This window comes from Salmo trutta, chromosome 29, assembly GCF_901001165.1.
Source record: "Salmo trutta chromosome 29, fSalTru1.1, whole genome shotgun sequence".
NCBI lineage: Eukaryota > Metazoa > Chordata > Actinopteri > Salmoniformes > Salmonidae > Salmo > Salmo trutta.
This window is the reverse complement of record NC_042985.1, coordinates 20,073,102-20,361,459: the sequence shown is the minus strand read 5'-3', so window position 1 is coordinate 20,361,459 and position 288,358 is coordinate 20,073,102. Positions and strand designations below refer to the sequence as shown.

General features: G+C 42.5%; 5 protein-coding genes across 12 annotated transcripts; 3 read left to right on the top strand and 2 right to left on the bottom strand.

Moving 5' to 3' along the window:
- Nucleotides 1-143,519: 143,519 nt before the first annotated feature.
- LOC115167090 (calcitonin-1) lies at nucleotides 143,520-147,932 on the bottom strand. 4 transcript variants are annotated; one of them, XM_029721175.1, is made up of 4 exons: nucleotides 147,025-147,468; nucleotides 146,172-146,306; nucleotides 144,345-144,542; nucleotides 143,520-144,077 (listed from the first exon to the last, which is right to left on the bottom strand). In XM_029721175.1, exons 1-3 carry the CDS (start codon nucleotides 147,129-147,131, stop codon nucleotides 144,371-144,373), a joined length of 414 nt encoding a protein of 137 aa, XP_029577035.1. In that variant the 5' UTR covers nucleotides 147,132-147,468; the 3' UTR covers nucleotides 143,520-144,077; nucleotides 144,345-144,370. The 4 variants fall into 4 exon arrangements, with proteins under 4 accessions (XP_029577035.1, XP_029577037.1, XP_029577036.1 ...); XM_029721177.1 differs by having other exon boundaries at nucleotides 144,345-144,539; XM_029721176.1 differs by lacking the exons at nucleotides 143,520-144,077; nucleotides 144,345-144,542 and adding exons at nucleotides 144,890-145,468; nucleotides 147,818-147,932 and having other exon boundaries at nucleotides 147,025-147,115.
- A 21,017-nt stretch (nucleotides 147,933-168,949) lies between these two features.
- Nucleotides 168,950-182,693, top strand: LOC115167088 (vitamin D 25-hydroxylase). Of its 2 annotated transcripts, XM_029721171.1 has the most exons (5): nucleotides 168,950-169,373; nucleotides 170,182-170,323; nucleotides 170,552-171,184; nucleotides 179,970-180,299; nucleotides 181,587-182,693. In XM_029721171.1, the coding sequence occupies exons 1-5, from the start codon at nucleotides 169,134-169,136 to the stop codon at nucleotides 181,766-181,768; spliced, it is 1,527 nt and encodes a 508-aa protein (XP_029577031.1). In that variant the 5' UTR covers nucleotides 168,950-169,133; the 3' UTR covers nucleotides 181,769-182,693. The 2 variants fall into 2 exon arrangements, with proteins under 2 accessions (XP_029577031.1, XP_029577032.1); XM_029721172.1 differs by lacking the exon at nucleotides 170,182-170,323 and having other exon boundaries at nucleotides 169,306-169,373.
- Nucleotides 182,694-183,374: 681 nt separating this feature from the next.
- On the bottom strand, nucleotides 183,375-272,958 carry pde3b (phosphodiesterase 3B). 2 transcript variants are annotated; one of them, XM_029721166.1, is made up of 16 exons: nucleotides 271,868-272,958; nucleotides 201,535-201,585; nucleotides 198,965-199,213; nucleotides 198,464-198,612; nucleotides 196,431-196,534; nucleotides 196,066-196,279; nucleotides 195,823-195,920; nucleotides 195,445-195,602; nucleotides 194,219-194,347; nucleotides 192,943-193,054; nucleotides 191,981-192,094; nucleotides 188,989-189,188; nucleotides 187,644-187,847; nucleotides 187,259-187,420; nucleotides 186,358-186,598; nucleotides 183,375-186,173 (listed from the first exon to the last, which is right to left on the bottom strand). In XM_029721166.1, exons 1-16 carry the CDS (start codon nucleotides 272,756-272,758, stop codon nucleotides 185,965-185,967), a joined length of 3,285 nt encoding a protein of 1,094 aa, XP_029577026.1. In that variant the 5' UTR covers nucleotides 272,759-272,958; the 3' UTR covers nucleotides 183,375-185,964. The 2 variants fall into 2 exon arrangements, with proteins under 2 accessions (XP_029577026.1, XP_029577027.1); XM_029721167.1 differs by having other exon boundaries at nucleotides 195,445-195,599.
- Nucleotides 272,959-273,976: 1,018 nt separating this feature from the next.
- LOC115167089 (proteasome subunit alpha type-1) lies at nucleotides 273,977-278,114 on the top strand. Its single transcript, XM_029721173.1, has 10 exons — nucleotides 273,977-274,084; nucleotides 274,852-274,896; nucleotides 274,987-275,088; nucleotides 275,192-275,295; nucleotides 275,400-275,488; nucleotides 275,607-275,677; nucleotides 275,761-275,890; nucleotides 275,962-276,041; nucleotides 277,584-277,688; nucleotides 277,843-278,114. The coding sequence occupies exons 1-10, from the start codon at nucleotides 274,082-274,084 to the stop codon at nucleotides 277,900-277,902; spliced, it is 789 nt and encodes a 262-aa protein (XP_029577033.1). The 5' UTR covers nucleotides 273,977-274,081; the 3' UTR covers nucleotides 277,903-278,114.
- A 544-nt stretch (nucleotides 278,115-278,658) lies between these two features.
- On the top strand, nucleotides 278,659-285,980 carry LOC115167087 (coatomer subunit beta-like). 3 transcript variants are annotated; one of them, XM_029721170.1, is made up of 22 exons: nucleotides 278,659-278,751; nucleotides 279,388-279,526; nucleotides 279,657-279,886; nucleotides 280,023-280,192; nucleotides 280,295-280,409; nucleotides 280,499-280,591; nucleotides 281,096-281,233; nucleotides 281,326-281,445; nucleotides 281,565-281,672; nucleotides 281,787-281,933; nucleotides 282,028-282,173; nucleotides 282,281-282,377; nucleotides 282,473-282,633; nucleotides 282,747-282,867; nucleotides 282,992-283,219; nucleotides 283,408-283,587; nucleotides 283,992-284,136; nucleotides 284,273-284,392; nucleotides 284,499-284,644; nucleotides 284,735-284,824; nucleotides 285,262-285,417; nucleotides 285,626-285,980. In XM_029721170.1, the coding sequence occupies exons 2-22, from the start codon at nucleotides 279,436-279,438 to the stop codon at nucleotides 285,683-285,685; spliced, it is 2,862 nt and encodes a 953-aa protein (XP_029577030.1). In that variant the 5' UTR covers nucleotides 278,659-278,751; nucleotides 279,388-279,435; the 3' UTR covers nucleotides 285,686-285,980. The 3 variants fall into 3 exon arrangements, with proteins under 3 accessions (XP_029577030.1, XP_029577028.1, XP_029577029.1); XM_029721168.1 differs by having other exon boundaries at nucleotides 278,679-278,861; XM_029721169.1 differs by having other exon boundaries at nucleotides 278,679-278,861; nucleotides 279,373-279,526.
- Nucleotides 285,981-288,358: the final 2,378 nt, after the last annotated feature.

Sequence of the window (288,358 nt, the reverse complement as noted above, 5' to 3'; positions counted from 1 at the left end):
AAGAAAACAACATCATTTACATGCTTCATCAGAGATTAGGCTTTTGGAAAGAGCTTGACATCGTCCTGGTAAAGTTGTCAGTCAGACTACTGTCATCAACACTATAGATGGCAAGCAAATCAAACAATATTTGGATATAGCCATCTAGTTTTCCTGAAAGTTAACTTGTTAACTAGGCATATTGATGTGATCTGTTATTAGCGGTCAGCGGTCAAACGACCTCCACTCATCACTGTCAAACGCTCCCTGAAACACTTCAGCGAGCAAGCCTTTCTAACCTGGCCCGGGTATTGACCTCATCCCGTCAGTAGAGGATGCCTGGTTATTATTTTTTTAAATGCCTCCCTCTCCATCTTAAATAAGCATGGCCCATTCAAGAAATGTAGAACCAGGAACAGATATAGCCCTTGGTTCTCTCCAGACCTGACTGCCCTTAACTAACACAAAAACAAACTGTGGCGTTCTGCATTAGCATCGAACAGCCCCCGTGATATGCAACTTTTCCCATTTCTCCCTCTCCCAAATCCAGTCAGCTGATGTTCTGAAAGAGCTGCAAAATCTGGACCCCTACAAATCAGCCGGGCTATACAATCTGAACCCTTTCTTTCTAAAATGATCTGCCGAAATTGTTGCAACCCCTATTAACTAGCCTGTTCAACCTCTCTTTCGTGTCATCTGAGATTTCCAAAGATTGGAAAGCAGCTGCGGTCATCCCCCTCCTCAAAGGGGGGGACAATCTTGACCCAAACTGCTACAGACCTATATCTATCCTACCCTGCCTTTCTAAGGTCTTCGAAAGTCAAGTCAACAAACAGATTACCGACCATTTCGAATCCCACCGTACCTTCTCCGCTATGTAATCTGGTTTCAGAGCTGGTCATGGGTGCACCTCAGCCACGCTCAAGGTCCTAAACGATATCGTAACCGCCATCGATAAGAAAACATACTGTGCAGCCGTATTCATTGAACTGGCCAAGGCTTTCGACTCTGTCAATCACCACATCCTCATTGGCAGACTCAGTAGCCTTGGTTTCTCAAATGATTGCCTCGGCTGGTTCTCCAACCACTTCTCTGATAGAGTTCAATGTGTCAAATCGGATGGCCTGTTGTCCGGGCCTCTGGCAGTCTCTATGGGGGTGCCACAGGGTTCAATTCTTGGGCCAACTCTTTTCTCTGTATACATTAATGATGTCTCTCTTGCTGCTGGTGAGTCTCTGATCCACCTCTACGCAGACGATACCATTCTGTATACTTCTGGCCATTCTTTGGACACTGTGTTAACAACCCTCCAGACGAGCTTCAATGCCATACAACTCTCCTTCTGTGGCCTCCAACTGCTCTTAAATACAAGTAAAACTAAATGCATGCTCTTCAACCGATCGCTGCCCGCCCATCCAGCATCACTACTCTGGACGGTTCTGTCTTAGAATATGTGGACAACTACAAATACCTAGGTGTCTGGTTAGACTGTCAACTCTCCTTCCAGACTCACATCAAACATCTCCAATCCAAAGTTAAATCTAGAATTGGCTTCCTATTTCGCAACAAAGCATCCTTCACTCATGCTGCCAAACATACCCTCGTAAAACTGACCATCCTACCGATCCTCGACTTCGGCGATGTCATTTACAAAATAGCCTCCAATACCCTACTCAATAAACTGGATGCAGTCTATAACATTGCCATCCGTTTTGTCACCAAAGCCCCATATACTACCCACCACTGCGACCTGTACGCTCTCGTTGGCTGGCCCTCGCTTCATACTTGTCGCCAAACCCACTGGCTCCAGGTCATCTACAAGACTCTGCTAGGTAAAGTCCCCCCATATCTCAGCTCACTGGTCACCATAGCAGCACCCACCTGTAGCACACGCTCCAGCAGGTATATCTCTCTGGTCACCCCCAAAGCCAATTCCTCCTTTGGCCGTCTCTCCTTCCAGTTCTCTGCTGCCAATGACTGGAACGAACTACAAAAATCTCTGAAACTGGAAACACTTATCTCCCTCACTAGCTTTAAGCACCAGCTGTCAGAGCAGCTCACAGATCACTGCACCTGTACATAGCCCATCTATAATTTAGCCTAAACAACTACCTCTTCCCCTACTGTATTTATTTATTTTGCTCCTTTGCACCCCATTATTTTTATTTCTACTTTGCACTTTCTTTCACTACAAATCTACCATTCCAGTGTTTTACTTGCTATATTGTATTTACTTTGCCACCATGGCCTTTTTTGCTTTTTCCTCCCTTATTTCACCTCACCTCATTTGCTCACATTGTATATAGACTTATTTTTCTACTGTATTATTGACTGTATGTTTGTTTTACTCCATGTGTAACTCTGTGTTGTTGTATGTGTCAAACTGCTTTGCTTTATCTTGGCCAGGTTGCAATTGTAAATGAGAACTTGTTCTCACCTTGCCTACCTGGTTAAATAAAGGTGAAAAAAAATGACAAATTAAAAAAATTGCTAGCTAGCCAGCCAATATGACGTGGTCCAACAGTCAATATAGCCTATATCATGTCTGTCAGCAGCAATCATGATTAAACACTCTTAAAAACAATGTTGAAAAGGAGATAATGTTAGCTAACTTCGCTAGGTAGCCCTACATTGGTTGGAGAAAAAAGTACAATGTGAGCAAAATAAATAAAAACACTATATGTTTAGCCAACTGTACAAAGTTTCTACCTGTAGCTTGCAAAGTAAACATGATCAGCTAACAGTACATCTGCAAATGCGCCCTTCTGCTGCTTGACAGACAGACCCCACAAAAGATGGGAAATTAACCTAAACCAGTCATACTTGTCAGGTATTGATCACTTTAATTTTATATCACTCAAATATCCTATACATTTTGGCCAATATTGAGAGATATGGTGAGGCTTCCCTACGTGTCTGAAATGACATGATCAATTGATCTTTACTGATCATGAAAAGCATTCAGTTACTTGCTGTAGGCCTATAACTGATGATAGAGCTAAATGTGCGCAATTGTTTTGCATGGAATAATCAGAAATGTGTAGGTCTGACTATGCTCATCAAGAGATGATGATATTACAATCAAATGGTTAACATTTATTTATCATTGTCTTGAAAACGGCATGCAGTTTTCAATGGTTTTAGCGGAGCTGTAGGTCTCCTTGCCCCCCAGCAGGCAAATCGAACGCTCTGCACGTTACTGTGACGTCCAAGATGCCCCACACTGAACAGAGAAGCCACAGATATTTTAGAGGCCAGATAAGAAATCAGAGAAAGGATGCTTGAGGACATTGATATGTGTTTGTCCTCCCCAGCACATTGTGATAGAAAAGCCCTTTCAGGTTTATCATATAGGAGGACGAGCTCCAACATCTTTCCTCCGTCATAGAGTATATGAAGTTCCGGGTTTGAGTGTTCATTTCAAATGCCAAAGGCATTCTGTTTTAAAAAATAGTTGTGTTTGCTTTCAAATGCATTAGACGTATACTGCCCTACCAAGCAAAAAGGCAGTAACTGCTCATAGCGTGGAACTGAGAAAAATTGCTTTTATTTACCTTGATTTCACAGTAACTTTATCCAGTTACTGCTAACATGACCCCCATTTTCTCCAAAACACAATACAATAGAGGCAGGATACTTGTCCATATGATTAAGCATGTATTTAATGTAGCAAAAATGACATTAACTCATTATCGACCAAATGAGAAGTTACTGCCTATTTGCTTGGTAGGGCAGTATAATAAGGCAGATATTTCTCTGCAGCTACAGTTACATTTTTGGGAAACTGTTTTACAAGCTGTCCAAGGAGAAGTTGTTTGGATTTGCTAGAATAAACGCGTTATTGTGCGTAGTGTATAGTGTATAGTGTGTGTACTGTTGTGTGTGCTGTTATGGAATGGCTTAAGACCACATTGAGCTGTATCCAACACAAACAGTTCCACACATTCCTGAGAACCTCAGACTGAGGGCCGCATTCAGTGATTCACTGGCGTCAAGGGTGTAATCCTTGACCCATGCCACTCAATAACATGGTGCTTGATTGGTTGGTTCTCCTCCCTCGCCATTGGCATAGCCACCACTTCGTTTGTCTAGTTTTCTCCCTAAGCATTACAGTAGCAAAGGCTAATATCAAAGATGGCGCCGACAGATATGGCAGCTCTGCTTCTAGCTCCTAAGCAACTTTGCAGTATTTTGTTTTTTTTATGTGTTATTTCTTACCAAGCATTACGCTACACCCCCAATAACATCTGCTAAATATGTGCATGTGACCAATAAAATTTGATTTGATAAAACAGTAATATTAACCTAACATAAGCAATGATAAAAAACAATTGTAGCTGTGTCCATTATGAATGATGATGAATTGTTGATAAACAGAAATTAGATTAGGTCAGAATAGGACTGTAATAAATAGTGATCCAAGTTGATTGAATGGAAACTTTCGTGACATTTAGTTCTCCAGTTACGGTAACCTCCCATGTCTTGTTATTCTTCCCATGTCCCTTTATGGGGTCATTTTCCTCCATGGCTGTGGTAATGGCAGATAGGGGTCCTGCAGGGGGTGGCTGTTCTGGTGCCTGTCTCCAATGAAGCATTCCCTCATCCACCAATCCATGGGCCCTCTGACTGGGCATGGCCAGTGCTTTATCAGAGGGCAATGTTCTGCTGGCCTCGCCTCAGCTTGTTGGCAGCATTGGATGGGGGGATTTGGAATGAGTCACATCAGCAACAGGAGGGAGGTATTGCGATGGTTCTCACAAGTGTCAATTTGAAACTGGGTTTGAGTAAGACACTATTCCTGTCTGTGTAACATTGTATTTTATAGAAGAAAAATGTATTGGTACTTCAAAGTTAGACATTTACTAAGACAGCCAAAATACATTTCTGCTGTTTACAATAAGTTACATTCTTACTTGATTTACATTGTCACACCATAACTAGCCTACGCACACAGTGCATTGGGTACAGTAAGTTTGAACAGAGGCTGGTCTGCTCTGTGCTACTCCCTCACTTATCCGTTCTGTGAGAGACAGGTTACTGTCTCTGATGAGCTGCACTCTGAGTCTATCCACAGACATGAGACTACCTCTCAACTCTCTCTGAAGTTCTTGCCAGATTTCACAATGTATAAATCATTTGGACCCTGGACACAGTTGAGTTCCTCCCAGTACACTATTCCTCGCTGAATATGTTCACAGAAAGCAGCAATAACAATCATCAACTCTGAACCGTGCTGAATGAACCTCAATGAACCCACATTGTCCCCAAGGAATGCAAATGGAGGCATTATGAGATATTCATCCTGGTCTCTGCGAGTCTCCACAACGGAGGAAATGGAAAGATTCAGAACAATGTCTCTTCAGTAATAATGAAGCTGATAGCCTATTATGCTGTATTGCAAATCAATATGTGTGGTATTTGGCAGTGGCTGAAGTGGGGAGCGTTGGCAGGAGGCCAGTCCATCTAGCGCTGGGAATGAACAGATGCAGGTGCATCACAACTTGCATTCGCCTGTCAGGGTAAGAAAGGACGGATCAGTAACAATGCCAGCCATCCACTTGAGTGTAATTGTGCAAGGAGGCTCGTACTGAAACCTTCCTTTGTTTGGCAGGTGCTGTGATTCTGCATTTGTGTGTGTGTGTGTGTGTGTGTGTGTGTGTGTGTGTGTGTGTGTGTGTGTGTGTGTGTGTGTGTGTGTGTGTGTGTGTGTGTGTGTGTGTGTGTGTGTGTGTGTGTGTGTGTGTGTGTGTGTGTGTGTGTGTGTGTGTGTGTGTGTGTGTGTGTGTGTTGATGAGTGCATCATGGTTGTGTGAGTTGTTGTTTGAATATGTATACATGCACAATATATAGTATATGCATTTGCTGCTTAAGTTTATACATTGAAACTTAGACCCATGGTGTTTATGACCTATGAGTGCTTGAATAACAGCACGTTATCACGAGACTATGTGGAAACTATCTGATGTATATTTCATTGGAGGGTCTTATAAACGGACCTTTTTCCAGAAACAATGCTGATGATTCTGACAAGAACTCATACATACAAAACCTTTTACGAAACCTTTTTCATCAACTCATTCAGTACATAACCCTTTTAGTCAACAGTTGCCCAGGCACTCCACTCTGTGACATGTTTTGGTTCCCCACATTTGATTATTCACATGTATACAGACTTGTTTATCAGTTTACTAGTGAAACTGTGACTGCTCTTTTCATGTTAGTATTAAATGTCTGATATGTTAGAATATATATTTATATTGTAAAGTTTCCTAGTGTTTATCCTTTAGTTGTTTGTTTGATACAGTTCTGTTGATCCTCTTGAATTCCAGTATAATTTTTTCAGGCTATTGGATGTTGTTTAGCTGTCATCAAAAGGCGTTTTTCTGTGAAAGTTCTTGTGTTTTGAAGGAGAACTGAATATCGGCATTAAAAATGTAATGGTATATTGCAAAAAATCACTTCATAGATTCAGGGCAAGTGTAGGAGCAGATGTTTCTCCAGTGATCTGTAAATAAGTGGAATTGTAGATAAAGACACCGAGGAGGAGGCTGTAAGATATGCAGGAAGCAACTGAGCCCTGTGCCAAATCCACTGGATGAAACTGTGAGGAGAGAGCAGTCATAAACTATTAGGGCACGTATTTGATACTGGCGTCTTGTTTCAGTTCTTCCTCCTCTCTCTTTCTCTTCAGACCTTCCCTCGTTCCTGTGTGAACTGGTAGAGAGGGAGACCTTGAAGAAGACTGGGAAAGAAGAAATTAATCATCGGAGAGAGAGAGAAAAAAAAACATCACTAAAGTATGCAGCAGTGAGAAAAACAACATATATTTAAGAATAACTAGCTGAATAATAAGAAAGGGAGAAAGGCTGTGTGTGTTATTTCCACTGGGGCTGGTTTATAAAAGACATCCCTGAAAGGAGACTGTGTGCTGCCCTCTGTATGCTTCATATTTAATGACATTTATAACAATTGTTCCTTAATCAGAACAAGTGCTTGTTTAAAATGCTAATCCCTTCTTGTCAGTGACATGCTGTAATTTGCCAGAACAACGCAGTATTATTTCTGTGGTATTTCTCAGTACTCATCAAGGGTTTTGAGAATGGGACAATGATTGACCACCTGGTCCTGTTACAGTAGTGAAATGTATTAAACCCTCACTCTCTTTAGAAAATCAATGTATGATTGTATGAGTTCTACAGGGTCAGGCTTGTGTTTCCATGGAATACGTAATTAGCTTGACCTGCAATGCAATTGACACATTTGAGGACCATTCTATAGCTAAATCTTTATATGGTACCCTCTTCCACATTCTCTGGATTTCTTATGCATTCTTTGAATTGCCACAAGTTTTTTCAAACAGTGTGAGGTAATGTTTTCTGTTTGAATTTGGATGCATTCGGCGGATGTGACAAATTGCATTTGTTTTGATTACATTTCTAAATGTGCTTATCACATAATAACAGCAGGATAGCTTAGAAATGAATGCATCATGAGCAGTAACCAAATATTAAGTTACAGAACCTAAGCTGTCAATCATATCACATGTTATTGGTCACATGCACATGTTTAGCAGATGTTATTGCGGGTGTAGCGAAATGCTTGTGTTCCTAGCTCCAACAGTGCAGTAATATCTAACAATACACATGAATCTAAAAGAAAAATAATGTAATTTCTTAATATTTGGACGAGCAGTGTCGGAGTCCTGAAAGAACATGAAAAAAGGAAATACAATGAATGTTAGATATCAGAAATATAAATATAATATATCATATATATCATAATATAATAAGTTATTTGAGGGAACTGCCAACCTTTGTATGTTATCTTTGTTCTGCAACCACAGTGCCTTCAGAAAGTATTCACACCCCTTGGATTTTTCCATATTTTGTTGTGTTACAAAGTGGGATTAAAATGGATATCATTTTCATTTTTTGGTCAACGATCTACACAAAATACTCTATGGGTGCTGTTCAGATCGTTGGGCCTGGGTCTTAGAGGAGCCTATAATGCAGGAAATTGAAAACTTGGGGTGTATTTGAGGTTTATAAAGGCTTCTGAAGTTTGTAATGTATTTACATGTAAAGGTCCAATACAGACATTTTTTATCTCAATATCAAATCATTTCAAGGTAACAATTAAATACCTTACTGTGATTGTTTTAAATTAGAATGGTCAAAAAGAAACAAAAAAATCTTCTTAGCAAAGGGTAATTTCTCAAACAAGAATTTTGCTAAGATTATCTGGGAGTGGTCTGAGTGAGGAAGGAAAACATTTAAACTAGGCCAAAACTCTATCCCACCAAAACAGGCTTAAATTCCAACAGCTCTTACACTAAAATTGTATTTTCATTATTTTCACAATTTCACAGTATTATTCCAACCTAGTGTGGAAATATACACTGAGTGTATAAAACATTAGGAACACCTACTCTTTCCATGACAAAGACGGACCAGGTGAATCAAATCAAATTGTATTAGTCACAATACAACAGTGTTTACTTACGAGCCCCTAACCAACAATGCAGTTTTAAAAAATACTCATGAGAATAAGAAATAAAAGTAACAAGTAATTAAAGAGCAGCAGTAAAATAACAATAGCGAGACTATATACAGGGGTGTACCGGTACAGAGTCAATGTACGGGGGCACCAGTTAGTTGAGGTAATATGTACATGTAGGTAGAGTTATTAAAGTGACTATGCGTAGATGATAACAACAGAGAGTAGCAGTGGTGTAAAAGGGGGGACAATGGAAATAGTCTGGGTAGCCATTTGATTAGGTGTTCAGGTGTCTTATGGCTTGAGGGTGGAAGCTGTTCAGAAGCCCCTTGGACCTAGACTTGGCGCTCCGGTACCGCTTGCCATGCGGTAGCACAGAGAACAGTCTATGACTAGGGTGGCTGGAGTCTTTGACAATTTTTAGGGCCTTCCTCTGACACCGCCTGGTATAGAGGTCCTGGATGGCAGGAAGCTTGGTCCCAGTGATGTACTGGGCCGTTCACACTACCCTCTGTAGTGCCTTGCGGTCGGAGGCCGAACAGTTCCCTTACCAGACAGTGATGAAACCAGTCAGGATGCTTTCGATGGTGCAGTAAAAAAACAAGTTACAAACAACGCAAATAAACAAACAAAAAAACACAATCGGTTGGGGCACGTAAAGAGGGGCACGTAAAACGTCTGCCTTCTTCTCCGGTGTCATCTTACAGGTGAAAGCTATGATTCCTTATTGATGTCAGTTGTTAAATCCACTTCAATCAGTGTAGATGAAGGGGAAAAAACAGGTTAAAGAAGGATTTTTGAGCCTTGAGACAATTGAGACATGGATTGTGTATGTGTGTCATTCAGAGCGTGAATGATGGGCAAGACAAAATATTTAAGTGCCTTTGAAGGGGGTATGGTAGTAGGTGCCAGGCGCACCGGTTGGAGTTTATCAAGAACTGCAACGCTGCTGGGTTTTTCACACACAGTTTCCCGTGTGTATCAAGAATGATCCACCACCCAAAGGACATCCAGCCCACTTGAGACAATTGTGGGGAGCATTGGCATCAATGCTCATCAAAGCATCCCTGTGGAATGCTTTCAACACTCAACACCCAACAAATTGAGGCTGTTCTGAAGGCAAAATGGGCGGGTGCAACTCAATATTAGGAAGGTGCTCTCAATGTTTTGTACACTCAATGTACTGTATACAGTGCCTGGAGAAAGTATTCACACCCCTTGACTTTTTCCACATTTTGTTGTGTTACAGCCTGAATTTAAAATGTTTTAATTGAGATGTTATGTCATTGGTCTACACACAATACCCCATAATGTCAGTGGAATTATGTTTTTACACATTTTTACAAATTAATAAAAAATGAAATGCTGAAAGGTCTTGATTCAATAATTATTCAACCCCTTGTTATGGCAAGCCTAAATAAGTTCAGGTGTAACGGCCGTCAAAGGGAGTAGACCAAGGCGCAGCAGGTTGAGTGCTCATTTTAACGTTTATTTTAATAAACTTGAACACGTAACAAAAGCAAGAAAACAAAGCAGGCTAGCCCTAGCAGTGCAAAAACAACTTCCCACAAATCCCATGATAAAAACACCCCTCTTAAATAAGACCTTCAATTAGAAGCAATGAAGAGCAGCTGCTTCCAATTGAAGGTCAACCCCATCAACTAAACATAGAAATAGAAAGACTAGAACATAGAAATATACTAACAGAACATTAACCAAAACCCCAGAACACTTTAAACAAACACCCCTCTACATAAACACATGTCATGACGTTGCCCTCTTTGAGTACAGGGAGGACAGTTGACCCCCTCCCCCTTTCACCATCCCCCAACCTACCTCCCCCCACCCAGGCCCTGTTTGAAGGGGTGGTAAAATTCTAGAGGAGAATCTCTTGCCACATGGCCCAGTTGAGACACAGAGGGGTTTCATAGAGAGACACAGGAAATTCTTCCAACTCACAGAATTGGGGAACCGAACGACATTTATGTTCTGGAGAAGGTATACAAGATTGGTGAGGAATCCAGCTACGAACTGGTCCGCTTGGTACAATTTTGTGATACTCAGAAGAGACAATATAGCCATATTACCATAAAACTGTTTATATAATAGCCTCAGCTATGGGACTTGCATCCAAATGGTTGTGTAAAATGTGTTAATAAGGATAAAGCTATTTGGAATACGTTGAGATGCCATGTACTGATGTTAATGTGATAGAATGTATTTCTGTTCAAAGCATCGGCACGCCCCCCATGGACACAGACAGGACCAGGCGTCATGTGACAAGCCTGTTCTATGTTCACGTATAAAACCCCACCCTGATTTACTTTCTTCAAACCAGCTTACCTCAGAAGAGAGAGCCAAGGTTTGACCACCCAATTCCTATACTGAAAGTTACCTATACCACGTGGTTAAACTTTTAGACTATCGAGACCGACAGAATAAGAACAAGTCTTTGATATTAATTATTAGTCTGCAGCTAAGTAAATTATATCATTGAACGCGAAGACCAACAAAACATCCATTCTATAACGACATTAATGAATGTCGCTTTGAAAGATCCATTCTAACCGAGATAGAGAGAGAGAGAGAACTCTCCAACAGAACGACTCTCCAACAAGGATCCCGACGACACACTGAGCGTAAATATATATTGATTGCAATTGTTCCCGAATGAGTGAGCGTTCATGTGCAAAGGATTAGCATATCAATTGTTAATATTAATGAACTCTGTGTGCCTCCTCAGCTGCCCTTTATGACCCTTTGTTTAACAAGACACCAGCCATGCCTGTTTAGCCCACTAGGGCACATTACTCTACCAATTCTTTGTGACGATAATTACTGTTTGTATGCTTTCTGTGAAATACTTAGTTTAGTAAATAAATGATTTTAAGACAATTGATGTATGGATGATTTTAGTAAAGGCTGGATTCGTGCAGATACAACAATGTACGACGTTTGGAATGAGACTGAACGCGAGGTAAAATACACCATTTAAACCAGAAGATAATCGGCCTATACTATAATATAATATAATATAATATGTTATAATATAGGAAAGTTATATTAGGAAAATTATAACTTTGTAATCTGAATATTTTCCTTGGTGCCCCGATCTCCTAGTTAATTAAAGTTAAACGATTAATCAGTTTGATCGCGTAATAATAATTACAGGGAGTTAATTGATAAACATGTCTTCAGTTTAATGGTGCCCCAAAGACACGACACACATATCCCAACAAACCCCGAACCACATAAAACAAACACCCCCTGCCACGTACTGACCAAACTACAATAACAAATAACCCCTTTACTGGTCAGAACGTGACATCAGGAGAAACAATTTCCTCAACAAGTCACATAATAAGTTGCAACAATAGTGTTTAACATGATTTTTTAATAACTACCTCATCTCTGTACCCCACACATACAATTATCTGTAAGGTCCCTCAGTCAAGCAGTGAATTTCAAACACAGATTTAACCACAAAGACCAGGGAAGTTTTGCCTTGCAAAGAAGAGCACCTATTGGTAGATGGGTAAAAAAAAAGCTGATATTGAATATCCCTTTTATCATGGTGATGCTATTAAATACACTTTGGATGGTGTATCAATACACCCAGTCACTACAAAGTTACAGGCGTCCTTCTTAACTCAGTTGCTGTAGAGGAAAGAAACCGCTCAGGGATTTCACCGAGGCCAATTGTGACTTTAAAACAGTTAATTAATGGCTGTGGTGGAGAAAACTGAAGATGGATCAACAACATTGTAGTTACTCCAAAATACTAACCTAAATGACAGAGTGAAAAGAAGGAAGCCTCTACAGAATACACATATTCCAAAACATGCATCCTGTTTGCTGTACAGGCAAGTAAAACTGCCAAAAATGTGGCAAAGATATTAACTTTATGTCCTGAATACAAAATGCTATGTTTGGGGCAAATCCAACACAATACATTACTGAGAACCACTCTTCATATTTTCAAGCATAGTGGGGGCTGCATCATCTTATGGTTATGCTTGACAAACATCGACAAGAACTAGGAGTATTGTGTGTAGGTAGGCCAGTGATACAAAATCTCAATTTAATCAATTTTAAATTCAGGCTGTAACACATCAAAATGTGGAAAAGTCAAGGGGTGTGAAAACTTTCTGAAGGCACTGTAAGTCAAAACTGTAACTAGGCCACTCAGGAACATTCTATGTCATCATGGTAAGCAATCCAGGGTATATTTGGCCTTGTGTTTTAGGTTATTGTCCTGTTGAAAGGTACATTTGTCTCCCAGTGTTTGTTGGAAAGCAGACTGAACCAGGTTTTCCTCTAGGATTTTACCTATGCTTAGCTCTATTTCATTTATTTTTATCCTCATAAACTCTCTAGTCTTTGCATATCTTTGTAGTGACTGGTATTGATACAGTTTTGATACACCATCCAAAGTGCAATTAATAAGTTCACAATGCTCAAAGGGATATTCCATTTCAGATTATCTGTGCTTTAAATTCACTGCTCGACTGAGGGACATCACAGATAATTGTATGTGTGGGGTATAGAGATGAGGTAGTCATTCAAACACTATAGTTGCACACAGTCTTATTATGTAACTTGTTAAGTAAATTTGAACTCCTGAACTTATTTAGGCTAGCCATAACGAAGGGGTGGAATACTTATTGACTCAAGACATTTGAGCTTTTCATTTTTTATGAGTGTTTTTAAAAACCGAATTCCATGTTAACATTAAGGGATATTGTGTGTAGGCCAATGACACATTTAAAATGCAGGCTGTAACACATTTTTAAGTCAAGGGTATGAATACTTTCTGAAGGCGCTATATGCACACAATACTTTTATCTTATACTTTAGAATTCATTTGATTCAACAGTTGAGTCTCCCCATTTGGTATTTCTGAGACAATTTGACCAAAATCAGTCACCGTTCCCTATCTCTCCAGCTGGCATGTGATGAAATGATTATGCTACAACTCTGTTTGAGCATTAACATATAGGAAGAGAGGCCTTGGAATATCTTCTGTTCTGTTTAATTTGTTGCATATGGTTGAGCTCGGAATCATCTCAAGTTATCTGTACAGAGGCTGTTTTCGTGGTTTTGAAGAGCATTTTAATCAAGGAATCATGGCATTTCCTTACACAACTCAGTGGGCAAAGCTTGAGGCGAATCCCCATCCCTATTTACCCACTAACTCGTGATTAACACAAGCAGGCTGCTTCTCAGAAGAATAGCACCGGGAGAAATGAACCCTGCCTTGTCTCCTGAGTCAATTTATAATTATTATATTGTGTCTCAATTTAACTTCATCAGAGCGTTCTCACAGTACCCATCCACAGAGGGACCCGCCTGATGGATTCAGCTCATTCTGCTGCTCACATAAATTAATTGGATTAAACATTTGATAATCAGTTTCTTTGTGCATCCAACCTTATATCTCCCCTTCACACACACACACACACACACACACACACACACACACACACACACACACACACACACACACACACACACACACACACACACACACATGATGTACACACACACAAGCACATTCCAGCACACCCCTGCAGATCATTGATGGATTCTAAATAGTATCACAGTTTAACGGTCAAGGTGTCAATCCCAGACATCAACTCATTTAACATAATCACTGTCTTCTTAAGAAAGAACGGTTCCTATCTGACTCAGCCATCCTTTTTCTGAGAGGGAAATTGCTATAACTCAGATATGATTAAGCTGCCATTTAAACAGACCATCCTCAGTTATTGTGTGTCTGTTATAGATCAAAATCTATGGAGTATTTGAAGGCTTCTGCTCTAACTATCCCAGTTTTATCAATGCTGTCTGATGATGTGTAGTCTGACATGGACACCTCTCTAATTGAGTCCCAGTGTGTAGTTAACCAGATGTCTGACCTTAGCTGACCTCCTCTTAGTCCCTTCCTCAGGCTCTGCTCTCTGCTCAGGGCATTTAGAAGGAGCACAGCACATCAGGCATTTATCCTGGATGGCTGGCCATGGCCATGCTATGGACCAGACTGTGACTGTCTGTCAAGGGGGAAGAGGGAGATTGCTGGGTGGACTGAGTGTCTTGGTAGTGTTTTCCATTATATTTTAGAAGAGAAGACATGTTATTGAAGCCAGTACAGAGGCATTAGATTAGCTGGATCCTTGGGCCTCATTTGTCACCTGGAGCCTCATTGTCACTTTCACTAGTCTAAACATGCTGGATGATGAGGAACCATTTTCAGAGTCCTCTCCTCATCAGAATAAGTAACACTCCAGAGATGCTTAGAAAGAAAGATGAAAATGAGAAGTGTGGGGCTTGTGATTGGTTCAAGGGTGGCAGGAGGAGATGTAAATGAGATGAAAAGAGAGAATGAGAGAGAAAAAGAGAGATTGAGAGGAGGAAGTGAGAGAGGAAGAGAGAGAGAGAGAGTGTGGAGTGGAGTTCACAGGTCCGGGCTACTCTGTGACACCTGCAGCCCTGCCTGAACCCCCCCCCCATGTCACCCCCCTCCATGACAGGCTCATGACACGGCAACAGCACACCACGACACGCCACTCCACGACCCACTCAATCACAGCCTTGATAATCACATGCTAATTAATTTCCTCTTGTCCCCGGGTCATATCCATCATGTTAACAGCAAATACCACCACACTGCTGGATGTTCACACCCCTCAAGAAACAGGCTAGACAACCATAATTATTCATTTTTTGGTAAGTAGCAGTTTTTCATGGATAGGAGAGGAAGAAATCCTTCTATTGCTTCATTTTGTAGATCACGTCATCAAAGTTTCTCTCTTTTTTTGTTGCTTTTTCATCAAATGCTTTAGCAAATGTTCAAATTGTCAGTATTCTGAAAAACTGCTAAAATTATTCATTAGTGCTTATGTTTCTTACCCCCCACTCCCAACACGCAGAATGATTTGTTTTTAATCATGCTGATGTTTTGGTTTTATGTTCTGTGGGGTGGAAACTTTGTGCATCTTTTTAGTAATGAGAGTAAAAACGGGCTGCCATCTGCTTTTCAATTTGCTAAACATTCTGGATGAATATGTCCTCATGCGGGGAGATGCAATGCTCCTGAGCATAATGCAAACACAGCTTTCTGATCCTTGATTAAAATTACCAGTATAATGTGACTAGCTACCTTTGAATTGAAGCAATTATTATACCTTTGTTTTTGACATCAAAAGTTGTTCTATATGAATTTCCAGTGCTTCAGTGAGTGTCAGGAAAACGATCCATCTGGCTGAGTTAGTCACTGTGACTTGCTCTACAGTGTCTGAGATCTTGTTTAATTTGAATACATCCATAATCATTACAGCCATTTTGAAAGGACGCTAATACGGAGCTTTTGCTGAGACTTCAAAATGTTTTACAACAAGCTTGAAACATCAAATATGTGCATAGTTGAATCGTTTTTAAATGCACTCATTAAGGCAATTGAATAATGTTGTGGTGTAGTGATCAGAGAGCATATTGTGTTCAACAAAGGGTTCAATTATGAGTTGGACCCTTTTGAATACAGATGTCTTTATGTTTATTTGTGTATTTTGTCAATAGTTCTGCCTTTCCTACAAGGTACAATGCTTTTTAATTGCCTGTAGTCACCTTTGTCAAATCAAATCAAACTTTATTTGTTATATGCGCCGAATACAACAAGTGTAGACTTTACCGTGAAATGCTTACTTACAAGCCCTTAACCAACAATGCAGTTCAAGAAGAGTTATAAAAATATTTACCAAATAGACTAAAATAAAAAGTAATAATAAAAAGGCAACACAATAATAACAATAATGAGGTTTATACAGGCAGCACCGGTACCGAGTCAGTGTATGGAGGTACAGGTTAGTTGAGATAATTTGTACATATAGGTGGGGGTGAAGTTACTATGCAGAGATAATAAACAGCGAGTAGCAGCAGTGTACAAAAGGGAGGGGGTGATCAATGTAAATTGTCCGGTGGCAATTGTATGAGTTGTTCAGCAGTCTTATGGCTTGTGGGTAGAAGCTGTTGAGGAGCCTCTTGGTCCTAGACTTGGTGCTCCAGTACCGCTTCTCATGCGATAGCAGAGCAAACAGTCTATAACTTGGGTGACTGGAGTCTCTGACAATTTTATGGCCTTTTCTCTGACACTGCCTATTACATAGGTCCTGGATGGCAGGAAGCTTGGCCCCAGTGATGTACTGGGCCATTCGCACTACCCTCTGCAGCGCTTTACATTCAGATGCCAAGCAGTTGCCATACCAGGCAGTGATGCAACCGGTCAGGATGCTCTCGATGGTGCAGCTGTTGAACCTTTTTAGGATCTGGGGACCCATGCCAAATCTTTTCAGTCTGCTGAGGGGGAAAAGGTTTTGTCGTGCCCTCTTCACGACTGTCTTGGTATGTTTGGACCATGATAGTCATCTTCCTTTGTGAAGTAGCTGTGTTCTACTACGTCTGTACAGGACTTTCTTGGTATATTGAGACTCTGTTGTTATAGTGGCCTTGTGGATACCTGGCTGCCATACAGTCACAGAGACATGAGTGTTGGCTGTGTTTAGGACTTTCTCATTGAGAGGAACCAACCTCCTCTCTCAGTCCTCAACTCCCTGAATCCTGCTGCTCTGGTCCAGTCAGTCATGGACACCTCTCCACAGTAAAATAAACGATTTACTGGTTATTTTAATATCTACTGATAATTTTTCCTCTTAAGTCATATCAAAAGTCTGTTTTAATACGAGTGGCATACAGCTGCACCAACCATTAGTGTTTTTCTGACTCTAAACACACCATCGGAACCTGTGTGAGTGTATGTGTATGTGTGTGTATATGTATGTATGTATGTATGTATGTATGTGTGTGTATATGTATGTATGTATGTATGTATGTATGTATGTATGTATGTATGTATGTATGTATGTATGTATGTATGTATGTATGTATGTATGTATGTGTGTATGTGTGTGTGTGTGTGTGTTATCCATAACTTAAAAGGTAAATTGTAGAGCTTATTCATTAGACCAAAGGAAATATCTTTGCATTAGCCTAACCTTTTTCATATATACTGTAGTATTGCAATTTGAGCCTTTCAGCCCATGGCGCGGCTGTGAAAAACCAAATAGTTTTGGAGTTATTCTGGAAAGCCTACAGTATATTGATACACGGGCTGGAATAGAATTCAATATGTCATTCCTAAGCATTTCCCCCAGAGAATCACTCCTTTCTCTAGAATTTATATAGAAATGTTGTGTGCAAATGCAGTAATAGACACATTTATAACATCAAAAGGATACCATTTTCTTTTCAATCACACAACAGTATGAATAGCTTGTTCCATTGAATCTAACAACGAGGGGCCATTACGCCACGCTAAAGGATGGGTTGCCTCCACTTGCTTTTATGAAAGTGTGTCAAACAATTTCCCATGTCTCACATTTGTTCTAAGCAGACGAGGCTGTCAAACAGGTTTGTTTCTAATTTGTCAGCCGAATGTCGTTTTTATTTCAATTGGTCTGGGTAATCACCAGTGATGTATATATATTTTAATGCAGACTTTATTCTCTTTAATACATTAAGTCCACTTCGGCAGAGTTCCCAGAGACCCAGAGATGACAACTACAGTCGGCTAATTGCAGTTGGTAAATGATTTGGAAGGGATGACATGCATAGCAGGGATGTGATTGCTGCACATTGAGTGTCTGGCTGGGGATATGCCCACTGTTCAAATAGAAGGGTGATGAAAGTGAACGTTTTTACCTCAATCGTGTAATGGCTCCATTGGAGCACTTTGTAGAAAAAGGGTTACAGTAAATGACTGGAATGGGAGAGTTCCTCATCTTTCAACCATATTGTATCCAATGCTCTTCACTGCATAGAAATCAATTCAAACATAGCTATGTAGTGGATGTGAATGGTCAGTATGTTTGAAAAAGGCCCAACATAAAAGCAACTGTCAGAGGTCTTGTTATGATACATTTGAACCATTACTGTCCTGGTTAGTGATTACTGTCTTATTTCACTGTAGAGCCTCTAGCCCTGCTCAATATGCCTTAACCAACCATGTTGTTCCACCTCCTACATATGCGATGACATCACCTGGTTTAAACGTCTCTAGAGACTATATCTCTCTCATCATTACTCAATGCCTAGGTTTACCTCCAATGTACTCACATCCTACCTTTGTCTGTACACTATGCCTTGAATCTATGCTATCGTGCCCAGAAACCTGCTCCTTTTACTCTCTGTTCCAAACGTGCTAGACGGCCAGTTCGTATAGCTTTCAGCCGTACCCTTATCCTACTTCTCCTCTGTTTCTCTGGTGATGTGGATGTTAATCCAGGTCCTGCAGTGCCTAGCTCCACTCCCACTCCCCAGGTGCTCTCATTTGTTGACTTCTGTAACCGTAAAAGCCTTGGTTTCATGCATGTTAACATTAGAAGCCTACTCCCTAAGTTTGTTTTACTCACTGATTTAGCACACTCTGCCAGCCCGGATGTCTTAGCCGTGTCTGAATCCTGGCTTAGGAAAACCACCAAAAACCCTGAAATCTCCATCGCTAACTATAACATTTTCCGCCAAGAAAGAACTGCCAAAGGGGGCAGTGTTGCAATCTACTGCAAAAATAGCCTGCAGAGTTCTGTATTACTATCCAAGTCTGTACCCAAACAATTCGAGCTTCTACTTCTAAAAATTCACCTTTCCAGAAACAAGTTGCCGCTTGTTTCTGTTGCCACTGTTGCCGCTTGCTATAGACCTCCCTCTGCCCCCAGCTGTGCCCTCGATACCTTATGTGAATTGATTGCCCCCATCTATCTTCTGAGCTCGTGCTACTAGGTGACCTAAACTGGGACATGCTTAACACTCCGGCCATCCTACAATCTAAGCTTGATGCCCTCAATCTCACACAAATGATCAATGAGCCTACCAGGTACAACCCCAAATCCATAAACACGGGCACCCTCATAGATGTCATCCTAACTAACTCGCCCTCGAAATACACTTCTGCTGTTTTCAATCAAGATCTCAGCGATCACTGCCTCATTGCCTGCATCCGTAATGGGTCTGCGACCAAACGACCACCCCTCATCACTGTCAAACGCTCCCTAAAACACTTCTGCAAGCAGGCCTTTCTAATCGACCTGGCCGGGGTATCCTGGAATGACACTGACCTCATCCCGTCAGTAGATGATGCCTGACTATTCTTTAAAAGTGCCGTCCTCTCCATCTTAAATAAGCATGCCCCACTCCAAAAAAATTGAACTAGGAATAGATATAGTCCTTGGTTCACTCCAGACCAGTCTGCCCTTTACCAGCACAAAAACATCCTGTGGCGTTCTGCATTAGCATCGAATAGCCCCCGTGATATGCAACTTTTCAGTCGAAGTTAAGAACAAATATACACAGGCAGTTAGAAAAGCTAAGGCTAGCTTTTTCAAACTGAAATTTGCATCCAGTAGTACTAACTCAAAAAAGTTCTGGGACACTGTAAAGTCCATGGAGAATAAGAGCACCTCCTCCCAGCTGTCCACTGCTCTGAGGCTAGGAAACACTGTTACCGCCGATAAATCCACTATAATTGAGAATTTCAATAAGCATTTCTCTACGGCTGGCCATGCTTTCCACCTGGCTACCCCTACCCCAGTCAACTGCCCGGCCCCCTCCACAGCAACCCGCCAAATCCCCACCATTTCTCCTTCACTCAAATCCAGATAGCTGATGTTCTGAAAGAGCTGCAAAATCTGGACCACTACAAATCAGCCGGGCTAGACAATCTGGACCCTCTCTTTCTAAAATTATCTGCCGAAATTGTTGCAACCCCTATTACTAGCCTGTTCAACCTCTCTTTTGTATCGTCTGAGATTCCCAAAGATTGGAAAGCTGCCACGGTCATCCCCCTCTTCAAAGGGGGTGACACTCTAGACCCAAACTGCTACAGACCTATATCTATCCTACCCTGTCTTTCTAAGGTCTTCGAAAGCCAAGTTAGCAAACAGATTACCGACCATTTCGAATCCCACCGTACCTTCTCTGCTATGCAATCTGGTTTCAGAGCTGGTCATGGGTGCACCTCAGCCACGCTCAAGGTCCTATTCATTGACCTGGCCAAGGCTTTCGACTCTGACAATCACCACATTCTTATTGGCAGACTCGACAGCCTTGGTTTCTCAAATGATTGCCTCGGCTGGTTTACCAACTACTTCTCTGATAGAGTTCAGTGTGTCAAATCGGAGGGCCTGTTGTCCGGACCTCTGGCAGTCTCTATGGGTGTTCCACAGGGTTCAATTCTCGGGCCGACTCTCTTCTCTGTATACATCAATGATGTTGCTCTTGCTGCTGGTGAGTCTCTGATCCACCTCTACGCAGACGACACCATTCCATATACTTCTGGCCCCTCTTTGGACACTGTGTTTACTAACCTCCAGACGAGCTTCAATGCCATATAACTCTCCTTCCGTGGCCTCCAACTGCTCTTAAACACAGGTAAAACTAAATGCATGCTATTCAATTGATCACTGCCTTACCTGCTCGCCCGTCCAGCATCACTACTCTCGACGTTCTGACTTAGAATACGTGGACAACTACAAATACCTGGTTGTCTGGTTAGACTGTAAACTCTCCTTCTAGACTCACATTAAGCATCTCCAATCCAAAATTAAATCTAGAATCGGCTTCCTATATCGCAACAAAGAATCCTCATGCTGCCAAACACCCTCGTAAAACTGACCATCCTACCGATCCTCGACTTCGGTGATGTCATCTATAAAATAGCCTCCAACACTCTACTCAACAAACTGGATGCAGTCTATCACAGTGCCATCCGTTTTTGTCACCAAAGCCCCATACACTACCCACCATTGCGACCTGTACGCTCTCGTTGGTTGGCCCTCGCTTCATACTCGTCGCCAAACCCACTGGCTACAGGTTATCTACAAGTCTCTGCTAGGTAAAGCCCCGCCTTATCTCAGCTCACTGGTCACCATAGCAGCACCCACTCATAGCATGCGCTCCAGCAGGTATATCTCACTGGTCACCCCCAAAGCCAATTCCTCCTTTGGCCGCCTCGCCTTCCAGTTCTCTGCTGCCAATGTCTGGAACGAACTGCAAAAATCTCTGAAGTTGGAGACTCATATCTCCCTCACTAGCTTTAATCACCAGCTGTCAGAGCAGCTCACAGAACACCGCACCTATACATAGCCCATCTGTAAACAGCCCATCTGTCTACCTACCTCATCCCCATACCGTATTTATTTATTTATTTATTTATCTTGCTCCTTTGCACCCCAGTATTTCTACTTGCACATTCATCTTCTGCACATCTACCATTCCAGTGTTTAATTGCTATATTGTAATTACTTCGTCACCATGGCCTATTTATTGCTTTCACTTACCTCATTTGCACTCACTGTATATAGACTTTTTGTTTTCTTTTGTTCTACTGTATTATTGACTGTATGTTTTGTTTATTCCATGTGTAACTCTGTGTTGTTGTATGTGTCGAATTGCTACACTTTATCTTGGCCAGGTCGCAGTTGCAAATGAGAACTTGTTCTCAACTAGCCTACCTGGTTAAATAAAGGTGAAATTATGGCAAAGATCATGTTCAGTATAGCTAAATAGCTTGCTATTAAATGTTTTGTAAAATATTAAACTAACATAACTTGAATGGATCACGTTTATACACATTTTATTTCAATTAAAATGTCAATGAGTGTATCATGTACGATTTCTCATACATTCTATACCTTTTGATCAGTTTCTGGAGTCTGACCTTATACTGGGATGAACACAGACAGACAGACAGACAGACAGACAGACAGACAGACAGACAGACAGACAGACAGACAGACAGACAGACAGACAGACAGACAGACAGACAGACAGACAGACAGACAGACAGACAGACAGACAGACAGACAGACAGACAGACAGACAGACAGACAGCTGGAACAGGTCCCAAAACAAATGCTTTGTTTACAAAACAATTAATGAAGTGTAACACACATTTACTTACATACCGGGCAACAAAACTATTTGGATAAATAATTAATCAAGATTGTTTATGTGAGCAGTTCTACCATGCTATTAGGATGAGCAATTCAAGAGAGTGTAAAGGATTGTCTGTCAATTACAGTTTAGAAGAACTGGCATTGGCTACTATTGTATATCATTAGAAGGTTCCACAGTCAGATTGCCTGGAAGCCACAAAATAAAATGAGATTTTCCCTGTTTAAACCAACACATCAACCCACCAATCTCTCATAGGCATTTGTTGATATGCATACATATCGAAAATAAGTGTGGCCAACTGCACAGTCTGACTAAGAAGGCATTTAACAGGCGTTAAAATCCATATTTGTGTCAGTCAGCTAGCTACAGCCTGGAGACATTGTATGTCAAGTTACTGTTTCCGCACAGAAAACAGAAAACAGAGACTTACACATCTCATGTTGAATGATTTTAAGATTAGTATTTGCATATATAGATTTTTCCTCTCTCCACCTTATATTTTTCTGTTTAGATTGACATGTATTTATTCAATTTGGCTATTTGTTCCATTGCCCCAAAAACAAATCCATGTCAATGAGTATAGATTCTCTTTATACTAATGTGAATTACCTGGCTTTGGGAATACTATTGTAGTGCTACTTTGTGTTGGTCAGTATTTACTCATTTATTTATGCGCCTGAATGTTGTCAAGTTACGAAGTCATCCCCAATATCCTGAGTGTATGTTCTTTATAATCCTGCATCTGGTGAAGCCTATCATTTAAACAAAAATTCATCTCTGATCTTATGTCGTGGCCAAAAACTCTTGGATTTCTCTGCAGATAAGTCTTGATTGGATTCAGCTGATATTTAGTGCTGGCTATCAGGTATCCATGGTGCCGTGAAACACTTAAATATCCAGGAGAGATGTTTATAAAATCATCAGAGCCTTCCTGGGCGAAGCAACAGCCTAGCTACCATCTGGTCCCAGCCAATCAGAGGAACAGCTGTATCTGCCCTAACTCTTCTCTCTCTGCCCCTTAACACAGCCAAGCTGGCCAGCACACTGTTTAACACACCATACACACAACACAAAATATCACAGCATGCATTTGTGGTGAAGCTGTGGTAAAGACTGGCACATTTTATTACTTGGTAATGATGTATAACAGTGATTTTCAATTGGTGTTGCCGGTTGTGTTTTTCCAATTGTTGCCTTTTCCCTTGAAAATGTTTTGGGGTCTGTCAGTAGAACGGGTCTATAATGGTATAGCGTGGATATATCCCTCCCATGATCCTGTGCTTCGTTCTGCCCCATGAGAGAAGCTCTCTGCAGTAGTGGCATTAGGTCCTGTGTGAGTGGGAAAACATAAACGCCATTGCACCTGACAGCGTGTTCACTTTAAAAGTCATTGTAGTGACAGGGGAGCTACTTCAGGGTGGATAATTGTATCCTGGGTCTACTGCACGCTGCTTATTATTGATTCATGGGGAGCCGAATGAACTCCTTGTAAATGTATAAAAATACATTTAAGAGTCCATTCTCCGTTTCTAAAATCCCAGCTCCAGCTATCTGCTTTTGTCACTCCGGGCCCGGTCTCTGCCAGCTCGGCTTTTAAGGCTCTGGCAGGCAGGATGGAGCTTATGTTGAACAGAGCAGACAGGTCGGACAGTAATGCAGTTGTCTGGTCTTTTATTTCTTACATGGGATCAGATTTTTAAGCCACAGCACATTAGAATGAAGTGCTCTCTGACTAAGACAGGGAAGTTGTACTGCAGAAACTGCTGCTTTTCTCTCTGTTAACTTTCAGATCAAATTGAAGGGGAAGATGTTGGGAAAAGTTTAGTTCTGGACTGTTGCAAAATTATGTGAATTTTATTGTATTAATGATTCCTCAATTTTATTATTGAATTCTTAATACATTTATTTTCTCATTTTGTCAATATAGTAGAATTATCTGCCCTAGTGGAGGTGCTTACAATTGATTTATATTTTGTCATTGATGATAAATACCAACCATCATGTGCATAAACACACACACGTGTAGGAGTTGTTTCCAGCACAGGCAAGGCTTACATGCAGTAACACACTTAGTGTTTCTGTGATCTCCTCCTCTGTCCTCATGGCTGGCTAAGCAGGGAGGGATATCCATGGGACTATTTAGGAAAGGCATGAGGGCCAGAAATAACTATGCAGGGATTTTCAATCTGGGCTCCGCACGTGTCCTAACCTAAGCCCCGATATGTTCCACAGTCTCTTTTAACACGTTTCAAATTACACGATGATTTGAGTGACATGTTTTGTGCTACCTCTCCCTGTAGTTTCTGGTGATGATATTGTATATTGTTATATCATTGTAAATACACCCAGAACCACAGGATCATGAGGTCACCTCCACAGGGCCTTCCAGTGTAATTAGAGCCTGGAGGTTTACTGACTCTCCCTGCCCAGACCAGAGCCCAGGGCCCAGGGCCCAGAGCCGGGGACAGAAGGGACAGGCCAGCCTGCAAGACAGCTGCTCCTCTTCACATTCACTTATGGGGACACTGACAAAAAAAGAGAGAGGAAAATGACAATATGCCCACGCACAGCTGGAAACCATCAAGAAGGAACGACGTAGGCCCAGCCTTCTAAGCCTGGTCCCACTCTCAGCCTAATAGCTCAGTCTTGGCAACCTCTTTTATTTGCTCATAAAAATGTGTAATTCCTGATTTGCTCTCCACATTTTCCAGAGGACAAAGGAATTAAGCAGTAATTTCCTTTTGTTGTAAACGTTAATACTAGAGGACAAAGAATGCTGTTTGATACTGCAGGCTGTGTTTGTTTGATTGGGCTGCTGGGGAAGGGTGTTGAAATCATTTGCCTGGAGGCCACCCGCGAAAATACACATGTCACTGGATAGATCTAATCCTCCATTACACTTTACAGGCTGTGATTATTTTGGTTTTGATGTTGGGCTACTGCAGATTCAGTACTGCATCACTTCCTTATTGAACAGACGGTAGCATTCTATCACAAATTCTCCATTAACTCCAGGGTTGAATTCTTGGTTCTCGTGAGAGTAACAATGACAGAAAGAGGAATGTTAAATAAATATGCAGACTTTGGTAGAGATGAAAGGTTAATAATTATGAAGAGAAAGAAATAGCCAATGGAAAAAAGATATCTGACACAGTGAACAAAAACATAATTGTAGGGACAATCATGAGAATAGCCATCAAGAGACTACTTAAATATGGAGATAGGAAGTCATTTATGTGGCTGGGATTAGAACCAAGAAGACTTCCTGAATTGACAGGAAGCCATACACGTGTCGCCACTGAGTGATGGAGGCTGCACAGGAAAGGGGCGTGGCCCCTGAAGGCTTGTGGACTTGGCATGCCCTGACAGCAACATTGTGCGATGAGCTGCTCAGCCTGGCCATTCATCCACACCAGTCTAGTCTCCATCGATAGTGATTAGCATTGTCATCCTCATTTAGCCAGCCTCTGTGCAGATGGCCCATGTGTTGGAGGAGCAAGCCAGCAGTAGAGGGCCCAGCTTTTTTTCCCCATAATTACTCTCTGCCCCAGCTCTCCCTCTCTCTCATCTTCATCCCATAAAATACATTTTAGGAAAATAGTTGTAGTGGTCTTCTGTTTTAGGACTGTAACATTATCTATTGGATTGTCAAATGTCCACTTTCAGAGGGAACAATGAAGAAATGTCTTGTAATGGTCTTTCTAAGATCCTGGTATTCCAAGATCGAAAACAAAGTAGTGGGCCAATACAATGCAGAACAACTTTAGTTAACTAATGACAGGTAACTATATACTGTAGACAGAATACATATAGAAAGACAAGATCAGCCTATGGTATATTTAAGCAATAAGGCCCAAGGAGGTGTGGTATATGGCCAATATACCAGGGCTAAGGGCTGTTCTTAGCCATGATGCAATGCTCTTAGCCGTGGTATATTGGCCATATATCACAAACCCTTAAGGAGCCTTATTGCTATTATAAACTGGTTACCAACGTAATTAGAGCAGTTAAAATTCATGTTTTGTCACACCCATGGTATACAGTCTGATTTACCACGGTTTTCAGACAATCAGCATTCAAGGCTCGAACCACCCAGTTTATAATTATTAACAGGACGCACAGCTGCAACACGTTTCGACTGCTAGAGTCTTCTTCAGGCAACGTTGTGGACGGAAGCTGACGTCTCTACTGGTATTAGCATGAAACTTTTCTACATGTATTTCCTTACAGGAGTATAATATCAGTTGAGGGTGAAATTAAATGGCAGTGAGATAGCTCCAGGAGAGCCCAGATCAGGCTGCGTGTTCAAGGTGGAATCAGCTTGTTGCCTGGGTACTGCAGGGGCAACCACAGCCCTTCAGGTGCTGCTCTCTACCAGACTCAGCTATGAGGCCTCCACACCCTGCATAAGGAGTGTCAGGTACCAACGCTGGAGCATGTCAGCTTGAAGCACCTCATCATGCTTGGCTGACTGGACTTCACACCTGTCCCTTCCTCTCCTACCTAAACACCCATAGGCTCCCCACCCACACCAAGCCTCTCTCCTCTCCTCTCCTCTCCTCTCCTCTCCTCTCCTCTCCTCTCCTCTCCTCTGCTCTCCTCTCCTCTCCTTTCCTCTCCTCTCCTCTCAAAGCCAAGATGATGGGCCTAATAATTAAAGTGATTCCGTACGGTTGGTGAGCTGCAGTGCATCTGTGTGTGTCAGGCCCCTGACGTGATACAGAGGGACAGCACAACTATTAAATATCCATCACGCCACGCCACATCAGTTCTAATGCCATCAGAAACACATGAGTACATCGGCTAAGCCCCTTCCTTCCACAATGATTAAGTAAGTCTTTAATTTTCAAGACAAATAAAAAATGCAAGATCATTTTATCATAAATGTAAATGACCTGTCTCTTTGGATGACATTTAGCAGGGGTAGTGCTGGAGCTAATACAAGACTCTGTATACTTCAGAGAGCAGGGGCTCAGCGCTGGGCTCAGGTCCTTTGCTAGTATTATCATTCTAATGAGGCAGCATATGTTTGTGGTCTGTGTTGTAATGCAGTTGTCTTGTCCTCCCCTTTCATCTATCTTGTTCAAATGCTGGAGGTTGATTAGACAAATGGATGTGTCTGTACCCATTAGAGTGATTGGGCTGCCCAATTGTTAAGTGTCCCAATCAGGTCCAGGAGACAACAGAGCGGGAAATAGACTGGGTTGCCCTCTCTCCCCATTGTCAGATTGTGACAGAATATAAACCACATTTTTCTGAACTTCATTTGGCCTCAGCCCATGAAGGCTATTTTAAACATAAAATGAAGAAAGAAGATACATTCTGATTGACAATTTTCTTATAATTCTTCTTTATTATCAACTGACATAATTAAAATAATTTTATGTCAAATTGAAAGTTGCACAAACGTATGCGTATTTATAATTTTGCATAATGAAATTACATGTCTTAGATTGCTCATTGTCTGTTAAGATTGTTGTTACATTTACTAATTCCTCTTGGTCTAAATGAGTTGTCTACCGGCTCGTTCGTTAGTGTTATTCTGGGTAAACCTGAGAGGAGTTGATAATTAGACAGGTGTGTCTGTTGTGACCCTCGTGGGTATCCTGAAATGAAACGCTGTCACTCAACAAGGAAAATGCTAATAGCTCCACAAATGGACAGTTTGTGAATACTGACTAGTTAAATAGCCAATACTTCTGTTTGATTGACATCCACCCACTCCCTTCCCCCTTATCCCCCCCTAAAACATGACAGTCTTGCTCAGTGGCCCAGCCCAAAAAGATATATCTCTAATCCTACATAATCACACAGTAAAGCCAATCCCATTTATAAGAGCACCACAGTAAACTCCAAAGAGAATGAAGACATTCAATTATTTCTATGGTGGGGCTTTTACAGCAGAAAGGCAGGAAATAATGAAACATAAGGATGCAGACTTAATTTTCACTGCCATAACAGGAGGTTTGGGTCCCTGTGGCAGGGCTCAGGGAAAGATGGTGGTGGAAGGATGGGTGACAGCGCACTTGGTGTGTCAGAACCTCTAGCGGATGTCAGAGCAGGCACACGTTCCTCGCTGCTGCCACCTCCCCTGCTCTCATGTTTATGCAGCGATCGACTGATTTCTTTTGATTCTGCTGTGAAGCTCTTGATTTGGCGCTGACTGGCTGCTGGCAGCCTTTCAACACTCTTCCACAGGTTCAGGGGTTCACTAATCAGGCCTGGGTGGGGCAGGAGGGGGAGAGAAAAAGAGGGTGTCCCCCTTGGAGTAGGAAAAGAGGGTGTCTCACGACGCTGTCCGCTCTCTGTTATCCTCGTGCGACCCACAGACTAACTCTTCTTTTGGGGAGTGCCAAAAAGTTTTCCCTCTGCTTGAAGTGAGTGGAGTCACTAGCAGACAGACAGAGGCGCTCAGAGGCTTTTGGTGGCCTGATGAACACATGACTTATTCATAGAGGCTTGATACACATATAAACATCTTTAAAGGGCTTGTTTTTGTAGTAGATCAGTGAGCCTTGTCAACATTCCTCAGTTCTCCTTTATTCAACTTTCATTTAAGTTTTGAATCAACCTTAGTGACACAATTTCAGATTTGTACAAAATGATAATCATTTATTATGAAAGGACATTATTTAACATCAGTAGAAAATACTGTTTGATAATGCAATGTCTTTCTATTGGTTAGGGGAGGATTCAGAGGATGACCCACAGCACACACAACTGGATGTTAGCCAAGCATTAAAGAGTGAGAGAGGTAGAGGCCTACTGTATGTATAGTATTGATCCAGGGCTCATAGCAGGGAATGGGTACATTGAAAGGTAAATCATGACATCAAGTGAGGGGCTTCTGGGGTCAAATGCAGGGGGCTGCTAAGCCCCCATCCGTCAGAACCTAGAGAACCATGGTATGAGCTACCAGGCCTGTCAAGTGCACACAGAGAGGGCGAGCAGGCGAGCGAGCAGAGAGGGAGCAAGACAGTTAGCATGACGAGAGCCATACAGATAAATCACAATTCACTCAGGGAGCAGTCACAGTCAGTGGTATATTCACTGGCTGCCTCAACAGCTCATTTGATAGTGCTCTCGTCGCACCATTCATTTTTCTGAAGGATGAAAGGCGGGCTAGAAAATGTCATCAGCTCACTGAGGCAGGGACGATAGTAACTCAGAATAAAAGAGGGAGGGAGGTGCTTGCTAATTAATTAAGTTTCTTCGGGCTGCCACGGGCAGAGAGGCCTTTTTCCAGGGGGCCTTTCAATTAGACATGCGTTGTAATTAAATGCTGTGTCAGAGGGCTGGCGGGGCCTGACAGATCTATGTCCTGACAGATCTATGTCCTGACAGATCTATGTCCTAGGCTAAGCCACTTACATTCATCATCCTGATGGATAGCTCACCATACAGGAATATTGTTTTGATTTGTTTTTGTTTTTTGTGGGGCGGGGTGATTTTTCCACCGCTGCCTGGGCTATTGGAATCCTGTTCCCTTAGTTTTATTTTCCTCCCGTCGTTGTTTCAGGTCTATGCAAATGTGAATGCAGACCTGTGTTATTTATATACAATGCTCTTCCAGACCTCCCATACTGGAAGTATACAAATCTAACCTATGACCTACAGTTCAGTTAAGTATAATAATGATTTAAACTATTTGATTAGGCTTTATTTTACAGTATGTAACTGACAGTGGCCAGTACACAATAATTGTATTTTTGCACTATTTGGTGCCAGGTAGATAACAGTAGGTAGATACAAGGTACATAACTATTGTGTTGAATATTACCAAGAAAAAAAATCTAGCTGAAATAATACAATTTAGTTATGATACAGCCTGGAATCAAACCAGGTTCTGTAGTGACACCTCTAGCACTGAGATGCAGTGCCTTAGACCACTGCGCCATTCAGGAGCACATGCTGTATCATTGTTTTTCTTACAATAGTCAATTAATGAAGTAGTCAATTGTAAGACAGTAGCTCAATATTAATGCTCTATCAAAATTAGATGGGATTAATATTTAGTTCTCATCTATAGTTATTCAGTTTCACAGCGCGCTCAAACCAGTCTTCAAGCACACTCACAGTGCGAGAGAGAGAGAAACAAAGAGAGAGAGAGGAGGAGGAGGATAGAGTGAGTGGGAGACAGGGAGAATGAGAGATTGGCTTTCAGGTATCTTAGCCTCACTGTGGCTCACTCTAATGTCCGATAAGGCTGAGGAGTGTGTGCTGTGTGGTACTGGTCCAGGCAGAGAGTAGAGGTCCTCGTCTGTAGACATGTCTTGGGGACATGGTGTGGCAATCCTCTGTACACTATGCCAGATGTGCTTTCAAGCCCCAGAATGCCCCACACACTTCAAATGGTGTGTATGTGTGTGTGTCTCCACTGCCACCTCTCATTGTGGAGAGAGCACCATAGCACCACTACACTGAGGCTAGGGAACTGATAAAGGAGAGGTTTCCACTACATTGTGTTGACACTATGTACTGTAGTCTACCTACAGTGTTTATATTCTGGAAGACTAGTGTAGTTCTCAGTATTCCAGACATACACATACAATATCCCGTAGTTTACACTTCAACCAAATGCTATATTGAGTATAAGGAAGAATAGAATTTAATAGAACATAGAATTTAATTGAACATTGAATTTAATAGAATTGAACATAGAAATGAATAGAACATAGCATTTAATAGTATTGAATTGAACATAGAATTGAAAATAATTGAACATAGAAATGAACAGAACATACAATTGAATAGAATTGAACATAGAATTGAATAGAATACACAGAAATATGTACTTAATCTCTATGGGTTGAACAGCAGTAGAGCAGAACTGCTATACTCAGTACTCAGTACCACTTAACAGACACCCTGGGGAACAAAGGATCTGACAGGAGATTGTAACGAAACAAAACCGATAGAAACAATGTTTTACATCACACTTAAGCGGCTACATCACAGATGGATGTGACTTCAAAGCCTGGGGTTTCTTTTATTCCTGGGTATTTTCCTCTCCTCGTTTTCTGTCTTTAACAATGAAATAGTACCATGCTCTGTGCCGTGCAACTATTCTGAGATGTCACAGCTGGTGTCAGTGTTTCAACCAGCAGCCTGGTGTTGTCTATTTTCCTCTTGTTGTACAGTTTAGGTTGGCCAGCTCAGCTGTGGTGATCACTGCTCCTATCTTGGCTTTTCCTCGTGTGTAATTTGGACTTGGCTTGTGGTGGCAGGGGTAACCAGTGCCTTGCAAGGAACCAAAATAGACAACAAAGGGAGAAAAACACGTGCGCAAGAGAGCTAGCTTCCTTGGAGGTCTCGAACCTAAATGCATGTGAAGAAGGTTGGAGGAGGAGGTCCATATCACAGTACCAACCTCAACTATAAAATCATTGAGCCCTCACCATCACAGCATCCTCACTTTAGCTTGTAGTGTTTGTATTTCTATAATGGGTTGGACATGGCTGTCTCTATTGCTCACATATAGCTGCACCATATGCCTCTGAAAAGAGGCAGCACGTCAATTTCAAAGAAACCTGCTGCTAACAGAAAATTGATGTTCAGGGAGCCCTGACCCCTAATTTTCTTTATTTTTCATTGCTTTGTTAAAAGCCGCCAAGGGAATGCTTTCTGTCATTGCTTTTTACCCTTCTGCTGGCCTGCTGTCCATCTCCCTGGCTGGAGACTCAGTGAAATTGCTGTATACCATAATAGACTTGGCCATTTGGACCAGCACACAATGAATGTTGTTGTAATTTCTGCTGTCACGGGGGCAATGAATGTCCCCGTGTTTGTTTCTCCCCCTCCTTTTGCTTGTTGCCTATGTGTAGAGAGCAATTTACATGGAGACATTAATGTAACTGTCATGTTCTATCCAAGAGCACTGATGCAGAACTGCTAAAAGACAGCCACGCCGCAGTATTGATGCTCATGGCACCAGCGATTGAGATGCAATACAAAGTTAATGGAATTAAGCAAAGAATTCTCCCATCCACCCATGCAGAGAAAAAATAGGAACATTTAAATAAGCATTGGCTTGAAAATAAATGGCCAAATGAAACATCTGGAAAGACATTTGCTAAAGTAATTTGTATGAGGTGAAGATTCAGAGGGGGAGAGAGAGAGAGAGAGAGAGAGAGAGAGAGAGGGGGGGGAGATATATAGAGAGAGATCAGGAAATATGAATATGTGTATTGCTTCTCTTAAAGACTGCAGTATCAGCTGTTTGAGCCTGTTGCCTATTCTGACCTCACATTGTTGCATTTGTTAGGTGGGCAAATGTTTTTATATCATTTATTAATACTGGATTTCCGTTTTTTGTTTTTCTAAAGTTTAATTTTAGCCTTTCAAATCCATTTTGATGAAGTTTTCATGTTAAAAGTCATTCTGCTTCTGTCTCTACTGTTTAACTCCAGTCGAGCAGGAGAACAGTATTGTGTTTCTGTCTACAGTTAGAGTATCAGAGATGACACTGGAGCTTCAGAGCCGGTGTCTTTTGCTGTCAGGGGGTTTGGGAGAGAAGGGGAGAGTTTGGGAGTACCAGGGTCTTGTATCTCTGTATTAAGTGTTCAAAGCCTGCCTTGTTTCCAGGAGGGACCTGGGAGGGACCTGGGGAACCATAGGCCAACAGTAAATGGAAGGCAACATGCTGCTGTAGTCTTTAACTCAGAGGACAGACAACCAGGACACACACACGTAGCACACACACACCGTCTCACATTACGCCCTTTCAGGAGAGAAAGAAAGAAAGAAAGGAAATTAAAATATGTACATTTATCTTTCTCATAGTTGCAGCCATACAGCTGTTCTCTCTGTAAAGGAAGAGAAGCAGCAGCATTTTCACAGGGTAACATTTTCTTTCTGCTGGCCCTTTTGTATGTTTGAGGAGCTCTTCACATTTGTATTGGATAATAGCCTGACAAGAATATCTGTATTCATTTTGTCTGGTCCATCTGATGTGTGCTGTTACCTACAGTACATTCTCTCTGCCCGGTGCGCTGGCCACCTCATTTTATATATTCTATTATACGGGTACTGTACAGTAACATGTATAGTCTGTCTCAGGAGATTTTCAATCTCTTCACTTTTTAAATATGTTATTCGTGTGCTATTGTCATATGAATAAATAAGAAATAACAAAGAAAAAAGAATGATAATAAACAAATAACATTTGATTATTATCAACAATTAAACAATATAAAGAACAATTTGGAAAGGATCTTTGATTGAAAACTGTGTCTCATCACAATCCTGCCTTTTGATACATTGTGCTCTGCGTATGCCCACCCATACAACCATGGGTGCTCTGCGTATGCCCACCCATACAGCCATGGGTGCTCTGCGTATGCCCACCCATACAACCATGGGTGCTCTGCGTATGCCCACCCGTACAACCATGGGTGCTCTGTGTATGCCCACCCGTACAACCATGGGTGCTCTGCGTATGCCCACCCATACAACCATGGGTGCTCTGCGTATGCCCACCCATACAACCATGGGTGCTCTGCGTATGCCCACCCGTACAACCATGGGTGCTCTGCGTATGCCCACCCATACAACCATGGGTGCTCTGCGTATGCCCACCCGTACAACCATGGGTGCTCTGCGTATGCCCACCCATACATCAGCAGAGCACAATGTATCAAAAAGCATGATTGTGATACATTTTGTCATTAATGATTCATTAATGCCCTCTTCATTAATTCATAATCGTTTGCGGCGTTTGGTCTTAATTGCTTGGTATGATTTCGACTTGGATCACAGCCAGTCATCAATTAACTAATTTGAGCCTGCCAACAACAGCTATTATAATATGACACAGTGCAAACGGTTCGATCAGAAAAACGAAAGGAAACAAGTGAGTGAAGTCTGTAAATCAGGCCTATTCCCTTTATAGTGCACTACTTTTCCCAGGGCCCATAGGGAAAAGGGTGCACTACACATGTAAAAGGGAGCCATTTGGAAGGCAGACCTTATTTCAGTGGTGAAGAGAGGCTTGTTCTTATTTATTTGTAACTGGAGAGAAGAGGAGGAGGGATCTGACAGAAGGACTGTCTGAATGACATCAGCCTGGGTGTAAAGACTAGAGACCAGTTTTTTATCATAGTGACTACATACTACTCACTGTCTGCTCTGTAACACTGCCCTGTGTGTGCGTGTGTGTGTGTGTGTGTGTGTGTGTGTGTGTGTGTGTGTGTGTGTGTGTGTGTGTGTTTGTTTGAGCCTGTGTGTGTGCTTGAGCCTGTGTGTGTTTGAGCCTGTGTGTGTGTTTGAGCCTGTGTGTGTGTTTGAGCCTGTGTGTGTGCTTGAGCCTGTGTGTGTTTGAGTGTGTGTGTGTGTGTGTGTGTGTGTGTGTGTGTGTGTGTGTTTGAGCCTGTGTGCCTGTGTGTGTGTGTGAGCCCCTCTCCTCTCCAACTGTTGGATCTGGGTGCTCCTGGGATGTGTGTTTGAGCCTGTGTGTGTGTTTGAGCCTGTGTGTGTGTGCTTGAGCCTGTGTGTGTGTGTTTGAGCCTGTGTGCCTGTGTGTGTGTGTGTGTGTGTGTGTGTGTGTGTGTGTGTGTGTGTGTGTGTGTGTGTGTGTGTGTGTGTTTGAGCCTGTGTGTCTGTGTGTGTGTGTGAGCCCCTCTCCTCTCCACCTGTTGGGTCTGGGTGCTCCTGGGATGTGTGTTTGAGCCTGTGTGTGTGTTTGAGCCTGTGTGTGTGTTTGAGCCTGTGTGTGTGTTTGAGCCTGTGTGTGTGTGTTTGAGCCTGCGTGTGTGTGTTTGAGCCTGCGTGTGTGTGTTTGAGCCTGTGTGTGTGTGTGAGCCCCTCTCCTCTCCACCTGTTGGGTCTGGGTGCTCCTGGGATGTGTGTTTCCTGCTGGCAGAACTAAACCAGGCGTAACGGCACTATCAATGTTTAAGAGACACTGACATGCTTTATTCATTCCTCCTTTACTCGCTGCATTGTCTCTGACATATCATTATAACTGCCCTGAATAAATCATACTGAGAAATAGTCTTCTTTCACAAGATGAATTAAACAGAGGCTTTGGGGGGGGGCACGTTAGTCACAATCCTTTCAACACTCCAGTCTTACAGGATTTGTAATAACAATCAGAGACAGCCTTCAGAGACAGAGCTGTTGAACATAATGTGCTGTGTAGTTCACTACAGTCTCAATTCAAACACTCTCTTTGGACTCACTCTGGATACCATAATGTTACAATTTAGAGCACATACTGGGACTGTCCCAAGCCGTTGCATTTCTCAGGAGCTGAATTATCTGCTAGAAACTTTTAAAACATCACTGCACAATACAGAGATAATAGTCTGGATGGAACAACATGTTCTCTGGTTATGTATGCCTTTCTGACTCCATTTAGTGTGTGTAGTGAAGGTTGGGTGTAGCTGAGTTGCCCAGGACTAAAGAAAGCCCTGGAGGCCCCAGAGTAGTAGAAACACATATTGCTGCTGTTTGGCAGCTACACACAGTGGGAGTGTGATGGCGGAGTTGTTACAGCTTTGTGAGAATGCATTCCATTAGCACTAACACACTGATGGGTCCAGTTAGCGTGTTGAAATCCAGCAGGGATCCACACACACTGTGACACACACACACCACACACTTATCTTTAATTAAAGCGACGTCGCTGCCTTAACGAGGCGGATGTCACAAGCATTTCCTTTCACCGCTCTCTCGATTTTTTCACTCGCATTTCTGAAAAACGTGCATTGATTGATTGCCGATCCAGTTTCACTTTACTCCTATTACACTGTCTTAATTGTTGCCTCTCAATGCGTAGTGCTCCTCGTATAGAGACTATCTACTGATGTGAAACATTGCATAGTCTCAGCTGTACTATCCTGACTGTTGCGGAACAAATATTAGTAATGATGAAAAATTATTTGTGGGAATTTCTGTAGCCTCGTTTTTTCTCCTTCTAAACATGTATCTGGAGTGTAAGCTGTGTGGTACGGCAGTATTAAGATGTATACAGGACTAATTACTGATTAGTATCACAGCATTGAGCAACCCAGTCATTCAGCAGCCCTCCCTGTAATCTTATCAGTGTTTAATAAATGTCACTGCATCACATCCCATCCTCCCTCCTCCCTCGCTCCCATTCCTGAGCACAGCTACCCTGCCCCGTTAGCTTTAGGACGTGCACCCGCCCGCTCACTTACCGGGAGAGGGGGAGAAGAAAGAGACACACCGTACGTGCACACTCCCCGCTCTTTAAAGAGAGCTGCTTTGAACACATCACTTAAATGTAATTTAGTGTTTTATTTGAGATTTATTCAGAATTAAGCATAGCCTAATAAACAAAGCATGCTTTCCCCAGTGCGTTCCAATAAAGCGAGCGCATTTCACAGCGCTCCTGACAGCTCTGACTTCAAAAAGGCCAATGTGGAACGATGAATGAATGCAGGGATAAGGAAGGTAGAGCATAATTATTAGCATGGTACTCTGCTTATCTCTGTCTACTGTAGATGTGCCTATGTCTATATGCATAGCAGACAGCAGCAGTATCCTATCACCTTGGCTAATTAACTCCTTCCCCTTTAAACAACAAAGTGGCATCTACTTCAAACCGTTCTGGCATATTGAACTGACATACATGCCTTATGAGTATTTATAATGAAAAGGGATTTTGAAGGTAACAATTTACATTGTTAATATCTCCCCATTTGGAAAATCCTGGTTACTCTACCCTTAGTATGAAAATGGGCTGGTGTGGTAGTTCAGGGACTGGTTAGGGTGGTAGGCCTAAATGTTGTGTTAAACACAGGGATATGGAAATGGGCTGGGGTGGTAGTTCAGGGACTGGTTTGGGTGGTAGGCCTAAATGTTGTGTTAAACACAGTGATGCACATAGGTCTTGGTGTTGTAATGGAAATCTGTACATTTTGTGGTCACTGAGTATTACACTGAGTACCTCTTACATCTAGGCGTTCCGCCAGCGGAACCCCTAGCCAACAGCCAATGGGATCGCATGGCACAAAATACAAAAACCTCAAAAATCCAATAATTTCAATTTTTCAAACATACGACTATTTTACACCATTTGAAAGATAAACCTCTCCTGAATCCAACCACGTTGTCTGATTTCAAAAAGGCTTTACAGCGAAAGCAAAACATTAGATTATGTTAGGAGAGTACATAGACCAAAATAACCACACAGCCATTTTCCAAGCAAGCATATATGTCAATAAAACCCAAAACACAGCTAAATGAAGCACTAACCTTTGATGATCTTCATCAGATGACACTCCTAGGACATTATGTTATACAATACATGTATGTTTTGTTCAATCAAGTTCATATTTATATCCAAAAACAGCTTTTTACATTGGCGCGTGATGTTCAGAAAATGTATTCCCACCAAAAACTTCCAGTTGAATTTACAAAAATACTCATCATAAAAGTTGACAAAATACATAACAATTATTTTAAGAATTATAGATACAGAACTCCTTTATGCAATCGCTGTGTCAGATTTTAAAATAGGTTTTCGGCGAAAGCACATTTTTCAAAATTCTGAGTACATAGCTCGCCATCACGGCGATCTATTTTGACACCCGCCAAGTTCCGGGCAAACTAAACTCAGAATTAGTATTAGAAATATTGTATTACCCTTGCTGATCTTCGTCAGAATGCACTCCCAGGACTGCTACTTCCACAATAAATGTTGTTTTTGTTCCAAATAATCCATATTTATGTCCAAATACGTCAAATACCTTGCGCATTTCGAGACACAAAAAGTCCAAATGTTCCATTACCGTACTTCGAAGCATGTCAAATGCTGTTTAAAATCAATTTTTATGGTATTTTTATCGTAAAATTGCGATAATATTCCAACCGGACAATAGTGTATTCATTCAAGGAGAAAAAGAAAAAACAGTGTGCTCGCGGGAACGCGCATATCCAATCCCTTTGTCCTCAGGCAGACCACTCAAAAACTGAGCTACTGTACTCTGCCCAGAGACAGGAGAAGGCTAAATCCGCTTTCTGAAGGCTTTAGACAGCCTTAGAAAGTGCAACGTAACCCCACAGATACTGTAGTTTTGATAGAGAATCAAAAGAAGAACTACAATTCTCAGACTTTCCACTTCCTGCTTGGAATTTTCTCAGGTTTTTGCTTGCCATATGAGTTCTGTTATACTCACAGACACCATTCAAACAGTTTTAGAAACTTCAGCGTGTTTTCTATCCAAATCTACTAATAATATGCATATTCTCGTTTCTGGGCAAGAGTAGTAACCAGTTTAAATCGGGTACGTTTTTTCACCCGGCCGTGAAAATACTGCCCCCTATCCTAAACAGGTTTTAAGAACACCTGCTCTTTCCATGATATAGACTGACCAGGTGAATTCGGGTGAAAGCTATAATGCCTTATTGATGTCACTTGTTAAATCCACTTCAATCGGTGTAGATGAAGGGGAGGAGACAGATTAAAGAAAAACATTTAAGATTTGAGACAATGTAGACATGGATTGTGTATGTGTGCCATTCAGAGGTTGAATGGGCAAGACAAAATATTTAAGTGCCTTTGAACGGGGTATGGTAGTAGGTGCCAGGCTCACCGGTTTGAGTGTGTCAAGAACTGCAACGCTGCTGGGTTTTTCACGCTCAACAGTTTCCCTTGTGTATCAAGAATGGTCCAGAATAGCCAACTTTACACAACTATGAGAAGCATTGTTGGCTCCAATGCTTCTCATAGTTGTGTAAAGTTGGCTATGAGCCAGCAACCCCATGGGGGTTTGGTACACTCAGTGTATTTGGTACACTCAGTGTATGTTTGATATACAACCTGCTATAGCCATACACTGATTAAAATAAATACAGAAAAACAATGGGAATGTTGAAACGATTGGAGGGACAGTAGAGTACAGGAGTACAGCATACCACCTCCAGGACAGAGGGGAACAGCACAGCACTTCATTTCTCACCAGGTTTCTCTGTCCTCTTTCGGATATTGTCTGTGCACCGGGTTTGGTTTATGGCTTTTCTTCTGACCAATGTGATATGACCAGTGTGCATCACTACAAATTAGAGGTGGCAGCCTCAAACTCAAAACGTTGAACCCACAAGGAAACATACTGTACACACAAACAATCAGATATACTGCCTTATACTGTACAAGTACACGAATACGTACCAACCCCCCCCACCCCTATGACCCCCCCCCCCCCCCCCCCACACACACACACACACACACACACACACACACACACACACACACACACACACACACACACACACACACACACACACACACACACACACACACACACACACACACAGGTGGGGCTGGTTTGTCTTTGTCTTGAGGTGCCAGTCCAGTCTCAACCAGCAGCAGGTAAAGTTTCTGCAAATGATGGCCTGAGGGCAGTCTTTGCTGCTCAATGTTCAATGCTGTTTGAAGCCCTCTGACTGAAATGTATATATTCCCAGGATCACTCATTGAGTTTTTTCCATTAACCCATTGATACTACCTGCATTGCACAGGCATTTACATGAAACATTGATTCTCCCTGACACTTTCTATATGTTAGAATTAGAGAAGTGCACTGCATTGTCTCCATACTGAGTGACTACCCCTTCTAATATTATTCTCGGTTTTCATGATTGAACGGTAGATTGTTCAGTGCTCCCTTCACTATTGATATTTTTATGGATATAAATGAATGTTTGATTTAATTGTAAGTCGCTCTGGATAAGAGCGTCTGCTAAATGACTTAAATGTAAATGTAAATGTTAATTGTGATAACAATATCAGTGCATTCTTAAATGCATGGGCGCTGTTTAGTTGCCAGGAATCAATAATTATGGTCCTATTTCTAAAGTTTCTGGTCTAGCTAAAATATTAGAATTCTCAGCTAAGATCTCTGTTATCTTTGAAATGTATTGTAAATGGTCATCAGTCGGGTTTTAGACCAGGTCATAGCACTAGCGCTGCTGCATTCCTAGTTATGAATGATGTGGTTAACTGTATGGATAAAAGGCAACATTGTGCTGCCCTCTTCGTTGACCTGTCGAAGGCTTTCGATACTGTTGATCACTCACTACTAATTCAGAGGCTTTCCTCAATTGGCCTAGACCAGGCTGCATGTAACGGGTAAATCATTTCTTGTGAGATAGAATTCAATGTTTATCTGCTGATGGTGTTAAATCAGGTTTCCTGAATATTATGAAAGGTGTCCCGCAGGGGTCCATTCTGGGTCCTGTACTTTTTACATTAACAATAGCGACTTGTCTGTAAAAACATTTAACCTGCACTTGTATGCCGATGATACTGTTGTGTATGGTATTGCGCCCACGGATGACCAGGCTCTATCTGAACTACAGTCTGCCTTAATTTTATTAAAGAAAAACTTTATTGACCTGAAATTAGAATTGAATGCAGGTAAAACTAAGTATATGTTGTTCTCTAGAGCACATAAAAATAACTCTTAGGATTTGAGCATACTGTATGTACTTTGGATGGTGTCCATATTGATCATGTCCCTGCTTACAAATATCTGGACATCTGAATAGATGAAAAGCTGTCTTTTATTGATGAGTTAGTTAAGAAGCTGAGAATAAAAATTGTCTTCTTCTATAGAAATAGCTAGGTCCTGCATCTCGCTAAACATGAGTTAGTCAACGTTCCTATCAGTCCTAGGCTATGGTGACAGCATTTATATTAATGCAGCTGCCACTCCATTAAAGCCTTTTGATTCAGTTTATAATAGCGCACAGTGCTTTATTACAGGTGACAATTTTTGTACTCATCACTTCAGTCTCTACCAGAAACTTGGTTGGCCCTCTTTGATATCAGGTACAGTGCATTCAGAAAGTATTCAGACCACTTTACTTTTTCCACATTTTGATACGTTTGTTGACTTTTTCTAAAATTATTAAATCATGTTTTCCTCTCACCAATCTACACACAATACCCCGTAATGACAAATCTTTGCAAAAAAAAATTTAATATTACATTTACAAACATATTCACACCCTTTACTCAATACTTTGTTGAAGCACCTTTGGCAGCGATCACAGCCTCGAATCAGGAATTGGTTTGGGTGGTAGGCCATTCTTCTCTGCAGATTCTCTCAAGCTCTGTCAGGCTGGATGGGGAGAATCGCTGCACAGCTATTTTCAGGTCTCTCCAGAGATGTTCGATCGGGTTCAAGTCCGGGCTCTGGTCCTGAACGGTCCTGAGCGCACTGGAGCAGGTTTTCATCAAGGAGCTCTTTGTACTTTGCTCTGTTCATCTTTCCCTCGATGCTGATTAGTCTCCCAGTTCCTCCCGCTGAAAAACATCCCCACAGCATGATGCTGCCACAACCATGCTTCACCGTAGGGATGATGCCAGGTTTCCTTCAGACGTGACGCTTGGTATTCAGGCCAAAGAGTAGAATCTTGGTTTCATCAGACTAGAGAATCTTGTGTCTCATGGTCTGAGAGTCCTTTAGGTGCCTTTTCAAATCGAATGTTATTGGTCACATACACGTGTTTAGCAGATGTTATTGCGGGTGTAGTGAAATGCTTGTGTTTCTAGCTCCGACCGTGCAGTAATATATAACAAGTAATATCTAACAATTTCACAACATATACCTAATACACACAAATCTACGTAAAGGAATGGAATTAAATATGGATGAGGTCAGCAATGCCAGAGCGGCATAGACTAAGATACAGTGGAATAGAATACAGTACATAAACATGAGATGAGTAATGCAAAATATGTAAACATTATTAAAGTGACTAGTGTTCCAGATGATTTCAAGTCTATGTATTTAGGCAGCAGCCTCTAATGTGCTAGTGATGGCTATTTAACAGTCTGATGGCCTTGAGATAGAAGCGGTTTTTCAGTCTCTCGGTCCCAGCTTTGATGCACCTGTACTGACATCGCCGTCTGGATGATAGCGGGGTGAACAGGCAGTGGATCAGGTGGTTGTTGTCCTTGATGATCTTTTTGGCCTTCCTGTGACATTGGGTGCTGTAGGTGTCCTGGAGGGCAGGCAGTTTGCCCCCGATGATACAGTTGAAGTCGGAAGTTTACATACACCGTAGCCAAATACATTTAAACTCAGTTTTTCACAATTCCTGACATGTAATCCTAGTAAAAATTCCCTGTCTTAGGTCAGTTAGGATCACCACTATATTTTAAGAATGTGAAATGTCAGAATAATAGTAGAGAGAATTATTTATTTCAGCTTTTATTTCTTTCATCACATTTCCAGTGGGTCAGAAGTTTACATAAACTCAATTAGTATTTTAGTATTTGGTAGCATTGCCTTAAAATTGTTTAACTTGGGTCAAACGTTTCGGGTAGCCTTCCACAAACTTCCCACAATAAGTTGGGTGAATTTTGGCCCATTCCTCCTGATAGAGCTGGTGTAACTGAATCAGGTTTGTAGGCCTCCTTGCTTGCACACGCTTTTTCAGTTCTGCCCACAACTTTTCTATGGGATTGAGGTCATTGTCATTGTCCATTTGGAAGACCCATTTGCGACCAAGCTTTATCTTCCTGACTGATGTCTTGAGATGTTGCTTCAAAATATCCACATCATTTTCCTCCCTCATGATGCCATCTATTTTGTGAAGCGCACCAGGCCCTCCTGCAACAAAGCACCCCCACAACATGATGCTGCCACCCCTGTGCTTCATGGTTAGGATGGTGTTCTTCAGTTTGCAAGCGTCCCCCTTTTTCTTCCGAACATAATGATGGTCATTATAGCCAAACAGTTCTATTTTCGTTTCATCAGACCAGAGGACATTTCTCCAAAAAGTACAATCTTTGTCCCCATGTGCAGTTGCAAACTGTATTCTGGCTTTTTAATGGCAGTTTTGGAGCAGTGGCTTCTTCCATGCTGAGCAGCCTTTCAGGTTATGTCGATATAGGACTCGTTTTACTGTGGATACAGATACTTTGTACCTGTTTCCTCCAGCATCTTTACAAGGTCCTTTGCAGTTATTCTGGGATTGATTTGCATTTTTCGCACCAATGTACGCTCATCTCTAGGAGACAGAACGCGTCTCCTTCCTGAGCGGTATGACGGCTGTGTGGTCCCATGGTGTTTATACTTGCGTACTATTGTTTATACAGATGAACGTGGTACCTTCAGGCATTTGGAAATTGCTCCCAAGGATGAACCAGACTTGTGGAGGTCTACAATTATTTCTGAGGTCTTGTCTGATTTCTTTTGATTTTCCCATGATGTCAAGCAAAGAGGCACTGAGTTTGAAGATAGGCCTTGAAATACATCCACAGGTACACCTCCAATTGACTCAAATGATGTCAATTAGCCTATCAGAAGCTTCTAAAGCCATGAACATTTTGGAATGTTCCAAGCTGTTTAAAGGCACAGTCATCTTAGTGTATGTAAACTTCTGACCCACTGGAATTGTGATACAGTGAATTATAAGTGAAATAATCTGTCTGTAGACAATTGTTGGACATTTTTTCTGTGTCATGCACAAAGTAGATGTCCTAAGCGACTACAGTTTTTTAACAATACATTTGTGGAGTGGTTGAAAAATAAGTTTTAATGACTCCAACCGAAGTGCATGTAAACTTCCAACTTCAACTGTACGTTGGGCAGACCACACCAGCTTCTGGAGAGCCCTGCGGTTGCGGGTGGTGCAGTTGCTGTACCAGACGGTGATAAAGCTCAACAAAATGCTCTCAATTGTGCATTGGTAAAAGTTTGTGAGGGTTTTAGGTGCCAAACCACATTTCTTTAGCCTCCTAAGGTTGAAGAGACACTTTTGCGCCTTCTTCACCACACTTTCTGTGTGGATGGACCATTTCAGTTTGTCAGTGATGTGTACCGAGGAACTTGAAGCTTTCCACCTTCTCCACTGCGATCCCGTCGATGTGGATGGGGGGGGTTCCTGCTGCTGTTTCCTGAAGTCCACGATCATCTCCTTTGTTTTGCTTACGTTGAGGCACCACACTCCCATGACCTCACCTCCTCCCTGTAGGCTGTCTCGTCATTGTTGGTAGTCAAGCCCACTACTGTTGTGTTGTCTGCAAACTTGATGATTGAGTTGGAGGCGTGTGGCCACACAGTCATGGGTGAACAGGGAGTACAGGAGGGAGCTGAGCACGCACCCTTGTGGGGCCCCAGTGTTGAGTGTTAGCGAAGTGGAGATGTTGTTTTCCTACCTTCATCACCTGGGGGCGGACCGTCAGCAAGTCCAGGACTCAGTTGCACAGGGCGGGGTTCAGACCCAGGGCCTCGAGCTTAATGATGAGCTTGGAGGGTACTATGGTGTTGAATTCTGATCTATAGTCAATTAACAGAATTCTTACATAGCTATTCCTCTTGTCCAGATGGGATAGGACAGTATGCAATGAGATGGCGATTGCATCGTCTGTGGATCTATTGGCGCGGTAAGTACATTGAAGTGGGTCTAGTGTGACAGGTAAGGTAGAGGTGATATGATCCTTGACAAGTCTCTCAAAGCACTTCATGATGACAGAAGAGAGTGCTACGGGGCGATAGTCATTTAGTTCAGTTACCTTTGCTTTCTTGGGTACAGGAACAGTGGTGGCCATCTTGAAGCATGTGGAGACAGCAGACTGGGATAGGGAGAGATTGAATATGTCCGTAAACACACCAGCTAGCTGGTCTGCTCATGCTCTGAGGAAGCGGCTATGGATGCCGTCTGGGCCGGCAGCCTTGCGAGGCTTAACATGTTAAATGTCTTACTCACATCGGCCACGGAGAAGGAAAGCCCACAGTCCTTGGTAGCGGGCCGCGTCGGTGACACTGTGTTATCCTCAAAGAGGGCAAGAAGGTGTTTAGCTTATCCGGAAGTAAGACGTTGGTGTCCACGGCATGGCTGGTTTTCCTTTTGTAGTCCGTGATTGTCTGTAGACCCTGCCACATACGTCTCGGGTCTGAGCCATTGATTTGCGACTCCACTTTGTCTCTATACTGACGAATTTACCTGTTTGATTGCCTTGCGGAGGGAATAACTACGCTGTTTGTATTCTGTCATATTCCCAGTCACCTTGCCATTGTTAAATGCGGTGTTTCGCACTTTCAGTGTTGCGCGAATGCTGCCATCTATCCATGGTCACCTCGCTGACCAAGGCCCTCCTCCTCCGATTGATCAATTTGGCCGGGTGGCCAGCTCTAGGAAGAGTCTTGGTGGTTCCAAACTTCTTCCATTTAAGAATGATGGAGGGCACTGTGTTCTTGGAGACCTTCAAGAACCTTTTGGTACCCTTCCCCAGATCTGTACCTCGACACAATCCTGTCTCTGTGCTCTACGTACAATTCCTTCGACCTCATGGCTTGGTTTTTGCTACTGTTAAGTGTGGAACCTTTTATAGACAGTTGTTGAAAGATTAGTGGAATCTGTGTGGGTAGCTGGACAGGTAGGATGACTGACAGTGAGGGTGAACAGGTGGTCACGGGTCAGGTGACAGAGAAATGGATGAGACTGAGGCAGGAATTCCTTTAACCATAAAGTGGTATATTTACTGAGTAGTCTGTGCTGCATAACAAAGGAAACAGAATAACGTGTATCCAATCAAATCCATCATCACAAAGATCTAATCATAACAATCATTCATTGTTAACATCATTTAGGGAATTCAACAATCCAGTTAATTAATAAGTCAATAGGAATCGTCGGTGAGTAATTTAGGCTCGTAACTATTTATCATAAATCATGAAAGAATAATACAAACAGTGATCGGTTATTCAATCTATAAACACCATTAGTTGGATATCAGAGCCGATCAGTTCAACAAACAATTACTTTCTTATTTCACCCTTTCAAGTGTCTTCATGTGTACACGGAATTTCATTACATATTAACCATACCAATAACATAATTGGCCTATCATTGACCATTCACATTACACAAAATGTTTGAAGCGTGCGCTCCAAGCCACGCTCCACAATAATAACTCCAACAACAACTGATGGCCCACACTCCCAATCGCAACAGATAGTTCAGATGAAAGTTCAGATGAAAGGTTAACAGAGTCGGTGGACTTACGTGGATTCATGGACGCACAGAACTTCTGGATTTGACAGAGTGAAGGAAGAGAAAGCAGCGCAATCAGGCGATGGTGATTTCCTCCTTTTATGGAGTGGAGATCTGTCGGACATTTCCACCTGACCTAATTAAAGCGCCCCTGGCCCAGCTGAGTAAGTGGCAATGAATTAAAGGATTATTCCACCAACTCCATGGGCTTTTTCTACAGTTGTGTTCCTTTCCAAATCATGTCCAATCAATTAAATTTACCACAGGTGGACTCCAATCAAGTTGTAGAAACATCTCAAGGATGATCAATGGAAACAGGATGCACCTGAGCTCAATGTTGAGTATCATAGCAAAAGGTCTGAATACTTATGTAAATAAGATATTTCAGTTTTTTATTTTTAATACATTTGTAAAAAATTCAAAAAAGCTGTTTTCGCTTCTTTGCCATTATGGGGTATTGTGTGTAGATTGATGAGTAAAACAATTAATTTAACACATTTTAGAGTACGGCTGTAATGTAACAAAATGTGGAAAAAGTCAAGGGGTCTGAATACTTTCCGAATGCACTGTGTGTTGATACATTGCTATGTTTTCATTTATAAAGCCCTTTTACAAAAAATCCCACTGTACCTAACATAATTTCTAAACTTTAGACATACGAGTTACCACTCCTGGTCTCATGGATGGCTAACTCTGGAAATTCCTTTGGTCTTTTCTGAGTTTAGTTTTTTGTTTTTTTGTACCTTATATGTTTGTTTTTTATGACTGTGTTTTTCTTTCTTTCTGCTTGCATTTTGTATTTATATTTTGATCCGTGTATTTTCTGTAATTTATGTTATTAAGTTTACATAGTGAAAAACATAATATATATTTGTATGGACTGTATATAGTAGAGTTATACTGTTAATGCATTATTAGCTTTATTACTGTAAGTATACACGTGTGTCTCTCTATGTGTTTTCTTGTGTGTATTTATGTAATATATGTCTGTGGTTGTGTGTTTGAAGAAATAGTGTGTTGCACCAGTCTGTGTGTGTACGTGTGTGTGTTGCACCAGTGTGTTTGTGTGCGCATCTGTCTGTGTGTCTGTCTGCCTGTGTGTGTGTCTAGGGTAGAGAGTGGGGGGTCGAAAGAGGTAGGCTGATGATCCTGAGCTGATTTCTCCCTCTAAGTGTGCAGGATCTGCTTGGCATGCTCTGTGTCTCCCCTCTCGCTGCTATAGGCTCTGCTGGCTATAGCTTGTGGCGCTCCCAGTGGAGCAGGCTCTTTCCACTAACAAAATGCAAAATACAAAATTAATAAAAACACCCTTTGAAACTGACAAACATGCCTCAGGCAAATATCGGCCCGCCGGCTGCTTAAAATTTAATCAGTATTTTTATTTATTTAATTAATTTCCACGGCCATGCTCATCTTTTTAACAACACACTGTCTGTGTACAAAGTTTCCCTCTGTCAAGAATGACATGTTTAATGGGTCCTGTCAGTTCATGGATTCTCACTCCCCGGGGGGCTGCTAGCTAATAAAATAAGCACGTTTGTTTTATCTCTTAACCTTAGTCCTTGCCCTTTTCTAAGACCTGTTTGCTCTTTGGTCCTCTTCTCTGCGTAATACATGCCTCCTTGTACATGATCATATCAGAAGAAACAGTACACTTGTAATGCTATACTCAGATATGCCCAAAATCAATATTACAGCCTTGTTAGAATCGTCTTACATTGTGTGTTTTAGTGTGTATTCAAGACGAACAGGAGTGACTAAAATGGTAGGATTGTTGACAGTGGAAAGCAAACAGAGCGTAGCTCAATCCCCAGATCTCTGCCAAACTGCTGTAATATTCATGCTCTCATTCATAATTTAATTATATTAACACGGCTTGCAGTATTGGCCATGACAGTCAAACTCTCATCTGGGTGTCAATCACTACTGGAACACTATCCTAAAGCCAGGAATGGTGCAACAAAGACAGAAAGACAGCATCAGGAAATGTTTGAGCAAGTTGATGTGTCCCCCCCAATTCAGCAAGATCATGAGTGAATGGAATAACGTAATAGTATTTTCAAGTATTTCCATGTCCACTCACCACTCATTCACATCACCACATAATACAGTACATGAGAACACATGAGTACACAGAATCTGAACTGCAGGTCTCTTTAACAATAAAATGACTAATGATTATATTTGAAGCAGCCTTTTTACATAATGGCTTCATTTAAATAAAAATAGATCTTCTGAAACAACCAATATGTTTTTATTTTGTACTGTGCATTACACATAAACCGTCCAGCCTCTTGTTCTTACACATAAGTGCATCTCTCTTTGAGATAAATTCCGCATGGCAGGTTTTTCTCCTCCGTGTAAAAAGCTTCCAGTTTTGTGCTACTTCCTCCTCTTCCACAGTAACTTTCTTAGTTATTAATTGAGATGATGAGAGTCAATGCTTTCAGCGGAAAAGTAGCCTAAGACAAGACATACTTGAAGTTCTGAGGCATAAATATTAACGATCAATATATTATGCATATTATTCTTTAAATACCACATCAAATGTGCTTTTTGTGAGTAAATCTTAATTTTGCATATGCTTTTAAGTAGTATACATTAAATAATAATTGCCATTAAATTGATGGCAGAGGCAGCTTTGGTTCTGTCAATCAAACTGCCGCAAACACACTCTGACATTTCTGTCTCTCATCACTTCTGGCTGCATGGGCGTCATTGTTCGCTCAGAATCAGCAGTTCCTCTCTGGCACTTTAACTCTGGAACACAGTCAGAGCAGGTTAGAGACGTCATCCAAAGTAATGTAGCCTATATTCCAACAAAAAGTGAACTGCAATTTTCAAGCAATGCAGTATTCACCAGTGTTGAAAAGGGTACAGACCAGAGGATAAAAATAGGCATTTTCTGGTGATACTTGAGTAGTTACAGTATGTCTCTATGATTCAGCACAGACAACAACCCAAGCTGTGTTTCTGTGGCTTTCTTACTCTCCTCTCCTTAATCCAACAGCCTCCTGGTTCACATGCAGGGCCTCAGAACAATGTTGTGTGCATCCAGACCATTCAGAGCAAAGAGAGACACTTATTGACTTGAACAGGTTTATAATCAAACAGTATAAAACACGGCCCTGTGGCCCTCTGGGAGGAGTAGCACAATGACAGGCACACAGAATGGTAAATGATAGCCAGGAGATACCACAGCACAGCAACGCTCATGTTTCCTGTGTTTGCTAAAGCCCCTGTTCGCCCATGCAGGCTCAAAGCCTCCCAAACAGCCTGCTAATCCACGCTAACGTCTCTTAACGGGAGGGGAACACCCGCTCCCCGCTCCGCACCCCTCCTGTAGCTCAGCCATGGAAGTCTTTAAGGGGAGGATGGCTTTGATGTGAGCAATTTCTAAGACTAATTATACAAACAGGATAATAACAATGAAGAGTGTGAGCTGTCTGTGTGTTTACCCTCCCTCTGTTTACATCAGTGGCAGCTCCTTGAGCCATATACACACACACACACACACACACACACACACACACACACACACACACACACACACACACACACAGCTAATTCTCAGTTCTTTCTTTCTGCAAACCATAACAACAACAAACAACAATAAAAGCCTGACATCAAGGAGAGAAATCATTATGCATAGTTAAAAAATCCTAAAAGGCATAATGTCTCTATTCTGACTTCCTCCTCACTGGCTTCTTCCTGGATTTAGTTGATAGGGATATTGGAGTTCTGCATAGCTGCAGGACAATGCTAGTATTATCATGCCAACACTGTCCCGTGGGTAATAGATCTGGTTGTTCTCATGTTGATACTGTATGTGCTCTGTGGTTGATACTCATATGCTCTGTGGTTCACCACCTAAATTGTCATTATTTCCTCTCCAAGGTGTAGGTGGTTGGTTGATTGTACTGTGACTCAGGTCAGATCTGTTGGAAGTTCTTCTTTCCCTTTTAAAGGTCTCGATTGAAAGGTCTGAGATAATAAGCTCTTTTTCTCTCTGACGTTTGTTTGAATTCTTGTAAAGAAAACAAAACCTCAGATGTACTTTGAAAAGTCAGGACAATGGTAGCAAATATTTTATTTGAAACATCGCTTTTTTGTCCAACTGACTAGGAATGACTGGCGTGTATCCACCCTTCATTCAGTGGCTAGCTATTAGACGTCTATTTCGCCTCGTGCGTTGGTAGCAAATTCATTTTGGAATCACAGCACTCTTCTGGTCCAAATAATGAGCCTTTAATTATTGACAGTGGATACATTTAATTAATTAACAAAGGTGCTGGGGTTTCAGTTGGTTGGCCTTATATGGAGAAGTATTAGGGAAGACATGCAGTGTTTATGACCCAGATCCCCCCTCCCTCCTCCCACTGAACACTGGCCCAGCTCTCCTCTCCTCTCAGCTCTCTTCTCCTCTCAGCTCTCCTCTCAGCTCTCTTCTCCTCTCAGCTCTCTTCTCAGCTCTCCTCCCAGCTCTCCTCTCAGCTCTCCTCTCAGATCTCCTCTCAGATCTCCTCTCAGCTCTCCTCTCAGCTCTCCTCCCAGAATTCCTCTCAGCTCTCCTCTCAGCTCTCCTCCCAGATCTCCTCCCAGATCTCCTCCCAGATCTCCTCTCAGCTCTCCTCTCAGCTCTCCTCTCAGCTCTCCTCTCAGCTCTCCTCCCAGAACTCCTCTCAGCTCTCCTCCCAGATCTCCTCTCAGCTCTCCTCCCAGCTCTCCTCCCAGCTCTCCTCCCAGCTCTCCTCCCAGATCTCCTCCCAGATCTCCTCTCAGCTCTCCTCCCAGATCTCCTCTCAGCTCTCCTCCCAGCTCTCCTCTCAGATCTCCTCCCAGATCTCCTCTCAGCTCTCCTCCCAGATCTCCTCCCAGATCTCCTCTCAGCTCTCCTCCCAGCTCTCCTCCCAGCTCTCCTCCCAGATCTCCTCTCAGCTCTCCTCCCAGATCTCCTCTCAGCTCTCCTCCCAGCTCTCCTCCCAGATCTCCACCCAGATCTCCTCCCAAATCTCCTCTCAGCTCTCCTCTCAGCTCTCCTCTCAGCTCTCCTCCCAGATCTCCTCTCAGCTCTCCTCTCAGCTCTCCTCCCAGCTCTCCTCCCAGATCTCCTTCCAGATCTCCTCTCAGCTCTCCTCCCTGATCTCCTCCAGATCTCCTCCCAGCTCTCCTCCCAGCTCTCCTCCCAGATCTCCTCTCAGCTCTCCTCCCAGACCTCCTCTCAGCTCTCCTCCCAGATCTCCTCTCAGCTCTCCTCTCAGCTCTCCTCTCAGCTCTCCTCTCAGCTCTCCTCCCAGATCTCGTCTCAGCTCTCCTCCCAGATCTCCTCCCAGCTCTCCTCTCAGCTCTCCTCTCAGCTCTCCTCCCAGATCTCCTCCCAGATCTCCTCCCAGCTCTCCTCTCAGCTCTCCTCCCAGATCTCCTCTCAGCTCTCCTCTCAGCTCTCCTCCCAGCTCTCCTCCCAGTTCTCCTCTCAGCTCTCCTCCCAGCTCTCCTCTCAGCTCTCCTCTCAGCTCTCCTCCCAGATTTCCTCCCAGATCTCCTCCCAGCTCTACTCTCAGCTCTCCTCCCAGATCTCCTCTCAGCTCTCCTCTCAGCTCTCCTCCCAGCTCTCCTCTCAGCTCTCCTCTCAGCTCTCCTCCCATCTTTCCTCTCAGCTCTCCTCTCAGCTCTCCTCCCAGATCTCCTCTCAGCTCTCCTCCCAGATCTCCTCTCAGCTCTCCTCTCAGATCTCCTCTCAGCTCTCCTCCCAGATCTCCTCTCAGCTCTCCTCCCAGATCTCCTCTCAGCTCTCCTCTCAGCTCTCCTCCCAGATCTCCTCTCAGCTCTCCTCTCAGCTCTCTCAGCTCTCCTCTCAGATCTCCTCTCAGCTCTCCTCCCAGATCTCCTCTCAGATCTCCTCCCACATCTCCTCTCAGCTCTCCTCTCAGCTCTCCTCTCAGCTCTCCTCTCAGCTCTCCTCTCAGCTCTCCTCTCAGATCTCCTCTCAGCTCTCCTCCCACATCTCCTCTCAGCTCTCCTCTCAGCTCTCCTCTCAGCTCTCCTCTCAGCTCTCCTCTCAGATCTCCTCTCAGCTCTCCTCTCAGATCTCCTCTCAGCTCTCCTCCCACATCTCTTCTCAGCTCTCCTCTCAGCTCTCTTCTCCTCTCAGCTCTCTTCTCAGCTCTCCTCCCAGCTCTCCTCTCAGCTCTCCTCTCAGATCTCCTCTCAGATCTCCTCTCAGCTCTCCTCTCAGCTCTCCTCCCAGAATTCCTCTCAGCTCTCCTCTCAGCTCTCCTCCCAGATCTCCTCCCAGATCTCCTCCCAGATCTCCTCTCAGCTCTCCTCTCAGCTCTCCTCTCAGCTCTCCTCCCAGAACTCCTCTCAGCTCTCCTCCCAGATCTCCTCTCAGCTCTCCTCCCAGCTCTCCTCCCAGCTCTCCTCCCAGCTCTCCTCCCAGATCTCCTCCCAGATCTCCTCTCAGCTCTCCTCCCAGATCTCCTCTCAGCTCTCCTCCCAGCTCTCCTCTCAGATCTCCTCCCAGATCTCCTCTCAGCTCTCCTCCCAGATCTCCTCCCAGATCTCCTCTCAGCTCTCCTCCCAGCTCTCCTCCCAGCTCTCCTCCCAGATCTCCTCTCAGCTCTCCTCCCAGATCTCCTCTCAGCTCTCCTCCCAGCTCTCCTCCCAGATCTCCACCCAGATCTCCTCCCAAATCTCCTCTCAGCTCTCCTCTCAGCTCTCCTCTCAGCTCTCCTCCCAGATCTCCTCTCAGCTCTCCTCTCAGCTCTCCTCCCAGCTCTCCTCCCAGATCTCCTTCCAGATCTCCTCTCAGCTCTCCTCCCTGATCTCCTCCAGATCTCCTCCCAGCTCTCCTCCCAGCTCTCCTCCCAGATCTCCTCTCAGCTCTCCTCCCAGACCTCCTCTCAGCTCTCCTCCCAGATCTCCTCTCAGCTCTCCTCTCAGATCTCCTCTCAGCTCTCCTCTCAGCTCTCCTCCCAGATCTCGTCTCAGCTCTCCTCCCAGATCTCCTCCCAGCTCTCCTCTCAGCTCTCCTCTCAGCTCTCCTCCCAGATCTCCTCCCAGATCTCCTCCCAGCTCTACTCTCAGCTCTCCTCCCAGATCTCCTCTCAGCTCTCCTCTCAGCTCTCCTCCCAGCTCTCCTCCCAGTTCTCCTCTCAGCTCTCCTCCCAGCTCTCCTCTCAGCTCTCCTCTCAGCTCTCCTCCCAGATCTCCTCCCAGATCTCCTCCCAGCTCTACTCTCAGCTCTCCTCCCAGATCTCCTCTCAGCTCTCCTCTCAGCTCTCCTCCCAGCTCTCCTCTCAGCTCTCCTCTCAGCTCTCCTCCCATCTTTCCTCTCAGCTCTCCTCTCAGCTCTCCTCCCAGATCTCCTCTCAGCTCTCCTCCCAGATCTCCTCTCAGCTCTCCTCTCAGATCTCCTCTCAGCTCTCCTCCCAGATCTCCTCTCAGCTCTCCTCCCAGATCTCCTCTCAGCTCTCCTCTCAGCTCTCCTCCCAGATCTCCTCTCAGCTCTCCTCTCAGCTCTCTCAGCTCTCCTCTCAGATCTCCTCTCAGCTCTCCTCCCAGATCTCCTCTCAGATCTCCTCCCACATCTCCTCTCAGCTCTCCTCTCAGCTCTCCTCTCAGCTCTCCTCTCAGCTCTCCTCTCAGCTCTCCTCTCAGATCTCCTCTCAGCTCTCCTCCCACATCTCCTCTCAGCTCTCCTCTCAGCTCTCCTCTCAGCTCTCCTCTCAGCTCTCCTCTCAGCTCTCCTCTCAGATCTCCTCTCAGCTCTCCTCTCAGATCTCCTCTCAGCTCTCCTCCCACATCTCTTCTCAGCTCTCCTCTCAGCTCTCCTCTCAGATCTCCTCTCAGCTCTCCTCCCACATCTCCTCTCAGCTCTCCTCTCAGCTCCTGTGCCTGTACCATGCCAGGGTAAAAGTATAGATGCAAAGGGGCATATTCGGTTGTCCTCGCCAATTTGTAAAAAAAAATGTGTGAATGCCTATTCCATTAAAATCACACAATTCTGTCACCAAAGTTCACTTTTGAAACTGAAAACCATGTGTAGCCTCAACCAATGACACACCCAGTCCCAATATCAGCTACATTTGTGTGATTTGTCCAGTGCATATACATTGCCATATCCTATCGTACTTCACTTACAAAATGGAAAAAATGAAGTGATGTGGGATGAAACCAAGTGAAGCTGACGGGTCCCAGATGGGTCAGATACAGTTCTGTCTTTATTTTCTATACAGAACCACAAATCATTGGTATCATTGGCTGTTTGGAGTTGAGCAAACTGAGTTGTTTGTCAGGCATTGCCAGGCATTGTAGGATCCCACTTGGAGGCCATATGAAGATCAGACAGCCTAAAGAACTGCAGGAAAACTCTATGCCTAAAGAGAGAGAGAGAGAGAGACTGCAGCCCCCAGAGGGTCTGCCACTCATCTGTGTCTGTCCCCCTCTGCCTTCAGTCCTTTCCCATCCCTGAAGACGAGTGGTCCTTAAGATCTCATCTGTTGTGAAATGCTAAAAGGCCCTAAGATACCAGGATGACAGGCCGTGAGAAAAGCAGCATCAGAAGATAAGACTGGTTTCTCTTCTTGTTTTCTGGTCTATAGAAGACATCTCCAGTCACGAGAGAGGCCGAAGGGGGAATTAATGAAGTTTGAGAAGTTGCAGTTTGGAAAGTTTATACATACCTGTGTTTAGTGTGTCCCCACTTGCTCCTCCTAAGACAAACAAGGACATCTGATGTCTATATGTGCAAACTATTTCCTAAAGTGACTCACGCTCACATTGTACTGTAAGCCCTAGTTCAGGTCAATCTCCATTAGTCTTGTCTTTTTAAAGGCCCATTGTTTGGATGGAGCTGTCTTGAGCCTAATGATGATAGCCGACCCGCCATGATGAGGACATTCCGCTGTAGCCTCCAGGGCAGCACTTCCATCCCGCTTTGGCTGCTCTCTGCCTTGCAAATGTCTTTAAAATGCCAGTGTTTTACAGTGGAGCTGTGTGTGTAAATCAGGGGCTGGACCATGCCTCCTCTCGGGGCCTGTCCTCACTGTTCCAACTGTTCCAGCTGGGTCCATTGTAGTGGTACTGTATATCTTCCATTCTAGACCCTGCACTGGAAGTGACCCACACCAGCTGACATCTTAATTCAATCTTTAGGATCCTATTAAAACCCTTTATTGGGCGGGAGAAATATGGGTTTGTTCTGAAGCCAGGAAGTTCACCAACCTCCCTTTGCTGCATTCCCTCTGCAGAGCCACACACACAACATATTGTATCCATATTTAGTGGCTTTTGTTGTATGTGTTTTTGCCATAAACACATCATTACTGTAGTTGTTTGGGCTCTGGGTCTAAACCCCCACCAGCTCTGCTCTGGGTAGGATGGTTAATGCATCCCAATCCTCCCAGGCCTCACAGCCCCCTGCAATGCCTCTGACAGCTGAGAAATGCCATTACAGACCATAATGAAGAATGAAATCAGTTACACCATTACAGCCACACATGGCCAACATTTAATTTGCACAACTGAAGGTCAGCCTGAATGTTTATCAGACGATGTTTGTGATCCTGGTGTACAGTATTTGGTTATAAATGAAATCTCTGGGATGATTCTGCATGAACAATATGTATTTATCAAAGAAAATGCTCCCCTTCCAAAAAGGAAAGGGCGTACAATGTTTCATAAACTCATGTGTGTAATGTATGAATGATGTGTGTCTTTACCAACAAGCAGGGAATTGACAAAGGAAACTGATAAGTCATTCAGATTGAAATGAGGTGTGGTGAAAAGGCTGTTTTATTATCCGCTGCCATACTGTCACACAATGTACAATTAGTCCTCATACATCACAATGCTCCCGAGTAAGACAGAGCACAAGTGTTGCTCCAATTTGCGGCTCATTTAGTCTTTTCACACGCGTTTCGCCTTTGATAAAACAGCAGGAATCAAAGCTGGAGGAAGATGAAAACAGAGAGAGAGGGAAAAAAGTCATGTAAATGACTTTTGTTATTGCGCTGTGATTTTTATTTGAATTGTAAGTGATCATTCTGCCTTTTAGTTACAGCTGTCAGCCCTCATTAATGTGCATTATAAATTGCATCAAAGTGCATAAGGCTGCGTGTGATTAATTTATACAGCAGCACTTCATATAGGAGGGAGATGTGCAGGTGTAGCAGGAAGCCTCCTAGCTGCTTAGAGAAGCCTAATGGTTTAGGTTGGGTGGCACTCAGGCTCCTTAACACTCCGTATGCTGTGTGTCAGAGCTCTGGCATGTGACAGTCACACAAGCCCTATCTCCATATCTCTCTCAAGACCTGGAGAGAATTATACGCTCATATGCATCCACTAACATGCTGACCAATGTAATCCACAAAATCATTTTTCCTTCCTCAATGAGAATCAGTCATGGCCTGATTAGAGTCATTGAGTGATTACCATTTTTAACCTCATGTCATTTCCAATCAACATCTGTAACCAAGGAAAAGTTGCTGTATTAATCTTGATTCTGGTCTGTTAGTTTTCAGACCTGCCCACACTAAAAAAATATATAGTTTACTATATAATACTATAGTACTTACTAGATAATTATATAGTATTCTGTAGTAAACAGTAGTAAACTGTAGTATACTGTAGAATACTTTAATACACTCTGTAGTATCCCTCAATGTCACGTCCTGGCCAGTATATAAGGTTAATTGTTTTGTAGTTTGGTCAGGGCGTGACAGAGGGTATTTGTTTTATGTGGTTCAGGGTGGTGTGTTTGGTTTAAGGGTGTTTGTTTTAGTAATTCCGGGTGTTGGTTTGTTTAGGTATTTCTATGTGGAGTCTAGTATGTCTGTTTCTATGTCTGGTGAATTGGTGTTGGGACTCTCAGTTGAAGGCAGGTGTTTTCTATCTGCCTTTGATTGAGAGTCTCATAAATGAGGGTGTGTTTGTGTTTGTGTTTTGTGGGTGATTGTTCTGTGTTCAGCCCTAGGCTTTGCCAGACTGTTAGTTGTTCGTTTGTTCTAGTGGTTTTGTTATTTTGTATTCAGTGGTTTTGTAAGTGAATAAATCTAAATATGAGCATACACGTACCTGCTGCGTATTGGTCTACATTTTCAGACGACGATTTCGTTATATCGTCGGAAGACGAAGACGACAACCGTGACAGAATCACCCACCACTCAAGGACCAAGCAGCAGAGGAAGGAGCAGAAGGCGTTCGAGTTGGACTGGCGGGAGAAGTGGACTTGGGAAGAAGTTCTGGACGGGGCCGGACCTTGGCATCAGGCTGGGGAGTATCGCCGCCCGCAGTGGGAAATAGAAGCAGCCAAGGCAGAGAGGCGTTGGTACGAGGCCAGAGTGGACGCGCTGAAGGAGATGCACGAGAGGCACCCCCAAGAAAATTTTGGGGGGGGGCACACGGGTAGTTTGGCTAGGCGAAGGAAGAGCCGGAAGCCAGCTACCCGTGGTTATATGGAGGAGCGTATGAGGTGGGGAGCGCCATGTTTCGCTGAGAAGCGCAATATCTCACCCATACGCACGCACAGTCCGGTGCGAGTTATTCCAGCCCCTCGCAGGTGCCGTGCTAGAGCGGGCATCCAGCCTGGTAGGAGGATGCCTGCGCAGCGCATCTGGTCGCCGGTACGCCTCCGAGGACCAGGCTACCCAACTCCCGCTCTACGCACGGCTACCATCAAGCCCCTGCACAGCCCAGTCTGCCCTGTACGAGCACTCCGCTCGTGCAGGGCTACTAGTTCCATCGAGCCAAGGCGGGTTGTGCAGGAGGTAAGATCTAGACCGGCTGTGCGCCTCCATAGCCCTGGGTTTCCAGCTCCTGTCTCTCGTGCGGACCCGGAAGTGCGTCCACCCAGTCCGACTCGTCCTGTTCCCGCTCCCCGCACTAAACGGCAAGTGCGTAAACCCAGCCTCGCCAGTCAACAGTCGTCGGAGCTGCCCGCCAGTCAACAGTCGTCGGAGCTGCCCGCCAGTCAACAGTCGTCGGAGCTGCCCGCCAGTCAACAGTCGTCGGAGCTGCCCGCCAGTCAACAGTCGTCGGAGCTGCCCGCCAGTCAACAGTCGTCGGAGCTGCCCGTCAGTCAACAGTCGTCGGAGCTGCCCGTCAGTCAACAGTCGTCGGAGCTGCCCGTCAGTCAACAGTCGTCGGAGCTGCCCGTCAGTCAACAGTCGTCGGAGCTGCCCGTCAGTCAACAGTCGTCGGAGCTGCCCGTCAGTCAACAGTCGTCGGAGCTGCCCGTCAGTCAACAGTCGCCGGAGTGGTCAGACTGCGCTGAACTGCCGGAGTGGCCAGACTGCGCTGAACTGCCGGAGTGGCCAGACTGCGCTGAACTGCCGGAGTGGCCAGACTGCGCTGAACTGCCGGAGTGGCCAGACTGCGCTGAACTGCCGGAGTGGCCAGACTGCGCTGAACTGCCGGAGTGGCCAGACTGCGCTGAACTGCCGGAGTGGCCAGACTGCGCTGACCTGCCGGAGTGGCCAGACTGCGCTGACCTGCCGGAGTGGCCAGACTGCCCTGACCTGCCGGAGTGGCCAGACTGCCCTGACCTGCCGGAGTGGCCAGACTGCCCTGACCTGCCGGAGTGGCCAGACTGCCCTGACCTGCCGGAGTGGCCAGACTGCCCAGACCGCCCCGAGCCGACAGACTGCCCAGACCGCCCCGAGCCGACAGACTGCCCAGACCGCCCCGAGCCGACAGACTGCCCAGACCGCCCCGAGCCGACAGACTGCCCAGACCGCCCCGAGCCGACAGACTGCCCAGACTGCCTGGAACGGCCAGAACCTGAGCCGCCTCCAATATAGGTGGGTTGGGGAGGGGGGGGTGTAGCACAGTGCCGTCGTTGACGGCAGCCACCCTCCCTTCCCTCCCTTTAGTAAGGGGGAATTTTTCTTTTGGGTATTGTTTGGGGGTAATTTTTTTTTGTTAAGGTGCTTCTGGGGTAGCACCTTTAAGGGGGGGGTACTGTCACGTCCTGGCCAGTATATAAGGTTAATTGTTTTGTAGTTTGGTCAGGGCGTGACAGAGGGTATTTGTTTTATGTGGTTCAGGGTGGTGTGTTTGGTTTAAGGGTGTTTGTTTTAGTAATTCCGGGTGTTGGTTTGTTTAGGTATTTCTATGTGGAGTCTAGTATGTCTGTTTCTATGTCTGGTGAATTGGTGTTGGGACTCTCAGTTGAAGGCAGGTGTTTTCTATCTGCCTTTGATTGAGAGTCTCATAAATGAGGGTGTGTTTGTGTTTGTGTTTTGTGGGTGATTGTTCTGTGTTCAGCCCTAGGCTTTGCCAGACTGTTAGTTGTTCGTTTGTTCTAGTGGTTTTGTTATTTTGTATTCAGTGGTTTTGTAAGTGAATAAATCTAAATATGAGCATACACGTACCTGCTGCGTATTGGTCTACATTTTCAGACGACGATTTCGTTATATCGTCGGAAGACGAAGACGACAACCGTGACACTCAATCATGTGTAGTACTTTCTATATAATTTTGTAGGTCTGCTATTTTTTACCCTCTCCACATCCCCCCATCTATTTACACTCTAGGCCTAATGGCAGTTCTTAAACAGTGCTTTAATTTCTTAATTTGTTGTGAAACAGGTAATAAAAAGTTGTGTTTTAATTGGCTCTGTACAGCACTAATGGCTGGGGTTTGTTTTTGTGTACAGGGGAGGAGGGCTTACACGTTACCCTATTTGGATGCTCATTATCAATCATTATACTCCTCTACTTCACTGATATTGTTAACCTGTACTGAAGCATGTCTGTATCTTACCTTACCAGTCTGCTGTATGGACACATGCACTTCAACTGCTCTCAGATGACTGCTCAATGAACTTTGTTATGTCTTGGTGATGAATATGTTGGTGAAAGCTGATGTCTGCTGCCTCTCTTGATGCACAACAATACAGACAGGTTTCAATACAGACACTAATGTATACTCATTTAAAGGAGTCAGCGAAGAGCCTTTTGAATTGTTATTAGTAGTTGCATTTTTCAACATGAACACTATCCATCGGCAGACCAGTGCTCTGGTCCTTTTCATTATATTTCAATAAAAAATATATAAATAAATAACATAAAAATTGGGATGATGGCTTATAGGACTTTCTTTTCAATAGAACAGAGAATACTGAAAATATCAATGGTCATTCATTTTGCACTCCTAATGTACCTACCTATAGGAACAGATCAATATAATTAGGGGCGGCAGGTAGCCTAGTGGTTAGAGCGGTAGGCCAGTAACCGATAGGTTGCTGGATCGAATCCCCGAGCTGACAAGGTAAACATCTGTTCTGCCCCTGAACAAGGCAGTTAACCCACTGTTCCCCAGTAGGCTGTCATTGTAAATAAGAATTTGTTCTTAACTGACTTGCCTAGTTAAATAAAGGTTAAATAAAAATTTTATTCTACCACATTGTGTATATAAAGTATTAAGCTGTAGTTTGGGCATCTCAGTGTGATAGAAGGTCTCCCTGTGTTGTCCTCTGATTTATCCCTCCTATTCAGCAACACCAACCCATTTCCTCCTCTGAGCCCTCTCAGAAAGCAAGATTCAAACAAACATGTCAAAAACCCTCTCAGCAAAGACCAGGTTCACCATCTCGTGTCTGGGTTAGTTAGGGCCCTGGTCCAGCCTGTTTAAAACAGAGGGGCACTGTTGCTTCCCATTTATCTGAAACAGAATAAGCAGCAACCCCCTTCTCTCTACCTCCCAGTCCCGGCACACCCAGCCCATTCTTCGTACATTAAAGGAGAACCTGTGAATGTGCTCTCAGAAGCCTAAAGAGTGAGATGTTTTCGGCTAACATCAAGCCGCTAATGATTTTAATGAGAGCTCCTTCTAGATTCATATTTTTTTCATAGAGTACATCACACAGTAAAACAAAATCAATAAGTAACATTAATTAGATGCCTTTTAGAGGTCTTCTGCTGCGTTTTCTTCTCTTTTTCCCCTCTGCCTTGCCAGATGAGCGGCACTGTGCTGTATTTAAACCAAGGTATTTGACCTTTAGATGCAAGAGGAGCTGAAGATAACAGGACCAAATACAGGGACAGTTTTTGACAGGTCTTTGTCACACAGGAGAGAAGAAAGGGACTGGCTGTGAGATGCTACTTTGAAGCCCCGGAAATTTGTAATGAAAAATTTAAGCGACAAGAGAGAAGAGGAGGGAGGGGGTTAGGGGGGCAAGCGTAGCCATTCATTTGGCTCTGCATACATTAGGGGGTGTAATTCAAAGGTTTTGCTATGTGTTTTTGTAATTTTGGCTCTAATAAATATCTTAGAGAATTGCTTTGATATTCCAAGATTGTCTATGTGGCGGGTGGGCATCCATGAAGAGAGAAGGGGGTATCCCAGCTGCCTCCTGGTGCTAATGAGAAGGTCATTGCTCTCTAATTATCACAGGCAGCTCAGTCTCAGCCCTTCAAAGGGCCCCAGGAACACACCCGCACACAGACAATGCTCTCTCTTTGAGCGAGCGCGCTCACACACACATGCACCCACACACTGATTCTACTTAGATGTATTTTATTTAACCTTTATTTTAACAGGGAGCCATAGAAAATGTACAATTACATTGTACTGGATACTTTTTCTCATCAATTATTGCCTTTCACTTCATTGATTTCTGCTTGACTTGTTTAGTATTTTGTCATCACTCATATTTTGATTAAAGTTGTTTTCATTTGTCTCTTACTTCACTCCTTGCTTTGGAAAAAAATGTTTTTTCAGTTATTAGTATACCCCTGAAATGCAAAATAATTGTGAAGTTTTGCCTATCACAGCCATTAAACTATGTAACTGTTTTAAAGTCATGATTGGCCTCACGGTGAAATCCCTGAGCAGTTTCCTTCCTCTCCGACAACTCTGAGTTAGGAAGGATGCCTATATCTTTGTAGTGACTGGGTTAATTGATACACCATCCAAAGTGTAATTAATAGCTTTACCATGCTCAAAGGGAAATTCAATGTCTGCTTTTTTTATCCATCTACCAGTAGGTGCCCTTCTTTGTGAGGCAGTGGAAAACCTCCCTGGGTTTTGTGGTTGAATCTGTTTGAAATTCACTGCTCGACTGAGGGACCTTACAGATAATTGTGTGCGGTACAGAGATGAGGTAATCATTCAAAAATCTTGTTAAACACTATTACTGCACACAGAGTGTTAGTGGATTCGGCTATTTCAGCCACACCCGTTCCTGACAGGTGTATAAAATAGAGTGCACAGCCATGCAATCTCCATAGGGAAGCATTGGCAGTAGAAGGGCCTTACTTATCAGGAATCAAGGTAAGACCCAAGTGTAGACTGTGTGAAGTAACAATGTTTATTGTAACTGAGGCAGGCAAACGACAGGTCAAGGCAGGCATGGGTTGATAATCCAGAGTAGAGGCCAAGGTACAGGAAGGAAGGCAGGCTCAGGGTCAGGTCAGGCAGAGGACGGTAATGCAGAAGTAGAGCAAAGGTACAGAATGGCAGGCAGTCTCAGGGTCAGGGACAGGCAGTGGCCAGGCGGGCGGGTACAGGGTCAGGGCAGGCAATGGTCAAAAACCAGGAGGACGAGAAAAAAAGACTGGGAAAAAACAGGAGCTGACAGGACAAATGCTTGACAAACAAGACGAACTGGCACAGACAGACAGAAAACACAGGTATAAATACCCAGAGGATAAGTGGGGAAGATGGGCGACACCTGGAGGGGGTGGAGACAAGCACATGGATGGCGCAGGACGGGATGGCTGCCGTTATATGGCAGCTATTTTGTTTGCTTTTACGCATTGTTTGTAACTTATTTTGTACATAATGTTGTTGCTGTCTCTTATGACCGAAAAGAGCTTCTGGACATCAAAACCGTGATTACGCACCTTGAACTGGACAAATAATTTTTATTTAACGTGTCGGATGAGAGGGATTTACTCCAGACACCAGAACAGGCCCTCATCCCCATCATTGTCAGTAGAAGGAGATGGAGGTATCGCAGAAGGAGATCGGGTGCTTTGTGAGGATCCGGTGCTGAGTGGCTAATCTGTCTTTGCCATCGGTACTATTGGCCAACGTTCAATCGCTGGATAATAAAGTGGACGAACTACAATCACGTATATCCTACTAACGAGACATAAAAAAAATGTAAAATGTTATGTTTCACTGAGTCGTGGCTGAACGACGACATGAATAACATACAGCTGGCGGGTTATACACTGTGTCGGCAGGATAGAACAGCAGCCTCTCGTAAGACAAGGGCTGGCAGTCTATTTGTAAACAACAGCTGGTGCACAGTATCTAAGGAAGTCTCATGGTCTTGCTCACCTGAGGTAGAGTATCTCATGATAAGCTGTAGACCACACAATTATTTTTAATTTAACTAGGCAAATCAATTAAGAACTAATTCTTATTTACTATGACGGCCTACCCGGGAACAGTGGGTTAACTGCCTTGTTCAGGGGTAGAAAAACAGATTATTTTTACATTGTCAGTTCAGAGATTCGATCCAGCAAACTTTCGGTTATTGGCACAACCCTCTAACCACTAGGCTACCTGCCACCTGCTGCTCTATCTACCTAGAGAGTTTCCATCTATATTCTTTGTAGCTGTCTATTTACCACCACAAACCGATACTGGCACTAAGACCTCTCTCAATGAATTGTATACGGTCATAAGCAAACAGGAAAACGTCATCCAGAGGCGGCGCTCCTAGTGGCCGGGGACTTCAATGTAGGGAAACTTAAATCCATTTTACCTCATTTCTACCTGCATGTTAAATGTGCATCCAGAGGGAAAAAACTCTAGACCACCTTTACTCCACACACAGAGATGCGTACAAAGCTCTCCCTCGCCCTCCATTTGGCAAAATTTGGCATAATTCTATCATCCTGATTCTGAGCTAAAGGGTACAGCTACCGCTTTCAAGGAGCGGAACTCTAACCTGGAAGCTTATAAGAAATCCTGCTATGCCCTCCGACGAACCATCAAACAGGCAAAGCATCAATACAGGACAAAGATTGAATTGATCATACTACACCGGCTCCGACATTCGTCGGATGGGGCATGGCTTGTAAACTATTACAGACTACAAAGGGATACACAGCTGAGAGCTGCCCAGTGGCACGTGCGTACCTGACAAGCTAAATTACTTCTAAGCTCGCTTCGAGGCAAGTAACACTGAAACATGCATGAGAGCATCAGCTCTTCCGGACAACTGTGTGATCACGCTCTCCGCAGCCGATGTGAGTAAGACCTTTAAACAGGTCAACATTCACAAGGTCGCAGGGCCAGACGGATTACCAGGATGTGTACTCCGAGCATGCGCTGACCAACTGGCAAGTGTCTTCACTGACATCTTCAACCTCTCCCTGTCTAAGTCTGTAATACCAACATGTTCTAAGCAGACCCCCATAATCCCTGTGCCCGAGAACACTAAGGTAACCTTCATTATCCCAGAAACCCTTGACCCACTTCAATTTTCATACCGCCTCAACAGATCTACAGATGATGCAATCTCTATTGCACTCCACACTGCCCTTTCACACCTGGACAAAAGGAACACCTATGTGAGAATGCTATTCATTGACTACAGCTCAGCGTTCAACGTCATAGTGCCCTCAAAGCTCATCACTAAGCTAAGGACCCTGGGACTAAACATCTCCCTCTGCAACTGGATCGTGGGTAGGTAACAATACATCCACAATGCTGATCCTCAACACGGGGGCCCCTCATGGGTGCGTGCTCAGTCCCCTCCAGTACTCCTTGTTCACTCATGACTGCACGGCCAGGTACGACTCCAACACCATCATTAAGTTTGCAGATGACACAACAGTGGTAGGCCTGATCACCAACAATGACGAGACAGCCTATAGGGAGGAGGTCAGAGACCTGGCCATGTGGTGCTAGGACAACAACCTCTCCCTCAACATGATCAAGGCAAAGGAGATGATTGTGATTGACTACAGGTAAGGAGGACCGAGCACGCCCCCATTCTCATCAACGGGGCTGTAGTGGAGCAGGTTGAGATGGCAGGAAGCTTGGCCCCAGTGATGTACTGGGCGGTATGCACTGCCCTCTGTAGTGCCTTGCGGTCGGAGGCCAAGCAGTTGCCATACCAGGCAGTGATGCAACCCATAAGGATGCTCTCAATGGTGCAGTTGTAGTTCCTTGGTGTCCACATCACCAACAAACTAACATGGTCCAAGCACACCAAGACAGTCGTGAAGAGGGCACGACAAAACCTATCCCCGCTCAGGAGACTGAAAAGATTTGGAATGGGTCCTCAGATCCTCAAAAGGTTCTACAACTGCACCATTGAGAGCATCCTGACGGGTTGCATCACTGCCTGGTATGGCAACTGCTTGGCCCCCGACCGTAAGGCACTATAGAGGGCAGTGCATAACGCCCAGTACATCACTGGGGCCAAGTTTCCTGCCATCCAGGACCTCCATACCAGGCAGTGTCAGAAGAAGGCCCTAAAAATTGTCAAAGACTCCAGCCACCCTAGTCATAGACTGTTCTCTCTGCTACTGCACCGGAAGCGGTACCGGAGTACAAGAGGCTTCTAAACAGCTTCCTGGACATCTAATCAAATGGCTAGCCAGACTATTTGCATTGCCCCCCTCCCCTCTTTTACGCTGCTGCTACTCTCTGTTATTTTCTATGCATAGTCACTTTAATAACTCTAATGTACCTACATGTACATATTACCTCAATTACCTTTACTAACCGGTGGCCCCGCACACTGACTCTGTACTGGTATCCCCTGTGTATAGCCATCGCTATTGTTATTTTACTGCTGCTCTTTAATTATTTGTTACTTTTTTATTTTTTTAAGGTATTTTTCTTAAAACCGCATTGTTGGTTAAGGGCTTGTAAGTAAGCATTTCACTGTCAGGTTACCTGTCACCTGTTAAGTTCAGCGCATGTGACAAATACAATTTGATTTGATTTGGCCCCAACCCCATCGAACACCTTTGGGATGAATTGGAATGCCGACTGTGAGCCAGGCCTAATCGGCCAACATCAGTGCCTGACCTCACTAATGCTCTTGTGGCTGAATGGAAGGAAGTCTCCACATCAATTTTCCAACATCAAGTGAAAAGCCTTTCCAGAAGAATGGACGCTGTTATAGCAGCAAAGGGGGGACCAACTCCATATGAATGCCCATGATTTTGGAATGAGATGTTCAACGATCAAGTGTCCACATACAATGCAATTGTGTTCGTTGTCCGTAGTTTATGCCTGCCCATACCATAACCCCACCACCACCATGGGGTGCTCTATTCACAGCGTTGACATCAGCAAACCGCTCATCCACACGACGCCATACACGTGGTGTGTGGTTGTGAGGCTGGTTGGACATACAGCCAAATTCTCAAAAACGATGTTGGAGACAGCTTATGGTAGATAAATTGACATGAAATGCTCTGGCAACAGCTCTGGTGGACATTCCTGCAGTCAGAATGCCAACTGCACGCTCCCTCACAACTTGAGACATCTGTGGCATTGTGTTGTGTGACAAAACTGCACATTTCAGAGTGGCCTTTTATTGTCCCCAGCACAAGGTGCACCTGTGTAATGGTCTTAGCTTCTTGATATGCCACAGCTGTCAGGTGGATGGATTATCTTCATGAAGGAGAAATGCTCACTAACAGAAATTTGAGAGAAATACATTTTTTTTGTGCGTATGGAACATTTCTGGGATCTTTTATTTAAGCTCATGAAACATGGGACCAACATTTTACATGAATGTGGATGCTACCATGATTATGGATAATCCTGAATGAATCGCGAATAACGATGAGTGAGAAAGTTAGACGCACAAATATCATACCGCCAAGATATTATTCACGATTCATTCAGGATTACTTGTAATCATAGTAGCATCCACATTAATATATAAACATTTAGAACCATATTCTATTCTTATTTACAATAAAAGTGACTCAAAAATGACACAATACATTATTTACCATTAGCACAAAATAATCTGAATCACAACCAAAACAAACAGCAAATATGTAACAAACTTGATTTAGTCATTGTGTACTATGAATGTGGGACCAAATACTTACATTTTAACTACTTTAATACACATACAAATGAATTTGTCCCAATACTTTTGCTCCCGTAAAATGGGAGGACCATGTACAAAAAGTGCTGTACTAAACGGTTCACCTGATATGGATGAAAATACCCTCACATAACAGCTGACAGTCTGCACTTTTTTCAAATCCAAACTTTTGGTGTATAGAGCCAAAAGAAGAAAAAATTCTTCACTGTCCCAAAATTAAGGAGGGCGCTATAATTCATATCATAGGCCTAATATGGCCACCATTGTTCCTGTACCCAAGAAAGCAAAGGTAACTGAACTTAATGACTATCGCTGCATAGCACTCACCTCTGTCATCATGAAGTGCTTTGAGAGACTTGTCAAGGATCATATCACCTCTGCCTTACCTGCCACACTAGACCCGCTTCAATTTGCTTACCGTCCCAATAGATCCACAGACGATGCAATCGCCATCACTCCGCACACTGCCCTATCCCATCTGGACAAGAGGAATACCTATGTAAGAATGCTGTTTATTGACTATAGATCAGCATTCAACTCCATAGTACCCCTCCAAGCACATCATTAAGCTCGAGGCCCTGGGTCTGAACCCCGCCCTGTGCAATTGGATCCTGGACTTCTTGATGGGCCGCCCCCAGGTGGTGACGGTAGGAAACATCACCTCCACTTCGCTGATCCTCAACATTTCGTCCCCACAAGGGTGCGTGTTCAGCCCCCTCCTGTACTCCCTGTTCACCCATGACTGCGTGGCCAAGCATGCCTCCAACTCAATCATCAAGTTTGCAGATGACACAACAGTAGTAGGCTTGATTACCAACAATGATGAGGCAGCCTACAGGGAGGAGGTGAGGGCTCTGGGAGTGTTGTGAAAACAACCTCTCACTCAACGTCAACAAAACAAAGGAGATGATTGTGGACTTCAGGAAAAAGCAGAGGGTTCACCCCCCTATCTACATCGACGGAACCGCAGTGGAGAAGGTGGAAAGCGTCAAGTTCCTTGGCATACATATCACTGAAAAACTGAAATGGACCACCCACACAGACAGTGTGGTGAAGAAGGCACAACAGAACCTCTTCAACCTCAGGAGGCTAAAGAAATTTGGTTTGTCACCTAAAACCCTCACACATTTTTACAGATGCACAATTGAAAGCATCCTGTCGGGCTGTATCACCACCTGGTATGGCAACTGCACCGCCCGCAACCGCAAGGTTCTCCAGAGGGTGGTGCGGTCTGCCCAACACATTACTGGAGGCAAACTACCTGCCCTCCAGGACACCTACAGCACCCGATATCACAGGAAGGCCAAAAAGATCATCAAGGACATCAACCACCCAAGCCACTGCCTGTTCACCCTGCTATCATCCAGAAGGCGAGGTCAGTACAGGTGCATCAAAGCTGTGACCGAGAGACTGAAAAACAGCTTCTATCTCAAGGCCATCAGACTGTTAAACAGCCATCACTAGCACATTAGAGGCTGCTGCCTATAGACATAGACTAAGAATCACTGGCCACTTTAAGGAATGGAACACCAGTCACTTTAATAATGTTTTCATATTTTCCATTACTCATCTCATCTCATATGTATATACTGTATTCTATACTATTCTACGGTGTCTTAGCCACTTAATAATATTTACATATATTGCATTACTCATATCATATGTATATACTGTATTCTATACTATTTCACTTAGTCACTTAATGTTTACATATCTGGCAGTACTCATCTCATGTGTATATACTGTTTTCAATACTATTCTACGGTATCTCATTCACTTAATAATGCTTACATATCTTGCATTACTCATCTCATATGTATTGCTGTTAGATACTGCTACCTGACAGATAGCTAAAGGCTAGAGCTGAACTGGCTGTGGTAGCTACTAGTTAGCTAGTTCATTCACTTCAGACAGAACTTCAGTCAAGAGGGGATGAAACATGTAATGGATTAGCTAACGTTACATGTCAGTTACACTACTAACTCAGCACTGGGAATAAAGACTTATTTTTCTGGTAAGTCAAACAGCAGTTACCTTGCCAGCGACATCAGTCAAATAAAGAGTAGCCAGTTTCTGTTCTGCTTCCTTTCACAACTCTGAGAAAAAGCACAACACACACAGACAACAGCTGCCTCTGTTCGCATGCTCTGTGGTGTCCACACGGTCTTAAATCCAGCTGTCTGAAACCGCAAAACAGACCACCCAACCGCTCTGAGGCATCCGCATAGTCCTAAAGCACACCAATGCCACTTTTCTTATCACTTTGTAATGATAAAACTGTGGGGGGGGGCAAAAATGCAATTTGAGAATGTGGGGGGGTCATGTCCCCCCGTCCCAGTGAAAGTTGCGTCCCTGTTAGTACCCCCCTTTACTTTACTCCTGAACTTATTTAGGCTTGCCATAAAAAATGGGTTGAATACTTATTAATTCAAGACATTTCAACTTTTTATTTTTAATTGATTTGTAAAGCATTTTGAAAAACGTAAGTCCACTTTGACATTATGGGGTATTGTGTGTAAGCCAGTGACCAAAAATCTCAATTAGCCCAGCCCTGCTCTTTGACAGCTTGGTGGTTAGATAGGTGGAGTGTTTGTGTTGCAGATGTTGCAGGCACTGAAAATAAACCCCTCGCTGTTTCCCCTTTATTCTGCATTGATTCAAAGCTCAAAGCTTATTCTTAGTAAATAAGCTAAGCTTGATGAGTCCCAGAGAGATGTTCCATAGAGTCTGCTTTGCTGTTTTAGGATACTTAAAGAAAGTTCTGTAATGTCCAAACGAATCCCTTTGCTTTAATTCTGCTGATCCTCACCCTTTGAGATCCTTAACTGATAAATTTTCAGTTTCAGTGTCAACAGCAGCATCCTATTGGAGCATACTACCTCTCTAGTTCCTCTCTGTTTTCATGTCAACCAATGGGGGGAAAGTGTGAGATAAGACACACTCAATCTACTCATGTTGCATTTATTTCAAAATAATTAGAATGTTGGAGAGTAGTCTCAGGCCTTTGTGTAACGATGCAGAGAAACAAATTATCATTTATTTATAAGGAGAAAACAGGATTGAGAAATAGTACGCATGTTTCATTATTAATGACATTTTTCGACAGTCTTAATTTATACAATCCTGTGATATTTTAACTGGGCTGAAAAGAAGAAGAAGGAAAATGTTTGCGTTGCTATTTTGGCTGATTTGTCAGAAAGATGGAAGTTGTGGAGCCTCCCACACAACGCCAGAACACACAATTAATAAAGCAGGAAATTAGTAGCATATGGATGGGCTCTCAGCCTCCCAATGGCTCCCCAGTAAATTATTGTCTCTGAATTAATCCAATTAAGATGTGTACAGTACTGCCAGTGAAATGCAATCATTCGGGCAGCAGAGCATTTCTCAATGACAGTAGAAATGGTACAACATAGAGTAGAGTATTATTCTCTGTGAGATGTCTAGGAATAGACAGGTTTAGAAAGAATGAAATATGTCAATAGACAGGCTCCCATCAGCATTGTGTAATTTATTCACAGTGTTTCGAGAGCAAACAGTGGATTGTGCCTGTAGCGATGCTGCTGTGCCCATGTTTACAAGTCACAACCAAGTTATAACACAATATTGGACACAGATGGGAACTATCCAAGATGTCCTCGGTTGCTCAAGAGAATATGGTCAATTTTCTGACCACTTCAAAACAGAGGCCTACACTCTACCAGAGCTGCTCACGGCCCAGAAGTACTTTACACAGTCCAGAAGTACAATCACAATGCAAGACATCTCCATCAATTTTCCACTCCATTTCAGTCTAGTTAAAGCAGTCCTTGTGGAGGGGAGTAAGGAAAGAAAGAGGCAAAAGCTGCTTCCGCCTCACTTCCCTTACAGTCTTATCAATCAACCGTCACCCCGGCCCAGCCTGTGTGTGCTTGCGACCTCTAATGGATCTCTTCTTACATCAGCCCAGGCTGAGGCACCAGCACAGCCCCTTCTCTCAAAGATGGCAGCCATTAGCCACCATGATGGGGGGAAGAGGAGTCAGGCACGCTGCACGGCAGTCCCCTGGCTTCCTGTGACTGGAGTGTCGCATGGCGTGGCCCTCTCCCCGGGGCCAGGTCTGGATGTATGCACTCCGACAAGCCGCCTCTTTCTCTTCCCTCCCGGTGTCCCGACGAGCCTATTATCATGAGGTCCTGTGAATATTGTGCATTCTGGGAAGTGGCACATAAAAGAATGATCAGGCAAAGCTTTCAGACAGAAGTCGTCTGTGAAGACTGGCTCTTTGTTGAACAAAATGGAAATGTAGCGGCAAGGGTGCACCTATTGAAAGCCCTTGTGGAGACACTAGCGCTCGCACATGGCATTATGTGCCTCATTATTTATATGGGGCTGTCAGCTAATATTGCATGGGGCTCTAACCAGAGCACTTTCTGCCATCCTTGAAAGTCAGAGCAACAGGAACCTTGAGTTCCTCAGACGACAGGGGCCTTCTCACAAGGGAGAGCTCTGAAGAATTCATTCTTTACTCCTATTGACATAATGCATCCGTGCCATGTGGCATAAGCATTCTTTTAATCTCACTCCACTGACTTACTCTTCCTTTGCTTTGCTTGAACTCCTAGCCTGAACCACATTTCTTTTTTTATGGAACATTGAATAATAATACTATCTGTTGCTACATCAGTAGTACTTTTTTCAATACCTGTAATCTCACCTCAATTCACATCACTAGAGCTATGAATAGACCAAAACCACTCCGAAGTATCCATAGTAGAGGAATGTATAGTATCTATGTAGTGCTGCTAAAGGGGTTAACATTTATCTTCTACAGACAGTAAAATCACAATACAGGACACCCCCCCACACACATTTTTTCCACTACATCCTAGTGCCGAATTTCTATTGCAAATAGCTGCAGGAAGGGGAGCTTGCCTAGGCATGAAAGGGTTAAGGGCATTGTTCACTCATCTGGAGATAAGGACATTTTTTATGCAAGAGCGACCCCTGATTAGAGGGTGAGTTTTAATGGCAACTAATTAGCCAACCTCTTTAGCCCTGGCGTAATGATCAAACAAGCTGTCATCAGGTACCTGATACAATGATCCGCTCACTCTTGATACGATATTTTATTCCTCTGCAATTACTCTGCCCCCACTGCACCACGTGTGTTTATTGCCTGGAGCACACATGTCAAATTAAAGAGCAGCTTATGCACCTGATATTTAATTATTGCCTGCTGCACCGCTGTGCACAATGGGGAAATGTCAAAGCCAGCAATCTACAGTACTTCAAGCAGCAGAGCAGTGCGCTGCGATCACCGAGCACTCACGGTCGGCTCACACTCTCACACATTGAATTTAAATATTGAATATGAATGTGAACTTTCTCCTGCTTGTCCTTGTTCATTTGGCTTCATGCTAGTCTTTGTCACTCACTGTGGAACAGCTTTGACATGGTAGGAATGAACTGTAATTTGTCTGTAACTGAGGATCAGTGCCTATGTTTCATAACATAAAAGAAAAATATAAATCAGTCAAAATATATAGTATAATCTCCCTGTATATTGAATTTCCTTTTACCTTTAATAGCAATTACATTACATCAATTTGCCTGGCTTTTATAATCCATATGAAAATTCACTTTTTTCCTCATGTCAGGGAAATGACTGTAAATACTGTGATTTAATTCCCCCTTAATGACCAAAAGTGAATCTCCACTTGATACATTTGTGATAAACTCAAATATCCCTGAACACTTAATGAATCTATAGGAATAGATCATCCTGGTCATGAATATGAATCTGCATTACATAGTATGAGGGCATGCTGAGTATATAAGTATCCCATCTGTTTTTAATGATGATAATGGTGGCAGGATCCTTCTATAATGAGGCCTGTAATTCAGAAGATAATTCATTTATTTTACAAACCATGAAAGTTTTATTCTTCTTCAACTAGCATTTGAGATCATTCCCTTCCAAGCCCTGTGACGTTTCCTCTGATGTTCGCATTATGATTTACAGCTGTGTAAAATCTAATTCTGATTATCGTTCTGCTTATAAGACAGTGTTTATCCCATCCTTTTTTAAAGACCTTAAATAGCTCTTTTTAAATGTACTTATTCTTCCCGTTTATTTAAACATTATGCTGTGGTCAAAGTGTTTAATTCTTGCCGTTTCCTCTTCCCGAGGACCCAGGGGCTGTTCCACTGATGTTAGAATGTGTTGGTCATCTAATTATGCACATCTTGAAAACAGATTGTCATTTTGGAACAGATTCTAGATTTATTTTTTCTCCTCGTTTTTATTTTCTCCTTGGAGAATCCTATTTTATTCTGCAGTTCCTAACTGACTCAGTATTGCACGATTATTAGTAGATATTTTTCAACCTCCTGTCCAACTGACTAAGCTAATCGTTCTCTCGTTTCATTGCTTTCACTTTATCCACCATTTCAGCACTGTGTGTATGTCTCTGTGTCATATATTACACAGGATTGTTCTCCTATCAAAGTTGTGATCCTCTGGTATAGCTGACACACTTTACCGAGATATCCTTACGTCTATATATTTATGTATTAGATAAAGCTATCCCTATAATTCTATTGTGTCACACTTTCCCATAAGCAATGTAATTGGATCACTTGACTGCTTTATGGAGCCTAATGCTTAATGAATTTAATCGATTAATATATGAATTGCTACAGGCCTGATAAATTAGTGAGTTGACATTGCTGCCACAACTGACTTAAAAGCCCCCTCATGTGTTCATGTCATGACCGATAATTCTATGATGCAGAAATAGAAATAACGTCTGGTCAAGCTCCTATAACTTACAATGTGTATCACGTATGTGTTCTATTCTCTGTAGCAGGAGGAGGACAGCAGAGTGGCAGGGACAGGAAGGTCCCTCTTCCTGTGACGAGGTGAAACATATCAAACATGCATAACACTTCCGACCAGAACATGGAAAACATAGAACCATTCTGGAACCGATAGCAGGGCTCTGTGACAGTTGGCATTCTGCTGTGATGATGGTCTGGTTTATTGTAGGAGTGAGAGGCTGTATGACAGGCCAGGACAGCCCTGCTGCTCCCTCCCAGTCCCTTCCTGGAGGAAACATAATTTAACACAGGGACACACGGCACACAGAGTCTCTGGCAGCATCTCAAATGGCATCCTATTCTCTATATAGTGCTCTACTTTTGACCAGAGCCCTATGGACCCTGGTTAAAAGTAGTGCACTAAATAGGGAATAGGGTGGCATTTAAGATGCAGGCTCTGTCTGTCTGAGACCCCAGTGGGCTGCTATCCTCTCCTCTCCTCTCACCACTGAGCCAGGTTAACACCTGCTCCAGACTGTCATCTCAGACAAATGATGATGAATGGAAGAAGTTTAAAGAAATAATTGATTATTTGTGTCAGAGAATTCCCTGTAGATATTCCAAACGCCTCATCGTTTATTGTGTGCATGAAATGTGTGTGTATGTGTGTGTTTTTGTGTGGGTTTAGTTCTTTCAAAGGTAATGAGAGAACAGGCTGTCTGGTCCTGAGGAGCGGATTGTCTGTATTTATGTGTGTATGTGTGTGTGTGTGAGTGTGTGTGAAGTCTAACGGGGTGTCTACAGTACAGTGTGTAAAGATGCTGAGAGCCGGCCTCTAGTTGGGGCTTTGTCTAGGCTGAGGCATACATGGCCTAGGGACAACTCTCTAAGTCCTGTTATCCCTCTAAGTCCTCCACACATTTTAAACAGGCCCCAGAAAAAAGCAGGATAAAGACCAACTCTGTTGATATTAACAAAACTATTGATTCTGTCATTGAAAAAAATGTCTTAACTATTTTTTGTTGTTTTAGTCAAATTAATTATTCTGATTGACTTTTGTGTGCAATGAGAGAACTAACTAAGAAGCGATCGGAGTGTAATGGAATTACAGTGCTCTTACTTTGTGCAATCCTCTTAAAGTCTGTTTTTCTGTAATTACTATTTTACAAACATGCTGTCAGTGTAAATAAAACCTTTAACAGGGTAGGCAGAAAGTCAGTGCTTCGGTTAGCCCTGAATCCTCTGTAGGAGAGCCGTGTTGAAGAGAGCACCTGTTCAGTAGATGCAGAGAAGGAATGTAGCCTGTGGAAGTTGCTTCAGTGTGCCCCAGATGCCAATATAACACAGATGTCACGGTGCTGGTCCAAAACCACAATCACAACATATGGTAATTGCTGCAGAATTATTTTCTGGCCAGCTTCTAACCAGGGGCTGATAAAATAGAGAAGTCAGCTACTGATGCTTCCTGGAATGAATTGCTGCCAAATCTAACTACACAAAACGTAGGTCCCATGAAGGAAGGGCCACCAGGTACAGCCATTAGCGTTGGTGATAGCCATAGCAATCTGAATGGCTAAGGGTGAATGATTCCACAGATGTGCTCTCCAACATGTTAGTCTCTTCACAAAGTGGATTGCTTGCAATCCTCCCTGGTGGACATCCTCCTGGATCTACAGTATATGTGGTGTGAATTTTAATACACACTGAATGGTGATTGATATCCACATGACGGGTGGCTTACTGTATGGGGTTGGGGGCATGGAGAGAGAGAGAGTTGATACATTTCAGAACTATAAAAGTTTCTAGCATTGTAAAAAGTAATGTTAGGGCAAAAAGGTGTGCTGATACAGGTCAGGTCCCCATGAAACTGATACAGGTCAGGTCCCCATGAAACTGATACAGGTCAGGTCCCTGTGAAACTGATACAGGTCAGGTCCCCGTGAAACTGATACAGGTCAGGTCCCTGTGAAACTGATACAGGTCAGGTCCCCATGAAACTGATACAGGTCAGGTCCCCGTGAAACTGATGCAGGTCAGGTCCCCGTGAAACTGATACAGGTCAGGTCCCCATGAAACTGATACAGGTCAGGTCCCCATGAAACTGATACAGGTCAGGTCCCCATGAAACTGATACAGGTCAGGTCCCCATGAAACTGATGCAGGTCAGGTCCCCATGAAACTGATACAGGTCAGGTCCCCATGAAACTGATACAGGTCAGGTCCCCATGAAACTGATACAGGTCAGGTCCCCGTGAAACTGATGCAGGTCAGGTCCCCGTGAAACTGATACAGGTCAGGTCCCCATGAAACTGATACAGGTCAGGTCCCCATGAAACTGATACAGGTCAGGTCCCCATGAAACTGATACAGGTCAGGTCCCCATGAAACTGATACAGGTCAGGTCCCCATGAAACTGATACAGGTCAGGTCCCCATGAAACTGATGCAGGTCAGGTCCCCATGAAACTGATACAGGTCAGGTCCCCATGAAACTGATACAGGTCAGGTCCCCATGAAACTGATACAGGTCAGGTCCCCATGAAACTGATACAGGTCAGGTCCCCATGAAACTGATGCAGGTCAGGTCCCCATGAAACTGATACAGGTCAGGTCCCCATGAAACTGATACAGGTCAGGTCCCCATGAAACTGATACAGGTCAGGTCCCCATGAAACTGATGCAGGTCAGGTCCCCATGAAACTGATACAGGTCAGGTCCCCATGAAACTGATACAGGTCAGGTCCCCATGAAACTGATACAGGTCAGGTCCCCATGAAACTGATACAGGTCAGGTCCCCATGAAACTGATGCAGGTCAGGTCCCCATGAAACTGATACAGGTCAGGTCCCTGTGAAACTGATACAGGTCAGGTCCCCATGAAACTGATACAGGTCAGGTCCCTGTGAAACTGATACAGGTCAGGTCCCCATGAAACTGATACAGGTCAGGTCCCCATGAAACGGATACAGGTCAGATCCCCATGAAACTAGTACAGATCAGATCCCCATGAAACTGGTACAGGTCAGATCCCCATGAAACTGGTACAGGTCAGATCCCCATGAAACTGGTACAGGTCAGATCCCCATGAAACTGGTACAGGTCAGGTCCCCATGAAACTGATACAGGTCAGGTCCCCATGAAACTGATACAGGTCAGGTCCCCATGAAACTGATACAGGTCAGGTCCCCATGAAACTGATGCAGGTCAGGTCCCCATGAAACTGATACAGGTCAGGTCCCCATGAAACTGATACAGGTCAGGTCCCCATGAAACTGATACAGGTCAGGTCCCCATGAAACTGATGCAGGTCAGGTCCCCATGAAACTGATACAGGTCAGGTCCCCATGAAACTGATACAGGTCAGGTCCCCATGAAACTGATACAGGTCAGGTCCCCATGAAACTGATACAGGTCAGGTCCCCATGAAACTGATGCAGGTCAGGTCCCCATGAAACTGATACAGGTCAGGTCCCTGTGAAACTGATACAGGTCAGGTCCCCATGAAACTGATACAGGTCAGGTCCCTGTGAAACTGATACAGGTCAGGTCCCCATGAAACTGATACAGGTCAGGTCCCCATGAAACGGATACAGGTCAGATCCCCATGAAACTAGTACAGATCAGATCCCCATGAAACTGGTACAGGTCAGATCCCCATGAAACTGGTACAGGTCAGATCCCCATGAAACTGGTACAGGTCAGATCCCCATGAAACTGGTGCAGGTCAGACCCCCATGAAACTGGTACAGGCCAGATCCCCATGAAACTGGGAAGGCGATCATGACTCAAACATGGCCTTGTCTTTGTCAGGAGAATTAAACTGCTATTTTCTGTTATAATTTCCTGCACTTTGAAAAAACTCAACATTGAAAGTCTTTTAAACCTGTTATTTAACTGTGATTTAAAAGTGAAATAAAGAACCACAGAAGGTGGTGTTGTTGTACATCAGATGATCTTTTCTACATATATTGATGGAGGAAATGTGTGTTGTCAATTAAGCATTATATTCTCCTTTAAGCAGCTAAAGAAAATGTGGCCTTGCCTGTACGGTTTATCCTCCTCTGACAGCGCAAATAAGGCCTTGGTTCCCCCAAAAAGCTTCCCTTTCAAATTCACTCACTTCCCATTGATGTTGTTGTTGAAGCACATTTAAAGCATATATATAGTATGTGAAGCATTTAGCAGTATCCTGGAACGACGTTTCATCTCACTCGAAGGAGTGTGAGGTGCTCGTCGCCCAGATATTCCATCTCTGAGCTTTCTTACTTGTAAATGTTCTGATGTAGTTGTTGTTTTTCTCTGGCAGTTAGCGTTTGCAGAGTGTATGGAATGTGTTTCTGTTCCAGCACAGTTGAATTCAGTCATTATTCATCCATACCCCGCTACCAGGCGACCAAGCTTGAAAATTAACCCTGTTCTCTTTTTCTCAACTGAGAACAACTTTTACAGTCTGGAGTAAACACACACACACACACACACACACACACACACACACACACACACACACACACACACACACACACACACACACACACACAAGCACGTCTGCACGCGCACAGACACACACAGGCTTGGACACACATTCACAGGCACACATACACACATGCATGCACCACACATACAAGCACACACACACACACACCAAGGTATCCAAGAGGCCAGAGGATTTGAGGACTTTGTGCATTACTGAAATCACTTCATGTTGTTCTCTGCTGAGTTTTTGGCTCCACCATCTGGTCTTTTGAGGCACGGAACAAACATAACTTTATTGTAACATGCAAACAAAATCTTTCATGGCATTTAAATATAATTATTACACTACGATTTTAAGTTCATCGAAGACCGATTATGGTTAGAGACAATAAATGCATATTGTTCCGATTATTTTTTTTACTGCTTTCAATTAAATGAATGCAATTCTTTACCTTATATCAATATACTGCTGATATATTTTTTTTAAACAATGGAAACAAAATACACTTTTCAGCAACCAGAGTCCTTAGCTGATAAATCAGTGGTTTAGTATTGAAGCAGTGTGTCTGGCTGCATTGTATCATGTGATTATGTGCCTCTACTGTTCATGGCCCAGGAGTAATTGTCTCAATGACTGTATTGATCACAGCAGGATGAAAATGCCATGAAAATGTCAACTGTGGAGTTCATTGACTGGGCAGTAGAATTGGGGATTCCTCTGGTACATTGTTGGGTAAATAAAAACAGCATCTAATTAGAGGAACGTAAATAAGTGTCTGATCTTTGTAAGGAAGAGAGGGGGGGCAAAGAGGTGCATGGCTGTATTCAGAAAGCTACATGTATCGATTGGTGGAAATTAGATTGGTGAAAAGAGGTGTTTGCCCATCAGGGGGTTGCCTGGTTAAGAGGGGAGGCTGTCTCACTTAAAAAGACCCATGTTATGATGGCCTTTATTAAGACTCTTCATTTACTTTTGAAACCAGGGTGGGGGGATTGGTCCTGGCAGGTTATAGAGAACTGATGTCTCTGCTGCTTATGGTCCTACTGAAGTCATCCTTGTGTGTGTGTGTGTGTGTGTGTGTGTGTGTGTGTGTGTGTGTGTGTGTGTGTGTGTGTGTGTGTGTGTGTGTGTGTGTGTGTGTGTGTGTGTGTGTGTATGTGTGTGTGTGCGATGTCTGTGTTTTCATGTTTTTGTGTACAAATCCATTTAAGCAATAACAGACCTTAGGTGACTTCAATGTGTCTGTTCTCGAACCAGTTTTTCACTAACATGAAAAAGACAACCCATTTATTTTACGGTCTTAATATTTTAAATCAGTTTTATACAATCCAATATGATACATTAGGATCTCAAAGACATCTAAAGAGAAGGAGAATCGATTTGGTCAATCAATGTAGTTATTTATAAAGGCTCTCTGTGTGATCTTCCAATACCCTGGTTACTGTTGCTGTGTTGGACTCGGTGACCCAGACAAACCAAGTTAGAGGGTGTAAACAATCTGCGTACATCTGTCTGTCTGCAAACACTGGCCGTCTCTCACCTCACTTCTGAAGAGCTCTCCTAACACCATTATTGGATTCCTCCTGACCTTTCTCAAATGTGGGCACAAGCACAATAGCACAACAGCAAGCTTTACTCAAGAGGGAGGCAGATACCAGTCTGGCCTGTGGGGGGACTGTTGTGGAACTGTGTACGATACAAAGGCATCTGTTTCTATGGCTTAAATACATACAGTATACTTCTGATAGTTTTGGGATCCAAACGGTTTGAAATCAATGCTATCTTAGTGCATCCAGCTAACACACAAAACAGTGTGTGTGTGCGTGGTGTGTGAAATCTGAGGTGTGTGTTATTGCGAGAGGATGAGAGCTGTATGGATGAAACATGGAGAGGGGCGCTTCCATACATGTCTCTCTAGGCATGAAATTGAAAATGGACTTAAATGTGGGTTTACCCCCTATCCCCCAATCCAACCCCTCCCAATCTTGATGTGCGTTGTGGCGGCCCTGTGTTTGCTCAGCTGAACGTAAAGACTGTTTGTTTTGAAGAGTGTCGGGTACTTCCTCGACCACATGCTCTCCCCTCTCCGCTCGCCAAGCCGCCGCAGCTCTCTGGCTGACAGAGTGGCCTCTCTTCTATTACAGCGATGTTGGGGAGCTAACCATGCAGAAAGCAGCGGGCTTTAAAACTTGTTTCCCTTTTAAATGGATGAGCATTGAACACTCTGCCCTTCTCCCTGGTGATTGCTTCTTTCTCCAGACTAAAATGGCTTTGGATTCTTATGTAAACTGACTGGCTCCAGATGAAGCCCTTAACAGCTGGACTCCTGCCAGCTGGGGGATTGGAAGCTCACCTAATGATAAATAAATGTGCTCACATTTTTACACGCAAAATATCAGCGCAACAGACACCAACCCCCCACCCCCCCCCCCCCCCGGCACAAAAAAATCATTCTAGAATTCAAGAAGCCTTTGATGTGTGATATTCTGTTTGATTTTCCCATTTTAAATTATGTGTGAATTATTTACATGAGCTGTTAGTGTGTCTTCAGCAACAGTGTGTACATTGTTTTGCCAGGGTTGAGTTCTGGCCATGTGCCCCTAAACTGTGGGTACAGGGTGCCAGGGAGCAGAGAGGTGTGGAAGCGGCAGGGTGCCATGCTGGGGTGTGTGTACATGTGTTTGTCTGTGTTTGGAGGGAGTATTTTCCCTGCAATGTGTGCCGTAGAGGGAACAGTCGGAAGTGGGATGATGGAATCAGTCTACAGTCTATGTGCAGTACTGTATCAATCAATCAATCAAACAAACTTTCTTTATATAGCACATTTCTTACAACAAATGTATTTCAAGCTGCTTAACAAATAAAATAATAAAAGGTGAGAAAGATTAAAAATACAAAAAACATGTCTATGATTAGACATGGACAAAAATTCAGAGATAAATAAAACAATTAAACAATGGTCAAATAAAATATGATATGAGAGACTAATGCAGCGGGATGTGCGGGGATACAATAAATTAAATATATAGAAAGAGATACAATAAAAAAAAAAGTAGATGAAATGGCTGAGACAACTAAAAGCACGCTAAGTGAAAAAAGCCAATAAAGGTGTCTTAAGATGTTTAAAAAAAAATTCAACGGTTTCTGAGGGCCTCAGATCTTCTGGCAGACTGTTCCAAAGTCCAGGACCATAGTGGCTGGCGGCAGCCTCACCAAAGGTTTTGGTTCTGACCTTCGGCATAATGCCAACCTATGAATTCACTATAAAGCATCATATGACAACAAGTGAGTCATGGTACGTATTATATGATACAGTTATAGGAAGCTCTGAGTATTGTTTTTAAATACTAAATCAGAGGAAGTGGAAGCTTAGATAGCACCTATGGCTGTGTTGGAGGTTTGGATGAGGGGAACAGCGGTGAGAGACAGACACATCCATGTGGACGTACAGTGAGGAAGCAGAAGACGCATGCAGATTGAATAACTACAACTGTACAACACAGTGTGTGTACGAATGTGCGTGCGTCCCTGCATGCGTGTGTGAAGCTGTACTGCACGGTGTGTGTGTGCGTGTATGCGTGCGCGCGTGTGAAGAGGGAGGATAGGAAGTGTCACCTCCTGCTGCTCTGCCTTTCATATTCCTCCAGACTCAACACAGACATCCTTCCTCTACTGAGAGGAGAGGAGACTAACACCAGAGAGAAACACTTTCATATTCCTCCAGACTCAACACAGACATCCTCCCTCTACTGAGGGGAGAGGAGACTAACACCAGAGAGAAACACTTTCATATTCCTCCAGACTCAACACAGACATCCTTCCTCTACTGAGAGGAGAGGAGACTAACACCAGAGAGAAACACTTTCATATTCCTCCAGACTCAACACAGACATCCTCCCTCTACTGAGGGGAGAGGAGACTAACACCAGAGAGAAACACTTTCATATTCCTCCAGACTCAACACAGACATCCTCCCTCTACTGAGGGGAGAGGAGACTAACACCAGAGAGAAACACTTTCATATTCCTCCAGACTCAACACAGACATCCTTCCTCTACTGAGAGGAGAGGAGACTAACACCAGAGAGAAACACTTTCATATTCCTCCAGACTCAACACAGACATCCTCCCTCTACTGAGGGGAGAGGAGACTAACACCAGAGAGAAACACTTTCATATTCCTCCAGACTCAACACAGACATCCTCCCTCTACTGAGGGGAGAGGAGACTAACACCAGAGAGAAACACTTTCATATTCCTCCAGACTCAACACAGACATCCTCTCTCTACTGAGGGGAGAGGAGACTAACACCAGAGAGAAACACCAGGAATACAGCGCTAAGACTTGTCCCTGGAAATTAGAATCTTATTCAGTGGAAAGTGACAGATTGCAGACCTATGGAGGCCCCAATAGTGCCATTGAGTAGTTTCAGATCACAGATGATATGGTCACTTAATGAGCGTAGTAGACGTTTTGATCCAAAGTGACTTACGGTGAACACACTATAGTCAGCGGCTGTATTTTATTTTATTTTTTTTTATTTTTATTTCACCTTTATTTATGTGGCCCATGCACGTCTCAAACCCACAACTCTGTGTTTAACAGCACCATACTCAAACTAACAGAGCTAGAATTGTGGGTCACCACGCCCAGAGTTTGATGTTGTGTCAAAAGCACTTATGTAATTCCAGCTCCAAGGTCTGACCCTGGCGTATTGTCAACATTGTGATTATGACGAGGTAGTGACGAGGTAGTGACAAGTACACAGACGACGTCGTTCAAATGAGAAGATAGTGATGATGTGCCTTTTGGAGTCTAGATGATAGGCCAGAACAGGTGTGTGTCTTCACATTCTACTGATGCACTGTATACTCTGGAGTCAATTTGATTTTAGATGCAAAAAGGAGATCTCCTTGTCAGAGGCTGTGTTTACACAGACTGCCCAATTCAGATATGCTGCCAATTATTTGCATATCTGATACCTATCTGATCTTTCCCTAATGTGTAAACAGCAAATAAACACATTTATAGGGCCTTCAGAGAGTATTCACATCCCTTGACTTTTTTCAAATTGTGTTGTGTGATACAGCCTGATTACACTAAGATTTTGTGTCACTGGCTTAACACACAATACACCATACTGTCAAAGTGGAATTATCTTTTTAGAAATGTTTACAAACATTAATGAGCGGGCGACTGGTCAAGGCTAAGAAATGCTTGTTCTTCAAACAGGCTGTCTCCTTCCTAGGGTATCGCATTTCCACATCAGGGTTGGTGATGAGTGTGACCACATTGCAGCCATGCGTAATTGGCTGACACAAATCACGGTAAAGGAGGTGCAGCGGTTTTTAGGGTTTGCCAACTACTACCGGAGATTTATCCGGGGTTTTGGGCAGGTGGCTGCTCCCATTACGTCACTGCAGAAGGGGGGACCGGTGCGTCCGCATTGGTCGGCTGAGGCGGACAGAGCTTTTGGTCGCCTGAAGGCTCTGTTTACCTCGGCTCCCGTGCTGGCTCATCCGGATCCCTTTTTGGCATTCATAGTGGAGGTGGACACGTCCGAGGCTGGGATTGGAGCCGTGCTCTCACAGTGCTCGGGTACGCCACCGAAGCTCCGCCCCTGTGCTTTCTTTTCGAGGAAGCTCAGCCCGGCGGAGTGAAACTATGACGTGGGGGATCGGGAGTTGTTGGCTGTTGTCAAAGCTCTGAAGGTGTGGAGACATTGGCTTGAGGGGGCTCAACACCCTTTGCTCATCTGGACTGACCACCGTAATCTGGAGTACATCCGGGAGGCGAGGAGACTGAACCCTCGCCAGGCAAGGTGGGCTATGTTTTTCACTCGATTTAGATTTACTATATCATATAGACCAGGTTCCCAGAACACTAAGGCAGACGCACTGTCCCGACTGTATGATATGGAGGAGCGGTCCATCGATCCTACTCCCATACTTCCGGCCTCTTGTCTGGTGGCACCGGTGAGGTGGGAGGTGGACGCGGACATCGAGCGGGCATCGCGTGTAGAGCCTAGTCCAACACAGTGTCCAGCAGGCCGGGTGTCCGTTCCGCATGAGGTTCGTGACAAGCTGATCTGGTGGGCTCACATGTCCCCCTCCTCTGGTCATCCGGGCATCGGTAGGACGGTGCAATGTCTTAGTGGGAAGTACTGGTGGTCCACTTTGGCCAAGGACGTGAGGGTTTATGTGTCCTCAGTGCAAGGCTCCTAGGCACCTGCCCAGAGGGAAGGTGTCGGTGGACTTCCTGACCGATCTGCCTCCATCACAGGGCAACACCACAATCCTGGTCGTTGTGGATCGGTTTTCTAAGTCCTGTCATCGCCTCCCTTTGCCCGGTCTCCCTACGGCCCTACAGACTGCGGAGGCCCTGTTTACTCACGTCTTCCGGCACTACAGGGTGCCTGAGGACATAGTTTCTGATAGGGGTCCCCAGTTCACGTCCAGGGTGTGGAAGGCGTTCATGGAATGTCTGGGGGTCTCGGTCAGCCTTACCTCGGGTTTTCACCCCGAGAGTAATGGGCAGGTGGAGAGAGTGAACCAGGATGTGGGTAGGTTTCTGCGGTCGACTTGCCAGGACCGGCCAGGGGAGTGGGCGAAGTTCATCCCATGGGCAGAGATGGCCCAGAACTCACTCCGTCACTCCTCTACGAACCTGTCACCCTTCCAGTGCGTGTTGGGGTATCAGCCGGTCCTGGTACCATGGCATCAGAGCCAGACCGAGGCACCTGTGGTGGACGATTGGGTGAGACGCTCGAGGGAGACCTGGGAGGCCGCCCACGGGTACCGTAAATGGGCCGAAGGGCGACAGAAAGCAAGCGCTGACCGCCACCGCAGCAAGGCCCCGGTGTTCGCACCGGGGGACCGGGTCTGGCTCTCGACCCGAAACCTCCCCCTCCGCCTGCCCTGCCAGAAGCTGGGTCCGCGGTTTGTGGGGCCATTTAAAGTCCTGAGGAGAATAAACGAGGTGTGTTACAGGTTACAACTTCCTTCTTATTATCGTATTAACCCCTCGTTTCATGTGTCTCTCCTCAGGCCGGTGGTGGCTGTGTCCGCTTCAAGAAGCTGAGGTGCGGGAGGTCCCTCCACCTCCCCTAGACATCGAGGGGGCCCCGGCATATGCAGTTCGGTCCATACTGGACTCGAGGCGTCGGGTGAGGGGCCTTCAGTACCTCGTGGATTGGGAAGGATACGGCCCAGAGGAGAGATGCTGGGTGCCGGTGGAGGATGTATTAGACCCATCTATGCTGAGGGAGTTTCATCGCCTTCATCCGGATCGCCCTGCGCCTCGTCCTCCGGGTCGTCCTCGAGGCCGGCGTCGGCACGCTGCGGGAGCCGCGCGTCAGGAGGGAGGTACTGTCACGACTTCCACCGAAGGTGGTTCCTCTCCCTGTTCGGGCGGCGCTCAGCGCTCGGCGTCGCCGGCCTACTAGCCATCACCGATCCTTTTTTCCTTTTCCGTTTGTTTTGTCTGTGGTTCTTTCACACCTGGTTTAATTTGCCTTAATTTCTGTGTGTATAAGTACCCCTGTTGCCTGCCTAGGTTTGTGTGGGATTATTCATGTGATGTTGCTCGTTAAGGTTGTGCCTTATTTGTTTTCACGTATTATACCAAGTGTGTATAAGTTTAGGAGCGTTGTTTTTTTTCCCCCTTCCTTCCGTGAGTACTGGTTCCTCTGTTGTCTAGGGCGTTTATTTTGGTATTGTACCTGACCTGTATGTTTGTGAACTTGCCTATTAAATAATGCATATCGGACATCTCTGCTCTCCTGCGCTTAACTCCTTCACCTACCTCCTAACACAAGCTCGTCACACTGGCCAAGTGCATAAAGTCCCCTCACTGCTCACAACAAGCAAACTCTGACAAAAGTCCCTCAACTTCTATTCGAGGGGAAAATTATGAATCAGACACCTTATTGATAGCAAAAGCTCATGGTCCTCCTAGAATCAGAAGTGTTTTTGAGTCAATGGAGGAACGTAGTCAGAGAAATGCTGATGAATGTCTTGCTCGAGCTGTGTATGCAACTGGTTCCCCTCTGATGCTGGAAAGTAACAGTGAAGATGAGGCTTCAGAGTCTGATGTTCAAGAGGGGGACATTGAGAAAGTCCAGGGAGAATACATGGAAGCCTGAGAGGCAGACAACCAAAGCTTTCGTTTCTAGACTATCATTTTACAGATGTATGTTGAAAACATTTTTGGGAGATGCGATGGATCATTGGGGATCATTCAATATTCCCTTTCTTTTGTTGTCCAGTGAAATCATCCCATGTGAAGAGTAAACTCATTTAATTAAAGTTAAATTCGTAACTAAATTGTTTTTATTGATATTGGAAGGATTTAATAATTTGCAATTATGTCTACTTATGATAAGGTAATAGGTTTATGTTTCTGTCTCCATATGATATGGTAAATATATCCAATGCAAAAAATCTACTTTTAAATGTTATTAATATTATTTTGCATATATTTCCGTTAATTCCCATATATTCCCATTAATTCTTACGGAAAGTTTCCACTTCTGAATATTCCCCAAAATGTGTAACCCTACTGAGTACCACTCTTCATATGGTGGCAGTTACAGTTTTAAATCAGCTTGACAATCTATGGCAAGACTTGAAAATGGCTATCTAGCAATGATTAACAACCAACATGACAGCAGAAGAATTTAAAAAATAATAATCTGCAAATATTGTAGAATGTAGGTGTGCAAAGCTCTTAGAGACTTACCCACAAAGATGTACAGCTGTATTCGCTGCCAAAGGTGATTCTAACATGTATTGACTCAGGGGAGTGAATACTGATGTAAATGAGATATTTATGTACTATTTATTTTCCATAAATTTGCAAAGATGTCTACAAATATGTTTTCACTTTGTCATTATGGGGTATTGTGCGTTTTTATTTTATTTAATATATTTTGGATTCAGGCTGTAGTAACACAACAAAATGTGGAATAAGTCAAGGGGAGTTAATACTTTCTGAATGCACTGTATACCACCTCCATATGTGGATTTGATTCCTGGTACAAACTCGATCCTCCATATGCGCCCTCTGTCTGGACCGCCTGATCAGATCTTTTTGCTCTGAAGTGTTTTTTTAGGCACATGACCACCATTACCATGACAACCAACCCAACATTTAAAGGAACAGTGATAGGACATGGGCATTGCATCTGTGTCTACTTCAGAGGCTACATCAGCGTGAAAGCGCAAATCTGATATGGGTCACATGTAAAACTGAGTGTGCACAGTCAGAAAATATTGGATGTAGAAATAAAATCAGATTTGAGTTCTTAGGGTGGCTGTGTAAACACAGCCATAGAGGTACATTTAAAATCACAATAATAGTGAAAGTGAGAGCACCAAGCACACCAGCTAGCATACCACCAGTCTGCCTTGTTTTCCCTATACAATTCATTCACACAACACTGTTTTAAACATCAAAGTAATTGGCAATTTGTAAGGCACTTAATATCTCAGTTCTCCCATAAGTGCACGATTAAAGGCTCTTTTGTGTAATTGCATTGAAACAGGAGGATGATAATGAGTGCTTGGCTTTGTTGTTCTTGCTTCATGCCTTCACATAATAAAGTACCATTAACTTACATGTAAATCAGAAGCTTTTCCAGTCAGTGGCAAGAAGTGATTATGACAATGCCGCCCACCACCCATTTTCTACCACCCATATTTACCATAACAAAGTCGCTGAATAAAGAGGGGTGCCACAGGATACACAGAACAGTGCAACACGAGCCAAGTGGAAATTGGAAGTTTTCAATTTCTTACATAATTTATGATCTGCTGTATCCCAGGAGATTTCCCCCAAAAGAGTAAATAAAAGCATTATATTGTAGTGCTAGCCTGCCCCTCTGTGTCGGGATGTTAATCCCCATTAAGGGTAGAGTCTGGAAGGCTTTGAGGGTAATTAGCTAACATGCTCGGGAATGTTGGTAGGGCTTGGCAGGTGCGTTTGATCAGTGGCATTAGGCGACATCACTGTTGACAGGGTGGGATGGCAGGGAGAGGGAGGTGGAAAGGCAAGGGGTGGAGGAGAGAACCGGAGAGGGGGTAGACTTCGACTTATTCGGTCAATTTAGATATTTTAACAGATAAAAGTAGGCCTGGCCTACAAAGAAAATATGTATGTTAATGAGTTAATTTCAGATTACCTGCATTTACTGTCAATCTAAATGAGTTTGAAGAGGATTTCTAAATTAGCAATTGAGCAAACAAATAAAAGTACAGTTATATGGTTGATATTGACTGCATGTTTTGATTCCAATAAATTCAGATCATTATTCTGCAGGTTAAAGGGCATACCGTAAAACGACAGTGCCCTAGCATGCCGTAAAACGTCAGTGCCCTAGCATACCGTAAAATGTCAGTGCCCTAGCATGCCGTAAAACGTCAGTGCCCTAGCATACCGTAAAACGTCAGTGCCCTAGCATACCGTAAAACGTCAGTGCCCTAGCATGCCGTAAAACGTCAGTGCCCTAGTATACCGTAAAACGTCAGTGCCCTAGCATACCGTAAAACGTCAGTGCCCTAGCATGCCGTAAAACGTCAGTGCCCTAGCATACCGTAAAACGTCAGTGCCCTAGCATACCGTAAAACGTCAGTGCCCTAGCACACCGTAAAACGTCAGTGCCCTAGCATACCATAAAACTTCAGTGCCCTAGCATACCGTAAAACGTCAGTGCCTTAGCATACCGTAAAACGACAGTGCCCTAGCATACCGTAAAACGTCAGTGCCCTAGCATGCCTTAAAACATCAGTGCCCTAGCATACCGTAAAACATCAGTGCCCTAGCATGCCGTAAAACGTCAGTGCCCTAGGATACCGTAAAACGTCAGTGCCCTAGGATACCGTAAAACGACAGTGCCTTAGCATACCGTAAAATGACAGTGCCCTAGCATACCATAAAACGACAGTACTCTAGCATACCGTAAAATGAAAGTGCCCTAGCATACCGTAAAATTAAAGTACCCTAGCATACCGTAAAATGACAATTTCTAGCATACTGTAAAATGACAGTACCCTAGCATACCTTAAGAAGACAGTGCCCTAGTACAGTGCATTCAGAAAGTATTCAGACCCTTTGACTTTTTCCACATTTTGTTACATTACAGCCCTATCACATTTACATAAGTATTCAGACCCTTTACTCAGTACTTTGACGAAGCACCTTTGGCGGCAATTACAGACTTGAGTCTTCTTGTGTATGACTCCACAAGCTTGGCACACCTGTATTTGGGGAGTTTCTCCCAATCTTCTCTGCAGATCATCCCAAGCTCTGTCAGGTTGGATGGGGTGCGTCGCTGCACAGTTATTTTCAGGTCTCTCCAGAGATGTTCGATTTGGTTCAAGTCCGGGCTCTGGCTGGGCCACTCAAGGACATTAAGAGAGTTTTCCTGAAGCCACTCCTGCGCTGTCTTGGCTGTGTGCTTAGGGTCGTTGTCCTGTTGGAAGGTGAACTTTCGTCCCAGTCTGACGTCCTGAGCACTCTGGAGCAGGTTTTCATCAAGGATCTCTCTGTACTTTTCTCCGTTCATCTTTCCCTTGATCCTGACTAGTCTCCCAGTCCCTGCCACTGCAAAACATCCCCACAGCATGATGCTGTCCCCACAATGCTTCACCATAGGGATGAGGCCAGGATTCCTCCAGACGTGATGCTTGGCATTCAGGCCAAAGAGTTCAATCTTGGTTTCATCAGATCAAATAATCTTGTTTTTCATGGTCAGTGTCCTTTAGGTGCCTTTTGGCAAACTCCAAGCGGGCTGTCAAGTGCCTTTTACTGAGGAGTGGCTTCCATCTGGCCACTCTACCATAAAGGCCTGATTGGTGGAGTGCTGCAGAGATGGTTGTCCTTCTGGAAGGTTCTCCCATCTCCACAGAGGAATTGGAGCTCTGTCAGAGTGACCATCGAGTTCTTGGTCACCTGCCTGAACAAGGCCCTTCTCCCCCAATTCCTCAGTTTGGCCAGCTCTAGGAAGAGTCTTGGCGGTTCCAAACTTCTTCCATTTAACCCTTGTGTGGTGTTCATGTTTTTGTTATTCACCCAATGTTAGCGGGTCTGATGGACCCACAACATTATTGTGTTTTTTAAACAATACAGCCATAACAATTTATGTAAACATACTTAATACTTAGATATTGACTTATATATTCATATTTGCCATTTACCTCTGCTAGATCACATTTACCAATAAAAGCCCTATTCTTTTTTTTAAATAAAATGTGATTTTTGTAAACAAAAATCTATTATAATCAAGACATGGGTGGAATAAATCATGTTTATCTTGAACAAATATAAATGAAACGAGGTTTCCATCACTATCGATGTGTATTGCTAAGAACTGAACAAATTGGAAGGACACATTTTACATACAGTATTTTATGGAAATTATAAATGAGCCCCATTGAACACAAATTAATGCCGGTCTACACACCACATGAGGACAGAGTTTTACTGTGTGTGTGCTGCATATGTATTTTTTGCACTTGATGCATGTGTACTGTGTCTTCCTGTCCTTTTTGGATCCACACACAACAAAGCGCTTCTTCTTGTTGCTACCGAATGCAATCTAGAATGATGTAAACACTTAGTTCAGGAATTTTACTAACATCTCACTCACATATATAGTTACAGCTGGCCAAGGTAGGAGAGTCAGACACACACACACATGCAACAACATCACTCACACTTAATTCCAGTATTGGAGTTGTTGGTTCTGTGGGTCAGGCAGATGGAGCACCAGAATCCTTCTCCTGAATCCTCTTCACGATGGCTGCAGAAGCTGGGGTCCTTGGGATATGTTGCCTCCTGTGGAGTTGAGGTCTTACCAATGCCTTGCCCAGCTCCCCGAGAAAGAGCCGTCTCCTCTGGAACATCCCTCTGTTCCAGTCTAGGTTCAACGCCATCCAGATGACATACGCGTTGTAAGCCTAGATGTCCAAGATGTTAAAAAATATCACAAGTGGCCAGCGTAGGGTTCTTCTTTTGCAGCTGTAGCCAGTCACCAGCTTGTCTAAATGGTCCACCCCTCCTTTTGTGGCATTGTAATCCATTATGATTTCTGTTTTTTGATGTTCCTAGACACAGATTCTCCCATCCCTATGCAGCGTACTCATGAGTACCACATTTTTGCCTTTCTTTGGCACGTAGGACTCTAGGGACGTGTCGGCCATGAAAACAAACTTAGAAGAATTGATAGGCATGTTCCGTGTATTCAACAGCTGAGGTTGGTGCTCTGGCTTGTTTTTTTGTGTCCCAGCTTGTGCGAAGTAAAAAACGTATTGCATGTGATGCTGTGGCCACGGAGTCCCCATGTCACATCCAGGACAACCTGCATCCCTTGGTTCTTTTCAGGGACTCCTCCATCTGGCTTCAATGTATACACTTGCAAGTTCCACGTGTTTGATGAAGCAGCATCACAGGCAGCTAGCCCAGATCTTGATTCCATATTTCGTGGGTTTAGATGGTATGTACTGCCTGAAGGGACAGCGGCCCATAAATGGCATAAGCTGCTCATCAGTAACGTTGAGCCCAGGGTTGTAAAACAGGGGAAGGCGGTCCACCCACTTGTCCCACACTGACCTGATTGCAGCTAGCTTGTCTCTCTGCCATTGAGCTGGTCTGGTGTCTCGGTTATCGAGTGGATTATCCTGGAAATAATGTGGAAGTTTTCCAGAGACATTGTTGCACGGAAAAGTTCTCTGACAGTTCAAATCAAATCAAATGCTATTAGTCACATGTGCCGAATACAACAACCTTACAGTGAAATGCTTACTAACCAACAATGCTTTAAACATTTTTTTAGTGTTAAGTAAAAAATAGATACGTAAAAAATGTAAAATAAAAGTAACAAATAATTAAACAGCAGCAGTAAAATAACAATAGCGAGGCTATATACATGGCGGTACCGGTACAGAGTCAATGTGCGGGAGCACCGGTTATTCAAGGTAATTGAGGTAGTATGTACATGTTGGATGGCAGGAAGCTTGGCCCCAGTGATGTACTGGGCCATACGCACTACCGTCTGTAGTGCCTTGCAGTCAGATGCTGAGCAGTTGCCATACCAGGAAGTGATGCAACCAGTCAGGATGCTCTCGATGGTGCAGCTGTAGAACCTTTTGAGGATCTGAGGACCTATGCCAAACCTTTTCAGTCTCCTGAGGGGGAATAGGCTTTGCCGTGCCCTCTTCACAACTGTCTTAGTGTGTTTGGGCCATGATAGTTTGTTGGTGATGTGGACACCAAGAAACTTGAAACTCTCAACCTGCTTCACTGCAGCCCCGTCGAGGAGAATGGGGGCGTGCTCGGTCCTTCTTTTCCTGTAGTCCACAATCATCTCCTTTGTCTTGATCACGTTGAGGGAGAGGTTGTTGTCCTGGCACCACACGGCCAATTCTCTGACCTCCTCCCTGATCACCCATCGTTGTTGGTGATCAGGCCTACCACTGTTGTCATCGGAAGACTTGATGATGGTGTTGGAGTCGTGCCTGGCCATGCAGTCAGCTTCTGCATCCCACAGGGATTCTGTGGATTCCCCATTGGATCTGAAAACACCAGCAAGGATAGGAACCCCAAAGTATGCATGTAAATGAGTTTGGTCAATCTCCTTCCATCTCTCCTCAAAAACACGCCTTCCCTCCAAATTTGTTTCATCCAGAATGATTTTCTGGATGGTGTCTGGGATGAATAGTTCAAAAGGAAACTTTATGTCCTGCACATGTGTAAACGCCATCCGCGACAGCCCTGGTTGCAACCTTATCACATTGGCAGCCATGCGGTGTGGCTCATTCCTTGGGCAAGAAGACCATTCAATTTCACATTTGTTTTTATATCCATATTTCTCCTCCTGCAGGCTGCTGATGAGCTGGTTCCTGACAGACTAGTCCTGGGGCTGGCTGAGGGTCAATCTCATCCTCTTCTTCCAACTCACTGTCAGACTCTGAATTGACAGAGACATAATACTCATGTTTGGAAAATTCTTCATCTTCCAAAGTGGAAGACGCTCTTTCTACACTAGCTTCTCTCTCTGCAAAAAGGCCCTCTGAGTAGAGATTATTTTTGCAATACTTTTAATTTTTTTTATTTAACTAGGCAAGCCAGTTAAGAACAATTTATTATTTACAATGATGGCCTACCAGGGAACAGTGGGTTAACTTCCTTATTCAGGGGGATAGAACGACAGATTTTTACCTTGTCAGCTTGGGGATTCAATCTAGCAACCTTTTGGTTACTGGCCCAACGCTCTAACCACTAGGCTACCTGCCGCCCCATTTCCTGATTAATTGTGGTAAGAAGCCACACATGCAAAGCTATTTATTTGTTGTGTCCCTCCCCCAATTTGCACCTGGCTGGGGTAGAGTGTTGGAAAATACTGAATTTTGACAATGTATCGAAGTAATGTATCGAAATAATGTATTATAATAACATTGTGCAGGTTCCCGCAAGACATTGTGTAGTTTCACATACTACAAAGGGTAAAGAGTGCGAGAAAAGCGGAAGACAGGCAGACAGGCAGGGTTCTTGGTGCTATGTTGAAACAGCAGGCCCAGGGAGGAGGAAGACAGAGTTCCACTCTTTTATTACACTCGGGTCCAGTGGACCCGAACACCACCACATATGTAATATAAATGTGTAGGAGGGTGCACAGTGTGCACTCAATGAAATTTTTTTTTTACATGTTCATCACAGAAAATGAGCCAAGGCCAATGAGTCTCAGGTTGAAAAAAATATTCATTGTATAATTTTTATTTTAGTATACATTGAAAATGGGTCCCACAGACCTGAACACCACACAAGGGTTAAGTATGATGGAGGCCACTGTGTTCAATGTTGGATCCTTCAATGCTGCAGAAATGTGTTGGTACCCTTCCCCAGATCTGTGCCTCAAAACAATCCTGTCTCGGAGCTCTACGGACAATTCCTTCAACATCATGGTTTGGTTTTTGCTCTGACATGCACTGTCAACTGTGTGACCTTACAGTATATCGACAGGTGGGTGCCTTTCCAATTCATGTCTAATCAATTGAATCAATTGAATTCATTGGTCTCCAATGAAGTTGTAGTAACATCTCAATGATTATCAATGGAAACAGGATGTACCTGAGCTCAATTTCAAGTCTGATAGCAAAGGGTCTGAATACTTATGTAAATAAGGTATTTCTGTTTTTTATTTTTAATAAATTTTAATAAATTCTGAAAACTTGTTTTCACTTTGTCGTTATGGGGAATTGTGTTGATATTGATGAGGATTTTTTTTTTTCATCCATTTTAGAATAAGGTTGTAAAGTAACAAAATGTAGAAAAAAGGAAGGGGTCTGAATACTTTCCGAATGTACTGTATACCGTAAAAAGACAGTGCCCTAGCATACCTAATTAGAGATGGGTTTTATTCAGTACTGTAAAACATTTGCATGCTGTTGTCATTATCATGAGATAATCCCAATTCCCTCTGAAAGTCATTATAACACTCTCTCCAATTATTACTGTTCACAATTACTGTTTAGTTATCACTGTAGAAAAAGACAAACATAGAGAAAACTATATGTTATATAAGATATCATACATGTACTGTAGGACACAAGTGAGGCTAGCACACTGAAAACCTAATGTAATCTAATATTGATGAGTTATTTATGTCATTGTGCAGATTATCAAAGGTAACACGGGAGAACAATGAGCACCAATTAGCAGAGCTATGCCAGAGCTCATTTTCAGATGCCAGCGGCATAGTTTATATATAAATGCTAATATTTGAAAGTCAAATTAAATTTGAAAAGGCTTTTAATAACTGTTAATTAACTACACTTATTTTTTGTTTTTCCCCTTGACAAATTTGAATCGAGTGAAATATTCGGCAGGGCTCGTATTTAACATTTCGGACCACAAAGATACATTTCAAAGCTTTGAGTTATGCTTTTGATGTGGGTATTCTCTGTAGATTAGATATTATTTTAAGATCCCTTTGTTTAAAATTCATTTTTAATATCCCTGCATAAAATGCATGCCAATTCCCCGTATAACCAACCATCGGTGCAATTAAAATCTTCGATCGAGCTCATATTCCTGATAATTAATACAGACTCAGTGGCTCCCCTGTGATCGCTCGCAGGGTTTGACTATTCCACAGCATCCCGTTCATTTACAGAATGAGTTTCATCCTAATGAAAATGGAATGTGAAACTTTAATGAACAGTTCTCAAAAGTCATGATAATAAAAACTATGAAACAACACCAAGTCTAGCTCAACATAGCCAGCCCACTGAGCATGTGTAGCGACATCAAACCAATTAAGACTGATGATAAATATTAACACTAGTGGGTATTGAGACAGCATGACTGGAAAGCCAAGCTGAAAACAAGTGTATGTGAACGCCTCATCATTAAAACTGTGTTGCAGCGCTGCAGAGGAATGATAGAGATTTATACAAATCACTAGAATGGATCTGTCTGAGGGATTGAACACAGCACTGGTATCACTTTTAAGAGTTTAGATATGAATAGATACAGGCTACCTTTTGTGTGAATATTGCAGGAGCCATTTCAAAGTTTCCACTGTTATTTGCAAGTAAAGGGTCCTGACAATTCAGAATTTCTGGTTGCAGAGGTCAAAATGTTCTTCGTTTAGCCTGCTGTAGTAGCAGTTCTTCTTTGCGATGTAAGTCACCTTGTTGTTTTCAGCTCTCACTCCTCCAGTCACAAGTGGAAACATGATGGGAAACAAGAGAAGCGTTTTAGAAGTGGCTTCTAAAATTGTGTCTGTACATCATGAACACGTAGGGTTAGCCTCCTCACGGGAGTCCCAAAGTGCTTTCACAACATCTTTGAACACGGGCTTCGGTATGGAGGCAGACAGTGGAGTCACATGCTTGGGTATGGAGGCAGACAGTGGGGTCACGGGCTTGGGTAAAGAGGCAGACAGTGGGGTCACGGGCTTGGGTATGGAGGCAGACAATGGGGTCACGGGCTTGGGTATGGAGGCAGACAGTGGGGTCACGGGCTTGGGTATGGAGGCAGATAGTGGGTTCACGGGCTTGGGTATGGAGGCAGACAGTGAGGTCACGGGCTTGGGTATGGAGGCAGACAGTGGGGTCACGGGCTTGGGTATGGAGGCAGACAGTGGGGTCACGGGCTTGGGTATGGAGGCAGACATTGGGGTCACGGGCTTGGGTATGGAGGCAGACAATGGGGTCACAGGCTTGGGTATGGAGGCAGACAGTGGGGTCACGGGCTTGGGTATGGAGGCAGACAGTGGGTTCACGGGCTTGGGTATGGAGGCAGACAGTGAGGTCACGGGCTTGGGTATGGAGGCAGACAGTGGGTTCACGGGCTTGGGTATGGAGGCAGACAGTGAGGTCACGGGCTTCGGTATGGAGGCAGACAGTGGGTTCACGGGCTTGGGTATGGAGGCAGACAGTGGGGTCACGGGCTTGGGTATGGATGCAGACAGTGGGGTCACGGGCTTCGGTATGGAGGCAGACAGCAGGGTCACGGGCTTGGGTATGGAGGCAGACAGTGGGGTCACAGGCTTGAGTATGGATGCAGACAGTGGAGTCACGGCTCCAGAGCATCAACAAATCATCACACAGTGTATTCTCTCTGTAGTGTGCAGTGGTACAAGCATGCATGATGTGCACATGCCAACCTCCGTTGATCTGGAGTCAGTTAGACCTGAACAGTGGATCATTTATGGATGTTGTTCACAGAGTTCCCTACAGGTTCTGGGTCCGTTTTTGTCCTCTGGGAAAAATTTCATCAGAGGAAGGTTGCTGACTATACTTCTCTCTGACAACAGAGACTGCAGACCCAAAAACGTGCATCTACTGGGAGGATTGGACTGTGAGGTGTGTTAATGGACTATTCTCTCTCCTAAAGGTTTAGATGTTATGATCCCCTAAGAAAGATCAATTACAGCGAGGATCTGAACATAAAGGTTCTATGAAGAGGGAAGAAAAACAGCTCCCTTCAAACTGCATATCTAAAATGTCTTGTCAGCTCCAATGAACTTGTTCAACAGTGTTTCAACAGCACTGAATTCCCACTGACACTCTACAAGGGGTACCCTTGTACCCTGGTTCATCCTTGGGAGCAATTTCCAAACGCCTGAAGGTACCACATTCATCTGTACAAACAATAGTACGCAAGTATAAACACCATGGGAACCACGCAGCTGTCATACCGCTCAGGAAGGGGATGCGTTCTGTCTCCTAGAGATGAACGTACTTTGGTGCAAAAAGTGCAAATCAATCCCAGAACAACAGCAAAGGACCTTGTGAAGATGTTTGAGGAAACAGGTACAAAAGTGTCTATATCCACAGTAAAAATGAGTCCTATATCGACATAACCTGAAAGGCCGCTCAGTAAGGAAGAAGCCACTGCTCCAAAGCCAGACTACGGTTTGCAACTGCACATGGGGACAAAGATTGTACTTTTTGGAGAAATGTCCTTTGGTCTATTGAAACAAAAATAGAACTGTTTGGCCATAATGACCATCGTTATGTTTGGAGGAAAAGGGGGAGGCTTGCAAGCCAAAGAACACCCTGTCAACAGCATCATGTTGTCAGGGGTGCTTTGCTGCAGGAGGGAGTGGTGCACTTCACAAAATAGATGGCATCATGAGGGAGGAAAATTATGTGGATATATTGAAGCAACATCTCAATACATCAGTCAGGAAGTTGAAGCTTGGTGACAAATGGGTCTTCCAAATGGACAATGACCCGAGGCATACTTCCAAAGTTGTGGCAAAATGGCTTAAGGACAACAAAGTCAAGGTATTGGAGTGGTCATCACAAAGCCTCAATCCTATAGAAAAATTGTAGACAGAACTGGAAAAACGTGTGCGAGCAAGGAGGCCTACAAACCTGACTCAGTTATACCATCTCTGTCAAGAGGAATGGGCCAAATTTCACCCAACTTATTGTGGGAAGTTTGTGGAAGACTACCCGAAAAGTTTGACCCAAGTTAAACAATTTAAAGGCAATGCTACCAAATATTAATTGAGTGTGTGTAAACTTCTGACCCACTGGGAATGTGATGAAAGAAATAAAAGCTGAAATAAATAATTCTCTCTACTATTATTCTGACATTTCACATTCTTAAAATAAAGTGGTGATCCTAACTGACCTAAGACAGAATTTTACTAGGATTAAATGTCAGGAATTGTGAAAAACTGAGTTCAAATGTATTTGGCTAAGGTATATGTAAACTTCTGACTTCAACTGTACCAAAGAAAAGTCTATTTCCCTCAGTGCTGAGGCCCATTTTTTACCGGACCTTGCCAGCCCTCGTAATTCTGAAAGGTAGATTATCTCAGATCTCCATACCATTCTATTGCACCCACATGTAGGTTGGCCTGTACCACACACTTGACTAACCAGAAATACAAGAGGTGTACAGTAAATACAGTGCCGTGCAAAAGTATTCATCCCCCTTGGTGTTTTTCCTATTTTGTTGCATTACAACCTGTAAATTAAATGGATATTTATTTGGATTTCATGTAATGGACATACACAAAATATTCCAAATTGGTGAAGTGAAATTAAAAAAAATGACTTGTTTCAAATAATTCAAAAAAATACAAAACTGAAAAGTGGTGTGTGCATATGTATTCACCCCCTTTGCTATGAAGCCCCTAAATAAGATCGGGTGCAACCAATTACCTTCAGAAGTCACATAATTAGTTAAATAAAGTCCACCTGTGTTCAATCTACAGTAAGTGTCACATGATCTCAGTATATATACACCTGTTCTGAAATGCCCCAGTGTCTGCAACACCATTAAGCAAGGGGCACCACCAAGCAAGCGGCACCATGAACACCAATGAGCTCTCCAAACAGGTCACAGACAAAGTTGTGGAGAAGTACAGATCCGAGTTGGGTTATAAAAAAATATCTGAAACTTTGAACATCCCACAGAGCACCATTAAATCCATTATTAAAAAATGTAAAGAATATGGCACCACAACAAACCTGTCAAGAGAGGGCCGCCCACCAAAACTCACAGACCAGGCAAGGAGAGCTTTAATCAGAGATGCATCAAAGAGACCTAAGATAAGCCTGAAGGAGCTGCAAAGCTCCACAGCGGAGATTGGAGTATCTGTCCATAGGACCACTTTAAGCCATACACTCCACAGACCTGGGCTTTACGGAAGAGTGGTCAGAAAAAAAATAAGCAAACACGTTTGGTGTTTGCCAAAAGGCATGTGGGAGACTCCCCAAACATATAAAGAAGGTACTCTTGTTAGATGAGACTAAAATTGAGCTTTTGGGCCATCAAGGAAAACGCTATGTCTGGCACAAACCCAACACCTCTCATCACCCCCATAACACCATCCCCACAGTGAAGCATGGTGGTGGCAGCATCATGCTGTGGGGATGTTTTTCATTGGCAGGGACTGGGAAACTGGTCAGAATTGAAGGAATGATGTATGGCGCTAAATACAGGGAAATTCTTGAGGGAAACCTGTTTTAGTCTTCCAGAGATTTGAGACTGAGAGGGAGGTTCACCTTCCAGCAGGACAAGGACCCTGAGCATACTGCTAAAGCAACACTCGAGTGGTTTAAGGGGAAACATTTAAATGTCTTGGAATGGCCTCGTCAAAGCACAGACCTCAATCCAATTAGAGAATCTGTGGTATGACTTAAAGATTGCTGTACACCAGCAGACCCCATCCAACTTGAAGGATCTGGAGCAGTTTTGCCTTGAAGAATGGGCAAAACTCCCAGTGGCTAGATGTGCCAATCTTATAGAGACATACCCCAAGAGACTTGCAGCTGTAATTGGCTCTACAAAGTATTGACTTTGGGGGGTGAATAGTTATGCACGCTCAAGTTTTCTGTTTTTTTGTCAAATTTTTTGTTTGTTTCACAAGAAAAAATATTTTGCATCTTCAAAGTGTTGTGTAAATCAAATGATACAAACCCCCCAAAAATCAATTTTAATTCCAGGTTGTAAGGCAAAAAAATAGGAAAAATGCCAAGGGGGTCAAAACTTTCACAAGCCACTGTATTTAAAAGATGTCATGGACTCGCTCAAAGTTAATCTAACTTCCCTGAACTATACAAAGGCCAGAGATAGGAAAGTTTGAGGCAGGCGAAAGGCACAGGCGCTAATAAATAGGCAGCATTAACGCATGCTTTTTAATATCAGCGTCTTAATGGGGTGACGGTGTTGAATTATCTATAGGCCTCAGTGATTCAAAAAGGACCATCAAACCAGAACTTGAGAGCAGTGTCTTGTAATTGAATAATACATTACATGTGGCAATTATTTCTGTTAGAACCAGACTGAGATATCAATAACCAGGGGATCAAATCAGTGACTGTGGAGCTCTTGTCTCCTACCCCCAGTGGCCAATTACATCATGGCAGTTTAAACACCTGCACAGTGTCCCCGCTCCTCACTTTTAGGGACCCGGAACACAGCTAGGAAGGAGGGTGTCACTGATGTGGATTCCAGTGACCATTCAATCCAATCTCAGGCATTCTAAAGAGAAAAATGGGTGGAGATTCAAGTGTCATTAGAATAGGTGCTGTTTGTCTCTGAGACATCTTTTGGGTTGGGTTGATATTTGTGGGCAACATAAACAAAATACGATCATTGTTATAAAGTATTAGAGATCAAGACATGTTCACTAATAAAAAGCGATGAGGAGTACCACAGTCTTTGTTGAGATAATATGCGCTCATTGCACGGCCTGACCTGCAGTTATAAATGATGCATCAGTATTTCCCTTCAGGCAGTATCAGGCCATGACGTGCAGGGTGTTTAGAGGTCTGTTTAATGAACATATCCCATTACACACAGGCATCATTCCCAACAACACACAGGTGGCACTGGAACCACCCCTGTCCACCCTCAATGGTCTGTTAGTATAGTGAATGCAATTTTCTTCTGTCTGAAATATTCACGTCTTTTAAAAAGCCAGATATCAGGTTTCATTAAATGTTGATGCCGCAGGTTGGTGGGTGAAGAGAACACCGGGCACATCAAAGGCTTGTTATGGCCAGTGAATACTGATACAGAGAGGCTCCTGTCCGTGTAACATCTCCAACATGAAGGACACCCAACAGCCCCCACTCTGCTCTGACACTGTGTGTGTGCCCACCTCAGCCCTGTCTGTTGCCCTATACAACCCAGTACATTAATATGGAGAGTGTGGATTCCCTCCTCTTTTGGCTGAAGTAGGCTAATATTCCCTCTCTGTTTACTTCCACAGAAGTGCAGAGTTCTTAATTCCCAGCGAGATCCTTTCTATTTGACTCATGGAAATTGGTTAAACGTCTTCCCCTGCTCACCTCTGACTCTCCTCCTACACTACTTCACACATTGTGTGTTCTTGTTTTCTGAGGAACGGGGCTTTGCTTTCTCTCGTCTGAGGGTGGCCAATCAAAACCTTTTGACAGTCAATACTGCACAACAAACATTCTCCTAGGTGCTGGTAGCCTCCAGTCACAGGATATTTGTGTTCCAGGTTAGATTGATTAGTACTCTCATGTGCATCTTGTGCGTTTGTGTGTATGTGTATGTGTGTGTGTGTGTGTGTGTGTGTGTGTATGTGTGTGTGTGTGTGTGTGTGTGTGTGTGTGTGTGTGTGTGTGTGTGTGTGTGTGTGTGTGTGTGTGTGTGTGTGTGTGTGTGTGTGTGTGTGTGTGTGTGTGTGTGTGTGTGTGTGTGTGTGTGTGTGTGTTTGTAATAACATCTCCCTCTCTTTTAGTATAAAGAAAACCTAATGCTCCCCACAAGTTAATATTTTACTTTGGTGAAGGACATGAGTGCTTTACAGTTAGATTTAATTCTCCATGATGGAGCTGAGGGAGACTATAGAAAAACAATGAACCTTGCCAAAGGCACAATGTGAGTCCTGAATTAACACAAATAGTGGAACAGGCCTCATCAAAACAGTCCTTCACCTCTAGGATCTGCTCTTATCTGAAAGCCTGCACCCTGATAACAGGTGCAATGTAAAACCCTACATATAAATCCAAAGGCTGCTTTTACAGTGCCTGCCTTTACCTATATACCTGTATATCTAGGTAATATTAAATGGTTACTCCATGGTTAAATTCAGGGTTACTCCATCAGGCATTAAAACAGCCCTTTGTTAATCATGAACAATCTGCCTTCTTAGAGGACAGATGACACAGACGAAAGTCAGCTGTTCATGTCTGAGGTCTCCACCTCTAAAGAGGAGTACAGGGAGGTCTTCTGTGCCCATTTCTACTGCGATCCAGATGGAGAGATGAGGGCCACCAAGGGCCCCTGTGAAGAAGGTGGAGGATAGCGCGTCGCTACGGTGGGCACGCGTGGTGAACCGCTGAGAGGAGAGATGTGGCACTCAAGAAATAAAAATCATGGGCAGGACTGCGGCACTACACTGCTCTGATGTGGAGAGGGAGAGAGCCGCACTGGAGCGAGTTTTACAGAAGGTTAAAACATCCACAGGCTACTTGAATGAAGACGTGCACAACCAAAGGACTTAACATCAAAAGAGCCTGTGTTTTCAGCTATTCTGTGTGGTGGGTTGGCTTTGCATATTTTATGGCAGTCGGGTTCAGATCCATGCTCCTCTCTCTATTGATATGAGCAGAAACCTGGTTACAAATGTATTTTAATGAAAGGGATTCTCTTTTTTGAGATTCAACCTCTTGTTTGACCACTGTGTAGAATTTCAATCATTTCTTTACAGTAGAACTAGCAGGGAGCCCTACTAACTCGTGGAAGTCTGTGCCCCTGTGCAGTTCCCTGTGCAGTTCCCTGTGTAGTTGTTACCCTGAAGGGCAGAAGGAGAGTGAGAAGACAGGGCTGGTTTCTCCACATAAAAGACTACTGCTGAACTATGGTTCCAGCCAGGTCTTTAAAGAAATGGATGACAATCAAAAGGACAAATGTGACGGGAATCCTGTGTGAGGTAACACATGAATGCGAAGCGCGGCCCGCCGGTTCTGTGATGTCTTTGACCTGGTAGTTCAAAGCTGCTGCTGGACCTTTGGACCTCTCTCAGTGTGTGTGCCTCAGACAAAGGCTTTGTTCATATTAAAGTAAACCCACCACATTGTTCCTTTGAGCAACACAGCACCTTTCAGAAAGCACAGGGATGATACTGCTGCTGCAGACCTGAACAAATCTACATTTTGTCTGCAAACAGAATACAGAAAGTCCATTTTAGATTCTACTGCATCATACTTTCCATTGAAATGTTCATTCTCTGTGATGTTGTTTCTCTCCAAGGCAATGAACCTGTTTTATGATTGGTGAAGCATTCCCTTCTTTCACCCTTTCGTTTGCTTGAGTACATGTGAGGAATTCATTGAGCTTCCACTCTGTTTAAATCTGTCCACTGAACTCAACCAAGATATACCTCAGCAGCACACGGCTCGCCTATTTAAAACATAACCTATAGCGTTCATTCATTAAATGTACAGTTTTCTCAACAAGGGCAGCCTTGTGATGAGCCACACAAGTGCACCTCTGTTTGTGGGGAGAAAGAGGCACAAGGCAGGGTGGTGTGTGGTGCTACAGGAGGCCCGTTACGGTGTAGCACGAGGGGCGGGGAGGTGCTCTCTCTAGCCTACGGTAATAGTTAACCATGTCAAAGCAGAGAACAGAGGCCCTGGCTCAGGAAGGCGGCTCGTGGTGCCTCCATTTCTCCAGAGACACAAGGGTGAGCAGGGCTTTGATCTTGAAAGTGTGGCTGGAAGACAATATACTGTAAGCATGTGATCCTCTGTGTCTTTGGTGGGGATGGTGTCTGAGGGAAGGTAGGACCATGCTAATGGTGCCCTGCCTCACAGTGCTCAGCAAAGCAAAGCCTCTGTGTTGCTGTGTACAGTACATAGTGGACTATACACACTAATGGGAAGAACTGTCCTCAGCACTACGGTAACAGCAGAAACAAACAAACTACTGGGTGTATGAAACTATGTGATGTTATCATGTGAACTTTATATGTCTACAGCAGGAATATGGTAAGCAGTGTGGTCAGGTGGTTGTATCACTGGCTGGATGATATTACCTGGACTATCCAGAAATGCAAAGCCACAATTACTTACATAGGAAGGTAGAATCAACCAATGACCATACACACTCTGTGAATACTGGCTCCACATAAAACCTTATTGTGACCTTAATACATGTGTGATCACAAGACGCACCTTCCCACAATAAGAGGCTCTCTGGGCATGCCAACCAGTTTATTACCCATGGAGATCCCTCGAACTCCACGCTAATGAGTTATCTGACAATTAAACCCTCGTGCAGCACATCTCCTTTAAGAGCACATCAAGATGCTCCTCTTTATCAAACATACTGGTACAAGCTTCGTCTGTCAATTACAATTAGGCCTCAGTGATGATGGCCCTTCTGGAATGTATATACAGTATGCATATGTGAACACAGGCCTGCTTTACACTTCGGAGTACACAGGGCATTCCGACGATTTGCACAAAGAGGGACTTCAAATCAGAGTGGCTGGGCTTTGACTGCAGCACAACGCCGGACTTGGGAAGTCTGTTTAATGTTGGCTTTAGGATATCCATTCAACATGATAAATGGGTCCCTGTGGGTCTGGGATGGCTGGGTGGGCCTGGGGGTGTGACGTCACCATGGGTGACCAGGCCGCTGTACTGTGATGGGTGTGGTGGTGGAGACATATGACGAGGGCTGTTGTGCCACAACAACCAATGGCACACAGACATACGTACAGCCGCTTCTCAGTGCCAAGGGGCCTGGTTGGTAGGGAGAGTTTATTCAATTAAATGATACATCTAGGTTGATACATCGGTGTTGCTGATGTATAATTCAACGGTCTATTTTACTGATGGGGAGGTTGCCATTCATTTTTTAATATTTGCGTAAAAGTTGTGGGATTTCTTTGTATGGTTCAATTTCATTTGCCAAACTTGATCAAATAATCATGACAACAAAATTGGACAGAGCAACAAAGACTTCCTAGGTTATCAGCTTGTTGGGTTGCACATGAGAAGTCATCCGAGAAGGTCTGTCGACTAGTGATGAACTGGTAATGATGAGAAAAGGTCCTCTTCCCTGGTCATTCCAACACAGTATAAAAGGCCTCTTCCCAGGTCATTCCCACACAGTGTAAAAGTCCTCTTCCCTGGTCATTCCAACAGTGTAAAAGTCCTCTTCCCAGGTCATTCCCACACAGTGTAAAAGTCCTCTTCCCTGGTCATTCCAACAGTGTAAAAGTCATCTTCCCTGGTCATTCCCACACAATGTAAAAGTCCTCTTCCCTGGTCATTCCAACAGTGTAAAAGTCCTCTTCCCTGGTCATTCCCACACAATGTAAAAGTCCTCTTCCCTGGTCATTCCAACAGTGTAAAAGTCCTCTTCCCTGGTCATTCCAAAAGTGTAAAAGTCCTCTTCCCTGGTCATTCCAACAGTGTAAAAGTCCTCTTCCCTGGTCATTCCAAAAGTGTAAAAGTCTTCTTCCCTGGTCATTCCAGCACAGGGTAAAAGTCCTCTTCCCTGGTCATTCCAACACAGTGTAAAAGTAATCTTCCCTGGTCATTCCAACAGTGTAAAAGTCCTCTTCCCTGGTCATTCCAACACAGTGTAAAAGTAATCTTCCCTGGTCATTCCAACACAGTGTAAAAGTCCTCTTCCCTGGTCATTCCAAAAGTGTAAAAGTCCTCTTCCCTGGTCATTCCAACAGTGTAAAAGTCCTCTTCCCTGGTCATTCCAAAAGTGTAAAAGTCTTCTTCCCTGGTCATTCCAGCACAGGGTAAAAGTCCTCTTCCCTGGTCATTCCAACACAGTGTAAAAGTAATCTTCCCAGGTCATTCCAACAGTGTAAAAGTCCTCTTCCCTGGTCAGTCCAACAGTGTAAAAGTCCTCTTCCTTGGTCAGTCCAACAGTGTAAAAGTCCTCTTCCCTGGTCATTCCAACGGTATAAAAGTCCTCTTCCCTGGTCATTCCAACGGTATAAAAGTCCTCTTCCCTGGTCAGTCCAACAGTGTAAAAGTCCTCTTCTCTGGTCATTCCAACCGTGTAAAAGTCGTCTTACTGCAAGACAACACATACATATCAAACTAATCAAAAGCATCCTCACCTGTAAAACAGAAAAATACGCACAGTTACAACACCTTAGTGATTTTCTGTGATTCCACAGCATCCTAGGGCTCTTACCTCAGTAACTCTCCTACTGGAAGTTTTTTTAAATTTATCTTTAGAATATGAACTTTGTATAAAAAATGTATGTCATAAAGCTGGCAATGTAGCAAAAGGAAAAACTAACAAATAGTTCCCCAACAACACTGACTTGATTTGTGATCTTACGTAGGTAGGGTGGAATTCTGGAGGTGCATGGCTCTTTGCTGCCACCCTGAGGGGTTTGATAGGTATCACATGTTTGGGCTCCGAGGGTTATCACCCTCTCTGAGCTTCCTCTTATTTCTAATGTATTTAAATGGAATGTGGCCATCCTCTCACTCTCTCCTTGTGGAATAGCTGGATCTGACATTACATTTGAGACACTGAAACGTGGCTAAGTAATGGTGTGTACATTCACTACGGATAAGGGTAATTTGGAATTGAGTATATCTGATAATAGATTATGAGAAAATGCCCTTGGCCCTCACAGTACCAAACCAGTCACTAATGCACAATTTGAAGACAAATTTATTGGCTCTTCATCTCACTCCTCTCTTTTGATATAGAAATCCTCATTTTATCGGGGCACAATTAAATCCAATGGGTTATGATTATTTTAAGTTCAATGCCATGCGCAGCAATTTCAGAGTTCATCTTAAAAATCTTGAAAGTCTTTGGAAACTTCAATTGGAGGATATCCAGGTCAAATACAAAAGTTTCATTCAGCTCTGACATGCAGGAAGGCAAATTAGGCCATGAAATGACATGAAATGAAACCCAGCAGACTCCAGTGTTCATCATGGTGCATTATGAATATGATATGAATGTGCTGTATTATTGAATAGGTTCCTCTTGTAGGCGGAATGGAGGCGGACAGAGCAGAGAGACTGGTGTGTTTTGAGTTTTAAAAAGTGTGAAGGCTGTGTTCATATGGTAATATTTGAAGGTCTTACTTTTGGTCAATGGATGCCCAGAAAAATTTTAACTTTCTAATTAGCATAGTTTATTTTAATTAACCCTGCCCATTTATTCAATACATTCTAAGTCGAATATTTTAGCGAGATTAAAACAGTTGTGTAATACTGTATGTGTGCACTGCACAGTACACATGTGTGCCACTGTGTGCTGCAGGTCTACACTTTAAGATGTCTATAGAGAGGCCTGTGCTTACAGCTTATATGCATACAGTAGCCCTTTCTCACCTACCACAGACTTGGTCAAACTGAATTTGCTTTCTCGTCACCATTTTGGCTCAGGCCCAATGTCTTTAATCGCCTCATGATACATTTAGCTTCAGCAAGCAGTTTAATGTAATTGAAGCTCTTTTATAGTGCAGGGAAACCACTGACCTCAGCGCTTTTATAATAACTTACTCAAGAAAGCTCAAGTCTGGCAGAGTGCCCTCCTCTTATTTTGGGTCTTATTGATTGTAATTGTGTACGTCAGAGGATGGGCAGGCAGGGAGAGCAGGACAATGTGTCATAGTGATTGACAATCCACCACCTCCATACTAAACCTCATCCCACAACCTGTATGAGGAGCTGTCTTATAAAGGGTTGTGTCTTATCTCATATTGGTGACACCCTGTCTTCTATCACAATGTGCTGCTGTGACGTGAAATTAATCAAGAGAGATTCACATAGTGTGTGACAAAGGGCATGACTTTAACAGTACACTGTTTAAGCCACATGGTGGCGATGCAGCATAGCGTTTGAAAGAGAGATGAGAGGTGGGAAACTGTGGGCTTTGCAGTGTGGTTTCTGAAAATGAGGCTCAATGAACAAAGAGGACAAGCATGTGGGTGTCAGAGTAGAAATACACATCCTAGGAATGCAGTTTAACAAAAGTGAAACTTGGCTTCTGGAAGAGAAGAATTTCTCACACAGTTTTCATTTGATAAACATGTTTAAAGCATATTCTGTGCATATGAGTTTCCTGGTAATATAATCAGGTAATAACTTTAGAGGGAGGGGGAGGAAGATAATTCCAAGGGTTCAGTCCGTGTTGGACTGTGTACTGTGCACATCATCGGTGACATGGTGGGTCAGTCTCAAGTCATGTTCTGGGAGGCCTTTGATAACGTCAGCTGTCTGCACCGTCAGTTGTGACGCACAACAATGTGTGGGTCATATCCCACCCGCCCACAGAAGAAGACTCTAAACTTCCCTCCAGACTACTCTCTGTTCAACTTCTCAGCCTCCAGCAGTCCAATCAATTCGCTATGACCCTTGATAGTCAGTTGAACAACTCTTGGTCGAATAACTAGCCTGAACTAAGGATGAATTGAAACTAATTGAATATTGTACAAACTCGCTCCCTAGACATCCAATTGTCATGTAGTCTGTTGATGAGGGTGTTGTGACAGATGCTGCTCCCCAGACAGACACAGAGATAGGCAGGAAGCTCCTTGGACAGCTCCTCTGGGGCTGGGAACAAGCTCCTCCTTCATTATCACTGGTGTTGCTTTTACACACAGCTACTCTCATTCACCAGCTCTGGGTCCCTGTGAGTAACTCTGACCAATCAACTAAGACAGGGATCGTTTGTGTTGACAATTAGAGGAATCAAACACATTTTTAAACAATCTTCTTCATGATGATCAATACGTCGACATGGAGATCAAAACAAATGGCTCTATATTGTGGCATAGGTATTCACAAGACATTGTTTGTTTTACTTCAACAACCTTGAACTACTGTTTCCATTTTTAGCACCTGATTTGTAGCAGCATGTAAAATACAAAAACAAATCATCACTGAAGTGCCATGGAATTGCTAAAGCAAACATGCTTGAATGTGACTATGCAAGTGACACCCTTCCACAAAGGGACATGCTCTCGTCACAGCAGAATTACTCCTAACATGAGGAGGAAACTGCTGCTATTATCATGATAAGGCCCATTATCCAGCTGACAAAGCATGGACACATTGGTATTGGGTTTTCTAGAGAGGAGAGGGAATGGCTGCCCTGTCTAATGGTCTTCCTCACCAACCCAGTATTTTCCCCACTAATTCTTCTCCGCTCACTGGAGAGCCCTCCACATTCTGTCTCACAGGTAGTGGGTCTCGGGGCCTAGCTTCCTGCCCAACCTGAAGCTGCCCTGGTAAAACAACATAGCCAGCCCCCCTGTCCTGCGCTAAGAGTTCACTGATGTGTGAGACTCATATTCTTCTGATTTGAATCAATAGTAGTTTGCTATGTGATGATATCTGTATATTACAAGTGATGGAAAAACTTGATTAGCCCTAGTTAAATATGTAGTTAATGAGACACAAAATTGAGGATCTTACATTTTGTTTCACAAGCCTTTATGCATTAATTCAATTGATAGATACGAGATGAAAAACCTCTTCTGGCAGTGGTGGAGGGCACTATTTTCTGTGGAGTGATGTTATTTCTATCTCAGTATAAGGGTGGATGAATAATGTATGGGAATAGTCTCTTTTCATTATCCTGACTGAGCAATGCTCCTGATTTTATGTGTTCAGCAGAGCGAGCCGAACTAGTGGTGTGTAGATGGTGTGCACCCAAAACTTCATTAGTAGAATCTATAGATCTGTGAGGAAATCAACCCTACATCATGCTATACACAGTGGGGTCTGAAATTATTGACATCCTTGATAAAGATCAGCAAACATTACTGTATAAAATAAATGATACAAATACTGAGCTGTATTGTATGCAAAAAATACTTTTATTTTGTACTAATACTATTACTCAAAGAAAGAGATTTTGTTTAACAAGTAATACTTTTTTTCTCTCAAAAAGGTAGGGGGTTGACACCCCTGTTTTCAATATCTTCACCTTGCGAGGATAATGGCACTGAGCCTTTTTCTAAAATGTTTTATGAGTTGAACACATTGGGAGGGATCTTAGACCCTTCCTCCATACAGAATCCATCCAGATCCTTGATATCCTTCGTCTGCACTTATGAACTGCCCTCTTCAATTCAAACCAAAGGTTTTTAATGGGTTTCAACTGAGATGGCCATTACAAAATGTTGATATTGTGCCCAATTATTTGTAGATGTTGATGTGTGCTTGAGGTTACTGTCTCGCTGGAAGATCCACTTGCGGTCAAGTTTCAGCCTCCTGGCAGAGGCAACCAGATTTTTGGCTAAAATGTCCTGGTACTGGGTAAAGTTCATGATGCCATTGACCTTAGCAAAGGCCCCAGGACCAGTGGAAGCAAAATAGCCCCATAACATCAACAATCCACCACCATATTTTACAGTAGGTATGAGGTTATTTTCTGCACATGCATGCATTCTCATTTCGATGCCAAACCCACCATTGGTGTGCGTGGCCAAAGAGTTCTATTTTCATGTCATCTGACTAAAGCACCGGTTTCAATCCAAGTGCCAATGCTGTTTCGTAAACTCCAAGCGTTTACATTTGTTGGATGCCAAGAAAACAGAGCTCTTTGGCCACGCACACCAGTGGTGTATATCATACTACATACCTAGCGTGTCTCTTCTCATGTGTCGCTTGGTAGCAGGTCAGATGTTGTTTTGGTCCTCCGTACTGTCCCTGTTCCTTTAGGAGTAATGACTGGCTTTTTTAACAGTTATGCCCACAGCTTGCCTGTTGACCTGATAGAATTGTTGTCTGTTAGCCAAAACAGGGCAGTATATCTTGTGCTCATGAACTCAGTGAAGTTGATATGCATTTGAGTTCCAAAACACTCAAACTTCCAAAACAGACGAGAAGTAGCTTACCCAAGAAACAGTGCTGGAAACTGAAAATATTAATTATTGCCGTCAACCCCACAATTATGTACAGTGCTACTGAACAGCACCAATTTATGACATTTTTACCTAATCGTTATAGTGTCATCAGAACCAATCTCACTAATGGAGTCTTATTTCAACTGTTATACAATTAGGCTTGAACTTATTATGAACCATCAAACTAATTCAGTATGTGTTAATTTCTTTAAATAAAATGATGCTAAATCAAATAATCACTAGCTCCTGTCTAAGTGTTTAACTCTCCGCAGTAAAATAGTTCAAAATAATCAATTTCTTTAGTGACAGGTATGTATGATTATTTGCAGGGTTGGGTGGATTACATGAAAAATGTAATCCATTACTGATTACAGTTACATGAAAAATAAAGTCAAAAGTAACGTAATCCTTTGGATTACTCAAAATGAGTAACGTTATCTGATTACTTTTGGATTACTTTCACTTCTAACGCTCATATTTTAAAACGTTTAAAAAACATGCCATTAATTATTTCATTTACATGTAGTAACATTACTATTTACAGACATGGTTAGTGTGAAAGCATTCAGATCTCATAATTCACATGTTTTATATTATGTGTGTGAGTGCAACACGGGGCTCCATACTAATGTTTTCCTTAAGTTTTTAATTGCTGGCACAAGTTTACGATTTTGTCACGTCAAGATTTTTTTGCGGGGTCAGGCAATATAAAAAAAATTGAGGTCGAATGATTTTATCTAAACCCATTTAGTGCTTAATTCTAAGTGTAATAGACTACTAAAATTATGATTTAAGAGATACATTGTTTAAACAAATTAGCATGTCCAAGCAGAAATGCATGATTCAAGATACAGTACTTTGAGGCGCAACCTTAACCAGTGATTGTCATAAACTTTGGGTTTGACAATAGGCCTACAATTCAAAATAGAGTTCCAGAATGTTCAGTAAAAAAATTTCAATATAGAGATTAATTTTGCTATACCTGTTTGGACACTAATATCAAATAAGATAATTAATGTGGGACTATTTCCTCATTTGAGGAAGTGGTTAGTTCTCCAACTCTAAATATAGCCTAATTATTGCTGATAGTTTGCTGTGCAATTGATAGGCCTAGGGAAATATCAAACAGTAAGTTTAATGTAGGCTAGAGGCCTGCGCACTCACCATGAGTGCCCTTCACTCAGTATAAGAGTTGATCAATAAAATGTCAACCTACAGAAAGCTCGTCACCCTCCTCTTTTCAACATTAACAACAGTGTTCAAAACAGTGGAAGGGGAATGAAACGTATGACTATGCTATGGGCATGTTCTGTGTTACATGGTCGGGTGGAATGTGATCAAATGTGACATGCCAGCCCAACGGGGGCTGTTGACTTAGCATATAGCATGTATGACTACATGTGTTCATCCACAGCTCATTGGGTCAGCTCATTGAGGAAGTCAAGTATAAAGGGCCATACCGGCAAAGCAGCACACTGGTGGTGCATCCTGCAGCAAGCGTGAAAGACCCACCATCTACATTCATTCCAAATACTTTGTGTCAGAGAAGAGCCTTTAACATCGTCATTAGAAACCGGAACTGAAGTATATAGCGATCACCAGCTGATTTCAACCCAGATGTCCTCCATAGGGACATGGTCACAACCCTTGCATGCACACTAGCGGTTCTGGGGGGGAGCAGTGACCCTGTGACAACAATTTTGGACCCCCTTGTGGCCCCTCTAAATGTGGAGTATGAAATAATTTTTACATAACTAATTTTTGCTATCGTTCTTTTTTTACATCCGTTATTAGACAGTGGCAACGATGATGATTATGAACATGGTCCTTTGCCTGCTAATGCCTGCAATGCAGTGAAGAAAACGATATGACAACAATAACGTCTAATGTAACTGGCCCCTCTAACAGTACAACTGGCCCCAGCTTGGCCCCCCCAGTTGAAATGGTCTAGACCCGCCACTATGCATGCACCCCTCAAAAAATAGCCTCCACAATCCACAGGGACAGTTGTTTCTTTGATAGAGCCCAACCTCTGGCCTGAACAGCAAAGCACACAGACAGCTGATTTCATCGTGGAACTCATATGTCTGGTCTACATAAAGTCTTAGAGCAGGAAATGGACACACTTTTCTATGTTAGGTGTCATATGTGGAATAACACGTTTTACCTCTAATCGGCTTAACAATAGGACTGTCCACCCCACAAACAGTCTCTCCTAGTCCCAGTGCACGGCAGACTGTGATGCTGCTTGTGTATCTGACGGAGTATGTGTGTGTGTGGGTTTAAATACAGGAAGACTTATCAAGAGTGTGGACTGGCCAGGTGAAACACTGTGCTGCTAATGGTATCTGGGTGTTCATACCACTTGACCTGGACCTTCTAATCTCCATGGAACTTTATGGTCTATTCGTCTATATGGAGAGACAGACAGACAATAGGAGAGGCAACACACCATAACAAACATTGGCCGTGCACAATAGATAACCTGCTGCGATTAAACATAGACTCACGTAGAATAGTCTGAAAATTAACAGAAAATGACAACCACTCGCTGCTTTTAACCATTAGTCAGCCCGGTGTGTTTTGTCCTTAACCACATAAGAGTTTTACTTGGGTGAGTGAGAGATTGAACGGTAAGGTGAGATGGACAGTCTACACACTGGATTCTAGAAAGAGCAGTACCTGATCAAGGTATTATGGGCTGGGTTAAAACGACTCAACACTGTTGTTTAATCACATAAAAAACAGATGTTCGTTATTAAGATGTAATTCATTTAATTAACTACACAATAAGTCATTGAAATAGGAGGCCCAGTCGATTAAAATGTAATTAGCATATTCACCTCATAGCTTGAAAAATATATCTGTAACATTCACATTGTTTGTAACTGTATTATCTGGTCATTGAAAGGCCATGATGTGATATGTTGGGCATTCGGGCGGGGTTGACAGAACATTGCTCCCAGTCCACTGACATTTCCATATTACTTGAAGGAAAACAACATCTGTCTTTTTATCATTAGTTCTAGTAAGTGATCAACATCAGTGTTGTTGAAAATTATAATTCAATAAAGAAACCGCCCTTGCTATTTACTCGCAAATGCTCTTTTGTATAATTTTTTTCTCCAAACAGAGAGCCTGGATGAATGGAAACTATTTGTCAGAAACTGTTGAAGGAGACAGCACATCCCCAGTAAGTGGAGACATGATATTAAATGAATATGGGGTATTCTCTTCTGTTTCTCCTCTTCTAAACATTTCCTGGCTGCTTCATGTGTCACACACGTATTATAGATGAATCATGTCCAGCTTGCTCTTCCTGGCCTGCTCAGGAAACATTTGTTTTTTGTGTGTTTTTCTCTCCGCTGGGGTGACATAGCCTGTCATACTTTAGTACATGTATATCTATATTCAGATCCTAAAGGTTTTGTGTGTTAAATGCAATAGAACATTAATCAGAATAAAGACTGACTGTGTAACTTCAAATTTCTTGTTCTAACATGATCGATTCTTAACCCTCCGAAACCAGACCCTGCATAAATTGACTGTAAGTATGCAACGGAGGTAAATGATTCTGATGGGATTTTTTATGATCATTTAACCAGTAATTTTCTCCTAGCACCCTGTGGCATTCGATAACAATTATTACCACAAAGTAAAGCCAACGCAAATGTGATGAGCATTTTAGAGCATGCCATTCCAATTATTACACATGAATGCCTAAGGCTATGGGGACGACCCCAGTTAGTAATGAATTTAAGCATTATTTAATTGGTTTGTAAAATACATGTTTTATGGTTGAGATGGACCATTAATGCTTGAATTCAGAATGAGATTATCCAATCCAACTAGCAAAGATTTTAAAAAAGCAATTTGAAGAATAAAGTCCTGTTAAGGTCATGTTCCTCATGCAACACTAGTTCCTCCTACTCAGTGCATTTGATCAAGGTTCATGGACAGTATATTCTCCTCTATTTCATGGCTTATTGGTAATCCGAATATGAATTGTTGAAGGAAGATGGACAAACTATGAGTCATCGCAATTTAATGGTTCAGGAGTTCAGAGCGCATTCTCAGATCAGCCAATTCGTAAAGCAAAGGGAGGGAGGAACTCACTGAGACATGTCATGACTATAGGTCTACAGACTCTGTTTAAGTATAGCTATATTATAAATAAAACCTCTTACAATCACTACAATAAATTATAATTATATACCCTGGAGGTGTCTTGGTAAAAAGGTCCTGTCAATTGATTGTGTACAGTATAAGTCATATTGGGGATGCCCTTTTTGGTTGTGGTTTTTGATTTGATTTATTAGGATCCCCATTAGCCGATGTCAATGTTGACAGCTAGTCTTACTGGGGTCCGACATGTACAGAAAAAGACATTACAGACAAAAGACTTTACAATTTACATGTAGTGTAGTGTGTGTGTGCATCTATCAGTTACAAAGTACACACACAACAACAAGTAGGCCACATGGGAGAGATGTGTTGTGTCGTGTGTTGCTTTATTTGTTTTTTTTAAACCAGGTTTGCTGTTCACTTGCGCTATATATGATGAAAGGAATTTTTCATGCACTCATGGCTTTGTATAATACTGCACATTTCCTTGAATTTGTTCTGGACTTGGGGACTGTGAAAAGACCCCAGGTGGCATGTCTGGTGGGGTAAGTGTGTGTGTGTTAGTGCTGTGTTTAAGATGATTATGCAAACATCATGGAATTTCCAACACATTGTTTCTTATAAAAACAAGAAGTGGTGCAGTCAGTCTTTCCTCAACTTTTAGCCAAGAGAGACTAGCATGCATAGTTTTAATATTAGCCCTCTGATTACAATGAATAACAAGACGTGCCGCTCTGTTCTGGACTAGCTGCAGTTTAACTAGGTCTTTCTTTGCAGCACTTGATCACATGACTGGACGATAATCAAGATAAGATAAAACTAGAGTCTGCAGGACTTGCTTTGCGGAGTGTGGTGTCAAAAAAGCAGACTATCTCTGTATTACAGTCAGACCTCTCCCCATCTTTACAACCATTGAATCTATGTGTTTTGACCATGACAGTTTACAATCTAAGGTAACACCAAATAATTTAGTCTCCTCAACTTGTTCAACAGCCACACCATTCATTACCAGATTCAGCTGAACTTAGGAAATGATTTGTACCAAATACAATGCTCATAGTTTTAGAGATGTTCAGGACCAGTTTATTACTGGCCACCCATTCCAAAACAGACTGCAGCTCTTTGTTAAAGGGTTTCAGTGACTTCATTAGCTGCGGTTACTGATGTGTATATGGTTGAATAATCAGCATACATGGACACACATGCTTTGTTTAATGCCAGTGGCAGGTCATTGGTAAAAATAGAAAAGAGTAGAGGGTCTAGAGAGCTGCCCTGCGGTACACCACAAATTACATGTTTACATTAGAGAAGATTCCATTAAAGAAAACTCTCTGTTCTGTTAGATAGCTCTGAATCCACAATATGGCAGAGATTGAAAAGCCATAACTGTCAAGGGGTGAGTGTAGCTGGTGCATGGAAGTCAGGCGCAGGAGAGCAGAGATGAGTGGACAAAGCACTTTACCTAGGCAATCATATTGCACAGAACCCAACAGCGTCACAAAACAAATGCCCAACGAACAAGTGAGGCAGCACAAAGTACAAAAACCCAGGTACAAAGTACCGGCTGCCACAAAGCACGGGTATTAAACAAAAACCCGGCGCAAACCAGCCGGAAGCGTACCAACCTTAACAATAAAACATTTCACACACAGACATGGGGGGAACAGAGGGTTAAATACACAATAAGTAATGAGGGAAATGTAAACCAGGTGTGTGGGAAAACAAGACAAAACAAATGGAAAATTAAAGGCGGATCGGCGATGGCTAGAAGACCGGTGACGTCGACCGTCGAACGCTGCCCAAACAAGGAGAGGAACCGAGTTCGGCAGAAGTCGTGACAATAACACATACGTTTTCTCAACAACAGGTTATGGTCAATAATATCAAAGGCTGCACTGAAATCTAACAGTACAGCTCCCGTAATATTCATCAGTCTTTTGTGTCAGTGCAGTACATGTTGAGTGCCCTTCTCTATAAGCATGCTGGAAGTCTGTTGTTAATTGGTTTACAGAGAAGTAGCATTGTATTTGGTCAAACACAATTTTTTCAAACAGTTTACTAGAAGCTGGCAGCAAGCTGACAGGTCTGCAGAAAAAGGCTGCTTTACCACTCTTGGGTAGTGGAATGACTTAGGCTTCCCTCCAGGCCTGAGGACAAAGACTTTCCTCGAGGCTCAGATTAAAGATATGACCAATAGGAGTGGCTATAGAGTCAGCAACCATCCTTAGTAACTTTCGATCTAAGTTGTCAATGCCAGGAAGTTTGTCATTATTAATCAATAAAAATCATTTTTCCACCTCTCCCACACTAACTTTAAAAATGACTACAATAGCTCACTGTTGGCATTTCCTGCCTAAATTTGCCAATGAAGTAATCGTTACATTTTAGTAGACACTCTTATCCAGAGCGACTTACAGTAGTGAATGCATAGATTTCATTTTCATTTCATGCATATTTTATATTTTTATACTGGCCCCCCGTGGGAATCTAACCCATAACCCTGGCATTGCAAACACCATGCTCTACCAACTGAGCCACAGGAAAGACAAATAATTGCCAACATAAAAGGGTTTTGAGATGAATAAGCTATCTGATTCGATGAAAGATGGATTTGAATTTGTCTTTCTGACCATAATTTAATTGAAACTTTTTTTTACATCATTCTTCATATAATTGATCTTGGCTTCATAATACAGTTTCTTCTTCTTTGTTGAGTTTTGTTACATAATTTCTCAAATTTGCAGTAAGTCAGCCGGTCAGATGTGCAGCCAGACTTCAGCTTAATATTGCGGAAAGATTGTTGCTTCCATCAATGTAATTGTCTGCATAATTTCCAATCCCCCATATATTTTTTGAGTAAATATATATCCATATACATACACGCATGCATACATACATATACACATACCTATATAGATATACATATTTTCTTAAGAATATACCTGTAACACAGGTCATATAAAGGGGACCAAGGCGCAGCGTGTAAAGTGCTCATATTTCCTTTTAATGATAACACTTAAACAAAATAACAAAAACGACAGCCAACAGTTCCGTCAGGTACACTTGACAAAACGGAAAACAACTACCCACAAAACCCACGAAGAAAAATCCCTACTTAAATATGATCTCCAATCAGAGGCAACGAGGACCAGCTGCCTCCAATTGGAGATCAACCCAAAAAACAACAACATAGAAATAGAAAACCTAGAACACAAACATAGAAATAGAAAACATAGAAAAACACAAAACACCCCCTGTCACGCCCTGACCTACTCTACTATAGAAAATGACATCTTACTAGGGTCAGGACGTGACAATACCTTTATTATTCCCTTCCTTCTGATGTGCAGCCAGACTTATTTGCCACTCCATTTGCCCATTCTCTTTCAGCCTTACAGTTTTTCAAGTCCTCATCAATCCATGGAGCCTTAACAGTTCTAACAGTCAGTGCATGTTTATCAATAAATTAATTGTGCAGCATCTGGATGTTCCTTATAAATCACATCAGACCAACAACTTTTTTTCACATCATCCACATAAGAGCCACAGCAAAATATTTTGTATGATCTCTTATACACTATTTTTGGTCCTCTGGTTTAATCAAACAATAGGCATATATGAAAAACCAGAGGATTGTGTGTGAACTTCACATTAAGAACGATATTTAATTGATGCAATGCCACAAGTTTGGAATGGACGTGTGTTATTTTATTGAGCAGGTAGTGATTTGGCTAGGTCCTCCATGCAGAGTTCAGGTCTAAGGAGACTTCAGTTTCACTGGGATTACATTCAGTTTAGCTGCATGGGCTTGTGTTGATATCTACTCTGTATGGACTCAGTGGCTTTCAGTTGAAGATGGTATCAAAAACACAATCCCATTTTATCCACTGAACCGTTGCAATTCTACACTGTAAGCTGCCACCCTATTAGCATTGAAGGGCCTGGTGAAGTAATAATGATTTTATGTGTCTGTGAAACGGGGACATGTTGAAAACATTTCGGTATATTCCTACTCATGTCACTTTCATAGCGCCCATACTTTGGCTTTACAAGGAAGAATATACGTCATTATTCATCTCTTTTGCCCAAGTAGGCCAACGTATATTCTCCACAAAGACACTGACAAACAGGTATGACAGTTTTTAGTTGCTGTAAATAGGTGAAAATCTGTCTTTCTGTCTACAGCTTTCATAATAATTCACTCTAACATCTTAGACTACACACTCAAAAATAACAAAATATTGGAAAACAGATCAATACATTATTTCTGGATATTCAACTGATGCACTTCACAATGCATTTGTACAATCCATTCCAATTGGAATTGATGTAGTTCCTGTTTGTGTAGCCAGGCAGCAATGTGTCATCTGGTTTCGGGCCAAAGTGTCCATTTCATTTTCAATAAACACGAGTTACAGATACCAACATGAAAAATAAATGTATTTTTTTTGCTCCCAAGCTGCCCTTCGGTCCCATTCAGGAAAGAGGAGCTTACTTATATTAGCTTTTGTGTACCATGTTCTGCTTCAATCAAAACAATTATCTACAGCCAACCAGTATACATGTAGAAGCAGAGCTGAAGGAGCCAATACTACACAGTTACGTTGATAAGCTTCAGACTCCTACTCATTAAAAAAACATTTTTATAATACTTCACCTTTATTTAACCAGGTAGGCCAGTTGAGAACAAGTTCTCATTTACAACTGTGACCTGGCCAAGATAAAGCAATGCAGTGCGACAAAAACAACAACAAAGAGTTACACATAAACAAACGTACAGTCAATAACACAATAGAAAAATCTATGTACAGTGTGTGCAAATGTAGAAAATTACGGAGGTAATGCAATAAATAGGCCATAGAGGCGAAATAATTACAATTTAGCATTAACACTGGAGTGATAGATGTGCAGATGATGATGTGAAAGTAGAGATACTGGAGTGCAGATCAAGAAGATAAATAACAATATGGGGATGAGTTAGTTGGGTGTGCTATTTACAGATTGGCTGTATACAGGTACATTGATCGGTAAGCTGCTCTAACAGCTGATGCTTAAAGTTAGAGAGGGAGATATACAGTTAAAGTCGGAAGTTTACATACACCTTAGCCAAATACATTTGAACTCAGTTTTTCACAATTCCTGACATTTAATCATAGTAAAAATTCCCTGTTTTAGGTCAGTTAGGATCACCACTTTATTTTATGAATGTGAAATTGTCACACCCTGACCATAGAGAGCCCTCAGGGTTCTCCATGGTGTTTTAGGTCAGGGCGTGACTAGGGGGATTTCTAGTGAGTTTATTGCTATGTTGGTGTATGTGTATGGTTCCCAATTAGAGGCAGCTGATAATCGTTACCTCTAATTAGGGATCATACTTACTGTGTTCCTCATCCCACCTGCAATGTGGGATATTGTTTTGTGTGAGTGCCTTTGTGCGCTACGTTTTGTATGATCGTTATATCTTCGTTGTTTTGAGAAGTTTCACTATTATTAAAATGTGGAACTCTACTCACGCTGCGCCTTGGTCCAATTATTTATATGACGATCGTGACAGAAATGTCAGAATAATAGTAGAGAATGATTTATTCCAGCTTTTATTTCTTTCATCACATTCCCAGTGGGTCAGAAGTTTACATACACTCAATTAGTATTTGGTAGCATTGCCTTTAAATTGTTTAACTTGGGTCAAACATTTCGGGTAGCCTTCCACAAGCTTCCCACAATAAGTTGGGTGAATTTTGGCCCATTCCTCCTGACAGAGCTGATGTAACTGAGTCAGGTTTGTAGGCCTCATTGCTCGCACACGCTTTTTCAGTTCTGCCCACAAATTTTCTATAGGATTGAGATCAGGGCTTTGTGATGGCCACTCCAATACCTTGACTTTGTTGTCCTTAAGCCATTTTGCCCCAACTTTGGAGGTATGCTTGGGGTCATTGTTCATTTGGAAGACCCATTTGCAACCAAGCTTTAACTTCCTGACTGATGTCTTGAGATGTTGCTTCAAAATATCCACATAATTCTCCTTCCTCATGACACCATCTTTTTGTGAAGTGCACCAGTCCCTCCTGCAGCAAAGCACCCCAGAACATGATGCTGCCACCCCCGTTCTTCACGGTTGGGATGGTGTTCTTCGGCTTGCAAGCCTCCCCCTTTTTCCTCCAAACATAACCTTGGTCATTATGGCCAAACAGTTCTATTTTATGTCAGACCAGTGGACATTTCTCCAAAAAGTATGATCTTTGTCCCCATGTGCAGTTGCAAACCGTAGTCTGGCATTTAAATGGCGGTTTTGGAGCAGTGGCTTCTTCCTTCTTCCTTCTTCCTTTCAGGTTATGTCGATATAGGACTCGTTTTACTGTAGATATAGACACTTTTGTACCTGTTTCCTCAAGCATCTTCACAAGGTCCTTTGCTGTTGTTCTGGGATTGATTTGCACTTTTCGCACCAAAGTACGTTCATCTCCAGGAGACAGAACGTGTCTCCTTCCTGAGCGGTATGATGGCTGCCTGGTCCCATGGTGTTTATACTTGAGTACTATTGTTTGTACAGGTGAATGTGGTACCTTCAGGCATTTGGATATTGCTCCCAAGGATAAACCAGACTCGTGGAGGTCTACAATTTTTCTTCTGAGGTTTTGGCTGATTTCTTTTAATTTCCCCATGATGTCAAGCAAAGAGGCACTGAGTTTGAAGGTAGGCTTTGAAATACATCCATAGTTACACCTCTAATTGATGTCAATTAGCCTACCCGAAGCTTCTAAAGCCATGACATAATTTGGTGAATTTTCCAAGCTGTTTAAAGGCACAGTAAGTTTAGTTTATTTAAACTTCAGATCCACTGGAATTGTGATACAGTGAATTATAAGTGAAATAATCTGTCTGTAAACATTTGTTGGAAAAATTACTTGTGTCATGCACAAAGTAGATGTCCTAACCGACTTGCCAAAACTATAGTTTGTTAACAAGAAATTTGTGGAGTGGTTGAAAAACGAGTTTTAATGACTCCAACCTAAGTGTTTATAAACTTCCGACTTCAACTGTATGTCTCCAGCTTCAACGATTTTTGCAATAGAAGACCACTTGGGTTTAGATAGTTTAAATATCGTTATGAATATTATTAGAGCAGCTAACTGTGGTTTCAATTAATCCACGTAAAATAGAAAACAAATCAATACTGTAGCAAATAAAGTAGGATTTTTTAAATATAACTCCTTTTAGATAGCACCATGGGATCACTGAGAGTATGCTAGAAACCCTTGGATGACCCAGGATGATTGCAGTGAGAGATGTGGTATGGTGGTCAGGCTATCCACCAAGCCCAGGATGACATGATTACACAATTATCACAAATTTGTCTTCACCTCAGTGTCGACTAAAAGACACAGTATAGCTGAGATCTGCACAACCAAACAGAATAACATTTTACCATAGTACACAGACATTCATCTCCTCATCATTGGTGTGATTATGTTTGAGTCAACATCCTTAAAGCCACAGGCTTCTTAAAATGCCCCATGCTGTATGCGCTATAACTACAGACATACAGTATATCCATGCTGTTATACAGATCACTGTTGCATAGGGACCAGCATAGACATTACAGAAGCTAAAGTGTGTTTGCTGTTATAGTACCAATTAAAGGTAGTGGTATTTTCTTTCTCGATAGAGAAAAGAGAATGGTCTGAAAGTAAGCAAGAAAGTAGGCTGTCAGAAGTATTACAATGTAAACATACTTTTAATCCGTCTGTCTGCATACTAACATCAAGGCGGTGACCCGATCCTGTAGGTTCATGCTCTACAACATTCGCAGAGTACGACCCTGCCTCACACAGGAAGCGGCGCAGGTCCTAATCCAGGCACTTGTCATCTCCTGTCTGGATTACTGCAACTCGCTGTTGGCTGGGCTCCCTGCCTGTGCCATTAAACCCCTACAACTCATCCAGAACGCCGCAGCCCGTCTGGTGTTCAACCTTCCCAAGTTCTCTCACGTCACCCCGCTCCTCCGCTCTCTCCACTGGCTTCCAGTTGAAGCTCGCATCCGCTACAAGTCCATGGTGCTTGCCTACGGAGCTGTGAGGGGAACGGCACCTCCGTACCTTCAGGCTCTGATCAGGCCCTACACCCAAACAAGGGCACTGCATTCATCCACCTCTGGCCTGCTCGCCTCCCTACCTCTGAGGAAGCACAGTTCCCGCTCAGCCCAGTCAAAACTGTTCGCTGCTCTGGCACCCCAATGGTGGAACAAGCTCCCTCACGACACCAGGACAGCGGAATCAATCACCACCTTCCGGAGACACCTGAAACCCCACCTCTTTAAGGAATACCTGGGATAGGATAAAGTAATCCTAACCACCCGCCCTTAAAAGATTTAGATGCACTATTGTAAAGTGGTTGTTCCACTGGATATCATAAGGTGAATGCACCAATTTGTAAGTCGCGCTGGATAAGAGCGTCTGCTAAATGACTTAAATGTAAATGTAAATGTACTTCCCGTGTGGCTCAGTTGGTAGAGCATGGTGTTTGCTACACCAGGGTTGTGGGTTCAATTCCCACAGGGGACCAGTACGGGGGGAAAAACATATATGAAATGTATGCATTCACTACTGTAAGTCGCTCTGGATAAGAGCGTCTGCTAAATGACTAAAATGTAAATGTAAAGAGCAGTGGAAGTCAGTGCTGTTTAAGATGAGGGAGGACAATTTTTTCTTCATGAGCATGGTCTTATTTCTATTACAGCATATTGGATGACTCTCATTCACATTTCATTCACCCAGTTCAATGTAACAGCGATAGGTTTAGGCTACCACATGATACTAGAATTGTTCCTGTACCCATCATGAAGTTGCTACAACCTAGCCTATGAATGAAAGTTTACAATGTAGATGCACACAGGTCGAGAGACAAATTTGAGGTGACAGACAATCAAATCAAATCAAATCAAATGTATTTATATAGCCCTTCTTACATCAGCTGATATCTCAAAGTGCTGTACAGAAACCCAGCCTAAAACCCCAAACAGCAAGCAATGCAGGTGTAGAATGACACATGGACAGACTGTGACATACAATGCCGCCTTGTACACTCTTGTCTACATCTAGTTGATATAGGGTGTAATCATTAGTTCAACAGTTGCAAATGAGAGTTTCTATTGGACACATTCAGGTATGTTTATTCCCGTTTTGCTCCGTTTGCTTCCGTTTAAGAAACGTTTTTTCAACAGAATCTGTGGAATGAATACACCCCTGATCACGCGTAAACACAGTTCACTTTCATAGCAGCCACGTTGTATTCCTTTTCACATCTATACCCTCTCATCCTCTCATCTCCTCCCTTCGTTTGTGGACATCAATGCAAAACACATCAGCTGTATGTGACCAGGCGAAAAAACCTTTCCAAACCAAATCGCTGCACACAGCCTACATCGTTGTCACCATATTAGCTAAAGTAATGTCATAGTCAGCATAGCTAATAGAACTAACACGTTGGTAAACTCGCTACAATCATGCAGTAACGTTAGTGTACAATCAGTACAGTTACACCGGCGGGCCCCGGTGGCAATAAATTAGTAATACCAAAAGCTTACCTTGACTTGGAAGAGTTCCAGTGTTGTCTTGGAAAGTCATAGCCAGCTAGCTAACATTGCATCCCTGTGTTTGAGCAGGGTGTTTCAGTAGGCTAAACTAGCTAGCTGCATTTACTAGCTAAGTAAGTGAAACGGAAAGTGAAAAAAAATGACACTCTCTCTCTCTCTATTTCTCACTTGCTTCTCCTTCATTTTGGAAGAGATTAATTTGTTCAAAACTGTTCAACTATTGACTTTCTCTCTCTTTGAGTCAACTACTCACCACATTTTATACACTGCAGTGCTAGCTAGCTGTAGCTTATGCTTTCAGTACTAGATTAATTCTCTGATCCTTTGATTAGGTGGACAACATGTCAGTTCATGCTGCAAAAGCTTTGATAGGCTGGAGGAGGTCCTCCGGAAGTTGTCATAATTACTGTGTAAGTCTATGGAAGGACCATGAGCCTCCTAGCTTTTGTATTGAAGTCAATGTACCCAGAGGAGGACGGAAGCTAGCTGTCCTCCGGGCACCATGGTTCTACCCGACAGAGTGCTTTTTCTACTATTTTTCCAAATTTGTTGCAAAATGGTGTATTTTAATCAGTTATTTGGAGACGTGATTATATTTAGTATAGTTTTATCTAAAAAGGATAACTTTTTAAATGTTTTACAATTAAACATTTTATGAAATTAACTGAGGAGGATGGTTCTCCCCTTCTTCCTCTGAGAAGCCTCCACTGTTCAAGACATGGCATATGGTGGTGTGAGATACCCAATGGGCTGGACGATTCTCTTCTCATCACTCATCTTGAAAAAACATATGCTAAAAACTTGGAAGTCAATCAACCAGCCATCATTGACACAAAGGAAAAATCTAATGATTTATTATTTGCATTTTGAAAGGGAAAGGGGTAGGGGGATACCTAGTCAGTTGTACAACTGAATGCCTTCAAAAATAGCATGCACGACCGAGAACAATAAATTGGAACAATTTATGCCAAGTGGCAAACAATAATGCAGGCACTAGGGATGGAGGTGTGAGCATGCGGGTCCGGGCAGATTAGATGTAGTCATTGTGTGTGTGTGTGTGTGTCTGTAAGTTGTTGTTCGTATGTATAAGTTTGTATATGGAGGAATGGTAAAGGCCTATGTTAGGAAATTTGCCTCTTAAGCTGCAGTAACAGTGTCCAACCAGCCAGAATAATCATATTTGTTATATTCTAATTCATTGGCTGCCTTCCACTCAGTGACTCCTCAGCTTGATTCTCTTAAGTGCTCACAACTTAATTCTGCCTTCTTTACTGATCGATCCAGTTTAAATCTTTCTATTCTCCAAAAGTGAGGCATGGAGGTGAAGACTTATTGTGGTCCATTTAGCTAATGATATCCTGCGGTAGAGAAATTACAGCATTGCTGTTTACAGTAAATGGGCCAATTAGCACATACTGTATGTTCATTTTACAAGGCTCTTTTTCGAAACGGGACTGTGCATCTCACTGAGTAATTATGAGGTTGTATCCATTTTTTCACACTGTAACATTAACAGGAGGCACTGCTAGTGTACATCCATTGTTTCTTCAGGATATTGATTTTGTAGTTTGGACTTTAGACACTTTTACCTTGAATAACCTACAAACTTCCATAAAATCATAACCATCTATAATTCCCATCCAGTCATAACACTGGGAGTTTCCAGAATACTCAGAAGGTAATGTTCCTCCATTTCTGGTGCTCTGATTTGGTGCTCTGATTAGCCCGCTGACTTACCCACTGACTTGTGAATAGTAGCTAAACTTTTACACTCCGATTCAAACTACTGAGTCGATTTCAATCATGACTCCAGAAAGCACCATGGTTCCAGATCTCATAGCCTCAAATTTGGGTGAAAATAATATTATTTTCTTGTCTGTGTAATAACTAATATTAGACTTTAGCATTGTGCTCACAATAATGGAGTAATGGAAATGTCTCTGCTTAAGTGTAAGGTGTGTACACTATATTAGACAGTAGAGGCCACTTTCTGCTTGTCTCAATGCATGTCCACCCTCATCTCCCTAGCCTCAAAGACAACCAATCACAGTACTGTACATCCAGCTAGCTAATAAGTCATATGTGGATGTAAAAGGCACCAGGCCTCGACATACATGTTCTCAATAGTCTTTAACAATAACTCTAAAAGTTTCAGCACTGTAGCGATTCCATGGCACATGGTTTATGAATTTATACACAAAATGACACCGGATTCAAAACAGAGTTTTTCAATTAAAATGATTAGAAGGTTATATATATGGGGGATACAACCATCCCAGCTCTGCAGATTTTGCCGGGAAGAGACAGAATCATTAGATCATTTGTTTTGTTACTGTCCATATGTAGCTACATATGTAGCTTGTTTTTGGTTGCAGGTTCAGGAATGGCTGAAGAATTGCAACATTTACCTGGAGCTAACTCTGCAAATAGCACTGCTGGGTGATTTGAAAAGTCACAGTCAATCGATCAATAATTTAATAATACACTTAGCAAAAATGTTTAATTTACAATCTGTAGAAACTATGAGAATATAAATGTTCAGTACTTTTATAAAATATCACAGTTGAAAAATATATGGCAAATTGAAATCAAAACTGGATGGTGTTCAGAGACTTGAGGGAGGCTGTAGGGAGGGACTAAAAATAAAAATAAAACAAAATAACTAATGTAAAATTGACTGTGTCTGTAAAATGTACAGTTGAAGTCGGAAGTTTACATACATCTTAGCCAAATACATTTCAACTCAGTTTTCACAATTTCTGACATTTAAAATTAATAAAAATTAGGTCAGTTAGGATCACCACTTTATTTTAAGAATGTGAAATGTCAGAATAATAGTAGAGAGAAAGATTTATTTCAGCTTTTATTTCTTTCATCACATTCCCAGTGGGTCAGAAGTTTACATACACTCAATTAGTAAATCAAATCAAATCAAAAATTTTTATATAGCCCTTCGTACATCAGCTGAAATCTCAAAGTGCTGTACAGAAACCCAGCCTAAAACCCCAAACAGCAAGCAATGCATGTGAAAGAAGCACGGTAGCATTTCCTTTAAATAGTTTAACTTGGGTCAAACGTTTTGGGTACCCTTCCACAAGCTTCCCACAATAAGTTGGGTGAATTTTGGCCCATTCCTCCTGACAGAGCTGGTGTAACTGAGTCAGGTTTCTAGGCCTCCTTGCTCGAACACGCTTTTTCAGTTCTGCCCACAAATTTTCTATAGGGTTGAGGTCAGGGCTTTGTGATGGCCACTCCAACGCCTTGACTTTGTTGTCTTTTATACAGGTAGCGAGCTGAGATTAGGAACACACTCTTTTAAAGGGAGTGCTCCTAATCTCAGCTTGTTACCTGTATAAAAGACACCTGTCCACAGAAGCAATCAATCAATAAGATTCCAAACTCTCCACCATGGCCAAGACCAAAGAGCTCTCCAAGGATGTCAGGGACAAGATTGTAGACCTACACAAGGCTGGAATGGGCTACAAGACCATCGCCAAGCAGCTTGGTGAGAAGGTGACAACAGTTGGTGCGATTATTCGCAAATGGAAGAAACACAAAAGAACTGTCAATCTCCCTCGGCCTGGGGCTCCATACAAGATCTCACCTCGTGGAGTTGCAATGATCATGAGAACGGTGAGGAATCAGCCCAGAACTACACGGGAGGAACTTGTCAATGATCTCAAGGCAGCTGGGACCTTAGTCACCAAGAAAACAATTGGTAACACACTACGCCGTGAAGGACTGAAATCCTGCAGCGCCCGCAAGGTCCCCCTGCTCAAGAAAGCACATATACATGCCCGTCTGAAGTTTGCCAATGAACATCTGAATGATTCAGAGGACAACTGGTTGAAAGTGTTGTGGTTAGATGAGACCAAAATGGAGCTCTTTGGCATCAACTCAACTCGCCGTGTTTGGAGGAGGAGGAATGCTGCCTATGACCCTAAGAACACCATCCCCACCGTCAAACATGGAGGTGGAACATTATGCTTTGTGGGTGTTTTTCTGCTAAGGGAACAGGACAACTTCACCGCATCAAAGGGACGATGGACGGGGCCATGTACCGTCAAATCTTCCCTCAGCCAGGGCATTGAAAATGGGTCATGGATGGGTATTCCAGCATGACAATGACCCAAAACACACGGCCAAGGCAACAAAGGAGTGGCTCAAGAAGAAGCACATTAAGGTCCTGGAGTGGCCTAGCCAGTCTCCAGACCTTAATCCCATAGAAAATCTGTGGAGGGAGCTGAAGGTTCGAGTTGTCAAACGTCAGACAAAATCCCTCCTGAGATGTGTGCAAACCTGGTGGCCAACTACAAGAAACGTCTGACCTCTGTGATTGCCAGCAAGGGTTTTGCCACCAAGCACTAATTCATGTTTTGCAGAGGGGTCAAATACTTATTTCCCTCATTAAAACCTGTTGGGGCTAGGGGGCAGTATTTGCACGGCCGGATAAAAAACATACCCGATTTAAACTGGTTACTACTCTTGCCCGGAAACGAGAATATGCATAGAATTAGTAGATTTGGATAGAAAACACTTTAAAGTTTCTAAAACTGTTTGAATGTTGTCTGTGAGTATAACAGAACTCATATGGCAGGCCAAAACCTGAGAAGATTCCATACAGGAAGTGCCCTGTCTGACAATTTGTTCTGCTTCTGTGCCATCTCTATCAAAAATACAGCATCTCTGCTGTAACGTGACATTTTCTAAGGCTTCCATTGGCTCTCAGAAGGCGCCAGAAAGTGGATTGACATCTCTGCAGTCTCTGGGTGAAAAACAGCAGGAGTTTTTGTGAGTGGTCAGGCAGGGAACAATGACACTGGAGATGCGCGTCCATGAGACGACTCCATGTTTTTCTTTCAGTCTTTGAATGAATACAACGTCGCCCGGTTGGAATATTATCGCTATTTTACGAGAAAAATAGCATAAAAATAGATTTTAAACAGTGTTTGACATGCTTCGAAGTACGGTAATGGAATATTTTGAATTTTTTTGTCACGAAATGCGCTCGCGCGTCACCCTTCGGATACTGACCTGAACGCACAAACAAAACGGAGCTATTTGATTATAACTATGGATTATTTGGAACCAAAACAACATTTGTTGTTGAAGTAGAAGTCATGGGAGTGCATTCTGACGAAGAACAGCAAAGGTAATCCAATTTTTCTTATAGTAAATCTGAGTTTGGTGAGGGCCAAACTTGGTGGGTGCCAAATTAGCCAGCCGTGATGGCCGGGCTATCTACTCAGAATATTGCAAAATGTGCTTTCGCCGAAAAGCTATTTTAAAATCTGACACCGCGATTGCATAAAGGAGTTCTGTATCTATAATTCTTAAAATAATTGTTATGTATTTTGTGAACGTTAATCGTGAGTAATTTAGTAAATTCACCGGAAGTTTGCGATGGGTATGCTAGTTCTGAACGTCACATGCTAATGTAAAAAGCTGGTTTTTGATATAAATATGAACTTGATTGAACAAAACATACATGTATTGTATAACATAATGTCCTAGGAGTGTCATCTGATGAAGATCATCAAAAGTTAGTGCTGCATTTAGCTGTGGTTTTGGTTTTTGTGACATATATGCTTGCTTTGAAAATGGCTGTGTGATTTATTTTTGGCAGGGTACTCTGCTGACATAATCTAATGTTTTGCTTTCGCTGTAAAGACTTTTTGAAATCGGACAATGTGGTTAGATTAACGAGAGTCTTGTCTTTAAAATGGTGTAAAATAGTCATATGTTTGAGAAATTGATAGCATTTATGAGGTATTTGTATTTCGTGCCACGCGATTCCACTGGCTGTTGATTAGGTGCCCAGGGAGGTTAAAATGCAAATCATTTTATAACATTTTTGACATGCGTTTTTCTGGATTTTTTTGTTGTTATTCTGTCTCTCACTGTTCAAATATACATACCATTAAAATTATAGACTGATCATTTCTTTGTCAGTGGTCAAACGTACAAAATCAGCAGGGGATCAAATACTTTTTTCCCTCACTGTAGAGGTCCTGGATGGCAGGAAGCTTGGCCCCAGTGATGTACTGGGCCGTACGCACTACCCTCTGTGGTGCCTTGCGGTCAGAGGCCGAGCAGTTACCGTACCAGGCAGTGATTAACCCGTCAGGATGCTCTCGATGGTGCAGCTGTAAAACCTTTTGAGGATCTGAGGACCCATGCCAAATCTTTTCAGTCTATTGAGGGGGAATAGGTTTTGTTGTGCCCACTTCATGACTGTCTTGATGTGCTTGGACCATGTTAGTTTGTTGGTGATATGGACGCCAAGGAACTTGAAGCTCTCAACCTGCTCTACTACAGCCCCATTGATGAGAATGGGGGAATGCTCGGTCCTCCTTTCCCTGCAGTCCACAATCGTCTCCTTTGTCTTGATCACATTGAGGGAGAAGTTGTTGTCCTTGCAGCACACGGTCAGGTCTCTGACCTCCTCCCTATAGGCTGTCTCATCGTTGTCGGTGATCAGGCCTACCACTGTTGTGTCATCAGCAAACTTGATAGTGTTGGAGTTGTGCCTGGCCAAGCAGTCATGGGTGAACAGGGAGTACAGGAGGGAACTGAACACGCACCCCTGAGGGGCCCCTGTGTTGAGGATCAGTGTGGCGGATGTGTTGTTACCTACCCTAACCACCTGGGGGCAGCCCATCAGGAAGTCCAGGGTCCAGTTGCAGAGGGAGGAGTTTAGCTTATTGATGAGCTTTGAGGGCACAATGGTGTTGACCGCTCAGCTGTAGTCAATGAATAGCATTCTCACATTGGTGTTCCTTTTGTCCAGGTGGGAAAGGGCAGTGTGGAATGCAATAGAGATTGCATCATCTGTGGATCTGCTGGTGTAGTATGCAAATTGGAGTGGGTCTAGGGTTTCTGGGATAATGGTGTTGATGTGAGCCATGACCAGCCTTTCAAAGCATTTCATGGCTACAGATGTGAGTGCTATGGGTTGGTAGTCATTTAGGCAAGTTACCTTGGTGTTCTTGGGCACAGGGACTATGGTGGTCTGCTTAAAACATGTTGGTATTACAGACTCAGTCAGGGAGAGGTTGAAAATATCAGTGAAGACACTTGCCAGTTGGTCAGCGCATACTCGGAGTACACGTCCTGGTAATACATCTGGCCCAGCGGCCTTGTGAATGTTGACCTGTTTAAAGGTCTTACTCGCATCAGCCGCGGAGAGCATGATCTCACAGTAATCCTTGACCAGCTGATGCTCTCATGCATGTTTCAATGTTACTTGCCTCGAAGCGAGCATAGAAGTTATTCTCGGTTGTGCTTCCCTTTGTAGTCTGTAATAGTTTGCAAGCCCTGCCACATCTGACGAGCATCGGAGCTGCTGTAGTACAATTCGATCTTTGTCCTGTATTGAAGCTTTGCCTGTTTGATGGTTCGTCGGAAGGCATAGCGGGATTTCTTATAAGTGTCCGGGTTAGAGTCCCACTCCTTGAAAGCGGCAGCTCTAGCCTTTAGCTCGGTGGGAATGTTGCCTGTAATACATGGCTTCTGGTTGGGGTATGTACGTACAGTCACTGTGGGGACGACGTCCTCGACACACTTATTGATAAAGCCAGTGACTGATGTGGTGTACTCCTCAATGCCATCGGAAGAATCCCAGAACATATTCCAGTCTGTGCTAGCAAAACAGTCCTGTAGTTTAGCATCTGCTTCATCTGACCACTTTTTTATAGACCGAGTCACAGGTGCTTCCTGCTTAAATTTTTTTGCTTGTAAGCAGGAATCAGGAGGATAGAGTTATGGTCAGATTTGCCAAATAGAGGGCGAGGGAGAGCTTTGTACATGTCTCTGTGTGTGGAGTAAAGGTGATCTAGAATTGTTTCCCCTCTTGTTGCACATTTAACATGCTGAAGTTTCCCTGTATTAAAGTAACCGGCCACCAGAAGCGCCACCTCTGGGTGAGCGTTTTCCTGTTCGCTTATGGCGGAATACAGCTCATTGAGTGCAGTTTTAGTGCCAACTTCGCTCTGTGGTGGTATGTAGACAGCTACGAAAAGTAGAGATGAAAACTCTCTAGGTAGATCGTGTGGTCTACAGCTTATCATGAGATACTCTACCTCAGGTGATCAAAACTTTGAGACTTCCTTTGATATCGTGCACCAGCTGTTGTTTACATAAATACATAGGCCCCCGCCCCGTGTCTTACCAGAGGCTGATGTTCTGTCTTGACGATAGAGTGTATAACCCGCCAGGTGTATGTTCTTAATGTCGTCGTTCAGCCATGACTCGGTGAAACATAAGATATTGCAGTTTTAAATGTCCCGTTGGTGGGATATACGTGCTTCAGTTCGTCCCATTTATTTTCCAGCGATTGAACGTTAGCTAGCAGAATGGAAGGCAAGGGCAGATTAGCCACTCGTCGCCTGATCCTCGCAAGGCACTCGGATCTTTTGCCTCAATCTCTGTTTCCTTCTCCAGCGAATCACGGGGATCAGGCCCTGGTCGGGTGTCTGCAGTATGTCCCTCGCGTCTGACTCACTGACGAAATACTCCTCGTCCAATTTGAGGTGAGTAATCCCAGTTCTGATGTCCAGAAGCTCTTTTCGGTCATAAGAGATGGTAGCAGCAACATTATGTACAAAACAATTTACAAACAATGCGAAAAAACAAACAAAATAGCATGATTGGTTGAGAGCCGATAAGACAGCAGCCCTACCCTCTGGCTCCATCATACAGGAACAAGAGTAGCGTCTGAACATAACACAGAAACAATACTGCCTGATGGGTGATAACAAAAGAGTGCTAGATAAAGGGGGAGTAATCAGGAAAGTGATGAAGTCCAGGTGTGTCTAATGAAGGGTTGCCAGGACCGGTGGTTAGTAGACCGGCAATTTCGAGCACCGGAGAGGGGGAGCGGGAGTAGACGTGACAGGAGTGGTAGGGTTAGGGGAAAATAATAAAGTACATTTTATTTTTAAAATTATAATAATTGCAGCACTGTTTCTGTGTCCATTTCACTCTCCTCTGAGTCAATGCCTCAGTGACGTTACTGATTGTCTACAATGACAGTATGCCTCTTTGTGACGTAGAAGTCCGTCACTGGCCGCGGGCAGAATTTGGTACTTTAACGCATGCACACATTCATCATTCCTCCCTGCTCCGTTATCAGATAAGTTAACCATGTGGGTCGACACACAAGTTAACTCCTCTATCTTAGTACATACATTTCACACTTACGACAGTAACCGGTTATGGTATAAAGAAATAAACAGACAAGTGTTCATATTTAATATAAGCAATATTTATTATACTTAGATGTCATGGATGAGCGCGTTGTTTGTTCTGTTCCTCTCTCTCTCCATCTCTGTAGCTTCCGGGTATGCTGGATAAGGACCCGAGCTAAGGGAATTGGGCTTACTTTGTAGTGCCTGTCCGGAATGGCTCATTAATGTAAATGGGCATATTGGAAGACACTGTCAGTAGTGATGTAATTGTGTAAATGTTATATTGTGATGTTGTTTCATAAACGTGTTGCAATGTGTATATATTTTGGTATGTTTAGATAAATGGAAACTGTAGGTTGAATAGGTAATTGCTTAATTAATTAATTAATTAATTGTTCTGAGAGGAGGGGCTACCCCTACAAAAGGAGCCTCTCTTTCAGTTCATCGAGAGGCATTTTGGATTGAGCTGTGGGTGGGGCAGCATTGTTTTTAAGCTGTCCCATAAGGTATAGGTTTGATGGCAGTACTGTTGTTTTTGTTCCGGAATCACTATGTAAATAAACACCCTTGCACAGAAGAACTTTTGCGGCTCCGCCATCTTTTTATTTTGATGGAGGTTAAGGTTTTCCAGTTTAGCCTTCTGGCCTACTCTACGTGACATATGGTGGCAGCAGTGGGATGTTCCACCAAATGTTGCTACACTGCAGAAGTCTGATGCAACCTTGAAAGGTTTATTTGATAAGGCCTTAGCTGGGGACAGCCAATCTTCATGTGGGGGAATATACACAGTAGACAACCACATACTCTACCTTGGGTCAGAAGCAGATAGCAGGAAGTTAGTGGTGCCATCTACATGTAGACCACTTGTTCTCAACCTTGCACATACAGTTCCATGGGCTGGCCATCTAGGGCAACATAAGACCTATCTTAGGCTAGGCTCCCGTTTCTTTTGGCCCTCCATGTATACTGATGTACAAACATACTGCAAAACATGCCCCACGTGCCAGAAAACCAGTGCTGTCCGTAGGTCTGACTGGGCTCCTCTATGTTCACTGCCAGTTATCTCTAACCCATTCAAGAGAATTGCAATGGACATTGTTGGACCCTTGGAGAAGAGTAGTGCAGGTTACAAGTATATATTGGTGATCTGTGACTATGCCACCCGGTTCCCAGAAGCCTTCCCACTCCGTTCCATAACCTCTCTAAAAATAATCAGTGCTCTTGTTCAGCTCTTCTCTCGTGTAGGAATCCCAGATGAAATCCTGACGGACCAAGGCACAAACTTCACTTCACGACTGATGGTTCAACTCCACCGACAGCTGGGCATTAAAGGCTTGAGGACCACTCCCTACCATCCCCAAACGGATGGGCTCGTAGAGAGATTCAATCAAACGCTCAAGAACATGCTGAGGAAGTTTGTGGCTGACACTGGTAAAGACTGGGATAAGTGGTTACCCTTTCTGCTTTTTTCTTACAGGGAGGTGCCTCAGGCATCGACAGGTTTCTCGCCATTCGAACTCCTCTATGGATGGCCAGTGCAGGGACCACTGGACCTGCTGAAGAAGTGCTGGGAAGGTTCCCCAGTAGTTACCTCAGGACAGGGGATTGTCCAGTACGTTCTCCAGATGCGAGACAGGCTGGAGCGGTACCGAGAGGAAGCTAGGGCAAACCTTCAGCAAGCCCAGAAGGCCCAGAAGCCAGGGTATGACCAGCACGCTCGCCACAGAGAGTTTGAGCCAGGACAGAAAGTCCTGCTCCTCCTTCCCTCGTCTACCAGCAAGCTCCTTGCGCAGTGGCAAGGGCCATACCTAATCGGGTGGAAGATGGGCCCGGTGACCTACGAGGTGCTGCACCCGGACAAGGGTAAGGAGAAGCAAACCTACCATGTGAACCTCCTCAAGGCCTGGGAGGAGAAAGAGGAACTCTCCAAGGTAAAGTCCTTTCTGGTCCGCAGAGTAGAAGAAGAGGACGAGTCGGATGGGGTCACAGAGGCATGGAAAGGACGAGCAGAGGTCATATTGGCTCACCTAGAAGAAGACAAGCAAGATGAGCTGAAGCAGCTGTTTGGCAAGTATCCGGCCCTCTTCAGTCAGAGGCCAGGAAGAACCAAAGTCCTGGAACACGTCATTCGTTTGAAGCCTGGCCAGAACCCTGTCCGCCAGCATCCTTACCGTGTGCCTGAGAGGCTGGTGGTAGCCCTCAAAGAAGAGGTCCACACCATGATAGAGATGGATGTTGTCGAGCCATCGTCAAGTGAATGGAGCAGCCCTATTGTTATTGTCCCAAAGAAGGATGGCTCTTTGCGCATCTGCATGGACTTCTGTAAGGTGAATGCCATCTCCCAGTTTGATGCCTACCCCATGCCCCGCATTGACGACTTACTGGAGAGAATCGGTAGAGCTCATTACATCACCACATTGGATCTCTGCAAAGGGTACTGGCAGGTGCCCCTGGACAAACAATCCAAGACCTGCACTGCGTTCCGGACACCGATAGGCCTGTTCCAGTTCAAGGTCATGCCGTTTGGCCTTCATGGGGCCCCTGCGACTTTCCAGAGGCTTATGGACAAGGTCCTCCAGGACTGTGACGATTACTGTGCTGCTTACTTGGATGACGTGGTGATCTACAGCCACTCCTGGGAGGAGCACATACAGCATCTTAGCAGAGTCCTGGGGAAGATCCATGATGCAGGCCTCACGCTTAACCTCCTGAAGTGTGAGTGTGCAAAACAGGAGACAAAGTACCTGGGTTACCAGCTGGGTAAGGGTGAAGTTCGACCTCAGGTGGACAAAGTGGAGTCCATCAGGAACAGCCCACAACCCAGAACCAAGACACAGGTGAAGTCCTTCCTAGGTCTGGCAGGATGGTACCGGAGATTCATTCCGTAGTTTTCGACCATCGCTGTCCCTCTGACCAACCTCACTTCAAAGGTGGCCAGCAACCCTGTGAAGTGGACTGAGGAGTGTGAGGAATCCTTCATGATACTGAAAAAACGACTGTGCTCATTCCCTGTTCTCCAGATCCCTGATTTTCAGAAGAGGTTTCTCGTGCAGGTGGACGCTTCGGCTGTGGGAATTGGAGCTGTACTGGCCCAAGGGGAGCCAGGAGAAGAGCTTCCTGTACTGTACCTGAGTCGGAAGCTGTTGCCGAGGGAAACCAGGTATTCGACAATCGAGAAGGAGTGCCTGGCTATAAAGTGTGCCCTAGATAGCCTACATTACTACCTTTTTGGGAGGGAATTTGACCTGCACACAGACCACAGAGCACTGACCTGGATCCAGACCATGAAGGACCGGAATTCTCGCGTGACCAGGTGGTATCTGGAGCTCCAGCCCTTCAGGTTCTGTGTCCGTCATAAGGCAGGAAAAGAAAATGTCACGGCAGACTACCTATCCAGGCTCCCGAACCTGGTCGCTTCAGGAGAGGAGGAAGGTAATGTGACGTAGAAGTCCGTCACTGGCCGCGGGCAGAATTTGGTACTTTAACGCACGCACACATTCATCACTCCTCCCTGCTCCGTTATCAGATAAGTTAACAATGTGGGTCGACACACAAGTTAACTCCTCTATCTTAGTACATACATTTCACACTTACGTCAGTAACCGGTTATGGTATAAAGAAATAAACAGACAAGTGTTCATATTTAATATAAGCAATATTTATTATACTTAGATGTTATGGATGAGTGTGTTGTTTGTTCTGTTCCTCTCTCTCTCCATCTCTGTAGCTTCCGGGTATGCTGGATAAGGACCCGAGCTAAGGGAATTGGGCTTACTTTGTAGTGCCTGTCCGGAATGGCTCATTAATGTAAATGGGCATATTGGAAGACACTGTCAGTAGTGATGTAATTGTGTAAATGTTATATTGTGATGTTGTTTCATAAACGTGTTGCAATGTGTATATATTTTGGTATGTTTAGATAAATGGAAACTGTAGGTTGAATAGGTAATTGCTTAATTAATTAATTAATTAATTGTTCTGAGAGGAGGGGCTACCCCTACAAAAGGAGCCTCTCTTTCAGTTCATCGAGAGGCATTTTGGATTGAGCTGTGGGTGGGGCAGCATTGTTTTTAAGCTGTCCCATAAGGTATAGGTTTGATGGCAGTACTGTTGTTTTTGTTCCGGAATCACTATGTAAATAAACACCCTTGCACAGAAGAACTTTTGCGGCTCCGCCATCTTTTTATTTTGATGGAGGTTAAGGTTTTCCAGTTTAGCCTTCTGGCCTACTCTATGTGACACTCTTGAAGCTGCTGTCACAGTTAACATACCTGTAGTCATATTCCAACTGTGTTGTAATATTTGTGAGGTAAAATACTCCAGGTAACAGTGTATGTCTGATTGTGTAACAGAGGGAAATAAATAATTCACCTCTACACTATCCTGTAGCAATAAAAAAGTGAGAAGAGATCCTGTTGACATTGTTTCTGGATTGTGCTATTCCTCAGTAGACACCATGGAATGATATAGCATGCACCATGTTGTATTATATCTTTAGTCGCCCACGTTCAATCCAAAGCTTAGGTTGTCAAAAACCATATTTCATTGGAGAAAGGACATCTCTCATATGAGACAGCACCATCAAATGGGATGGGATGGTTACCTCAGAGGAACAGAGATGAGATCAATAAGATGAGCTCTATTTCATGGCTAAGATGAGCTCAATGAGAAAGAAAGACGATAGTTGCACATGAATTACCCCGGTAAATGAGGATACAAGCCATTACATAGATACAGAGGAATTCATCCCTGAAACAGTTAGGACCTGTTGACTGTCAGCTGACAAATTATAATGGATGCGTAGGTGGTAAAGCATCTGCAGCACAAGAACCTGTAAAACTATAGAAAGATGAAGAATGGAGGGACGGAGGGATGGAGGGGTGGAGGGCCGGGGGATGGAGGGATGGAAGGCTGGGGGATGGAGGGATGGAAGGCTGGGGGATGGAGGGATGGAAGGCTGGGGATGGAGGGATGGAAGGCTGGGGGATGGAGGGATGGAGGGCTGGGGGATGGAGGGATGGAAGGCTGGGGGATGGAGGGATGGAGGGCTGGGGGATGGAGGGGTGGAGGGCCGGGGGATGGAGGGATGGAGGGCTGGGGGATGGAGGGATGGAAGGCTGGGGGATGGAGGGGTGGAGGGCCGGGGGATGGAGGGGTGGAGGGCTGGGGGATGGAGGGGTGGAGGGCCGGGGGATGGAGGGATGGAAGGCTGGGGGATGGAGGGATGGAGGGCTGGGGGATGGAGGGATGGAGGGCTGGGGGATGGAGGGATGGAGGGCTGGGGGATGGAGGGATGGAGGGCTGAGGCATGGAGGGATGGATGGGGTGGGAGAGATGAAGCAGAGTCATATTATGAACTGAGTCACTACTATGATATGAGAACAGCCAGGTTAATCAACAAAGCCTCAGCTCCCTGGATGGAATACATTTCACCACCAGGGTGAAGTAAGGACAACACCTGTGATGGCTGTTGCTGTTGCTGAAGATTATGATGATAGGATAATTATGAAGCACAGAATGAGGGCTATTTGTAATACAGATGATGGAAAAACAGACCTATAGTATGCACTGTGTGTTGTATATGACGTCCGTTCTGCACATGACGACTATGCAACACAATGCACACATCAGCATACATCCATATGTAGTTCTTTCCTTGAGATGTTTGTGTCTATTCATGTTCTGTATTATGTCATGTTTCATGTTTTGTGTGGACCCCAGGTAGAGTAGCTGCTACTTTTGCAACAGCTAATGGGGATCCTAATAAAATACCAAATACCATGTACAACATCCATGTACTGTAGTATTATCCATGATACAGATACATGTAGTACATACAAATCAACAGCTTTGCTAACTCTAATGCCATGCTACAATATTCCCCACTGGATATATTAAAAGCTGATAAACCTGTTATCATTACTATAATACAATTCATTCGGTGGTGTAAAAAAAAGAACAGCCTTATTAAGCAGAGCTCCTTAAGGGGGTTGAAATGAATTGATACTTGTGAAAACAAACCGGAGCCTCCTCTCCCAGAAGAGGAACTGAAAAGAGAGGTCAAAGTAGTGGGAGAACAAGCACGTCAATTAGGGAAGACAAGCAGGCGTGAAGCTCTGCAACTCAGTCTGTCTTCACAGAGACCCAGGAGACTACATTGCCTTTAACAATGCACAAAGGAGCTAATAAGGCAATAACATGTGAGCCTTGTGAGTTGTGTCTGTAATCTGTTGACAAGAGGTCAGAGTAACTGTCGCCATCTTTATGACAGAATATATTTTACGTGGAAATCACTGCCTCACAAAGCCAATACACAACTCTGATGTGGAAGCTCTAGGATTGTAAGCCTCTTTCCATCCCTCGATTTGTTTTAATGTATCCCAGAAAAGCTTTTCATTACTTTTATGCTCAGTCCTATTATATTTCAGAAATATTATTAATAAAGTCAATCACTGCACTTTTTATTCACCCCGACATAGAATATGCATTAAACCTCAAAATAACTGAAGCAATAAAATAACAGTGCTATGAAAATATCTTTATTCTTTATTCATGGTTAAATGTAAATATAACAGAATAGTTATCCCAGTGGGCGATGTGTGGCTCTGTGACATGTGATTTAGCTGTGTAGGGTGTAGTATCTTGGAGAGATCATGCGGGCATTTGATTAAATGGGGGAATGCAAAGCTAATGGAGATGCTGTCTAAATCACATTGGCAGGGCTGGGCATGGACCTGGCTATACATATACACTGAAAATACTCTAGATCAGTATACCTAACTCATAGACTAGTGCAAGATCCCACATAGAGGCCAATGTTACTGAAACATATGTACCTATGTGTGCCATTATTAAAGTCATTATTGATCTGAAACCTTTTAACATGTTATTGGTGACATCAGTATGAAATATGAAAAAAAGGATGTCTTTATAAGTTCAATGGAGAATACAACTAGAACGTTTGGTTTAGACTACGTTCTCTGTATCGTTGGTACTCGTGTTGTGTTTAGGGAGTAAGAATGAGTAAGCAATATCAACATAATCCTGGATTTGGTTGTGGTATGTAAATTAGCCTTTTGCTTTTGTCATGGAAAGATCAGTGTATAAACACTATATACCATTTCTTAAATTTGGATAAATGCGTGATGTTTGTTCTGTAACCATTAGGTCAAATTCAATTAAATAATATTTGGGATGTAATGTGGAACACTGCATTGTGATCAAGGCTATGTTGATGATCTGAGCATATACAGCATGATACATTGGAAATGAAGGAGATGTTAATTAAGTGTCATGTAGCATAATAAACTGCTCATGTTGGTAATGTTAAGTGTCATGTAGCATAATAAACTGCTCATGTTGGTAACATTAAGTGTCATGTACCATAATAAACTGCTCATGTTGGAAATGTTAAGTGTCATGTAGCATAATAAACTGCTCATGTTGGTAATGTTAAGTGTCATGTAGCATAATAAACTGCTCATGTTGGTAATGTTAAGTGTCATGTAGCATAATAAACTGCTCAAGTTGGTAATGTTAAGTGTCATGTACCATAATAAACTGCTCATGTTGGTAATGTTAAGTGTCATGTAGCATAATAAACTGCTCATGTTGGTAATGTTAAGTGTCATGTACCATAATAAACTGCTCATGTTGGAAATGTTAAGTGTCATGTAGCATAATAAACTGCTCATGTTGGTAATGTTAAGTGTCATGTACCATAATAAACTGCTCATGTTGGAAATGTTAAGTGTCATGTACCATAATAAACTGATCAAGTTGGTAATGTTAAGTGTCATGTACCATAATAAACTGCTCATGTTGGTAATGTTAAGTGTCATGTAGCATAATAAACTGCTCATGTTGGAAATGTTAAGTGTCATGTACCATAATAAACTGATCAAGTTGGTAATGTTAAGTGTCATGTACCATAATAAACTGCTCATGTTGGAAATGTTAAATGTCGTGTACCATCAGCTCTGTCTGCTCTTTACGATTAAAATAGTTGATTGATGCATCCATGCATCACAAGGTGACATCATTTGAATATTGAATATCTAAGGGAAAGTGTGTTTATGCTAGAGATGTCTTGTAGTGGTTGTAGCTCAATCCCCCCTTTCCGCTGATATAAAGGTTATGCCTATTCCATAACATGGGGCTTATGAAAGCAATCTTTTTCTACACATGAGAGGATCCGGACAAGAAAATCATCACGAAATTGTATGTAAAACCTGAACATCTGAGCTACAAACTAATAAGTCACCACCATCGAAAGACACACATGACAGGGTTCATAGCCAGCATCGACTGTTTGGCTCTACGACATCCACAAGCTGAACTCTCTCTCGCAAATGTCCTCATTTCGAAGAGGTCTTCTCACAAAACTGACTGTCCAGACCGAACAGTCAGAGCTACAAACGAAACACGAAGGTGTCGGTTGTTCTGCTGTAAGACACACAAGCTTCAGGGGAGTAGTCTGAAGGTAACCCAATACCGGAGGTGTCGGTTGTTCTACTGTAAGACACACACAAGCTTCAGGGGAGTAGTCTGAAGGTAACCCAATACCGGAGGTGTCGGTTGTTCTGCTGTAAGACACACACAAGCTTCAGGGGAGTAGTCTGAAGGTAACCCAATACCGGGCTGTAAAAACAGCTAAATGTGCCACTAATAACATGACCAGATTGCCAGATATAGAACAGTCACTTCAAAACCGTATTCCTTATTATTTGACTGTCTGTTTTGCCGTATACAAACGTGGTCTTCAATGTGTTTCTATGGCCTATGTCATTAAAGACTAAATTCAATGTTTCATCAAATAATGTTTTTATGTATATATTTTTTTATAACTACAGGCTCCTAAAATTCAAAATCAAGTGGCTAAATTATCCATTTTAAGACCATCTTAAAACAATTCCATATGTTAGCTTAGTAGATATTGTGATCTAAGGGCTTAGATAGATCATTGCAGAATAAAACAAGTACACCGACCCATATGTATCTAAAATACATTTTAATCTTGCTTAGATTCACAATTGTTACAATATTTAGATTATTCAATCGTTTTCCTTTCACTCTTTAAACATACTGTACAATTAATGAAATGTGAAGAAGTGGTTTACATCAAGGCACAAGACACAGCCATGGTCAGGGAAGCTTGTGGGGGCGGAGCTTGATGTAGTCTCCGCCCCCCTGCAGTGTGCTGCTGACACAGGAGAGAAGAGGGGTGGGGACTCAGGATCAAACTGTACATGTGCTCTAAGCCAAAACGGGACAGAACCAACTGGCTTGTACAGGGTAATGATCTGGTGAAAATAGACATAACAGAAGTTTGTTCTTTATTTTTTGTTGTAATGTTTTCTAGGTTGTTGTATCTCCTCATGGTTATAGAGCAAATGAATATTGGTAACACAGAGTATGCAAGAGGTATGCAGGAAATCAGTCCTGTAGTTTGAAGGCTGTTTTTTTAAAACAGTGAAGAGTTGTCATTTCCAGATGTCTGTAGTTGGTTCAGGACAGGATGTATTGTTGTCTCACTAAAGGGCTCATACTCTGCAGGGAGAGAAAATGGAAGGAAATGACTGGTTCTCCTCCTTTCTACTGAACTCTAACTCCCAACTTGTATTCATCCATAAGAAATAGACCAAATTTGAAGGCCGGCAAAGTTACAAAGAGACTGTCTGAAGAGTACTGAAGTAGAATAGATGTGGAAAGACAGAGGCTGGGGAAAGAGCATTAGAGATACAGTAGAGACAGACAGAGGTTGACAGTCCGAGGCATAGCAGTGGGAAGAGAGAGGAGTGTAGAATGTTGTCATACCATATCCCTGAGGCCTGTTGACACATTCACATAGGTGCTGTCATGGGGCTGTCTCTCCGTCGTCCAAACGCCTTGGCGCCCACGTTGGTGGGGACAAAGTTAGTGTTGCCCATTCCTCCTGATCTGTTCAGGAAGTCAGCCAGGCGGTGGGTGACACATGTGGCAGTATTGCACGCACGCTTCTGTGCTGTAACACTGCTTTTAGGAAAAGAAAGGACAGGTCATACATACCTCTCCTAAATTCAGGATTTATTACAAAGATACAAAATGAATGAATTACAATAAAAAGTACAAAGGTAATAAATTACTGTTTTCTGGAGAAAATGTATAATATATATCATCAAATTGAAAATAAAGACATTCAGAGATCTAAACAATGAGATTCAGCTCAAATTAGTTATTCAACTTACCTCAAATGTACTGTGAATTTACGTTTACATAGCAAATACACTGGGGCTTCACCAATATTGTTCAAACTGTTGTGAACTATTAAAGATGTTAAAAGGCTTTGTTTCACTTGAATAATTAAGATGGAAAATATGTTCTGGTATAAAAAAATATGTTTATTAAACAAGAACCCTAGTCACGGTTGAAAGAAGCATTGATTAAGATTTTTGTTCTGATTAACACTTTGTATATATTGTGAATGATCTGTATAGTAAAGGGATATCATACACCTTAAGATATGGAAGTGTAACTAAATCCTTATTCACTTTCTAAATCTAAAGGATTGGACTCTGCTTTGTACTTATATATTTTATTCTCTGTCAAAAAAGGGGATTTTAACAAAAGAAAAAGAGAGCAGGGACATTGCGGGACATCAAGGTTTCTCTGCAGTCGGTCAAGCAAGCAAGATCCACATGCATCAGCAATCATCAGGCTAGGCTGGAACAGAGGGATCAGGTTAACTAGGGCTGATGGAGGGGAGGACCGCTCAGATTCCATCATATGAGTCTCCATAGCTTGCATAGCGGTTGCTCTCAGGCAAGCTGCGTTTCTTGCCAGGCGTGCCACTTCCCGTGTTGGTGCGGGGGTACGTCTGCAATTTATGCAGCTCTTGGGACAGTTTGCCCAGCACACAGGTGCTCAGGTTGGAGCAACGCTTGGACATGGGTCTATCCAGGCTGTTAGAGAGAGAGACAAACATGCAGAAACAGGCTCATAGTAACCATGGCATGCAGATGCATCCTGCTGTTATCCACATGCTACAGTAATAACACTGTATTCCAACGTCATGCATTTCAAAGTCAATTTTTACTTGCATTTATATAAAAAATAACAGTTTAAAGTCATGCTATCAAGTCCAACACAGGCAATTGAAAATAGTCTATAGCTATAATGACCTCAGTTACTTAGGCTCATGCGGCAATCCTGTTTATAGCATCGTAGTTAAATTATAACAAACTGCTGTCATGCATCCCATTCCTCTTGCACTAATTCCCATGCTTTCTTCCATTCTTTAGGGTTATTTATCATTTAGCATTCCGCAACAGGCTTTCTCATAAACAATGCTTAAATAATGAATACATTAAAATGAAGTGTTCTAAAAACCCATGCATAGATAATCACATATGTTTTAACTATAGATTTCCCTGTTGATTTTTGGGCGATGTCCATACCTCTGTGTCTTTAGTAAATACCCATAGCTCTGACTGCTATAGGAGGCAGCAAAGGACTGGCCACATATTAATAAGACATTTGGGGTTATATGTTTTCTTGAATAATAGGAACATGTGTGATCCATATAGTATACACCAAGTAAACCTAGAGAAAATGAAAATGAATTTTGTTAAAACAAGTTGTGGAGATGAGGAGAGCTGTACCTACCTATTTCCTTCATTGGCTTGTTGCTCCAGTTCCTCTGAAGTCATTTGAACAAACTCCTTGACGATGGCGTTGAGTAGCCTTCGGGCTTCATAGTCAGTTAGCGTGACTTGGTCTGCCATGGACTCTAAACCAGTTCTGAAAACACATAGGCGATTAGGTTGATCAGACTGGAACTGCACCAGCACTTGGTGAAAATAGTATGACGTAGTTTATGTGAGTTTGCTCCAGCTAAAAGCCATTTCCTCATGCTTTAAGGGATACGAGCCAAACTCAAAACAATCTGCTAAAAGTCTTCCTTTTAGAAAGCTGACAGGTAGCCAACTTAAAGCTTTATGACAAAATCAATATTGTAGTAAGAACGGTGACCAGGGTCACTCTATCCGGAATATTGAACACCCATGCATTCCACAACCATTTGGAAATATTCTACATGCAATAGCAATCATTTTAGCCTATTGCTGTGGGATTAAGTTGGATTGTTTCCAAATGGATAGAAGTGATTAGGAAGTTATACATAGAATGGCTTTATGAGTCACAGGATTGATTAGATTACAATATCGTAATCCAATTGGATCATTTTACTGAGAAGAGGGCATTTAATATAACGTAATGTATGGATTTCTGTAATCACATCATGTTATCTGAAAACAAAATAATCTAAATTAGCATACATAAGATTTATGTGGCTGCCAAGATATATGAAATAACAGCAATTACTATTAGAAAGATGGAAGTATCCCAATGGATCTATGGCGTTTCCTTTTGGGATTGCTATAAATTAACATCCCTGTAGTCTATACATACATTTCAGTGACTGGACATTGCAGTGTATATAATGTGCTTTGATCCTCACCTGGTTGGAGCTGCATGTGAGCTGTACATCTGACAAATGACCAGGAAATAGGCAATGAGGAGGGCAGAGAGCTTCATCATAACCATGGTCCCTGCGGTAAAACACATTACATCCACAACCACAGAAACTTGGCTTTAAAAACATTCACATTCCTCTCAAAGCAGAATAGGACAAGCATTTCATCCCGATCAAAACAAACATCTTCGTATGTCCCTACACATGACTTATCACATGTAAGCTCCATCCATCTCATTTCAGTTTCTCACTGTTCTACTGGGAGTGAAGAAGCTCCCCATCTCACTCTCCCTGTCCCAATGCATTCTCTTCCCTTCTGCGATGAGACAGTCCTACCAAAGTCCCTTGTTCCCTGCTATCAGAGTGAGCCATCTAGTCTCAGTGCTCCCCTCTAACTGAAAAGAAGAGCTGGGCTTGGAGATGCAGTACCAGACATTGAGGAGGAAGGCATTAGTGATACTATCTAGATTATGAGTTGGAGCCCCAGCCAACCAGCCAGCCAGTGGCTCCCACAGGAGCTCATGCATTAGTGGAATGAGCTGTAGTCTAAACCCAGCCACCCTCTCACAATCACCTCATCTACCCTTGAAAAGCCATCTGAACTGCATTTCTCAACAGCATCTCACACAGAGTCAACGGCCTAGGCAAAGTTTACGCTATCATCACTGGAACATTCTGAAGAATTAGCACAATATCTAATAGCCACAGAAATAACATCCCATCCATGCTAGCCCAATGCATCATGTACACAGAAAATTGGTTTAAATACTCTACTTACTGTGATTGGTTGTTTTCGTGGACGAACAATGGAATGAGTTGAGGTACTTCAAGTTTAGACTAACTTGTGAATCTGTTGCACCCTGCTACAATGCCCTGTCTTATATATCTACCACTTGGGTTTCTGTACTGACTAAGTAGTTGTTTAATGATCTAATTTTATCCAATCAGATTGTTCAGCCCCATCCACTAGCCAATCAGCTACCGTCCAGCGGTTACGACAAACCAGTAAAGACAATAGAACACAAATTGCGTCATTGTTCTGTCACAAAATGCTCCATTCACAAAAATCTGCTAGTCATTTGCACCATTTGATATCACAACTTGCATTGAGGACAGGGCCAAATCAGACTGGCAGATACTGCAATCATCCTAAAATAGTTCTAAATATTTTAAAGGTCCCAACAATGTTCCATCGCTTTATGTTTTTCAGGAATCAAGAGAATAATACATCCTCATTGGACTTGCTGGCAGAGCCACCTACTGTACAAACAGACACACTGCAGCTCTCCAACTCTTGAGAATTTTATTTGTGTACTACACCGTGCTTTGTTTTCCCAACTCCGGTCCTCCAGTTACCCAACAGCACACATTTTTGTTGTAGCCCCGGACAAAAACACCCGATTCAACTTGTCAAGGGCTTGATGATTAGTTGACAAGTAGAATCAGGTGTGCTTGTCCTGGGCCACAACAAAAATATGTACTGTTGGGGTACTCAAGGACAGGAGATGGGAAACGCTGTACTACAGAATTATCAGGCCACAATCATGTGTTGTTATATTCATGTAAAATATACATGTTTGGGTTATATGATAGCAACTTATAATATTTTAATTGATGATATTGAAACATAATTGTTAAGTTGGTCAGGCTGTTTAATTTTGATTGCCATAATGACCAGATTATCAGAATATACAGCACGCTTAGGACTTTTCTACATCCAAAAATGGATGACATGTGTAACATTTTAGACAAAATAAATTCAAAGATGTTGGCAGTTTAAACTAGCTCTGTGAAATGCTTGGACATTAGTCCTGTGGTATTTTTGGAACAATGACATAGTTAATACTTCATATTCCATAATCAATTCCCATCCCCTTCCCCATACAGCACACTACTGACTCCTCAGTGACCGGCTCTTTTCAGGGAATCGATGGTGTGGCTGACAATAGTCGGCCCAATTTCTCAGACCCAATTACAGAGCTGTTGGTCTCTGGGCATCATCTTGTTCCCCTTACTTTACATTATTGGGTAAGGTATCGTAAAGCATCCTGCCCAAGAGTCTTCTTTTGCGTCACGGAGGAACCCCATTAGTGTGGATGAGGCTTTTAGTACTATTGAACAGAGTGCAGGGCCTATGACGGAACCACTAAATCAGGGAAATTGGACAGAGCCGGGGTCCACCCCCCTCGGTGCTCCCGGAGACGTCGGAAACTGTGGTTGTGTAGGCGTACAGGCTTGCCTGATTATAATGAATTGCCGCTTCCGAATAAAGGCCTGACTATATGTGAACAAATGCAGCATGACCACATATCTATGGATCATCTCAGTCCCTACCTCAACTTTCTGTTCCCAACTTTCAATTCAATACAGTAACCTTTCCAATCTATTTTGGTCAGAGCATCTCACGGTGCATCAACCTGGTGTAAGTTATATCAGGAGACAGATAATCATTGTCTTATCTGAACAGAGGGAGGGAATACTGACATGTGACATGATGCACTGTACTGTATATAAAGTTAGTTGTATCTATTGAAAGGGTGTTGAGATGACAGAAACACCCATTCATTATGCTTGCCAAATAAATACCACACAATGGTATTGGAATACAATATCAATGCCAAAATAGGAAAGAATTTCAATGTCAAAGAATGAGACTGTATCATACGTGTCTGAATGCAAACATTTGTCACGTCCTGACCAGTATAGGGGTTATTTTTTATTGTAGTTTGGTCAGGACGTGGCAGGGGGTGTTTATTTTATGTGGTTCAGGGTGTGTTTTGTGTATGTGTTTAGGTAGAGGGGTATTTGATTTATTAGTCCGGGGTTTGTTAGTCATTGTTCTATGTTAGTATATTTCTATGTTGTATCTAGTCTTTTGTATTTCTATGTTTAGTTAATTGGGTTTGGACCTTCAATTGGAGGCAGCTGGTTATTGTTGCCTCTGATTGACGGTCCTATAATTAGGAGTTTGTTTTTCATGGGTTTTTGTGTGAGATTGTTTCTTGTTTAGCTGTGTGCCTGACGAGACTGTCCAGTTCGTTTGTTTTTTTGTATATGTTGTGTGTTTTCCTTCTTCACTAAATAAAAAGGAGATGAGTATATATTTTCCCACTGCGTTTTGGTCTACACCCTACGACACCCGTGACAACATTAATGGCACTCAATACATACTGTAGGGCAGGCTAAGCATCGCCCACAAAAAGTAGGGAATTGACAGAATGTTTGATTACATGGAATAAAGACTGGAGAGTGACACAAGCTTCCGCCACTTGATGCTCTCCATTGAAGGTTTGACCACCTGGAGACTGTGGTGACACAGGGATTACAGACTTAAAAATGTACACTTGACCTGGCTGTCCTGTCAGGGCTTCGCTAGGGAATTGGATGGATGTTATTTAGAATCCACTTTGAAATTCAACATACCTCATCTCTGGTGGAAACAGGAAAGTTTGCACTGTGCATCCTTGCTGGGACATTAAGGAAATTAGATGTAATCACAGAGCCTAGGTTACCCATCAATCAGAGCTCCTTTGTTCTTTGTGATCACACTGCAGGATGCAGCCACCTCTGACCTGGACTGGCCATGCCAGCTCTCTCTCTCTCTGCATGGGCTGGTCAGGCTATCTTCTCCTGTGGCATAATGAGGAGAATCGAGTTAAACGCCTGTGCTAAAATTATACTTGTGAGAACCAAACAGCAGATTATGATATTTGTATTAATATTTAGATTTATGAAATTACGTTATTGTTTGTGTCATTGTGAGTCATGGGTGCATAGTCCTATGGGAGAAGCTGACTAGAGCTGGTTAGTGCACAATAGAAGACAATAGAAGACAATGGAAGTCAATAGAAGTCAATAGAAGTCAATAGAAGACAATAGAAGACAATAGAATATAACAGAAGACATTATACAATGGGTGGGCCTAATCCTGAATGCTGATTGGCTAAAACTGGTGTCTATTCCACAAGTTACCACCCTCTAAATCTATGACGTTAAAATGCCTATTTACTCGGTTCCATCTGACTGTGCAGTCTCATCAGCCCAGCCAAGCAATTTATAAACTTGATCTCCACTATAAAAAGCGTCTAGATATTATCTCACGTCTTTTATACTAACATTTAGTTTTCAACAGCGGAGATTTGTATAAATCTTGCCATCTGTCTCTCCAACATTTGCAATATTGTTTCAATATTCAAATTAGTTTATTACTATTACACAGCTGCCAATAGTAATGAAAGTGTCGGGAGGAGACAGACAGGCAGGCAGCCTTTCTCTGCCTTTTGAAATCATGAATCAGCTGGCATAATTTTTATGGATATATACAAATAAATGTAAATTGAAAAAAGGTAAAACGAAATTAAATGCAGCTAGTTTGCAGTCTTTCCAGCTCCAGTTTGAAGTGATTGTGTTAGCTACATACACTTAGGTTGGAGTCATTAAAACTCGTTTTTCAAACACTCCACACATTTCTTGTTAACAAACTATAGTTTTGGCAAGTCGGATAGGACATCTACTTTGTGCATGACACAAGTAATCTTTCCTACAATTGTTTACAGACAGATTATTTCACTTATAATTCACTGTATCACCATTCCAGTAGGTCAGAAGTTTAAATACACTAAGTTGACTGTGCCATTAAACAGCTTGGAAAATTCCAGAAAAATATGTCATGGATTTAGAAGCTTCTGATAGGCTAATTGACATAATTTGAGTCATTTGGAGGTGTACCTGTGGATGTATTTCAAGGCCTACCTTCAAACTGGGAAAATGAAAAGAAATCAACCAAGACCACAGAAAAAAAAATGTGTGGACCTCCACAAGTCTGGTTCATCCTTGGGAGCAACTTCCAAATGCCTGAAGGTATCACATTCATCTGTACAAACAATAGTACGCAAGTATAGACACCATGGGAACATGCAGCCGTCATACCGCTCAGGAAGTAGAAGAATTCTGTCTCCTGGAGATGAACGTACTTTGGTGCGAAAAGTGCAAATCAATCCCAGAACAACAGCAAAGGATCTTGTGAAGATGCTGGAGAAAACAGGCACAAAAGTATCTATATCTGTAACAGTTGTCGTCTGGAATGGAGGACCAAGGCGCAGCGGGTTGAGTGCTCATAATTAACTTTAATGAGAAAAACACTAAACGAAACAAACCGATGGACGGCGAATACAGACTTGAAGGCACAGACAGCAATTCAAGAAACAACCTCCCACAATTTACAAACACACCCTAATATATAGGACTCTCAAACTAGACAACACCTGCCTTCAATTGAGAGTCCACACCCCAATTAAATAAACATAGAAACAGACTAACTAGAAAGAACATAGAAATAGACTAACATAGAGCAGTGACCAAAAAACCACGGAATACATAAATCAACTACCCTCTACATAATACACACACCCCGAACCACATAAACCAAATACCCTCTGCCACGTCCTGACCAGCCTACACTAACAAAATAACCCTCATACTGGTCAGAACGTGACAATATCCACAGTAAAACGAGTCCTATATCGACATAACCTGAAAGGTCGCTCAGCAAGGAAGAAGCCACTGCTCCAAAACCGCCATAAAAAAGCCAGACTATGGTTTGCAACTGCACATGGGGACAAAGATCGTACTTTTTGGAGAAATGTCCACTGTTCTGATGAAACAAAAATAGAACTGTTTGGTAATAATGACCATCGTTAGGTTTGGAGGAAAAAGGGGGAGGCTTGCAAGCCGAAGAACACCATCCCAACCGTGAAGCACGGGGGTGGCAGCATCATGTTCTGGGGGTGCTTTGCTGCAAGGGGGACTGCTGCACTTCACAAAATAGATGGCATCATGAGGATGGAAAATTATGTGGATATATTGAAGCAACATCTCAAGACATCGGTCAGGAAGTTAAAGCTTGATTGCAAATGGGTCTTCCAAATGGACAATGACCCCAAGCATACTTCCAAAGTTGTGGCAAAATGTCTTAAGGACAACAAAGTCAAGGTATTGGAGGGGCCATCACAAAGCCCTGACCTCAATCCCATAGAAAATGTGTAGGCAGAACTGAAAAAGCGTGTGCGAGCAAGGAGTCCTACAAACCTGACTTAGTTACACCAGCTCTGTCAGGAGGAATGGGCCAAAATTCACCCAACTTATTGTGGGAAGCTTGTGGAAAGCTACCCGAAACGTTTGACCCAAATTAAACAATTTAAAGGCAATGCTACCAAATACGAATTGAGTGTATGTAAACTTCTGACCCACTGGGAATGTGATGAAAGAAATAAAAGCTGAAATAAGTCATTCTCTCTGATATGACATTTCACATTCTTAAAATAAAGTGGTGATCCTAACTGATCTAAGACAGGGAATTTTTACTAGGATTAAATGTCAGGAATTGTAAAAACTGAGTTTAAATGTATTTGGCTAAGGTGTGTGTAATCTTCTGACTTCAACTGTAATAACTTCATTGTGCCAAGGATGCAAGTCCTATATACATATACACTGCGTGCACAATTATTAGGCAAATTGTATTCCTTGGGATTAATTTTATTGTTGAACAAACACAATGCTTTCAGTCAATCCAAAATGTTATTGAACCTCAAACCTGAATGTTTAACAAAGGAAAAGTGAGTTGTCTTTCTCAGGGAAATATATAAGTGTGCACAATAATTAGGCTGTAACGATTGTCGTCGGATAAAGCGGACCAAGACGCAGCGGGGAAATGTGCACTCATCTTCTTTATTAATAGGACAAAGAAGGAAAAACCAAAATAAACACAACGACGAATAACAGTCTGGTAAGGCACAAGGCTATACACAGAACAATCTCCCACAAAACACAAACCTATATATAGGACTCTCAATCAAAGGCAACTACAAACACCTGCCTCCAATTGAGAGTCCAACACCCAATTACCTAATTTAGAAATACTAAACTAGAAAGAACATAGAAATACAAAAACATAGAACATACCCCAAAACCCGGAAATAATAAATCAAACACCCTACTAAGCAAACCACCACCCCGAACCACATAAAACAAATACCCTCTGCCACCTCCTGACCAAACTACAATACAAATAACCCCTATTACTGGTCAGGACGTGACAGTACCCCCCCCCCCAAAGGTGCAGACCCCGGATGCACCTCACATAAATAAACAAATACCCCCAACACAAAAAAAATCCCCCTAAACTAAAGGGAGGGAAGGGAGGGTGGCTGCCGTCACCGACGGCAGTCGTGCAACACCCCCCCTCCCCAACCCACCTATACTGGAGGTTGCTCAGGTTCCGGTCTACTACCCCCACCCAACCTGTCCACCGCTGCAGAATACTCAGGGCTGCAGAGCGTCTCTGGGGGCTCCGGACTGTAGGCCGACTCTAGCTCCGGACTGTAGGCCGACTCTAGCTCCGGACTGTAGGCCGGCTTGCTCGGGTCCGGACTGTAGACCCATTCACTCCTCTCCGAACTGTGGGCCGTCTCACTCGGCTCCGAACAGTGGGCCGTCTCACTCGGCTCCGAACTGTAGGCCGTCTCACTCGGTTCCGGGCTAGACACTCTTACCGGTTACTCTGGACGCGACACTGTCGCCGGATGCTCTGGACTGGACACTGTCGCCGGATGCTCTGGACTGGACACTGTCGCCGGATGCTCTGGACTGGACACTGTCGCCGGATGCTCTGGACTGGACACTGTCGCCGGATGCTCTGGACTGGACACTGTCGCCGGATGCTCTGGACTGGACACTGTCGCCGGATGCTCTGGACTGGACACTGTCGCCGGATGCTCTGGACTGGACACTGTCGCCGGATGCTCTGGACTGGACACTGTCGCCGGATACTCTGGACTGGACACTGTCGCCGGATACTCTGGACTGGACACTGTCGCCGGATACTCTGGACTGGACACTGTCGCCGGATACTCTGGACTGGACACTGTCGCCGGATACTCTGGACTGGACACTGTCGCCGGATACTCTGGACTGGACTGACGCACTGGAAGCCTGTTGTGTGGTACTGGTACTGGAAGTGCCAGTTTGGGGACACGCACCTCAGGGCTAGTGCGGAGAGCAGGAATGGGCTGAGTTGGACTGGGATTACGCACTGGAAGCCTGATGCGTGGTGCTGGTACTGGAAGTGCCAGTTTGGGGACACGCACCTCAGGGCTAGTGCGGGGAGCGGGAACAGGCTGAGTTGGACTGGGTTGACACACTGGAGGCCTGGTGCGTGATGCTGGCTGTGGATATACCGGGCCGTGGAGGCGCACAGGCGATCTCGATCGCACCTCCTGCACAACCCGTCCTGGCTGGATGGAACTAGTAGCCCTGTACGAGCGGAGTGATGGTACAGGGCAGACTGGGCTGTGCAGGGGCCTGATGGTTTCCGTGCGTAGAGCGGGCGTAGGGTAGCCTGGACCTAGGAGGCGTACCGGTGACCAGATGCACTGCGCAGGCATCCTCCTACCAGGCTGGATGCCCACTCTAGCACGGCACGTGCGAGGGGCTGGGATCACTCGCACTGGACTGTGCGTGCGTATGGGCGAGATCGTGCGCACTTCCGCATACCTTGGCGCCCTCCACTCCATATGTTTCCCATAAAAAGCACGGGGAGCTGGCTTAGGTCTACTGCCTAGCCCAGCCAAACTACACGTGTGCCCCCCCCCCAAAAAAATTATTGAGTGTGCCTCTCCGGCTTTATCGGCGCGTATAGGGCTTCATACCTGCGCCGCTCTGCCTTGGCTGCTTCAATCTCCTCCGGTGGGAGACGGCAATCCCCAGCCTGATGCCATGGTCCAGCCCCGTCCAAAATTTCCTCCCATGTCCAATTCCCCTGATAGTCCATAATTGTTCCGTTGCTCCTTACCCCGCTGCTTGGTCCTTAGTTGGTGGGAGATTCTGTAACGATTGTCATCGGATAAAGCGGACCAAGACGCAGCGGGGAAATGTGTACTCATCTTCTTTATTAATAGGACAAAGAAGGAAAAACCAAAATAAACACGTACACCAAAAAGACACAACGACAAATAACAGTCTAGTAAGGCACAAGGCTATACACAGAACAATCTCCCACAAAACACAAACAAAACACATACCTATATATAGGACTCTCAATCAAAGGCAACTACAAACACGTGCCTCCAATTGAGAGTCCAACACCCAATTACCTAACTTAGAAATACTAAACTAGAAAGAACATAGAAATACAAAAACATAGAACATAACCCAAAACCCGGAAATAATAAATCAAACACCCTACTAAGCAAACCACCACCCCGAACCACATAAAACAAATATCCTCTGCCACGTCCTGACCAAACTACAATACAAATAACCCCTATTACTGGTCAGGACGTGACATAGGCAACTATAAGTGTGCAGAATTATTAGGCAACTAAATTACAAAAATAATTTCTCTCAACTCACTTGTTTATTCTCAATTTTTTGAGTAAGTGTAACAGATAAGTAAGACAAAATTACAATTATATAACATTTTTGGCCTTTCAAAAATATTCAGTGACCAATATAGCCACCCTTATTTTCAATAACTGCCATGAGCCTTCCATCCATGGAGTCTGTCAGTTTCTTGATCTGTTCATGATCAATTTTCACTGAAGCAGCAACCACAGCATCCCAAATGCTGTTCAAAAAGGTGTATTGTCTTCCATCACTGTAAATCTCACGTTTGAGAAGGGCCCACAAGTTCTCAATAGGATTTAAGTCAGGTGAGGAAGGGGGCCAGGTCATTTTTCAGGCATCTTTGAGGCCCTTGCTGGCTAGCCAAGCAGTGGAGTACTTGGATGCATGTGATGGAGCATTGTCCTGCATAAAGATCATGGCCTTCTAGAATGCTGAGGACTTCTTCCTGTACCACTGGTTGATGAAAGAATCTTCCAGAAACTGGCAGTAGGTTTGGGAGTTGAGTTTCAGTCCATCTTCAACCCGAAAAGGTCCAACTACCTCATCCTCAATGATAGCAGCCCATACCAGTACCCCTCCTTCACCTTGCTGGCACCTGACTCAAAATGTCCATTACTGATCCAGCCACGGGCCCATCCATTTGGTCCATCAAGAATCACTTTGTCACGTCCTGACCAATATTTAGGTATTATTTGTATTATATTTGGTCAGGAAGTGACAGAGGTATATTTGTTTTGTATTATGGGGTTTTGTGTGTGGTGTAGTGGGGTGTGTTAGTTTTGGTATAGGTTCTAGGTTTGTTTTTCTATGTGTAGTTTTGGGTGCTGGACTCTCAATTGGAGGCAGGTGTTTCTAGTTGCCTCTGATTGGGAGTCCTATAAGTAGGTGTGTGTTTGTTTGGTAGGTTGTGGGTAGTTGTATTTTGCACTGCGTTTATTATGCCTGTAAAACGGTCACTAGTCTTATTTCGTTTTCTTGTTTTTCCCTCCGTGTTCATATTCATTTAATAAATTAAGATGATGAGCACTAACTCCTCTGCGTATTGGTCCACGTTCTCCGACGATGATTTCGCTATATCGTCTGACGACAAAGATTTCTGTGACACACTTTCCTTTCATCTGTCCATAAAACCTTTGAAAAATCTGTCTTCAGGTATTTCTTTGCCCAATCTTGACGCTTCAACTTGGTGGTCTTGTTTCAGTCTTCTTGACCTTGGCCATGTCTCTGAGCACTTGACACCTTGTACTTCTGAACACTCCAGGTAGGTTGCAGTTCTGGAATACGGTGGCACTGGAGGATAATGGGTTCCTGGTAGTTTGATGTTTAATTCTTCTCAAGTCTTTTGCAGTTAATTTACGCCTTTTCTTCCCCATGCGTATTTTGCACCCCAGTTGACTATTCGCAACAAAACGCTTGACTGTCCGGTGGTCACACCTCAATAGTTTAGCTATTTAAAGAGTGTTGCATCCGTCTGAAAGGCATTTTAAATTTTTGGCTTTTCAGTGTCAGTTAAATTTCTTTTTTGGCCCATTTTACCTGAGGTAATGAGGCTGCCTAATAATTATGCACACCTTGAAATAAGGTGTTATTCAATTTCGCCACACCCTCCCTCATTACACAAATACATATCACCTGAAAATTAAATCCAATAAGCATTCAAGTTTATATGGTTTGGTGTTCGAAAATGTGAATAGAAACAATGATAAGATTAGAATACTCACTTGCCTAATAATTGTGCACGGAGTGTACTGTAGTTATTACCATGCATGAGATTCCCACATTGTAGCCTGTACATTGAATATATTCACTAATCATGTACTCTTCCCTGGCAAATAAAGGTGCGGTTCAGGTATGAATCTATGAGACATTCTTTTTCAGTCATATCAAACTCCATTATTTGAATGATGCTGTGTCTGCATGTATGTATTACAATTATACTGTACACTTGAACAATGTTTACCACTCCTGCCCCTGGGACATCAATGATTACACATTGTAACTATGCAATAGACCTGGAACATGATTGATTTGTAATTCATATATACAGAAAAAAACTATGCATATCTAACTCCCTGCATTAATCTGAGGACACAGGATAGTACTTCAATGAGATACTTAATTTCAACTAGTGGAGAATGTGAAACGCTTTATTGAAAGAAGTTCATTTTCCAGGTGTTATAAATACATAATAAATGCATTATAATTATGATAATTGTAATATTATAAATACAAGTTCAATCTGTACTTCAATGCACATATGGTGTGCATTATAAAACGAGGAAGAAAGACGAGGTGGGGAGAGAGGTGTAGAAGACAGAAAGGGAAAGAGGTAAGAACAGCGGCAGACAGCATATGATTAATGAATTACAGTGCTACTCTAATATTCTCTCAGTTCATCACAATTGCGGTGTCTCCTAACCAGCTTTGGGCCCCCAGTTGGCCCAAAGGTTATCTTAAGAGTGGGTGAGGTGGCGATGACGGGACTGGCTTCCTCTCTGACATCAAAACATACCTGCAGACAAGGATAGAGAGAGAGCATGATTAAGCCTTTTTTAAATTATTCTAACACGGTCAGTCATCATAATCATCAAGTGGCTACAGAATACTTTAAGCTGAAAAACAGACACATGAGGACAAACAATAGAAGATAATGTCAATAGAAGATACTGTATGTGACGCAGACACCTATCGGAGTGTACCTGAAACATTTAAATATAGAGGGCTATGTGTCTCACCACTTGGTTATTGCAAGGCTAAGCCAGGGAAATAATGACTTGACAGCAATAGATAGCAACAGATAGTCCAGTGAAAATGGCTGTGTTTATGTGGTGTAAATCTGAAAATTTGTGTAACTGTGTAGGTTCCGTCCCTCTCTTCGCCCCAACCTGGGCTCAAACCAGGGACCCTTGCACACATCAACAACTGACACCCCGCGAAGCATCGTTACCCATCGCGCCACAAAAGCCGCGGCCCTTGCAACGCAAGGGGAAACCCTACTTCAAGTCTCAGAGCGAGTGACGTCACTGATTGAAATGCTATTAGCGCGCACCACCGCTAACTAACTAGCCATTTCACATCGGTTACATTAGCAGCTGACATTTTAAGGGTTTGTCAACCGATTTGACGTTGTGCCTACAGTATTCAAGTAGTAGGGCTGATTTCCAGTAAGCACAAGGTCTGTTGGTCAGCCCTTCCCAACACAGTCACAAGTGGACGTTTCCATTCAACAGTGAGAACAAGTTAATTCAATGATGTCTTTGATTGATGTATAAAATGCTTCCTGGATAGTTTGTTGTATCTGGGGGGCTGACAGGAAGTAGAAAAGCAGTTTCTTTGAATGTCCTGATTAAATGGCGATAACAAATCCAAATCACTGGGCGAGGTCTGGGGAGACGGGTTTGTTACATTTGGAGAAAAAAATAAGCATCTCTGCCAGCTGCCTCAGCAAGAAGGAATGTCTGGCTGGGTAAACAGACATCACTGGTACTAATGAGGAGCAAGTCACCACCCACTGAGTGGACAGGCAGTCGATACAGAGGACCTCCAGAATCAACGGGCACATTACTATTTGATCCAGATTTGGGCCCATATTCATAAAGCATACCAGAGTGCTGATCTAGGGTTGGTTTTGAGACAGACAGGAGGGACCTGATCCTGGATCGGCACTCCTACTCTGAGAAGCTTTATAAATACAGGCCCAGATCTGTGTTTAGGTGTGTGGTTAGTGAACAGGCACAGCTTAATAAATGATCCCATTATTCATTTCCTTCATTTCCGCCATTAACCTATGGACAGAGCACAAATGTGAGTCAAATCAAACCAGGTCAACTACAACTGGAAGAGGAAAGTTGTGCAGCATAATGCTTGAGAGGGTAACTCTTTAAGGGGGTTTCAATTATTCCCATGCTAAGATGACTGTGACAATCCTGAACCAGTCCTGACTAGTCAGTCCTGTTCTGTCTGATGCCACCAGGCAGAGATGTTCTGAATCCACCTCAGACACTGTGCTTCTTTCCAAATGGCACCATGTTCCCTATATAGTGCACTACTTTTAACCAGACCACTGCTCAAAAGTAGTGCACTATAAAAGGAATAGGGTGCCATTTGGGATGTAACCTGTAATTCCCTTAGCCATCACAATAGCACCATGGTGGTTGCAGGAAGGTTTTTGTATACGTTCTCGACCCAGACAGACTCTTTCATAACCTCTACTCCACCTATACTGCTATCTGCAGGGCCTAACAGGCTGACTACACAGCTTGCAAAAATACATTTAGAAATCTATATTATTCAATTATTGCACCCACACTGCTCGCGCACCAACGAGCGTCTGCATTGCCAAGGGCTAAAATAGAAGTCAGTTCTATTTCTGACGCAGATCGCGCTGCAAGTCCTGCCTCTCCCATCTCATCATTGATTTATAGAAGCAGGTATACCCACGTGGGTGACTGAAAGACGAACGAGGTCGGTGGCGGTAATGCACTTAATTTATGAAAGTTGCCAATTGCAAAGTCAAGAGAAGAAAAAGCCTGGAAGGAAGAGAGATGACTAGAAACGATTCGTTTGACCGTTTAATGTGTGGATTAATTGTCGGAGTTGAGGACCTTGTGCATTTCAGGTAAAATAACAACTCAATGTTTATATCCCAGGACAAATTAGCTAGCTAAATAGGACAAATGAGTTAGCAAGTGCAAGCTAGCTACCTTGCCATAAAGGTTTAATGCTGTTTGACCTTTCCCCAAATTAATGTAATTGGTTCAGAGTTTGTTTTGATATTTTAACCTGCGTGACGTGATCGCGTTTGGTGTGGGGGGACAAAATACATTTATGCACGACGGCACTTGTGCACAGCCGATTTGGGTTCTGTGTAAGACACACTACTGGAGAAATGTGTGGTACAGTACTTAATTGAAATGGCTGAGTAGGCTTTCCTTCCACACCCCAACGTAACCTATTGGAGACTTGCAGTGGTGGAAAAAGTACCCAATTATCATACTTGAGTAAAAGTAAAGATACCTTCACAGAAAGTTACTCAAGTAAAAGTGAAAGTCACTCAGTAAAATACTACTTGAGTAAAAGTCTAAAAGTATTTGGTTTTAAATATACTTAAGTATAAAAAGTAAATGTAACTGCTAAAATATACTTAAGTATCAAAAGTAGAAGTAAAAGTATAAATCATTTCAAATTCCTTATATTAAGCAAAGCAGACGGCACCATTTTCTTGTTTTGAAAATGTATGGATAGCCAGGGGGATAGCCAACACTCACACATTACTTACAAAAGATACATTGGTGTTTAGTGAGTCCGCCAGACCATAGGCAGTAGGGATGACCACGTGTTCTCTTGATAAGTGCATGAATTAGACTATTTTCCTGTCCTGCTAAGCATTCAAAATGTAACGAGTACTTTCGGTTGTCAGGGAAAATGTATGGAGTAAAAAGTACAACATTTTCTTTAGGAATGTAGTGAAATAAAAGTTGTCAAAAATAGAAAAGTAATAGTAAAGTACAGATACCCAAAACAACTACTTACAGTAAGTAGTACTTTAAAGTATTTCACTTAATTACTTTACACCACTGGAGACTTGATATACCCTGGGTCAGTTTCTGATCTGAATGATGTCCTCAGGTTCTCTCGACGCTCCAAAGAGCTGTGACAAGGTTCATTATAGTGCATAGAGCCACTCAGGAGGTTAATGTAGGAAGAAATGTGCCATATAGCGTGAGCATTGCTATTGTAATAATTTGTGATTGTTTACATGATATGACATTGTCATGCCCTGATCTGTTTCAGCTGTTCTTGTGATTGTCTCCACCTCCTCCAGGTATCGCTTATTTTCCCCAGTGTATTTATCCCAGTGTTTCCTGTCTCTCTGTGCCAGTTCGTCTTATATGTTTTCAAGTCAAAGAGCGTGTTTTCCCGTGCTCCTCTTTTCTATCCTCTTTTTCCAGTCTTCACGGCTTTGACCCTTGCCTGTTTTTTCTGGACTCCGTACCCGCCTGCCTACCCCTTCTGTTTGCCCTGACATCGAGCCTGTCTGCCACTCTTTACCCCTTGGACTCAGAATGGTTTTGACCTTTTGCCTGTCCATGACCATTCTCTTGCCTTCTCCTTTTGGATTAGAAATAAACTACAAAGACTCTAACCATCTTCCTCCTGTGTCGGCATCTGGGTCTCGCCTTGCGCCCTTATAGCACGAACTGGCCATGACAGACCCAGCAGACTTGGACCAGCTCCACCACGCTGTCTCCCTGCAGGGAGCCACAATTGGGAGACATGAGGAGCTGTTACAGGACCTTCTGGAAGGGCTCCGTTCCTTGATTTAACACCAAAACCAAGGGTTTAAAGAGATTATGGAGCAAATCAGGGAATTAGCTCAGAGGCTGCCTCCTACCTCTGAGAAACCCCAACCACCCAGTAATTATTTTCCCTATTAGTGGTGAGCTTGTACAGCCTACCCCGGCTCCCCGCTTACCACCTCAGGAGCAATATTCTGGGGATCCTGGTACCTGCAGGGGTTTTCTTTCTCAGTGATCTCTTATTTTTGAGCTACAGCCATCTTCGTTTCCTTCAGACCGATCTAAGATAGCGTGTTATTACGCTAATGTCGGGAAGGGTGCTCTCCTGGGCTACGGCAGTTTGGGAGCAACAATCCGCCATTTGTTGTCATCTGGAGGATTTCATGGCAGAAGTGAGGAAGGTATTCAATTCTCCGTAATCCAGGAGAGAGGCGGCCAGGAAACTTCTTGAATTACGTCAAAACTCCCATAGTGTAGCAGACTACGCGGTTGATTTTCGCACATTGGCCGCCGAGAGTGCCTGAAATCCGGAGTCTCTTTTCGATACTTTTCTTCACTGATTATCTGAGGTGGTAAAAGATGAGCTAGCTGCTCAGGAACTACCGGTGGACATCGACTCCCTCATCGCTGTAACGGCCTTCGCAGAGAGTAGACCAAGGCGCAGTGTGGTTAGTGCTCATCATGTATTTTATTGTACTGTTAACACAGAAACAAAGAAACAAAAGATGACAGCCAAACAGTTCTGTCAGGTAAGTAATACTAAACAGAAATAAACCACCCACAAAACCCAAAGGAAAACAGGCTATCTAAGTATGGCTCCCAATCAGCAACAACGATGTACAGCTGTTCCTGATTGAGAGCCATACCAGGCCAAAACAAAGAAATAGAAAACATAGAAAAAGGACATAGAATGCCCACCCTAGTCACACCCTGTCCTAACCAAAATAGAGAATAAAACCCTCTCTATGGCCAGGGCGTGACAATCACCCTCACCATTAGAATTGATGGATGCCTAAGGGAACGCAGGAGTGAGAGGAGTTCTGGTCTTGGGCACACTCGTTCATCCGCAATGGCTCGCTCACCTTCGAAGGAATCCAGAAGTCCCCAAAGGCTGTTTTTCCGAGAGGATCCGAAACCATCCGAGTTCCCTCGAGAATCATCGACAACGGGTGAGTCAGATACACCAGAACCTATGCAACTGGGAAGAGCTAGATTATCGCCTAGGGAACGTTCACATAGGATTTCATTGCTACCTGTCCAGTGAGGAGACCTAGATCATTAGTAGGTACAAGTACTCTGGTGAGTCAGACTGGGAATTCCCTAATTCCAATTAGCCGTACCCCTTTTGCTGTTATTCTGCTGTGTGGAGACCAGTCAAAGTCCTTTCGAGTGCTCATTGACTCTGGGCTGATGAGAGTTTCATGAACGCTACCTTGATATCAGAACTAGGTATTCCCACTCAACCCCTTTCCGTTCTCATGGATGCCAGAGCACTGGATGGCCGTTCCATTGGAAGAGTCAACAAAGCACTGTTCCCATGACTCTGCGGACATCTGGTAACCACAGTGAGTCAATACAGCTGCTTGTCATTGACTCTCCTAACATCCCTATAGTTTTGGGATTTTCTTGGCTCCAGAAGCACAATCCCAATATTGACTGGACCACAGGTTCAACCCTGGGTTGGAGCCCGTTCTGTCACTCACACTGCCTAAAGGCGGCGCACCCTTCCCATAAACGTCTGCCTGCTGGGTTAAGTTTGGCCTCGGATCTCTCTGCCGTTCCCACAGAGTATCATGACATCCGGGAGGTTTTCAGTAAGGCTCGTGCTACCTCCCTTCCTCCACATCGTCCTTACGATTGTGCAATTGACCTCCTCCCGGGCTCCACACCGCCTGCATGCCAGATTTATTCCCTGTCTGGCCCTGAGACCAAGGCTATGGAGGAGTATATTGATAACTCTCAGGCGGCTGGAAGCATTCGCCCATCTGCCTCTCCTGCCGGTGCAGGGTTCACTCTTTGTGGGAAAGGAGTAGACCCTGCGTCCATGTCATGGAGACCCCGGTAATCAATACATCATGGTCAGGAACCGGTTCCCGCTACCACTCCTCTCCTCGGCTTTCAAACCTTTCCAGGGGGCAACCATCTTTTCTAAACTGGACCTCCGGAATGCCTACCACCTTGTTCGGATACGCGAAGGAGACGATTGGAAGACTGCTTTCAATACAGCAAGTGGACACTATGAGTACCTGGTCATGCTGTTTGGACTCACTAACGCTCCTGCTGTCTTCCAGGCTCTGGATAACGATGTTCTCCGGGACATTTTGAATCGGTTTGTTTTTATGTACCTCGATGACATCCTGGTGTTCTCCCGTTCTGCCCAGGAACACATTCTTTATGTACGACAATTTCTTCAGTTCCTTCTGGAGAACCAGTTGTTTGTTAAAGCGGAGAAGTGCAAGTTCCACTGCTCCACAATCACTTTTCTGGGATACATCATCTCTGAAGGGAATGTTCAGATGGATCCGGAAAAAGGGAACGGTGACGGATTGGCCCCAACCCACATCCAGGGTACAGCTACAGCGGTTTCTGGGGTTTGCTCATTTTTACCGCCATTTCATTTGGGTCTACAGCAACCTGGCGGCTCCCCTCTCTGCACTCAACTCTCCCAAGGTACCGTTCACATGGTCCCCAATAGCAAACAAGGCTTTTGTGGATTTGAAGCAACGATTCACCACTGCCCCCATCCTCATCCATCTGGATCTGACCCGTCAGTTTGTGGTGGAGGTTGTCGCTTCCGAAGTGGGAGTAAGGGCCGTTCTTTCCCAGTGATCCGTCCAGGACCAAAAGCTTCATCCATGTGCCTTTATGTCCCATCATCTCAACTCGGCGGAGAGGAACTATGATGTTGGCAACCAGGAACTCCTAGCAGTAAAGATGGCCCTGGAGGAGTGGAGCCATTGGCTGGAAGGGGCGGAACATCCAATTTAGGTTTGGACCGACCACAAGAATTTGGAATATCTCCGCACAGCCAAGTGCCTTAACTCAAGGCAGGCCCGGTGGGATCTGTTAGGTTTAATTTCACCATCTCCTACCGCTCAGGGTCCAAAAATGTGAAGCCCGATGCCCTTTCCCGCCTGTACAGTTCTGCTGCCGCACCCGTGGAATCAGAGACCATTCTCCCTGCCTCATGTTTGGTCGTTGTCTGGGGTATTGAGGCTCTGGTTCGCAAAGCACAACGTTCCCAGCCGGACCCTGGGGGAGGCCCGGCTAACCGAATGTTCGTTCCTGATCCGGTCCCAAGTTCTGGAATGGACCCACTCCTTCAGGCTTACCTGTCATCCTGGTGCTCGTCGTACCCTGGCTTTCCTCCGACAGTGCTTCTGGTGGCCCACCATGGCTCCTGATGTCTCTGGCTTCGTCGCCTCATGCATGGTGTGTGCCCAAAGCAAGACTCTGCGGCAAACTCCGTCTGGTCTCCTTTAGCCACTTCCTGTTCCTCATTGCCCCTGGTCTCATATTTCCCTGGATTTTGTCACCGGGCTTCCTCCGTCAGATGGCAACACCACCATCCTGATGGTGGTTGACAGGTTCTCCAAGGCCGCCCATTTCATCCCTCTTCCTAAATTACCTTCCATCAAGGAGACGGCCCAGCTCATGGTGCAGCACGTCTTCCGAATCCATGGACTCCCGGTTGACATTGTCTCGTATCGGGATCCCAAGTTTTCATCCCGATTCTGGAAGGCATTCTGCCCCCTTATCGGGTCGTCGGCCAGCCTGTCCTCCGGGTTTCATCCCCAGTCCGATGGCCAGTTGGAGCGAGCTAATCAAGATATGGAGACTGTACTCCGGTGTCTTGTTGCCAGTAACCCCACCACCTGGAGTCAGCAACTGGTCTGGGTCGAATATGCCAGGAACACACTCCTCTGCTTGGCTACTGGACTATCCCCCTTCGAATGCTCCATGGAATATCAGCCCCCGCTCTTCCCTGCGCAAGAAGTGGAGGTCAACATACCTTCAGCCCAGATGTTCGTCCGTCGCTGTCGGCGTCCCTGGAAAATGGCTCGGGCGGCTCTTCTCAAGACAACCTCCAGGTATCGTTGACAAGCAGACCGCCACCGGACTCTGGCTCCTCGCTATCGGACCTACCCCTCCGGGTAGAATCCCATAAACTTTCCCCCCGTTCCATTGGTCCTTTCCCCATTTCTAGAGTCATTCGTCCGTCTGCTGTTGCCCCGTACATTCCATGTTCACCCTACTTTTCATGTGTCCAGGATTAAGCCCTTGTCTTACAGTCCTGTCTTCCGTTTCTAGAACCATCCCTCCCCCCTGGGTCATCGATGGCCAGCTGGCGTATACGGTGAGACGCCCCCTGAGGGTTCAACCACGGGGCAGGGGTTTCCAGTACCTGCTTGACTGGGAGGGTTATGGTCCAGAGGAGAGGTGCTGGGTTCCTGCTAAAGACATCCTGGACCCGGCCCTCATCGTTTTTTGTTGTTGTTTTTTTCACCCCGGTCAGCCCGGTATGCAACCAGGTAGGACGCCAGTACTGTCACACCCTGATCTGTTTCCCCTGTTCTTGTGATTGTCTCCACCTCCTCCAGGTGTCACTTATTTTCCTGGTGTATTTATCCAAGTGCTTCCTGTCTCTCTGTGCCAGTTCGTCTTGTATGTTTTCAAGTCAACCAGCGTGTTTACCCGTGCTCCTATTTTTCTTTTTCTTGTCTTCACGGTTTTGACCCTTGGCTGTTTTTTCTGGACTCCGTACCCGCCTGCCTGACCCTTCTGCCTGCCCTGACATCGAGCCTGTCTGCCACACTTCACCTCTTGGACTCAGAATCTGGTTTTGACCTTTTGCCTGTCCACAACCATTCTCTTACCTTCTCCATTTAGATTATATATAAAACAGAAGGATTCTAACCATCTGCCTCCTGTGTCTGCATCTGGGTCTTGGCTTGTGCCCTTATAGACAGACATTCTACACATTTGCTTGCAAGTTGTTTGCATTAATGATTGACACTAAAGTGTGACACTTGGGTAAAGATAATCATCTTTATATTGTAATACCGTTAATGTACAACCCAGACTGCATGTTGGTGCTGGTGTAGCCTACCAAAAAGAATACAGCCCAGACAGAATGGCACAATTGTGAAGAAAGTGATTGATCTATTCTTGTATCCTACTGATTGTAGGGTGTTCCAACAACACAGTATAGGGCGAAGTTTATATCCTAATGCAACAACACAGTATAGGGCGACATTTCTATCCTAATGCAGACAAGGACATGTTTTACCCCATGACCTAGGTATTTTAAAATGGTGTTATAGGTTAGGCCTATGTGTTATATCACATGAATTTGAAATAAATATTGTATTTTATAGAAATAGCTCTCTTGAATCAATCAAACATGAACCTTGCTTTTGCTGCATTATGCCAATTTGTCTAGATATAAGACAGGCTAAAGAACACTCACATAGAAAGTATGCTATGCCAATGGGATCAGCTAATTTGGACTCAGGGGTAGACGTAACACAGTAAAAAAAAATCCATATTCCAAGACACTCAAATTAGTATGTTAGGTTTGGTATGGTATCTATTAATTTGTGACTGTCCATCCATTTCATATGATATGTTACAAATTACTATTCGTATGATATGTTACGAATTAAAATGTGTATGATATGTTATGAATTACAATTCATACAATATGCTACGAATTTTCAATACATATGATATGTTCTGAATTTCAATTTGTTGTGGCTAACTTTATCTAGGTGGCTAATGCCAACGTTAGAAGTTAGGGTTTGGAGTTAGATTAAAGGGTTATTGGGTTTAGGGTTAAGGGGAAGGGTTAGCTAACATGCTAGTTGCAAAGTAGCTAAAAAGTAGTAAGTAGTTGCAAAGTTGCTAATTATCCACCCGCCTTTTGTTTTTGCCTTTAGTAACATTCTGTCTTATGTAACCATAACAAATGTAATATATCATGCTAAATTGAGTGTCCCGAAGTTTCGTTTACTATGTTATGTCTAGTCTGAGTACAGGCTGACTCAGCGGTGACAAAATATAGCTTTTTTTTTTTACCAACTTGATCTGTGTGGAGCCAGCTGGCCGGCAAGTTATGCTGCATGTCAACAAATTGCCAGAAATCATCATTGGGAAATCAAATCCTCAGAAATAGCAGAATCACGACTTGTTGATTGCTAGAATTAATCGAAGGCTGATCAAAGTTCATCGATAGTCATCACAGCTAAACTTCCAGCCAATCTTAGCCTTGTAGAGGGAGAAGTATCCTATTGGGTAGAGGCAGGGGATAGAAATATGTGCAAGATGATATAGCCTACATAACTCTTTCACAGAGGAGAGCTTAGTACAGACAGCAAAGTTAGAGAGAGAAAAATGGTATTAATTCAGTTATCATCTCTAGTCTCTGAAGTGTCGCATGGACAGGCTTTCTTAGGTCTGTGTAGTTTACTTATTTCCCTTATTGTTCTTTTGCTGATCCGGCAGCTTGTGAAGCAGAGGAGACCCCGAGGATTCCCTCCTGGACCGTCCCCTATCCCTGTCATAGGGAACATTATGTCTCTAGCAACAGAACCGCACGTCTTTATGAAGAAACAGAGTGAAATCCATGGGCAGGTACGGTACTTAGCTTATTGTGTCAAAGTGGCTTGACTAAACCTAGGCATTTTTTTGTGTTGGCTACTTGTGTGCACCCCCATATAGGCTAGTCTTCTTGTGCTCAAACCGGTTTAACTCTTGCGGTTTAGCATATTGAGTGTTAATTTATGAATATGGATTTTTGCATTACAATATATGTATTTTATATAGCGCTTTTCATTACAAACAGAATCTAAGTCGCTTTAATTTCATTCGTGAAAAAACAGGGTGAAATAAAGTTTGCAGGTAGCCTAGTGGTTAGCGCATTGGGCCAGTGAACCGAAAGGTTGCTGGATCGAATCCCGAGCTGCCAAAGTAGAAATCTGTCACTCTGCCCCTCTGTTCCCCGGTAGGCCGTCTTTGTAAATAATAATTTGTTCTTAACTGACTTGCCTAAAGGTAAAAAATAAATGTTTTAATCATCCGGCACACACACACCACAATTCCTTAGTGTGTCAAAATGTTAGTTAGGGTGGACGCTCCAATCTTGTCCCTATATCTTGCAAAAATCCTCAGAAAACTGAACAAAAGAGGCTCGCTATTTGCTAAGTGTTGGCAGACTCCAGCTGCGCTTGCTGGGTTTCGAAAAATGGCGAAGGTACGCTTAGTCAGCATGCCTCGGCAAATAGAGCCAGACTACAGCGCTACCTCTAAACTAGCCTAATAGATCATTTGCTATTTAGATGTTATGTCATACTTTTTCAAAGAAAATAAAAAATGAAACATATTTTGGGAAAACAAATGCATATTATTTTGAATGTCTATTTATTCAAGTATTTTATCTCAGATTTTCAGTCTTGATTTGGGAGGCTACTCAGCAGTGGTTCTGAATGGATATGATGCCATCAGAGAATGCCTGTACCACCAGGGTGATGTCTTTTCTGACCGGCCATCTCTGCCTTTATTTATGAAAATGACAAAAATGGGAGGTAAGAAAGTCAATTATAATGTATTCAGAAATATGCACATTATGACATTGGTATATTGTTATTAGATATTACATGCAAATACAAGTTTGGTGTTATCGAACTCTAGGCTATTTTATGGTATTGAGATGAAAATAGGTCCACCTATCGTGAGAATAATATTTAGTATCTTCACACATGCTCAGTAAGGTCTCATTATGTCAGCTCTAATCTCAATATCTTCCTTCTCAGGACTTCTGAATGCTAAATTTGGCAACGGATGGATTGAACATCGTCAACTGGCCAGCAACTCCTTTCGTTACTTTGGCAGTTTTCAAAAGCCCCTCGATCAGAAGATCCTGGAAGAGTGCATGTTTTTTGTGGATGCCATCGACGAACACAAAGGGAAACCCTTTAACCCAAAGCACCTGGTGACCAATGCTGTGTCCAACATCACCAACCTCATCATGTTCGGCGAACGTTTCACGTACGACAACTGTGACTTCCAGCATATGATCGAGATCTTCAGTGAGAATGTGGAGCTGGCCGTCAGTGGCTGGGCCTTCCTTTACAACGCCTTCCCATGGATCGAGTACCTCCCCTTCGGAAAGCACCAGAAGCTGTTCCGCAACGCAGCCAAGGTCTATAACTTCCTGGAGCAGATCATCAAGCGCTTCTCAGAGGGCAGAGTGTGCAACTTCCCACGCCACTACATCGATGACTACCTGAACAAGTTGGACAAGAGTGCTGGAGACTTGGGCACCCCGTATTCCAGGGAGAACCTAATCTACTCTGTGGGCGAGCTCATCATCGCAGGCACGGAGACCACCACCAACACCCTACGCTGGGCTATGCTCTACATGGCCCTCTACCCCAACATTCAAGGTCAGTGTTCTGCCTTATAGCACAGTAGGCCTCAGCACCAAGTCCCCTGCCTTGTCCTCACTCGGGCCTCATAACACCCTGCCTTATCCTTACTCAAGCCTCATATCACCCTGCCTTGCCCTCACTCAGGCCTCATATCACCCTGCCTTGCCCTCAACTCAGGCCTCATAGCACCATGTCTTGCCCTTACTCAGGCCTCGCATCACCCTGCCTATTCCTTACTCAGGCCTCATAGCACCCTGCCTTATCCTTACTCAAGCCTCATATCACCCTTCTTTGCCCTCACTCAGGCCTCAAATCACCCTGCCTTGCCCTCAACTCAGGCCTCATAGCACCATGCCTTGTCCTTAATCAGGCCTCTTAGCACCCTGCCTTGTCCTTAATCAGGCCTCTTAGCACCCTGCCTTGTCCTTAATCAGGCCTCTTAGAACCATGCCTTGTCCTTAATCAGGCCTCTTAGCACCATGCCTTGTCCTTACTCAGGCCTCATTATGTCAAGTGGTGCATAAGACCTCCACAACGTCCCTCCATCTCCTCCTGTCCTGTTCTATTCATCTCTTTTCAGATGAGGCCTATTCCGGTATTAAGCTCAGTTTCAACGGTTCGCTAACAGGTCATCCTTGGTCTTTCTTTCTCCTCTTCTCCTCTGGTGTCCAGTAAAGGGACTTGCCTCGTCCTTATTTAACCTTTATCCAAGCCAAAATATACAGCAACTTTTATTTGCATACATTAGATAACTAAGGTATAATTTTTTTCTTTAAACTGTACAAGGTTATACACTCCCTCCCCTCGGACAGTGAAGCTACAATTGTAAATGTGTCTCTATACTTCACAATTTTAGATTTGATATCAAATATTTTATATTAGGTGACAGGACAGAATGTTCCTTTTATTTGAGGGTATTTTTATATATATAATGTATATCTGTTTTACCGTTTAGAATTGAAAGCATGTAGTTAATGTATCTAATCCCCCCATTTGAAGACATCATAAGTATTTGGACAAGTTCACTTAGTGTTTTAAAGTAGTAAAAAATGTAGTATTTGGTCCCATATTCCTTGCACACAATGACTACATCAAGCTAACTTTAAAAACTTGTTGGATTCATTTACTGCTCGTTTTGGTTGTGTTTCAGATAATGCTTGGCCCAATAGGAAGTGAATGGTGGACAATGTATTGTAATATTTTGTACACACTTGTATTGTAAGTAAGAATAAAATGTGTTTTTGAACACAGCTACATTAATGTGGATGCTACCATGATTAGGGATGTCATGAATTGGAAATAAAATTACTCCAGTCATCATCCATCACAAACTCCAAATGCATCCAACGAGTGTGTAGTCACAAGCTTGATGTAGTCATTGCGTACTAGAAATATGGGACCAAATACTAAACATTAGACCGCTTTAATACACTATAAGTGAATGTGTCCAAATACATATGACATCTTCAAATGGGAGGACTAGATATGTAAAGTGCTTTCATTTCTAAACGTTAAAACAGATATAAATGAAAATACGCTCAAATGAAAGGTGACATTCTGTACCTTCGCCTCATATGAAACATTTGATAACAAACCCAAAATGCTGGAGTATAGAGCCAAATTTACAATTTTAGCTTCACTGTCCAAATACATACGGAGGGGAGTGTTTGTTTGTAGGTAATCAATAATAGTTGAGTAAGTAACTTTTATTTGCATAGTGTCTAAGGTTGGGTTGATTACTGTGTTAACTTTTTTTTGTAGATTTTTGTTTCAACTATTTCTCTACTAAGGTATACGCTGAGTGTACAAAACATTATGCTCTTTCAATGACAGATTGACCAGGTTGATGATGTCACTTGTTAAATCCACTTCAATCAATTAAATCAATTTTATTTATAAAGCCCTTTTTACATCAGCAGATGTCACAAAGTGCTTATACAGAAACCCAGCCTTAAACCCCAAACAGCAAGCAATGCAGGTGTAGAAGCACGGTGGCTAGGAAAAACTCCCTAGAAATGCAGGAACCTAGGAAGAAACCTAGAGAGGAACCAGGATCTGAGGGGTGGCCAGTCCTCTTCTGGATGTGCCGGGTGGAGATTATACGTGTACGAAAATGTATGCACTCTGGATAAGAGCGTCTGCTAAATGACAAAAATGTAAAAATGTACATGGCCATTAAGGCCAGATCGTTTTTCAAGATCAAACAATCATAGATGACCAGCAGGCTCAAATAATAATCCCAGTGGTTGTAGAGCAGGGCAATTATTTTCCATTGAGGGTTACATTAGAATATATTTTTGCCATCATGGGCCAGAATCATATTTTCAGGATTATACATCATGTGTATGACTGTGTTGACAGATGTATCTACTGTAAATCATATCCAGATGTGCTACTTATTTGAATTTTTTTTTAACATGCACAGAAATAAACCACATCCATGTTCTCCTTTTGGTAGGTATTTTCATTATTAAACATGCAATGAACTACACGGAGGGAAAAGTACACTGTGCATTCAGCACCACGGACAGAACTCTTGTTAACGGGTATGCACAAAAACACAAGAAAGAAAGAGCTCAACATTACATTTAAACTACTCAATCAGTGTGAGGAGTGAAGTCTGATGGGCATTGACTAGAGCAGTGAAGTCAGGTATAGTTTCTGACGTCGCTATGCGCAAATTTGCTGGGAGGTGAAAGTCAGTAAGAGATGATCTGGGCCTTGACTTGTTATATTTTATCACTGAAAATGCCTGTTCACATACATAGGTTGACCCAAACAGTACAAACATCTTCTGAGCATGACTCCTAATCTTTGGAAAGTTTTGTTCATTGAGAGATGCATAGAACCTCGTCAGTGACATTGTTTTGAGTAGTTCTCCAATCACTGCATCAGACTGAAGATCGATAAGCTCAAGTTGCAGGTCAGTGGGAGTGTTATCCACATTGAAGGTGAAAGGAGAAGAAACCAACAGCATGTCATTTTCCAACACTTTGAAATCCTCAAAATGATGAGAAAACTCACCGTTCAAAGCACGCAGCAGCGATGTATACTTCTCCTGCTGGTCATCTGATAGGGAACAGACTAGTAGTGTCAGAAGGTGGGTGAGATTGTTGGCTTTTACTTAGCGGGTCAGGAGGAGTAATTTTCCCTTGAAGGCTTTGACAAGGCTGTACATCTGATGTGCAAAAAGGCCCTTCCCTTGTAGTTTGGAGAAATAGGTGAATTCCTTTACCTTGTCTTTCAAATGTTGTTCCATATTCTCAACACACCGTGTTTGTAACATTTTCAAACAGCTCTTTCTTGTCGGGGCAAGGTATTGCTGCAGAGTCAATTAAACATTCTTTAATGAATTTGCCCTCAGCGAATGTCTTGCTATGTTTAGCCATTTTGTGGGACAGTACAAAGCTAGCTGCATTCGTTTGCGGAATGCAGTTTTGTGAAAAGTCCTTGCTACTTTTGCAACTGAGAAAGCAACTCTTTCGATGTACTTGCCCTCTGCTCAGAAGACATATTCCTATATTTCTCTGCACGCTTCGTCTGGAAGTGTCGGGACAAGTTGTAGTCTTTCAACACAGCGATGCTCTCTTTGCACACTAAGCACACAGCTTTCCCTGATACCTCAATAAAGAAATATTTTGATGTCCACTCTTGCTGGAACACCCTACATTCATTGTCTACATTCCTTTTCTTTGAAAAACCAATTTTTGCACAATTTCTAGCTAGCTACTATTTGTAACTGTGACGTGTGTGTCAGCCTGTCAGTCACTGTCTGTCCTCGTGCAGTTGTTACTTATAAGTACCTTCAAAATAAATGTTCCACAAGCGGTGGGAGTTAAATCATTACACAAAGGCGAGTATTCATTGGGTTTTTAATTTGAATAACAAATACGTTTTTCAAAACTTTACTATCGCAAATTCTTTATGTGATCTGAGCATGATTCCGGGGGGCCGTATTGAATCAGGTCGCGGGCTGCGTACGGCCCCCTGGACGGCCTTTTCCCAGGCCCGTTATAGAGGGTTCAACAGGTCAGCACGTCAGGAGTAAATGTCTGTTGGCTTTATGTAGTCGAGCTTTCAGAGGTCGAGACAGCAGGTGAGTTAGAGAGTGAGATGGAGGGAGGGAGGGAGGGAGGGAGAGGGTCGAAAACAACATCTGGCGAAGAGGTCAGTGTTCCATAGCCACAGGCAAAACAGTAGAAACTGGATGAGCAGCACGACCAGGTGAACTGGGGACAGCCAGGAATCATCAGCCCAGGTAATCCTGAGGTATGGTCCTAGGGCTCCGGTCCTCCTCCTCCGAGAGATGGGAGCATAAATACTGGAGGCTGAGAGACGGGGGGGGGGGGAGTCAGGGGACACTGTGGCCATGTCTGACGATACCATGTCTGACGATACCCCCGGACAGGGCCAACCAGGCAGGATATCACCCCACTCACTTTGCCAAAGCACAGCCCCCACACCACTAGAGGGATATCAACGGACCACCAGTTTACTAAATCAAATCAAAGTTGATTTGTCACATGTGCTGAATACAACAGGTGTAGACCTAACAGTGAAATGCTTACTTGCAGGCTCTAACCAATAGTGCAAAAAAATTTATTGGGTGAACAATAGGTAGGTAAAGAAATAAAACAACAGTAAAAAGACAGGCTATATACAGTAGCGAGGCTATAGAAGTAGCGAGGCTACATACAGACACCGGTTAGTCAGGCTGATTGAGGTAGTATGTACATGTAGATATGGTTGAAGTGACTATGCATATATGATGAACAGAGAGTAGCAGTAGCGTAAAAGAGGGGTTAGCGGGTGGTGGGTGGGACACAATGCAGATAGTCCGGGTTGCCATTTGATTACCTGTTCAGGAGTCTTATGGCTTGGGGGTAAAAACTGTTGAGAATCCTTTTTGTCCTAGACTTAGCACTCCGGTACCGCTTGCCATGCGGTAGTAAAGAGAACAGTCTATGACTGGGGTGGCTGGGGTCTTTGACAATTTTTAGGGCCTTCCTCTGACACCACCTGGTGTAGAGGTCCTGGACAGGCAGCTTAGCCCCAGTGATGTACTGGGCCGTACGCACTACTCTCTGTAGTGCCTTGCGGTCAGAGGCCGAGCAATTGCCGTACCAGGCAGTGATGAAACCAGTCAGGATGCTCTCGATGTTCCAGCTGTAAAACCTTTTGAGGATCTCAGGACCCATGCCAAATATTTTTAGATTCCTGAGGGGGAATAGGCTTTGTCGTGCCCTCTTCACGACTGTCTTGGTGTGCTTGGACCATGTTAGTTTGTTGGTGATATGGACACCAAGGAACTTGAAGCTCTCAACCTGCTCCACTACAGCCCCGTTGATGAGAATGGGGGCGTGCTCGGTCCTCTCTTTCCTGTAGTCCACAATCATCTCCTTTGTCTTGGTTACGTTGAGGGATAGGTTGTTATTCTGGGACCACCCGGCCATGTCTCTGACCTCCCTATAGGCTGTCTCGTCGTTGTCGGTGATCAGGCCTACCACTGGTGTGTCATCAGCAAACTTAATGATGGTGTTGGAGTCGTGCCTGGCCATGCAGTCATGAGTGAACAGGGAGTACAGGAGTGGACTGAGCACTCAGCCCTGAGGGGCCACTGTGTTGAGGATCAGCGTGGCGGATGTGTTGTACCTACCCTTACCACCTGGGGGCGGCCCATCAGGAAGTCCAGGATCCAGTTGCAGAGGGAGGTGTTTAGTCCCAGGGTCCTTAGCTTATTGATGAGCTTTGAAAGCACTATGGTGTTGAATGCTGCTGTAGTCATTGAATAGTATTCTCACATAGGTGTTCCTTTTGTCCAGGTGGGAAAGGGCAGTGTGGAGTGCAATAGAGATTGCATTATCTGTGGATCTGTTGGGGCGGTATGCAAATTGGAGTGGGTCTAGGGTTCCTGGGATAATGGTGTTGATGTGAGCCATGACCAGCTCTTCAAAGCACTTTATGGCTACAGACGTGAGTGCTACGGGTCGGTAGTCATTTAGGCAGGTTACCTTAGTGTTCTTGGGCACAGGCACTATGGTGTTCTGTATTTATCACTAACTGAATTTTATTTATTGCTTTATCCAGGTAGCCAGAGAGTAGAGCATTGCAGTAGTCTAATCTAAAAGTTACAAAAGCAAATTAGCTTTACTGCATCATTTTTGTACAAAGTTTCAGATTTGTGCAATGTTACAAAGATGGAAAAAAGCTGCCCTTGAAATATTCTTGATATGTTCGTCAAAAGATAGTCCAGAGCAATGCAGAGGTCCTTCACAGTTTTATTTGAGACGACTGTACAACCATCAACATTCATTTTCAGATCAAACAGCAGATCTCTTTGTTTCTTGGGACCTAGCACAAACATCTCTGTTTTGTCCGAGTTTAAAAGTAAAACATTTTCCTCCATCCACTTCCTTATGTCTGAAACACAGGCTTCCAGGGTAGGCAATTTTGGGGCTTCACCATGTTTAATCGAAATGTTCAGCTGTGGGTCATCCGCATAGCAGTGAAAGTTGACATTGTGTTTCCGAATGACATCAACAAGAGGTAGAATATATAGTGAAAACAATAGTGGTCCTAAAATGGAACCTTGAGGAACACCGAAACTTTTGATTTGATTGATGATTTGTGAAAGGGCAAACCATCCAAAGAGAGTCAATTCTATATTTTCCAACAGATAAGATCTAAACCAGGCAATAACTTGTCCGTGTAGACCAAAGAGGGTTTCCAATCTCTTAAAAAGAATGTGGTGATCACTGGTGTCAAAAACGGCACTAAGGTCTAGGAGCACGATGACAGATGCAGAGCCTTTGGTCTGACGCCATTAAAAGGTAATTTACCACCTTCACGAGTGCCGTCTCAGTACTATTATCGGGTCTAAAACCAGACTGGAGTGTTTTGTATACATTATTTGTCTTCAGGAAGGCAGTGAGTTGCTGCGCAACAGCTTTTTGTAAAAATGTTGAGAGGAATGGGAGATTCGATATAGGCCGATTAGTTTTTTTAAATTTTCCGTGTCAAGGTTTGGCATTTTCAGGAAAGGCTTTATTACTGCCATTTTTAGTTAGTTTGGTACACATCCGGAGGATAGGGAGCCGTTTATTATGATCAACATAGCAGGGCCAAGCACAGGAAGTAGCTCTTTCAGTAGTGTAGTCAGAATAGGGTCCATTAGGCAGCTGGACACTATTCAGTGTAGAACAGCGTAGAACTTTCTTGTATTCTGGAGCCTCAGAATGGAATGAGTTGCCTCTGCCCATAAAAACACTTTCCTCTCTGGGCAGCTTTAAAAATGAAGTAAAAATAAGTTTGATGTCCTCTGTGCCCATATGAATAACCCCTACAATGTAACTGCAATGATGAGATAGATGTTCTTCTTCTTTGTTTTATGTTTTATTATCTCAATGCCATACTGTGTTCAACCGTGTTTGATCTTGCCTAGCCATCTTGTCTCAAGAGGACCACAATGAAAATAAGTCCCAGACTCCATTGTGTGTTATCCTCCATGATTTTACTCATGTGCATGTATGGGTTTGTCAAGTTTTGTGTGTACTTGTTTTTTAAATGGTCGAATTAATAAACTAAATTTAACAAGGATAGGGGACAGGTTAAAGAAAGATTTTTAAGCCTTGAGACAATTGAGACATGGATTAAATATGTGTGCCATTCAGAGGGTGAATGGGCAAGACAAAAGATTGAAATGCCTTTAAACAGAGTATGGTAGTAGGTGCCAGGCGCACCGGTTTGTACCAAGAACTGCAACGCTGCTGGGGTTTTCACGCTCAACAGTTTCCCGTGTATTTTAGGAATGATCCACCACCCAAAGGACATCCAGCCAACTTGACACAACTGTGGGAAGGAATTGTATTTGTATTTATTAGGGATCCCCTTGGCAGCAGCTACTCTTCCTGGGGTGCAAACATATTAAAGCACTTACAATACATATAAAATAAAAGATAAAACAGTACATCATATAACATTATTACACCACTACATATGTACAATACAAAATGTTTAATACCACCATACAACAATATCACAATGTATTCATATGCATGTGTTTGTACCTTTGTGTGTGTCTCTTCACAGTCCCTGTTGTTCCATAAGGTGTATTTTTACCTGTTTTAAAAAAAATCTGATTGTACTGCTTGCATCAGTTAGCTGATGTGGAATAGAGTTCCATGTAGTCATGGCTCTATGTAGTACTGTGCGCCTTCCATAGTCTGTTCTGGACTTGGGGACTGTGAAGAGACCTCTGGTGGCATTTCTTGTGGGGTATGCATGGGTGTCCGAGCTGTGTGCTAGTATTTTAAACAGACAGCCCGGTACATTCAGCTTGTCAACACCTCTTACAAAAACAAATAGTGATGAAGTGAATCTCTCTTCCGCTTTGAGCCATGAGAAATTGACATGCCTGTAATTAATGTTAGCTCTCTGTGTACTTTTAAGGGCCAGCTGTGCTGCCCTGTTCTGAGCCAACTGCAATTTTTCTAAGTCTCTCTTTGTGGCTCCTGACCACACTACTGAACAGTAGTCTAGGTGCGACAAAACTAAGACCTGTAGGAACTGCCTTGTTGATAGTGTTGTTAAGAAGGCAGAGCAGCGCTTTATTATGGATTGGAGTCAACATGGGCCAGTATCCCTGTGGAACGCTTTCAACACATTGTAGAGTCCATGCCCCGACAAAATGTTTTGTACACTCAGTGTATTTCTGTAGATACTAGATAAGAGTTTAGCAAGCAGAAAGGACATTGTGATGAAAAGGTATTGACAGTTTGCTGCTGATGTTTCCTCTGTGTAGAGAAGGTGCATAAGGAGCTGGACAGTGTGCTGGGAAGTGGGCAGTCCCCCTCGCTGGCGGACAAAAAGAGGATGCCCTATGTGGAAGCGGTGCTACATGAGGTCCTGCGTTTCTGTAACATCGTGCCCCTGGGCATCTTCCGCGCCACCACTCAGGACACACTGGTGAGCGGCTACAACATCCCCAAAGGCACCATGGTCATCACCAACCTGTACTCTGTGCACTTTGATGAGAAGTACTGGTGCGACCCTGGAACCTTCTCACCACATCGCTTTCTGGACAGCAATGGAAACTTTGTCCGACGGGAAGCTTTCCTACCCTTCTCTCTGGGTGAGTCTGGCTTCTTTCCACTCTTAGGCCCCCAAAGAGAGTAGCACAGACTCCCACACACACATGCTGTACACACCCTCTCACTTGAATGCCTCTCCTCTTGCCTAATCCAAATGGTAATGCTTAAATACAGGGTTAATAGTCATCATGGGCATGAAATTCCAATATATTAGAGATTCTTCTGTATGTTTGTATACTTTTTAGGCAGTAGTTCTGAAAGTAGCACTCATGAGCCAAAAATGGTCCCTGAAAATTGCATACTACGTCACATATGTACAGATATGTGCACCACGTCATTGCTCTCTCTCTCTCTCTCTCTGTACTGTGTCCACCGAGCTGGGCCCGCCCTGCAACCTCATTGGATAATGCTGGGCAGGCCTCTTGCTACCTGTCACTCAAATGTGAGAGGCTGAAGCTCATTGGCTATAACTCAAATTGCTAGGTGGCTGGCCCACATGGAGGGAAATGTAGGGAAAATAACGCAGCACAGCTTCAATAAAACAGTCGCTTTCAAACTAGGGATTTCGTGTCTAATTGAGGTAAGACAGTAATTCTGCTCATAGATTATGCATGTATGAACTACACATTGAAAAATACTTTCTTAATCGCCAAAGTACCGGAGCATGTCTTTAACTGTATACCCCAGCTATGATCTCATTTCATTTTACCTACAATGAGTCAAATGTAATAAAAGCTAGAGCCTCTCCGGTATTACAACCTTACGGGTATGAAGGCCCAATAATCTATTTGAGCACTTAATTAATAGACTGGTGAGCAAGCCAGTCCCTGGGGCTATTGCAGACTACAATGCTGCCATTAATAAAGGAAAGTACTGTTAAGATAGAAAAACACCACCATGTCAGTTCAAACAAAACAAATTCTCTCAGTCATACCACCCATACATGTGGTTCCCTCCATTGCTCAAGTTGCGCTGTGTATGCAAGTGTAAACCTTTTCCCAGCCATAACCTATATCCTAATAAGGTAAACACTAAACAGCGATAGTAAAGGATCTTTACTATCACTTAACAGATACATTGAGTACAGTAGATATGTTGTATTGGTTGAATGTTCACTGGAAAACAGTAGTCAGTAGTAGCTGGTGTCACTAAATCGGCTGACGGCTCATTGTAATGAATGGAATGGTTTGATACCGTTCCGTTGATTTCATGTCAGCCATTACTACAAGCCATCCTCCCTTCACCAGCCTCCTCTGAGTAGAGTAGATGATACAAAGTATGACATGATCTTCACAAAACTCAATCCATGTTGTGTGGTTTGTCCTCAGGGAAGCGTCACTGTTTGGGCGAGCATCTGGCCAGGATGGAGATGTTCCTGTTCTTCACCACCATGCTGCAGCGCTTCCACCTGCAGTTCCCCCCTGGTACAGTGCCAAGCCTCACCCCCAAACTGGGCATGACCCTGCAGCCGCTGCCTTACTCCATCTGCGCCGTCCGCAGGCAGCAGTGACAGATTCTCAGACTGCACAGCCCGAAGGGGTGGGGGGGTTGGGGGTTTAGTCAGAACAGAACAGAACAGGGGTCTAGAGCTTGGACTCCTACCCTGACCTCCAGGGTCTGAACTCGTGTTTTACACAGAACTGCTAGAATTCTAAACATCAGCCGATGGTTGTTTCTGAGCAATTGCATGTTTGCACAGCACCATTTGCAAAGTCACAGGATCACCAGAAATGTTACTGGCAAGATCCTGAAATATCAGGTGGAACTTCTCAGTAAGTTTAATCGAGAAGATAAGAAGTGTGAATATTTAAACAATAGACGCACACATATACTATGAATTAACCTTGAATTAGAATTGACTTTTTATCTGTGTCCTTATAATCAAATGTCTCATCTTCCCTGCGGGATTACGTCAATGATTGACAGGATGGACCTCTATGATGGTTCACAGCCCTGTCTTCTCTCTCAGCCTGCCTAAATGAGAAATAGGAACATTACCCACTGGGCACACACTGGTTGAATCATTGTTGTTTCCATGTCATTTCAATGAACCTACGTGGAATAGACGTTGAATTGATGTCTGTTCCCAGTGGGTAGTTTCAGCTGTTTCTACAGCACAGTGAAAATAAGTAGACTAGCAGCCAGCCTTTCCTAGAAGGCTCTGGACATGGTGTTTAGTCTGGATCAGCGCCATATCAAGCAGTCTGAACTAACAATGAACCCGATCTCTAGGGATTCTTCCATGGAAAAGCCTTCTCTCAGAAAGCTACTGCAATATCCATTGAAAATGTCTTTGTGATGCTGTCCTTTGTGATTTAAGTCAATTTTACTTTTGTCTATTATGGTCATACTTTGTAATAAGAACTCCATTTTGGTGCTCCACTTACCTTTTTTACAATGCTTATGGTGTGCCTTCCCTAAGAGAAATTCAAGTTACATATGTTTTATGCCGCTTGTTCTTTTTCTTCAACATGCTGACAGTATTTCTTTCAATAGGTTATAGGTCTATGTTTTCTCTCCAAAAAGTTTCCTATCTAAACTACAGGACTAGTCAGACATGGACTTTTGCAGTGAGCCGGCAGAATGTGTCCAGACTGGGTCGTCCAGGGATACACAGACACTATAAATAATCTTCATGTGGTTGGAGCTGAGCCTGGGGGGGTGTCACCCATTTCCTTAAGTGACCTCTCACTTCTACTCTTTACTCAACAGACCAAAGGGCTAGAAAAAAACGGCAATGCATTGCAATGCTGTGCTGTGCATACATCAGACTTACTGGGTAATATTTCATATTGATGTAATGTCTCTGGCTATTTTTGGCACCCAGCATACCTCTATTAACTACTAACTGCACTTCTCAGAAAGTTATGCTGAGGTAGACAGGCACTGCCAATTCGCCTGGATAAGCGCCTTGTCTGTGCGCATTGGAAATATTGAAACTAACATTGCAGTCATTTCAGCAAACATCAGTGTTCCAACTGTGGTTGTCGGCAGGAGGATCTAAACACTTTAAGGGCAAAGTTATAGTACAGTTACATTCAAGGGGATTTTTATGCCACACACACACACTTGAGTAGGTGTGTGTGTATCAATAAAATCAATTGAGAGAACAGTTATTTTAGGGATGGTGTTTTATGACAGCTATAAATAACAAAACTCAGTTTCCCCCACAATTTTGATATGGTTGAACAGTTACAACAGACATAGATATCTCAATGCTACATAAGGGTAACAGCCATTCATAGACACTTTTAAGACAAGAACATTAGAGGACACTGTGGTTCGTGAGACTGCACAGTGACAAGCCAACAAACAAACTTTTACAACATAATGAGCCATAACATGTGGGGGGAGGTGGCATCACAATTCACCATCAGAACTTAAGAGACGCAGTGTTGCTCTACCCGAACGGACTGAAGGGCCACGATTAGGAGTCGTGAGCTCTCCTCCACAACACATGGGCTGGGCTTCACCTGCATCACTCTGAGCCTGCTGTGGGACATGGAGCTCAGAGAGACCTCTGGGGCCAACCATAACAAGCCCAGTGTATGAGGGCCCAGAGGTTGCACAGTGAGCAGGGACAGTTTGGCACTGGTTGGGTGAACAACACAAGAGTTAATAGAGATTACCAAGAGAGAGAAAGTGGTTATGATAAGGAGCAGGGAGACGCTGAACCCAAAAGAAAAACACCAAACCCCACAGTTCAACATCTGTAGTATTAGATAAAAACTCTGGAAACAGGATGATAATTACAGGGTCTCACTGTACAATATATGTCAGCTATGTGTAGAAAACAGATGCATTCTGTTGATTAATTAAAAAATATAATATATTTATACAGTATATTTATATGCAGATATTCTTTTTTTGTGCAGAGGCTAAACACTTGTTTGGTAGTAAAATGTGGACATGTATATATATATTTTTTGTCTTTAAATATACTAGCTTGATTTACACTGCCTACTTGAGAACTTCCTTCTCCAGAGAAAATGACTTGATAGGGTGATAAGTGAGTTTGGCTTGCAGGTCTGCCATCTCTTACATTAAACTCTTTTTCTAGTGGAATGCCTAGAGTTTTTGCAGACAGAAATATAGAACTATTAGTATTAAACCGTCTTATGGTACAGAGAATAAGACAATATAAAAACAAAACCAAAGTGAAGGTGAAACCCTGGATAACTTAACTCCTTTATGCACTGGCCTGGTTGTGGGTTTGGCAAAGATCTATAGTTTTGTTTTTGTCGAAACATCAGTGTCTGTAGAATGACTGAAATGAAATGAAAAGGTTAGCTAGACAGAGTATGTGTAAAAACAATGCCAACAGCAATGCACTCAAAAACACCTTTACCTATACTGGTACATGAATAATCATGGGATTTTACTGTACAAAATGTTGCCTTGCTGCAAACAGGTCTTTTGCAGTCAACTGACAATCAAGGATCCCAATTCTACAGTGAGGTCTTTAGAAGATCAAGCCAACGGCGCCGCCAGCGGGGCAGCGGAGTTTGACAGAAACACAGGACATACTTTGCTCTATCACAGAGGAGCAGTTCAATTGCTTGAATGTGTTTGTTTTTCAAGTTGTTCATACAAAGCTTAAAAACTATTTCAATCACCGAGATTTTGTTTTAAAGTCAATTACTTAAATTCTTGCAAAATAATTATTCAACTTCACGAGAATCCTGAGTAACCGTGAAAAAATTGATATAATGAAAAGAAAAAAAACATCCCTTCATTGGAACAGCAGAGAACATCTCATCTCAGATAACATTTCAATGACTGGCGACCACGCGTTCCTGAAGAAAACACACATACACACGCTCACACCAACTAAATTAAACCAACAACAAAAAAGAAGGAAACATAAAAGGCAGGTGGTACACATGAATAAAAGGCATCAAAAACGATGCAGGTATAATGCTCATTTTCAGTCAACATTTCCACAATGTCTCTGTGACTGAGTCAGTGATACAGTGTTTCGTGTCGCCAGCAAGGGGAGAGGACTGCACAGACCAACCTAGGGTCTGGACCAGGGGACTCAGTAAAGGTTCAGACAGGCACATTTGATATATAGATCTAGAATATTCCTGACAGTGAGCCTGAAACAGTCTCAGTCTCTTGTCTTTCCACGTTTGAACTGTTCGCTTTGGTAACGGATGTCAACCACGTCAAGGTGTTTTTTATTTTCTTTCATTTTAAATCATAGGATTTGTTTTAGTACCTAAGGGAGAGTTAAGTGCTCTGCGTTCAAGGCAGCATTACAGCCAGATCACCATGGAGGACACATCCAGACCCTTTTCCTCTCTTCCTCTCCACACCAGTGTCCTCAGCTCTGGTGTTTTTTCTTGGTCTACTCTCCATGGGGTGAAAGTGCATAGGAGTGGGGTTCCCACCATTGCAGCAGGAATCCCCTCACAGTAGTAAGGCCTTTTTTCAAAACAACATGACTGCATTAGCGTGTCGGCACAGTGACAATTTCAACGTGTGGAGATCCAGCAGGGTCATCCTGTGTGTGTATGTGTATATGTCTATAGTATGTGTGTGTACGTATGTGTTATGTATAAATGTTTTTATGTGTGTGTGTGTGTGTGTGTGTGTGTGTGTGTGTGTGAGCGTGTAAGAGGGAGGAGTTGAAGGACTTTCTCCTTCACTGTTCCACCCTTCCCGAGCATCCTGGCTCTGTCCCTCCTCTTCACCTTCCTCCTGCTACTGGCGCTCCTCTCCTTCCTCCTCCTCCTGAATGACCTGGATCTGGTCGTCAGACGGCGAAGGGGACAGGCTGGGAGGCAGGCTGTCGGCCTGCTGCTTCTCCTTGCTCTTCTCCTCCTCCTCGATGGTCTTCTTCCACACCTTGTGGTTCTCTGTCAGGTGCTGCATGATGTTGCAGAACAGCCGACGCCGGCCGTTTCGCCTTTCTGCATGGGACAACATACAAAAAAGGATTTAACATCCCATAGCTTTTTAGTCGCAATAGCAATGATCCAAAAAACTTCTGCTCTTGATGGAAATGTTAAATGCTCAATGTTAAAATTATAAATGTATCATCTCATGATCATATATCAATTCAGAATGATAGAAGGGTAGAAAAGGACGTCTTACTTGGTTCGAGCTCCTCCTCCAGCTCGTCTTCATCAGTCTCTGTGTCCTCCACCTGCTCTTCCTCATCCTCAGAGCGCTCCTCGTCGATCCAGTAGCCAGGGAGCAGGCCAGCGGCGTCGTACGAGTTGCAGAGCGGCCCCACGATGTGTGTGATGAAGGACTCCTGCAGCTTGGCCAGCTGGGGAGAGGAGCGGTCCATGAAGGGGCTGATGGGTAATCCCAGAGTGGCTTCCTCATCCCCCTGTAGATGATCGACAGACAGGCAGACAAACATTTTCACTAATTTGTCAATTAAGATTGTTTTATTCATTAATCTAATTTAACTTCACTTCGTAAAGGGATAAATGTGCCATTGTGTTGATTCTAGCAGTAACAGACAGCAGAAAATGAAGCAACAGTTCTGGGTAGGCTATGTCAGTGTTTTCCAACCCTGGTCCTCCAGTACCCCCAACAGTACACATGTTTATTGTAACCCTGGAAAGCACACCTGATGCAACTTGTTAACTAATCATCAAGCCCTCAATGAGTTGAATGAGGTGTGTTTGTCCAGGGCTACAATGAAACTGTGTAATATTGGGGGTACTGGAGGACCAGGGTTGGGAAACACTGGGCTATGTGATATGTGAAGCAACAGTTCTGGGTAGTATATGTGATATGTGAAGCAACAGTTCTGGGTAGGATATGTGATATGTGAAGCAACAGTTCTGGGTAGGATATGTGATATGTGAAGCAACAGTTCTGGGTAGGATATGTGATATGTGAAGCAACAGTTCTGGGTAGGATAGGTGATATGTGAAGCATCAGTTCCAGGTAGGCTGTGATACTGTATAACAGGATGGCATGGCATGGCATACATTGCTAACCTGACATGTGGGCCATGCTGAGTGGAGGGGTTCCATACCTGCTCATAAAACTCATTGACAATGCCTTCTGTCCACTTGAGGTGCAGATCGCGTCCTTTGGCGGGCCCGTTGATGTCTGCCAGCTTAATGCAGACTTGGCACACCAGCAGCCGGTCATTCTCATTAGTCCAGTCGATTCCTGGACTGTTCACATCATTCACCTATTTATAGCAACACAAACATTCATACAGTGATTATGACTGCCAGGCTCCTCATTTCTAACAGAGATCCAGCATGTTCCTTTAAGTATCAACTCTATTAGCCATAAAGATAAGACATATTGTTATTGCCTTTGCCAGTATCGAAATGACCGGAAAAACTAAGTATCAACAGAATGGAAACAGATTTTCTGAAAATGTGAGGTTCGTCATCATCATCTCAAACCTTTGAATTGAACTCGGCGAGGAAGTCAAAGTGCTTCTTCAGGTCTGTGGCGAGGATGGCCTCGATGACCAGGAAGCGAAAACGTTTGAACTCCACGTGGTCCAGGTTGGCCAGGAAGTTGAACTCTGGCCGGGACAGGTAGAGGCTCCAGGCCGAAGCCGCGTGGTGGTTCTCCAGGACCGAACGGTCATTATACAACACCGCCTGGGGAACAGAGGGATGAGACGGAGGAAGGGTAGGTCGAGTGGAGAGGGATGCGGGTGGGTCAGAGGACAAGAAGAAGAAAGGAGGGTAAAATAGGAAAGAGGAGGTTGAAGAAGGGAACGTTAAAGAGGGAGGGGTGAGCAGGGGAGAGGAATTGGGGTCAGTGTGCTTCAGACTAAATAATGCAGCTGGTCTAGACATGGTGGACAGGTGGGTGATTGACTGACTGTCAACATACTGTTAATCAATATGTCAGGGTTGAGCCGCGTTAGTGGCTACGAGGAAGGCATGGCCCACATGTCAGGTTAGCAATGTAATGCAATGCCATGCATTACATGGCACTGTTATACAGTATCACATAGCCTACCTGGAACTGATGCTTCACATATCACATATCCTACCCAGAACTGTTGCTTCACATATCACATATACTACCCAGAACTGTTCCTTCACATATCACATAGCCCAGTGTTTCCCAACCCTGGTCCTCCAGTACCCCCAATATTACACAGTTTCATTGTAGCCCTGGACAAACACACCTCATTCAACTCATTGAGGGTTTGATGATTAGTCAACAAGTTGCATCAGGTGTGCTTTCCAGGGTTACAATAAACATGTGTACTGTTGGGGGTACTGGAGGACCAGGGTTGGAAAACACAACCTAGACAGTATGCACAGTGCAATAATAGGTCATGACTGTGCAAAACACTATTTATACAGTGGTATAGTTTGTTTGCCAACCTTGGCCGTAATGTTGTAGCAAGAAAAGGAATTCGCTGAATTCTTAGGATTTGTGGGAACCTTTCCCTGACGTGAACTAAGTGTAATATTATACCAGTCCCTCTCTTCATTGCTTTTACCATGAGATCCCAGGCTGATTAGAACCTGTCTATGTAGAAGCTTTAAGGTCAATAAAGATATCATCTATGAGTCACAGGGACCAAATGAATGCTGTCTGAGACACAAACACAACACTTCCCCTTTCCTGGGACTTAACAGCATGTGGGAACACAAATGGGAACACTAACTGAAGTGACGGGATAGGTTGAACTTTCTCTTCCTGATACAGGTTTTACTGTTGAACAGGTGTGGGTTTGCTAGGAGATGGTAGAGCAGTGGCTTTGGGGATAATAACACTTACCTGAGCTGCGTTAGTGGCTACGAGGAAGGCGTTTGTGCGACCGGGGTGGTCATAGTCATGCATGGCAGCTGCTACATATAGTGCCATGAGTTCCAGAGCAGGGATGTTCCACGCCAGGCAGCCGTAGTTGTCGTCAGAGATGGACGAGCTCTTGGAGGAGGCGTAAGATACCCGGCCCGGTGAGATCCCACTGTCTGAATCTAGAGGGAAGACACAGACAGCAGCTTTCAGCAACGACATACTGGGACCTCACACTGGAACTACATCATAACTGGAGTTGACTGGAGAAGACTTGACTGTGTTATAAAGTGAAAACAGGGAACTAGTGTCACATTAAGAACAAAGTATGTAGAGTAGGAATTCTACAGGCAGGTTAAGCTGGTGGCCCAGTGACTCAGACTACTGCACTCCATTTGAAAAATGAAAAGGGCCAAAATAAGCCCTAAACATGCTGAGCTCAGCACAGACAGATCTCTATCACGACAGAGGCTTGCTCACCACCCCATCTCCCCCTCTCTCCGTTTCTCCACCCCCCCCCCTCTCTTTATCAGAAGGCAGCTGCTCCTCTGGCAGCTACTGAAGGATCAGTCAGCAAGCGAGCCTTAAATCATTTCCGATGGATCAAAGATGCAGTACATAAAATATAATTAGCAGGGACGGGAGTGGGGATCCTGGCATTTTAAACTAAACCATCTGGTGTCTGCCGAGAAAAGGCCAAACACTACAGGAATGCCTATACGGGTACATCAAGAGGCTATCATAGAACTAGAATAGTCAATTTCCTAAAGAAAATGTGTGCTTGCTAGCATGTCTTAAAGTATTTATGGTTGTGAAATAAGTAGTTATAGTGAATACAATACTAATGGTACTGACTGGTTAAAGTAGAAAAAGTAACTAGATGGGAGAATTGAATGATTGATTGAATAGCCTACCCTGAACATCTGAAAGTTGCTTTGGTGTCTCTAGCTTGAACAGTTCAAGAGTTACTATTATTGTTGGTGGGTTATTAAATGCCAATTTCTGCTAATTTGAATTGTTATAGTTTACAAAGTTTTGAAGTTGTTTTAATGTATGTAGCTGTAATAGTATTTTTTTTTAAATGTTTTTTATTTCACCTTTATTTAACTAGGCAAGTCAGTTAAGAACAAATTCTTATTTTCAATGACGGCCTAGGAACAGTGGGTTAACTGCCTTGTTCAGGGGCAGAACGACAGATGTTTTACCTTGTCCGCTCGGGAATTCAATCTTGCAACCTTTCAGTTACTAGTCCAACACTCTAACCACTAGGCTACCTGCCGCCCCGTGTTTGACTCCGTTCCATGAATTTCATTACAGCCATTACAATGAGACCATTCTCCTATAGCTCCTCCTACCGTCCTCCTATAGCCCCTCCTCCTCCAGCTTGTCTCAAACAATCTTTCCATCCATCTATACTTATTCAACTGAAATAATTAACATGGGGTTTGAATGAGAACAATAGAAATACACTGGTAGCAAAATTAAGTTACAAGACCAGCTTTAAAACATTAAGGCTATCCTAACTTAACATTTTCTAACACACCTTCATAAACAATAAACCATTTTTATTTATAAAAATTAGCATAACACTTAATGGATTCAATTTCAACCATGATAATACAGTGGTATTCATTTCAAATGCTACTGTTCTTTTTGGAGACTTATATCTCCCTCACTAACTTTAAGCATCAGCTGTCAGAGCAGCTTACCGATCCCTATACCTGTACACAGCCCATCTGTAAATAGCACACTCAACTACCTCATCCCCATATTGTTATTTTTTTGTTTGTTGCTCCTTTGCACCCCAGTATCTCTACTTGCACATAATCATCTGCACATCTATCACTCCAGTGTTAATGCTAAATTGTAATTATTTTGCCACTATGGCCTATTTTTTTGCCTTACCTCCCTAACCTTACTACATTTGCACACACTGTACATAGATTTTTCGATTGTGTTATTGACTGTACGTTTGTTTATTCAATGTGTAACTCTGTGTTGTTTTTGTCGCACTGCTTTGCTTTATCTTGGCCAGGTCACAGTTGTAAATGAGAACTCGTTCTCAACTGGCCTACCTGGTTAAATAAAGGTAAAAAAACATGCGGTTGCCATATATGTGATGTGTTTGATACCGTTCGATTTATTCCATTCCAGCTATTACAATGAGCCCGTCCTCCTATAGCTCCTCCCACAAGCCATCGCTGTTGGTGGGCTATTTTAAACTAATGTCGCTAAATTAAATAGTTTGCTTGGAAAATGTTTAAGTTGTTTTAATGTTTATAGTTGAAATGGTTAAAAAGCAGTAGCATTTAAAATGTCTACCACTGTGTTACTATGGTTGACAATGAATCAATGTTTTGTAAATCTATGCAAATTAAAATGGTTTCTAGTTTATAAAGGTTTTAAAGAAGTCTGAACATTTTAAAGTTGGTCTTGTAGATTAATTTGTTATAATTGAAAAAGTATAAATCTTATAAAGAATCTGTATAAAATCTAAGTAGGGTCAGTCTGAACATCTCAACATTGGTTTAGCATTGATAGCTTAAACGGTGAAAGAGGAGATAGGTCTCAAATGTTTGCCATTGACATGCATTTGGAGATTATTTAAAATATTGTTGTAGTTGAAAAAATTATAAATGATATAACAAATATTTTGTCAAGAAATCTAAGTTGGGGCAGTTTGCACATTTGGAAGTTGGTTTCGTGTTAAAAGGCTTCAATCGTTTAAGCTCTAGAGCGTGCGGAAGAAATCCAATAATATGAGTATGTAAGAAATCTAGAACGGTCTTGCCTTCAGCAATAAACACTAATAATAAGAAGTATGTATGAAATCTAGAGTGGTCTTGTCTTCAGCAAGCACACTAATTAAGCTAATAAATATGTGGCATATTATGGTAAAAAATGAGGGCTTGGGGAAGTCAAGAGCTATACCTACTGAGGCAAAATGAAATAAAGGGAACAGAAACAGTGCTACCTGTGTCACTTCCTGTCACATGCTCGTTGTGGATCTGCTGGAATCCTGGGACAGGCCGGGTAGTCAGGTACCAGACAGCATGGAGCACGTCAGTGGCATGGACCCGGTTATGATCTGAGTACAGGCAGAGTAATAGTTCACCATATCATGTACATGAGGTAGAAGCTAATATTACATATGATGGTGCATGTCTGTATAGTGTCCTGCTGTATGTAGTGAACTGTAGGCCTATTATGGAGATTCATTTCTACTTCATGACAACCCTATGGTTGGTTTCTAGACCTGGGTGAATCATTTCAAATAATACTTGAAGTGGACATGATTTAGCTGCCTGGAATAGTCTAAACTGGCGTAATTAAGCTAAATTAATACCTTAATGTTATTTTTTATATATTTTTACCTCCCTTTTTCTACCCAATTTTGTAATATCCAATTACGATCTTGTCTCATCGCTGCAACTCCCCAATGAGCTCGGGAGAGGCGAAGGTCGAGCCATGCGTCCTCTGAAACATGACCGCCAAACCGCGCTCCTTAACACCCACCTGCTTAACCTGGAAGCCAGCCGCACCAATGTGTCGGAGGAAACACCGTTCAACTGACGACCGAAGTCAGCCTGCAGGTGCCCGGCCCGCCACAAGGAGTTGCTAGAGCGCGATGAGCCAAGTAAAGCCCCCCCAGCCAAACCCTCCCCTAACCCGGACACCACTGGGCCAATTGTGCGCCGCCTTATGGGACTCCCGGTCACGGCCGGTTGTGACACAGCCTGGGATCGAACCCAGGTCTGTAGTGACGCCTCAAGCACTGCGATGAAGTGCCTTAGACCGCTGCGCCACTCGGGAGGCTTATACCTTCATGTTTTTCACCCAGGTCTGATCATTTCTACATCTGAGTAGACAATACACCAAGTGTTAATATGGGCTTTGTGCCTGGACTGAAGAAAGCATAGGCAGCACTATACTCACAGGGAATATCCCTGTAGCCGTTCTCCAGAGCACAGAAATAGGACATGAACTCCCTCACAGGGATCTTAAACATCTCAAACAGACAAGTGTCCTGAAACAGAGTGTAGGTCACCTGGGGAGAAAGACAACAAATAAAACACCTAGGTTCATTTAAAACCCAAATACATTTTTTTTTTACATTAACCAAGTCATTCCCCTCAGACACAGACAGTGAGACACTGGGAGAACAGTGTACTCAAAACAGCACATAGAGAAATCCCCAAGAACACCATGAGCATTCGGGACATCATTCAGTCAAATATCAGTAATGGGGATCATACCGTTCTCAACATTTAAACCAATCATTCAAGTGAGTTTCTCCAAATAAATACATTCAATGGCTGCTTCACAAAACTACTCTTAGCCCTATGGGTCCTGGTCTAAATTTGTGCACTATATAGGGAATAGTGTGCCATTTGGGATACAGCCCAGGTGTTGTTTATTCAAATATTAATTGATGTTTCACAGTGGTTCCCAAACTTTGTATAGTCCCGTACCCCTTCAAACATTCAACCTCAGCTGCGTACCCCCTCTAGCACCAGGGTCCGTGCACTCTCAAATGTTGTTTTTTGCCATCATTGTAAGCCTGCCACACACACTATACGATACATTTATTAATCATAAGAATGAGTGTGAGTTTGTCACAACCCGGCTCGTCTTTCAAGCTGTCAGGCATTCCCTTGGCAGCAAGAGCCTCTCGGTGGATGCTGCAGTGGACCCAAGTGGTGTCGGGAGCAACTGCTTGCACCCACGTTACCACTCTACTATGTCTCCCTGTCATGACTTTTGCACCATCAGTACAGATACAAACATGAGCAGCAGCTACGTTTGGCTACATAAGGACCGTTAGTGGAATTACCGTGAGAAAGTAACGGTTAATGTGATTGGATGTTAATTATTTGACTAGGCTACCTGTATTTGACATTGTTGTTATTTCGCTGAACACTAGATGGTTTAATTTTATTTTTGTCAGTGAACCGAGGCTACTCCGGCGAGAAAAAAACCTCACCCAAATGTATAGCCCCGTTGGAAAATATAAATGGACTGTTTGAAAATGTGAAGATAATAAAAAAAAAAAATACAATTCAAAAATAGAATTAAAAATTACATGTGAATCATATTTTTATTTGGCGTACCCCCGACGGCATTGCCCCAGTTTGGGAATACCTGATGTAACAGATCATGGCGTAATGACAGATAGATGGTTGCTATATGGTTGGTATGTGGTTGTACTGACGTAGCTGAGTATTCTTCCTGTCTTCCCTCCTGTTCTGTCCATCAGGTCAAAGATCTGGAAGTTCCAACTGTTGATCTTCTCCATGAGGTCACCGTGGTTCTCCAGCAGGGGGTCTAGTCTGAACTCACCCTACAGGCAGGAGAGGACCACAGCACACACACATTTTAAACACACACACACACACACGTTTAGATAAACACACACACACACACACACACACACATACATACATACATATTAAAACACAAAGACACACGCGTCATTAACACACACTTACATTAACACACATACATTAACGCACACAGATATACACACCCATCAACACACACAAACACACATTAAAACACACACACATTAACACATACACACACAGGCCCGTAGACAACCAGACTATCCAAAACACCACATCGTAAATCTTATGAATCTCATTCCTCTGTTAAGGGGATGAAAGCAGGCTCCAGACTGACTATGTATGAGTTGCTTTTGAATAATTCACTTTTGAATTACCCCACAGAATCCTCAGATGAACCCTACACAGTTGTCTTAACAGCTGGCTTGATTTAACAAGGCTTGGTTTGTCCAATAAAGAAAGTGAGAGCACAGCCCAAGTAAACGGCGGGGGCATTCCAGGACAGAGCCAGATCAACACTACCCCCCATCACACTGGATTTACACGGCTGTTAGATACATCACAACAGACTGAAAGACATGCACCCAATGAGTGTCTGAGGAAAACCTTTACTGTGTTCCCAGAACTAACTAGAGGACACATCCTATAGCTAGCTACTCTGTTACATGTGTTGGCCTGAGTGTTTCATCTCACTCATGGGGGGTTCTCCTGGTTGGGATAGTTTAGCAGCAGCAATGCTACACACAGGAAGGCTAACGAACGCTGTAAGGTGTTAGCATTGACTGAGACATATCCCTTCAAAGCTACTGTTAAGTAACAGCGTAGCCTACCTTTGCTTCTTAAGTCTGCAGCGCGGGGATGTTAGCCTAGCAGTAGGGTGCATTCACACAGGGCAACACAGAGTAAAATGACAGAGCCAACACAATGTATTTCAATGGGAAAGGTGCGTTGGAGTAGCGGAGGGGAGGCGTGTCAGGTTGCAATGAGGTTGTGCTAAACAACGCACTACCAAAACACTCTCAAAATGGTACATAGCTCATACTCCTCCATTAGCTTGTGTGGGAATGCACCCTTAGCATACTGTAGCACTGCGTACCTCTGTTTCCTGAGTCTGCTGATCTGTGGTGGGGCTCTGCTCCTCCTCGTCTGTCTGGCCCCAGCTCCCTGTGTCTGGACTCCTGTCCCCCATCGACTCGGCCTCCACACTCTCCTCCCTGATCAGCGCCTCCCCCATGAACTCTGACCCCTCACCTGCTGTGGAGGAGACACATTGCAAATCACAGTGAGTTGACCACTGATTTCGCATTTCGTGGGAAGCATTATTCTAATGAATTGACTCTCTGGTACAGCATGTCCAAATGGTTTTCAGTCATTTAAGAGTGGAAACAGAAAGCTAAGCCATGGGTGTGTGCCCAAAAACACTGTGCAGCCTATGTCTGTACAGAGTGAGGCTACATTCCAGCAGGTGTCATACCTGAGCGTCTGCGCTGGGCCTCAGCATGACCAGTGAATGGCAGGTGTCCCTCCCCCGCCTCCATACTGGGCATGTTTTTCAGCATCTGACGACCACAGCTACAGGGTGAGCAGAGGGACAAACACAGCCGTCATCATCATCAACACACATGGTGAAATGCAAGTCCACTCTACAGCTGAACTGGCTCTACAACACCAGGAGATAATGGAAGAGGTAGGGGAAGGGGGTAGTAGATTGCCCTACTTGGTGCACATGACCGCAGGGCTGCGGTAGGGCCCCTGGAAGTCAGGGGAGCTGAGGATGTAGCCCAGGGGCTTGTGCAGGTTGACGCTGGGCTTGGTGAGGAAGTCAGCTGTGTCGGGGAACTCCACCGGGGGGCGCGTGACCTGGGAGGAGAGACCTCCCGCTTGAGGACTGTGGCTGGGGGAGCTGACAGGACTCAGACTGGGGGACGCACCTGTAGAGCGAGAGAGATAGGAGAGAAATGAGAGAGAGAGAGAGAGAGAGCGAGAGAGAGAGAGAGAGAGATAGTCAAACAACTTAAAAACACATTCCACTTCCACACAGTGTATCAGACCTGTGTGTACAGTAAATCCTCATGGTCTCACCTGCTCTCCTGGGCCCGGCATGGTAGGTCAGGGTCACAGAGGAGGACCTCTGCTTAGGGATGGTCAACAGGTTAGCATTGGGCCCATTGGACAGAGACCCCGTGCTGGAACACACACACACACACACACACACACACACACACACACACACACACACACACACACACCAAAAAAAACATGGCACTTACTGCTAGAACTAATGAGACAACATCAGTTAAAACGCTTTCATATTCAATCTACACTATTATAAAGTAACTTTTTCACACCCGCTCTTATGTATAAAGATGAACTTAAAGAAATGTTACATAGCATACAGTAACACTAATTATATGACTCATTTGTTGCTCAAAGTAAGACGTTGAAAATGTATCCTTGAAGAAGACAAAGATCCCTAAAAGATCAAGTGAGTCATCTGAACAGAGTTGGAACAAAGAGAATGAAGGAATGTTATGGTCATTATCTGTTAGGCATATCAGCTTACAGAGCTTGACCACTACTGCCCTCCAGTGGATATAAAGGGGAACCACATCTTCAGGGAGTTTAATCAAAGACAGATGGTAACAAAGAAAGTGTTGCTGAGGGAGGGCCTGCTTGTTCATATCAGGGTAAAGATGGGGAGTGTGCCATGTTGAAAATGACTTGACCTTGAAAGATATTCTCCAGTACTTTTATATACCTTTTAGGCCAGTAGTTCTGAAAGTAGTGCCCACGAGCAAAAAGTGGTCCCCGAAAACTCCGTACTACCTCGCAAATGTGCAGATATGTGCACCACGTCATTACTCCCTTTCTCTCTGTACTGTGTGAGTGTCTTGCTAGCTGTCACTCAAATGGTGAGGGGCTGAAGCTCATTTGCTAAAACTCTAATTGCTAAGGGGCTAGCCCACATAGGGGTAAATGTAGGGAAAATGGCACCGCACAGCTTCCAGATGAAAGTCGCTTTCAAACTAGGGATTTCATGGCTAATTGAGGTAAGACAGTAATTCTGCTCATAGATTATGCATGTATGAACTAGACATTGACACATCCAGCCGAAAGCGTGAGGTTTAAAAAATACTTATTAGTCGCCAAATTACCGGGGCATGTCTTTAACCTTTAACCTGGTGTCTGAACTCTGAAATCCCACCTGTGTGTGCTAGTACCTGGTCATATTGATGTCAAGGTGTGTGTGTGCTAGTACCTGGTCATATTGAGGTCAGGGTGTGTGTGTGCTAGTACCTGGTCATATTGATGTCAAGGTGTGTGTGTGCTAGTACCTGGTCATATTGAGGTCAGGGTGTGTGTGTGCTAGTACCTGGTCATATTGAGGTCAAGGTGTGTGTGGTCGTACCTGGTCATATTTGGATCAGGGTGTGTGTGTGTGCTAGTGCCTGGTCATATTGAGGTCAAGGTGTGTGTGGTTGTACCTGGTCATATTGAGGTCAGGGTGTGTGTGTGCTAGTACCTGGTCATATTAAGGTCAAGGTGTGTGTGGTCGTACCTGGTCATATTTGGATCAGGGTGTGTGTGTGTGCTAGTACCTGGTCATATTGAGGTCAAGGTGTGTGTGGTCGTACCTGGTCATATTTGGATCAGGGTGTGTGTTAGTACCTGGTCATATTGAGGTCAAGGTGTGTGTGGTTGTACCTGGTCATATTGAGGTCAGGGTGTGTGTGTGCTAGTACCTGGTCATATTAAGGTCAAGGTGTGTGTGGTCGTACCTGGTCATATTTGGATCAGGGTGTGTGTGTGTGCTAGTACCTGGTCATATTGAGGTCAAGGTGTGTGTGGTCGTACCTGGTCATATTTGGATCAGGGTGTGTGTTAGTACCTGGTCATATTGAGGTCAAGGTGTGTGTGGTCGTACCTGGTCATATTTGGATCAGGGTGTGTGTGTGTGCTAGTACCTGGTCATATTAAGGTCAAGGTGTGTGTGGTCGTACCTGGTCATATTTGGATCAGGGTGTGTGTGTGCTAGTACCTGGTCATATTGAGGTCAAGGTGTGTGTGCTAGTACCTGGTCATATTGAGGTCAGGGTGTGTGTGTGTGCTAGTACCTGGTCATATTGAGGTCAGGGTGGGGTCCCGGTCTCTTGCCGTTGTTGCGTTCCCAGCGGGAGGAGGCCGACTCCAGAGGGGGGAGAGGGGAGGAGGTGGAGCCACGGCGGAGTTGGGGGGTTGGTAGGCTGTTCCTGCTGCTAAGACCCTAGGTGTGTGGAGGGGAGGAGGGGGCCATTATTACATTATGGTCAATGATGCTATAACACAGTCAAAGGCAGATCTATATTCAGCGCACCACCAGGTTACACAGAGTAGAGCAGGTGTACAACTAAAAACAACAAAACTAAGTCTACGTAACACTGGTGAACACATAGAAGAGGAACATTCACTATGAGGATAAGATACCATGTATAAGTGGATAATGTGTTAGTGGATAATGTGTTAGTGGATAATGTGTTAGTGGATAATGTGTTGGCCTGCTAGTCTCAGCAGGCTGCTGTCTGTGTGTTAGTTATGACCTGCTAGTATCACATTCAGAAGGTTGCTGGAGGGCCCACCTTCAGGGGCTTCCTGTCGCCCCTCTCTGCAGGGTCCTCCACCTCGGTACAGGGGTAGAAACCTGGGAAGGGGGTGAAGGGGTTGACCCTGGGCCGACAGGAGCCAGAGAATGTCCCCATGAGGCTGCTGACGCTGCGCAGGGACGAGACGGTGTGTGGCGACAGGGACGAGTCCATCAGCAGGTCAGACACCATGTTCCTGGCCTCGTTGATGACCGACAGGTCCACTCCGTTACCGCTTACCGCTCCCTGGGGACATGGAGGAGACAAGGGGACACATGTCAGAGAGATGCCTCATTTAGCAGAGCACAACACAAACATACAGTAGATACTTGTACTAAAGAGAGCCTGGTGTCCTTCCCTCATTCCTTTACACTGTTTCTAATGAACCCAGAATGGATTTAAATGACCAAACACAAAAGCTTCTGAAGAAGAAATTCCTTCTTAATTGCCATTTTTTCCTTAACTATGGACTTATGAAGAAAGTTAAGCGAAGTTGCTATTCCTCCAAAAGGTTCTTGGAAATGTTTTTATGTTACTTCTTATGTTTCTCCTTAAGCAAAAAATGAAGTAGAAATTAGATGCTTGAAAATAGAGTCATTTCATTTCTTGGAATTCCCAGATAGCTAAACCCCTGTCTTAAACACATGGCAGTGAAATAATATGCTAATGAAAGCTATTAAACATGTTCAATTGACTCACAAACTTAATCTGAAAGTTTCAGTGTTAATTGTTTTTAAGCCAATAACATATTTTAGACCATTAATCCCAATTATAAATATGCTAACATGATTGCCATTGCTAGATAGACAGCTAGCTGGATGGGTTGCCTAACGACAATCATCTGAAGATAGTTAAGAAGTTCGTAAGAAGACATCTGAGAAGTTCATGAGAAAATCATTCTTAAGACATTTTTGAGGATCTGCACTAATGAACTTCTTTTTCTTCTTAAGAAGAAGCTTCTTAAGTTTTTGCGTAAAAAGTGTTTAGTGAATCTGGGCCCAGGACATCTACAGGTGTCACACATACGCAGGTAGACTGTCAGATAGCTGTAACAGGACACTGCTGGCCTCATTGTGATGGGACTGTATTTGTCACTCCTCCTAATACAGCAGTGGAGGGTAGTGTGAAGGGCAGACAGGCTCGGGTGCTGAGCTCATGGCATTGATGCTGGGTAATTGAAAGGCTGTTTGGACCAGTGATGTCAGTAATAAAGGGGAGTGGTGCTGGCTGGGCATGGTGCTGGCTGGGCATGGTGCTGGCTGGGTATGGTGCTGGCAGGGCATGGTGCTGGCAGGGCATGGTGCTGGTGTGTGTGGCTGTGTGTGGAGTAAAAGTGCAGCGCTAGCACTTCCCTGGCCCAGTGACGACAGCTAGGAGGTTGTGTGTATGTCATGACGCTGACGGAGATCCTGCCTGCACCCCTACCCCTCTTCACCCTGCCTATCCTACTGACTGCTGCTGTGCTGATAGACCCCATGTAAAATACCAGAGGGTTTGGAGAACTAGGCTGCCCTTTGAAGGCCCGGCTCTGTGGCCACAATGAGTGGTGAGTGATGAGTGGGGCAGACGTCAGTCAGAGGAGCACAGCTTCCTGTTGATCTACCTGTACAGCGTGTCTGCAAAACACTGTGGACCCCAACAGGATGACAACACACACACACACACACACACACACACACACACACACACAAAAAAAAAACACAGCGATTTGACAATAAATTGGAACACAAGGCCAGTATACTAGATTAGAAAGATTATATGGAGGCTCTCCAAAATGTATCGAGATACATCTGATTTCCTAAAGGTTGGAGTTACAAAAAAAAATTCACCCCTCTACTTATTAATTCCAGACTCAATTCTTTGAAATATGACTAAATTACAGTGAGCTACACTAATACCATTTTTATTCAGTATCCTCTTTTACCTACATTTTGTCAATTCAATGCCCTCTCTGGGAAATCTAATTCACTTGTGAGGATTCTTGTTACCCTATGAGGGTTGATGATCTATAGTTGTGTTCATGTTATTCCATGGATGGATTGAAAGTTCAGTCCATGGATGGATTGAAAGTAAAATAGGAAATGATCCCCAACCCTAATGTGAATGATAGACTGCACATGTGCTCTAACAGTGATATACTGTAGCCAGTATCCAGATGAGTATATGATATACTGTAGCCAGTATCCAGATGAGTATATGATATACTGTACCAGCATCCAGATGAGTATATGATATACTGTAGCCAGTATCCAGATGAGTATATGATATACTGTAGCCAGTATCCAGATGAGTATATGATATACTGTAGCCAGTATCCAGATGAGTATATGATATACTGTAGACAGTATCCAGATGAGTATATGATATACTGTACCAGCATCCAGATGAGTATATGATGTACTGTAGCCAGTATCCAGATGAGTATATGATATACTGTAGCCAGTATCCAGATGAGTATATGATATACTGTACCAGTATCCAGATGAGTATATGATATACTGTACCAGCATCCAGCCAGATGAGTATATTCAGTCAGTCAGTCAGAGTGAGAGAGAGAAAACACTAACCTGATACTGGGGCTTGTACCACTGCTTCAGGTCCCAGTCCCATAGAATCATCTGAAAGAGAGAAACAAACACATCAGTCAGGAGGCCTTATATATATATATATATATATATATACATACACACATACACACACACACACACACACACACACACACACACACAGTAGCAAGGCTATAAAAGTAGCGAGGCTACATACAGACACCGGTTAGTCAGGCTGATTGAGGTAGTATGTAGTGCATGTAGATATGGTTAAAGTGACTATGCATATATGATGAACAGAGAGTAGCAGTAGCGTAAAAGAGGGGTTGGCGGGTGGTGGGTGGGACACATGCAGATAGAAAAGTGAAAAGTTAGCCAATGTGGGGGAGCAGTGGTTGGTAGGCCCAATTGAGGTAGTATGTACATGAATGTATAGTTAAAGTGACTATGATATGATAAACAGAGAGTAGCAGCAGCGTAAAAAAGGGGTTGGGGGGGCACATAATGCAAATAGTCCAACTATTGTTGTTTTATCATAAGAGGTGAAGTACTTCAACACATGCATCAGTTCTAATACAATAGGTCCACAATGATAAACAGTCTATTTTACAACATTAGACATAGTGTAACTGTTGTAGCATATTAAATAGGTCCACAATGAGAAACAGTCTATTTTACAACATTAGACATAGTGTAACTGTTGTAGCATATTAAATAGGTCAATGATAAACAGACTATTTTACAACATTTGACATAGTGTAACTGTTGTAGCATATTAAATAGGTCCACAATGAGAAACAGTCTATTTTACAACATTAGACATAGTGTAAAATAGACTGTTTCTCATTGTGGACCTATTTAATATGCTACAACAGTTACACTATGTCTAATGTTGTAAAATAGACTGTTTATCATTGTGGACCTATTTAATATGCTACAACAGTTACACTATGTCTAATGTTGTAAAATAGTCTGTTTATCATTGACCTATTTAATATGCTACAACAGTTACACTATGTCTAATGTTGTAAAATAGACTGTTTCTCATTGTGGACCTATTTAATATGCTACAACAGTTACACTATGTCTAATGTTGTAAAATAGACTGTTTATCATTGTGGACCTATTGTATTAGAACTGATGCATGTGTTGAAGTACTTCACCTCTTATGATAAAACAACAATAGTTGGACTATTTGCATTATGTGCCCCCCCAACCCCTTTTTTACGCTGCTGCTACTCTCTGTTTATCATATCATAGTCACTTTGTAGCATATTAAATAGGTCCACAATGATAAACAGTCTATTTTACAACATTAGACATAGTGTAACTGTTGTAGCATATTAAATAGGTCAATGAGAAACAGTCTATTTTACAACATTAGACATAGTGTAACTGTTGTAGCATATTAAATAGGTCAATGATAAACAGTCTATTTTACAACATTAGACATAGTGTAACTGTTGTAGCATATTAAATAGGTCAATGAGAAACAGTCTATTTTACAACATTAGACATAGTGTAACTGTTGTAGCATATTAAATAGGTCAACGAGAAACAGTCTATTTTACAACATTAGACATAGTGTAACTGTTGTAGCATATTAAATAGGTCAATGATAAACAGTCTATTTTACAGCATTAGACATAGTGTAACTGTTGTAGCATATTAAATAGGTCAATGATAAACAGTCTATTTTACAACATTAGACATAGTGTAACTGTTGTAGCATATTAAATAGGTCAATGAGAAACAGTCTATTTTACAGCATTAGACATAGTGTAACTGTTGTAGCATATTAAATAGGTCCACAATGAGGAACAGTCTATTTTACAACATTAGACATAGTGTAACTGTTGTAGCATATTAAATAGGTCCACAATGATAAACAGTCTATTTTACAACATTAGACATAGTGTAACTGTTGTAGCATATTAAATAGGTCCACAATGAGGAACAGTCTATTTTACAACATTAGACATAGTGTAAATGTTGTAGCATATTAAATAGGTCCACAATGAGGAACAGTCTATTTTACAACATTAGAGATAGTGTAACTGTTGTAGCATATTAAATAGGTCAATGAGAAACAGTCTATTTTACAGCATTAGACATAGTGTAACTGTTGTAGCATATTAAATAGGTCCACAATGAGGAACAGTCTATTTTACAACATTAGACATAGTGTAACTGTTGTAGCATATTAAATAGGTCCACAATGAGGAACAGTCTATTTTACAACATTAGACATAGTGTAAATGTTGTAGCATATTAAATAGGTCCACAATGAGGAACAGTCTATTTTACAACATTAGACATAGTGTAACTGTTGTAGCATATTAAATAGGTCAATGAGAAACAGTCTATTTTACAGCATTAGACATAGTGTAACTGTTGTAGCATATTAAATAGGTCCACAATGAGAAACAGTCTATTTTACAGCATTAGACATAGTGTAACTGTTGTAGCATATTAAATAGGTCAATGAGAAACAGTCTATTTTACAGCATTAGACATAGTGTAACTGTTGTAGCATATTAAATAGGTCCACAATGAGAAACAGTCTATTTTACAACATTAGACATAGTGTAACTGTTGTAGCATATTAAATAGGTCAATGAGAAACAGTCTATTTTACAACATTAGACATAGTGTAACTGTTGTAGCATATTAAATAGGTCAATGATAAACAGTCTATTTTACAACATTAGACATAGTGTAACTGTGGTAGCATATTAAATAGGTCAATGAGAAACAGTCTATTTTACAACATTAGACATAGTGTAACTGTTGTAGCATATTAAATAGGTCAATGAGAAACAGTCTATTTTACAGCATTAGACATAGTGTAACTGTTGTAGCATATTAAATAGGTCAATGAGAAACAGTCTATTTTACAGCATTAGACATAGTGTAACTGTTGTAGCATATTAAATAGGTCAATGAGAAACAGTCTATTTTACAGCATTAGACATAGTGTAACTGTTGTAGCATATTAAATAGGTCCACAATGAGAAACAGTCTATTTTACAACATTAGACATAGTGTAACTGTTGTAGCATATTAAATAGGTCCACAATGAGAAACAGTCTATTTTACAACATTAGACATAGTGTAACTGTTGTAGCATATTAAATAGGTCCACAATGATAAACAGTCTATTTTACAGCATTAGACATAGTGTAACTGTTGTAGCATATTAAATAGGTCAACGAGAAACAGTCTATTTTACAACATTAGACATAGTGTAACTGTTGTCGCATATTAAATAGGTCCACAATGATAAACAGTCTATTTTACAACATTAGACATAGTGTAACTGTTGTAGCATATTAAAGAGGTCAATGAGAAACAGTCTATTTTACAGCATTAGACATAGTGTAACTGTTGTAGCATATTAAATAGGTCAATGAGAAACAGTCTATTTTACAACATTAGACATAGTGTAACTGTTGTAGCATATTAAATAGGTCCACAATGAGAAACAGTCTATTTTACAACATTAGACATAGTGTAACTGTTGTAGCATATTAAATAGGTCCACAATGAGAAACAGTCTATTTTACAACATTAGACATAGTGTAACTGTTGTAGCATATTAAATAGGTCCACAATGATAAACAGTCTATTTTACAGCATTAGACATAGTGTAACTGTTGTAGCATATTAAATAGGTCAACGAGAAACAGTCTATTTTACAACATTAGACATAGTGTAACTGTTGTCGCATATTAAATAGGTCCACAATGATAAACAGTCTATTTTACAACATTAGACATAGTGTAACTGTTGTAGCATATTAAAGAGGTCAATGAGAAACAGTCTATTTTACAGCATTAGACATAGTGTAACTGTTGTAGCATATTAAATAGGTCAATGAGAAACAGTCTATTTTACAACATTAGACATAGTGTAACTGTTGTAGCATATTAAATAGGTCCACAATGAGAAACAGTCTATTTTACAACATTAGACATAGTGTAACTGTTGTAGCATATTAAATAGGTCCACAATGAGAAACAGTCTATTTTACAACATTAGACATAGTGTAACTGTTGTAGCATATTAAATAGGTCAATGAGAAACAGTCTATTTTACAACATTAGACATAGTGTAACTGTTGTAGCATATTAAATAGGTCAATGAGAAACAGTCTATTTTACAACTTTAGACATAGTGTAACTGTTGTAGCATATTAAATAGGTCAATGAGAAACAGTCTATTTTACAGCATTAGACATAGTGTAACTGTTGTAGCATATTAAATAGGTCCACAATGAGAAACAGTCTATTTTACAACATTAGACATAGTGTAACTGTTGTAGCATATTAAATAGGTCAATGATAAACAGTCTATTTTACAACATTAGACATAGTGTAACTGTTGTAGCATATTAAATAGGTCCACAATGAGGAACAGTCTATTTTACAACATTAGACATAGTGTAACTGTTGTAGCATATTAAATAGGTCCACAATGAGAAACAGTCTATTTTACAGCATTAGACATAGTGTAACTGTTGTAGCATATTAAATAGGTCAATGAGAAACAGTCTATTTTACAACATTAGACATAGTGTAACTGTTGTAGCATATTAAATAGGTCAATGAGAAACAGTCTATTTTACAGCATTAGACATAGTGTAACTGTTGTAGCATATTAAATAGGTCAATGATAAACAGTCTATTTTACAACATTAGACATAGTGTAACTGTTGTAGCATATTAAATAGGTCAATGAGAAACAGTCTATTTTACAGCATTAGACATAGTGTAACTGTTGTAGCATATTAAATAGGTCCACAATGAGGAACAGTCTATTTTACAACATTAGACATAGTGTAACTGTTGTAGCATATTAAATAGGTCAATGAGAAACAGTCTATTTTACAACATTAGACATAGTGTAACTGTTGTAGCATATTAAATAGGTCAATGAGAAAGTCTATTTTACAACATTAGACATAGTGTAACTGTTGTAGCATATTAAATAGGTCCACAATGAGAAACAGTCTATTTTACAACATTAGACATAGTGTAACTGTTGTAGCATATTAAATAGGTCAATGAGAAACAGTCTATTTTACAACATTAGACATAGTGTAACTGTTGTAGCATATTAAATAGGTCCACAATGATAAACAGTCTATTTTACAACATTAGACATAGTGTAACTGTTGTAGCATATTAAATAGGTCCACAATGAGAAACAGTCTATTTTACAACATTAGACATAGTGTAACTGTTGTAGCATATTAAAAAGGTCCACAATGATAAACAGTCTATTTTACAACATTAGACATAGTGTAACTGTTGTAGCATATTAAATAGGTCTACAATGAGAAACAGTCTATTTTACAGCATTAGACATAGTGTACTGTTGTAGCATATTAAATAGGTCAATGAGAAACAGTCTATTTTACAGCATTAGACATAGTGTAACTGTTGTAGCATATTAAATAGGTCAATGATAAACAGTCTATTTTACAACATTAGACATAGTGTAACTGTTGTAGCATATTAAATAGGTCAATGAGAAACAGTCTATTTTACAGCATTAGACATAGTGTAACTGTTGTAGCATATTAAATAGGTCCACAATGAGGAACAGTCTATTTTACAACATTAGACATAGTGTAACTGTTGTAGCATATTAAATAGGTCAATGAGAAACAGTCTATTTTACAACATTAGACATAGTGTAACTGTTGTAGCATATTAAATAGGTCAATGAGAAAGTCTATTTTACAACATTAGACATAGTGTAACTGTTGTAGCATATTAAATAGGTCCACAATGAGAAACAGTCTATTTTACAACATTAGACATAGTGTAACTGTTGTAGCATATTAAATAGGTCAATGAGAAACAGTCTATTTTACAACATTAGACATAGTGTAACTGTTGTAGCATATTAAATAGGTCCACAATGATAAACAGTCTATTTTACAACATTAGACATAGTGTAACTGTTGTAGCATATTAAATAGGTCTACAATGAGAAACAGTCTATTTTACAGCATTAGACATAGTGTACTGTTGTAGCATATTAAATAGGTCCACAATGAGAAACAGTCTATTTTACAACATTAGACATAGTGTAACTGTTGTAGCATATTAAATAGGTCAATGAGAAACAGTCTATTTTACAGCATTAGACATAGTGTAACTGTTGTAGCATATTAAATAGGTCCACAATGAGAAACAGTCTATTTTACAACATTAGACATAGTGTAACTGTTGTAGCATATTAAATAGGTCAATGATAAACAGTCTATTTTACAACATTAGACATAGTGCAACTGTTGTAGCATATTAAATAGGTCCACAATGAGGAACAGTCTATTTTACAACATTAGACATAGTGTAACTGTTGTAGCATATTAAATAGGTCCACAATGAGAAACAGTCTATTTTACTACATTAGACATAGTGTAACTGTTGTAGCATATTAAATAGGTCCACAATGAGAAACAGTCTATTTTACAACATTAGACATAGTGTAACTGTTGTAGCATATTAAATAGGTCCACAATGAGAAACAGTCTATTTTACAACATTAGACATAGTGTAACTGTTGTAGCATATTAAAAAGGTCCACAATGATAAACAGTCTATTTTACAACATTAGACATAGTGTAACTGTTGTAGCATATTAAATAGGTCTACAATGAGAAACAGTCTATTTTACAGCATTAGACATAGTGTACTGTTGTAGCATATTAAATAGGTCAATGAGAAACAGTCTATTTTACAGCATTAGACATAGTGTAACTGTTGTAGCATATTAAATAGGTCAATGATAAACAGTCTATTTTACAACATTAGACATAGTGTAACTGTTGTAGCATATTAAATAGGTCAATGAGAAACAGTCTATTTTACAGCATTAGACATAGTGTAACTGTTGTAGCATATTAAATAGGTCCACAATGAGGAACAGTCTATTTTACAACATTAGACATAGTGTAACTGTTGTAGCATATTAAATAGGTCAATGAGAAACAGTCTATTTTACAACATTAGACATAGTGTAACTGTTGTAGCATATTAAATAGGTCAATGAGAAAGTCTATTTTACAACATTAGACATAGTGTAACTGTTGTAGCATATTAAATAGGTCCACAATGAGAAACAGTCTATTTTACAACATTAGACATAGTGTAACTGTTGTAGCATATTAAATAGGTCAATGAGAAACAGTCTATTTTACAACATTAGACATAGTGTAACTGTTGTAGCATATTAAATAGGTCCACAATGATAAACAGTCTATTTTACAACATTAGACATAGTGTAACTGTTGTAGCATATTAAATAGGTCTACAATGAGAAACAGTCTATTTTACAGCATTAGACATAGTGTACTGTTGTAGCATATTAAATAGGTCCACAATGAGAAACAGTCTATTTTACAACATTAGACATAGTGTAACTGTTGTAGCATATTAAATAGGTCAATGAGAAACAGTCTATTTTACAGCATTAGACATAGTGTAACTGTTGTAGCATATTAAATAGGTCCACAATGAGAAACAGTCTATTTTACAACATTAGACATAGTGTAACTGTTGTAGCATATTAAATAGGTCCACAATGAGAAACAGTCTATTTTACTACATTAGACATAGTGTAACTGTTGTAGCATATTAAATAGGTCCACAATGAGAAACAGTCTATTTTACAACATTAGACATAGTGTAACTGTTGTAGCATATTAAATAGGTCAATGAGAAACAGTCTATTTTACAGCATTAGACATAGTGTAACTGTTGTAGCATATTAAATAGGTCAATGATAAACAGTCTATTTTACAACATTAGACATAGTGTAACTGTTGTAGCATATTAAATAGGTCAATGAGAAACAGTCTATTTTACAGCATTAGACATAGTGTAACTGTTGTAGCATATTAAATAGGTCCACAATGAGGAACAGTCTATTTTACAACATTAGACATAGTGTAACTGTTGTAGCATATTAAATAGGTCAATGAGAAACAGTCTATTTTACAACATTAGACATAGTGTAACTGTTGTAGCATATTAAATAGGTCCACAATGATAAACAGTCTATTTTACAACATTAGACATAGCGTAACTGTTGTAGCATATTAAATAGGTCAACGAGAAACAGTATATTTTACAGCATTAGACATAGTGTAACTGTTGTAGCATATTAAATAGGTCCACAATGAGAAACAGTCTATTTTACAACATTAGACATAGTGTAACTGTTGTAGCATATTAAATAGGTCAATGAGAAACAGTCTATTTTACAACATTAGACATAGTGTAACTGTTGTAGCATATTAAATAGGTCAATGAGAAACAGTCTATTTTACAACATTAGACATAGTGTAACTGTTGTAGCATATTAAATAGGTCAATGAGAAAGTATATTTTACAACATTAGACATAGTGTAACTGTTGTAGCATATTAAATAGGTCAATGAGAAACAGTCTATTTTACAACATTAGACATAGTGTAACTGTTGTAGCATATTAAATAGGTCCACAATGAGAAACAGTCTATTTTACAACATTAGACATAGTGTAACTGTTGTAGCATATTAAATAGGTCAATGAGAAACAGTCTATTTTACAACATTAGACATAGTGTAACTGTTGTAGCATATTAAATAGGTCAATGATAAACAGTCTATTTTACAACATTAGACATAGTGTAACTGTTGTAGCATATTAAATAGGTCAATGAGAAACAGTCTATTTTACAACATTAGACATAGTGTAACTGTTGTAGCATATTAAATAGGTCCACAATGCGGAACAGTCTATTTTACAACATTAGACATAGTGTAACTGTTGTAGCATATTAAATAGGTCCACAATGAGAAACAGTCTATTTTACAACATTAGACATAGTGTAACTGTTGTAGCATATTAAATAGGTCAATGAGAAACAGTCTATTTTACAACATTAGACATAGTGTAACTGTTGTAGCATATTAAATAGGTCCACAATGAGAAACAGTCTATTTTACAACATTAGACATAGTGTAACTGTTGTAGCATATTAAATAGGTCAATGAGAAATAGTCTATTTTACAACATTAGACATAGTGTAACTGTTGTAGCATATTAAATAGGTCAATGATAAACAGTCTATTTTACAACATTAGACATAGTGTAACTGTTGTAGCATATTAAATAGGTCCACAATGCGGAACAGTCTATTTTACAACATTAGACATAGTGTAACTGTTGTAGCATATTAAATAGGTCCACAATGAGAAACAGTCTATTTTACAACATTAGACATAGTGTAACTGTTGTAGCATATTAAATAGGTCAATGAGAAACAGTCTATTTTACAACATTAGACATAGTGTAACTGTTGTAGCATATTAAATAGGTCCACAATGATAAACAGTCTATTTTACAACATTAGACATAGTGTAACTGTTGTAGCATATTAAATAGGTCAATGAGAAATAGTCTATTTTACAACATTAGACATAGTGTAACTGTTGTAGCATATTAAATAGGTCAATGATAAACAGTCTATTTTACAACATTAGACATAGTGTAACTGTTGTAGCATATTAAATAGGTCCACAATGATAAACAGTCTATTTTACAACATTAGACATAGTGTAACTGTTGTAGCATATTAAATAGGTCAATGAGAAATAGTCTATTTTACAACATTAGACATAGTGTAACTGTTGTAGCATATTAAATAGGTCAATGATAAACAGTCTATTTTACAACATTAGACATAGTGTAACTGTTGTAGCATATTAAATAGGTCAATGATAAACAGTCTATTTTACAACATTAGACATAGTGTAACTGTTGTAGCATATTAAATAGGTCAACGAGATAGTGTTGTTACTTTATTCTAGTAGTTAACCTAAAGTAAACACATGAGGGTATGATAGAATCAGGTCAAACAGCTTATATAGACGAATTACCAAACTGTGGACTTTCAACTGCTGTAGTGTTATTTAGGCCTACACACACAGAGAGAGCTATTGTGTCTAACTTATGCCTTTTGTAGAAAGGAAAAACACAAAAAGCAAACCACCGCGACCAGCCGACCACAATGAAACGTCAACAATGTTGCTCTCAGATCTTATCTAGCCCCCATTACGTCAATGACCAGCATTTCCACATGATCTGTCAGAGAAAAGTCACCAAACAGGAGCTCAGTCTCACACAGACAAACTGCTACTATGCCACGAGTGTTAAACTTCCGTTGTCACATACTGGGTCGTAGGTTTACTTACTACACACTGCAACAACTAGATCTACAGTAGGTGTTGAATTGATGTGAATTGGTTTAGATAGGCCTAGATCTACAGTACAACCTCTAGAAATGAATGCTAACGATACCATTTTTGCCATTTGTTGATATTATTTAATTCACTGGTCTGGCTACATTTTGGACAGTATTTACACTCCAATAAAACATTTTAAATAGGATATTGCATATAAATTTGTTTAAATTGTCAAACTACCACTTCTGGGAAGAATAAAATAACAGTAACAAACACCCAACAGTATCTGTGAATGATCTATAGTCTAGACAGAGCAGAACCGTCTGTCCTGAAGTAAGTGTGTCTTGGGAGCAGTTTGCCATCATACTGGGTGATCATTAGGTCTATACATGTCCTCTCAGGGAGGAAGGAACACACAGGTTAGTCGTCATGTTAAACCCAGAGAGCAAACACTCATTCCCTCAAGACTCAGAGAGCGTGTAGTCTTTCTACTGGCCACAAGGGGGTGTGCTAGAGGCATGTGGATGGATGGACACACTTCAAGGCCTCTGCTCTCTCTAGTCTTTAGTCACAGACCACCTCTCAGACTTAAACACAAAAACACACAGCAATTCACATTTAAATAGACACAAAGCCCAATCCCAGGCAGTATAAGCCTAGTCATTATGTAAGATTGAAGTAGACCAGTATGCACTAAGCTTAACTGTCTGAGAGAACATTAGAACATTGGCATATCATATAATTACACTATAAATCATTGGTGCATCTTTGATGCTTAAGTGTTAGTTCACTGGTCCCCAATGCACTGGAACGTAGTGCAGGGATATGAAAACAACCTCCTTTCTGCAACGTAAGAAAGCATTTATTACCCAGTTCTCTTAGTTTCACATAATTGTAAACGTTGACATGAATCACATTAATCCAACATGTAATCCTCAAAGACATTTGTTTCTTAGCTTTAACTAACGGAGTAAATAAGGATATCTTTGTGATTGCACAAGACCCTTAGTCTAGGTTGTGTGTTCAGTAGTAGACTGCTACAGAGTGTGAGAGCAGGTGTAGTGAGGAATGATGCACCCTGGCAGTGTGAGTGATACCAGTGTTGTTCTCAATAATAATTGAGTATCAGAGACCAAGAATTGCAACCAGAGATCCTCTGAATAAACACAGAAACCAAAGCATTTATGTCAAGGGAATGTCATCCCAAAACATATTTTATCTGCATCAAAAGACACCAGACACAAAGAATACGAGGCCATTAAATAGGTTAGATTGGATGACAAATGTATCTGTGCTGCGCTTCTATGAGAGGCCTCGTTCCTTCCTCTCCAATCAGAGGCAGTTTCATTGATCAGACCGGGACGCTCCGTGTTTGTCATCAGAATCTGTACAACGCAGCCAAACATTTAGTACAGCAAATAAGCACTGCCATGGCAACTCAACAGAGGCCAGCAAACAATGCTCCAAACGCCATGGCGACGGGATGGCGGGAGAGGGCCTGAGGAAAGATCTGTCGGACGTCTGCTTGTTTACAGTGAGAGCGGGGCGGAGGAGAGAGAGAGATGAGTCGGAGGGAGGGAGAGTGTGAGGAGAGAGGGAGAGACAAAGAGGGAGAGGTAGAGAGAGGGAGGGAGAATGCGTGGCTGCCATGGAGTGTAGTGGATGACGCAGTCGAGACGTGCTGCTGGCCTGGCTGTCAGACTGGAGCTAGGGAGTGTGTTCCTCAGACACGTGTGTCCCTCTGACGCTTTGTTCACACCTCTGTGAGCACGCACACACGCACACACACACACACACACACACACGTACGGCTGTTCGTATCTCTCTGTACACGCCATGTTCTTCTTCACCTCAACATGTAGTCTCACACAAAAAATGCCAAGCTCTGTTCACACATGATTTGACAGTGAATGTAACACAGTTCCAGAGACAGGGGAATGTGGGTCAACAGCAGAGTTCAATGGCCACAATACACAGGCCTGTTAGCTAGCCACTGTGTGTGTAACAACAGCATTATGCACACACACACACACACACACACACACACACACACACACACACACACACCTGCCTAATTACAGATTCACCTGTTTTTAGGTCAAAAGAGAGCATCATGTGTTATTCTTAACAAGAAAGAGGATTGTCATGAGGATGAACACATCCAAATAGGCTACACATATAAACACACACATGTATGTAACATGGTACAATACTGTGTTCAACAGTTCCAATACAAATATGGAGGATTGTAAATCAAGCTATGCTACATCCTCTCCTATTTTAACACAACTCTACTTGTAAATTCAAATGGAGGTAAACATACTGGGACATTCTTATGAGACGGTCACAATGGAGGCGTGATAAAGTCACAATAGTCACAATATAATTACAATATAGGGCCTGATATAAGCACAGTATAGTCAAAATATAGGGCCTAATATAGTCACAATATAGGGCCTAATTTAGTCACAAAAAAATGACTGCGTTACAGTTAATATAAAGAAATCAGTCAATTGAAATATATTTCTTAGTCACAATATAGGGCCTAATATAGTCACAATATAGAGCCTAATATAGTCACAATATAGGGCCTAATATAGTCACAATATAGGGCCTAATATAGTCACAATATAGAGGCTAATATATTCACAATATAGAGCCTAATATATTCACAATATAGAGCCTAATATATTTAATATATTCACAATATCGGTCCTAATATATTCACAATATCGGGCCTAATATATTCACAATATCGGGCCTAATATATTCACAATATCGGGCCTAATACACACTACCAGTCAAAACTTTTAGAACACCTACTCATTCAAGGTTTTTCTTTATTTTTTTAAAACTATTTTCTGCATTGTAGAATAATAGTGAAAACATCAAAACTATGAAATAACACATATGGAATCATGTAGTAACCCAAAAAGTGTTAAACAAATCAAAATATATTTTATATTTGAGATTCTTCAAAGTAGCCACCCTTTGCCTTTCACTATATCGGGCCTAATAGAGTAACAATATATGGCCTGATATAGTCACAATAGAGGGCCTGATACAGTCACAATAGAGGACAAAATATAGTCACCTTATAGGGCCTAATATAGTCACAATATAGGGCCTGATATAGTCACAATATATGGCCTGGTATAGTCACAATATATGGCCTGATATTGTCACAATAGAGGGCCTGATATAGTCACAATAGAGGGCCTGATACAGTCACAATACAGGGCCTAATATAGTCACAATATATGGCCTGATGTAGTCACAATAGAGGGCCTGATACAGTCACAATAGAGGGCCTAATTCCTAATATACCAGGCTGATCATATGTTTACAGCTCAGGTGAAATGTGGCGAATATAAACACAACATGCAACAATTTATTTTAATGAGTTACAGTTCATATAAAGAAATCAGTCAATTTAAATAAATTCCTTAGGCCCTAATCTATGGATTTCATCACTTGGTCACAGATACCTAAACAAAGGTAGGGGGCGTGGATCAGAAAACCAGTCAGTATCTGGTGTGACCACCATTTGCCTCCTGCAGCGTGACACATATACTTCGCATAGAGTTGATTGTGGCCTGTGGAATGTTGTCCCACTCCTCTTCAATGTCTGTGCAAAGTTGCTGGATATTCACGGGAACTGGAACACACTGTCGTAACGCGTCGATCCAGAGCATTCCAAACATACTCAATGGGTGACATGTCTGGTGAGTATGCAGGCCATGGAAGAACTGGGACATTTTCAGCTTCCAGGAATTGTGTACAGATCCTTGCGACATGGGGACGTGCATGATCATGCTGAAACATGAGGTGATGACGGCAGATGAATGGCACAACAATGGGCCTCAGGATCTCGTCATGGTATCTCTGTGCATTCAAATTGCCATCGATAAAATGTAATTGTGTTCATTGTCCATATTTATGCTTGCCCATACCATAACCCCACTGCCACCATGAGGCACTCTGTTCACAACGTTTACATCAGCAAACTGATCACCCACATGACACCATACACGCTGTCTGCCATCTGCCCAGTATAGTTGAAACCGGGATTCAGCCATGAAGAGCACACTTCTCCAGCGTGTCTGTGGCCATCGAAGGTGAGCATTTGCCCACTGAAGTCGGTTACGAGGCCAAATTGCAGTCAGGTCAAGACCTCTAGTGAGGATCACGAGCATGCAGATGAGCTTTCCTGAGACGGTTTCTGACAGTTTGTGCAGAAATTCTTCAGTTGTGCAAGCCGAGTCCGAGTGGCAGATCTCAGATGATCCCGTAGGTGAATAAGCCGGATGTGGAGGTCCTGGGCTGGTTTGCTTACATGTGGTCTGTTGTTGTAAGGCTGGTTGGACTTACTGCCTAATTCTCTAAAACGACGTTGCAGGCGGCTTATGGTAGAGAAATGAACATTCAATTCTCTTGCAAAAGCTCTGGTGGACATTCCTGCAGTCAGCATGCCAATTGAATGCTCCCTAAATACTTGAGACATCTGTGGCATTGTGTTGTGTGACAAAACTGCACATTTTAGAGTGACCTTTTATTGTCCCCAGCACAAGGTGCACCTCTGTAATGATCATGCCGTTTAATCAGCTTCTTGATATGCCACACTTGTCAGGTGGATGGATTATCTTGGCAAAGGAGAAATGCTCACTAAGAGGGATGTAAACAAATTTGTGCACAACATTTGCGTATGAAACATTTCTGGGATCTTTTACTTCAGATCAAGAAACAAGGAACCAACAATTTGCATGTTGCGTTTATATTATATTTTTGTTCAGCGTAATAAAAAATCTCAAATAGTTCATTGATTGAGGAGACAGAATTTGTTAGGTGTTTTGGTTCTTGGTCTTGGTGTGAGGTGAGGTATTTGTGAGGAGGGAGCTGTGTGTTGTGAGTGGCTGGGAGAGGGGAAAGTGTCAGCATGTGCGTTTCTCACCTGCCTGCCCCTAGCCCTGGGTTATGACAGGGAGCCGAATAACTCCACACTGACACGCTACAGCCCTCAACCGGGCCCACCCAACCCGCCCCACCCCACCTGCCAACCAGGGCCAGCCAGCCAGGGAACCACACCAAAACAACACCCTATAACACACCCTGGCCCTGCTGCAACACCAGCCATATCCTTTGATGACTGATGGCTGCCTGGCCTTAACCGTCAATATCACCACCACAGTCAGCCACATCCCCACAACCAAAACTGACATCTAACTACTCTGCTGCAGTCTGCAGACAGACAGCTTGCCACACCATAGACCAGAGTTCCCCAACTGGTGGCCCGCGTGGTTTTATTTGGCTGTTTTAGCAAAACAAAAATCTGCTCAAATTTATTTGAATTTTGGAAATATGTTCCAAAGTATTCCCAAGCATAATTTATCAAATAGTTTTATCTGGACACGTTCTGTCTTTGATATTGCTACTATGAAAGTAACCATTTCACTGTATCGTTTACACCTTCTGTATCCTGTGCATGTGACAAATAAACTTAGATTTAGTTTGATATAGTGTGTGTTTACCAGAGACGGTAATGTGAAGAACAACATGACCTGCACCAAAATCAGATTAGGATATAGACCAAGGACTACATGGAGTTTTTCCTTATTGTGGGCTACTACTTAGTTTTGAAAGCTTTGTTTTTTTGAAACACTACTCACATGTGAATCCTTAAAGAAATGGATGGGGCTAAGACTTAAGAGGGTGTGAACGATGATGAATGGGTGTAGACAAAGAAGAACTCTCCAGTCGGTGTACCAAAATATTCAAGGACCATTTTCTCAAAAGTGTGTTTACAAGTTTATCAACTTTCAAAGCAGAATTACTTCCCCGTTGTTCCTCAACTGCAGTGTATGATGTACCATTTTCTAGCTCTGAGTCTCTATGTTATCCAATGTAAAAAACACAATTTCACATTTTGCTAAATAGAACCAAAAGCAGGTGGTGGGTTGCATACACTATATATAGAAAAGTATGTCGATTAGGCTATTTCAGCCACACCCGCTGCTGACAGGTGTATAAAATCGAGCACACAGCCATGCAATCACCATAGACCAGGTATTCCCAAACTGGGGTACGCAATGCCGTCGGGGGTACGCCAAATAAAAATGTGATTCACATAAAAAAAAATTAAAAAATGTAAACATTTTTTTTAAAACATATTTTTTTATGTAAATCACATTTTTATTTGGTGTACCACCGACGGCATTGCGTACCCCAGTTTGGGAATACCTGGTCTATGGTGATTGCATGGCTGTATGTATACATACATACATACATACATACATACATACATACATACACACACACACACCCCCACACACCCCAGGGGTACGCACAATGCTGTCAGGGTACACCGTAATAAAAATGTGATTCACATAAATAATAATAATAATAAATATATATATATATTGTACTTCATGTTTTCAAACAGTACATTTATATTTTCCAACGGGGCTATACATTTGGGTGAGGTTTTTTTCTCGCCTGAGTAGCCTCGGTTCACTGACAAAAATAAAATTAAACCATCTAGTGTTCAGCAAAATAACAACACAATGTCAAATACAGGTAACCTAGTCAAATAATTAACATGCAATCACATTAACCGTTACTCTCTCGCTGGAAACCTTCAATCTTGCGCAGACATTTAGAAACGAAACATGACAATTTGAAAAATAAGCCACAGGAGTTTTTTGAGCGAGAATAAAGACGACTTTTGAGTAGTAAGACATGTATAAAAGCAACAGATACCATTAATAAGAAGGGGCTAGAAGCATCTTATATGGTGAGCTACCGAGTTGCTAGAACAGGCAAGTCCCATACTACTGTGGAGGACTTAATTATTCCTGCTGCAGCGGATTTGGCTGGGACAATGCTGGGGGAAAAGGCCCAAAAAACTATACAGACAATAACTTCATCAAACAACACTGTTTCACAACGCATCAGTGACATGGCAGGAGATGTTTTGAAACAATTACTGCTTCGCATACAAGCCAGTGAATTATATGCGTTACAGCTGGATGAGTCAACAGACGTGGTGGGCCTGGCAGAGCTCCTGGTATATGTCCGTTAGGTTTTCAGGGGGTCAATTAAGGAAGACATCCTCTTCTGAAAACCACTGGAAACCAGGACAACATGAGAGGATATTTTTTAAGTACTGGACAGCTTTGTGACATCAAATGGACTTTGGTGGTCAAGATGTGGTATCTGTACTGATGGCGCAAAGCCATGACAGGGAGACATAGTAGAGTGGTAACGTGGGTGCAAGCAGTTGCTCCCGACGCCACTTGGGTCCACTGCAGCATCCACCGAGAGGCTCTTGCTGCCAAGGAAATGCCTGACAGCTTGAAAGACGTTTTGGACACTACAGTGAAAATGGTTAACTTTGTTAAAGCAAGGCCCCTGAACTCTTGTGTATTTTCTGCATTATGAAATGATTTGGGCAGCGACCATGTAACACATTTACAACATACAAAATGCGCTGGTTATCAAGGGGCAAAGTATTGACATGTTTTTTTGAATTGAGAGATGAGCTGAAAGTTTTCTTTACTGACCATAATCTTTACTTGTCTGACCGCTTGCATGATGACTGGTTTCTCACACGACTGGCCTATCTGGGTGATGTTTTTCTCGCCTGAATGATCTGAATCTAGGATTACAGGGACTCCCCGCAACTATATTCAATGTGCGGGACAAATATGAGGCTATGATTAAAAATGTGGTGCTCTTCTCTGTCTGCATTAACAAGGACAACACACAGGTCTTTCCTTCATTGTATGATTTTTGTGTGCAAATGAACTCAAGCTTATGGACAATGTCAAATGTGATATAGCAAAGCACCTGAGTGAGCTGGGTGCGCATTACGCAGGTACTTTCCCAGAACGGACGACACAAACAACTGGATTTGTTATCCCTATCATGCCCTGTCTCCAGTCCACTTACCGATATCTGAACAAGAGAGCCTCATCGAAAGTGCAACAAGCGGTTCTGTGAAAATTTTATTTAATCAGAAGCCACTGCCAGATTTCTGGATTGGGCTGCGCTCAGAGTATCCTGCCTTGGCAAATCGCACTATTAAGACACTGATGCCATGTACCTATGTGAGAGTGGATTCTCGGCCCTCACTAGCATGAAAACTAAATACAGGCGCAGACTGTGTGTGGAAAATGATATAAAACTGAGATTCTCTCCAATACAACCCAACATTGCAGAGTTATGTGCATCCTTTCAAGCACACCCTTCTCATTAAGCTGTGGTGAGTTATTCACAATTTTTTATGAACAAATACAGTTTTATATGTAAGATGGTTAAATAAAGACAATAATTATTGATTATTATTTGTGCCCTGGTTCTATATGAGCTCTTTGTCACTTCCCACGAGCCGGGTTGTGACAAAAACTCACACTCATTCTTATGATTAATAAATGTATCGTATAGTGTGTGTGTGGCAGGCTTACAATGATGGCAAAAAACAACATTTGAAAGTGCGCAGACCCTGGTGCTAGAGGGGGTACGCAGCTGAGGTTGAATGTTTGAAGGGGACTATAAAAAGTTTGGGAACCACTGCCATAGACAAAAATTGGCAGTAGAATGGCCTTACTGAAGAACTCAGTGACTTTCAACATGGCACAGTCATAGGATGCCACCTTTCTAACAAGTCAGTTCGTCAAATTTCTGGCATGTTAGAGCTGCCCCGCTCAACTGTAACTGCTGTTATTGGGAAGTGGAAACAGCCGGGAAGTGGTAGGCCACACAAGCTCACAGAATGAGACCGGCCAGTGCTGAAGCACGTAGCACTTCAAAATCATCTGTCGTCTGTTGCAACACTACCGAGTTCCAAACTGCCTCTGGAAGCAATGTCAGCACAATAACTGTTCTTCGGGAGCTTCATGAAATGGGTTTCCATGGCCGAGCAGCCGCATACAAGCCTAAAATCACCATGCGCAATGCCAAGTGTCGGCTGGATTGGTGTAAAGCTTGCCGCCATTGGACTCTGGAGCAGTGGAAACGCGTTCTCTTGAGTGATGAATCCCGCTTCACCATCTGGCAGTCCGACGGACAAATATGGGTTTGGTGGATGCCAGGCGAACGCGACCTGCCCCAATGCATAGTGCCAACTGTAAAGTTTGTTGGAGGATGAATAATGGTCTGAAGCTGTTTTTCATGGTTCGGGCTAGGCCCCTAAGTTCCAGTGAAGGGACATTTAACGCTACAGCATACAATGACATTCTAGACAATTCTGTGCTTCCAACTTTGTGGCAACAGTTTGGGGAAGGCCCTTTCCTGTTTCAGCATGATAATGCCCCCGTGCACAAAGCGACGTCCATACAGAAATGTTTTGTCAAGATCGGTGTGGAAGAACTTGACTGGCCTGCACAGAGCCCTGACCTCAACCCCATCGAACACCTTTGGGATGAATTGGAAAGCCGACTGCAAGCCAGGCCTAATCGCCCAACATCAGTGCCCAACCTCACTAATGGTCTTGTGGCTGAATGGAAGCAAGTCCCCGCAGCAATGTTCCAACATCTAGAGGAAAGCCTTCCCAGAAGAGTGGAGGCTGTTATAGCAGCAAAGGGAGGACCAACTCCATATTAATGCCAATGATTTTGGAATGAGATGGTCGATGAGCATGTGATCACGTACTTTTGGTCATGTAGTGTACGTGATCATATACAAATGTAAGCAAGGTTTGAAATTATTATGTTTAAGTCAAATAGTATATCTGTTTGGGCTTCTTGCGGTCAATTTGCAGTCTACAAATTATTTTTAATGTTATTGTCGTTGAAGTGGTCTGTTGGTTTATTCTGTAGGTTGGATGACTTTGAACATCATTGCAGATAGTTCTAAAGCTTTTGAAAAAGCTACCATCAAGGCACGTGACAGATGGGAGCAATAATAAATATTCTGGTGCACTCTTCAGTTGGCTCCACTTTCGTATATTAAGAGGCTTGAAGAATGATTATTGTGATATAATGTTTACTTCATTGAGTATGTGCAGTTAAAATGTGTCCATAGAATCAATGACTGAAAGATGTATTTTCAACATCTGTAAATTATGTATTTTCATTGTCTGGAAAATTCGGAATATTTTTAGTTTTTCTCCCTTTTTCTCCCCAATTTCGTGACATCCAATTGGGAGTTACAGTCTTGTCCCATCGCTGCAACTACCGTACGGACTCGGGAGAGGCTAAGGTCTAGAGCCATACGTCCTCCGAAACACAACCTGCCAAGCCTCACTGCTTCTTGACACACTGATCACTTATAATCTGGAAGCCAGCGTACCAATGTGTCGGAGGAAACACTGTACACCTGGCGACCGTGTCAGCGTGCATGCGCCCGGGCCCACCATAGGAGTCGCAAGAGCGTGATGGGACAAGGACATCCCAGCCGGCCAAACCCTCCCCTAACCCGAACGACTCTGAGCCAATTGTGCGCCGCTCATGGGTCTCCCGGTCGCGGCCCGACTGCCACACAGCCCGGGATCGAATCCGGATCTGTAGTTACGCCTCAAGCACTTAGACCGCTGCGCCACCCAGGAGGCCGAAAATACATATTTATTAAGTCCAGAAAATAAGTATTTTCACCTTTCATTCAGCACCTAAAATGCACCTGACGTCAACATCTGGAAAAGGATGTCTGGAAAAGAAGTCTAAAAGATGTCATTTTGCTTACTGGGTTAATCTTTATCATAACTTAGTCCTGAATATTCTCCTAAAATACAGCAGTTATTTGAGCTGCTAATCAGTCCAAACCAGTCTTACACTGACCTGTTTGTTATATTTCCCTTCCACTAGCACTGAGTGTGAGATCAGATCAGACAGGGTAGAAATCATAAAAGCAGGGTAATGAGTGCGAGGGGGACTGAGAGAAGGGGGACACAGGCAGCTGGGGATTTGTATGGAGAGGAGCAGGTCAGTGCTGACGTCAGCCGCTAGCGACACACAGCGCGTCAGCAGCCCTCTTTAGACACACACACACACACACACACACACACACACACACACACACACACACACACACAATACAAAAATAAAATAGACACTGAGTAGCCTAAATGGCAGAAGGAGACACAAGAACAAATATATCCATAGGGTGGTTCTACACTTTAGTCTGCATCGCTGTGAAAAGAGCTGTCCTTAGCTAAGTAGATCACTTTAGATCACAGTCAGTAGATCACTGTAGATCACAGTCAGTCTCTGCTGCTCTATTCTACCCCCCTGGTACGGATGGCCTGGATTGTAATCCAAAACCTTGACAGGGGGACTGACTGACTGGTGTAGAGGAGGGCGCAGGGGACCAGCCGGGGGTGTCAGCCTCAGTCGTGTCGCCAGGGCGACCTGGCAGGACCATGGAACATTCTTGGAGTGGGGAATGGGGTTGGAGGACAGCGTCATCTTTGACTATTCACACCCGTCTACCATTTCTCCTCTCAGGTGTTGATCTGGGGCTGCACTGTGATACCCCAGACCAAGACCCAGCAGGCAGTCCCCCCATGGCTCCTCTCTCTCTATCTCTCTCTCACACACTGACTACAACACCAGCTATGGAGATATCATATTAACCTGGATTCTTACAATATGAAATATGTCTAAAGAAACCATTAAAATGTTTAGGGGTATGCGCATATAGCCTATGGTAAATAATTCAGCTAAAAATAAACAGTTGTTTATTTCCTTCAAATACACTGTTGTGCTGAGTTGACTTTATTTGGCTGGACAACAAAAGCCTTTAATCAGAAGGTCTCATTGTGATTATGTCTGTATGTCACAGGATCGCTCAAACTTACCATGAATGAGTCCTAATTCTTAGGCAAATCTGCCAGCAAAGTCCATTTCATCAGATTATACTCAAATTGAACAATGCACTGTCCATCTCATCAACCCAAAATGAATAAAGTTGAGGGCAATAGGTGTGTGTGTGTGTGTGTCTGTGTGTGTGTGTGTGTGTGTGTGTGTGTGTGTGTGTGTGTGAGAGAGAGGGCTTATGTCTGTAAGCTAGCTGAGGACCCTATTACTCTGAAAAGTTTCAAGGATTCAACCATCTCTAGATGAGCTAGCAGTTAAATCCTCCTGCTGCTGCAGGACATGGAGGACAGAGAGATCCAGGACACCAAACCAAACACCACCACCACCAGCACAATGACGGCATCCAAATACAGCCAGCAACACATACTGTTGACCCTGCAATAGACTGCCTTCCTGTCTAGGCCTTGTACATCAAGCTGTCTCACGCTACAGAAACAGGGGACATGCTCCTGCCCTATGGGCTGTTCTGGCTCAGACAAGGCTACTTAAGGCAACTTTACTTTCGGAGGGGAGGGTTGGGGGTTCTGCACTGTTTCCTGGCTCTGTGTGTGGATCTGATGGCCAGCTGTGGACCCTCACAGGGAAACACCAGAGACCAGACCAGAGACAAACCACCAAGGGAAAGAAATACGGTCATGCAACATGGAACTCCTGAAAAGTAAATGGAAAAGTTTGTCCTGAGCCAGAGCCAGGAACTGATCCCAGCACTGTGATGAGGGATGTGGACTGCAACTGGGACTGCAACAGGGAATGGGATGGGGACAGGGACGGAGCTTGAACGGGGAGTTGGACATGGACATAGAGAGCGACTGGGAGGGAGACAATGGGCTCGGCGTCCCATGTCTCGAGACTCGGTTGACCCAGACAGGACCCGTTGTGGCTGTGGGCGTCCTCGGGTCACGGCAGACACGCCAAGTTTTGGCTGCACTTCCTCTGCACATAGCTTGCTCCTTAGCTGCCTCTCCTCTCCACATTCTTGGCACAGCATAGAAACACAGAGAACAGGAGCATAACTACAAACAATTCACAATGGGTTTTAACTAGGCAAAAAAATTATAAACCTGACAAAAATACAAATGCCACCAAATTATACCTGTACACAGCAACATGGTTTTGATTGGAGTCAGTCGTGTGTGTGTGTGTGTGTGTGTGCATCTGGGGCACTGAAAAGCCTGTCTGTACCCGGTCCAGGAGCGTGACCAGCTGCTGCAGCTCAGTGATTTACGTCTCTCCTGCCCGGGGCCACCTGCCTACAACCCGCAGCTCAGACAGATGCTGATGACGCAGGCCTGTAGAAGGCCAGGTCTCCCCCCACTGGAGCCTAACCACTAACACCCCCTCTCCCTCCCTCCTCTCCTCTCCTCCCAAACCACTACCCAACCCCCACACCACAGCAATTAATGAACCACAGAGAGAGAGACTCCCACGTTAAGCTCCCCCAGGGAATGACCCTGCCCGGGGCACCGCTCCAGCCCCTGTCCTTCCAGAGGTTTGACGGCTATGGAACAGGGGCGGCCCCAGGGCATGGGCCAGAAGGCTAGAGAGCAGGGCCAGGGCCCAGACAGGTCACTAGAGGCCTGCTCCTCCAGGGCCTGGCTCTGGGACAGGACGCCCAGCGAGTGTTTGTGGCGCCTGGCGAGAAACTCAATCCAGTCAAGCAGTAAATCTAAAGTGAAAGTGTTGTGCTGTTGCTCTGTTCTGCTGTGAAGCCCCAGTTCTGAAGCCTTCTTCTCCTGGTGATATTTTACTTCCCATCTCCTATTAGCAGGTGTCTACCTCACTCTACTACCTGCAGTCTCTCTGCCCTCTCATACGTCTCTACTACAATAAAACTAGAGGGCTGTTGTTTTGGAGGGTGGGCAGGGGAAGAACCATCAACCTGGTTTAGTTTTGTTTAGGATTAGAAAATAACAGAAAAAGACAGTGAAACAATTTACAGAGCAGAGAGAGATAAATAAATATACTTCTGATGTTATGAATGTACGTGTGGAAGACAGACTTCCCTCCAGTATTTAGGCTAAAAGGAGTTGATGAGGTGATTGACGGGGTATTATGTTGAAACAGTAATGTGGAGCTTACTTAGAGGAGAAAATCTCAGCTCAACTGTCAGCCCTGCTTCTCATAGTTGAGGTTTTGCTCCTGGCTGCAGGCCAGACGGAGCGGAGCTTGCCTAATGACAAACACGTGTTTTGCAGGAACAACAAAAATGCCACAATCTGAGTAAGGTCAACCATATTACGTCAATGATGAACTTTTTCCCACAATGGCATGTTTCAGTCTCAAATGGCCCATTACAGTTCTGCTGTGCTCACTACCATAACTCTACAGACGTACAGCCACCACAGCTCAGCTTAGACAAAGAACGCCTGATTGGACCATTTGTTCACAAAGTTGATTAAAAGGCAAGTCTGAGAATTGTGGATCTAAAACTATGGTTTGAAATGGTCTGTTTCAGAGAAAGTGTATGCTTTTCAGAGAAAGTTTGTCATGTTTTCTGATATATTTTTGGATATAAAATGCCTGATGGAATATCTGTCAAATAAGCTCCCCTGGAACATCCACCTTTTACAACAACAAAATGATTTACAGGAGACTAGGTGATCATTCCAGATGGGACTTTCCTGGAAAGCCGAGGAGCTCTAGGGGTTGTGTGACTGGCAGTGTCCAGCCATCACACACAGGACAGGAGTGAGATATAGGCTATTCCCTTTACACACCAAGCCAAAGCAAAGGCCACAGCTCTGCCCAAACGCACCACTAACACACTGTTGGCATCCAAGTCTTCACTGTAGCCCTTTACACTCGTAACCATATACGGGTTGGAAATGTCAACTCTTTATAGGTGAAGACACTTCTTTGAGTCATAAAAGTGCATTGTAATGACTTAGGAAGTTTGCACACCTTGGAGAGATGCGTGGTCTCTTGGAGACACCAGGTTCCTCTCACTCAAACCCTGTCTTATGTTGCACCTACCCCACATTTTCCTGGAATATTCTTATCATGTCACTAAATGTATCTAGAGCATTTTCAGATTTTATTATCAACAAATGCTGAAATCAAAATCAGCCAATAATAAATTATATGTGAATCCTATAGGATTCTATTGGAAAAATCACTAATTAATTTAGGATTTGTTAGGCCTATATCGTAATAGATTAGCTACAACCATGGTACATGATCAGAGAGCCAATTGTCTTTTTTTCAATGAAAGCATTCCTCGAGCATTGTTAAAAAAAGAAAATAAATTCAATCTACAAACGGTTTTGTTTTCCGACATGGTATGTGAGTTTATATTTTGATTCACATATAATTTATTATAGGCTGATTGATTTCAGTTGCCAATCAACAGACAAACCCCAGACTTGACTGCCCTTGACCAGCACAAAAACATCCTGTGGCGTTATGCGTTAGCATCGAATAGCCCCCGCGATATGCAACTTTTCAGGGAAGTCAGGAACCAACATACACAGTCAGTTAGGAAAGCTAAGGCTAGCTTTGTCAAACAGAAATTTGCATCCTGTAGCACTAATTCCCAAATGTTTTGGGACACTGTAAAGTCCATGGAGAACAAGAGCATCTCCTCCCAGCTGCCCACTGCAATGAGGCTAGGAAACAGTCACCACCGATAAATCTACGATAATTGATCATTTCAAAAAGCATTTTTCTATGGCTGACCTTGCTTTCCACCTGGCTACCCCTACCCCGGCCAACATCTCTGCACCCCCTGCAGCAACTTGCCCAAGCCCCCTGCTTCTCCTTCACCCAAATACAGACAGCTGATGTTCTGAAAGAGCTGCAAAATCTGGATCCCTACAAATCAGCTGGGCTAGACAATCTGGACAATCTCTTTCTAAAATTATCCGCCGAAATTGTTGCAACCCCTATTACTAGCCTGTTCAACCTCTCTTTCGTATCGTCTGAGATCCCCAAAGATTGGAAAGCTGGGTCATCTCCCTCTTCAAAGGGGGAGACACTCTAGACCCAAACTGTTATAGACCTATATCCATCCTGCCCTGGCTTTCTAAAATCTTTGAAAGCCAAGTTAACAAACAGATTACCGACCATTTCGAATCCCACCGTACCTTCTCCACTATGCAATCTAGTTTCCGAGCTGGTCATGGGTGCACCTCAGCCACGCTCATGGTCCTAAACGATATCATAACCGCCATCGATAAAAGACAGTACTGTGCAGCCGTCTTCATCGACCTGGCCATGGCTTTTGACTCTGTCAATCACCGCATTCTTATCGGCAGACTCAATAGCCTTGGCTTCTCAAATGACTACCTCGCCTGGTTCACCAACTACTTCTCAGATAGAGTTCATTGTGTCAAATTGGAGGGCCTGTTGTCCGGGCCTCTGGCAGTCTCTATGGGGGTGCCACAGGGTGCAATTCTCAGGCCGACTCTTTTCTCTTTATATATCAATGATGTCGCTCTTGCTGCTGGTGATTCTCTGATCCACCTCTACGCAGACGACACCATTCTGTATACATCTGGCCCTTCTTTGGACACTGTGTTAACAAACCTCTAAACGAGCTTCAATGCCATACAACACTCCTTCCGAGGCCTCCAACTGCTTTGAAATGCTAGTAAAACTAAATGCATGCTCTTCAACCGATTGCTGCCCGCACCTGCCCGCCCGAGTAGCATCACTACTCGGGACGGTTCTGACTTAGAATATGTGGACAACTACAAATACCTAGGTGTCTGGTTAGAGACTGTAAACTCTCCTTCCAGACTCACATAAGCATCTCCAATCCAAAATTAAATCTAGAATCGGCTTCCTATTTCTCAACAAAGCATCCTTCACTCATGCTACCAAACATGCCCTGGAAAAACTGACTATCCTACCGATCCTTGACTTCGACGATGTAATTTCTAAAATAGCCTCCAACACTCTACTCAGAAAATTGGATGTGGTCTATTACTTTCATCCGTTTTGTCACCAAAGCCCCATATACTACCCACCACTGCGACCTGTATGCTCTCGTTGACTGGCCCTTGCTACTTATTCGTCGCCAAACCACTGACTCTAGGTCATCTAAGTCTTTGCTAGGTAAAGCTCCACCTTATCTCAGCTCACTGGTCACCATAGCAGCACCCACCCGTAGCACTCGCTCCAGCAGGTATATTTCACTGGTCATCCCCAAAACCAACACCTCCGTTGGCTGCCTTTCCTTTCAGTTCTCTGCTACCAATGACTGGAACGAATTGCAAAAATCACTGAAGCTGGAGTCTTATATCTCCCTCTCTAACTTTAAGCATCAGCTGTCAGAGCAGCTTACCGATCACTGCACCTGTACACAGCCAATCTGTATATAGCACACCCAACTACCTCATCCCCATATTGTTATTTATCTTCTTGCTCTTTTGCACCCCAATATCTCTACTTGCACATCATCATCTGCACATCTATCACTCCAGTGTTAATGGTAAATTGTAATTATTTCGCCTCGATGGCCTATTTATTACCTTACCTCCCTAATCTTCTACATTTGCACACATTGTACATATAATTTTATATTGTGTTATTTACTGTACGTTTGTTTATGTGTAACTCTGTGTTGTTGTTTTTGTCGCACTGCTTTGCTTTATCTTGGCCAGGTCGCAGTTGTAAATGAGAACTTGTTCTCAACTGGCCTACCTGGTTAAATAAAAGTGAAATAAAAATAAAATAAATAAAAAATGAGCGATGATGTGGAAGAATTAGAAAAACGCAAGAAGGAAAAATGTTTTCAATTTCATGAAATATCCAAAACAGAACCCAGGGGCAAAATGTGGAGGTTCCATTTATATAGTTATGAACAAGCAAATAACAAAAACACCACAATTCCGAGAAGAAAGGCCTGATAATACAATTTATATCTCTTAGATAAAAACACAATGCATATTCCCAGTAAAAGGGATTTAATCTCAGTGAGAGGAGTTTGATCCAAAGTTTATTGGTGACCGTTCAGTAAATCATCATCCTATAAATAGATGTAGGCAGTGTGCTGTGTTTCATGCACGTTATGTTTCATCTTTGCTTAACATCCCCTTGACCTGGACCTCAGCAATGCTCCAGCCAGCGGGCTTTAGAGCAAATAGGGATCCATGATCTGTGGAGAGTATTGGCAGGGTGCCCTGGCAGCATAAATACCTTGAATAGTCCTTCTCAATCATAAGCACTCTTTTTTGCTTTACTTTCATTTGCTGATCTGCGTGTTCATAAAAAGATCCCGGGTTTGTCTACTTTTAACACAAGCAATTATGAAAGAGAATGTTGACCCAGTGACGCATGAAATGTACGATTTGTGCGACAGCCCGCCAGCTTTTATATATCACCTGAAATTTATGAACAGATCATTTATGGACGTGAAATAAGTTTGTAGGTCCTCTCCTGAGTGGCTCGACTGTTCCATTCCCCTTTCAACATCCCATGAGTCCAGTAGAAATATCAAACCTGGATTCTTCATTGGCCAGAAGTTCTGTTTACAGAACCTCTTTCTCTTGGTGATCTAACTGTGTGGAAGAACATGTTCGCTGACAATATTTTCAGCACATCTTTTGGCATTTTTAAGTGTTTACACACAGGAACTATAAAATAACAATGCTAACTCTTTTTGTCCTGAAATTCCAACCTCCCTAGCTCACTAATGTCCAAGTCAAAATGTAGCCTAGGCCTACTGGTGTTTTGTGGAAGTAACTTTCGAGAGGACAGATGGTAAACAGTCCCTCCCTACAGGCAGGCATTTATACTGTAATTACACTGTGAACGATGGGGAGAGGATTAGAGGTTTGTACTCTTCACAGCTCATAGGGGTGACGTTACATCCAGAAACCTGGCCTACTGTACAAACCAAGAGAAAACTCCTACTGCTGGCTGACTTCAGTCTGGTGTGGCCCTAACACACTCAGAGACCAAGCTTGTAGTGTATTTTGACATTTCCATGACAGGCCATTTAAAACATACCTAAATGATCATCACAATCTAGAACAGGGGTTCTTCAACTTCTTCAGAATGGGACCCAAATGAGAAATTCTGTGTTTTCCTGGGACCCAAGCTTAGGAAAATATGCAACTATACGTAAATATCGGTAAATTTTATTGCCCTTATGCCTAAAACAACTACAATATAGACAAAAACAAATAACAATGAAATAGCAATATCTATTCCTGTTTATTTTTCCCCCATTAACAACCCATATCTGTATAGGTTGGAACTGTTGCTGTTAACCTGTTGGGGATAGGGGTCAGTATTTGCACGGCTGGATAAAAAACGTACCCGATTTAATCTGGTTACTACCCAGAAACTAGAATATGCATATAATTATTAGCTTTGGATAGAAAACACCCTAAAGTTTCTAAAACTGTTTGAATGGTGTCTGTGAGTATAACAGAACTCATATGGCAGGCAAAAACCTGAGAAGATTCCAAACAGGAAGTGCTCTGTCTGACCATTCCTTGGGCTTCTTGCCTCTGTTTATTGAACATTTAGGATCTTTGCTATAACGTGACACTTCCTACGGCTCCCATAGGCTCTCAGAACCCGGGAAAAAGCTGAATGATGTAATTCCAGCCCCAGGCTGAAACACATTAGTACTTTTGGCAAGTGCTCTATCAGAGGGCCATCAGACTGAGGCTCGTGCATGAGGGGATCCCATGCTTTTACTTTCGCTCTCTTTGTACTAAAAAAACGATTTCCCGGTAGGAATATTATCGCTTTTTTACGAGAAAAATGGCTCATCATAAATGTTGATAAAATATTAAACTGTTATTCAAAGAATTACAGATGAACATCTCCTTTATGCAACCGCTGTGACAGATTTAAAAAAAGCTTCACGGGGAAAGCACACTTTGCAATAATCTGAGTACTGCACTCAGAAAAATACACCAGGCAATACAGATACCCGCCATTTTGGAGTCATCTAAAATCATAAATAGCATTAGAAATATTCACTTACCTTTGATGATCTTCATCAGAGGGCACTTCCAGGATTCCCAGGTCCACAATAAATGTTGTTTTGTTCGATAAAGTCCATAATTTATATCCAAATAACTCCTTGTTGTTTGCGCGTTCAGTAAACTACTACAAATGTAGGAAGCGCGCCGAAAATTTCCCGACAAAAAGTTATATTTACGTTCGTTGAAACATGTCAAACGTTGTAAAGCATCAATCTTTAGGGCCCTTTTAACTTAGAACTTCAATAATATTCCAACCGGACGATTCCAGTGTCTTGAAAAATGTTTTGGAACACAGCTACCTCCTCATGTGAATGCGCATAATTGTGGCCTGTCATTCTCTCGGTCATCAGACTCCAGGAGGTCTTGTTCGCTCTCTGTTGACTGCAAAAGCCTGAAACACGTTCTAAAGACTGTTGACATCTAGTGGAAGCCTTAGGAAGTGCAAATTGAACCCTAAGTCACTCTATACTGAATAGGCCCAGTCTTGAAAAACTACAATCCACTTCCTGGTTGGATTTTTTTCTCAGGTTTTTGCCTGCCATATGAGTTCTATTATACTCACAGACACCATTCAAACCGTTTTAGAAACTTCAGAGTGTTTTCTATCCAAATCTACTAATAATATGCATATTCTAGTTTCTGAGCCAGAGTAGTAACCTGTTTAAATTGGGTACGTTTTTCATCCGGCCGTGAAAATACTGCCCCCTAGCCCAGACAGGTTAACAGCTTCTACCCCCAAGCCATAAGACTGCAGAACAATTAATCAAATGGCCACCGGACTATTTACATTGACCCCCCATTTGTTTTGTACACTGCTTACCTCAACAAACCTGTACCCCCACACACTGACTCTGGTACCGTTACCACCTGTATATAGCCTCGTTATTGTTATTTTATTGTGTTACTTTTTGTAATTTTTGACTTTAGTTTATCTGGGAAATATTTTCTTAACTCTTCTTGAACTGCACTGTTGGTTAAGGGCTTGTAAGTAAGCATTTCACGGTAAGGTCTACACTTGTATTCGGCGCATGTGACAAATAAGGTTTGAGTTGATAGACTATTGTCTCTGCTAACGCACGGCAAACGGTACCGAAGCGCCAAGTCTAGGTCAAGAAGGCTCCTTAAAACCTGTTGGGGATAGGGGGCAGTATTTGCACGTCTGGATAAAAAACGTACCCGATTTAATCTGGTTACTTCTACTGCCCAGTAACTAGAATATGCATATCATTTGTAGATTTGGATAGAAAACACTCTAAAGTTTCTAAAACTGTTTGAATGGTTTGAATGGCAGACCAAAACCTGAGAAGATTCCATGCAGGAAGTGGAAATCTGATTTGTGGAATCACCTTCTACACTTTGCCTTTGAACCACACCATGAGTTAGGATTCATTTAGCACTTCCTAAGGCTTCCACTAGATGTCAACAGTCTTTACAAAGTGGTTTGAGTCTTCTCCGGTAGAAACTGACCGAAAGAGAGGCTTGGAAAGTTGGTCACGGGGGAGGGCCATTACTACTATGACGCGGGCGCCCATGGGAACCCTTTTGTTCCGAAACGTTTAGTAAGACAATGCAATCTTCCGCCTTGAATATTATTGAAGCTCTGGTTGAAAAAGGCCCTAAAGATTTATGTTATACAACATTTGACATGTTTGAACGAACGTAAATATATATTTTTTGCACATTCATGACGACAAGTCCAGCGCGCCTCGTACATTATGAGTAGCCTTCGGAACGCGCTAACAAGAAGGAGCTATTGGGACATAAATTATTAACTTTTTCAAACAAAACTACATTTGTTGTGGAACTGGGATCCCTGGAAGTGCCTTCTGATGAAGATAATCAAAGGAAAGGGAATATTTACAATAGTATATTTGATTTTAGATGGTTCCAAGATGGCGCTAACATGTATCGCCTAGCCTATTTTTCTGAGCATACCACCTCGTTTATTGCAAAGTGTGATTTCCCAGTAAAGTTATTTTGAAATCTGGCAATGCGGTTGCATTCACGAGATGTTAATCTATAATTCTTTGAATGACAATATAAAATTTTAACAATGTTTTCGAATAGTAATTTTGTAAATTGTAGCACTGATTCACCGGAAGCATTTGAGGGAAAATATTTTCTGAACGTCACGCGCCGATGTAAAATGCTGTTTTTATATACAAATATGAACTTTATCGAACGTAAAATGCATGTATTGTGTAACATGATGTCCTAGGAGTGTCATCTGATGAAGATTGTCAAAGGTTAGTGCTGCATTTAGCTGTGTTTTGGGTATTTGTGATGCATGCTAGTTGCTTTGAAAATGGCAGTGTGATTTTTTTGGGCAGGGTACTCTCCTAACATAATCTAATGTTTTGCTTTTGCTGTAAAGCCTTTTTGAAATCGGACAACGTGGTTCGTTTCAGGAGAGGTGTATCTATAAAATGGTGTAAAATAGTCATATGTTTGAGAAATTGAAGTTATAGCATTTATGAGGTATTTGTATTTCGCGCGACGCGATTCCACTGGCCGTTGACAGGTTCCCAGACAGGTTAACAGCTTCTACCCCCAAGCCATAAGACTCCTGAACAGTTAATCAAATGGCTACCCGGACTATTTGCATTGTCCCCACCCCTCATTTTTACGCTGCTGCTACTCTCTGTTTATTATCCATGCATAGTAACTTTACCTCTACCTACATACACATTTTACCTCAATTACCTCGACTAACCGGTGCCCCCGCACATTGACTCTGTACCAGAACCCTCTGTACCGGAACCCCCTGTATAAAGCCTTGCTACTGTTATTTTATATATATATATATATATATATATATATATATTTGAACTGCATTGTTGGACAAGGGCTTGTAAGTAAGCATTTCACTGTAAGGCCTACACCTTTTGTATTCGGTGCATGTGACAAATACAATTTCATTTATACTTGTTTTTTAAGTATGTCAGCGTGTTGAGAACCCTAACTCGCATAGGTATGTGGTGCCAAACTGGATCAGAACATCTACTGCTTTCTCATTTAGGCAGGAGACCGCTTCCTGCCTAACCGCAACCCAGAACTGCGTGAGTGTGTTTGCCTCAAAACATATATCTTACTTGTATTTTAATAGCAACGGTACCAACCTAGACTTGTTTTCAACGATAATTTCTACAGTAAAATGTACAGTAGGCCTGATATTTTTCATCTATTACTGTACTATTACTTAGAATTGCACTATCAGTAGCTAGCTAGCTTGCTTTGGCTAACGTTAGCTATTAGCTGAGCAACGTTACAAAGCCAGGGGATTGTTTGAAAGAGAAACTCACATCTACTACTATGAGAGATAGTACTCCCTTATTTCTGCTTATCATCACCTATTATAAAATGACAACAACGCCATGCTAGCTGACTTACTTTTCCACTGTCGAAGCACTGTTTCCTGAAGCATTCTGCCCTGTTCTGAAAGAACTCCCTGGGTTTACCGTCATGCTGTGGATGTTTGGTCAGGACGTGTCGTTACATTCATTTGTTTGTTTTGATTGACTCATTACTAAGCACTTCCCCGCACAAAACACATTGTGGGCGCTCCTCGTAATTTCTCTAAGTTTGTATGAAAGAGAGAGAAACTCATCTGTGTATTTGCGTTTTGTGACAATTGAGCTCAGCCAGAACTTGTTGCTAGCATGAGTCCATTTGATGACAGCGGTGAGTGATGGCGAGTGGGAAGGACAAGTCAGTAGCTGACAGTGCATCATCTTCTGCTGAACGACAGCCCCGCAGCCTGTGTTGCGGAGTGATCTTCAACAAAAAAGACCTGGTAAACCGCGAAGCACACAGGCATCTCCCTCTCCCACTAGCGCAGCTGCCAAACTGAGCAGAGACCGCTGCTAAACAGAGAGTGTACTGAACAGACACCGCAGTTGCACTTGGCCAAATCAATTCCAGTAATAAATAAAATAATTATACATTTACTCTGATACGTCGCGACCCACAATTAACAGGTCCGGGACCGACTTTGGGTTGCGACCCATACTTTAAGAAAGGCTGATCTAGAAGATGGATCAGGGAAAGTAGGGCACATCGCTTACAAGGACATCCAGCATAGGTATTTACACACTAGTTAGGCACTTAGACACATTAATGAAAGTGGGGCTCCATTTTTCCGGTTCCTCACGAATCTGCTTACGTTCTTTTGGAAAATAACCCTGTTAATCCTATTACTCTGCACTCACACACAGGACTTTTTTACACTGTGCAGTATACATGGTGGGTAGAATTGACACGTTGTATATTAAAAAGGCTCTGTTAGATTGAAGTATAAACAGTTCCCTTAGTGTCCCTCGTATGCAGCTGTGTTAGAGCCAAGCATTGAGGCGCCCAATTAAAGGCCAGACAGCAGCTAGTGTTGAGCCTGGGAGGCTTGAGTACAACAGGAAGACTATACCTGATATGGACATGAGTGCCAGATCGAGGAGGCTGGAGGCCTTGTAAGGGAACATCTGGCTTTATCATGGAATCAGAGCAAGCTTCTCTCATAAACAAAGCCTAGCGCCTGAGCCCTGGAACTCAGGCCAATAACAAGCATGCGAACAGAGCCACCATCTATCACACACACACACACAGACAGACAGAGAGAGACAGAGAGAGAGAGAGAGAAATTGCCTGTTGTCAAGTAAATTATTTACAAACAAGGGCTCACCGCTGACCGCTGGCCCAGGCACAACGTTTTTATTTTACAATTATCTCAGCAGTCACTTGCCTCCAGCTTTCTCTCTATGTGCATCTCATTCTGGGTGCCAACAGGCCCTGAAGTGACCAAAAACAACACTAAAACAAACTGTACACTTCTCCTGTTTTCATGATGCTCACACATCATTACACAATGAGAGCAAATGGGCCCCATAGCTTGTTACCCTCACCTGAATTTCATAAGGAAACCCTAAGGCCCTTCTAGAATCAGTGAAATAAAGGTCAGCTCTGCTGCCTGCCACAGTGCTGTGTGAGCAGTACAAAATGCCATAGTGGTAGGCTACACAAGATGTCTGGGCTCTGGGCACAACTCACAGCCCTGTAACCTGGGCCTCCAGGCACTGGGAGAAGCTCTAACACAAAGCTATGGAGCATTCCCTTCTAACCCAATAGGATACGGTGGAAACAGCAGATCAGATCAGCTTTAGTCAGAGCTGCTCCATGTGATTTAAAACAGTTTGAATTTGAATCTTACAACTATGTTGCGAAACACCTAAAAAATGCCTTCTTGTAGCCAAGTGTGAGAGTAATAAGTTTGAGAATAATAAAATGGGGCTTGGGCTGGTAGGGAGTGTTGAGTCCCTGGTGTTCAGCAGCACAGCACATGTCATGAACTAAACTGAAAAAGTGTGCCATGCACTACCAGGCAAGAACACGGAGACCCTGCCGCTAGGCCAGACTGACAGACAGACAGGGAGGGAGGGAGACAGACAGGGTGGGAAGGATACATACAGACAAGGAGAAGAACACTCATCACCAAACACAGCATCACTCACTGGAAGGGCTTTAGAGCAAGGCCAGAGCACATTTCACTTCATAAATCAGAACAGACATAGGAAGGAAAGGTTGATCTGATCCGAGACCAGTGCTCTGAGGTAGCCTAACTCTTACTCACAATGGCACAAACACCATCATCTGACAGCTCAGTCTATGGCACATGTCTAACTCATTCCATGGAGGGTCGAGTGTCTGCGGGTTTTTCGCTCCACCTTTGTACTTGATTGATTAATTATTGTCACTAATTAGTAAAGGACTCCCCTCACCTGGTTGTTTAGGTCTTAATTGACCTGCAGACACTCGGCCCTCCGTGGAATGAGTTTGACACCCCTGGTCTATGGGAATGAGTATGTATTATTCACAATCCTTTAGATTCAGTCAGACGGAAAAATAATAAGAGACGACGTCATTTCCTGTTATGAATGAGACTCCACAATCCCACGCTCTCTAATGGTCTACAATATGGTAACATTAAATGCCAGTTCCTAAAATATATTTGTGTGGCTTTCAGCACAGGATGCTCCAATAGCATAGTTCTGCCTTTTCAGTAGTTGTCATCACTGACAGTTGGCCTATTTTAAAATGTGAAAACAGATAGGCTAACTGGTTTGCTTGACTATTTATTTCCAGATTTCAATCCATTTGGTCAACAATAGCCCCTGAAATGTCTTTGTGTTAGTCATTGCACTTCAAAAAAACTAAAATACAAACAATGACTGTTGCAATAAATATTGAATGAAGAGGGAACTTTGTTATTGTCTTGCCAGTTTATGATAACAGACATGGTGTGAACTTAGTTTTATTAAGAGTTAGTGGACGTTCTAAGATAAGTTCATCTAGTTCAACATGATGTAATTACAGTTGTAAAGCTACATGTAATTTATCAGAATCTTCAGTAACTTTGTCATTTTTTTATTTGTATTATTCATATATAGTATTAACGTTTTATATCTGTGTCCATATTGTCCATGAGTTTAACCGTATGGTTTAAGAGAAAATAGCCTAATTAATGAAAAAAGTATCTAATCAACAATGGAATTGTTTTCAATTACCTCTGCAACTATTCCAACTATTGACTTTTTTCAGAACTGCCACCAGTTTGATGTCAAAACATTGACAACAAATACATATTGACATAGTAAAATAAATACGTGTGTAATAAAGGATATTCATATTAAACACCAATGGTATGAGTTTATAGTTTACATTTAAGATAGTTTTAGAGCCTTCTCATTTTATATATATATATATATATATATATATATATATATATATATATATATATATATATATAAATATTTAATCATCTTATTTAATTATTTCATATATTTTACATGTGATAAGGCTACAAAGCGGGCTAGAGATAATTACAGACACCTGTGGTAATCTGAAGTACCCAAAAATGCCACTAGATGTCTTATGATAGAGTACATAAAATCCTTGAAAGATACCAAAATTCTTGTAGTTTACTGGTAAACTTCAGAAGGTTTCAAGTAATCTACCCTCCCTTTGCAGCCTTAGATGAAATACACTCATATTCTCAACAATACCATATCCTGGGGATGTAAACATTGGGCATACCTTGCTCTGTTAAGCAGGGAGGGTGTTACATGAAGGGAAAATGCCTTGGGTGGAGATACAAAAGTCACATCTTTGGAATGTGAAGGCAAGGGAGATTCCATTACTATTACTAGTTCATCATAAAAGATCCCTGAGCATCGACATCCAGGGTTGACTCTGAGCAGAGCAGAGAGTCTGGAGCACAGCACAACCCAGTGAGGGCCCGAGCAACATCCAAGTATGAGAGCAGACTAAGGCAAACCCTGCCTTTTGTCTCCAGAGAGAGACCGCGGCACGGCGCATAAACACTCACACTTCTCTCTCGCTCTCAGTAGAAGCAGGCTTACTGTGTCAGTAGAAGCAGGCTTACTGTGTCAGTAGAAGCAGATTTACTGTGTCAGTAGAAGCAGGCTTACTGTGTCAGTAGAAGCAGGCTTACTGTGTCAGTAGAAGCAGGTTTACTGTGTCAGTAGAAGCAGGTTTACTGTGTCAGTAGAAGCAGGCTTACTGTGTCAGTAGAAGCAGGCTTACTGTGTCAGTAGAAGCAGGCTTACTGTGTCAGTAGAAGCAGGCTTACTGTGTCAGTAGAAGCAGGCTTATTGTGTCAGTAGAAGCAGGCTTATTGTGTCAGTAGAAGCAGGTTTACTGTGTCAGTAGAAGCAGGCTTACTGTGTCAGTAGAAGCAGGCTTATTGTGTCAGTAGAAGCAGGCTTACTGTGTCAGTAGAAGCAGGCTTACTGTGTCAGTAGAAGCAGGTTTACTGTGAAGACCGGTAAAGAACGCATAGTATATGTTACATCTGAGCTGTGAGAAAATACACATCGCATGAACCTGTGGAAGAAAAAAAAAAAGACGTATCTCCGGAGCACATTTTTCCCATAACTTGGCATTTCATGTCGTCAAGATAGTGCCGTGCTCTCTTGAAGAAATGTCTACACTTGAGTAAATTATAGTGTATATTTCTGACTGATGTCTCAATGAAATGATGAATTGATGCCGTGAATGTGTGTCTCTCGGTTTCCCCATCGACCACTCAGAGACACTAGAATTCCCCCTTTGTCTTCTCTTGTCTCTCCCCCTAAAGTAAAGTGACGCACATGGCGTCCATTTGCACATCATCCTCTCCAGCCGGCGCAGCAGACTGAAATACACCACATCTCATTCTGGCCCACTGGCTCTTGGAACATTGATTAAAGGGAAAAAAGGACTAATACCAACAGCAGAAAGAAAGCCTGGTGAATAATAGGTCAATCAAAACTGTAATGAATGATCCTAGACCAGCAGCTGCAAGAGTCCTGCACAGGTAGAAATAAAAGCAGAAATGACATTTGCATGCTTTCAGGGGTCTTAGGTTATCTGAAAGAAATCAAGCACATTCCACAGCTTGTAGGCTAGCCTTTAAATTACTTTTTAAATAGCTTGGAACTGTGCCCCATATCCTTTTGTCACTGTAATGGGACAGTGTTATTTAACAAAGCACATAAGATCACATCACTTTGGGCACAGTCAACAAACACTGACTTTTCTCACTGTCCTATTTATAACCCTAGCTAGCTACTGTACCATAGTAGTCACCTCATGTCCCCATCTGGTCAGAGTGTAGGCCTGTCTATATGAGGGACACACGATGCTTGGTACATCTCTACCCCCAACCAGCTCCTGCTGCTCTCTGTCCCTGCTGCCCAATACCAAGGCCCATAGCACCAGGAGCCCATAGCACCAGGAGCCCATAACCACAGAACCTCTGCTGGAGCAGCAGCACAGGAGAGCCAGGCCACAGAAAGACACACAAACCAGCTGTTGCTATCATTCCACACACAGCAGAAAGCAGCCAACCGCAATAGACTGCACTCACAATCTCACTTTGCACACAGGGAAACACAACCCACTGCACAAAACCAGTGAGCCAATTGCAATATCAAGAGAAAGGAAAAAAATCTACTTCTGAAGTGGGAAATAAATTATTCTCAATTTCAATATTATTAGCCAAGGACTTTGCTACAATGATCTGTATTAGGCTGCTCTGCCTAGGTTCATAGTAGGGCTGCACAATTAATCAAATTTAAAATTTCAATATTGACATGTGCAATACCATATCGCAAGAGATATCCATATCCTAGGAGATATCCATATCACAAGAGATATCCGTATCGCAAGAGATATCCATATCGCAATATTCTGAAAAGGCAGGTCCTCCTCCCCGCTGTTAGATTTACTAGAAGTTTGCATGCTGTTCTGTTAGGTCAAATGCAGTCAACAGATTGTTCCAAATATGAACTCATTTGGCCATGCGCTTTCAATAAAAGAAAGAATGTCCACAATTCACCGATTTCTCAACTGCTCTTTGACTGACAGCGGAGCAGAGCTAGCAGGGCAAAAACACACGTCACAAGTCACATGATACATCAATGTACGGAATCACTTGGGACATTTTGGATTTTAGGTAAGCTTCCCCTTTAATATACTGCTCAAAAAAATAAAGGGAACACTTAAACAACACATCCTAGATCTGAATGAAAGAAATAATCTTATTAAATACTTTTTTCTTCACATAGTTGAATGTGCTGACAACAAAATCACACAAAAATAATCAATGGAAATCCAATTTATCAACCCATGGAGGTCTGGATTTGGAGTCACACTCAAAATTAAAGTGGAAAACCACACTACAGGCTGATCCAACTTTGATGTAATGTCCTTAAAACAAGTCAAAATGAGGCTCAGTAGTGTGTGTGGCCTCCACGTGCCTGTATGACCTCCCTACAACGCCTGGGCATGCTCCTGATGAGGTGGCGGATGGTCTCCTGAGAGATCTCCTCCCAGACCTGGACTAAAGCATCCGCCAACTCCTGGACAGTCTGTGGTGCAACGTGGCATTGGTGGATGGAGCGAGACATGATGTCCCAGATGTGCTCAATTGGATTCAGGTCTTGGGAACGGGCGGGCCAGTCTATAGCATCAATGCCTTCCTCTTGCAGGAACTGCTGACACACTCCAGCCACATGAGGTCTAGCATTGTCTTGCATTAGGAGGAACCCAGGGCCAACCGCACCAGCATATGGTCTCACAAGGGGTCTGAGGATCTCATCTCGGTACCTAATGGCAGTCAGGCTACCTCTGGCGAGCACATGGAAGGCTGTGCGTCCCCCCAAAGAAATGCCACCCCACACCATGACTGACCCACCGCCAAACCGGTCATGCCGGAGGATGTTGCAGGCAGCAGAACGTTCTCCACGGCGTCTCTAGACTCTCACGTCTGTCACGTGCTCAGGGTGAACCTGCTTTCATCTGAAGAGCACAGGGCGCCAGTGGCGAATTTGCCAATCTTGGTGTTCTCTGGCAAATGCCAAACGTCCTGCACAGTGTTGGGCTGTAAGCACAACCCCCAACTGTGGATGTCGGGCCTTCATACCACCCTCATGGAGTCTGTTTCTGACCGTTTGAGCAGACACATGCACATTTGTGGCCTGCTGGAGGTCATTTTGCAGGGCTCTGGCAGTGCTTCTCCTGCTCCTCCTTGCACAAAGGCGGAGGTAGCGGTCCTGCTGCTGGGTTGTTGCCCTCCTACGGCCTCCTCCACATCTCCTGATGTACTGGCCTGTCTCCTGGTAGCGCCTCCATGCCCTGGACACTACGCTGACAGACACAGCAAACCTTCTTGCCACAGCTCACATTGATGTGCCATCCTGGATGAGCTGCACTACCTGAGCCACTTGTGTGGGTTGTAGACTCCGTCTCATACCACTAGAGTGAAAGCACCGCCAGCATTCAAAAGTGACCAAAACATCAGCCAGGAAGCATAGGAACTGAGAAGTGGTCTGTGGTCCCCACCTGCAGAACCACTCCTTTATTGGGGGTGTCTTGCTAATTGGCTATAATTTCCACCTGTTGTCAAATCCATTTGCACAACAGCATGTGAAATGTATTGTCAATCAGTGTTGCTTCCTAAGTGGACAGTTTGATTTCACAGAAGTGTGATTGACTTGGAGTTACATTGTGTTGTTTAAGTGTTCCCTTTATTTTTTTGAGCAGTGTATAAATCATTACATTTCTATGATTCCAACAGTTCACCCAAGGGTTTTGATCTTTATCGCAAGTCAAATCGCAATCACAAAGTTACAACAACAAAAATCGCAATTCGATTTTTTGCCGACAATGTGCATCCCTAGTTATATGTGCTATTTACTCAGTGGCCAGGTTTTTAGGTACACCACCCCATTCACAAAAATGGTTTGCTCCTGCCTGGTGTAAACGGTACAGGCTGGTGGTGGTGTAAAAAAAATGCCTACCTGCACCTAAAATAAATGAATTTCCCAGAGATCCATGTTGCCGGTCTGTTATTTCTGGCCCAGCGCTTACTGTGAGTTCTGGGTGCAGGAGTGTGATATTTGTGACAGTTTGGCTGGGCCACAGCTCTGATTTGATCTACTAGCACACATTGGGCATGGCTGGAACGTTCACTTAACAACTCACCCAAGTATCACCTCCTCTGTGCTATGAGTCCAGGCCATATGGCTGGGCGATATGGCCTAAAAATCATATCTCGATCTTTTCAAACTTATTCACAATATATATCTCGATTTTTTAAAATATTTTCTCGAAATATGAGTTGCTGTACAATTAAAGGTAAAATACACTGCATTTCAAACAATCAGCAATAATCTAATGAATTCAGGGCTTGTGAAGTTATACCTAGGCCAAATATAAGCCTTCCATAACCATACCCACTAATAATTTAATTATTTTATCAAAATAGTTTAACCTGCTTTTTATTGCAATAATCACTAATCTGGCTTTAAAGTCTGTCTATGATGATGCCCTTTTTTGTTACAAATGTAACCAGAACCATTCAGAATGCACATTCACTAATAACGACTAACTTCTTGTAGCAGCCATCAGGCTATAGAAAATTAACACGTCTCATCAACAATCTCTCAAGCCCCCGTGCTAGTGATTAGCCAGCTAATCTTTATATTCAAGTTTAGACAACTTGAATCAATTTGCTAGCTAACAAGGTTGCTAGCTAACAGTTGAATTATTATGAACAGACCCTTCTGTCCGTCTCCAACTGTTTGAAAAGCATGCTAGACTGTCCACTTTGTTCAGATGTTGAAATCAAGTGGCCTACTTTATTTCTCTGAATGAGAACGAGTTGACAATTCTTTAAATAATTATGTTTTATGCTTACTGCACATTTATAAAACACAGACTAGACAGCTAGTATAACAGTCTTTGGCTAAAATGCTGCTAGCTGTACGTGGTACCCCAATGCCGCGCGGGACAAACTGAGCATTCATTTTCCAGAATCAATGTTCATCGATACTCTCGTTTTAGTAGTGTAGCTCTGCGCACAATGAGTAGTTGTGACCTAAAAAGGGTATCATTAGAAAAGTTAACTTCTCCTCTATTACAGTAAAATAATGTCTCAATGTGTTTTGGTGGACCAAATCTCAAATGCAAATAGTGAGTTGAAACCGCAGGTCAGAGAGGAAGATGACATCTCTGAACTTTGTTGGAGGGAGAGGCGGGGGGGGGTGCTTGATAAGTGTGTAAACCATAGAGGCGAAGCAAGAGGTTTTACTCTCGCTAAAATCTGTCCAAAATAAGGCCAATGCGTTTCTATGGGCTTATTTTGGAACTAAGCCTGTCTCCTGCCTTTGGGAGAACGAATCCCATTGTTAGAGTGGAGACGTGCCTCTCTTCATTATATACAGATCTCTGGTGTAAATGGGAAGGTGCACACAGCACAGAGGAGCGAAAGAGATTAGACCAAAAATACAGCATGAGAACAAGCAGACAAATGATCATAACGAACTCGATTCTTTCGATAAAGGCATTTGGAATATCGCGCAAAATCATACATTCTAATGAATCAAATAAGTGTGATACATTGCAGAGCCCTACCAGGCCACGTGACTGTGTCCTGTGGACAGTACACAATCCACCTCTCTCTGCCCCCTCCTTACAGCAGGCATAGTACACAGTGGCTGGTTTATCTGTAGTGACAGCACACGTCATTCATAACTGACACACCAAAGACAGGCGGCTTTACGCACTTCTTCAGGCAGAGCTAGGCGAGAGTGGACACACACAACTACAGTTGTGGCTTTTGTTTTGCTACTGATGTCTTCATAAGTTCTTTTTTTCTCTTTTCTTTCCAAGTGTTGACATAGTTTTCATCTAGGCCCATCGCTATCTCCGCTGTGTAGTTTAGTGTGTGTGACAGTGAGTCTGATTGAAAGGCAGAGTGAAGAAACCCAGTGACTGAGGATATAGACAGACACCTGGGAGAGAACAATCTTAAACAGAGACTACTGGATGATCAGTGCTGTTTCTCTTCTTTCTCAGAAACACAAAACCCTCTGTTCCTTTCCAAGCATGTAAAAGAGCTAAGAGAATATAGAGCTATGAGAATGTAGAGCTATGAGAATATATACAAAAGTTTGAACAAAACCACAGGCAAATGTTTTTTTTACCTTTAGCGTGTGAATAGCACTACATACACCCATCAGTAGAGTAGCAACACTATAACATGGTGTTAAAAAGGCCGTTTCATTGCCAGCGCCTCAGACAGTGTAACAGGACAGGGGTGAGATGTTCATTCTAACACTGGAGGGCTGGAACATAATGAGACAGACAGACAGGCAGGGATGTGTTAACCGCCAGGGGAGGGAGTCAGGCAGCCAGACACCACAGAGGAAGGGTCTAGGATGGATGGTTGGTTATACCCATTTGCAGGCAGGGAAGCGGTTCTCTTCACTGTCAGATGGCGAGGCTTCTGGGAGCTCGAGACTCTTCAACAAAATGTTTTGTCTGACTCTCCTTGGTAGGGGAGAACTGATGAGAACTTCAACTGGGGACAACATCCAAAGCAGCAGTAGAAATAACGAAAACAACAGCAACAACAATACAAGCAATGCAATTGTGCAAAAACATAATCAATAACCAGAGGAGTTCCATCAAAGTATTGCTGAGGGTAAGATATATACATTGCCTATAGAAAGTATTTATTAGGGTTGAATATTTTCCCGGTAATGTTTTTTTAATGTTCCCTCCCGGAAATAAATCTCTTTTCTCCCGCGTAACCCACTATTTCCCGCCAAAACCAGAAGTGTGATTCTTAAAACCTGTTTGGGATAGGGGGCAGTATTGAGAATTTTGGAAAAAATATGTGCCCATTTTTAACTGCCTCCTACACCAACTCAGAAGCTAGAATATGCATATTATTGTTCAGGTTTGGATAGAAAACACTTTGAATTTTCTAAAACTGTTTGAATGGTGTCTGTGAGTATAACAGAACTCCTATGGCAGGCAAAAGCCTGACAAGGTTTCATGCAGGAAGTACCCTGTCTGACAAGGAGTCGTGCGTCTTGCATCTGTTTATTGAAAAGTAAGGATCTTAGCTGTAACGTGACAATTCCCAGGGCTCCGATAGGCTCTCAGAACCCGGGAAATACCTGAAGGTTGACGAGGCAGCCTCAGGCTGAAACACATTATCGCCTTTGGTAAGTGGCGGATCAGAGGACCTTTGAATGAGGCGCGTGCACGATTCGCTCCTGAGGAGAAATTTAATTTGGCTGTTTAGGCTCAATGCATATTCCCGGTCGGAATATTATCGCTTTTCTACGAGATAAATGGCATAAAAATTGGTTTTAAACAGCGGTTGACATGCTTCGAAGTACGGTAATGGAATATTTAGAATTTTTTTGTCACGCCAATGCGCCATGCGCGAGACCGTGATGTAGCATTCTGATAGTGTCTAGAACTCACGAACAAAACGTCGCTGTTTGGATATAACGATGGATTATTTGGGACCAAACCAACATTTGTTATTGAAGTAGAAGTCCTGGCAGTGTATTCTGACGAAGAACAAGCAAGGTAAGAACATTTTTCTTATAGGAAATGTGATTTTGGTGGAGGCTGACCTGGGTGGGTGTCTAAATAGCTAGCCCTGGGATGCCGGGCTATGTACTTAGATTATTGCAAAATGTGCTTCATCCGAAAAGCTATTTTAAAATCGGACATATCGAGTGCATAGAGGAGTAATGTATCTATAATTCTTAAAATAATTGTTATGCTTTTTGTGAACGTTTATCGTGAGTAATTTAGCAAACTGTTAGTAAATTCCCCGGAAGTTTGCGGGGGTTATGCTTTTTCTGAACGTCACATGCTAATGTAAAAAGCTGTTTTTTTATATAAATATGAACTTGATTGAACAGACATGCATGTATTGTATAACACAATGTCCTAGGTGTGTCATCTGATGAAGATCATAAAAGGTTAGTGCTGCATTTAGCTGTGGTTTGGGTTTATGTGACATGATATGCTAGCTTGAAAAATGGGTGTCTGATTATTTCTGGCTGGGCACTCTGCTGACATAATCTAATGTTTTGCTTTCGTTGTAAAGCCTTTTTGAAATCGGACAGTGGGGTTAGATTAACGAGATTCTTGTCTTTAAATAGCTGTAAAATAGTCATATGTTTGAGAAATTGAAGTAATAGTATTTCTAACGATTCAAAAATCGCGCCACTGGATTTCAGTGGCTGTTACGTAGGTGGGACGAGTTCGTCCCACATGCGCCAGAGAGGTTAAGCATATATACTAAACAAAAATATAAATGCAACATGTAAAGTGTTAGTTCCATGTTTCATGAGCTCAAATTAAAGATCCCAGAAATGTTCCATACACACAAAAAGCTTATTTCTTTCAAATGTTTGTGCACAAATTTGTTTACATCCCTGTTAGTGAGGGTTTATCCTTTGCCAAGATAATCCATCCACCTGACAGGTGTGGTATATCAAGAAGCTGATTAAACAGCATGGTACACAGGTGCACCTTGTGCTGGGGACAATAAAGAGGCCACTCTAAAATGTGCAGTTTTGTCACACAATAGAATGCCACAGATGTCTCAAGTTTTGAGGGATCATTCAATTGGCATGCTAACTGCAGGAATGTCCACCAGAGCTGTTGCAAGATAATTGAATGTTAATTTCTATACCATAAGCCGCCTCCAACGTCGTTTTAGAGAATTTGGAAGTATGTCCAACCAGCCTCACAACCGCAGACCACGTGTAAGCGCACCAGCCCAGGACCTCCACATCCAACTTATTCACCTACGGGATCGTCTGAGACCAGCCACTTGGACAGCTGATAAAACTGGGTTTGCACAACAGAAGAATTTCTGCACAAACTGTCAGGGAAACTCATCTGCATGCTCGTCATCCTCACTAGGGATCTGGACCTGACTGCAATTTCGCGTCGTAACCGACTTCAGTCGGCAAATTCTCACCTTCGATGGCCATTGGCACGCTGGAGAAGTGTGCTCTTCACGGATAAATCCCGGTTTCAACCGTACTGGGCAGATGGCAGACAGCATGTATAGATAGTGTCATGTGGGTGATCAGTTTACTGTTGTGAACAGAGTTCCCCATGGTTGCGGTGTGGTTATGGTATTGGCAGGCATAAGCTACGGACAACAAACACAGTTGCATTTTATCGATGGCAATTTGAATGCACAGAGATACCATGAAGAGATCCTGAGGCCCATTGTCCTGCCATTCATCCGCCGCCATCACCTCATGTTGCAGCATGATTATGCACGGCCCCATATCGCAAGGATCTGTACACAATTCCTTGAAGCTGAAAATGTCCTAGTTTTTCCATGGCCTGCATACTCACCAGACATGTCACCCATTGAGCATGTTTGGAATGCTCTGGATGGACGTGTACGACAGTGTGTTCAAGTTCCCGCCGATATCCAGCAACTTTGCACAGCCATTGAAGAGTGGGACAACATTCCACAGCCCACAACCAACAACCAGATCAACTCTATGCGAAGGAGATGTGTTGCGCTGCATGAGGCAAATTATGGTCACACCAGATACTGACTGGTTTTCTGATCCACGCTCATACTTTTTTTTAAGGTGTCTGTGACCAACAGATGCATATCTGTATTCCCAGCAATGTAGGCTCCTCAGAGGAGGAAGGGGAGGAACATCCTCCTCAGTGAATTTAATAATTTTTAGATAAAACTATACTAAATATATTCACTCATCCAATATGCTGTAATAGAAATAAGGCCATGCTCATAAAAAAATTCAATAAATACAAATCCTCCCTCATCTTAAATGGCACTGACCACCACTGACTCCCAGTCGTGTGAAATCCATTGATTAGGGACTAATGAATTCATTTCAATTGACTGATTTCCTAAAATGAACTGTATTTCAGGAAAATTGTTTAAAACGTTGCATATTGCATTTATATTTTTGTTCAGTGTAGTATATTAACCTGACTATCCACAATAATCACATTATTGTGTGCATGTAACCATGCTCACTGACTCAAGACATTTCAGCTTTTCATCTTTTATTAATTTGTAAAATTGTCTAAAAAAGTCATTCCACTTTCACATTATGGTGTGTAGGCCAGTGAACCAAAAATCTAAACGTAATCCATTTTAAATGCAGGCTGTAACACAACAAAATGTGGAAAAAGTTAAGGGGCGTGAATTAGAGTTGGGAGGTATCCAGATTTTCATATCCTCATACAGCCCTTCTCTCACACTGGGATTTACAGTATTACACAAACAGACACCAAAAAAGGCCATTGGTTATCTATAACCAGAATGCTAACAAAATTAGCACATGTAATAGCACATTCCCATGGAGGCTGCTAGCTAAATATGCTAACGAGCACAAACGAAAATAAACTAATTGCATATAAAGTTAAACATACAGTGCATTTGGAAAGTATTCAGACCACTTCACTTTTTCCACATTGTGTTACGTTACAGCCTTATTCATAAATTAAATAAAAAAATATATCATCAATCTACACACAATACCCCACAATGAAAGAACATTTCAAAAAACTTTTTTAAATCTTTGCAAAAGTATTAAAAATAAAAAAATAAAGTATTCAGACCCTTTGCTATGAGACTCGAAATTGAGCTCAGGTACATCCTGTTTCCATTGATCATCCTTGAGATGGTTCTACAAGTTGATTGGAGTCCACCTGTGGTAAATTCAATTGATTGGATATGATTTGGAAAGGCACACACACCTGTCTATATAAGGTACCACCATTAACAGTGCATTTCAGAACAAAAACCAAGCCATGAGGTCAAAGGAATTGTTCGTAGTGCACCAAGGGCCTTGGTCAGGGAGGGGACCAAGATCCCGATGGTCACTCTGACAGAGCTCCCGAGTTCCTCTGTGGGGATGGGAGAACCTTCCAGAAGGACAACCATCTCTGCAGCACACCACAAATCATGCCTTTATGGTAGAGTGGCCAGACGGAAGCCACTCCTCAGTAAAAGGCACATGACAGCCTGCTTGGAGTTTGCCAAAAGGCATCTAAAGACTCTCACACCATGAGAAACAAGTTTCTCTCATCTGAGGAAACCAAGATTGAAGTCTTTGGCCTGAATGCCAAGCATCACGTCTGGAGGAAACCTGGCACCATCCCCACTGTGAAGCATGGTGGTGGCAGCATCATGCTGTGGGGATGTTTTTCAGCAGCAGGGACAGGGAGACTAGTCAGGATCGAGGGAAAGATGAATGGAGCAAAGTACAGAGAGAGATCCTTGATGAAAACCTGCTCCAGAGCTCTCAGGACCTCAGATTCGGGCAAATGTTCACCTTCCAACAGGACAACGACCCTAAGCACACAGCCAAGACAACGCAGGAGTGACTTCGGGACAAGTCTCTGAATGTCCTTGAGTGTCCAGTGTCCCATAGCTGTGCAGCAACGCTCTCCATCCAACCTGGCAGAGCTTGAGAGGATCTGCAGAGAAGAATGGAAGAAACTCCCCAAATACAGGTGTGCCAAGCTTGTAGCGTCATACCCAAGAAGAATAGAGGCTGTAATCGCTACCAAAGGTGCTTCAACAAAGTACTGAGTAAAGGGTATGAATACTTATGCAAATGTCATATTTTTTTCCTAAAAACCTGTTTTTGCTTTGTCATTATGGGGTATTGTGTGTAGATTGATGAGTAAAAAAAACTATGTAATCCATTTTAGAATAAGGCTGTAACATAACAAAATATGGAAAAAGTCAAGCGGTCTGAATACTTTCCGAATGCACTGTATAATATATATATATACAGTGCTCCTATGGGTAGGAGTTACCGAATGTCCTTTTTGTTGAGTTTGGACATTTACAAGTGAATGTGAAGGAGAGACATTGTGTAAATGAACAAAGTTTTGACGCATGCTTGTCTGAAGGAAGAACAGTACTGTATACACACACCGTGTCAGTGTGGAGTCGGGGAGTCGAAAGGGCAATGAGCCTGTCTGCTCTGCTCTGAGAAGATAGGGGAGGAGCAGATGGGCCTAGAACGGAGATGAGAAAAAAACACAAGGAAATCAAGCTGCAGTGGCAGCTTTACAGAAAACTCAACCAAAGGGCTTTGACTTCTCAAACACGGCAGAAAGCTAACACAATATGATGCCCTGCGAACTTATTAATTCAGCCACTTACTGAGATAACTAGCAAGTTAAACTTAGGGGTCGCCCTAACGCAGAATTCTTCACTTTTTTTACGCAGGAAATAATTACTAAAACGCATAAGAAATATCTTGTTGCGTTTTGAAAACGCAAATCTAAAAAGCTTCTTATTGTAATTTCTGCTCAGCATCAAACAAATGTTGTGCTTCAGTTGCACTTCTGCACTCGGATGAGAATTCACGAACAGGCATTCTATCAAAAGACAGCATTCTGACTTTTGTTTTGTTATTTAACCTTTATTTAACTAGACAAGTCAGTTAAGAACAAATTCTTATTTACAATGACGTCCTACCCCGGCCAAACCCGGACAACGCTGGACCAATTATGGGCCACCCAATCATGGCCAGATGTGATGCAGCCTGGATTAGAACCAGGGACTGCAGTGACACCTCTTGCACTGAGATGCAGTGCCTTAGACCTCTGCGCCACTCAGGAGCCGTGATGTGTAGCTACTTTTCTCAGGTACTTTTATCCGGTAAAATAAGATTAAGATAAGAGTAAGATTAACTTTATGCAAAACATTAGGAAATGTAGCTGGTTACATTCTTTCTATGAAAAACATTAGAAATATGAAGGCCATACATGTCTTTCTATGAAAAACTCTTGCTTTTTTATTGTGAGCACATTTACTTGTGTGGCTGCCAACCAAATAGTTGTTGCACTTCTGTTATTTTCTAGCGAATGTATGTGTTGCACTAATGTATTGTCTGTAACTACAAATATTAAAATGTATTGTCTGTAACTACAAATATTAAAATGTATTGTCGGTAATTCCAAATATTAAAATGTATTGTCTGTAACTACAAATATTAAAATGTATTGTCGGTAATTCCAAATATTAAAATGTATTGTCTGTAACTACAAATATTAAAATGTATTGTCGGTAATTCCAAATAGTAAAATGTATTGTCTGTAACTACAAATATGAAAATGTATTGAATTTTTATTTTATATTATACGGTATTGAAAAACCCTCTTGTGGCTATTTCCAAATACCCCGGTATACACGGTATACCGCCCAAGTCTAGTCTGGATACTTTCTGAAGGCACTGTATTCATCCAGAGGAAAAGGGAAAGTTGTACAACTGAATGCATTCAACTGAAATGTGTCTTCCAAATTTAACCCAACCCCTCTGAATCAGAGAGGTGTGGAGGGCTGCCTTAACCAACATCCACGTCTTCGACGCCCGGGGAACAGTGTGTTAACTGCCTTGCTCAGGGGCAGAAGAACAATGGGTTTGGGCGGTGAATCTCGGAAACCTGGTTCCCCCAATTCAACCCATTTTTCACATTGTTGCCTTACAGACAGAACTTTCAATGCATTAAATTATTTCTAAACAACCTACTCTACAATTTCTAAGTGAAAGAAATATTGTGTGAATTAGTCATTTATTTTGCTTACATTCAGCAGAATAGTTAACTTTCTTTACTAAAATGAATAAACATGCCAAGCCTAACTTTGTGTAATTTATTTAGGCTATGCACTGTGCGGTGTTGATCTGTGCTGTCCAATAGGGCAGGGCAGATGTTCTAGTCCAGAGAGAGAGAGAGAGAGAGAGAGAGATACGGGTTCCCAGGAATTGGTTACACTAAACAATGGTAAGCAGGCTCCAGAGCAACCTTGGCAACCTTGATTCTTCCCCCATCTCTACAAAATCTTGCTTACGTCATGTGCTCTGAAAACGGAGGGAGTTCCTGGACTGGTATTTGAGCTTGTGTGGGGAGGGGGGTGGTGGGGTTAGAGAAAAGGAGACAGCGAGGGAGTAGGGAGAGAGAAAGATAAAAGGGGGTGGGTATTGGCAGGGTTGACAGAGGATAATTTCTTCTTCTTTTACCTTGTAATTCCTGATCACAGGTTTACAGAGGGTGTCTGCATGAAATGCTCACAATTATTTAGAGCTATCCTTGGACACTGAAGTTTAGGTTTTTATTGCAATGACTAATAGTGCTTCATAGTTTTGCCCTTTTCGGTGGGGTCTGCCCTCAGCAGCCAAACACACAAGACCTCCTCTGTAGCTGCCACTGACGTCAGCCGTCACCTAGCAACAGCCTTTTGGTGTAAAAGTGGCAACGCTAACACTGTTTTCAATTGAGCGAGAGAGCGAGAGAGCGAGAGAGCGATAGAGAGAGATAGAGATAGAGAAAGAGATAGAGATAGAGCGAATGTTTCATCAGAACAGTGAACAGTTCAGTTCCCATCTTGAATTTGACAGGCAGGATTATTGGGGCTATTCAGTCACAAATAAGCATTGGTGTAAAGTACTGAAGTAAAAATACTTCAAAGTACTACTTAAGTAGTTTTTTGTGGTATGTGTACTTTACTATACATTTTCTTGACAACTTTTACTTCACTAAATTCCTACATAAAAGAATGTACTTTTTACTCCATACATTTTCCCCGACACCCAAAAGTACTCGTTACATTTTGGATGCTTAGCAGGACAGGAAAATGGTCCAATTCATGCACTTATCAAGAGAACACATGGCCATCCCTACTGTCTATGATCTGACAGACTCACCAAACCCAAATGCATAATTTGTAAATTATGTCTGAGTGTTGGAGTGTGCCCCTGGCTATCTGTACATTTTTGAAAGAAGAAAATGGTGGCGTCTGCTTTGCTTAATATAAGGAATTTTTAATTATTTATACTTTTACTTTTAATATTTAAATATATTTGAGCAATTACATTTACTTTCGGTAGTTAAGTATATTTCAAACCAAATACTTTTACTCAAGTAGTATTTTACTGGGTGACATTCACTTTTACTTGAGTCATTTTCTAATAAGGTATCTTAATTTTTACTCATGTATGACAATTGGGTACTTTTTACACCACTGCAAATACAAACTAACCATCCTCGCAGTCCCATTCCTCCAACATTCTCCCCAACCCCCAGCGAGCCAACTAACTCAACTGAGATATTTCACGTACGTCACTAGATCTCTGATCTCCCCTAACCACCCCTCCTCCCAACCCCGTTATGGTCTCCCTGCTCTCCCTCCCTCCTATCTAACCCAGCCACTGGGCTAAACAAACAGCTTCTTCTTTTCTTTCTTTTTTTCACAGGACGCATGCAAGGTTCAACAACCTCCATGTCGACTTAAAAGCTACTAGGCCACCTTAAATGTTTGAACTATTGGGAACCTTATGGTGCAATAATCATTTCCAGATGAGCCATGCAGAAAATCCCTGCTCCTCTTGAAACAAATGAGAGGTGCTGAGTATATGGCTAATAAAGTTCTAACAATCAGCCCCTGGGTTGAGCAGAGTAGGCTTTCTCTCCCTGTGATCAGTGGAGGTGTAAAAATGGCAGTTGGTTGGTGTGTCCACAGACTCAACACAGGCCCAGAGAAAGAAGCCTCTTAACTCTCAACTATAACCATTAAATACTACTACTCATCACTGAATGACCACTCTGGAACTTTTTTGCACCGCTCCATGTGCTTCGACCACATAACACACACACACACACACACACACACACACACACACACACACACACACACACACACACACACACACGGTCAGATAAGAGAAGATCGTCAATCAGGGCTCATTAGAAGAGCATTTAATGGGAACTTCCTCTGCCTCGTCATCTCACTTTTATAATAAACACCACTCTTTAGGTCACTTTCAAAATATATACATTCTGTGAAAAAATTTAACATATGAAATAAGATGAACTTTAATTATCTTTGAAAACAATAAAAAAAAATGACATTACAAAATATAGGTAAAAAGCATAAATTATTTCCTAGCGATGTTTGGAGGACAATTCCTTTCGCTGTTAGCAACAGCCATTGGACTAAGCCCTGGTAGACCTATCTTGAAAACTAAAGAGCTGCAAGCTAATTGCTGGTGATCATGACGCAAACCGTTTCCAAGGAAACCCAAGTTTTGGAGTACCCGCTCCAGCATTTCCTCATCTGTTTGCACTCACACCAGCAGGCTGACAATGCAGTCGCTGCATCCTGTTTCACTCTGCAGTCAGCCAAACACACAGAGCACCTCGCTCGGCTGACTCCCTCGCTGCTGCTGTTAACCCTTTCATTCAACAAGTCCTGATGTCTGCTGCCAAGTATAAAATTAACACCAAACCACTGACAGAGAACACTAAAAAAATAAAAAAGAATTTAAAAAAGACAACATTTAACCAGCAAAGAAATAATAGCTGCTAGCATACCTGATACATTTTATCTACAGTTGAAGTTGGAAGTTTACATACACTTTGGTTGGAGTCATTAAAACTAGTTTTTCAACCACTCCACACATTTCTTGTTAACAAACTATAGTTTTGGCAAGTCGGTTAGGACATCTACTTTGTGCAGGTCACAAGTAATTTTTTCAACAAATGTTTACAGACAGATATTTTCATATTATTTCATAATTCAATGTATCACAATTCCAGTGGGTCAGAAGTTTACATACACTAAGTTGACTGTGCCTTTAAACAGCTTGGAAAATTCCAGAAAAGTATGTCATGGCTTTAGAAGCTTCTGATGGGATAATTGAATAATTTGAGTCAATTGGAGGTGTACCTGTGGATGTATTTCAAGGCCTACCTTCAAACTCAGTGCCTCTTTGCTTGATCATGGGAAAATCAAAAGAAATCAACCAAGACCTCAGAAAAAAAATTATAGCCACTGCTCCAAAACTGCCATAAAAAAGCCAGACTACAGTTTGCAACTGCACATGGGGAAACAGATTGTACTTTTTGGAGAAATGTCCTCTGGTCTGATGAAACAAAAATAGAACTGTTTGGCCATCGTTATGTTTGGAGGAAAAAGGGGGAGGCTTGCAAGCCGAAGAACACCATCCCAACTGTGAAGCACGGTGGTGGCAACATCATGTTGTGGGGGTGCTTTGCTGCAGGAGGGACTGGTGCACTTCACAAAATAGATGGCATCATGAGGTAGGAAAAATTATGTGGATATATTGAAGCAACATCTCAAGACATCAGTCAGGAAGTTAATGCCTGGTCGCAAATGGGTCTTCCAAACGGACAATGACCCCAAGCATAACTCCAAAGTTGGGGCAAAATGGCTTAAGGACAACAAAGTCAAGGTATTGGAGTGGCCATCAAAAAGCCCTGACCTCAATCCTATAGAACATTTTTGGGCAGAATTGAAAAAGCGTGTGCGAGCAAGGAGGCCTACAAACCTGACTCAGTTACACCAGCTCCGTTTGAAGGAATGGGCCAAAATTCACCCAACTTATTGTGGGAAGCTTGTGGAAGGCTACCCAAAACGTTTGACCCAAGTTAAACAATTTAAAGGCAATGCTACAAAATACTAATTGAGTGTATGTAAACTTCTGACCCACTGGGAATGTAATGAAAGAAATAAAAGTTGAACTAAATCATTCTCTCTACTATTATTCTGGCATTTCACATTCTTAAAATAAAGTGGTGATCCTAACTGACCTAAGACAGATCATTTTTACTAGGATTAAATGTCAGGAATTGTGAAAAACTGAGTTTAAATGTATTTGGCTTTGGTGGTGTATGTGAACTTCCGACTTCAACTGTATATAAATGAGGAGTTTTGTCTTAATTTGAGCTGAAGTACAACAAGATAATAACAAAATATTAGCATAATAAAATATTCTTGTATTAAAACATGACTGATCATTTTGGGTATTTTATGAATATTTTTAAGTATTATTAATCTAATAGTGAAAAAATAAAACAGACAGCAACGATAGCTGGGCTGCACCCTATGTATCAGTAAATTCAAGTAACAATGCAAACTACATTTTGGATTTAACTGTCAAGCTCACACACCGAGATCTGAATATTCTGGTTAAGAGTCACACTGAACAGATATACGTGTCAAGAACTGTGAATATTGGATAGATCTGTTCACTCATAGCCACTGGAAGAGGTGTGCTACCTTTATTACCTATCTAGTTCAAATATGATTAATGTAACAATAATATAAATGTTACATTTCAAAGGGTAAAATCTGTTCCTTTTACCATGTATTGCTTTATATGTTTTGCATAAGTCAGTAATGTATATTTCTAAATTGACTATAGGAAGCTTTGAGGACTTGTGTCTGGCAGGCCTATGTATGTCTACTGCCCTTATTGGAGAGGCCCTGCCTGCTGCATGTGCGTGCATGTGTGTGTGTTTGCGTGCAGCAGCAGTGTCCTGACCATGTGTGATGTGAAAAGGCCTGAGTAGTGTCGTGGCCTTAATTTAAGGTCTAATTTGATTATCGCTCATGCATTTACTTGTGCAAGGCAGGAGTGACTCACTTCCTTAGTCCAACATTTTACATCAGTAAAAAAATTAAAATAACGTTTACTATTCCAAAAAAGAGAGAACCATGTTACATTGTTATCAAACAAATGTTAGGCTACAATATTTGTCTTTGTGGATTTCTGTTCACAATATGTCTTAATGGTATTGACAGTGAACGGTTAATATGTGTATTTGGTATTATAGAAAATGTAATTCAACACAATAAGCAATATACACTAGCTTATCTCTGGGCCCACTACAGCTGAGCACAAGAGGAGCTAATGTACTGAGACTACGCAGAAATAAATGAGTTGAGGAGATAGACTAAATAAGTTGGATGGACCAAAGACAACAAGTAGGTCTATATATTTTTTCCTTAGTGAAGAATCACAGAATTGCTAGAAATTATCAAAAGAATGACTAAAGACATGATGTAGCCTTATTTTACTATTTAATAAAATAACTATGTTCCATATTCCAGAAACATGCACGCAAATTACATATTCTCTTACTATATAGAAAAACATGAACTGTCTGAAAATATAGAGTACTTAAGATAATACACCTGTCATCCATCATCTGTCAAATCAAAGCACTAATTTGTTAAATTCACTAAAGCAATTTTACAATCAGTTTAGGCTAAATATAATGACCAACTACCAACACTTTACCTCTATTCAATTAATGTTCATCTTCATAAAAATATTTACAAAAAACAACAACAAAAACAGAATTCAATGTGAGAAAAAAAAAGAAATCGCCTTGGTTTCTCAGGAATAATGTAAAACATTATGATAAATTATACATTTTATTTGACTAATTTAAACAATCCTACATACAACGTTGAATAGTATTTGCATTTTCCTCCGTGCATTCTCTCCCCTTCTCATCAGAAGCTAGAGGCAGTCACTAAATTCTACAGGGCGATTAGTAAAACCGCTATTTTTTTTATTTTTTTTTGTCACACTCGTACGTCACTGGGTAGTGACGTCAATGTTATATCATTCCACATGGCTTTACAGCAAGAGAACGTGACAGCTGAGAGGCGCTCTGCTTTTCCGCTGCCTTGCTCTCCCTCCCTCCCTCCCACCCCCTCTCTCTATCGCTTTCTCTGTATGCAGCCTGCTGCACTGTCCTCATGTGTGTAGTTAAGAGTTAGTTAAGAGCATTATTTACCCCTGCCTGGCTCCCAAAACACCCAGGAGCACTAACACCACACAAACAGGATTCCATCTATGGTTCAGCCTTGCCTGACCAGGTTTAAACCACCCTTCCCTCTCTCCATACGGACAAGGAACATCACTACTGTTCTTACAGGATATTTTAGAATGTTACATTGAAACGCCATCCTTCATACGACATACTATGCTCATTTAAATAACGGTGGTTAATTAGATTATTGTAGAAACAGTAATTTTGCCCTGAATTGCAGAGAGGACCTGGTCAACACATGACTTGTACTCAAAGTAGGATGTGGAAAACAGAAGGATAATGACAGCATAATTACGGGTCTGTCCATCAGAACTGAGTAGAAATGCTTCTGTAATGGCACAAAGCGGAACATCATAATTTGACAGTTTTTGTGACTGAAGTTATATTGCAGGAGATTGTAGAGATCATATTTGGAATATCTTACAACAAGACAAATCAAATCCATAGTGCAGGGATCATCAACTAGATTCAGCTACGAGCAAATGGTCAGGGGCTCGTCGTTCTGCCCCTGAACAAGGCAGTAAACCCACTGTTCCTAGGCCATCATTGAAAATAAGAATTTGTTCTTAATTGACTTGCCTAGATAAATAAAGGTAAAATTAAAAAATAAAAAAGGGGGCGGAACATAATTACTAATCATTTGTAGACTGCAAATTGACCGCAAGATGCCCAAAACAGACATACAATAATGTTTGACTAAAACATAATAATTTCAAACCTTGCTTGCATATATACAGTACCAGTCAAAAGTTTGGACACACCTACTCATTCAATGGTTTTTATTTATTTTTTATATTTTATACATTGTATTATAATAGTAGAATTCAAAACTATGAAATAACACATTTAGAATCGTGTAGTAACCAAAAAAGTGTTAAACAAAATATATTTTATATTTGAGATTCTTCAAAGTAGACCACCCTTTGCCTTGATGACAGCTTTGCATTCTCTCAACCAGCTTCATGAGGTAGTCACCTGGAATGCTTTTCCAACAGTCTTGAAGGAGTTCCCACATATGCTGAGCACATTTTGGCTGCTTTTCCTTCACTCTGCAGTCCACCTCCTCCCAAACCATCTCAATTGAGTTGAGGTCGGGTGGTTGTGGAGGCCAGGTCATATGATGCCTTGAATTCAAAATAAATCACAGACAGTGTCACCAACAAAGCACCCCCACACCTCCTCCTCCATGCTTCACGGTGGGAACCACACATGCAGAGATCATCCGTTCACCTACTATGCGTCTCACAAAGACACGGCGCTTGGAACCAAAAATCTCAATATGAACTCATCAGACCAAAGGAAGGATTTCCACCTGTCTAATGTTCATTGCTCGTGTTTTTTGGCCAAAGTTAGTATCTTATTATTATTGGTGTCCTTTAGTAGTGGTTTCTTAGCAGCGATTCGACCATGAAGGCCTGATTCACACAGTCTCCTCTGAAAAGTTGATGTTAAGATGCGTCTGTTACTTGAACTCTGTGAGGTACAATCTGAGGTGCAGTTAATTGCCGATTTATGAGACTAGTATCTCTAATGAACTTATCCTCTGCAGCAGAGGTAACTCTAGGTCTTCCTTTCTTGTGGCGGTCCTCATGAGAGCCAGTTTCATCATAGCGCTTGATGTTTTTCCAGCTGCACTTGAAGAAACTTTAAAAGTTCTTCACATTTTCAGATTGAAATAACTTTAAGACATGGTCAGTCATAGTTTTGATGTCTTCACTATTATCTCTATTGTGTGGGAATACTTTTCCAAATTAAGATTTGCTGATGTTTTTACAGTCTTATGTCCAACCATTAAAAAAAGATGAGGAACCTTGCCATAGAGCATGATTTAGGTGAGATGTTATTATTTTTATTAATTGTGCCTGTCATTTCTTTCAATACAGTTACTCCTATTCTTAAAATGTGGCTGGCGGATATTGTGGGACAGGGGCCGAGAGAAAGCAGACTCAAAGGGCCTGATGGGTAGAGGGGTGTCAAGTGTAAGATAGCATGTAGCATAAAGACTTGCCCTCCAAATTGCCAACTTGCCCTCCAAATACACCTCTGCTGTCTTCAACCAAGATCTCAGCGATCACTGCCTCATTGCCTGCATCTGTAATGGGTCTGCGATCAAACGACCACCCCTCATCACTGTCAAACGCTCCCTAAAACACTTCAGCAAGCAGGCCTGTCTAATCGTCCTGGTCCGGGTATCCTGGAAGGATATTGACCTCATCCCGTCAGTAGAGGATGCCTGGTTATTCTTTAAAAGTGCCTTCCTCGCCATCTTAAATAAGCATACCCCATTCAAAAAAAATTACAACCAGGAACAGATATAGCCCTTGGTTCACTTCAGACCTGACTGCACAAAAACATCCTGTGGCGTTCTGCATTAGCATCGAATAGCCCCCGTGATATGCAACTTTTCAGGGAAGTTAAAAGCCAATATACACAGGCAGTTAGGAAAGCTAAGGATATATTTTTCAAACAGAAATTTGCATCCTGTAGCACAAACTAAAAAAAGTTCTGGGACACTGTAAAGTCCATGGAGAATAAGAGTACCTCCTCCCAGCTGGCCACTGCACTGAGGCTAGGAAACACTGTCACCACCGATAAATCCACTATAATTGCACATTTCAATAAGCATTTTTTTACGGCTGGCCTTGCTTTCCACCTGGCTACCCCTACCCCGGTCAACAGCCCTGCACCCCCCACAGCAACTCGCCCAAGTCTCCCCCATTTCTCCTTCACCCAAATCCAGAAAGCTGGAGATTCCCAAAGATTGGAATGCTGCCGTGGTCATCCCCCTCTTCAAAGGGGGAGACACTCCAGACCCAAACTGCAACATACCTATATCTATCCTACCCTGCCTTTGAGGTCTTCGAAAGCCAAGTTAACAAACAGATTACCGACCATTTCGAATCCCACCGTACCTTCTCCGTTATGCAATCTGGTTTCAGAGCTGGTCATGGTGCACCTCAGCCACGCTCAAGGTCCTAAACAATATCATAACCGCCATCGATAAGAGACAATACTGTGCAGCCGTATTCATCGACCTGGCCAAGACTTTCGACTCTGTCAATCACCACATTCTTATCAGCAGACTCAACAGCCTTGGTTTCTCAAATGACTGACTGCCTTCACCAACTACTTCTCTGATAGAGTTCAGTGTCAAATCGGAGGGCCTGTTGTCTGGACCTCTGGCAGTCTCTATGGGGGTACCACAGGGTTAAATTCTCGGGCCGACTCTCTTCTCTGTATACATCAATGATGTCGCTCTTGCTACTGATGATTCTCTGATCCACTTCTACGCAGATGACACCATTCGGTATACTTCTGGCCCTTCTTTGGACACTGTTAACTAACCTCCAGACGAGCTTCAATGCCATACAACTCTCCTTCCGTGGCCTCCAACTGCTCTTAAATGCAAGTAAAACTAAATGCATGCTCTTCAACCGATAGCTGCCCGCACCTGCCCGCCCATCCAGCATCACCACTCTGGGCAGTTCTGACTTAGAATATGTGGACAACTACAAATACCTAGGCATCTGGTTAGACTGTAAACTCTCCTTCCAGACTCACATTAAGCATCTCCAATCCAAAATTAAATCTAGAATCGGCTTCCTATTTCGCAACAAAGCATCCTTCACTCATGCTGCCAAACATACCCTCATAAAACTGATCATCCTACCGATCCTCGATTTCGGTGATGTCATTTACAAAATAGCCTCCAACACTCTACTCAACAAATTGGATGCAGTCTATCCCAGTGCCATCCGTTTTGTCACCAAAGCCCCATATACTACCCACCACTGCGACCTGTATGCTCTCGTTGGCTGGCCCTCACTTCATACTCGCCGCCAGGTCATCTGCAAGTCTCTGCTATGTAAAGCCCCGCCTTATCTCAGCTCACTGGTCACCATAGCAACACCGACCCATAGCACGCGCTCCAGGAGGTATATTTCACTGGTCACCCCCAAAGCCAATTCCTGCTTTGGCTGCCTTTCCTTCCAGTTCTCTGCTGCCAACGACTGGAACGAACAGCAAAAATCACTGAAACTGGAGACTCATATCTTCCTCACTAACTTTAAGCACCAGCTGTCAGAGCAGCTCACAGATCACTGCACCTGTACATAGCACATCTGTAAATAGCCCATCCAACTACCTCATCCCCATACTGTATTTATTTATTTATCTTGCTCCTTTGCACCCCAGTATCTCTACTTGCACATTCATCTTCTGCACATCTATCACTCCAGTGTTTAATTGGTATATTGTAATTACTTCGCCACCGTGGCCTATTTATTGCCTTACCTCCCTTATCTTACCTCATTTGCACACACTGTATATAGACTTTTTCTACTGTATTATTGACTGTATGTTTGTTTATTCCATGTGTAACTCTGTGTTGTTGAATGTGTCAAACTGCTTTGCTTTATCTTGGCCAGGTCGCAGTTGTAAAGGAGAACTTGTTCTCAACTGACCTACCTGGTTAAGTGAAATAAAAAGAAAAGAAAAAAAAGAGTAGTGCTTTATAAGAGGGTCATATGAGAGTCTATAGGTCGACCGATTAATCGGAATGGCCGATTAATTGGGGCCGATTTCAAGTTTTCATAACAATCAGTAATCGGCATTTTTGGACACCGATTACATTGCACTCCAAGAGGAGACTGTGTGGCAGGCTGACTACCTGTTACGCAAGTGCAGCAAGGAGCCAAGGTAAGTTGCTAGCTAGCATTAAACTTATCTTATAAAAAAACAATCAATGTTAACATAGTCACTAGTTAACTACACATGGTTGATGATATTACTAGTTTATCCAACTTGTCCTGCGTTGCATATAATCGATGCGGTGCCTGTTAATTTCTCATCGAATCACAGCCTACTTCGCCAAACGGGTGATGATTTAACAAAAGCGCATTCGCAAAAAAAGCAGTGTCGTTGCACCAATATGTACCTAACCATAAACATCAATGCCTTTCTTAAAATCAATACACAAGTATTTTTAAACTTGCATATTTAGTTAACATTGCCTGCTAACATGAATTTCTTTTAACTAGATAAATTGTGTCACTTCTCTTGCGTTCTGTGCAAGCAGAGTCAGGGTATATGCAGCAGTTTGGGACGCCTGGCTCATAGCGAACTGTGAGAAGACCATTTCTTCCTATCAAAGACCGTAATTGATTTGCCAGAATTGTACATAATTATGACATAACATTGAAGGTTGTACAATGTAACAGCAATATTTAGACTTAGGGATGCCACCCGTTAGATAAAATACGGAACGGTTCCGTATTTCACTGAAAGAATAAACGTTTTGTTTTCGAAATGATAGTTTCCGGATTTGACCATATTAATGACCTAAGGCTCGTATTTCTGTGTGTTATTTTATTATAATTAAGTCTATGATTTGATAGAGCAGTCTGACTGAGCGGTGGTAGGCAGCAGCAGGCTCATAAGCATTCATTCAAACAGCACTTTCCTGCATTTGCCAGCAGCTCTTCGCTTTGCTTCAAGCATTGCGCTGTTCAAGCCTATCAACTCCCGAGATTAGGCTGGCAATACTATAGTGCCTATAAGAACATCCAATAGTCAAAGGTATATGACATACAAATGGTATAGAGAGAAATAGTCCTACAATAACTACAACCTACAACTTCTTACCTGGGAATATTGAAGACTCATGTTAAAAGGAACCACCAGCTTTCATATGTTCTCATGTTCTTAGCAGGGAACTTAAACGTTAGCTTTTTTACATGGCAAATATTGCACTTTTACTTTCTTCTCCAAAACTTTGTTTTTGCGTTATTTAAACCAAATTGAACATGTTTCATTATTTATTTGAGACTAAATTGATTATATTGATATATTATATTAAGTTAAAATAAAAGTGTTCATTCAGTATTGTTGTAATTGTCATTACTACAAATATATGTATAAAAATCGGACGATTAATCGGTACCGGCTTTTTAGGTCCTCCAATAATCGGTATCGGTGTTGAAAAAGCATAATCGGTCGACCTCTATATGAGACAGACACTGTAGGCGGGTCACATCCAGGCAAGGGGCCTGGGCTTCCTCAGTCAGGGGCCAGCGTTAACACTCTACCCCTCATTCCTCCATCTTTTATTACGGACCAGATGAGGATGAAGAAAAGGAGTGCAACAGCATTGCAATACATCTGGGGGTTACACACTTATACCAACAACTGACATTTTAATAATTTATCAATTATTAAGGTCAGGATTATTTTTAAAAGTGTATTTCTACAATTCTATCTTTTAAAAACTGACAGCTAGCAGAGAGTGGAAAGGAGGAGGATTGTTTCAGATACCAATATAAGCACTTAATTCTTCAATACAAATTAAGACTTTTTAATATCAGGTCGGCCCAGAATGTCTATATTAGCACATCCCTACTATAGCTAGATGTTTTGGGGGTTGTTTTCAGGACTTTAATTGGTGTGGATAATAGTTCCCGCGGATTTCTGATATAAATTATTTTGGAAAAGGAAAACATTGAGGACATTTGTGGGAAATCCTATGACTTGGTGACTTTGCCTATCCATATTCTTGGGGGAAAATGTTTTCACTTTGTTCTCCTTATACTTCATTTTTAATCATACGAACACCTTCGCTGAGACAAAAACACAAATCCCTCCCATCCTGCTCCATGAATTATGAATCAGTAGTCTCGCCATCACTTCATTAATACATTATGTTCACAGTGAGATCTCTAAAATGGCAGCAGCATCCGTGTTGCATAGGACTTTCCCTCCCAGACCGCCTGACACATTGAAGGATCTCACCAACAACAGACAGATGTGTTCACTCCACACAGAGGTCGTCAGCATGCAGCCACACTGCAGGACATACCGACCGGTAGGTCACATGAACACAGCGCCACGGCTTATTGTTTTGAAAACTTTGCGATCAGTTTTCTAGTAAACACAAAAGGCTATTTTGACACTTTCAGAAGCATTTAAGTCAGACTATGGAAAGCAGTATAGGAATGCTGCCCATTCATCGACAGGTTGTTGTAACTTGTTCTACACCTTGCTGTGTTAATGTGGATCAAAAATGACATAGGACAACGTGTATTATTAACAGTATTTATTTCAATTCAACAACTGCTGAACTGAAAAGTTCCTGTTTGAGATGGAGAAAGACCAGATTTTCCACCTGAATAGTAAAGTACATGTTGATAATATATATATTTTTTTGTTTCCAAAGCTATAATATTCCCAATCAATGGTTCAAATCAGAGCTAGAGAGAGTACAAGTAAAGAGCTTTAAACATCTAAGAATCAATTTGGAGAGGCGATAGGACTGAATGAGCAGTAGGGAGGTGACTGAGGGCGTTGTTGGAGCCCATGCAGCCATGTCCTTTTCAGAGAGCAAAAGCAGTCATGTGCTGAGAAGCCAAACACCTGCGATAACAGGCCCTCAGCAAGCCTCACTGCCCGCCCACCACACCGACCCACTTGCCTCCAGCTGCACAATGCCAAACCCACAGACAAACTTCCTCATGAGTTCAAGATAAACCGATAAAGCCACAACTGCCCATAGACTCACACTAGGAGAGACAGAACATAAAGCTCAGTTACCAAAAGACAGCTAATCAGTTTCCCTAGTCAAAGGAACACATTGCTGTGTGTGTGTGTGTGTGTGTGTGTGTGTGTGTGTGTGTGTGTGTGTGTGTGTGTGTGTGTGTGTGTGTGTGTGTGTGTGTGTGAGAGTGTGTGTAGGACAGAAGTTCTTTGAGTCACTAATTAACCTTGAATCACTTTCTTTTTAAATACTTTATATTTATCCTCATATCTAGCCTACCAATATGCCACAAAGTGTAGTGATGTGACACAGGATGTCAGTGCACTACACAGGATGTCCAACCTGCCCCTTTTGCAGGAATGACACACATGTCAAACAATAGACAAACAAATTCTGATTTTGTCATGATAGTCCAAACACCACCCAAAAAAAAAAGAAACGGTCTGCTACCAAATCATGGATGTATTTTCCCAAAAGACATGCAACGACTTTGGGCTATGCCTAGACGAAGTGACTGTTTTTCAACTCTTGAACTCTTTAGGAAGTGTGGGGCCAACATATCTGTTTCCATGAAAACATTGCTACAAATGTAGGACTTTTTTATTCTGTGAGAAATGTAACCTATACAGGTAAAAGCACTGTATGGTCTTTCTACCGTTCTCATGTGTGCAGTATTTTACCATTATTCTATCACTGAAAAAAATAACATGATAACAACAGTGTAATACTGCAGGAATAATACTAGCCTATATAATACTGCCTAATCATGTAAGCTATCCATCTTGCTACAGAAATCAAGCATTTAATACAATTACAAGTTCAAAACCTGACTCACTGTGTGAACTCAATTGTTTAATTGTTCTATTGACTGCTCTTATAGTATAATGTGGAATACTGGCACACTGTTCATTGTATTCTTTTTCAAAGGACCGTGCACTGAAAATGTGTTTGTCAATCTCCTGTTTTCTGTTACCAAAATTGCATTTCAGGTAGAGAAGGCTCCACCACTGGGGCCAGGATTTTACACCTGTTTTACTGTAGGCCCTTGTTCACAGTTTCAGGTTAGGTTTTGCTTTCTTTTGAGTTTGTGCAACGCAAACTAATAATTCAATGCCAAACAGACGATGCACAAGACGTCAAACAGATTTCAAGCAGCACTAGACGCACCTTCTGGCCCATGCCACAGTAGTTGGGTCTAAAGACGTAGAAGGCTGCGCTGATGACGAGCACAGAGCCATTACACTGGGGGAAGGAAGGTTGTGACTCACAGGCAGGGGCCAGGGAGAGGGCCTGTTAGCTGGGCTCATCAGGTGGAGAAGCCATGAGGCCAGACATGACGTGAGACAGCGCATCAAAGAGATATTCCCACAACACTTTGCACTGATTATCACTGTAGCTGGCCAGTCCATCAGTTTAGGAACCACAACAGGGTCTGATGGCTACCAAATGGCTAAAACACTTGAAAAGTGCACGCGTAATATATGATGACTAAGTTTCCAAAGAGAATCAGGAAGTGCAGGAGAGGCTGAGGTGTTGCGGTGTACTAGCTAGGTCATAAGATCACAGGACAGTGTGTGGCCCCTTTATCTCAACCAAGTAAGAGGCTCATAAGCTTAATGTCGCTCTCCATACACAACACATTCACAGCCATTCGCTAGTCAGCAAAGAATACAGATTCAATGTACCTTTCCTCGGTAACATCCCCTGAAAGTATGACAATTGTACTATCTATATGAGAGAGGGTACTATTACAAGATAATGAGCTACATCGTCTGTCCGAAATACAATGTAAGCAAAGATGCCCAAGAAAAGTTACATTTTAAATAGTTTGCAATAGGCCTAATGCTGCTTGCAATGTCGTGTGCAAAGCACTTTTACACTGTTTACTTGAACTCTTCATAAATTATCACTACCTTCCCACAGACATTGTAAAAAGAAGGCTACTGCGACTGCATGTATTATGGTCTAGGCCTATTTGCGCTCTGCAAGGATTGTTTTGCGGACAGATGTCACCCTTAAAGTCAAACTGCAATAAATTTCAAAGAATGTCAAGTAATCGTGAAAACAACACAATAAATAAGATAACACACTGATGATTATGTAATGATTTGAAATGTAAGACGTTTGTCCAACTGTGTGCCCAACACTTAAGAGCCAAACTAGCCTACATCTGGACTTCTTTTGCCTGACTGTTTTGGCTGTAGTATTCATTGCTTTTTAGCATGAACTATCAAGCTGAAATCCAAACTTCAGTATCTTTAAGAAAAACATGACTGATGTGCCAATGTAAACCAAACTTTAAAAATGTAAGGTATCAGAGTCCAAAATAAGAAATAGTGTATCAGTGCTTATGGCCTATCACTGATCATTCATCACTGGGACACAAAATCTTATGCTCAGAACGTCTAACCTAATACCAGAGGTTTCAGAACGTCTAACCTAATACCAGAGGTTTCAGAACGTCTAACCTAATACCAGAGGTTTCAGAACGTCTAACCTAATACCAGAGGTTTCAGAATACACGACACAAAGTGAGGTGATAGACATGCAAATGATATGTAAAACTTTCTCTTCTCTGCATTATGGTCCTCCTTAGTCATGCCTTTGTTGACCTATATAATTCATAATGAAGTAGACCTATATCATAGCTATTTTAACTGTATTAGTAGGTGTACAAAGGAGTGTCAAGCACAGTATGTAGGCCTACATACAAAAAGAGCATTGTGTAACTTTGTGTTCCACATTTAAAAAACAACATAGTGAATTGTAGCAGCAGGGCTCTACAGTGCGACCATTTTACTTCCATATGCGCCTAAATATTGTGCTGTGCAACCTTGAATTTTAATTTAGGAGCACCCATGCGCCACCCCCCCCCCCAAAAAAAAATACAAAAAAAATCACCCAGATGATAATTGTTGCAATGATTACGTCACTGTACCGCAGCCCCCCAAGTGCCGTGGAGAATACACTGAGCTCAGATTCATGACCGGCATGCTTGCACCATTACTACAAAGAACCTGGCTTGTTACCTCAAATATTTTTCATTGTGCTCCTAAATTTCTTTGTATGCTCCTACATTTTTCAACTTAGGCGCACACATGCTCCTTGTGAAAAAGGTCACTGTAGAGCCCTGAGCAGAATGTGATAGTGCTCCATAACAAGGTGTACATAGCTATCATGTGAGAGTTCCAGCAAGAGACAGGCCTATTAAAACAGAGTTGTCTTTCAAAGACTTTAAATGATGTTGATTTCAGCTGCACATGGTCTCATATCAAAAGGTGTTGGTGTTGATACGTGTCTGGCAGCTAACACTGAACTTTTGTTGTGTGGAAACTAGAAACAATTAACAAACAAGGTCTAAATGCATCACTGGCTGGCAACAAATGGATCTAATGCAGAACAGGACACACAGCATACCATCATGTCAATACCAACAGAGCTTCAGGACAAAAGCAAGGATCGTGTCTAAACTTTGCATGCAAACCCAAATATGGTTGACCACTGATCGTATATGGTGGTGTTGTTAATTTGTAAATATTAATTTGTGGAAAACGTTATTATATAAATTGTGTAATTTATTGCCAATGTTGCAAGACACAATCAAAATCATTATTTTTTTAAAGTGACATGAGTTAGTCTTTTCCACATTCCACACAGCATTTGTCATAAGCATCATGTGCTGACCCCCAAAAATATAAATTATTTTACTAGATATTTTCTGATGAATCAATGACCAGCAAATCCTGTAATGTCATGATATATGAGGCGCCATTTAATGTGTGACCAAACAAGTCCAGTAATCTATGTGGATGACAACTATGATCTATGGTTAGTATTACGTTTGAGTTCGCCCTTTCAGTTCCAAACTGAATGTGTCCGCTAAGACCGCATTTGAGCTAGGCTTAATTACTATTAGTCTACACTACATCATGACAAGGTGTCACATACAGGACTTGACTGTGGACACTGAACCTGACGTGCACATCATCACACTCTTAAAGTCCTTGCCTGTGATACTCAAATATAGTCCTTCAGTTAGGACAGTAGCGTGTCTTGGGTGATGCTGGCACTCTTGTCCTCTCTTGTTAAATCAATACAGTTGGACAACAAGTAGTGACATCTTTATTTCACTGATCAATAGTGGTCTACCACCAATGCCCCTCACTGCCTGACAACATTAACGCTAGACCAGACCTGTATGGTAGCATCCAGACATGAGCCTGCAATCTATTCCTGACACAACATCCACTGCAGGACAATGAGTCAAATGAACAAACAACACATTGAATGTTGTGTTGTATGAGTGAAGTGTGCTATTACAACACCGTAATAAAACATCCTTTATGCAGCTTCTGCGTCTTATCTTTTCAGAATAATCATCTTTAAGGTAGTCCAGTTTACAACAAAGGCTATTGCTGAAACAATATTTGGCAGGTCACTTTTATAAAACGTCACAGGTTCATAGACAGAATCAGAGAGGCAAAACTAAATTTGGATAAATCTAATTGACAATGAACAATATGATAGGCTAATCTAATATGGTCAGAGAGGGCAGGGCACATACTAAAATGTCAGCTGAACATATTGCCCTCGTTGGATTTGAAAACTCTTATTAATGTGTGACATTTTGCCTAAATATTTCACAAATAAACTAGAATCAGCTACCATCACTTATAATAAAATAAAGGCAGACTGCAATCCATAAAGTTTCTACACACAAATAGCCTGTTATTATAAATCTTTAAAGGAATTACATTCCTTTAGGGTTTTAAAATATGGAACATCATTTGATGCTAAAGCCTGATGTATTTTCACTGTCAGAGTGGACGGCCCGGTCCTTCCAAAAACAGCTTCTTTCTGAGCTCAGATGTTGAAAATGTAAGCAAGGTAGCAATATTTCACATCCCTGCAAAGAATGTTATGATTGGGCCTGCGTAAGAAAGTAATAAGCCATTTCATCAAGTTGTCTTCTTCATAAAATCAAGGGTACATTTTTTTGTATAAATACACTGTGGCCTTGCTCAGTGATGTTGTTTGTTACAATCAAATGTAAGTGTGAACAGGATGTTTGACTATTGGGGGGGGGTCTTCCATCTTGAACTATTGTGGAATGAATATCCTCCATGGTCACAATACATTGCCTGGAATACAGTGAGTGTTGAAGCCAAATAAATACACTTGATGCTACTCACACTTTCCATTGCAGTGGCCTCACAGCAGGGTATCCTAACTACAGTGAATTAATAACCTTATAAAGCACTTCAGATATTGGTGAATATGTAGCACTACCAACTTATTTTCTAAGCCTATATGAAAAGTATGCCTGTAAGTGAATGAATAAATAATGCATAGGTTACTCTACCATAAGTGATCACGCTTTAACTTGTTTGACAGGTTTTCCTGTCATCAACACAACTCTCTCTCAAAAAAAAGAATGGGATAGGATGTCTGAATGTCACTTAGGTAAATTAACTTTCTGGTGGGTGTGTGCTGCATGTTATAGTCATATGGGTTTAATTATTGCAGGACTATCAGACTAGTTTATTTCAAGAGACGATTATTTGGTGTGAGTTGAGGTTAATGACCTGGATGGTGAATAGTTCAGCAGTGTAGGGGTGATTGTCCGTCTGGACTACTGGCCTATGCACTCTGGATATGGGGTTTAATTGCCTCCTTGCTGGAGACCACAGGTTCAAGGTTGTGTACTCTTGCGCACGTGTGCTCACTCTGAGCAGTCAGTGATACTTTTTGCACAAATGAATGAAGGCAATGATGAACTTTATGCCAGCCCATGACCTACCTGTTCTCTGGATATGCACGGTAACGAAGGTCTGCGAGGCATTTTACAGCTGCCATAATAGCTTGTCGACGTTTCCCCCAAAGAAACACAACTGGACCTTCTCCTGGGTCTGATCACAGGGACTTTCTCCTCGCTGCTGGAGATCCTATTCGGCGTTTCCCTTGACGGGTAATAATGGTCAAAACAGAGGGACAAGAGCGAGCCTGAGACACCCGCCAAACACGCAAACACGGGTCTCAGGAGTGCAGGCAGACAGCTCAGACTGGTGAAAGACACCAACCACACAACACTGGCAAACACCAGGATCAGAACACTGTGTTTGAGTTTCAAAGTGGGGATAAGCGTTAGGAGACCCACACACCCCAACACGAATAACAACCTGCCAATCATTTGCATCTGGTGTTGGTCCTCTCCCCACTGCAAAAACCGCAAAACTAAAAAATCCCCTAAGTAACATGATGCTGGCAGTGACACAAGCCAACATTTATTACTTTCCCTCTTTTTCCTCCTTAAATAAAATGTCAAAAAGAAGAATGCACAGCCTATGCTAAAGAGAGGGCTGATGGACTGAGAGAAGCCAGACAGAAAAGTCCGCAAATCCCAAAAGCTGAAGTCACTTTGCAAGCTCCTGGAAATAAGCAACGAAACTGCAAAAATTGCGAATGCACCCAGGTATAGGCCAGAAATTCGAAATATTTTTGAATTCAGAATGTCCTCATTGCAAAACCTACAGACGTTAAACAAAAATCCCCTTTGATGGTCTTGTTTTAAAGGGGTGACGCAGCTCTTCACATAGCCGTTCCTGAAGCTCTCTGTGCTGTTTGCATTGGCAACCCCATCGTGGTGCCTGATTTTACTGTGTAAAACCTCTCCTTCTTCGCGAACAGCCATGTTTTCAACTGTAGCTCCTTGGATTCCTTCAAAAGTTTCCTTCTCCCAATATTCTCGCCGTATTAACTCTCAACTACATGACGGCAAACGCACTCCATGGTCACTCAAACGTGCTCAAGCATTTTGACTAAAAGAAAGAGAAGGTGAAATGTTGTTGTTTTTAGAGAAAAGGGACTCTGTGTCGCCGCCTAGATGTGACAATCCGCTACGAAAACTACAGATCGACACAGGCACGCGCTCTGCAGCACTAAAAACAAACCGTGCACTCTCATGGTCGGTCAGAAGAAGAGTGCTGCTATATAAAAACTAAGACTGTCAGAGTTAATCAGCTCGAGTTAACTTTTTGTAATTTTAGTGCACGCATTTTTTAAATCACAATTAATTGCATTGTCTAAACGCGTTCAAAATACACTGAAAACCTCAAAAATAGATAATATATACAGCTAAAAACAACCACACAACGTCAACATGTTGACAGTGAAGTTAAAGAAAGTGTGCGTTTATCAATTTACCAAATTTTGGTTACCGTTACTTTGGACAAAATCCAAACGTCAATTGATCTTGCTTTCAAACAGATATGCAACTTGATCTGTTTCTTTGGGATTTTAGGATTGGTAAAGTATATGTTGGCCAAAAATAAGGCCCATTATTTGAAGGTTTAGCCATTATTATTAATATAGTGGTAGTAGAAGTAGTAGTAGTAATAATAGTAGTAGTATTACTATTATTATTACACCTTTTTTCTAGTGTAATTACATAGCCAGGCTATTGTACCACTATCTAGGCCTGGTTACTCTGGCAGGCCTGTGATATCGAAAGATTTCCAAATATGTTCAACTAACGAAATCTACCACTTCATTTTTGAAAATATGATTAATCTTAAAATACCTATTTTATGTGTTCTAATGATACTTTGTAAATGAAAGCATTGTTCCTCCACGGAATCGCATCTTTAGAGCACTACATATATCAGAGAACTCTATTTGGCTAAAGCAAGTGATATTTATGTAAGAATAAGGAACGCACCTTTAAAATCGAAATTTTCAGGGATAAATAGTTGATTTCGACGAGATTGTAGATTATGTTTACCATTAGGTGTATTGAGTAATTGCACGCTTTTACTTTGTGTTTTGTGGGTGGTTTCTGATTTATTCAGCAGTGTCTGGTGAAGAATTTCACATCACATCTGGCAAGAGAAAAATACAGAACTCGGATCCCCCTCTCTGTAATCTACTTGTTTCCCTTTGCGCAGACGTCCATAGGAAAAGTAATCAAGCACTAATCGGTTATCTGAGGCGCTTGTTGGTGGAAAGCTCTATCATCATGGTAAGCTTGGAAGAAATAATATAATATGTACGATTTATCAAAAGTGAATGCAAACGTCATAATTACATGCACCAGAAATGTCTGTTATCTGTTGTTGGATGGAAAGGCTACCTAGCTAGCTATCCATAGCAATGAGTAAGCATTTAGTTAAGCTTACTAGCCACGCTACTGTAACTTACCGGTAAAGAAAAAGGTCATGAAATATAATAGCTGGCTAGGCTAACAACAAATGCTATGGCTGCATCCCTAACTTGTGACTATCCCATATTTTGGGTTGAATATGATAGTAGTAGCTAACTTATTGCTTGATGTTATTGGACATAGCTAACATTTTAATCAATGGTAGCTAACTAGCTAGCTAATGTTATTTACATTTACATTTAAGTCATTTAGCAGACGCTCTTATCCAGAGCGACCATTCAGCTAGCTAGCTACCTAGATTACTTGTTCACAACTTGAAGTCAAACTTCACTGTGTGAAGACCAAGCTGTGTTGCTTGCTAGCTAGCTAGCTAGCTAGCTAGTTAAATCAGATCTGTTTTAGCAGAGTCATTGCCTTGTTAAAGATACGTAAGAAGTAACTGTTACCATTAAAGTGGGCTTTGGGCAGCCAATATAAACAATGGAGCAATAATGTATTCCATGTTAACATTTTCACATGCAAATGAACTTCATTTCTATTATGGAATCAATGATGACATATTGTACTATGACGACAGCAATATGTAGGTTTCTAGATTGTAAGACTCATTTTTGTATTTTTCTTAGTTCCGCAACCAGTATGACAATGATGTCACAGTTTGGAGTCCACAGGTAAGAGTGCAAATACAAGTAACTTAACAATTAGCAATTTCAGCTGCAATATTTGTGACTCTCATAACAGGTCACTGTCTTGTGTTTCAGGGGCGTATTCATCAGATTGAATATGCTATGGAAGCAGTGAAACAAGGATCTGCCACAGTGGGTCTGAAATCTCGCAGTCATGCTGTACTTGTGGCTCTGAAGGTACAATTTACATTGATTTTACATTTGCATTCAAGAACATGATTATATGAAAAGCAGTGGAAAAGTAGTCTATTTTTAATCCTCATTTTGTGTTCTTGTCCAGAGAGCTCAGTCCGAGTTGGCTGCCCATCAGAAGAAAATTCTACACGTCGACAGCCATATTGGCATCTCCATTGCTGGCCTCACTGCTGATGCAAGGCTACTCTGGTAAGAAGGATCTTATGTGCATGGTTGTTCATATTCTTGAAGAGAATTAGACAGTGTTCTTCTGACTGGGGTTAACACTTCTCTCTTCCATCATACTCCTTCAGCAACTTTATGCGTCAGGAGTGCCTGGACTCCAGGTTCGTGTTTGATCGGCCTCTCCCTGTGTCCCGCTTGGTCACACTAATTGGAGGCAGTATCCTTTTACCACAAATTTAGTTTTTATGATGCTCAACATGAATTGTCTGTATTGATCATTTGAAAAGTTATTATACCGTTGCAACTAAGACAATCCACCTTGACCTAGCACTCAGAAACCCAGATCCCTACACAGAGATATGGAAGAAGGCCTTATGGTGTGGGATTACTCATCGCAGGATATGATGTAAGATATGTATTGGTTGGTTTGTCCCTCTATAAATATTAGTGGAATAGTATGTCATATCTAATATTGTCTGTCTTTTCTAGGATATGGGGCCACACATTTTCCAGACCTGCCCCTCTGCCAACTACTTTGATTGCAAGGCCATGTCCATAGGGGCCCGCTCCCAGTCTGCACGCACCTACCTGGAAAGACATATGGACACTTTTCTCGACTGTGAGTATTTTATGCCTTTTCTTCTCTGCTTCTGATGTAAGCACGTTGTAAGCTTTCATTTTGTCTTGTAGGTGAACTGAATGACCTAGTTCAACATGGCCTCCGGGGACTGAGAGAAACTCTACCTGCAGAACAAGATCTTACCACAAAGGTAAACCTTAAGCTTACTGCAAGCTCTATGGAGACGCAAGATTCAGAGCGTAGCGCAATGTTGGAATGTCGTTTTTTGTCACAAAAGGGGCGGCTTCTTGTAATACCATCCGGCATTCAACATGCTTTTCTACTACCTGAACATTGAGACGCCCCGTATCATTCTTTCCGCAGCCGTGGGGGCAGTGTTGTCACTTGGTTCCATCGATCCGATCTATAGGCTATTCATCAAAGTAGCCTATTTTGCATTGATAATCAAACAAGAATCCACCCAAAAAGGTATTTTGTTTAGAAGTTATAACTATCAGGCTAGTGTGAAATGGTATAACCTGCTACAGCCAACTAGCTAGCCATGTGATTTTTTTCTCTGTGAGCAAAACATGATGATAATCTGTTTTTAGCTGATATGGGAATTAATACACAAGCAGCATATCAAACTGGGATAATGTTTTGGGTTACACTTAGTGATGTTACGTTTGATGCCTGAACTCTGAGGCATATGTCAAAATCGCTTAGAAGTGTACTTCGAAGCAGTGTGTAAATGCCTGTATCACGAATCAGAAGCACGTGATTAATGACATGAAGCTTCGTTTTGTCGAACAACCACCTGATTGGTTTGGTAGAAGACAAAAAGGAAACGCTAAGCACACGCTCATTTGGATGCTATAAATGATTTTTGAACAGCAGATGTAACTAGTGTACACTGTGTTGATTAAAGCCTTGAGTAATGAACCTATTTGACACAATTGTCTTGGAAACCTCAGCTTCAGGAAGCTTTGTTTCCCCATCAGTAGTTAAACCTGCAAGTATATGAATATTTGCCAGTGCATATGTTTTAATTATAAATCTGATTTATTTCATAAGGAGAGAGATGTGGGAAGTTAAAAAGGCTAGCTAGCTTCCTATGTTTAAAGCCAGCTAGCCAGGCTGCCAGCTAGCTACTAATAAAATATTCCAAAACTTTGCTATCGCCCCCTTGTGAGTCACTTTACCTCTACCTACATGTAAATATTTCCTCAATTACCTCGACTAACTTGTGCCCCCGCATATTGACTCTGTACTGGTACCCCCTGTATATAGCCTCGCTACTGTTATTGTATTATTGTTCTTTAATTATGTTATTTTTCTATTCTTTATTTTTTTACTAAGGTACCCGTTCTATTTGGCGTATGTGACAAATTAAATTCATTAAATTTATTTGAATGGGAGTGGGACCGGCAAGGATATCATGCTACCAAAACGTATCCCCTGCTCCAAAAATCCCACTCCACCCACATGCACGTAGATCAACGGAGTGAAGCTTGTAGTAACCTTAAGACTTTTACATCAGGCTACTGTCCAATTATCTACTCCTCACCCTGAAGTGGGCTCTCATTCGCTCCCCCTGATGGGATGGACTGGTATAACTACTATGTGAAAACACCTTCTAGCCATTCTTACACTAATCCAGTGTTTTTAAATTCATGAGGGGTTCAGAGAGAAGGGTAGGGGTTCAGAACACAAGTTAATTCACAGATTGACAACTTACTGTCTGCCCTTTTAGAATGTGTCCGTCGGGATTGTTGGCAAGGACATGGAGTTCACCATCTACGATGATGGCGATGTGGCATCATTCCTTGAAGGCCTTGAGGAGAGGCCACAGAGAAGGGTAAAGAACAACTTGGCAAATGTTGAATAAAAATATTTTCTCTGAGGAAACTTGTCAAGAGGAACGGTTATTGCCTTAATAAGTTTCTTGGCGGTACATTATTCAGTTATTTCCATACCTGACCATGCTCATGCCTTTTACTCTTGTGCTGCAGGTTGCCCAGCCAGACGACGAGCCGGCAGCAGAGAAGCCAGAAGAGCCCATGGAGCTCTGAGATTGAAGTGTGTCCCACACAGTGTGAAGATGACAAAGCTCTTATCCCTGATTCCTTCAGTCAAATTTCCACCCACACTCACTTGTAACTGTATCAACATGGAGAACAATTACCATTATACTTGTGAATGTTCAAGTCGACTATCTATGATTTTTGTTAGCGGTTCAATGTTTGCATTCATTTTTTGTCATTAAAGACAAACTTTTTCTGAACTTGTCTGGTTAGTTAAAAGAAATGTAACATCACGTTTATCTTTTCTCATTACTGCATAGTCATTCTATGTTCTTATGTGGCCACTCGTGGGGGATGTTTTCAAAGAAAAGGTAGGAACCAAAGTGGAGGTTTATTTATGCCTAAGCACCAACTGAACTTTGAACAAAAAAATTTAAACAGATGTTTAAACATCATGACTAACCCAGGATTACTATGGATTTATTGAATCATAATCACTGGTAAAACAACCTACTTACAAACCCAACTGAAATGGTAGCTTTATATAATGTGGCTTGGTCAACCATCTGGATTGGACCATACCAAGTGATGGGGGGATGGGTCAATTATAAACAAAATCTACAATTCAATATTTCATAAATGGCAAATGTATAAATTACTTGTAGCAAAAACATGTAAAGCATCAGTTCAGTACATAAATGGAGGCAATATAGAATATTGTTACATTGGGCAAAACTCATAATTAGAATTTCGTCTTCGCGTCTAGACATCCGGGTTATTTGTCCCTTTTCACTTGCTGTATCAGTGATGTGGCTCAGAAAGTAGCTAATCTTCCACGTCACAGGGAAGTGGGGAACGGACAGCTCGAGAAGATCTGAGCAATTTACAGATGCCCAAGTAAATAACAGAAGCGACATCTGAGGCTATTTTGAAATATAGTAAACGTGTAGTAAGGCAGCTACGTGCTTATTTCTCTATCGTGACCAAGTGCGGAAAGATTGGTTTGGGTAATTGTATTCCAAATATGTTATGGTATCCATCCACCATTTGCAAGCTAACGCTAGTTGTCATGGACGACAAGCGTTTGAGTTTGCTCTATTTGCGTTATCAAAACGTCTGACTAGTTTACTAGGCTCTGTGAAGTGTTACTGGCATATTGCATTTCAGTTTTTTTTTGTGAATGTCACTGATTGAGCTGCATAATTCGTTAGGCCATTGACTTGTCAATAACTAGCATACTAGCTAACTAACAGCCGAGGCGGCCTGTGTTAATGAATAACATTTACTAGCTCCAATTTAAAAAAAAATACTAGCTACTATAGTACAAGCTAGCTACTATAGTACAAGCTAGCTAACTGACTTGTCTACGTGGATGTGTCGACTAACTACCACATATTTCTTAGCTACAGCAGTGCAGTATTAGAAAGCACGAATCGTGTTCAATAACTTATGTGTAATAGCAGCTATGTTTACATTTGTCGGATTATGCATTAACATTACTTGATGGGTACTAAATAGGAATCATCTTAACAGTTTTGTTGATTGGGGTGCTGCAAGAGGAAAGACGATCCATCCGGCAAAATGACAGCCGCAGAGAATGTTTGTTACACTTTGATCAATGTTCCAAATGACTCCGAACCTCCATCGGAAGTCAGTCTCAAAGCAGACTTGGGTAAGTATCCTCTGTTGACCCTATCTGCATTGGCAATAGGCACCTAACCCCCCCCTAAACTATTAGTGTGAATGATCTGTGATTAGTGTGACTTTAAGAGTAATACAATGTTATTTTTTCCTGATATCAGAAAAAGGAGAGATCAAGGCAAAGACGGAGGCCCTGAAGAAGGTAATCATCATGATACTGAATGGAGAGAAGCTGCCAGGCCTACTGATGACCATCATCCGATTTGTCCTCCCACTTCAAGACCACACCATTAAAAAGCTTCTGCTAGTCTTCTGGGAGATTGTCCCCAAAACGACTCCAGATGGCAAGCTGCTTCAGGAGATGATCCTGGTCTGTGATGCCTACAGAAAGGTATGGTAGCATACTACACAAGTGTACTGTCACTGTATGTCTGAATGTTAGATACGTTATATAATTAGCACAACAAAATTATAACATGTGACTACATTTAATGACTCTTATTCAAGGTTATGTTTGTCTGTTTCAGGACTTGCAGCACCCCAACGAGTTCATCCGTGGATCCACCCTGCGCTTTCTGTGCAAGTTGAAGGAGTCTGAGCTGCTGGAGCCCCTCATGCCCGCCATCCGCGCCTGCCTGGAGCACCGCCACAGCTACGTTCGCCGCAATGCTGTACTGGCCATCTACACCATCTACAGGTACACTTACTGTAGTGGTACAATATGGAAGTCCCGTATGACTGTTTATGACCCTTAATGGAGAACATGGCATTTACTTGAGCAATTTTATTTCCATCTCAGGAACTTTGAAAATCTTATCCCAGATGCCCCTGAGTTGATCCATGATTTCCTTGTGAATGAAAAAGATGCCAGCTGCAAAAGAAATGCTTTCATGATGCTCATTCACGCAGACCAGGTCAATTGCATCTTCACTTTTTTTAGTAGAGACCGCTCACCAACATTTTTCTGTGTCTGGGACTAACACTGGTCATTTCCACTGTGCAGGACAGAGCTCTGGATTACCTCAGCACCTGCATTGATCAAGTGCATACATTTGGAGATATTCTCCAGTTGGTCATTGTGGAGTTGATTTACAAGGTGAGTCCTTCAGACATTTTCCCACTAGAAACCTCCAGATATCTCTCTTGAGAAATATGTAAAGAATCCATGGGACGGCGCACAATAGGCCCAACCCGTCGTTTGGGTTAGGGGAGGGTTTGGCCGGCAGGGATGTCCTTGTCTCATCGCGCACTAGCGACTCCTGTGGCGAGCCAGGCGTAGTACACGCTGACATGGTTGCCAGGTGTACGGTGTTTCCTCCGACACATTGGTGCGGCTGGCTTCCGGGTTAAGTGGGCATTGTGTCAAGAAGCAGTGTGGCTTGGTTGGGTTGTGTTTCGGAGGACACACGACTAGACCTTCGCCTCTCCCGAGTTCGTATGGGAGTTGCAGCGATGAGACAAGACTAACTACCAATTGGATACCACGAAATTGGGGAGAAAAAGGGGTAAAAAAAACAAAACAACGCTTCTGTTGAAAATTATATCCACGTAAGTACTGGCATTTTTTATTTGCCATTTCTCTTGTTTCCTCCATGTTTAGGTGTGCCACGCTAACCCGTCTGAGCGTGCCCGCTTCATCCGTTGCATCTACAACCTGTTGCAGTCCTCCAGCCCAGCCGTCAAGTACGAGGCAGCTGGCACTCTTGTCACGCTGTCCAGCGCACCCACTGCCATCAAGGTACCCCCTCTCACTTATCTACATCACGGCACTGCTGTGGATTTTAGTCTGGCATTGTGTGTCTTTCAATGGCATTTGTGTGTTTGTTCTAGGCTGCTGCCCAGTGCTACATTGACCTGATCATCAAGGAGAGTGACAACAACGTGAAGCTGATCGTCCTGGATCGTCTGATAGAGCTGAAGGAGCATCCTACTCATGAACGTGTTCTCCAGGTACTCCGACTTCACTTTCATTAATGTTGCTCCTGGTGAACAGGCTCCATGTTAGGTACCAGTAAGTCTTTGAAGTGTAATAATAACCTGGTTAACATGTCTGTTCTCTGTCCACCCAGGACCTGGTGATGGACATTCTGCGTGTTTTGAGCACGCCTGACCTCGAGGTCCGGAAGAAGACCCTGCAGCTGGCCTTGGACCTAGTCTCATCCCGGAACGTAGAGGAGGTGGGGGTGTCATCTTCAGGACTATTCTCTCCTGTCTCTGTGGACTCGCCTCTCCTGTCTATTTTGTAAAAGGATGATTATTCTAACTAAGGTGTTCATGTGTTTGTGTTCCAGTTGGTGATAGTTCTGAAGAAGGAGGTGATTAAGACCAACAACGTGACGGAGCATGAGGACACTGATAAATTCAGGCAGCTGCTGGTCCGCACCCTCCACTCATGCAGTGTACGCTTCCCTGACATGGCGGCCAATGTCATTCCTGTGGTGAGTCTACCCTGTTCACACACTGAAATCAAACACAGCTAGGGTCATTCTGTCCTCTGTGATGTATTCTAAATGACATACGTGTGTCACTCAGCTGATGGAGTTCCTGAGTGACACTAACGAGGCAGCGGCGGCTGATGTGCTGGAGTTTGTGAGGGAGGCCATTCAGAGGTTCGACAACCTGAGGCCCCTCATCATCGAGAAGATGCTGGAAGTCTTCCACGCCATCAGGACTGTCAAGTAAGACCAAGACTGACAAGCTTGCATATAAATAGACAATCACAGGATGCTTTTGGAGAATTACAGATTTTTTTTATGCTGACATCCAATCTTTTAAACTGTGTTAGGATCTACAGAGGAGCGCTTTGGATCCTGGGAGAGTACTGCAGCACTAAAGAGGACATTCAGAGTGTGATGACAGAAGTGCGCAGGTCGCTTGGAGAGGTATGTATGTGTGCTTATGGATTATTCATTCACTTTCAGCATTCAATACCAGAGTGATACTTGATGCCAGTGGCTCATGTCTGTCCCCTTTTCAGATCCCCATAGTAGAGAACGAGATCAAGAAAGAGGCTGGGGAGGGGAAGCCAGAAGAAGAGGTGAGCGCAGCGCCAGCAGCCAAACTGGTGACAGAGATGGGCACCTACGTCACGCAGAGCGCCCTCAGCTCCTCCCGACCCTCAAAGAAGGAAGAGGACAGGTAAAATAAATCACCTTTTGTGTCTAAAATACATAGTTTCTTAGCTTGCAGTGATTGTCTTTCAGAAGTGGATGAAATGTCACTCAATGAAACTGTCGTCCCTTTCCCTGTAGGCCTCCTCTCAGGGGCTTCTTGATGGACGGAGACTTCTATGTGGCAGCCTCTTTAGCCACAACCCTGACCAAAGTGGCCCTGCGATATGTCTCCATAGTTCAAGACAGAAAGAGACAGAATGTAAAGTATAGAACCTCTTCTGAAACAGTTGTGGAACAATTTGTGATTTAGGTGTTCCATGTTCACTGTCCATTGAAAGTCATGAAGTGATTATAATGCTCTCTTATCACCGTCTCCCCTTCAGTCGTTTGTGGCTGAGTCTATGCTGATCATGGCCACCATCCTCCACTTGGGCAAGTCCTCTCTGCCCAAGAAGCCCATCACAGACGACGATGTGGACCGCATCTCGCTGTGCCTCAAGGTGCTGTCCGAGTGCTCGCCCCTCATGAACAACATCTTTAATAAGGAGTGCCGCAAGTCCCTTTCTCACATGCTCACTGTCAGGCTGGAGGAGGAGAAGCTATCTCAGAAGGTAAGGAGCAGCGCTGGCTGCTAGATTACTAGGCCATAGCTTCCAGTCCACTCTTCTCACTAAACCACTGCCTTCTCCCAGTTCAGTCAGCTATACTTTAGTTCTCCCTTCACTTGCCTGCTTATCCATTTGGACGCTGCTGGATTGTATTGCTATGTGCTGATGGTGTTCTGTGCTCTTATCCACAGAAAGAGTCAGAGAAGCGGAACGTGCTGGTGCAGGCAGACGACCCCATTTCCTTTATGCAACTGACGGCCAAGAACGAGACGACCTCCAAGGAGGACCAGTTCCAGCTCAGTTTACTGGCTGCCATGGGAACCACTCTTAAGAAGGAGGCTAACGACCCCATGGCTTCCAAACTCAACAAGGTACACCTACAAGGACCCAGTAGACACACACACTGTTCTGTTACAGAATTACAAAATTGTGTGCTTGTGAAATCACATGGTCATGTGCCTTTTTGGATAGTAGATGTGTGTGATGTAGCTCAAGTTGCCAGCAGGTGGCATTGTGTTTCTAACGTGACAGTGAGTCATAGCAACAGAGAAATCAGTGTTTTCTAGATCTGTTTCACAGGAACGACTATGACAGAGGGAATGAATATAACATTTCTAGGTTCAGGCTATGGCATGGATTGTATCAGGATCCTATTCAGAAATGTACGTTTTCATCTTAGCTATTAGTGCTGTTGAGGTAGTTATTGACAGGTGCTCCGTTGTATAACAACAGGTTGGTGAGGACCATGTCATTCTGAGTGTATGATGTATTGCAGGTTACCCAGCTGACTGGTTTCTCAGACCCAGTCTATGCTGAGGCCTATGTCCATGTCAACCAGTATGACATTGTGCTGGACGTGCTGGTCGTCAACCAAACCAACGACACCCTTCAGAATTGCACCCTGGAGCTGGCGACATTGGGTGAGGTTCTAGTCTATAGTTCATATGACTATATGGAGAGTCATACATCCTTACTAAGGGTTGTTTCAGGGCAATCTCTGTTGTTTACCATAGGTGATGTATGTCTAATGCTGATATCAACCTTTCAATCCAACAGGTGACCTCAAGCTGGTTGAGAAGCCTTCTCCTCTCACTCTGGCACCCCATGACTTTGCCAACATCAAGGCTAACGTCAAAGTGGCGTCCACAGAGAATGGCATCATATTTGGCAACATAGGTAAGAGGATCACTTCTAACTTCTGTCAGAGTACTTGTCATGAATAATCTGATGCCAGCCTCCACTCCATGTGTACGACATCAGTTCTAATGTCTCTCTGTCTCAGTGTATGACGTATCAGGAGCTGCCAGCGACAGGAACTGCGTGGTCCTCAGTGACATCCACATTGACATCATGGACTACATCCAGCCAGCCTCGTGCACAGACGCAGAGTTCAGACAGATGTGGGCCGAGTTTGAGTGGGAGAATAAGGTACTACCGCTAGATAAGAGAACTGTCCATATTTGGTTTTGTTTTGTTAGTGTGTTCAGTGGATGATCGTAATAACACTGTTTATTCTAGGTGACAGTGAACACCAACATTGCAGACCTGAACGAGTACCTCCACCACATCCTCAGCTCCACCAACATGAAGTGCCTGACCCCAGAGAAGGTACTATAGTTGTGGAATATTGTCGTTTGAACTACATCAATAGGACGATAATGATAATGTGTAGAACAGAATACCTGGCAAATGGGAAGGCTAATGAGTGGAAGTTGTCAGAGCGTCTAACTTTTCTGCTGCTGCTACCTTTTTTACAGTGTTAGGATTTGATTCCTAAATGGCTTTTTATAATTATCTGATTGAATCAATCTGTTTAAAAAGAAAAGGGCCCCTTGCGAGATACAGGCAATATGTACCTATTTCTTTTGTTTCAAGTTCTTCATCAATCCACTGATGGATTTAGACAGTTAAGATGAGCTTGACTCTCTCTTGTCATAGCCCTATATTCAGCAAACTCAGAACATTTCATACTTATACTACTGGGTCAAATGGGTAGTAATGCATGTGATGCTCACTCACACAACCTTGTCTGTCCTTACAACCAGGCACTTTCTGGCTTCTGTGGCTTCATGGCTGCCAACCTGTATGCCCGCTCCATCTTCGGTGAAGACGCCCTGGCCAACGTCAGCATTGAGAAGCCCATCCACCTGGGTCCTGATGCCCCTGTCAACGGACACATCCGCATCCGGGCCAAGAGCCAGGTGAGAAACTCACTCCACACTCAGACTACATCCCAAAATGCACCCTATTCCCTATATAGTGCACTACTTTTGTAAATAGGTTGCCATTTGGGATGCAAACATTTTTCAAACGTAGTGCAAGTAGTAATGATAGAATAATGCAAACATCGAGGTGGAATTGTTTATTAAAGTTTATACATTGCAAGTAACACTTCCCTTCTCTCTACAGGGTATGGCGTTGAGTCTGGGTGACAAGATCAACCTTTCCCAGAAAAAAACATCTGTATAAAGTGAACTGAAAACCAGCGGTCCAACTGAGAACTCCACATCACTGGACAAGATTCATCTGCAAAGAAATGTGCTTTCTGCTAGTCCTCTCTATTCTCGTCTCTCTGGCCATAAAGCGCTACAATATTTTTTTGATGGCCATTTTGATTAAGTACTGTTCTATGTGTGTGTATGAGAAATGGTTTTACACCTCCTGTGTCAGGAAGAAACTCCCTCTTATTGTCCTCCCAAGTGATATCCCTGGCCTTTCTTTCATTTTCAATAAACATTACATATATAACAAAACATACTCCCAACATTTGTTAGACGATGTTCTGTTTGCGTGTTCAGTCGTTCTTTACTCACACTAAAGGAACGCGAGGTAGGAAAAACTTCCGATCCACCATCCCTTAACTACGCTGTTGCCAAATGTTATGACAGTGAAGTTACATGAAATGTCATAGACTAAATCATGAAATATGGATGCAGTCTGAATTCATATTCCATCCACTACGGCTGTGTTTACATAGGCAGCCCAATTCTTATGTTTTTACCACTAATTGGTCATTTGACCAAACAAATGATCTGAATTGGGCTGCCTGTGAATAAGCAGCTTAGCTGATCTCATGTCCCATTGTCTTTATACTACAGATAATGACTCATCGAAGTGGTTATTGTATCAGATGCATGCAAATTCCTTGAAAGTAAAACTTAAAAGGTTTGTGGAAAAAAGTTATTGCTTCTGTAAATTGCAAGTAATTGCATCAATGAAGTGAAAATGTATGTTTGTGCCAGGTCCCAAATTTCAAGTCATACAAATGTGGAGTGAACACAATCAACGTGCTGTGTGAGATCAGTCTTTGCCATGTATTGAAATGGTGAAAGATCAGCATGAAATCCAAATCCCTTGTCAATTTCTAATCACAGTCACATACATTTACATTGCTTTGACTGCCTTTCCCACCTCACCATTATATAAAACTTCTCCAGTGGAATAGACACTCAAAATTTCCCTCGCTTCTTGGAAAGGAAATTACATCACGTTTTGCCTTGTATGGAAAGATTTAGAATGTGAGCACTTCACGGACATTTTCTGACTTTGACGCACGTCTTCTGAATTTGATGACCAAATTTCCATTAGATTCTCATATTGAGAGGCATGTTTAAAGGCAACATTACTGTGAAATGATGATTGCTTGTAAGAAAAGAGTTTGAAAAACACGATTTTAGGCCTATAGTGAAGAGTTCAGACAGTAACAAACAAAACCCATGATGAATCATTAAGTCCTTTTCCTCTCAAGTCCTCATCTCACCCTAAAATCTGCAGACATACGACACTACACAGAATAGTTATCGGAGAGAAATTATGAATGACTCACATTTTTCAGTGATTCACATATTTTTGTTAAACTTCCCTGCTTGTGTGGTATCACAATGACTGAATGGAAAAAAGAGACCCAAACAACGCAGTAAATCAACAAGAGTTCTTCCATTACAAATATCTGTCCCCTTTTTCAACCCAGAATTCCCCTTTAGCCTCACCGTTTTAACTTTGTCGACATAAGGATTTCAGGGCTGTAAATATAACACAGGTACAGAGCCATTAAGTGACCTACTGAAACATACTTAACAAGCCATATTTCCTGAAGAGTGGAGGGACTCGTGCACCGCCCCTGTTGTTCCTCAGCTACCCCACAGGCTGTGTGGACTGTGATTTCAGCAGTTAATTTAAATTCCTCAAATGCCTCTGGCACTACGTTGCAGAGTGGGAGTCAATTGGAATTTGTTCATTCAGGAGTCTAAAATACAACATCTTGCTGAATAGCCCTCCTGGGAGTAGATAGAGGGAAAATCATATCTACTGTTCAAAGATTTTGCTGAGTTACAGTTCATATAAGGAAATCAGTCAATTGAAATCAATGAATTAGGCCCTAATCTATGGATTTCACATGACTGGGCAGGGGCGCAGCAATCGGTGGGCCTGGGGGGGCATAAGCCCCCCCAGCCAATCAGAATTATTACAGACAGAGATACTCTTCAGCATCCCCCTCCCCTCCTCTGACGATCCCGTGAAGAAGCCGGATGTGGAGGTCCTGGGCTGGCGTCGTAACATGTGGTCTCTACAATTTTCTAAAACAACATTGGAGGTGTCTTATGGTAGAGGAATAAGCATTACATTCTCTGCCAAAAGCTCAGGTGGACCATTCCTGTAGTCAACATGGAAATTGCACACTTCCGCAAAACTTGAGACATCTGTGGCATTGTGGTGTGAAAAAACTGCACATTTTAGAGTGGCCTTTTATTCTCCCCAGGACAAGGTGCACCTGTGTAATGATCATGCTGTTTAATCAGCTTCTTGACATGCCACACCTGTCAGTTGGATGGATTATTTTGACAAATTATAAAATGCCCACTAACAGGGATGTAAACAAATTTGTGCACAACATTTGAGAGAAATCAGCTTTTTGTGCTTATGGACAATTTCTGGGATCTTTTATTTTAGCTCATGACACATGGGACCAACACCTTGTTGCGTTTATATTTCTGTGTAGTGTAGATATGTAAACACATGCACCAGTATTGCATAAAGTATTGCTATACGCTGGCTGGGGGCTATATAACATTTAGGTCCTTCCAGAAACTCAGATATAGACCCACTTGTGTGCGTCACCAAGATCACTGTGGTCACGCATGC

Excerpts from the sequence above, each read along its gene's own strand:
- LOC115167090 (XM_029721174.1), bottom strand. The coding sequence starts at position 147,131 with ATGTGTTTTACCGCAGGGACCATGGTTATGATGAAGCTCTCTGCCCTC. Across the intron at positions 146,307-147,024 it reads TCACATGCAGCTCCAACCAG|AACTGGTTTAGAGTCCATGG; the intron begins GTGAGGATCAAA and ends ATGTGTTTTCAG. Across the intron at positions 145,469-146,171 it reads CAAGCCAATGAAGGAAATAG|CCTGGATAGACCCATGTCCA; the intron begins GTAGGTACAGCT and ends TCTCTCTAACAG.
- LOC115167088 (XM_029721171.1), top strand. The coding sequence starts at position 169,134 with ATGGTATTAATTCAGTTATCATCTCTAGTCTCTGAAGTGTCGCATGGA. Across the intron at positions 170,324-170,551 it reads GAAAATGACAAAAATGGGAG|GACTTCTGAATGCTAAATTT; the intron begins GTAAGAAAGTCA and ends CTTCCTTCTCAG. Across the intron at positions 180,300-181,586 it reads TTTCCTACCCTTCTCTCTGG|GGAAGCGTCACTGTTTGGGC; the intron begins GTGAGTCTGGCT and ends GTTTGTCCTCAG.
- pde3b (XM_029721166.1), bottom strand. The coding sequence starts at position 272,758 with ATGGCTGTTCGCGAAGAAGGAGAGGTTTTACACAGTAAAATCAGGCAC. Across the intron at positions 195,603-195,822 it reads GGCCCAGCGCAGACGCTCAG|CAGGTGAGGGGTCAGAGTTC; the intron begins GTATGACACCTG and ends TCTCCTCCACAG. Across the intron at positions 186,599-187,258 it reads TCAATGAGTTTTATGAGCAG|GGGGATGAGGAAGCCACTCT; the intron begins GTATGGAACCCC and ends GATCATCTACAG.
- LOC115167089 (XM_029721173.1), top strand. Across the intron at positions 275,296-275,399 it reads GCTGATGCAAGGCTACTCTG|CAACTTTATGCGTCAGGAGT; the intron begins GTAAGAAGGATC and ends ATACTCCTTCAG. Across the intron at positions 277,689-277,842 it reads AGGAGAGGCCACAGAGAAGG|GTTGCCCAGCCAGACGACGA; the intron begins GTAAAGAACAAC and ends CTTGTGCTGCAG.
- LOC115167087 (XM_029721170.1), top strand. The coding sequence starts at position 279,436 with ATGACAGCCGCAGAGAATGTTTGTTACACTTTGATCAATGTTCCAAAT. Across the intron at positions 279,887-280,022 it reads TCTGTGATGCCTACAGAAAG|GACTTGCAGCACCCCAACGA; the intron begins GTATGGTAGCAT and ends TGTCTGTTTCAG. Across the intron at positions 285,418-285,625 it reads GCATCCGGGCCAAGAGCCAG|GGTATGGCGTTGAGTCTGGG; the intron begins GTGAGAAACTCA and ends TTCTCTCTACAG.